At 39.7% G+C, this 243793-nt stretch overlaps 6 protein-coding genes and 1 non-coding gene across 16 annotated transcripts in view; 3 read left to right on the forward strand and 4 right to left on the reverse strand.

Annotated features, from left to right (window-relative positions):
• Nucleotides 1-42622, reverse strand: part of anos1b (anosmin 1b) — a 48215-nt gene extending 5593 nt beyond the window's left edge. Inside the window, exons 1-10 of the mRNA XM_086089348.1 lie at nucleotides 42305-42622; nucleotides 30752-30799; nucleotides 18787-18849; nucleotides 18476-18683; nucleotides 14998-15182; nucleotides 12574-12703; nucleotides 9204-9297; nucleotides 6926-7163; nucleotides 2878-3016; nucleotides 178-417 (exon numbers count right to left, since the gene is read on the reverse strand). Of these exons, the coding sequence (XP_085945474.1) occupies nucleotides 178-417; nucleotides 2878-3016; nucleotides 6926-7163; nucleotides 9204-9297; nucleotides 12574-12703; nucleotides 14998-15182; nucleotides 18476-18683; nucleotides 18787-18849; nucleotides 30752-30799; nucleotides 42305-42481 (1522 nt within the window). The 5' untranslated portion in view covers nucleotides 42482-42622. The remainder of the gene's footprint in view (nucleotides 1-177; nucleotides 418-2877; nucleotides 3017-6925; nucleotides 7164-9203; nucleotides 9298-12573; nucleotides 12704-14997; nucleotides 15183-18475; nucleotides 18684-18786; nucleotides 18850-30751; nucleotides 30800-42304) is intronic.
• A 7148-nt stretch (nucleotides 42623-49770) lies between these two features.
• Nucleotides 49771-73784, forward strand: swt1 (SWT1 RNA endoribonuclease homolog). Of its 3 annotated transcripts, none has more exons than XM_086088361.1 (18): nucleotides 49786-49833; nucleotides 49928-50057; nucleotides 50278-50335; nucleotides 50578-50642; nucleotides 50774-51695; nucleotides 51771-51900; nucleotides 52278-52379; nucleotides 52554-52745; nucleotides 53863-53956; nucleotides 54874-55109; nucleotides 56880-57016; nucleotides 57223-57361; nucleotides 61226-61365; nucleotides 61465-61589; nucleotides 61843-61989; nucleotides 63945-64011; nucleotides 64120-64187; nucleotides 72706-73784. In XM_086088361.1, exons 3-18 carry the CDS (start codon nucleotides 50282-50284, stop codon nucleotides 72803-72805), a joined length of 2718 nt encoding a protein of 905 aa, XP_085944487.1. In that variant the 5' UTR covers nucleotides 49786-49833; nucleotides 49928-50057; nucleotides 50278-50281; the 3' UTR covers nucleotides 72806-73784. The 3 variants fall into 3 exon arrangements, with proteins under 3 accessions (XP_085944489.1, XP_085944487.1, XP_085944490.1); XM_086088364.1 differs by having other exon boundaries at nucleotides 49817-49833; nucleotides 49928-49952; XM_086088363.1 differs by lacking the exon at nucleotides 49928-50057 and having other exon boundaries at nucleotides 49771-49833.
• A 431-nt stretch (nucleotides 73785-74215) lies between these two features.
• ivns1abpa (influenza virus NS1A binding protein a) lies at nucleotides 74216-92989 on the reverse strand. Its single transcript, XM_086088365.1, has 15 exons — nucleotides 92783-92989; nucleotides 84660-84958; nucleotides 84350-84484; nucleotides 83875-84044; nucleotides 83697-83772; nucleotides 83427-83600; nucleotides 81546-81671; nucleotides 80035-80145; nucleotides 79449-79590; nucleotides 79154-79378; nucleotides 77557-77678; nucleotides 76723-76849; nucleotides 76512-76643; nucleotides 76257-76430; nucleotides 74216-75257 (listed from the first exon to the last, which is right to left on the reverse strand). The coding sequence occupies exons 3-15, from the start codon at nucleotides 84458-84460 to the stop codon at nucleotides 74992-74994; spliced, it is 1956 nt and encodes a 651-aa protein (XP_085944491.1). The 5' UTR covers nucleotides 84461-84484; nucleotides 84660-84958; nucleotides 92783-92989; the 3' UTR covers nucleotides 74216-74991.
• Nucleotides 92990-99198: 6209 nt separating this feature from the next.
• Nucleotides 99199-99271, forward strand: trnat-agu (transfer RNA threonine (anticodon AGU)). The gene has a single exon. It is a non-coding gene; the product is annotated as a tRNA-Thr (tRNA).
• An 18750-nt stretch (nucleotides 99272-118021) lies between these two features.
• LOC147165622 (transcription factor 7-like 1) lies at nucleotides 118022-121225 on the reverse strand. Of its 3 annotated transcripts, none has more exons than XM_086089468.1 (8): nucleotides 121081-121225; nucleotides 120294-120589; nucleotides 119838-119899; nucleotides 119658-119723; nucleotides 119404-119557; nucleotides 119222-119320; nucleotides 118634-118691; nucleotides 118022-118551 (listed from the first exon to the last, which is right to left on the reverse strand). In XM_086089468.1, the coding sequence occupies exons 2-7, from the start codon at nucleotides 120534-120536 to the stop codon at nucleotides 118641-118643; spliced, it is 675 nt and encodes a 224-aa protein (XP_085945594.1). In that variant the 5' UTR covers nucleotides 120537-120589; nucleotides 121081-121225; the 3' UTR covers nucleotides 118022-118551; nucleotides 118634-118640. The 3 variants fall into 3 exon arrangements, with proteins under 3 accessions (XP_085945594.1, XP_085945591.1, XP_085945592.1); XM_086089465.1 differs by having other exon boundaries at nucleotides 119213-119320; XM_086089466.1 differs by having other exon boundaries at nucleotides 119213-119320; nucleotides 121096-121213.
• Nucleotides 121226-122968: 1743 nt separating this feature from the next.
• Nucleotides 122969-241134, forward strand: hmcn1 (hemicentin 1). 6 transcript variants are annotated; one of them, XM_086088473.1, is made up of 107 exons: nucleotides 122969-123497; nucleotides 162048-162118; nucleotides 163839-163997; nucleotides 164073-164195; nucleotides 164757-164928; nucleotides 167427-167533; nucleotides 170395-170515; nucleotides 170611-170874; nucleotides 170956-171100; nucleotides 171251-171372; nucleotides 172196-172465; nucleotides 182551-182692; nucleotides 182775-182902; nucleotides 183023-183136; nucleotides 183879-184037; nucleotides 184668-184859; nucleotides 184936-185031; nucleotides 187127-187254; nucleotides 187341-187485; nucleotides 189833-189945; nucleotides 190394-190553; nucleotides 190637-190802; nucleotides 191025-191152; nucleotides 191994-192245; nucleotides 192348-192443; nucleotides 192603-192797; nucleotides 192883-193013; nucleotides 193937-194084; nucleotides 194426-194552; nucleotides 194642-194796; nucleotides 194958-195236; nucleotides 195424-195705; nucleotides 196597-196705; nucleotides 196776-196945; nucleotides 197152-197306; nucleotides 197886-198009; nucleotides 198157-198258; nucleotides 200267-200443; nucleotides 200587-200738; nucleotides 201001-201124; nucleotides 203941-204116; nucleotides 204522-204618; nucleotides 204748-204870; nucleotides 205067-205222; nucleotides 206453-206734; nucleotides 206809-206976; nucleotides 207677-207790; nucleotides 207875-207961; nucleotides 208490-208681; nucleotides 208762-208935; nucleotides 209086-209199; nucleotides 210555-210700; nucleotides 210774-210924; nucleotides 211168-211365; nucleotides 211433-211558; nucleotides 211637-211821; nucleotides 213012-213108; nucleotides 213178-213339; nucleotides 213437-213550; nucleotides 213650-213852; nucleotides 214474-214555; nucleotides 214640-214771; nucleotides 214920-215069; nucleotides 215158-215317; nucleotides 215410-215534; nucleotides 215622-215805; nucleotides 218011-218108; nucleotides 218176-218454; nucleotides 218528-218724; nucleotides 218813-218894; nucleotides 218986-219122; nucleotides 219215-219356; nucleotides 220852-220996; nucleotides 221101-221228; nucleotides 221318-221474; nucleotides 221900-222021; nucleotides 222134-222298; nucleotides 222840-222947; nucleotides 223028-223165; nucleotides 223251-223385; nucleotides 225098-225367; nucleotides 225459-225649; nucleotides 225757-225970; nucleotides 227005-227139; nucleotides 227220-227410; nucleotides 227522-227603; nucleotides 227689-227958; nucleotides 228043-228213; nucleotides 228289-228459; nucleotides 229804-229974; nucleotides 230082-230252; nucleotides 230338-230508; nucleotides 231226-231396; nucleotides 231461-231607; nucleotides 231692-231829; nucleotides 232050-232171; nucleotides 232815-233052; nucleotides 233211-233273; nucleotides 233372-233491; nucleotides 233577-233711; nucleotides 233809-233922; nucleotides 234997-235122; nucleotides 235192-235320; nucleotides 236117-236476; nucleotides 238829-238948; nucleotides 239076-239202; nucleotides 239324-241134. In XM_086088473.1, exons 1-107 carry the CDS (start codon nucleotides 123242-123244, stop codon nucleotides 239688-239690), a joined length of 16875 nt encoding a protein of 5624 aa, XP_085944599.1. In that variant the 5' UTR covers nucleotides 122969-123241; the 3' UTR covers nucleotides 239691-241134. The 6 variants fall into 6 exon arrangements, with proteins under 6 accessions (XP_085944599.1, XP_085944602.1, XP_085944600.1 ...); XM_086088476.1 differs by having other exon boundaries at nucleotides 219004-219122; XM_086088474.1 differs by having other exon boundaries at nucleotides 211445-211558.
• Nucleotides 240568-243191, reverse strand: arpc5b (actin related protein 2/3 complex, subunit 5B). The gene is made up of 4 exons (XM_086088479.1): nucleotides 242928-243191; nucleotides 242173-242244; nucleotides 241919-242095; nucleotides 240568-241685 (listed from the first exon to the last, which is right to left on the reverse strand). Exons 1-4 carry the CDS (start codon nucleotides 243066-243068, stop codon nucleotides 241623-241625), a joined length of 453 nt encoding a protein of 150 aa, XP_085944605.1. The 5' UTR covers nucleotides 243069-243191; the 3' UTR covers nucleotides 240568-241622.
• Between the last annotated feature and the right edge of the window lie 602 nt (nucleotides 243192-243793).

Genomic DNA, 243793 nt, shown 5'->3' on the forward strand with positions numbered 1-243793 from the left:
GGTCAACATTACTGCAATTTCTGAGAAATAAACATAACGCACAGATTAAAACAAGTCATGGACACGGACACACGTTACTGACGCGTTTGGATGACTTCTATTTGCATCACAATGAAGAGAAATGATGTTTATGCCATAAAGTTCTCAGTAGTTGTGTGTTTTTATAGCTCAACCCACCATGGCTCGACCTCTTCCAGAACACCTTGACCTGCAGCTGACCGCTATGGCAATGGGGGGCAGCAACCTCCAGGCGAAGGTCACCAGGGATGACAGGGTCAAGAGGTGATTCAGGGTGAAGAAGAGAAGACGAAAGGGGGAGGTCAGGAGAGGATGAGGAAGAGGATGAGAGGGAAGGAGACAAGGACGATGAGGAAGGCGCCGACGGGAGCTCGTTGGAAAAGTCTTCTTTGGTACAATCTAATTGAAGGAGATGGGGGGGAAATGTATTAAAAAGTTGACTGACTCATTTGACTTGTAATAAAATTGAATCCACCGAAATAACGAGAGATGTTGCTTTTCAATGTGCTTCATCAACCACAATACAGTTACATATAATTCGTTCTCAATCAAGTATTGTTCTGATAAACCAACAACACAGCACATTTTGTGATTTTATGAACATATTATACTGTCACCCTTGCAAAGTAGTGGTGAAAGAGCAAAGCTAAACTTCATTATTGTTCACTCAACGACACTAATTGGTATCATCTGACCTTTCCACCTCATCCACAAATGTCATGTATGCTTACTTTTGAAATATAAACGCTGACATGTTCCATATGAAATTGCTGCTCCGTGGCTGGATAATTGAGCTGCAGCTGGCATATAAGCCTGGGAGGCGTTGACCAACAGGTCACCTATAAATACCTTTGTTGCCCCGATGACTATTAACCTGCCACTTTCCACGCTCAGTGAGCGAGAAACATGGAGGGAAGCAGAACATGCTGACGAATTCAACTGGAATATCATAAACTCAATTACGGTACTGTATGACTCCGTTTAGAAAAGTGTAATGTGCTGTGAACTTCATAGACGGTGACAATTAATGGCATGGAACACGGTATTAAAATATATCAGCTCAGTCAGGTTGGATTCAGGTTGCATAAAATAGCATACATACAGTAATACTTATTTTTACTTATTATTTCAATGTTACAATTATTCATACAGTACACGTACATGATTATTTTATTCATATTTGTTCTTGTGGCAAATCAGATCATTTCTCTGATGACTCATGTGAGTAGCCATTTAGTGTCATTGGAAAGAGAATTGCTAAGACCACATCTGCCAAGTGTGAAAATGTGAAAGTGAGATGTACTTTTTGATGTATTTTTCCCTCTTAGCACCACCTTGGTAGTTTGCACCTAGCCCCCAAAATTAAAATAGTAGCCTACAGCCCAGTCTGTCATGGCATCTTCCATCTTAAAGTGGAAGTCAACCTTAAACATTTCGACATTCTGATCAATATTACATTTGTGGAATATGAGTTATGAAGCAAAATCCAGCCCTTTTTATCCATCTCAGGGGGCGGCCATTTTGCCACTTGCTGTCGACTGAAGATGACATCACAGTTGCTCAGGGCTCAGGCAACGACCAATCACAGCTCACATGTTTTCTGAAGCTGAGCTGTGATTGGTTGTTACCTGAGACCTGAGCAAGTGTGATGTCATTGTCACTCGAAAAAAAAACGGCTGGATTCTCCCCCCCTTTTTTTGTATTGTTTTTGAGAGGGCTCAGTATTGTTCATTCGGTAATCTTACCGATTCGATATGTCATCATCATTACTCTTTTTTTATTTTTTTCCCCTTTCTTTTGTATGTGCTTGAGTATGTGCGTGCATATGTGCATGTGTGTACGTGTGTGCTCATTAATTCACCTAAAACATATTAAAAATCCCATACCGTTCACCTAAACCGAATACTTCAGAATCCTGCTAGAGGCGTGAAGTTGTCAGGCGACCCGAGGAAGGATCAAAGAAAATAAAAAGTGAAATCCAGCACCGACCAGACATCACCTACTACCCACCGGGTTACCAACCAGAATCTTTCACCAACCCCAAAAACATCTAAATTCCAACAAATTAGGGAGACCTCAAGAGACCAAAGGAAAGACTGAGGAAAGGAAGGACGGCTGGATTTTACTGCTTAACTCTTATTTCACTAACGCAATATTAACCAGAATGCCATATTTTTTGGTCAATCTCAGGAGTGGCCATTTTGCCTTGACTGAAAGTGATATCACTGTTGCCCAGTGCTCAGGTAATGAATAATCACAGCTCACCTGTATTCTGAGCGTGATCATGTGACATCCATACATACATTGGTCGTTATCGGAGCCCTGAGCTTCTGTGATGTAATTTTCAGCCGACAACAAGCAAAATGGCCGCCCGCTGAGAACGGGTGGATTTTGCAACTTAATTCATATTCTATAAACACAATATCAATCAGAATGCCACGTTTAGGCTAGTGGGGGCGCATATATTGTTATTGCAAATAAATTTTGGGGATTGACTTCCCTTCCCCTTTCAAGTTTTTATCCACATAAAAAGAAAAATCCATATTGTTACTTGCATTCGACTGAAAATGACATCACAGTTGCACAGGGCTCAGGTAACGACCAATCACAGCTCACCTGTTTTTTTTAAGCTGACCTGTGATTGGTGGTTACCGGAGCCCTGGGCAACTGTGATGGTATGTTCTGGGCACCATTCATACACAAATGACACTTTTTGATGTACTTGACGAACCAGGAAGCAGCATGCTAAAATAAGGCGCTCGATGTTTTTCGGCACTTATAGATTGGCCTTGACAAGTATCATTTCAGTTACATTTGTAAATACAGCTTTCTGTATCAAACTAATAGGACATTTTATACCTTTACAAGGTACTGTAGTAAAGACAATGTGGGCTCTCGGGCTCTTCAGTCTCTTCTGACCCCAGTAGGCCACTGACTGTACAGACAGGAAGTAGGAAGTATCAGGGAGAAGACCCTGTAGCCACAGCTCACACTGCACCTATAACACAACATAAAAATGGAAAGATGATAAAAAAAAAAAACGGATTTTCACTATTAAATCTGGTCCAATGTTTTTTCAGGTTCCTGACTGGTGTCCTACGGAAATTATGCCAAAGGTTGGTGGCTTGAAAAACCACCACAGTCATTTGCCAATGTTATATTCATCATGCACACCGCCTTCATATCCTTCAATATGATGTGTTTGTGCCCTCCCGATTGACTGACAGGCGAAACCTGTTCTGCATTAGACTGCCATTTGACTGACAGCTCATTACTGACTCTTAGTCAATCAAATCTGTCTGCCTGTGTGGACCTGAACCAGCCACAACAAAGAGATGCTTAGACGATAACACAATTGTGTTTGGGTATGTGTGTTTAAGACAAAATGTCACAGACCTGAGTTAAAAGCAGTGCCTCGGTGGCTAGCAGAGAAAACGAGTATTTCTCATGCAACCAAGATAGACAAAACATATGGCCTGTACAACTGTGTGTTGCATGTGCGTGTATATATGTGACACTCAAAAAGAAAAGCCTGGAATTCTATTTTAGTGCTTAATGTCAGAGGATATTGTATGAAAGAAACCAATGTATATTCATAACCACTAATTCTGCAGAGGTTTGAGGACGCTTCCTTCAATTTCCTTTTATATGTCAGTTTTAATGCTGCATATCCCACATCATGCATAAAATCTGACTTGACATAAAAATTAGTTTCATCATCTTTAGTGACGGCCACTAAAATGACCAGCATATTCTTGCAACCTTTTGTGATGCTCTTGTCTCTTTGTGAGTCTATGAAGCTGCAAGTAAAAAAAACACTTGTTAAGAGGCCTCATTTAAATTCCAGGCCTCTCAGCCAAGCAGAACAGAAGACCTGATTCGAGATAAATGGCTCCAACGGGCTGAGTCTGGGATCGCCATCACTACTTTGGATAGTGAACACCATATGAACAAACTTGCATTAAAAGGCTTTTGTTTGGCTTAATTTTGTAATATGTAAGAAATAATCTCCCTTTGCATGTTCCCGAATCCCAACTGAATCTACTGTAATAGTTTTCCTCATCAGATATTATCCAGAAACGTTCATTTCCCACTTTAATATTAGAGCTGTCATATCCTTATGAAGAGGAAGTTAAAAATAATATGGTCCATGATGCTGGTAAGCTTCCAAGTTTTATTATTTCATTTCAATTGCTTCCATATGGAATAAGAAAATTAATTTGGTACAGACTCAAACTGTCACGATTGTACAATGTATTGTAACTGTGTCTTCAATGTAAAAATACCATTTTAACATTCTCAACGTTCATATAAATATGGAGAGACGTTAAAAGTGGCATGTGTGATAAGTGACCACTAGATGTTGCTTTATCATAAAATGTAGTCGAAGCGCATGCAATTAGAAGCACGCACACTATTTCGCAAGCCTACCAACAATTATCCACCATCTTATTTTTGTTTGTTTGAGCAAACATGCATCTCAGTGAGCGATGGTGACTTGGCAGCCAAAGTGAAGCCTGGCGAGTGGCCCCAATGACCTAGCGAGCCTGATTTAGCTGGAGTAGCTCACAAGCTCGGAGACCCCCCCCCCCCCCCCCCAAAAAAAAAGCTAGTCGGTGACAAGCAACGTGAGCCCGAATCACGGGACTCAGCGTCTGCCACCTGCAGGTCCTAACTGTGAAAGGTAAGCGCTGATCAACCCATTGGGTCCGATGCTAAATGCAAGCACCACCAGAGCTAACTATGTTCGTGAAGTTGTCATTTGGGCAACCGTAGAACTAAGATGGCGGCGAAACATGCCAGCCTCTTGTAAGGTGAGGCTCCAGCCATGTAATATAATTAGTATTTACTCAACCTATGATTATATTTAACTCATTTGCTTCCAAAAGTGTATAAATACGTTCTATTTTAAATATTACCATGCTCCCAAAGACATATTTATATGTTCATGGTATGTTACTTTTATTTTTTATGCTAGAGCATACAGAGGGCTTTGGTGCAGCCTCTGAACTGAAGAGAATACATGAAGCAATGGTAGTTATTACAAAAACGGCCAGCACGTGGCAGTACAGTATAAGAGATCAACCAGTGTAATGTTGCAACAAGCTGTTTCCCCCACTGTTTTAAACATATTTTTGAATATTGAATAAGCTTAGCTATATATTCTAAAGCTAATTTCTGTAAAACGGAGACAGATACAAATATACTTTTTTCCTAATGAAAGAAGATTCCATGTTTTTATAGCAATAGAACACAATATTGTGCCTTGCAAAATCTGTCAAAATCTAGTAAAACAGCGGGAGCGAAAGGGGTTGCTTCAGTGAAAATGGCTGGGAGTGAATGAGTTTTAAAAAAATGTACGTTGATGTGATAGAATTAAAAAAAAAATTTTTTTGCATGTTATTGAAATCAATAGCGTTTTTTTAAATTGAATTATTAGTTCACCACCGGGGCTAAACATTACACACTGTCACTTTAAACACAGTGTAATAATACTACAACTAAGCAAAATTGCTTACACTTCAAAAATGCTTGACAGACACAGTGGAGAAGCAAAATAACAAAATAGACTTGTAGAGTTGATCTGATGTTCATTGAGTTAAATTCTGACAAAATCACATGACGTCACACATGACGATGGTTTGAAGTTTTCTTTGACCTGAGGCACATTTTTCAACAAAATTTTGCTCTTCATTACTTCCAAATGTACAACATTTGGAACCATCAATTTGGAGGTCTTACTGTACTGTGATTCTGGCTTTGTGGGCTGCTGTCTGAGTCCTGACTGAACTTCATTTTCTTGCACTAAAATCATTAAAATTGTCAATTTAAAAAAAAGCACCAATCTTCTTGTACCTACAGTATACACGCTGCACTTTTTTTTTTTTTTAACATACATTAAGTTAAGAAAACTGACACTTTAACTAATCCATAACTTACAGATAGACAAATTTCTAATTCAATATGCAATAATTTTGGCCCCTGCATTCACTCTGCAATTACTGCAAGCTTGGGGAATCCAGGACCAGAAAGTAAAAACCCTGCCATAGATTGGCTTTAGTCCACAGGTGCTTCTACTCAATTGGCACACAAGCTCATCTTCACCTGTTGAATAGAAGCACCTATGGCTAAAGCCAAACTGTTTCAGGGTTTTTACTTCCAGATCTGGATTCCCCAACCCTGATGACTTGTATGTCATACATACTTTCCTAGCTGTTGCGACTAACTCTATAGTGACTGGCTGGCACACAATGCAACATTTCCTTGTGCTAATCTGAGTTCAATGCAATGCCCAAAAAAACAAAAACAAAAAAACAGACAGCAGAAAAGTTCAATTTTTCTGGGTACAGCTAATCTATGTGGTTGAGTTATGTCAGTGCTTTAGCGTCAGACCAACATGTTTTCTTAGCGCCGGTGATAATTGCTTGTCTGACTGAAAACAACTGTATTTTAAACATACAGTATGCACAAACATTCAAAGTAAAAAAAGAAAGAAAAAAAAAGAAAATATGTAAGTCTTGAACCCGACATACATCAAGCTTTTAATTTGATATTGGAATAGCTCAGTGGACGCCCTCATTCTCTTCTTCATATCTGAAATTATTATGTATGGTACGTATCTATAATATCTTTAATTATGCCGCATTCCATTACACCTTAAACATATTAGCATAAAAACTTTCAGGCTTTACAACAAAACCGAAATGTGCATGAAAAATCTCTAAGACAGGCCTTCGATTCTTTCAAATGTTATACACGGTCCTAAAGCCATGCTCTTTTTCAAGTATTTTTCATGAACAAACAAACAGATTTAAAGTAATCGGATTACCACTACTTCCTCTGCCCCTCCCGTCTATCACTGCATTGCCTAATCAGTGTGACGTTTCATTAGGACACATTTCCTTACCCCCTGAGTCACTCTGCTGTTGCTCCTTGTTTTGCTCTCCTGGTGTGCATGTGGCTGTGTAAACTGGGCGCGCATGTTGTTATGTAATTCATGTGTGTTGGCACGCTCTGGGTGGGTGTGTTTTTGTGTCCTTTGTCGAGACATCCAGGTGACTCTGTAGTTGTGGACTGGCAAGTCTCCATCCTGAGGGGGGTCCCAATGTATTAAGACGGCCACAGTGATTCTATTTCCCCCTGACCTATGGAGAGAGGTCAAGATGTCAAAACACACCAAACATAAAAGTCAAACCAACCTTCCCTTTCCCTTTCTTTGGGATTGTGTTTTGTGTCTCCGTTGCTGTTCAAGTAATTGATGTTGCAGAGAAATCGCTCTTTGTCAACCGATTTCATTGCACCATTTGTAAGTTTTTTGACCTTTCTGTCACCGTATGGGCAGTGGCAGCTCAAAATGTTTACTAGTTTATTTTCAAGGGACAATACAGTATAAAGAGAGTCAAATTAGATTTGAAAAGATCAACAGCACCAGCAAAGAAAATCTATGTGATTATTAGGGGTGCAACGGTACAGGTAACCTACGCTGTACGGTCTGTACCTCGGTTTTTGGGCCACGGTTTCGGTTCGGTTTCGGTACGTGATTTGTGCGTAAAGAGAACTATTATTTTCCCTCAAAATTCTCTTTATTTTGCTTGTTGGCAAAAATTACATTGTGCAACGACAGTTTTAACACTATACAGTAGTAACAAATATGTATACAAAATAACATAATAATAATAATAATAATAATAAACTCATTCAATCCCAGCCATTTTCACTGAAGCAACCCCCTTCACTCCCGGCTGTTTAACTGGATTTTGACTAATTTTGCAAGGCCCACAGAATATTGTGTTCTATTGCTATAAAAACATGGAACCTACCAAAAGAAAGATTAGAGTATCTTCTTTCATCAGGGAAAAAAATCATTTTTTTTCTCAATTAGCATTAGAATATAGCTAAGTTTCATCATTATTCACAAATCTGTTTGTAAATAAGTGGGGAAAACAGCTTGTTGCAACTTGACGCTGGTTGATTTCTTATACTCTGCTGTCACCTGCTGGCCATTTTTGTACTAACTACAATTGCTTCATGCATTCTCTTCAGTTCAGAGGCTGCATCAAAGCCTTCTGTATGCTTTAGTATAAAAAAAAAAAACTTAAAAAAACAACAACTTAGAAGTACGTCTTTGGGAGCATGGTAATATTAAAAATAGAACGTATTATGTTTTGGGGAACAAATGAAATAATAATAATAATAATAATAATAATAATAATAATAATAATAATAATAATAATAATAATAATAATACAATTATTATTATTAATAATAATAATAATAATAATAATGGATAAAAATTGTGTACATCAGGGACGTTTCCTTTAACCCATTTTGACCAGGAGCGAATTGCCGCGTTTCTGCCTTTGGGGCCGGGAGGGCGGATTTGTGTCATTTGTTTTGTTTTGTTCTCGGTCTCTTGGCCGATGGGGTGCATCGGAGTGTGCACGACGTGGGGGTGCCGTAGACCTCGTGGCCTTTCCTGGAGTTTTGTTCGGGCGTTTATGGCTGGCGCGGATTCGCGGGAGTTGTGGTGGGGTGGATGGCGGTGATAGACAGCGCGCTGGGTGCTTCGAGCAAATCGTACCGGTTGACGGCTCAGCGCACCGTCTGTCACCGTCATTTGTTCCATGGCTCCCACGGGTCTGCGTCGCCTTCACGTGTATGTTCTGATGCATTTGATCGGCTGGGGGACCGAGGGTTGGTGGGGGCAGGGCAGGGTGACGTGTCTGCTTTCCCAGCTTTGGGGGTGGAGTGGCGCTGCTGCGCTCCTGGCTTGCTCAGTGGTGAAACGCTGTGATGCGCTCCCGGTCCAAATGGGTTAATGTATGGGACATGTTTCAAGCAACATTTAGAGACAGTTTCCGTTCGCTGTTTTCACTCCCTTCACGTTGTATTCGATAACAAAGCCGAAAGTATTCCACACTGCTTCTTCAAACTTTGATCTGTCAACTCCGCTGCTTGCGCTTGCAATTTAATTTTTCCGCTTCTGTGTGAGGGGGTAAGTGGGCAGAACCGCAACAGTGATTCGACATTAGCTTGTTTACAGTGCCCTATAAAGTGTCAATACAAAATTGCAGAACCAAAAACCCGCGGTCCATAAGGGCGTATTGTCCCGTGCAGGGTGGACCAAATAGTTCGGTAAAAGACAGAGAACCGTTGCATCCCTAATGATTACGTTTGCTCAATACCTTTCTGTGAAGTGAGATCCTGCTTGTGAAGTCATCCCAACCAGAGTTTGGTTGCTCACTCGAATATTTCTTGGCGGTTCTGGAGGTGACGGATCTGCAGCAAGAGAGAAAGGCATTCAAGCAAAATATCTACATTTCACTTCGGACTTTAGTCACATGGAATGGCCATGCAACTAGTCAGACAATATGTTGAACATTAACAAACACTACATAACGATTAGTAGTATTCACCATACCTACACTTCAGCCCCTGCCATGACCCTGAACAGGTTAAGCTAATTTCCTCTTGGTCTCATTGGAGTCGACTCGGCCAATTAGATTAATAGCATCAAAGGTGCATGAGACTGGAGAAGCATGACAATAACGGTTTCAGTAGCTACCACAACGTAGACTGAAGACATCCACTGCAAGTCTACGTTTGCCTCTAAGAACAAATCGTGAGGTCGTGGCTCTTTCGGCACAGAGCCTGTGTCTCATTAGTACCTCATACCCCGTGCTTTATTTGATTACAACTACAAAAGGTAGCTGATTAGAACTACATCCCCCATGGCAGGCCTCCCACTGGCCAAAGGCTTTGCCTGGTTGGCCTTTATGCTTCGGCCAAAGTTTAATATTAGAATTTATGGACTTGCTTTGTTTCTGTGTGCACGCATACCCAATGTTAAGCTGTTTCTTGAAGGCCTTTGTTTACTTTTTTCTCCCTCAGCCAGATGAATTTCAGTCTAATATTTTATGAGACGAAGACATCAGGATGAGTTCTGCAATCCACATTCTCTTGTGATTACCAAAGACAAGCGGCACAGTCGACCGGTGAGGTCACGCTGAAGACCCAAAACACAGGAAGAACCTGTTTGACATCTGCAAGCTTCCTGATTTGTAACCCCTGACCCCTAGACCCTGACTAATCAGTCCAATGAACTAGAAACACACGACTCTGACTGCTATCAGATGGTATTTGGAATGTCAATGTGTGTCTTTAACCTTTAACCCAGAACCCCAATTTAACACACACACACACATCCACAAAATTTGTATGAAGCTGACAGATCGACAGTCAAGAGATATCATCGTCAGCCAAGGGAAACAGCTGAATCACCATCCTTGCTCTGAGTAAATGTTAAAATTAAATATAATGGGTTGTGTAATATATATTTGTGAATTAGAACACACGTGATTAGAGCACATTAACAAACTTTTTAGGGGTATTTCCGTTGTGTTTAAAACAACCAGATTCTTACCACTGTCTCCAGTCATTATTACTAAGGAGACTCTCATGAATGGAGGACAGATGTGAGAGTGGTGTCAATATTGGCATTTGAGTCTCCGCAAAAAAGCAAATAAAAATATTTTCTCGTACTTGCTGACTATTCCTTGAACGGGCCAAAGCGAACTGCAAGGAGAATTTCATGCAGGAATTGCGATTTTGTTTTTACAATGTGGTTGACAATTATACTTCAGAGTAAGTATCAACAGATAAAGACCTAAAGAAGTCCAGTTACCCTGAAGTCAAATGCAGACATGCTTCAGCTAATATAGCACAACACCAAAAAGGACATATCAAATTGGACTGGATAAATATTTTATGTACAGTCTACTATTAATGTGTGTATGTTGTGGGCTCCCAAATTATTTAAACATCCTTTATTTTTTGTCTACACTGTAAAAAAAAAAAAAACATGTTAAAAAAAACAACGTACATTTCCGGCAACTGGGGCACCAAAAAAAATAGTGAAATAACAGAAATTACTTCTCATAAACCCCCCCCCCCCCCCCCCCACATAATTAAAAAACAGTCGGCAAGATTTTGCATGATTTTTAGTTTTTAATGTTTAATTAGAAGCATGCTCACATTTTAAAACAATTAAATGACCTAGAAATATAGTGGATACATGTTGTATTACGAATAGTAATGCTTAAAATTACAGAAATGTGCTGTTATAAGTTGTTTTTAATGATCAGATTTTATGGAAAGAGGTTTTATAATAATGTGTGTTTGATGTAATATAACAGTATATGACACAAAAAATAATGTGATTCATCTTTCAAAACATGTTGAAAAAAACAGTTGAAAAACTAGATATTGGGTTTAAAATTGCAACAGTTTACTGTTATGGTAATTCATTTATATAGCATTTTTCCACCTTACGAGGCTCTCAAACCGCTTTAAGTTTACTCATTCCCCTTCTGATGACTCAAGGATACTTCAACATGATGACAAATACTGGCGGCCGTGGCTCAAGGTGGTGATTTGTTTGATCCCCGCTCTCCCCAAATCATGTGTTGTTGTGTTTTTGGGCAAGGCACACACACACACATTGCCTCCAGTGCTGCTCACACTGGTGTGGTAAGGTGCGAATGTTTGGTGGTGGTTGGGGGGGCCATAGGCGCACACTGGTAGCCATGCTTTTGTCAGCCTGCCCCAGGGCAGCTGTAGCTACTTACGTAGCTTCCCGCCACCGCAGTGTGAATGTGTGAGTGCATGAATAATGTATTCATTCCATTGTAAAGCGTCTTTCAGGGTCTAGAAAAACGCTCTATAAATCTGATGCATTATTATTATTATTATTATTATTACTTAGTTGGTAGTGCTGATGCCCCAAAGCAGAGGCAGCATTCGAAAGTCCAATTCCTTGCTTTGCATATTATTCACATTTTCAAGCTTTCTCCTTTCCCTATATCTCATTAGATGTCCTTTCAAAATAAATGCTAATACGATGTCAATGAATGTTACCATCTAAGACATTACAGTAGTAGTTATTTTCAATAAAAAAAAAACAATAAAAAAAAACATTAGTCAATTAACAAAGAATTTGCTGTACATATTTTTACTATACTTTTTACTATTTAATTTCTCCTTAATTTTAAGTTTGTCCCCCATAGATTTAAATTAGCATTTTACAGTTTATTCCCTTAAATAAAAGACAAATATTTGTGAAATTAAGATTAATTTATTAACTTATTTTAACGTTAAATATATGTATTTTCTAATGCTTTTTTTTTGGGGGGGGGGGCTATTTTGTTTTCACAGTTACAGTGATTTCATGTTATTTTGCAATCAGTATATAAGATAAAAAAATAAATGCTATTTTAAAAATATAGGAAACATCTGTAGAATAAAATTAAATAAAGGATTTTTTTTTTTAAACCGTGTAGTATTGAGAGAGAAGCAGCAAAGAGACAAAATGTTCCTCAGTCCCTGACTTGTCCTGACAGGTATAATATCAATGATGCACTGGCACAAATGAAGGAGTGCAAGATGTGTTGCTCAGTGTCTCAGGAGACAACATTGACATTAACTGTCAGGTGAGTAAAGCACAGCTCAAAGCTCTCTGTGTTAAATACTTGAGTGACTCCGGTGTGCTCATCTGACCTTTACTGGAGATGTGGTGCTTGCTTGGTGTAGTGAAGCCCCTGCTGCCTTGACTGTTTACTGCCGCCACTCTGAACTGATACCAACGCTGAGATCTCAGATCTGACAGTAGCGTGTCCTCAAAAAGGGTCTAAAAATACAAACACATCAACTATATTAACAATGACATGCAAGGTTCCGCGTCCGTGCATGGTCCTCTCTCTGTAACATTTGACACTGAAAATCTTTGCAATTGATCTGGACACATAGCGAAAATATGTACCGTATTTATTGTTAGTCATCTGCTCAAAACCATTTAGAATCCTACGTTGTCAACACATGATTCATCAAACCAAAGTGATGTCTGTCATCACATGTCTCCATACAAAGAAAAAGGGGGAGGAGTGGGATAAATTGGAAGTATGTTCTTTTAATGACAGTTGTGGCAGCACATGGAAATACAACTCAAAATAAAAGGGTCATCAAATTTCTACAAAAACCTTTTCTCAGTGGCTGCAAGGCAACCTACGCTTAACAGCACATGCAAGAGAACACAGATAAAAATGAAAATGATCAAATAGTGTGATATTTGATTTTGATTAGTGATGTTGATGGCAATATAAATGATATGTTGTTAACAAACAAAGGTAATAATATTGACCCACCCATATATTTAAATGTTTGGTTAAGCGGGCAGGTGAGCGAAAGCTTATCCCAGCTGATTTTGGCCAGGAGCAGGGATGCAATCACCAATCATAGACCAGTGGTATCCAAACTATGGCCTAGGGGCAATTTGCGGCCCACTCTCCATTTTTGGCGACCCAAATCATATTATAAAGATAACTTTGAAGGCTATTTTAAAATAGGTTGGCAGTATGAAAAATGTATGTCTCAAAAGCTGGATTCGGGGGAGGGGGGGAGTTTAGTTGAGGACGCCCAATGACATGTACTACCAAATTAACTGGTTTAAATAAAGCTAATATACAAAGATGCAAATAAACTATTTACAGTTGTTTCGCTGTACAGTTAATTGTTCTAAATCTTGTCTATTCAGGGTGTAATTCTACTTTTGACCACTAGAAAGTAGCACACAACTTACTCTGAGAATTTGAAAGAAGAAGAAGAAGAAAAAGAACCGGAAAAAAATATTTAAAAACCCGGGGAAGTCGTCCGCACAGCCTAGTTTTTATTGAAAACTATGCTTTTATTGAAAACGAACTATACTATTTTTTTTTTCAGTTTTTTAAAAAAACAGAAAAAAGAATAATAATTACTTAAATCAGACATGAGCTGTTAAAATTGTATATATGCTGTAATTACTTTGGATGTATCGGTATGAGTGTAATGAAAATTGTATGTGAGTATAAGGATATGATTTATAAATGTATTATGGTGTATTCCTATGAATTTCTTGAACATGTGTTGCTGGCTGTGCGTATGTTAAAGTGCACTTGTACATATGACTAGGTTTATACATTTTCTTTTGTTGAAATACATTAGCCTTATCATTTTATCAACATCAAACGAATAAAGGGTAGGACTAGATACGTTTTTAACTTCCTCCTACCCCTTTTGAACATATAAACTCTTTTCTGTCTTCCTATTCTTGTTTTTCTTTTTTACTTCAATTTATATTTTATACTTGTAATGTGTTTTGTGTTTTCTTTATGTTTATATCTTCAATAAAACCATAAACCAAACCAATGTTGTCCTCTCTAGTCCTGCTTTTTAACGCTACACAAATCAACAATAGTAAGTTCATTTTATAACGTACATCTTTGGCCATGATTATTTATGGCTGTATAATGCGAGATGATAAGTTAAGTATGTAAGTTGGAGGGGGGGGGGGGGGGGGCATGGTTTGGTACTGTGTTCAATTTTTTTGTTATTCTTGATTGATGTGAAGGAAAATGTAAAAGTAAAGTGAAATGAAGACAGGAAATAGTTTGTTTGTTTTTTAACAGAATTGTCAAAGTTTTGGGTCAAATTGTTGCAGATTCACGTTGTGTACAATAGCTGACTTAGTGACACTAAAGCACACACACACAGACACGAGCCGTCATCTATTTAAGTCCATAATGAATGTTCAGTCATTCAGAGTCTGTCGGTGGAACGGCTGTGGCTACCAGTAGTTCCTTTTTAAGCTCTGGTTATTTACCTAACCTCACACAGGCACACACACATGCGGATACACAGTACACACACACTCACACATACATTCACACGAACAGTTTACCCTGGCAAAGAGTCAGACAGGCGGGGGAAAAGGTTTAGACAGTGAGGCAGTAGAATGATGAGGTGGAAACTGTCTATCATCCACAGAGTGAATTATGAGGTAAAGATATGTTGAGGTTGTTAAACTGTTAAAAGGCAAAACCTTTGCCAATATCAAATCCTCAAAGGCTGGCTTGGGATGAGAAAAAAAAGAGTCTGGCGGTTATTTACCATGGCAACAGTGATCCATGGGGACGCACTATCTTCACTGGGGTGAATGCCCGTGTTCCAGCGTGACTGCAGCACGTAAACGACCGGCTCTATACTGACATTGAACTTCGACAGCCACATCACTTTTACCCGACCCAGTGGATCTTCCACAAAGCTCATATCTCTGCGGGGTTTCAGAGGAACGCCTGCAGGAGAAAGAGAACACTTTAACTAGAAAAGTTTTAGTCTTAAACATTTGTTGGCATACCATATATTTTTTACATGACATTACATTAGATCCAGAAAAAAATTATATAAAAAAATACACCTGACTGTGATAAAAGCATCTGAACATATTAAAATTAGTACTGTCAAGCAATTCAACATTTTTAACTAATTAATCACATAATTTTCCATAATTAATCACGATTAATCACATTTTCTATTTCTGCTTGTACTTTTTTTCTACAAAGCATGTAACAGATGTTTAAAGCTTATAACAGATCTAAAATCTTGGAATTAATGTAAATCATTCACACAGAAAGTATATTTAGAATCAAGGACTGTTTGAATTTGTCTTTGTAAAGTGCGCAAACTACTTGAGATCTCGCCAAAAAGCAAGTAAAATTATCTATATTCGGTGTTCATCTTCGTGCCTGTGGCTAAGTCTGGCTGCAAGTTATAGGCCGTAACAGGAAGTAAATAAAACTCACATAACTGAGTTAAAAAAAAATGTATGCCTTAAAAAAATTTAAATTAATCTCCAGATTTAACACTTTAATTTTGACAGCCCTAACTGAAATATTAAAAGCATTACAATACATTTTGTTTACAAGATGTTCTATGTGCCTCCACTATTCTAAACAGGCTATTCTTATTAATATTGCATTTGTGGAATAGTTTTTATCCATCTCAGGGGGCGGCCATTTTGCCTTGTACTGCCACTTGCTGTCAGCTGACATCACAGAGCATAAGGGCTCAGCTTGCGAACATTACATGACTAAACCCAGAAACAGGTGAGTCATATTGATCGTTACCTGAGCCCTGAGTAACATCACAGCCCTGAGCCCTGAGTAACTTTACATGACCAAACCCAGAAACAGGTGAGCCATGATTGTTTGTTTGTTCATTTTTTCCTTTCGGACACATTATTACAGGTTACATCGATCACATAATATCATTTGCAACATTGACATCCGAAAGAAGGGATGATGGGTAGAAGCCATGGCTTATTAGTAACCCGTCCCCATCGATTCTTACTGTACGCATCAGTCATATACATTGATTATGATAGTCATTGATTCATATCGTTATCATATCCAGACTTAAGTCTGCACACTCCTCGCTCAGTTCATCTTGAGTAATGTTTGTGTGCAAGTTGCAGCTAGTACTAATCATTTGGAATTGGTAAATCGCTTCCCGGACGCCACCAACAGGCCCACCCAACCAGGCAAGCAGCCAAGGCGAGCGAATGCTCGTTCACCAGTAGCGTCTTCGCTGACTTTGGATCAGTTTTCACACATGTTGTGGCTTCCAGAAGAGTAGATCGGCTTGCATTGTGCCGTTTGCGTCCACAGCAATGTTCACTCCATTCTGGTCAGTTCAGCCACCACTGTTGCCAGCATCCGATGATGCTTAGATCTTGATACTCCTGAGCGCTGAACAAGGCCAGCCCACCCGGCGGAGTAGCCCCCGCTAGCCGTATCCCAGAGCCATGTTCACCAACCCCATTGCAACTATTTACAGCAGATACATTGCAGCCACAATACAACCGTATCATGACAGCCTTGCATGTTGCAACAAATGTCCAAACAGAAATAGAGCCAGACAATGTTTACATTCTTACAGGAACAGTAATACATGTTATCAATGCAGGTGTATAAACAAAAGTTAACCTTGGCAGTGTCAGCAAGTAATCATATGCTATATTTACATTATTTATTGGGTTAATTAGTATTATGTTACAATAATTTCATTTCGTAAAACATAATCTACAATTTAATGATGTGAGTTACTGATAGCAGTTATTGTCTCTCAAATTCCGCCAATTCTTCCACTCTTTTCACGATCCGTATTTTCTTTTGAGAAGATGAGTCTTCTTTTGTTTGGATGAAGATCCAACAGTCCATGTGTTCTCGGTAAGTCCATTCTTTCTCAATTGTCGCGCCCTTCTGGCAATGTCAGCATTTTGTTTTGTGAGATTTTCAGTTTACCTTTAAACTTGTTGCTATCTCTCAAAAGAGCAATGTTTTTCTTCCTGTCAACAAACCTGATCAGAACTGCCGGTGGTCGTGTCCCCCCCAGTTGGAAGCAAAAAGCACATCTGGATGTGCGCTGCATCCACAATGAATCCCAAATCTCTGAGTTGAGTTGTCACTTGCTGTTGGACAGTCTCGTTCGCTGAAGCTTGGTCAGACTCAACTGCACTTGTGCTGGCCGCAGCTCTCGCCCGAGGGCCGCGGCGCGGTTTAATCTGGATACCTGTAACTATCACATCGTTGATTCGAAGATTCTGTTCCAAATCATCGACTTTTTGTTCTAAGGTGACAATGCGTCAATCTTTTTCTTGTGTCTCTTTTCCTGCAGAAGTGGCTCGATGCTCTTTTTCGCTTCAAGTATTTCGGTGACCATTTCTTTGAGTTTTGCAAGAAAAGATTTAATCTCCTCAATTTCGTCAGCACCTTTTTCGCCAGGCATATTGCAACAATGTAGTTAAAAATCCCAATGTCAACAAAATAGTTAGAAGTCACGAGCGAGTGCAGGAGCAAGTACAGATGCGTCCTTCCATTACCTGAGCCCTGAGTAACTGTGATGTCATTTTCAGGCAAAAGCAAGTGGCAAAATGGCCACCGTTGAGATGGATGAAAGTGGTTTAGATTTGTTGTTTAGACTTGTGGGGGAGCATAAATTATAATATTGTAAATATTTTTTTTAATTTACTTCCCCTTTCAACTATCTAATAATTTGTATTAAAAGGAAGTCAACCTTAAACATTTTTTGCAAATAATATGTTATATGTGACCTCACTAGTCGAAAAATGACATTCTGAGTAATATTACATTTGGGGAATATGAGTTATGAAGCAAAATCCAGCCATTTTTATCCATCTCAGGGGGCGGCCATTTTGCCACTTGCTGTCGACTGGTGATGACATCACAGTTGTTCTGGCCTCAGGTAAGGACCAATCACAGCTCACCTGTTTTCTGAATCTCAACTGCGATTAGTTGTTACCTGAGACCTGAGCAATTGTGATGTTATTTTCACTCAACAGCAAGTGGCAAAGTGGCCGCCTTCTGATACTGATAAAAGCTGCTCGATTTTGCTGTTTAACTCATATTCCGCTAACACAATATTAACCAAAATACCGTATTTAGATTATTGGGGCTGTTTAGAACATATTATTGTCAAGAAAAAAAAATTGGGTTGACTTCCCCTTTAATAGTTTTAATCACCAAACATGGCGGGGCCGAAGCAGGAAAATCAATTAGGTGGGGGTCACCTTTGTAAAGATTGGCTGGTGTTTGGCATGTGTATCCGCATCCATTGAAGCAACACTTCCTGGGGGGAGGACAATGTCGGTCTAGCGAGCAGCTTTCCACACAAGCGGCCGCAAAACCGGTCGCACGTTGAGATGGAGGGCAGTCACCCTGTCTGGATGACCTCAGTGATGTCAGAAACTCGCGGCTGGTCACACACTCTGTCTGCTTCTGTTGAAAGCACGAGAGACAGAGGTTTTTACTCTAACAAAAACACTTACTCTCTATAACTCAAGTACACACAAAACACAAAGATGAGTAGGCACCCTCTAACCTCACAGGACTTCAGAGAAAGCATCTTCTTGTTTTCCCAAAGCTCTTTACATGGCTGAAGGCACTTGATGTGAAAAAACAAGCAAAAAGAAAACAAATTAGAATTTTCACTTTTATTTCACAAACGCGTGGAATTTTCATGAACCTTAAATGGAGCTGTAGTATTGTGTGAGAAAGGGAATAAAAAACTGCTAATGCTGTAAATGTGCTGTGCAGAGTTGAGGAGAATATAATAAAATAAAAAGTTATGAGCAAGAAGTAAGAGAAGATAAAAGAGATCATATTTTTCTAGCGCTCATACAACACACAAAAGGTTGACAGAGCTAGTGAATGATGGCTCTTTGCAAATCACAACCAGGCAGCATATGAAAACTGAGGTTTTGCCATCTACCCCCCCCCCCCCCCCCCCCCGCACCCACGTTTCTTTGTCTGTCCGTCCGTCTCCCTCAGCTACCCGGTGTTTCTGGCTTTAATTATTTCTCCATGTCATTGATTTAAGGAGAACAAACAGAACAAAAAGCCATAAAAAGTCCAATTTAAACATCTAAACGGTCACTTCTCGATGTAAATGGCTTTTCCAACAACTTCAGCTGTTTTAAATAAGGTTATTTTTCGAGTGACAACTGCACACCATTAGTGTTCATCATTGTTAGAGTTGAGCAGTGGATTAGTACAATGTTGAAATTAGGCTGCAAGTAGCATCAACAAAGCTAGTGGAAAGCATATGTGCGACGAGTGGGATATAAGTGTGGGTCTCAGCAAGAAAGCCTGATAGCTGCTTAACAATTGGTTCATTTGGTTTAACTCATGAGAGAAATATTTGGTTCCATTGAAAGCATGCAAATATTTCTTTGTGACTTTGAAAACAGTGGGTTGAGGTTGTCATCCAAAGTTTAGCGTTACAATAGACGATAAACATGAGAATATAATAAAAAGTTAAATGGGTGTCAATTTCTCTTCTTGTGCCCACTTTTTTAAAACACATAATGTGTTTCTTACATTCAAAACAAAGAATCAGCAGAACTATCAGAAATGTGTGTTATTTGAACAACATTTACCGCGATTTATTCTGATTTAGCCATTTAGGTGCAAAGATGCACAATTATGGACATAAAATTGAGCAATATGATATTGTACTGTACATGCAAACAACTAAACACTACAATGAAACTGTAAATGACTCCAAAAAAAATGTTTTTTACTTTTTCTTTTCTTTTTCTTTTTTGAGAGAGCTCAGTTTTGTTCATTCTGTAATTTTACCGATTCGACATGTCATCATCATTGCTCTCTCTTTTTTTTCCCTTTTTTTTTGTATGTGCGTGAGTATGTGCATGTGCGTGTGAATGTGTGTGTGCATGTGTGCGTGCGTGGGAGTGTATATTCATTAGTTCACCTAAAACCTATTAAGAAACCCATACCGTTCACCTAAACCGAATACTTCAGAATCCAGCTAGAGTTGTGAGGTTGTCAGGAGACCCGAGGAAGGATCAAAGAAAGGAAAGGAAAGTGAAATCCAGCACCGACCAGACATCACCTACTACTCACCGGGTTACCAACCAGAGTCTTTCACCAACCCCAGAAACATCTAAACTCCAACAAATTAGGGAGACCTCAAGAGACCAAAGGAGATACTGAGGAAAGGAAGGAAGGACAGATGAAGCAGCGTGAGATCCACAGACAACAGCCTCCACCAATTCAACAACCAGAGGAAGAAGCAGATTGTGTTTGAATTTCGATAAATGCTGGTGTGGTGGATCTCGCATGCATGAAAACATCCACCAAAGAGGGGAGCCGTCGACCCCGGCCAGGACAGAGCAAGCACAACACCTCAGGGCCCCCCAGGCCACGGCAGCGCCAACGGACAACCCCCAGGCCCCGCAGGGGCTACCAGCCGGAGAGCAAACCCAGGAGCCAGGTACGCCCCCTACCCCAACACGGCCTGCGCCCCCAGCCCAACGCAGCAGAACGGGGCACGGCAGGCCCGCCAGGCACCCCCACCGGCCCACAGCCCCCGCTCCCCCCACGATATATATATATATATATATATATATATATGTATGAATTGACAAGAGGCTGTCAGGCTGTCAGCATCAAAGTGTGCAGAATAATTTTTGCTGTCTTTGAAAAGTCCAACGGACGTTGCCTGCCTATATGGGGCACTCGATTAGAGGCTAGCTGCTCGCCACTAGCCGCTAACAAATGGGAACATGCATCGCATTCTACATTGTCAGCGTAATTACATTTTTGTTTTTGTGTGTGTGTGCGTCCGTAATTAGAGATTGAACATAATTTCAGGATTTCATGTGTTGATGTTGGTTGCAACAGATTACTGTATGATGGAGCAAATTATTGTGATCAATTTAAATTCAAACTGGGCTCTGAATATCCACGTTCTCATGTCAGCCACCACGCCACCACGCGCTGCTCTGAAATATGCGTACCAAGCCACTGATATTGTGTATTACTGTATTTGGGAAGATGGCAGAAGACAATTGCCGATCATATCATAAACACTACACAAGTACACAATTGAATGCAACCAAACAATGGAAGTGTGTCTTCAAAGATGTATAATGTTCATGTGACAATGTGCTACAGTATAGCATACTTCACTTGTAATGTGTGTAACATATACACACAAATAGATGCATCCAAACCCACTGCCACTTTGAACAGAGTGCAGACATGTTTAGATTTTTTTCATTCGGCCCCTTTTGTCCTTCACCCCCCACTATTCATTCCCTGTGCCTTCTTTGTTCTTTTTGTTTCCTGTCTTCACCCAATCTCTCGATTTTTCCCCTCTTCCTCTCTTTGCTTTCATCATCTAATTCCCATAATCTCTCTACTTCTATTACAGTCTCTAATGCTTAACCTCCTTCTCTTTCCTTTGAGACTAAAACCTCAAAACCCGCAAAGATTTTTGATTGGGCCCAAACTAGTTCAGGAGTTGGATTTGGATTAAATGGCTTGCAATATTAAAACAATTGTTTTTTAAGGCTTTAGAGTCGGCTCATCTGGATCGTAAATAATCTGGAATTTTCAAAATGAAATGTTGCATAAGTATGTGATTCAATTAAAAAACAGCACACATCTGTAGTTTAAGGTCAAAAGCTTAGTTTCCTACTCTTGGTGTACAGTACTTGAGACGCTGAAACCTTCAGCACAATGCTGAGTATGTTAACAATCATATGAACAAAACATGCACAACTTAAAAAAAAATTGTGCACCTTAATTAATGTGTCTAGGTTTGGTCCATAAGGTACACCACAATTTAGAGTCTAGAATAGAAGGTGACACAGGAGTGGATTTTCACTCCTGTCCCATCCCATTCCTGGTCTTCTAAAGAAAAAATCCCATCCTGTCCCAGCCCCAGACCATAGTACCATTGTTTCATTCTGTACCATTAGCCCTACAAAAAGTAAATCTCATGTTGGTCTAATAATAACTAATCCATACATTCCATTCTTAACTTGTCTACCAGCTGCAGTCGAAGTAACTTTAAGGCTGGAACTAGAAACATAAATGTCATTTCAATATGATATTTGCCTTTCCTCAACCAAAGTTTTACTTCTGTCCTTATTTATACCAAGGCGAAGGGGGGAAATTATTCTAATTGCCTTGCACTGATGCATTTTGTTTGCTGTGTTATGTTTCTCGTTGTGACCTCGAGGGAGAAGATACGTATGCTAGGCGCCAGCTCAGCGGTCTGCAACAGAGCCACGTGTACTGTAGCTCTTTCATCCTTGTGCTGTGGCTCTCTTCGGGAAATAACTAAAGTAATGAGTACTTAATCAAAATGTGTTTTTATTTTAGCTCACTAGTTCTTCAAATGCAATTATATAATTTGAAGATTATGGTGATCTTGAAGCGTTAAAGGCAGTGTGTAGAATGTAGTGCTCTCTAGTGGTGAACTAATAGAATGCAAACAACCTTAGTTCAAAAGCGCACTATGGTGACTCAGAAAGACCACCATGTATGTCTGACGCGACCTATGTAAATATTCTCCACAAACTTCAACTGCTCCAAAACTCAGCCGCTCACATCATCACACACACGCCCTCCATAAACCACATCACACCTGTCCTCCAACAACTCCAATGGCTCCCTATAACACACCGCATCCAATCTAAAATCCTGCTCCTCACATTCAAAGTCATCCACGACCTCGCCGCTCCATACCTGACAGACCTTATCCACATTGCCACAAATGCCCGCTCTCTCCGTTCCTCCTCCTCTCTCCTGTTCACTGTCCCGCCCACCCGCCTAGTCACCATGGAGAGCAGAGCCTTCAGTCGCTCTGCTCCCCAGCTCTGGAACACTCTCCCTGCTGACCTCCGTAACATAGACTCGCTAACACATTTCAAATCCATTCTCAGAACTGATGAGACAAGCCTACTCACTCTGTCCATAACGGCATCGACTTTTCTTATTTTCTTATTTTATTTGATCTTATGTTGTTCTTAACATTGTATTTGTATGTTTTTAATTGTTGTTGTAAGGTGACCTCAAGTGTCCAAAAAGACGCCTATAAATAAAATGTGTTATCATTATTATTAACTCTTTGACTGCCAAAAACATCAATTGATGTTAAGGACACGCCCACTGTATATCGCCAATAGCGTCAATTGACATCAACTACGTTTTTTCCCTAAATGGGCAGTGCAACGTCTTGTGCAGCGCTGGTTTGAAAATGGCGTTGGGAAAATCCCAAAACACCCACTAACTATGACCAGCAGATGGCAGCATTGTATCTCTTTTCAATGGGCTCCCGGTGTGTCAAATTATACGAAAACATGGCGGATCTTAGGAAATAGAACGTTTTCATGACGCGAATGATCAAAGCTCAAAGATCACATTAAATCTAATTCACAGAGCTAAACAAAAAATATTTGTGTCAAAGTCACTGTTGTGCAGAAAGTGTATCTTTTCACAAAAAGCTTGCTTTCTCCATATTTGTTTTCAATTTTTTCCAGTTAATGTCACTCATATTACCTATTTCCAAATAGTGACTGATTACTAAAGAACAGAATAAGGTAGAAACTTAGAAATATTTGTTTTCTAATTAAATAATGGAATCCAATCTTTCATATGGTATCCACTATTTTTATGTAGTCATAGCACACTGTAGGAGTTATTTTTTGGATAACTTTGGCACTAAAAGAGGTAATATAATTAGCGATGACTAGACCTATATAGAAAAATATATGTTGATGTGATAGAACATATTTATTTGCATATTATTGAAATTAAAAGTGGGGTTTTAAAACAAATGAGTTAATAGTTCACCACTAGATGGCACTAAATTGTACACACTGTCCCTTTTTTGAGGGGGGGGGGGGGTAGTCTTTAATTAACAGGACAGCTGAAGAGTTGGTATGAAATGGGAGAAAGAGGAAATGAGCTGCAGGAAAGGCCCAGGAATCAAACCGGGGTCACCTGCTCTGAGGACGAGCCTCCACACATGGTGCGGGTGCTCAACGCAGCAAGTGTCCCTTTAAAATAAAATATTTTGTTTTTTTTTTGCTGTTTTACAACCCGCTGATGTGCGACACCTTTTGCTCAGATTTATTGAGCTGTTCGAACAATGGTGGGTAAATCATGGATAAATTCAAGAACATTTCCGAAACAAACAAAGATTAATGCTACGTGAGACATGAACTGTATTGAAAACAAACATTGCTCACACCTTACAGATGACAGCTTACAATTGTGTGTGAAGATGAAGTTGATCTTTAACTGCCTTGATATGACAAGAGTGTGCATTGAGGTTCAGAAGCAAATATCACATTAACCGAACAGTAAAATTTGAATATCATTCTTGTTAAATTTCGGATTTTATGTGAATTGTATTAAAGCTCCATCATTTTCTGGTGCGTTTAGTGATGAGAAGCACTGAATAATGTTTGAACTTTGAAGAGGTGGCAAAATATTTTTATACTTCCAACTTACAGGTCAGTGCTACAAAATGATCAACCTCTCTGCATTGTGATACAAAAAATAAAAATAGAAACACAATATGTGCATTTAAATGCAGTATCAGTTTCTTCCAAGCACTGTACACAATATCAATGTGTCTTCTACACTGTTTAGTCAATAGTATAAAGTGGAAAGGGGAGACGCCAAAGGTTAATGTATGGTTAAACCCGCTTTCAGCATGTGTAAAGACCTCACACTCTCAAATGTCACTAGCAAGCTGTAAATCACTAGTGCACACACTTGTATTTATTTGAGAGAGTCTCAGAGTGAAGACTCATGAGTAGCTTGTAGATCAGAGGTTAGAGATGTTGCTGTTTGACGCACCAACACACTGTAGCAGCTGAGATTAATGACTGACTGTGTATACACTACTTCACTTTGCATACGATGTCCTTGGGGATCTGTAAAATAATTAATCACAGAAGAAGATACAGACGCACACACAACACCTTGCCTCACTGCCCTCCATTGACTGCTCCTGCTGTTTTATAGCCTCACCTGCCACGATAGAGGAATGACAGCCACACTCAGCAGAAGGGAGTGGAGGAAATGGGAGAGGGTGGAGGGAGACGTGGTTTCGGCGTGGTAGAAAGCAGAAAGGAGTGAGTGTCCGTTGAAAAGGAGAGAGGAGATGAAAAACAAGCCGTGCGACAGGTCCAGAGGAAAGCTGGCAGAGCCATACAGTGAGACAAAGATGACCACATGTGCTCCCTTTCCATGTGGTCATCTGTAATGTGGGAGCCATGTGAGAAATCGGTTGAGTGCTTTTGGAAGAATGAGAGCACCTCTTGCAGGAGTTCTCGGGTTGGTCGATTTGGTCCACAGCAGTGGTGGGGCGAGTACTCAAAAGGTTGTACTCAAGTAAGAGTACTGTAACTTAAGAAAAATATGACTCAAGTAAAAGTAAAAAGTTCAGATGTTCAATGCCAATTTTTTTTTCAGACGGATAACAGTACGAGTACTCAACTCTTGAGTAGTCATCGATACAAATGCGAAGTACAGATACCACACTAGTACGTTTAATACATAATATTCCCCAACATTTTTTTTCAAAGAGTAGCACTTAAAATATTTGATCTTTCGTTTTTGTCATTCCTTGATTATTTTAGTTTTACTAATAACTGTAACAATATCTTAACGTCACAATACAATAAATATCACGATATGAACCTCACGATACAATAATTATCACGATATTACTGGGTGATTGGCGATATAAAAAAAACTCATGATAATGTACTGTGTAAATGCTCAAAAAACATATTGCCCCCCCCCCTCCCCCAACAATATTGTGTTTTTGTACATAATTACAGCAGTGACAAAGAAACATTCTTGGCCATGTTGTGTCATGTCATGTCACATGTCATTGTCATGTGCTTCTATTGGCTCAGCGGCGCAAAGTATTATGGTCAGTGTAGTTCATAATGCTGTGTTCAGCTGAAATGGGCAAAAAGTAATGTTTTTGATAGAGATGTTAAAAAATATTTGCTGGTATGGCTGATTCATTGGAGCGATAACCCCCGCAGTGGCCAAAACATACCTAATTCAAATTAAACTGCACTAATAAATTAACCACCAGAGGAATCTAGAACTGCACAAACGGAATACAACCTCATCTTTTTCTTTTTTTTTACAGATATTCTGCTTTTAATATCATGACATGACGACGATAATATTGTGGCAATTTTAATATCGCGTTATCACAATATTGCCGTTATCGTTACATTCCTACTAATAACTACCTATATTTTTTAGTCTGCTTTATTTTGGACAGTATTTAATAATGGGCGTTGTCAACGATGGGAGAAGAGAGTGCCCAGCTCTGATAGTTACTATGCCAGGGGTGGCCAAGTTCTGTCCTCGAGAGACACTATCCAGCCTGTTTTCCATGTTGTTCCACTAACACACCTGATTCATGATCAGGATCGTCATCAGGCTTCTGCAAAGCTTGCTGATGAGCTGATCATTAGATTCAGTTGCGCTGAAGGAGGGAGACATGGAAAACTGGCTGGGTAGTGGAGGACCAAACTTGGCCACCACTGTACTATGCAATACAAATCTAATAATAACCTCATTTATTTCTCAATCATTACTGTAGCAATACGTGTTGAAAATGTGGAATGGACTGTAGCTAATGGTGAGTCTGAATGATATTAAACATTGCTTTTCATTTTTATACTTACTTGACTTGATTAATTTTTTTCGGCATTTCGGTTTTCGTCCAAGCATTTCTCATTTTCGGTTTCGGACAAAAAAATTCATTTCGGTGCATCCCTTATAGAAATGTACCCCTAATGAAAAGTAAACTTAATAATATGCAGTCAACAGTTGGTTGGCGCTTGCTTGAAATACAGCTTCAATAAAGTGTGACACGGAGGCGATCAACCTGTGATATTGCTAAACCGTTGTTTAACTTTTCCCACTTGTAGGATTAATGTAACATTCAATATAAATATAAAGTGTTCCCTCGCGGGGTTCACTTTTCGCTGATTTTTTAGTGCAATTTTGCATGCAGTTTTTTTTTACAGTAATATACCTATTTTATCAAATTTATGAAGGTTTGAACATTGAGAATGTTTAAACAAGCGAGAAATGTGAGAAAATGTAAATGCCTTCATGAGAAAAGTGTATAAACTGTGGTGAAGGGTTTTAGAGCCTTAAAACATTTATAATAAATGTAAAACATAAAGCTAACTACTTTGCAGATTTCATTTATTGCGGGCATTTTTTTTTTAACCTAACCCCAGCGGAAGACGAGGGAACACTGTAGTCCTAAATCAGCCTTTTAATTCCCCCTTGCAATCATCTTAATTCAAACCAGAATAATGCTAAATCTATTTTAAGATATCTATGAAAGATGTTTTGTGTAAACCAGTTTAAATTGCCTTTTAGTCTGGGACTATGGTTCAAGCCTTGTCAGGGCAATGGGCCATTGGTGTCGTGGCAAGGGGAGAGGAGTGAAAAATGAAAGACAAATGTGCACTCTGTAGGGATCAGAGAACTGAAGATGAAATATGGACCATTAAACTAGTTAGTCAACTTCCTGAGCGCTACACTGCTGATGTATGCAGTGCCATGGGGTCTACAGGAGATATCAGGGGCGCACATTTAGCCTGTGCCATTCTTTAATGCAGCCGACTGAACATTTACATTATCAAGAGCCCTGTATTTATCCCTTACAAGTAATTTAGCAGTTTATGCCTAAAATAAAAAGGTTAATAAAGATTGATTTATTCATTTACAAAATGTATTTTATTGATTTAATGAAAAAAAGTTTAAGAAAAACATATACAGCGCATTTAAAGATATATATATTTAATACAAAATAATATGTTTCTAAATAATATAATTTAAAAATTGGCAGGAATTATAATTGTATTTTCTGAATAAATAAATAAATATGCCTAATATTTTACAATACAAGTATTTTAGCATATTTTAAAAATAATTTAATTTAATTTTTTAGTATTTCATATAGGAGTGGCTTGAGGCACATCTGTCCCTTTTAAAAATCTAATCAAAAGTGAATGTTTACCATTGTCTTCAAAGCTGCAGTGTGTTACAAACCATGTGATTTCTTTAGTAAGCCTATGCAAATCATCCATGGAGGGGCGTGGCATATAAAATCCTGCCTAAGGTGCCACATTAGTTAAGTGTAAACCAGTCGATTATTTAGTAGACATCCTACTGCCTCACACCTGGTATACATTATTATTGTGCTATAGTATGTGTGAGATCTGTATGTGTGTGTGAGAAGGACAGTTAAAAGGAGGGAAACAGAAAAAAATGAATTTGAATGAGGGCTTTTGGGCCGTTTTGGCTTAGTGAACTCCCAAGTGAGTTTTCCATGGGTTTGCTGGCGATGTGACACAAACCATATGTGTTGGTACAACATCTGTCTGGCGTGTGTCTTTGATATAGAAAGTCTGTAAATTGATGTAACGAAAGAACAGATAAAACACGACAGCTCATGAGACTCCGCTTACCAGTATCAGCTGTGTCATTATTGCTCCCCCTTGTTCCCTTATTCTGTAAAATGGACTACAACCTTTGTAATATGAAGTATTTATGTTCCTGATTTATAACTAATGGTCTGGTATTTGTAGTATATTGCAGATAAGATCTGACACAAATGTTTCATAATATAGAAATAATATATGATCGTCTTCTGGGACTAAATTCTTGAAGACCCTGGAGTTTGTGGAATTGATTTTTTAAGTTCATCCAAAAGATCATACTGTAAGTCAAAGGTCACAGTCTCTGCTCTGCTCATCACGAAAGTGTTCAATGAAGTTGATTTTTTTTCCACACAAACCATGTTTGCGTAATCATTAGTTGGCATTCAGACAGGAAACGGTTTATTGATTGTTAAGAATCCAGTCACTTGTGTGGGGTCACTATCCGGTTATGGTCAGTAACTTTCCCATTCACCTTTGACCTACTTAATACAATACAGGCATTGAACTGGAGTTCAAAACATGAGAGAGATGATCAGATTATTTTACACATTATATTTTAAAAAAACAACAACAACAACAATTAATCTATTCAGTGTCCGTTAATTGTCTTTGTTGTTGATTAGGGAAATTTAGTCAAATGCCCATCCCTAGATTTCACAGTGGACTACAACTTGGGATGTTGAATAAAAATCCCACTTTTTGTCAGAACAATACCAGTACGAGTACTCGGTACAATACCACTGGTACTTTTGATACATAAAATTTCCACACACAAAATCTATGGCAGATATTTTAAAGAAAGTCCCAATATAGCATTTTTCCCCTTAAAATTGCATGAAATTATGGTAAATTTTTAAATTCTTATCATTTCTAGTTCCTGATCATAAAAAGGCCACAGCTGATACTGGTATTGGCTGCCTTTGTGAGTACCAATACCTTGAAATAAGGCCAGGTATCGGCCCTATACCGATACCTGGCATCATACTCGCCCATCTCTAGCTACAAGAAAGTGTTGTTGTGTACACAGTATGAGAATTTGACATGAAGATTTACAACTTCCTTTGAACAATACATGTTATGTTCTGTCTAAACAATGACCCAAATGAAATGCATTAAAAACATGTGGAGGGGAAATGTGAGTATAGTTCTAACATATGCTTTCAAAAGGCTTTTTGAGAACTTCAAGTAGAGTTGAAATGATTTAATCTAAGGCATTACATGATTTGAGTATTACATTAATACTAAAATATTTTGATAATAGTAAGAAATGAAAAGCATTCCGTATTTGGTTAGAATGTTTGTTAACATATCTCCATTAAATGGAAAGAAAATGCCCCATAGCTCATGATAAATATGATTTAAAAATGGTCCCAATTTAAATACAAAATAAGTAGCCTACATTTTCTGTCCGAAATTGCCATAGCAACCAACTTCAATGGTGTCTGTTGGTGCACCAACCAGTCTACATTGAGTGCAGTATTAAACCTTTCCAGAATGATTTATGGCGGTATTCTACTTAATATAAATACTGTGTGTGAGATTTCATCCAATGTGATGTTTTGTACAGTATAGGATCATGTTGACCTCCGTAGTCCTTCTGAGATTTACATCTCATTGCATTGGGGGGCAATGATGCAGATTTGTGGCAAAGAATGGAAAATGGCAAAAATGAATTGTGTTTTCCAGCTGAGAATAAGTGATATAAAACCTTGTGAAGCTAAACATCCAGTACAGACACTGCATCAGTTGGAAAACTTTTCAAAGGATGGTACACTGGTTAAGCAATGATAAAAGTGAGTAGTGTTCACAAACACCCAAAGAAGCATTATTTCATCTATTAATAGTATTCTAACATCATGAAAAAAGTATGCCTTATTCACAAATCTTAGTGGAGAGTTGCTCAGACACCAAATAACAGGACAACCTTGGAAGTTTATCAGACAGAAACCCGCCAACCGAAGATGTCAGACTGGAATGACGTTAAGTGAGGTTAAATCAGTGTTATAGTTAAACAACATCGTGTTTACTTACCTGTGCACAGCGTCTGTGGTTCTCACACCAAACAAGAACTTGGTCACTCTAGGAAAAGAAGAAAAAGGTATTCATATTTACAAGGATAAATAAAGCCCCCACTTACAAATCTGTAGTCACCTCCAAAAAAGGTCAGTGCTTGCCACCGAGCTGAAATGCCAAAATTCCCATTCGTTCCCAAACCAGTCACACATTTTATTATGCGATTATGTGTGATTCATGTTTATTTTGTTTGTTTCAATTACGGGTGACTCAATGTGCCTTTTTAATTTACAGGAGAAAGAAAGCAAAATACTGCTACTGTGTGTACTGTTTGTTTATAGTTATTGCTTGGTGAGTCAAGTCACCCAAAAAGCTGCACACCACTATGACATATACTGTTCTTAACCTATAGCTACTAAGAGCAAAAACTAGTCTAAAGCCTTGGACCATGCAATAAGAAGATGTCATGAAAACATTTACACTGTCAGACTGTATACACGAACAGTCTGAGCCTTGTGGCGCATGCCAACATTATAAAAAAAAATTAAAAATCGATCAACTTACTTTTTTTAAGGTCTATTTACAAGTGCTCATAAACAATAATAGCCAACAGAGGGAGATGCCACAGAAGAAGAAGAAGAAAACATGATTACTTGTACAAAATTATTTGATTACTTATTTTTTTTACATATTTCTTACAAATGTTGTCTGACAAATGAAAGAAAAAAAATGCAAGTCATGTTAGGCTCCAAATCCGACTGAGGCCCCCGTCCAGACGGAAGCAAAGCGGCTTGGTTCCTCAAACAAATCTCGTACACACAGAAGGACGTTTAACGGCTGTAATATATATGCCAAGTCCGGAGTGGCGCTGTAGCGCAGCCACAGGGAGTTAACCGAAAGCGTAGAAGAAGAATTAGCGAAGAAGACGGACACTTTTTTTTTTACTTTATTGCAATCTACAGAACATTTGCATGTATCAAAACAACATAAAAAAGACGAACACAGGAGAAGTGACAATGGCGGGTGATAGAGGCGAGAATTGCCGCATACGTCATCAATCTGCGACAATGCATCGTCATTGAGTTACGACCATTACGTCATCGCTGGAGGAGTATCCTGCATATGGTGTCCAGAGGGACGCGTACGGGGCGCGTATTGAAATCTTTCCCTTCTGGAGCCCGGTTTCAAAAGGGATCGGTTTCAAGTTTCGAAACCGCGCCATCATGTGGACGAACGGCTTAAACGGTAAGAAACTTGTGAGGCTTTCGTGTGGACGGGGCCCGAGTGGTGTCACATTTTTTAAGGACAATAAGATCAGTTTATTTCCTAAAAAAAATACACACACACACAATATATATATATATATATATATATATATATATATATATATATATACATACTGTATTGTGTACCAGTTGCCATGTGTCTTTGTCTCAAGAGTTTTAGCTTGTGTGTGCCTGTGAGTCTGTTTGAGTATGTATGCAGAGGAAGGAGAGATAAGCCCTTTTAATAACCACTAAACCCTCTCCTAAGTGAGCTGCATTTAGCCTAAAACTAGCTCATCTCTTTGATAAACACTTTTCTATGGTTTAATAAGCAGGCATTGTAACTCTGGTGTGAAAGGCGAAAGGGTTGGGTACAGGTGTAAGATTAGGGGTGAAGTGGATTTACCTATAACAAAGAGAATGTTAACACGAGGGCTGTGCATGAATCGGTGGAGACGCGAAATGAGATGCAAACTGGCCGTGAAAAACTAATGCAGAATCAAAAATTTTATATTGAAGTAATGATGAACCCTCAAAGATTCAGTGAATATGGTCTGTTTGAAAGGGTGCCGGACAAATGAAATGATATTACTTGGGAAACAGGTAACAGTGTGCTGTGATTACATTTTCTGCTTTGCTCTTTCACTACTGTGAGACTGGACTACGTACACAGTTGACAATGATCTGACGTGACTACCATACAAAATTTCTGTGGCTGGCATAACAGGGGCAGGAAGAATGCTGAAGAAGCAGCAGTACTGTAATATGACCTTGTTGCTATATAAAGGCTGGTAATCTGGTAGATATTCAAGTGTACATATTTTTTTCTCAAATAATGAACATAAACCATCAGACGCCAAACTAACTGGGTTGATTTTTTGACTTGTCACACATTCCATAATCTGTGAATGAGTCACCTGCATTTCACAAAAGTTTTCCTCCATAACATGACAGTAGTAGTGTCACCATCCTATTGTATTCCCTCAGAATTGAGTTTATGATGGAACAAAACAACTCACTGCTTTTAGTGCTTTTGGCTTCAGTTTGAAATTCCTTTCATTTCACAGAATGCCATTGTAGTGGTGCCAGATGAATGTAGTCGACCTTGTATTAGGGAGGCTTTTAAACTCTGCACAGATCTGCACGCTGGAATTCTATCAATCAAGTTCTCTGTGATGCTCAGTCAGGATGGCATGAACACTTGTGGTTTAATGTGCAACTGTCTTCTTGTCTTTGAAGTGATCCAAGACAATCATCATAATGTATCCTTTTTTTCCCGACTGTTCCTAATCCAAATACAGTAAAGACTGTGTCCCAGTCTATCTGTTACTCTCTCTACCTTTAGTGCACTATTTACCCCCATGCTGTGTCCTTCCAGTCTCACATTAACACCAAGTGTGTGGGGGGGGGGGGGGGGGGGCAATATGGCTTGAGCTCAATCATGATCAAATACTGTAGATATTCCAATCAAACAGTTGACGACAATGAAGAGGAGAGTTAAATATCTCCAGATTTTTGAAGAGGCAATACAAAAACATCCATTCTCTTAATCTTTTTAACACTGGTTCTTTTCTCTCTTACTGACCACTGACTTACCTCTGGCATATTTTCTTTCCCTAACCAATACACACAGTAATAGATGCTGATATAAATCAAACCTCTTCTTGATAAGGATGTCGCAGTCAACTATAGACCGTGATCCGATCTTTTGTTCATGTCCAAGATTCTCCAGAAATTTCAGTTTTCCAACCATTACATGACTTTTTTTTTTACTTTTTGCAAAACAACAATTTTATTGGAGGACTTTCCATCTGGATTTAGAATGTGTCATAGTAGTGAGTCAGCGCTAGTGAAAGAATGATCTGACAAATGCCTCATCTTCATTCTTTGACCTTCGCGCAGCCTTTGACACATTTAACTGTCACACACTTTCACAGACTTCAGACGATGACATTGGTATTAAAGGAACTGCCTTGAAATGAATAAATCATACTTGTCAGGTCATTTTCAGTTTGTAAGTATCGGTAACAAAGACAATGCGCATAAAACTTAATCATGGCGTTCCGCAGGGGTTGGTACTTGGACCAATATTTTTTTTTGTCTTTGTATGCTTCCCTTGGTTAGAATTATTACAAAATATTTTGTTAAATGCCAGATGGCATGCACGTCTATTATTAGCAAAATCTGATCAAACTAATCAGTTGAACTACCTTCTGACGCTTGTGAAATTCAAAAAAATGTAATTTCAGGCTGAGCCCATGACATCTAGGGTATGTTTACGGCTATGTGAAAACAGGTCAAATTTGACCTGAACAGTGTGTAAGGGTTAAAGACTTTTTTTGCTGGTTTGTCAGTTAATTCCGCTCCTATTCCCTCTGTCGCTGTCTTTGTACCTACTGTATCTCTCCTCTGCCATTTTAACTCAACCAAACCAGCTGAGGCAGATGGCAGCCCGACACTGAGCATTGGGTCTGTTTGAGGTTTCATCTACATCAATTATATTCTTCTAAATTTAATGCATACACATTCACACAGAGAGGTATGCACAGAATGGCGTTAAGTAATGTGTGACTTTAATCATAAAGCTTAAGACTGATTTATACTACTACTACTACGCAGGTCGGTAGTCTACAGCAGAGTTAATCATAGACATGCCATAACATTAACTACATGGTTACCCATAACTACTGGAAAAACTGAGAATTGCTCACGTCATGGCGTCACATGTCCATATCCAAAAGGAAAAACTCAACAATCCCAAAATGACACCACAACACCAACACTTAAGTACAAACAAACTCACATTAGGATTCTGGGTGTCTGGATATGTGCTGTAGTAATGTTGTGCTAAGGTAACGACAGTGTTCTTCCTCAATGTGTCGCAGAGCTGACCTATTGAAATGGTAAACTATTAAATGATGAATTCATGTTCCTATCAATTAGAGTAATAGTGTTGGGATGATTCACTTGATAGATAATAATCATCAAGAAGGATTTTATTTAGCTCAGGAAATCTGAGACTTTTCTCACATTTACACTTTTTACATTGATGATAAACATTAATATTCAAAATATTTGGTGGTAAATGTCAGAAGACTAACTTAAGCTATCAGATAATACAATACCCAATATGCCTCTCTCAGCTGAATTTAAATGAATTAATGAAGGGAACTGCTTTGATTGGCCGGGAGTCAGCTGTATTCCCTTCCACAACGGTGCACAAACGGGGCCAACATTCTCTTCCTGTAGTAGTTTAGCAAAAAAACAAAAGAAAGATATCTCCACCCATGTACACAGTTGCACATTACGCTAGATTTACACTGGGCATGAATCTTGGGACCTCACAATAAAGGACTCCTTTACCTATCTGAATATCAGGTGTAACCACATTAAAAGTCTTTATGTGTAAAAACCTTTCCGGCAAGAAAACATTGACAAAAAAAGCACAAAAAACACACTTAAAGTTGTGCACATTCATCTTGCACATGTACAGCTGTGTTTGAAACAAGACTGAGATATAAATCACACTTGGGCCACATGCATCAATAAAATGTGTGTGTGCCAGAGACAAGGAAAGCTAGAGTGCATGTGGGTGTTGTGGTTACTGTTTGTGGTGAGGTGCGGTAGAAAGTCTATTTAACATGAGGCATTAACTCTGCTAATCAATCCCATATGACCAGAGACAAACACCACCACACCATGTGGGAGTGTATGTGCCCCAATGGTTGTAAATGTATCATGACTAACCTCCACTCACCAGAAGTTCTTCCCAAAAAGCTTAAATTGAGGTCTAATCTTTCCTGACAGAAGCCCTAATTTTCCTATATGTGTGTGTACTTTGGTGATTGGATTTTTGCAGGGCCACTACGGAAATACAAAGCATTCCAACAAGTGTTTAATTTCTTTCTTTTGGTATTTCTCCGAGACGCATGCAGATATAAAGGAGAATTTACAAATGAAATGACATCCGCCACACTTGTCCACAGAGCTCAGAATGCCTGTGCCTTGATCAAATCTATAGAAATCACATAAGCCCCCCTGCGCCATAATTTAGACCTGCTTTAAACTGGTCTGAATTATAGTCTACTTTTGGTCACCAAATTGTCAGGTGTGCCGGAAACACCCAATGAGGCGCAACACGGTCTGCCAAATTCTCAAAAATGGTAAACTATACTGTAACAAATTGACTGTAGAATTTACAAGAAATAACTGGCAAAAAAGTTGCCAGCTAATGCCTGTAAAATATAATTTAATTACTGTGAAAATGAATTACAGTATATTACTGTATTATTTTAAACAAATATTTACTGTATATAAATTAGAGTTACTCACTGTATTTACTTGTATTTATTTTTTAAAGAAAACAGCAATTCACTGTAATCTAGTTTACAAGTGTTTCTTGTATTCTAAATTACAGGAGTATACTGTCAACTAAAGTTGACAGTAAATTCCTGTAAATAAATAATAGAGTATATTGTTGTAAAATCCATCCATTCATTTTCTTAACCGCTTATTACTCAAAAGGGTCGCTGGGCTGCTGGAGCCTATCCCAGCTGGCTTTGTGCAGTAGGCAGGGTACACCCTGAACTGGTTGCTAGCCAATCGCAGGGCACACAGAGATGAACAACCATCACTGATATATGATCACCTTATCAGCAAGCTCTGCATAAGCCTGATAACTGTCCTGTTGGTTGGAATCAGCTTGGGTTTGAAGAGGAAGACTTAATAAACCTGCAGGACTCAGACCCTCGAGGTCTGAGTTTGCCCACCTCTGCTCTAAATGAACTGCAAAGATCCACAGCAGAGGTAGTGGAATCTGTCCATAGAACAACAATCAGCCGGGTACTGCACAAAACTAGCCTGCATGGAAGGGTGGCAAGAAGAAAACTATTTCTAAAAGCGAGCCACAAGAAGTCACGTCTGCAGTTCGCCAGGAGCCATGTAGGAGACACCGTTTACAAGTGGAAGAAGGTGCTCTGGTCAGATGAGACCAAAATTTAACTTTTTGGCCTACATTTCAAATGCTAGGTTTGGCGTAAGAACTACACTGCCCGTCAGCCTCAATACACCATGCCCGCGGTCAAACATTGTGGTGGGAGAATCATGCTCTGGTGGTTCTTTTCTTGTGCCGGGACACGGAAGATAGTGCGAGTAGAAGGGAAGATGGTTGGTGCCAAATACTGGGCGATCGTGGAAGAGAACCTGTTGGGGTCTGCAATAGACCTGAGACTGAGAATGGGCCATCTTGCAGCAAGACAATGACCCGAAGTCATGAGCTAGGCTGAGCCATCCCCCGTGTGGGTGGGCAGCCAAGACAGTATAAGAGTAGAGACCATTTTGGATAGAGCAGACCTTCTTCCGCACTCAGCAGATAAGGCTCCACAGCTGTGCACTCGATCTTTCTGGCATCCAGTAAATAGTTCAACTGAGAATATGCAGTCTCCTGGTTGTTATTTTTAATATAGCGAGGATTCAAGATAAAAGAACCGGAAGTTTACAAGTATTTTTAATTCCTTGTCAGGATCTTGTTCTTTTTAAAATCTCCTATTTGATTCCTGGATTTGTGTGATCATGTTTAATGTTGCGCCTTGATACTCTGGTTCACCTGGGGGAATAACATTATTCCCTTTTTATGTAAATCACTTTATATAGTACAGTCAATTACTCTACATAACCCAAGTTTCAAATATTGTTGAATATTTTATTTACATGCAGAAAAATAGCTTAATCCTATTTGGAATGGTAATTCTGGAATTTTCCGATTTAGGGTACAGTGGAGTGCTTTGGTCATAGCTCCTACTTTTGATAGAAAGCTCCTCTTGGATTTAAATTGAAGGTTACAAATGTGGGATGTTTTTAATATACATTTGAGGCAGTGAGATGTATAATAGAATGTTTGAAATTGATCACTTTTGATGGTAATTTGTCTGAGCGGTCTGAGCTCCCTCCACCTCGAAAGGCAAATTATATGTTCACCTTTTTTTATGCTTGCTATGTTGCTAGTCAAATGCCCAGTTGTTGGCAAATGAGCAATGGGCTTCTTCTTTTTTTTATTTGGAGGTGGAGATTTCACATTAGCTATAGCAATGCTCCTGAAGCCCAAGCTAACAAGTGTGCAAGACTGTGGCCATGTACCCGCAAGTGCAAATAGTTGACACCTCGTCATTCAAGCTTTGTCTCAAACTGGTTGTTTTTGCTCGGGCTTCGAAATCAGGTTAGAAGGTACAAGATGGAGCCAGAAGGTGGCTGATTTTTATTTTTTCCGCAGGTCATTTTTATGATGTACTACTTACTGTCAGCTTATAATGACAGTTTAATGACAGTGGAGTTTTTTTTTTCAAACTGCAAACTCCCCCTTTAAGCACCTGTTGATGTGCTTATGCATGGCCTATCGTGCCAGGCTATCTCCAACTCTTCCAACAGCTACGGGGCCAGGAAAGTGCACCAAGCTCGAGCAAAGCACGGAGCACTCACACCAATCAAACAACTCAGACAGGAGTCAAACACGTCCAAGTGTTGTATGAATTACCATGTGTTACTGTTGTTTTAATACTGTTCTATTGATCAATCAGTGGACTACATGTTTAGCATTATCTTTTAGGCACTATAACACTTTCCATTGGTAACCCATTGGAAATGTGCCAAAAAGAGATCAATTAGTCCGATAAATAACTGATACAGGAGTATAGATTTTCTCTTGAGATGTGATAGACTGACAGAGAGACAAAAGCACCTGTCTGCTGGTAGCTACCTGCCTCAATTACTATCTCTCTCCAGCCTGCCTTCTCGTCTGACTGAGCATGAACCAGTGCAACCCGACCTTACCGTTGTCACTGGTCTTTTTCAGAGCATGACTGGTTGGTGGAACGACCTCTGGTCTGATTACCTACCGCAGACAAACTGGCACTCACGTACACACATATAGGTATACATGAAGGTTCTCCCTTAAGACAGGCGGTTCATTCACTCGTACTGGTTCTCGGCCTTCGCTCAGCCCATCCAGCCATCAGCACAACAGACCAACGAGTGTTTCACACAGTCTAATCTACTGCGTATGAAAAAAGATCCAACTATGCAGACGAGGCTGATGTTTTATTTGTGAGAGTTGTTGAAGGAATGCACATGGAGGGAGAATTTGGAATTGTGACACACACAGACAAAAGGGCTAAAATTAAGGTATGACACCATACTAGAAAAAGTATTGGAAAATCCAGAGAGGCGACTGAAGGAGAGGTGCCGGGATTCACATTCTATTGGCTAGCCTCTAGCCACACACACTTGAGCGAGCCACAAACACAGGGTTCACCAACAGAAAGCCAGAGGAAGAATGTGTGTTTGAGTCGTGTGGTAACAGAGGAGGATAAGAAAAATTCCATTTTCTCCTGCGATTGTTAGACTTTCTGGTGATGTTATCAAAAGTGTTTGTCTTTCAAATGCTATGGTCATTAAGTCAGGGTGTAATCTTGAAACTAATAAACCCTTCTGTCAGTTGGCGACTTACAAAAGCTTCACTGGTATTTTGCTCACCAGGTTGTTGCTGCAAGAAGGACTGTTTCCTTGTTTGATATAAGTTTGAGATTCATTCTAATTTGGTACAGACTAAACATCTGGAAAAATAATACGTTCAAGCACGTCATGCTCTTGAGAGCTTACCTGCCTGTCAATCAATAGACAAGCATAGTGCATAAATGGAAGCTGAGAGGTTGCTGAGGCAAAAGCCAAAATTTGATTTTGCAGTGGGCTGTGCCTGAAACAACCCCCTAATGCTACGTTCAGACCAACAGTCGGGGAGGTGTTTACGGCAGCGCAATTGCATTGTAGTCAATGTACTTCGCACGGGGGGGGCGCAATCATTTTGCTACTTCGCCCATTTCGCCGGCGTTGGTTGAAATGAACTTTTGACGCCATTGCATCAGCGACAGCCAATAGGTGTCGAGATAGTCCACATCACCAAAAACGTCACAGACAAAACACAGGAAGCGGTTGCAGAATGTGTAGCAAAGCAATGGAGGATAGCTTAATCGTCGCAGTTTGCAAACACCCGGAGCTGTACAACACGGCGAGCTACGTGTACGGCGACCGGGCCAAAAAAGAGATTGCTTGGAGGAAGAAGTGTGGATGTTGGCTTACTTGGTGATTTTGTTTGTTTAATTGTCGAAGTGTGAAGCAAGCTAGCAATACTACAATAAAGTTAGCACCACCTACCGAAGCAAAAATCCGTCCTTTTTCTCCATTGCGGCGCTGAGTAAAACAAATCCCATTTGAGAACCTCGCGAACAAACACGCCCGCCAGCGTAGCGTCGTGATATTTTCAGCTGAACGTAACATAATTCTCTCAATCGCTACTTTCTGTATGACCCTAACCCTAACCCAAGTAGTAGGGATAAAGGCTAATATTGGTGGCCGATAATTATCAGCAATTATCAACCAATTTGACATCATACAGATAAACCTGAGAAATCCGCCGATAAAAGATAGACATGCCACGTTGGTCCATCTGTTGTGGTTGTGGCTCAAGTTGTGCCCAACTCCTCAACCCCTCCCCTCTCCTATGATAGTGTCGCATATATGTGATGTCATAATGCGCGTGACTTCGTGTTCACAGAAGACGCATCATGGCGACATGGCAGTCGCCAGTGTGGGCTTTCTTTACTGTGTACCCCAAAATGTTACTCTCGCAGTTTTTTGTTGCATTTTTATAACATGACTGTTTTGTTTTGGCAAACTCAAAATGAGTTACAGGTTGTCTTTGAAGCAGAGATATCAATAAAATTCAGCTTCATGGTGCTTTACACAATGTTTCAATGTATTTGTGCATGTTATTGTAGGACTCAAAATTATATATATATATATTCAAGTTAATTTTGCAAACAATTATCAGCTTACTTATCGGTTATCGACATCGGGCTTTCTAAATTATTAGTTTAACGTATTGTTTGAAACTGGCATTATCGTCCATCCCTACTAAGTAGTTTACTCAGCATGTTGAGACTGCACACATCGACGGATCATAATTTACACACTTATCTAGTCATCACCCTCAGATGTGAACCGCCAAATATAATATATACTTAACGTGTTACTCAAAGCTCATATATCTTCGTAATTATAGTTAATAAAGCAGGACTATATCACCCTTGGTAACATGTAAAATATGTCTCAGCATTGGGGGATTTTGTGCATGACATGAACATCACGTTATTTCCATGGCGGAATATTTGAGGGCAGTGGATGGATAAATGCACGCACTCAGAAGACACCCAAGTGAAATGACAGAGGATAAATACAGCGTATAGAGAAAACGTGGCATGATTTCACACAGCAGTGGACAGTTTGCTGCAGACTGCACCGCAGAGTTCAGTAGACAAACTGTAAACAAAGTTCTGCAAGGCTTGTGGCGTATTGTTGCAGACAAAGTGAGGAAATCCTGGTGGTCAAAGCACATTATGGGCATCAGCTAAAAACAGCAAACAAACTCACACAGGCAGCGTTACTTGGCTTTTTCATGTTGGGCATCTGACTACTGCACTCCACTTCATAAAGTGTTCCCTTTCTCACACCTCCATTCCCAGCACAAACACACACACCTTACTGGAAGAGAGTCATATAGGGGCCACTATCATTACCCATGGCACAGGTGGTGAGAGTCTATTCTGAAGGGAGGAAGACCAGACCAAACCGTGGTTTTATACAATACGTCAACATGTGCCCCCACCCCACCATTACAGCCATTAGGGCTGAACTTTGTGGTTAATGACTTTCCCACCCACTACACACCATGCACATGTTGAAGTTGTTAACGATAAGTGGCTTTTCAAACTTGGTAATGTCCTAACGTCCCTGTAAATCTAGCATTCCATAGAACTAAGGATGCAGTACATGGGACAGAAATTTGAAAAGTGACTCATTTTGTTAGCTACAAACATAAATAAAAACTTCAAATACACCACTAAGAACTAACTGCATGGTCAACAATTATACAAGATGACAAAAGATCTCAGTGAAACCACTTTAGCAGCAAATAACTAAATCAAGATCCCAAACAATTATTCATATAAAATATAAAATAGCACTAGTCAATATACTAACTTGCAACTATGGATTTTAGTAGAAGATAGATAGATAGATAGATAGATAGATAGATAGATAGATAGATAGATAGATAGATAGATAGATAGATAGATAGATAGATAGATAGATAGATAGATAGATAGATAGATAGATAGATAGATAGATAGATAGATAGATAGATAGATAGATAGATAGAATAATTGATCAGGAAATGAAATACTGATCATCAACTGACCTGGACGTGTCTGAATGCAGCAGTAATCTGGGTCATGTGCAAGGTGAGACACCTGGAGGTGCATCTGGCGCTGTTCATCTTCTCCTCAACATCCTCCTGCTCCGCTGAACTCCGGCGAGCGCGCGTCTCTGCGAGGACAGCGCACAAGACCACCAAGATCACCCGACGAACTGACATGACACCGGGGAAGAATAGGAATTGGAATGATTAAATTGTAAGTGGGAAGTTCGCTTGTCTAGCTCTTCGCGCTGCCGTTATCTCTTCGAGTGGTAAGTGGCTGCCAGTGCCAGCTAGCAGCGAGGGAGCTCCTCGTGGACACGCCCACCACAAAGGCAAGTGCAGCCCCCGGGGTTTTAAGGTTACACCTGCACGACAAAAGTCTAGTAACTGCCCATAAAATACAGCACAATTATAGATATACATTTAACGGCATTTGATTGTAACGTTGGTAGGACTGGACACGTGGTGGATAGCAATGTAAGTTGAGCCCTAATTGGGATCTCGAGTAAACTTGTGGAACTGTGGAAAACATAAGGCCATCCACCGAAACAAACAAACGCGCTAAAACAACCCAAATGTGGATGGATGGAAAGGCAGTCTGAACACTCTTTGAACTCTTTGAATGAGGAATAAGCCATGGCTTCTACCCGTCAGCCCTTCTTTCGGATGTCAATGTTGCAAATGATATTATGTGATCGATCTGTAACAAAGTGTCCGAAAGGAAAACAATGAATACAACAAGACAAAACAAACTCCCTGCATTGCTCTGCCATTGGTTAAGTCCATGTCACATGAATTGCGGATTTCCCGAATACCTAGCCTGAATCACCTTTTGGCCTGTTCAAGTGTTTTTTTTCTCTCTTATTTTTATTTTTCTTTCTTTTTTTTAACATAATAATATATTTTAATTGCAGCCTATGACTCTCAATATATAATTTAAATGAAGTTTTTTTTTAACTAAAACCATTCAGAAGTTGACTTTCTGCTTATGTGTTTTTGATCATTGTTGAGATATACGCTTCAGCATGAGGTCATAAACTGATGGCCGTTTTACCTCAGGATTTTCTGGTTAAGTCCAGAATTTATGTTTCCATCAATCACTGCAAGTCAACCAGGTCCTGAAGTACTAACACAGCCCAGACCACCACCCTGTTTGACTGTTGGTATAATTTTGTTTTTATTAAATGCTGTTGCATTTATGCAGTATAACAATGAATTATTTATAACCTGCCACCAATCAATAAATCTTTTTTCGAAATGGCTTGGGTTCACAGGTGAGCTGGAGTCAAACCCAGCAGCCTTTCACCAAGAGGTAAGGTACATCCGGATTCCTAACCAGCCAATTGCAAATGAGTTATAATGATTCACATTAAGATACAACAATGTACAAGATGTAATTGATGATAAACATGCGATATAATACCACAAACAAAAAAGTTTTACTTCAAGCCAATGCAGTTCCTTTACTTTTCAACAATTTACAACCATTGAAAAGTAAGCAAGACTTGAATATGAAAGAGAATGATCACATGCTCACAATTGCATTTAGGCCACCACATGCTGTAGCTCCCTTGTACTTCAAGTTGGAGTCGATGTCTTTTTTTTAAACGTCAGTAAGTCTTTTTCATGGCATTTTATTTTTCACCTACTCTAATAGCCAATTTTAGAATGGAAAATTCTCACGTTCCTAATACTGAACATATATGCCCAAGCAGTCACTTGTGAAAATAAGCTGCAGTCTGTTGAAGGAGAACAATATCAATGTTGCTGACGTGGGATAAAACATCACTAGAGACCATTCAAGACAGAAACAGCCAATTCTTTCACATTGGCAGGCTGCTGTTCCAGACCTATTAACACTTTTCCCGTGGTAGAAGAAGTATTCAGATCATTGACTTTAACAACGCTCATAATAATCCTGTCTTGCTACCTTGGACTGTTAGGTTAATGTTATATTAGGTACTATTAACATCAGTGTGTTGATGCCGGGTAAGCTGCTTTGAAGTTTTTTGGGGTTTTTTTACATCCAGGACCACTAGATAAATCTCAGGGCTTTCAAGATGATTGATGAAATAGAGAGAGAGAAAAAACTCTGTTTTCATTTTTCCCCTCTAACCATTTGATTTTTATGAAAAGAAAACAGTCTAAATCGTTTTGATGGCTGCAGGATGACTTTTGTATTACACAGAAAAAAATATATATTTTGCAAACCAGCACCATTATTTATCAAAAGGTCTTTTATCCCTTGTGTTTCAAAAGTTGCTAATAATAATCATATTTATCATCATTTATATTAAGTTTTGCATTCTGCATTCTTGTACTCATTCTTAAGTGTGAGTACGAATCCATTTATTTAATTATTTATTTCTCTAATGGGTTAACTGCTATACGAAAGATGCTAAATATTCTGTTGTAATTTTATACAACGACAATAAAGTTTCTTCGTTTTGTTCTGTTAGTCAGTATTTTGATACACATTTAGATTATAGCTCGATTGCGCAGGTGAATCTAACATTCTCAGAAAGATTATAGAAGAAGATTGTGTCATGCACGTTATTATTTTTTTATTTTCTTCTCCCTATCCCTCCTGTGACCCAAGCGGGTCCGAATCTTGAAACGATATACTGTACAGCTACACATACAGTAGTTGACCATTATCCAAATACCCAAAGGATTATTGTCATATCTTGTTTAAACACAGTACTTAGATTTCTGACGAAACCATTAGTGGCACAAAGGCCCTTACCCACACATACTTACAACATTACATACACACACGTGGGCTTGTGATCATTCACATACACGCAACTAAAGCATTTGCTGTCTGTCCAAGTTTGCTCGTTGATTGAAGCCAAATGTTGTTGAATTAACTTGAAAGAGGGCAACGTTTCAACAAGAGTGTCAGACAACAAGAAGGACGGCCAGACAGAGAGCCAGGACCATAGAGATGGTTTGGCTGATTATTTGAAGCATGCCTTTTTTTTCTCTTTTTTTTTTTTACATATTTGTCAATAGAAAACATAAAGGAGGTGAATAAACACTTAACTGTGTATCATTTGTATTGAGGAGCAAATATAAAGTTAACACTGGATACATAGAAATATTTGAGAACATAACAAAACAAGTAGATAATGTTGCACACTATGATGTCATATAAAGAAGATGAAACTAAATAAAGGCTGAAAACAGGCTAATAATGAAAATCGCTTGGCTTTAGCCTGGCAGTTCTCCTAAAACCATTTAAAAGCAAAGTAAATAAATAAAAAGTTGTTTTCTAAAATTACTTAAAGGGATACTTTGGCAATTTTCAGCAGTAAAAAGTTAGTATTTTGTCTATCATGAATTTGATAACATAATTATTTTTCATGTACAATTAACACCTTTTTAAAAGGCATTTTGCCACTTGCTGTCTACTGAAAATCAGTCACATCACTTGTGCCGTGGCTGGTTGTTAGCTGAGCCCTTAACACATGTGTTGTCATTTTCTGTCAACAGCAAGTGGCAAAATGTATTTTTAAAGTTGTTAATTGTACATGAAAAAGAATGAAGTATCCCTTAAAAACAAACAAACAAACAAACAAAACAAACAGAAAATGCAATAACAGGATTTTGTAAAACTGTATTTTCCAAATACTTTAAATTTAAAATATCTTCATCAGATCTTAATCATTTGATTCAGCTATAGTCTTAAACTGAAAGATAGGTGGACTGCGGTGGCTTGTCAATAAGCCCCTGACTGATGTACTGAACGGCCAAGGTTAAAAAAAAAAATTATAATTGGCATCAAAGAACAGTGGACCCAGATGGTCTAAGCTTTTCCTTCATCCCTTCCCCAAAAAAAGAATATGTATGCCATTTTAGAGTACTAGTGATGACAGTAAGGAAATTTGTGATTTGACCACGGCAGTAGAAATACAACTTATTACAACATGGGAAAATGTCTGTCTGCACTGTACATTATAAGGAAAATAACAAGATGGCAGCAAAAACAACAACAACAGCAACATAATGGCAAATGACTTGCATGAAAAAAGACCACCAAATCTTGCCAACAAATGTAGCATTTATACTCTAAAGCATGTTTTTGTCCCTCAAAGCTAATAAAGAATTCCAGGAACTCAGTTGATATGTTTTCAATTTGACAACCAGCGATGATGAGTATGAACTGAAATGTTACTCGCGAATTCCAGCAATTGCAACAAAATGCTGATAGCTCACTGCAAGATAAGTGACTTTAACTTTTAGTGTTATTCAATTTTGTTCCACAATAGTTATTTATTCTCTTACGCTTGTGAAATCTATCAATGTTAAAATGGTGCGTAAAACATTGCCTGTACATGTACTATTGATTCATGTTTTATTGACAAACAATCAAAGATGTGTGTAAAAAAAAAAAAAAGAATAGAAAGAAAGAAAAGAGTTTCTATGTTCAAAGGGGGTAGGAGGAAGTTAAAACTTATCTAGTCCTACCCCTTATTTGTTTTATGTTGTTAAAATGATGAGGATAATGTATTTCAACAAAAGGAAATATATACAAGTACACTTTAACATACGCACATTTGCCAGCAACATAAGTACATGAAATTCATAGGCATATACCACAAAACATTTATAAATCATATCCTCATACTCACATATACAATTTGCATTACTCTCATACTGATACATCCAAAGAAATTACAGCATATATACAATTTTAACAGCTCATGTCTGATGTAAGTAATTTTTTTTAACTTTGCTTTTAAACAATTTTTTAAATTCAGATAGTAACTGACATCTTTTCAGGTCAGTTCCAAAATCATTCCACAAATTAATACCTTTTAGAGAAACGCACCTTTGCTTAATATTTGTTCTTGTTTTAATTTTATTTGTAGACACTTGTACCCCTTATGTTATAAGGACTCTCTCTCATTTCAAACAGCTTCTGAGTACTGAGGCAGAGTAGATTGTTGTGTACTTTATACATAATTTTTGCTATTTCGTAAAGTCATAACATTTCATTTGTATTTGATTTAATAAATAGAGAGTGAGTTGGTTCTGTATATTTTGATCGATGTATAATTCTTATGGCTCTTTTTTGCAGTTTGAAAACAGGATCTGTAATTGTTTTATATGCGCTTCCACAGATTTCCACACAATAGGTCAGATATGGTTATAATATTGAACAATATAATGTGTATAATGATTTCTTATTCAGGATATCCTTAGTTTTAGAGAGTATCCCTATAATTTTTGACATTTTCCTTTTGACATTATCTATGTGTGACTACCAACATCATTTTTCAACACCAATTCTGATAAAGACTAAATCGGACACCGTGTTAAATTGAGCTCTTTAAGTGTTGAATTAACACTGTGTTCAAGTGCAGAGAGGAAAGAGCAGAGCAACAGTTTCATGGCCAGGAGGCTGTTCCTCGCACATTCAACAATGGACCAGGGCTCCTTTCAAACAAGCACCCTGGCATAATCTTTCACCATGTGTGGAGGAATGTTATTCTTCTCTAGCAGGATTTGAGTACATGACAAAAATTTACAATAAATGTACATGTTGTTCTGTACCTGAAAGTGTTCTCGTACCATATATTTTGATGTCTGAACTTGGTGGTTAAAATGGCCTGTCCAAGCGTAAAGGTTTAAAAGTTGAAATTCTGTTGAGATCAGGCCGGCTAGGCATTTCATTGTGCCTCCTCTATGTAGCCTATTTCCATCATTCTAGTACCCCAGCAGGTTTGTGCATTGAACTATGAAATTTCAAAACAAGAACAGGAACTGAGAGACATTTCAGTACTACTTTTTGTTTTGATTGTATTTTCATACAAACAATTCCATCTAGCATTTTACTGTATACAATTCCCTCTACTGCCGCCAACAACTAAGCTGCAGTTGTGCAAAGATTTTGATTTCTCTCCACAGAAAGATGGAGTTTCGTCACAGGATACGTGGCTTCTTGACTGCGCACCACACAATGTCAATCTTTATGAACCACCAAACTGTAAGATGTTTGGAACATGCCACTGATCTAATTCAAAGTGTGTGTCTAGTGAACCCTTTAATGTGTAAATGTTTGTCACGGGCACTTTTAAGTACAGTATTTGTAATGCAACCCAAGACTATTAGTTTATCCACAAACAGCTGGAACAAAGCAGCCCATATGCTAACCATCAAACTTAACTATGTCACTTCAAAGTCGTTGATTAATCTGCTTTCCAGGTTTTCTTTCAGCAGTAAATTTGTCTGAGGGTTATTATTTTGTTGTGCAATTTGGTAGCACTATATCACAGTGGAGTTACAGTGTCACTATGTGGCACGTAAGCGTCATTGCAAGGGAGCTATTTGTTTTCTTCCTCATCTGTTATTTCAACATATAGGAATTCTATTAAATTACGATATTATATAATTATATTTGGAAAAATAAATATTCTACCTACATGTAGCTATAGACCAAAAGATAGGGCTATGTGTTTGGTCAAATGAAGACTATAACTTGCCTAGATGTGCGAATGTCAAGTGAAGTCAAATTTATTTACTTGAATGTAATGTGACATGTACTGCAACATGTCATCCCTGTGACCACTGGTGATCAGTTCAGATCAGTGCCATGCCTCTCACCCTAATCAGATGAGATTGACTCCAGTTTCCTGTGACCATGAACAGGAAAATGGATTGATCTATATTACTGATGATTGTTCAAATGTGTCTAATGTGACATACTGGGGGGGGGGGGGGGGGGGGGGGGGGATAACAGAAATGGTCATGTAGGGACTTTGATTGAGAATTTCCAGACATTTCAAAGTCAAGAGAAAAAGTTGAGAGTGATGAGATAAAACAATGCAAAATTTTTGTTTTGTTTTTGTATGTTGTAGTTGTTAGAAGGCACACTGGTGAGTGAAAAAGTAAGGCTAGTTTGCCAGACTTGTGGAGCCATATTTATTATTATGTATTATTAATACAGCACTGGAAAGCACACATGTTCTGATATTTCTTAAATAACTACAATCTCTATTCTGGTTCACATGGCAGCCAAATGACAAAGAATAAATATAAGCTCAAGCTTGATTTATATTCTGTTATTGATATTGAACTATGTATTACATGACAAATAATATCGTAGGTGTGGTCTGTTCCTGTGCAGCCAAGTACAAGTGCAAGTGTAGTTGCAGGGAACCGAGTGTGATTTGCTTGGCACATTTGTGTAAATAAACATTTTAAAAAAGTCAACATGACCTCAAGCTGGCTCTTCTCTCGCACTGACTGACCTTTGGCAGTCTATGCCCCTCTGTTATGCCAAAAGATAGCTGTTTACTCCCTCTGTCCGCCTCGTCACCCACATGTGCCAGTGCCTGTGTTCATCAAAGGAAAGTAATTCTAAGGCGTTTTGAATTGTATGTTTAAATTTCAAACAGTTATCATCAATACTGTAACTCATTAGAGCAATTTGGTCGTTTACCTGTACTTCTCCACGACAGCCGATAGAGGCAGTGGTGACTGTGTCGGAAGCCACAGTAGAAGAAGACGAAGCAGCAGATTTGGTATGTCAGTGCTGTGCTGAAGATTTTAAAGACGAATTTATCTTTTAACCAAGTAAAACGAATTTTATCTTCATTGTTTTATATACACCAACAGTGTACATCAACAAAGAAGGCACTAGGTTCGTTCGGCTGCGACGTCTCATCTCAATAGCGAGCATAACCAAAGCGAAACCAACTTTTGAACGCTAAATTTGGCGAGACACCTTCAAACAAAACTGTTATAGGTACTGTTTTAAATTATAATCTAATGTCAAAACATGTGAAAGAAAACTAGCGAATCCATATGTTACTACACCAAGTCGCTGTCGAAAACAATAGCAGCCAAAATGTTCCAGTCAACGCTGTAGCTTTAATACTATTTACTGTTACCATGCACTTCTAGTACAGTATGACCTAATTGTTTAGTAAATTAGTACTGTCGTTTGTCTGAAATTATATTTGCAGAAATATGTCTGAGAGTTCAAAAAAAAGGAAGCGCAAGAGGTCTTCCAAAGAAGAGGAGGTAAGACGTGTCTTGTAATGTAACTGCTGTATGATTTTAGGCTAGTATATACCAGCTTACATTATTAGATAAATACTTACTGTAAAGTGATGAATGAATGACAATTTGCACAGACAAAACCTGAACAAACAAACTGTAGGTATAGATTTGACCTCAAGAACAGAAGATTACCTATACAATTTATTGGCAGATCATATTTTTCTTACCTATGTTGTTGACATACTTATTTATTCTTATTTCAGACATCCAAAGATAAACAAAAGGGTGATAGATCCGAAAAAAGGCACAATGAAAACCGACACTCAAGGTGAGATGTAATTCTTGTAGTGTATTCCTTCTTTAATGGTAAATGGATGGCAATATTGATATGAAGGAGGCAATTTAATTTACGTTTTTGAATTTCTTACCATGCCATTGCATTTCTTCTTCCGCTTAAAGCTGTTCTACACAAGGTAGAGCACATGCTTCTCATGCTGAAGAGGAAAGCCGCTTAATCAAAAAGGCTGCGTACAAACTCCGTACTAGAGAAGAAACAGACAAGAGACTGCTGTCTCAGTCAGATGTGGCCAATTCAAAGAGAAAAAGTACATCTTTTTCGACCCACAATGATTGTTCCTACAAAGTGGAGCCTAATAGTGCAAGGAAAGATAAGGTTAACAGTGGTAGTAAAAGAAAGAAAAGGAGTCGATCCAGATCCCAGAACAACAGGAATTCAAACACAGGTGATCGCAAAGAAGAAAAAGACTCAAAATCAGATAAAAAGTCTCACTACATGAGCCCACCTAGATTAAAACTGAAGCGAGCAAGTCCTAGTTATGTTTCACATGAGCAATGCCAGGATTTTCTGAAGTGGAGAAGCAAAGATAAAGAATTGCACAAGAATCTAAATAAGAGCAAAACTATTGACGATAAAGAACAAAGCCAGACCGCTCCTCACCCCAAGGACTCTATAAGGGACAAGCAAACAGGGATCATTAAAAAGACATGTCAGGAAAGTCAGGTAAAAGAAAAGAAAAGCTCAGATACAAAAACATCCCCAGACTTCACCGAGCAACAGTTTTCAACCATACCTAAAGTGTCCTTTAAAATTGCAAAGTTACCATTGGCTCTGCCCAAAATACCGACAGCTGTACATTCCAATTTTAAGATTCCAAAGAAGATTAAACCAGATCTTGTAGCGGCAAACACAAGTGAGAAAAGTGATGTTACCTCCACATGTACGACTGCGCAAACTGTTCTGAAGGCAGCCACAAACCGTTTTAAACAGCCTCATAGCTGTGAAAGAAAAGATGGGAGTCCATCTTTGTCAAATGTCCCTCCCACTACAAGTGATGCCATTGCAGAGGATACGAGTGAGCAGGTGAGATATAACATGACAATTGTGTTAAAATGAGAGGTGATTGTTTTTGCTGTAAAAAAAAATGCTTGACTCCAGATGCAAGTGGCAGAAGAGCTTTACCTTGCCCGGTTTGAGAGGAGATTAGATGTGGATGTAATGCAGAGCTATGGAGAGCTCACCTGTATGGACATAGACCCCCCAGAAGAGAGAACTGTATATACTCTCTGTAAGTTATGTCATATGGTGCAGAATGCCAACGCGCATTAAATGAAATGTGAGATTTACAAAAGCAGATATTTTCATTAGGTACCCATAACACATCTATGAGTAATAAAGGAGAATTTTTGGGGGGAAAAGACACCTTATTGATTTACATGACACATGTTGCATTTTAACAATAGTTTGTTATTATGGTTGCACTTAGCAGTAGTTTAGCACTTACTATGTCATACTGTAAAGTGTGTTGTGAATGTAGTTAGTTTTAATGAAATTTGCCCTAAAAATGTTTAACTTTTGATACAATTACAAAGAGATGGGAACCCTTTTAATTTAGCGCTAAATGCTTGTCATTCCACCTCACTAACTTTTTTAAAAATGTTTTAGGCAAGCAATCTGCTCAGCAAGACATAATCCTTGTTCTGGACACAAACATTCTCCTTAGTCATTTGGATTATGTGAAAAAGATGGAACATCGTGGTCTTGGAGGTGATTTTCATACCTTTTCCTCCTAAATGTGTCTTCTTAGGTCATTTTAAATTATGCCGCATTGTTAAATGGCTCTGCAATTGATGTTAAAAACGTAAACAAAACTATATTGACCATGTTAACTTAAATGGCATAATATGTTGTCGACTCACATACATGTTTATGTGTTTGTAGTGTTGGGTTTACCAATTGTCCTAATCCCCTGGGTGGTGCTTCAGGAGCTGGATTCTCTCAAAAGGGGGAAAGGACTCAAAAATTCTGTTGCTAGTCTGGCCTGTCCCGCCATTTCCTACATTTATAACTCTCTGAAAAGGCGAGAAAGACATCTTTGGGGACAATCGATGCAGCAGGCTGCTCAAAGTAACAGTGAGTGTGTCATTAAATCCTTGCATTTTCTTATTTCATATTCAACTGTACTTTCGTGTCTCAAATACTGTACATGTTTTATACTCTAAAAATAGTTGGGTCAAAACTAACCCAAATTGGGTCAATAAGGAACCAACAACTTTTTGGGTTAAACAAATAACCCAAAAAGTTGGGTCAAATTAATAAATCACAAAGCAACCCAAAAATGTGGGTTTTGTGGTGTATTAATTTGTCCCAAATTTTGGGGTTACGGTAAATAAATAACCTCCAAAAATTGGTAATTTCTCGTACATTCTCTTTTTGATCAAATTTTTATTATTTTTGGCCCAACTGTTTTTAGAGTGAGTTGAGCAAAAAACAACAACAATATGGGTAAAAAAAAGACCAGCCCAACTTTTTTTTTGCATTTGTTCATTTAAACAAAAAAATAGGATCAAATGGATAGCCAGAAACAACCCAAGTTTTTGGTTTGTACTAACCAATCCGATTTTGTTGGTTTTGTTATTTAAAAAAAACAAAAAACGTTTTTCGGGATCTTTTGTGGGTTTTTCATTTTGGCCCAACTTTTTGGGTTAACTCATTTAATAAATTGAATTAAATGAATAACTCAAAAAGTTGGGTCAGTCTCTTTTTGACCCGTATTGGGTTATTTCTGATCCAACTGTTTTTAAGAGTGTATAATAATAGTACGTATTGGTTCACACAAGAATGTTGAAGGGCAACACGACGCATGAATGGTTAGCATATCTGCTTCACATTTGTGATGTTTGGGTTTTGAATCAACAAACAAAAGAGTTAAAGACATTTAAAAGCAAGGTACAGAAATAATAATAAATACTGTACAATTGTACTCCCCCTAATGTCCAGTAGGTGGTAATAGTACTCTGCTCATTTTTAGGAATTCATTATCACAGTGCTCACATTAGTTGGCAACAATAATAATGACTAAAAATTAAAACCATCATGTTGTTCTTTGCCACCCCCGCCTGAATTAATTCACTGACCCATTGATGTGAGGTTGTTGTATATGGCATTATCAGTTGCCTTCTGTGTGATGGATTTTATTATTCCCAAGGTGAAAAATCTTGTCATTCTGTCTCTGTGTCATTAACCACAGATAGCCTGATGGCTGAGAATAATGATGACAAAGTGCTGCAGTGCTGCTTACAGTATCAGAGTTTGTACCCAAGCTGTGCTCTCATCCTGTGCACGTGAGTCCCCCCCCAGCTACACCGCTTCTGCAGTAGCCTGTGTCCACTGCAAATAATACACATGCATGTGGCGAGGAGTAGCTTCAGGCCAATTGTGCCAGTTAGGGTGTGAGAAAGGCCGAACAGAATTTAAGACCATTTTGCTGTTTTGTAAAGTGGACATATTGGTTCATATTTTATGACACTAAATATGAAATTAGGGGGAAACAGGCTGGCAGATTTACTGTGTGCGCAGCAATAATTATGCTAACTGAGATTCTTTTAACCCGATTTTGTTCAAATATTTTTTCCTTTATCACTGGCCATTTCTGTCAAAATTTACATATATGTATATCATTTATTTATGCACATCCTATATGTGTAAACACGGACAAAGCTTAAACATCGTTTCTGTATGGCAGGAGTCAACTTTGGCTCAGGATTGTTTATCAGGCTTCTGCAGAGCTTGCTGATGAACAGATCATTTGAATCAGGTGTGTTGGAGGAAGGAAACATCTAAAACGTGCAGGATAGGGGCCCTTGAGTTCTGAAGTTGGTGACCTCTGCTGTATGGTCATCTCTGGTAACTTTTGAAGACATCTTGTGCAAGACAAAAGGCATTGTTGAACGTAGACATTTGTTATTTCAACAGCTTTATCGCAATATGACACTGTAGGGCTCCACCGCTGACTTGAACCCATAGGAAGTGTTTTGTCCTGTTTTGCCAAATGAGGAAGTTGGTATAACCTATTTTTGTGGAGGGTCAGGTCAAAAGTAGGTGTCATCCTAAAAATGAAAAGTTCAATTTCTGGTCATAAGGCTATCCTCATCACACCATTTACACTGAAAGCAATAGCGCATTGGTATAGCACTTTTTAAGTAGTACACAGCTCTATTATGTTGCGATATGTCCTTACTATTTTGTATCTCCACTGTAGAAATGATAAAAATCTATGCAGTAAGGCTGTCCTTAGTGGAGTTAAGGCCTTGAGCAAGAATGACTTGGAGGCAGAGGTTGAAAGATCAAGACACAATCTTGACCACCAACAAAGCACTGTCATCAAGAAGCTTCCCCAAATCACTGCTCCTATGCCCTCGCCAATGCCGGGAAGCAGTTTTACACCAGTGCCATCTCATACTCAAGAACGTCTGTCTTTGTGTCTCCCAGAGAAAGGTGAGAAAAACAATGTATTATTATTATTGTTGGCATTCTCTGTCATGGTCAAGGTTATTTTAGTTAACTAAAGCTAACAAAAAAACAAAAACTAAAATTCAAAAAACAATTTTGTTAACAAAATAAAATAAAAACGAAAATGTTTTTTAAAAAACAACTAACTGAAACTACATTTTATGTTTACAAAACTAACTAAAACCATATTTATAGCAAAAATGTCCTTTGTTTTAGTCTTTGGTAATTAATTTAATGCATGAGCCTTTGGGGATGATTAATTTTGATATTAACCGGAATAAGGACATTTGAAAGTGTGTCACACAAAAGTGACGTCATCTAGCAGCAGCCAATAAAAAAGCACCTTCAGATGACGTTGATTCCATGGTGTTTTTTGAAATATTGCACATAAATAATACACTTTAAAAAAACTAATACTGAAACTAACTAAAACTAAGTATTTATGAAATAACTTAAACTAATAAAAACTAACAGAACCACCCTAACAACTAATTAAAACTAACTAAATTTAAAAAAACAAAACTCAAAACGAAATACAAACTAACTAAAATGAAAAATTCCAAAACTATAATAACCCTGGTCATGGTACAGCACGTATCTTCATTGCACATTCCGATCCCTATTTTCATAGACTGGTGCCCGTGTGCTCGCCATAAAATCAGTCTTAATTTTCGTGCCGGGTCAAGTCCAATTTTAGTTTACCATGTTTGGGAAATTGTCAGACTGCGTTGCGACTCGCTGGGCATTCCATTGTGTTGTATTGCACACACCGACTCATCGGACAATTTGGTGACCAAAAGTCAAGTAGACTAGATTTTAGACGAGCTAAAAACTGGCCTAAATTGAGGCGCAGTTGTTGTAATGCGATTTTAGTATATTGGATCAAGGCACAGGTAGACAGATTCTGAACTTCGTGCATGTGTGTTGTGCATGTCATCGCATTTCATGCACAGCACAACTGGGTGGTGGTGATGGGTGTTTTTACACACGGATGCACTATCATGGGCGGAAAGCGGTCTACAAGTGCCCATTAACAGCGGCCAACTTAACATCATCCGCAATTATAGATCTTCTTGCCGTTCCTTTTAAATGCACTTTGCATACGCTGATCTCTTGCATCTACATGTCATGCACCCTAAAAACAGTTGGGTTAAAAGTAACCCAATTATGGATTTAAAAAATGGACCAATCCAGTTTATGGGTCAATTTGATCCAACTTTGAGTTAAGAAATGGGTCTTCTACTACAACCCAGAAAGTTGGGTCAAATTGACCCAAGTAGAGGATCGGTCCATATTTGACCCATAGTTGGGGTATTTTTTACCCAACTGAGTGTGGATCGTGGGGCTCTCTTCGCGCTGAATTTAGAGAAACTGAGGGGACCCGCTTCTACCTGCGCTACTTTAGTAAAATACCAAAAGAAAGAAAACAGATAGAATGCACTTTGCACTGGGCATAAAAATAGGGCCCTCCATGTCCACCAGCCTACTATCACTATCCAAGAAATGAAAACATAACACAAATCCTGGCCACATTGTCTAGTACGGCCCTAACTCCATGTATTAACTTTTACAATTAATTAATCATTTATGCTGAAAAAAAATTATGTTCCAACTTGGGAAGGCCCTTTTTCTGTTCGCCAGATGTTCCAATACTTGCATGTACTTACAAATGTGTAAGTACATGCATGTGATGATGATATTTGCATTCGTAAGTCTTGTGCCTCCACTCATGTAGACACATGTATCCAATTCCAGATAGCAAAAATCCCAGCGTGGAAGAGGAGAAGAAAATGAAAGAAGGTATCTCTGAGCTTGAAGACTGCCTGAAGGAGGTGCTGTCAAATGTGCTTGAAATGGAGATGAGAGCTACTTATGATGAGTTGTGGCAAGAGGTATGATTGTAATTCATGAAGTATTTTAATTTCCAATGGAACATGTTGCGTAACATGAGACACTTGAATGAGTGATTTAGTTTCTAATCAAATCTAAATGACAGTAATCACATCTGGTTGCTAGGCAAGAGGCGTGTTCCACACAAATGTGTCACTCAAAATGCATCCAAACATGGGATTTTGTGGACTTTTCCCCCTTTCTATAGATCGTCTACATAAAGCCACCCTGGAATCTTCTTGAGATTTTGCAATGTATGAAAAAGCACTGGATAGCAGTATTTGGCTTCATTGTCCCAAGATCTTTGCAGCAAACAGTTTTAAATCTCATTGACTTCTTTAAACGAGGTAAGAAGTCTGTGCAGTAGGTGGAAGAACTTTTTATTTTCCAGCATCCAGACACTATATATATGCTCATATGGTTCTTTTCATATTGTAACCTTATAAGGGTGTGCTCAAAAAATCGATATGGCAATACATTGTTGCGGGCCTCTTTACAATACACGTATCAGTAGCAGGCGTCAAAATCGATATTGCACATTCATTTGTAAATAGGCAGTTAACCATTCGTTGCTTGCAGGGCTGTGCAGCAGCAGCCTCTGAACTGAATTGCTTCAATTAAGTGCACGTGCAAGTTTGCACGTTTACTTAATTGCAAAGCAGCAGCACCAGGAGGAGAGACACTGGTGCCTTGCAGACAGTTTACTTAAAAAAAAAAAGTGTACATGTATTGACCTTTTGCGCGTGACGTCACCGCCCTCATGGGAATGCCCCCTCCGGGACGCTGGACGGCAAAAGAGCCACTTGCCTGTATTGTAACCATTGAATCTTGTACAGCGTAAAGTCCTTCATCAAATCAATGATCTCATAAAAAGGTCATATGATGCTGTGCGATCGGTTGTACAGATAGACAAGGGAGTAAACCAAATATTGCTTTTTTATCGTATACCTACTAATAAAGACAAAAGACGTCGGTCGATGGATAGCAGCAATCAACAGAAAGGAATAGCAGCCCACAAAGTATTCACGGATTTGCACCGATCATTGTTTGCGAGGTTGGTAGATAAATGTTCATACATTTTACTAGTAAACGTACACTCGAGGTGTCGAATTACGTGTTTCAAATCACATTAAGGAGCCAGATAGTTAGCGTCCACTCCAACTGCACGTACACACATCTTAGTTTTAAAATGTACCTTCTTCAAAACTATTAAGTGCTTTGAATGTTTAATAATGGGGGATTTCGTCTTTGTGCTTAGAGTTTTTCACTCTGGAGCCGGCCGGAATCATATTCATGAAATGACTGCATAGCTTGCCACTACGACAGTCTTTTTTTTCCCATGCTGGTCAACATAACATCATCACAGCGTTTCAATACAGAACAGAATGTGTCAAAATAAGTCAGTTAGCATGATCAACAAGTTTTACCTTTGTATTACAAGGTATATTGTTCCCCCAGTGTAAGCGTAGCATCTCGTCCCAGAGACCGCCAGCGACGAGTGTTTAAATCAGCTCAAATTGAAGTCTGTTCTAAAAATAGCTCACCAGTGATTGGACACTGTGTCTTGCTAAGAAAAATTAAAACAGAAGACTATCAACATTTTTATTTTATTTTACTTAAACTTAACATGGTACATGTTTCTTAATGTACCAATTTTCCTATATTTTGTTTAAAAACTAAATAAAATGTGTGTGTGAATGTGTGAAAAAAAAATCCCCAAATATTTCAAATAAGCACATTTTAGAGCTGTAATTTTAATATGTTTGATATTTTTACTCATATTGGCCCATGCCTATTATGTTTCCCGGTGTGTCTGTGAAAGTGGCACCTTGCTCTGCAATGCGCGCGCATTTAGACCACGCATGCCACTTGGTGGTAAACCAGAAGAGCTGCTAACAAAAACATTTTTTGCCATCCAGCATAATAAACATATCATATAGCTGTTATAATAAAAATGTATGTAAAGCAATGTAAAACGTATCGACTTAAAGACCATGTATTGGGATTAATATGTATCGCAATATGTATCGTATCGCGATCCCTGTATCGTGAAACGCATCGTATCGTGAGGTTTTTGGCAATACCCAGCCCTATAGTCCTCTAGGGATATTAGAAGTAAGGCATCTATTTGTACAAATACATTTTTGAAATAAGATTGAATATATTTTTTTCTCCTGTATTTAAATTTTTTTTTACTGTACATATCTCAGTGTTTCCCACAGATTAGAAGTTTACTTTGGTGGGTGGTTTCAAATGGGGGAGGGGTGGTGATGTAGGGGGTTGCGGGGTGTTCTCAGCCCTGCTTCTTGCGTCTCCTCTAACCTCATGATCCACAAATGAGTGACGGCAAACTAATGTTATATGCGGTATATCTGCTCGCGACACCTTTTTGGGGATATATTTTTATAACATTTTCTTGAAATCTACTTGGGTGGTGGCCAATTTACTTGGGTGGCCCGCCCAAGTTTTAACATGGTGTGGGAAACACTGTATCTTTCTATCAAAGGTCAACAATGCAAAGTGGCATATATGCCTCAGAGTGGAGGGTTTTTGTCTTTGAATCTTGATTCTGGCCTTTTTGCACGTTTTCTCTGTGATTTGGGTTTTCTCCATGTACATGTGCTTTCTCTGGATTGTTGTTTAGCTTTATGTGTAATTGGCTGGTTATAGATCCAATAGAAATAGAAAATGGATGGATGAAGTATGCATCTAATCTAGCAAGTCAGAAAAACAATAATCCGACAAACAGTGGATTTGACAGACACATGCCTTTGTGATGCCTCGTAATCAGACACTACCGTTGACAAAATGTTTAGTTCTCGGGGAGTTAATTTTTCGCTGCCTTACTAACCTGAGTTAATTATTATTGAGCATGTCATGTTTCCAAAATGGTGGTGATTACCTTACGTGTTAAAATGCAAATGCAACAGAACAGAAGGCAAAACTATGAGTCATCAACTGCTGAAAAGCCTCAGTCCACTGGGGAATGACGTTTGCTGCCCTGCACTGCACCAGAACTCCCCGGAACAACACACAGAATTAGGTCACCTTCTAAAACAGGGCACTCTAATATGTGTCAGTATACTGCTGAGTCACCTTTAGCACCGCCTCTTCATCTGGCTCTCCATCCCTTTACTGTATCTAATTAAATTACCCTTAGTCACAAGGCGTGCACATAATCAGCCACTCGTTCTTTCTCTCTGTGCATCTGAGTAGTTATGTGTACCTCACCACAAGTACAATGGTTTTTCCATCCCACTAGCTTAGAATATTAATATTTTCAGTGTTCAATGCAGATTGGCTGCGTGCCATTACAGTCTAAAAGAGACAGAAAATATGGAGAAGGTTAAGAAAAGGAACTTTTCTAGTGGAATGCAGCATATGATTCGCTAGTCTTGCCTGTGAAGGCTGAGTGGTGCAAGATGACAAAGGGAAATTATGAGCCTCTTGTTTGAATTCAATAGGGTGAAGTTGTGTTCATACTAATCGCAGTATTAAGAGCACAATCTTTTGATAGACACCAAAGGGGTGTTAATTTCACAAATTATCTTATATATATATATTAGTATAAATATATATTAGTGAATATATATATATATTAGTATTAGTAAGGAAAATGCTATATACCCTAAACTTTTATGTATAAAAAGTACTAGTGGTATTGGTGACTACTCAAGAGTTGAGTATTCGTACTGCTATTGGTTTGGGGGGAAAAAGTGGTATCGAACAACCCTAGGAAAAATGCTAGATTGGGATGTTATAGGTATATATTTAAAATTATCAGTGTTTTTTGTATCAAAGCGAGTGGTATCCATACGTGGTATTGGTATCAGTGTTGAGTTCTCGTACTGGTATCGGTCTGGAAAAAAGTAGCATGGATCATCCCTAGTACTAGCTACATAATGTAATGTTGGGAAAATGTCGTTATGATGCAGTGCAGTTGTACAACACTAACATTTTTATTGCAATAATTAACATTATTAAATGTCAAATTGCGCATTAATATCATGAAGTTTGGTATTGATTCTACGATTCTCGTAATAAGCAAACCCTACATTAGATTTTCCTGGTTTACCTATTGCAGTTTGAAATCATTTTAGGCCAAATAGTCTCTTTTCTGACCCGCACAGCACACAGGATAACATGATTGTTGCCTTCAAATGTAGATTACAACACCTTAAAGGCATGAATGTGTTTGTTTGTTTTCTCAGCTCCGTCAAGGAACCAGGATTCTATTTTGATGACTCTCCAAGAAGCGAAGGAGTTTGTTAAGGAATTTGGCAAAAGGTCAAGCCATGTTCCCAGGGCCCTAACTGCAATGGACAACATAGTCCACAAGCTACAACAACAGGTCTGCTTGATGAATGATTTATTTTGTATTTTTTTAAATATTGTTGCATCCTATTTATAAGCAATAAACAAGCTCTCCCATTGAAATGCTCTCATCAAGCCTGAAACAGCTGTCTGTGACGTTGTAATGAATGAGGATGATGAAGCCAAACTCTCCTCTCATATCCCTCACCATGAAGTCTGGGCTGTGTTTGACAACATTTGGTGTAAAGTCTGTGAAATAAGGTGAGTGCAATGGCAGCAACCATGTTTGGCTTTTAATTCGCAGGCTTTATTTCAGATTACCGCTAATAGTTATGCAAAATAATACGAAAGTAACTATAAAAGTTGTGCATTGTTTTTTCGTTAGTTTGCAAATTTTTTAGCTTATACACACAGTTTCCAGCGGCCAAGGCTACGACGCAGCCACGGTGGACAAAATGGGACAAAAACCTCTCAAATGCATTTACTGTCTGTTGTTTTTCTGCCGTTATTCCAGCTTGGAAGTGTTCAAAGTACTAGCCTTTGACCCTCACACCAGACAGAGTGCCTTGCCAGTAGGAGGTCCTGCTCCACCACGGGACGCCGTTATTTGCCTGAGCCAAATATCCTCCATGGTCTCACAGCTGCTCTGGGCCTTCATCAGGTATTTGCGCCTGCTTGCTTCACTGTCCCAGTCCACATTCTGCCGCTCTAATCATTAGAGTGGATACATATTCTTGTTTATATGCCAGATTTTTGTGATCAGACAAAGATAAATGATCTCAAAACATTTTCCAATGATGTGCTCTTATACAACATGAATGGAAAAAAAGAATCTTTTCAAGAAAGGACGTGTGAGAATAAACAACTAAGATAATATGGTTGTGCAAGTGCACACCTACTTATAAATGAGGATGTGACTGGTCAGAATAGGGATAGACCGATTATTGTCTCCGATATTCAACTTTTCGACAAATATCGGCATCGGCCCTTTTGAAGAATCATATGGCCATTTAATATCAATTAAAAACTGTGTTATCTTCAGGAAACTATTTATTAAACATTTCAGTTAACCACGTAAGAAATGCTGGGAACTCTATACCTTCTGTTTTCATTTGAAAACTAAGATAAGTGAAAATTTTACTTTTCAGATATTATTTTTGGGGGAAAAACCTTATTTACTGTAGAAAACAATAAGGAGGACTTGTTTAAGATTTGTTTAAACACTTTTTGTGACATGCCAATGGCCCCTGAGAGGTCCCTGAACATTTAGTTAGAATTTAAAATGTAAAAGATTTAAAAACAAAAAAAACTCCAATATTTTGCCAATCTTAAAAGTTGTTCAATAAACATATGCTTACAAACTGTTAACAAAGTTAGGAGTTGAGTTTTGCTTTAAAAAATAAAATAAAATATCCGCCAATATTTTCCCTTTTAGTGAAAATGAAGAGCGGCTTCAAATATCGGTTATCGGCCTCGTTGACTACTAATAATTGGTTTTAGTATCGGCCTGAGAAAAAACACATCGGTCTATCTCTAGTTCAGAATTAACCAATCACATTCAAACCTACATTATGTTAAATGGAAGTTAGCAAACAATGGCAGCATTTAAAGTGATGAAAGATGTTCTATTGGGTTTTTCCTGACATTGTTTCGCTTTCTAGCAAAAGCCTGAACGTTTTGTTCTAATATTGACTTTTATTTGGAAATGTTCTGACTCTGAGCTAGCTCCTTCTTGTAATAGGACATTAATGGTGGGAAAAGTTTTGAAACGATATATCTTGGTTTAAAAAAACATTTCTGTCACAAAAACCTGGCAATTTACGGTCTGTAGACTTTTTACGCCCGCTGTCAGTAATTGTGAGACTTGTCAAACCTCAGTCTTTAAAAAATTGCATGTAAGAGACAAAGCTATTCTCATACCTTCACAGGTGTTTTGTGCTTGGGGTCTGGGCTTGTCCTCACTTGCCCTTGGTTCTGTCTGTCACACACTCTCTCACAGCTTGTAGACCTTTCATTTTGGATAGTCTACGATATAATCAGCTTGACCTTCCAGCTCATCTTATCACCTTTCCCATGATGCTGCAATGCACTTCACAACGCAGTTTACTACTCACTCGGCTTACTTTGGTTATCTCCCATAAGGCCTTGACAGCAAGATTCGACAAATTGGAGTGTGAGGAAGTTTAGTTGTGCTGTTAAATGAGGAACAAAATGTGACTTTTGTGATTCACTTTTTTCTTTCACGCTCACAAAAATGTAGTTGTAGTATTCCTGAATTTCCCACATTGAACAGACTCTGAGAGTGCGTGTTGTGTGTGTTGGTTTGCTTCTGTAAGTGAATAAATCCATGGCCAAAGCATTTATTAAGTTTATTTACATAAGTACATTTATTTAGTAACTTAATTTTCTATAATGTGTAAACACTCTATTTTTAGAAACAGGGACCCAAGCTAATCTAATGATTAAGATGAAAGAAATAAGAGTAGTGTGTCGTCCTCTTCTTTTGAACGTAATTGTTTTCTGACTTTCTGATATGATAGTATTGGCTGCACTAAGATGAATAATAATAATTGTTTAAAAAATCTATATGTCACTTTTAATATTTTTATTTTTTAGTGTTCTGTCCTCTTCTGCCGGTTTGCCAGAAGTGCAGGTGCTTCTCAGCACTTTCAGATCCAATAAGGTCAGTGCCTATTTGTGTTGCCTTCTTTTATTGACGCATTAGTTGTGTATAAATTAAGTAGAGCTTGAGATTTATGGTTAGTTTGAATACTTGTGCACTGTTTTTCAGATGGTTGATGTCAATTCCACACTGACCGAAACGGACCTACTCAGTTGTTTCTCACAGAAAGATTACAGGTAGGACACAAGTACATAAAATGTGCTCAACATAAGTGAGCGCAAGCTTTAAACTTGTCAGTGAACACGTCATAATCTTGATGGTGATTAGACTTACCTGTGCTTGAATTCTTGATTGATTTGGCTGACTAGGCTTTCATTGGTACAGTGAGAAGTTTGCTTCCAGTAAGATTACAATACTCTTGGGAAACCTAGATGATGCCATGTCTTTGGAAGCTTCTGACATTTGAGCTAATTAGACACAACTGTGGATGTATTTGAAGGCGCACCCGAAGCACACTTGGTCTTTTTGTAACCTCATAAGAAAATCAAAACATATCAGCAAGACAATTGTGGACTTGAACAATTCAGATTCAATCTTGGATGCATTTTCCCGGTGCCTCTGCCAGTATGAACAATAAACACCATGGGAATGTCCAACCAAAGACGGGTACTATTGATACATTTTGGATGTAGTGGCAAAGACGTGATCCGATGACAAAGTGGCCATCATAACAACAATTTTTACATGATTCAAACATGTCGTACTTCTTAACTGTGCGGAAAGACACGCAGAATTAAAATTGAGATTGTTTCACTTAGTGACCCGTAGTGTTAATGTTTTCCGCCATTTTTAAATTTAGTCTCAGTTTTAGTCCAGTTTCAATCACGCATGTTAGTTTTTATCATAGTTAGTCAACCTCATCACGTTTTTATTTAGTTAACTGTTAGTCGACTATAAATTTAGCATTTTAGTCTTTATTTTAGTCCAAGAAAACGTAATTTTATTCGTCTAGTTTTAGTCAACAAAAACTGTCAACATTTTAGTCCAGTTTTAGTCAGGACAATCATTTTAACCCCTCTATATTTTTTTGTCAGCTGATTATGTTGAACATTTCTGATCTAAAACTATTTCACATAAAATTCTCTCATCTTTTTGATGAAAAACAACTTGACACACAATAACAGTATATCAAAAAGTGGCTACTATGGCGCCATGCTATGAGCTAGTAAGTTAGCCAGCATTAGTTAGCGGTCGGATTAACAAACTTGTTAGAACGTTATAGTCGTTGGATTAATGTTACGTTATACTATAGTTCTTTTTCTTTTTTTACCTTTCATTGTGAATCCACTTTCTGTCTGTCCCATGTGTTTGTGCATGTTGTACTAGGCTAATTTCACTGTGTGTCACATGACAGTGTAACAGTGACAGATTAGCAGACAAGATTTTAAAAAATCATATAATTTTTGTCTCGTTTTTGTTCATAAACTAAAATGAACATGATTTGAACATGAACATTTTTGTCTCGTCTTCATTAGTCGACGAAAATGCATACTGATTCAGTCCCAGTTATTGTTTATTAATGAAGCTTTTAGTCTATAGTCTAGTCTAATTTTAGTCCGGTGAAAAATGTGCGTTACCAAAAATATCTTTGTTTTGTTTTCATTGACGAAATTAACACTAGTGACCCGGAATAATTGACACTCACTTACCTTAGCTGAAACAGCATTTACTTTGCCTAGCTTTAGCCTCAAAAAAAAAAAAAAATGAGATATGTAATGTTATGACACTGACAGGTTTTGTTTGTGGTCAGCATTTTGGCATGGGTAACTTTTTGGGTTTTTTTCTTCTGGTGAACAAATGACCACTTACCCATGTCAATTTGTTTATACACTATGATAGCTGAAATTACACTACTCAACAGTAGGGGGAAGGTTTAAGCAAAAAAATAAAATATCCGTGTAATTTCACCAGAAGCAGACTAGCGGAACATGTTGAACCAAGCTTGAATATATTAGTATGTTTTTGTTTACTCAAGGGCTTCCGTTGTATTTGTATTCTCCCAAAACATCACACAGGTACAAACAGCTTTGCGGGGGAGCTAATGAACAATTTAAAAAGTTACATGAATCAATAGCCACAGTTACATCACCACCATCATATCTGTTTGTAGGTCTTATTTAATGCTTTGGAGGCCTACTGTTTATTTAGGCATTTGCCCAGAAGGCAAGTTGATTTTGGGCCGACGGAATGTAAAGTGCATGTGGAATGTTTTTACAATGCTTCACTTTTTCCACATTTTGGTGCGTTACAGCCTTATATCAAAAGAGAATACATGTATTTTCCCTTCAAAACACAACTTTTGCCGTGAAACTCATAATTTACTTCAGGTGCATCCTGTTTCCACTAATCTTACTTGAGATGTTTATCCAGACCAAGTGGCGTCCACTTCAGTTGATTGGACACAATTTAGAAAGGCACATGTCTGTCTTTATCATGTGCAACAGTTGACAGTGCATGTCAGAGTTAAACCAAGCATGAAGTGTGAGAAATTGCCTGGAGAGCTCCAAGAGAGGGATTGTCTCAAGGCACAGATCTGAACAAGGGTACAGACCAAATTCTGCTGCGTTAAACGTCCACCGGCATTCATTCGGCTGGTTGGTTGTCTAAATTAAGCAATTGGGGGAGACGGACCTTCGTGAAGGAGGTGACTGAGAACCGGATGATGACTGTCATCTCGAGTGTTTTTCTGCGGAAAGAGCAGAACCTTCAAGATGGACAAGCATCTCTGCAGCAATCTGCCATTTAAGCATGCCGAGGGGCCAGATGGAAGCAACTCTTCAGTTAAAAGGACATGGCAGCCAAACTGGACTTTGTCTAAAGGCAGATAATGAGACTAGCGCTCCTGACCTCAGATTGCGACAAAGTTTCATCCGTCACCAGGACAACGACACTAAGGACACAAGATATCAAAGGAGTGACTTCAGGACAACTGTGAATGTCCTTGAGTGACGTCGGCAGAGCACAGACGAATCTGACGGAACGTCTATGAAAAAGGCTGCACACTGACACTGCCAATTTGACCCGATGGACCTCGAGAGATGCTACAAAGAAGAGTATACAGAACTGAAGATAGACAAAAGCCTTACTTCTGTTTTCATGTTTCAGTCTTTGTTGCTGCTGCATGTCCTGACAGGTTTAGTATGTGTATTGTTTGTGTTACTAAGGGATACTTGGATTCTCAAACACTTCTGTCTGTTGCTATTGGTTTAATCATCACAGGTTGACGTCTTCAGAAAGATTTGATTTGATGCATGGATTAAATAGGTCTTAAACTGATGTGAAGTCACAAAAACTTCATAAAAATGTATAATATGTCCAACTAGTCTAAATACGGCATTCTGGTTAATATTGTGTTAGTGTAATATGAGTTAAGCAGCAAAATCCAGCCATTTTTAATTATCCACTTCAGAGGGCGGCCATTTTGCCACTTGCTGTCGACTGAAGATGACATCACAGTTGCTCAAGGCTCAGGTAACAACCAATCGCGGCTCAGCTTCAGAAAACAGGTGAGCTGTGATGTCATCTTCAGTCGACAGCAAGTGGCAAAATGGCCGCCCCATGGGATGGCTAAAACGGCTGGATTTTGCTTCATAACCCATATTCCACAAATGTAATCATAATCACAATGTCATGTTTAGACTAGTGAGGTAACATATAACATGTTATTGTCAAGAAATGTTTACGGTTAACTTTTTTTACATTCAGTTTTGCATATTTGATTGTGTTGAAAGTGTTATTTGATGTATCTAAACGGCTGTATACCAATTTAAGAACGTGTAACTATTATATCATCCAATTTTTGTCTGCCCTTTTTCCCCCTCCCCCCAAAATAAATATTATCTTCTTTATGCCTCTGTAATTGTTACAGCACTGACTGGAGGCCTGTTTGCTGATCTTTAGCCCCATCCTCATGAATGCAATAACCCAGAAACGCCTGCCGGAAATTTCCTTCCTTCCAACACAAACATCTACTTGTGCTCAAGGGTGTGCTGATTAGAATATGCTGGTCAAACATTAAGCTCAGCGACTGAATAGTGACTGAGGAAAAATCATGGCAAGTGCAATGTTTCAGCAACATACGATTTACAGTTAGTATCATTTCATGAAATATGATCTGTGGACAGACGTGGATGGCAATTGTACTCACTAGTTACGCAATTTAATTCCTACATCTGATACAAGAAGTGTATCAACAGCATCTAACTTGACAAAGACAACAATGCTTGGTTTTGATTGGCAATGTCAGAGAGGTATTCATTTAATAATGCCTAGTTATTGGAAGCCATTTTGTCATCGAAGCAAGTAAACATAACACTGCAGTAACTTAAGTTGTGTGCATTCAACTACATCAAAAACATATTAACTTAATACTTGACATGCCATTTGCTGTTTGTTTGGGAAGAAACAGTGCCAGTGCATTGCACAAAAACAAATCATCTGTAATGCCCATCATCACATGGCTGTGCAGCTGAATTGCAGCTTTATGTGTGACTGACTGCAAGTTGAACTTAGCAGCTGCCATGGAAACAAGCCTGGAGTTCTATTTTGCTTCTCCTCCAGAATGTGTCCTCGTTTTGTGCTGCTGCCTGACGCACAGTCTGGTTCTGATTAGTTCAGAACTGCACATTATTTCACCTTTTCACCTGCGGGAATACGATCCGTTGGTCATACTTGATTGGACCATTGGCATTTTTAAACAAGGTATGACTTGTAAGCTGATGTTTTTTAAGCATAGTCAAATGTCTGTAGACTGAAGGTTAATTCTGTTGAAACAGCTTGTGTACATATTTACTCAACAAGTCATTGCGTTTGTCAGCTCAAATTCATACAGTCCTTAACGCACGTGATTGAAGCTTTTACTCTGCTGGCAAATCAACGGTTGTTAAATATTTGATGGCTGCTGTGCCCACTGGAGTGCTCTGACGCCTTTAGTAAGTGGGAACTCTCACAGGTGTATTTACTTTGCATACCTTATTTAGCTGCATAAAATGGGACATTATAAATGGCTTTATTCATAGGCACATTTCAGGACTCTTATTTTATCATTGGTGTCTTGCTCAAGGACACCGCACCTGCGTGTGCTTTCACTGGCTGGTGACGATCTTAACCACTTGGCCACGGCTGCCCGGATAACCGGTTGAATCAACCTCACTAGCAACAACCAAAATGGTGAGTTGCCTGAATGGCCTTTCAAAGGTTAGGCCACAGCATTTCAGTTAGATTCATGCCTGGACTTCGCCAAGTCCACTCCAAGCCAATAAGAAGTTGGCTTGCTGGTGTGTTTTGAATCGTTATCCTGTTGCAGGACCCAAGTCACAAACTGATGGCCAAACATTCTCCCTCTAGTAAAGAGCAGAATTCTTGGTTCTATCAATCGCAGAAAGTCATCCGAGTCCTGAAGTGATAAAGCAACCCCAGACCATCACACTACCATTCATGTTCATGCCAGATATAACGTCACACATACCTTCCACAAGTTCAACTTTTATTTTGTCAGGCCGTTGAATACTCTCCCAAAAGTCTTGGGAATCACTAAGTAAAAAGTAGGGGGGAAAAGGGAAGTAAAGTAAAAAAAAAAAAAAAAAAAGGAGTAAAATGTTTAAAAAAAATAAAAGATAATAATAATTAAAAAAAAATGAAAATATTATTATAATAATAATTGAAAACAAGCCTGTATGTTATCCACACGCGAGTATTGCCACAGACAAGATAGATATTAGTAAATTTTCTACCAACATTAGGAACAAAGGAAATAGTAAATGTATTGATTAAGATAGCGCATACCAACACTGGTAATAGACAATACGTACCAACAACATGACAAACAAAAGTTGACACTATGAAAACAGACTAAATCTGATGCTGTAAAGGTATGAATCTGAAAAGTATATAGGCATTGCTTTATTTATTTGTACATCTGATGGTGGTGTTATATATTGGTAGAGAGCAGTCCTTTGTGTTGACTAAGAGATGGTCGTCATGGAGATGGCCAGTGTGCTTCGTGGGGGGGGGGGGGGGTGGAACACTTAAATGAGTAAAGTCATCTCTCCGGTTTCTCGTGAGGTTCTGTGTTCAGTCATTACTGCTGCTGTGGATTGCTTACCTGTCAGCTGTTGTGTAACACAAGAGGCCCTGATGCACTTCACACCTTTGTTGATCAAGTCCTATAACTGTGACGCTTGTTTTGAGAATTTGTTTAACACTTCTGTCACGAGCCCTTTTTTGACAGTCCAGTTCGACCGTCAAAATGTGTCTATTTTCCTAAACTAACAGTAGAGCAGATAATGATTACGAAACCGTCAAGTTGGGAGAAGGCTAAATAAATTCACGTTGGAAACCGTGTGAACAGCCAACACGCTGGTCTGTCCTCTCCTCCCTGAAATTATGTAAAGTTTGAAAGGAAGCAAACAAGCAGCATGTTCCCTCGCTGCATCAGCTGCTCGGCTGCCGTTGCCAAACACCGTAACTGCAGTCAACTTTTATTGCCGCTCTTTTGTCTTAGGACAGGAGGGCGCTCGTGTTGTAACGTCCAATTCTTTCATGAATAGCTTGCCGTTCAACACGCAATTCCAGCGCTGGCGCACACGGATGACTTCATCGACTTTGTCGAGTAGAAGCAGAACTGTTTAACTCATTCACTGCCATTGACGGCTATAGACGTCAAAAATTCATTTAACTATTTTTTTTTCTTTTTTTTTTTTTAAGAGCTCAGTATTGTTCATTCGGAAATGTCATCATCATTGCTCTTTTTTTTTTTTTTTTTTTTTTTTTTTAAATATATATATATATATATATATACACATATATACATACATATATACATATATACATACATACATACATACATTTTTTTTTTTTTTGTGTGTGTGTGGGTGAGTATGTGTGTGTGCGTGCGTGCGTGCGTGCGTGCGTGCGTGTGTTTGTTAGCTCACCAGAAAACCTATTAGAAAAAAAAAATCTCATACCGTTCACCTAAATCGAACACCAGGAGACCCGAGGGGACCGAAGAAAACCAAGGAAGGTGAAATCCAGCACCGACCAGACACCCCCCACCAGAACTCCTCCCCAGCCCAAGAAACATCCAGACCCCAACAAATCCAAAAAACATAAAATCAGGGAGGCCTCAAGAGACCAACGGAGAGACCGAGAAAAGGAAGGAAGGACAGACATTTAACTATTTCTATTAGTTTAACTTTTTTATTTTTACTTTTGTTAACAAGAGTATGAAAACTTAGATTGTTTTTATTGTACATTTAGAACAGATATCAAATTTGTGAATAATCGTGAGTCAACTAGTGAAGTCATGTGATTAATTACAATTACAAATGTTAATCGCCTGTCGCCCCTAATCTTTAAATAATCTTTTTTTTTAATAATGAATTTATGGCAGTGAATAGAGAGTTATTGTGTCTCGATTTCATTTCACACTGTGGTGTGGCAGTGAACTCAATTTAGCTCACTTCGCAATGAGCAGCAGTTTCGCAATTATTGGACAGTCCATCAAAAAGATATTTAAAGGGACTCCACCATGGTATTTCAAGCCCTTCCACATTAACTATAGGCATATAATGATGAAATCTTACCTTTGACACAATCGCAATGTAATTTCTTATCAAATATGAGTTATTTCAGTGGCTATTTTTCTCACCCGGAAGTCAAAACGCTCGGTTCAGTAAAATCCCGCCTCTCCCCCTGTGGCTGCCGCGCCCCTCTCATGACGTCGTCCGAGCCGGCCGCTGCGCGCAACGCCCGCGAAAAATACAGCTAGCCGATTTTTAAAATGGACTCTAAATTTCAGGCCGCTAGATCTCTGCGTTTGGTCACGCAAGTCATCAATTCTTGAATAAACATTTGAAACAAAACGGGTCCTTGCCGCAAGAAATCGTGGAAGAGGAGGGGAGCAGAGAGGTTAGAGGAAAGGAGGAGGAGGAAAAAAAAAAAAGCACCACAGCGGGTCGCGAACCTTGTCATTTCATTGCACTGTGGCATTGCAAACGTGAAGAATAATTGATTGCTTTGAATTCATTTGGACAGGATGTTTATTGATAAAGGCTACATTTGTCATTATTCCATGGAGGGAGGTCTCAGAGAAAAAGTGGGCGTGCGTTTAGTCCGCAGAGGCGGCGCGGGGGTGGGGCCGCACGCAAATTATGTCAAACCGTGCCAACAGCTCATTTTCCCAGGTTGGGAGGGCTCATTTTCCCAGGTTGGGAGGGGCTGGTGCTTGGAGAGCAGAGTAACCTAGAATTTCTCATACAGGGGCGAATGGAGCAAAACACAACTTCATGGTCATGTTTTTTGGTGAGGAATTAGCGTTTTAACATGGCTAAAAGCGCCAAAAATTAGATTTTTCATGTTGCGGTCCCTTTAACACCGCTCACACTTGAAGTTTATTGTCAAAATAAATATAAAAACAAAGAAAATTATATGTTATACATTTAAAACAACATAGCTTTGACATGAAAAAGTATTTAGTTCTGGAATGCTATCAGTGTTCTTTTTATGTGATTTTTTCTAATTATTATTTTTATTCACAAAGCAAATTATTCGATGATTACGTATTTGAGTTGTCTTATTGTCAGTTTCTGTGAAATGACCCTCAATTAAAAAAACAAAATGTCCGCTCTGAGAGGATGTGTTAGCGTGTGAATGGCTAACCTTCTTCTCTTTTTGTGATTCTTCTTGTACCCCCAGAGAGAAGCTGAGCGTTGGCGTGAACCAGCTGACAGAACTAAAGGACGCCCTGGACCACTGTGCTCAGACCGCAAGTCAGCACGTCAATCTAAACATGTAGCCTTCAAAGGACCAGTGAAGTCCAAGTCATACCTCAGGTTTGACTGACATCACTTGTCCTCGTATCACACTGGCTTCGAATGCTAACGCCATGCTAAACTGAGTTTGTGCTCGGTGTGTTAATGGTAGGCTCAAAAGGGATACAAAATGGAATCCAAAGTGAGCTATTGTCCAGGCACGATATGCGGTCAACGCACGACCTACGCGCGCATGTGCAGCAGGTCAGCCATTTTTAATAGCTAACCAATAGCAACTACACTAGGACAAAACTGTTCTATTGATCTATTTATTGCTGTTTTATTTATCTGTTATCTAATCTATCTCTTGTTAATCTTTATCAATCTAGCTAATCTATATTATGTAAAATCTCTTATCTATCTAATCAATCTGTATAATCTATATCTCAAGTCTAATCTCTATTCAATCGATCTAATCTGTATCCATCAGATCTATGGGAGCAAAGCAATATGAAAATATTACATATCAGGCAGATCGTGCCTCAAGAGTTATTGCTGTAGGTGAGCGATCGAATATGGCCGACCTGCAGCACATGCGCGCGCAAATCGTGCATGGACCACAGATCTTGTCTTGACAAGCTCTTTTCACAGCTGGACACCATCATTATCGAGCACAGAACCCTCCAGTTTTTAGCAACCACTCCGTTGTCCGTGTTCCCCATCCGCATAACTGAAGGGCTGTCATTTTGTTCATGTTACTTATGAAATGTACATAAAATGCTTATTTGGTTTATCTATTGTGTTGATCTAAAACATGGGCCAAAATGTTTTGAAGTATTTTCTCAAACAGTATTTATTTTTGCATTTTGGACCATACGAATGTGTTTAGTTTGGAGTTTACGAGTGATGTTCAAACTGCGTTTGTCTTTGTGAAAGGTGAACATTTTGATAATGTTACACATTGACTGTTAAATCATCAGTATTTAGCTGATGTGATTAAAAAAAGAAAATGTTTTAACATCAGAGCTTTGTTCTTATTCCCTACACCAGGACTTGTTTAGGCAAGAGAACTTTATAAAGCACATTTCATACACAGGTCAACTTTTTTTACTTTCATGAGTATTTCCTGTGTAGTACACAAGCTGTGATCTAGGCTGAGGGTCATGCGTCTGAATGGGACTACGGAGGATTATGGCAGCTTTGACTCTTAGTTAAGGTCCCTCGAGATACATTTTAGCTTGGTCCCTTTACAGATTGGCGGCAATGCGAGATTAGACTTGACCTATGAATGATGTAAGGTACTAAATAAAGACATGCAGTAAGAGCCAATTTGTCATGTTGGACAAGGCTTGCACCGGCTGGTTTAGTTGGTGACCAGTAATGGGGCGTGGAAGTCTGGAAACTTTGCTGCTGCTACAAGTTTGTGTTAGCCAGTAAATGAATCAGGACAAAAATGCAATTGAAATGATTTATTAAGAAATATTACAAATGTTAGAACTGCCTTCATACAACACTCCTTCCAGAAAAAAAACAAATCTCATTGCTTGACACGAACGCCAAAGCATGTTTCAGTTAACTGCATCCATATCTTAAATCACAAAAACTTAAGTTAACAGAAACTTGGCTGTGCATGTAATGTGAGCACAGAAAAATAAAACAAACTGGCACCGGTTGATGACTTGCACTGTTTTTGATTACTATGCAGTGTATAAAAATATAAAAAGGCCATTACTTTAGATTCCATAACACAAACCAGTTTAAAATTGGGGGGTCTTTGATAGATGTTCAATCATAAGGCTTCATCATCCACCTTAGTATTATATAAGCAAAATCCAACCTAAAACGTCAAAACTCATTATCACACTTGCACTTTCCGAGTGACCAGTAGTCTGAAAACCCTCAAGTTTCAAGTCTAAAGAGAAGAAGAAAAGCACTAGGTGTCTATTAAATGTTGGCATGACAGACAAACAATATGTACAGCACGTAGAACAACGTACGCAATAAGAAAAGGCTTCATTTGTGTTGCTTTGGGCAACAAATCCCCGCCCGCCCCACCCTGCCTAATATACGCCAGTCTTCACTGAAGACCCTTCGTCCAAATCTTCCCTCCGTCCCTCCGTCCCTCCCTCCCTCCCTCCCTCCCCCACCCAAATATCCACTCACACACAGGATATCACGAAACACGATTATGTCACTAAGCCTGTTAGTTTGGAAAGGTTGCAGCGGCGTGTCACTCGGGGAACGCAAAGAGGGCCTTGATGATGCAGTCGCTCCACTCGTCCGCCTCTGGGTCGTACACCTCCATCGTGTTGAGGAAGTCGTTGCCGTCGAAGCCGCCCACGGCGTAAATGCTGTCGCCCAGCATGACCACGCCCGCGTTGCTGCGGGATGTGGTCATGCTGCCGAGCATCTTCCACTCGTTTCGGGCCGGGTCGTAGACCTCCACGCAGCGGAGCGCGTGGGAGCCGTCGAAGCCGCCGACGACAAAGAGTTTGCCTGGATAGAACACAGGGTGGATTTTTAAGACATTCAAAACATACATGGGGAAAAGGGCTAGTGCTGGGCGAGTATCGATATCGACACTGGTATCGGCCCCCGAACATCTTTACCAGATAAAAATGCACAAAACTCCCCTCGCTGTTCATATTCAACAAGGAAACGGTGAGTAATTCTGCGAGAACAAAATGAATTGCAGCATCCATTCGTATGTTAGGTTTGTTTGTTTCCTCCCGCCGTCGGTGCTTATTGGTTTCGTCCTAAACAACGCCTGATTGGTCCGACCTAAAAAAGTTCGGCTGCAAACGTATCTGCGGGAGCGGTACAAGATGTATTCTCCGGAGTTTGTGAACTCACAAATACCGCGAGAATTTATCTTGCTGGCAAGGTTAGAAATGCAGAGCAGCCTTCCAAATTAAAAGCATGGATTTCGAAACAAGATATAATTAAACATCACACACTAAACGGCTTGAGGAATTCCTAACATGGTAGATGAAATACTATTGTATTTAATTGAATTCTTGCACTTCACTGTATTCCTTAAAAGAAAGTTTTACAACCACAAATTTAGATTGGGACTTTTTTTCCCTGGCCACTGGATTGTTTCATTTTATTTATCTATTTTTTGAAATTAATTTTGTTGTGTGTTCTATGCAAAATGACTTATGAGCAAATTGAAAAAATATAATTTCCATTAATTTCAAGCAATTTGAAGGAAATTTGGAAAATGTCTCTTTTTTTTATTCTGTCATTGGGTTTTGGGGGGGGGGGATTTGATGTATCATAAATAATGTATCGGCGTGTTAAAAAAAAAAGTATTGAACATCCCTAATTAAAGTAGTTGTCGATTTATTTGATAATCAATTGTCCATTAATTTTGACAGCTCTAAATTAAAGCACCTTGAATAATTGCTTATTAAAATCACATTTGCAATATAGAGGGGAACAAGATTATTTCACAAAATCCTTCAGCCCTCCCAGGGATGCGAGCGAGCTTACCGGCACAGACGGCCACGCCGGCCCCCCTGCGGGCCACATTCATGGGTGCAATCAGGCTCCAGGTGTTGTTCTCAAGGTTGTAGCGTTCCACGGTGTTCAGACAGTTCCAGGACTCGGCCCCTCCGATCACATACATAAAACCATCCAACTCGCACACTGCCGCCTGGTGCCGTCCTGAAAAACAACAAGCCATTGAAGCTTGCGCGATCACCAAAGACAATCGGAACTGGGGTGGAGGGTTAAAATAACACATACTGATGTTGAGGGGGGCACAACTGGACCAGATTTTGGTGACTGGGTCAAAGGCATCACAGTTCTTCAGTCCTTTCTGCCCGCAGGGATCTGATCCTCCCACAACGTAGAGTTTGTTGTTCAAGGAGCAGACACCTTGGGGGGAAAAAAAGAGCACACGTGAGCCGGCAGTCGAGGCCATTACCGCCAATGCAGCCGTGTGGGCCACGCCCACCTGCGTTGCAGCGATTGGTCCTGAGCTCGGGCACCTGAGCCCACTCGTCGGCGACTGGATCGTACATCTCACCGCAGCTCAACTCGTCGGAATGTCCGTTGGAACCTCCGATAACGTAAAGCTGACCCTGTCAGGTACGGATGCAGAAAACACACAAGGGTGAAACCTATAAACGGATCAACTTTCCAACAGTTATGTGCTTTGTAGCTATCGTCAAGTTGAGGGATTGCAGGAGACCTAGCGGTGCAAGGTAAACTATTTTGTTGCATTTAAACACTAAAGGAGGCCCAGAGAAAACCACAACCAGATGCTCTCATCACACATTCCTGTACTTGTCAAGTAGCAGAGTGCGCTCCCATCTCATATGTCCAACTCAAAAAAAACAATTCTTGTAATTACATATTGCAGAAAACTTGCAAAGCCTGGTGGTAGAGAAGCCCACCAGCGGCCCACCATGATTTTGATAAAGGGGAAGTCAAGTCAACCAAACGCAAATTTTGTGTGTGTGACTAAATTTCAAGTGATTTTGATGACCGTTGTAGGTTACCAACAATTTTGTCCATGTGTGTAAGTGTAGTCAACAGATGGAAAGCTCACTAGTCAATTTGGTCATCTTAAATGTGTGAACATTTACAAGATAAAACGTGTTGCAATGTTTTCAGACTATCAGATGTGTTTATTTGTTTACACTTCCTTAATAATAATAATAATAATAATAATGTGAAAAATTTTGGTTATGATAATCATGATTTGGGTTTGTATAAATTTCATCGCTATTGACAAATGGATGGTAAGTGCACAACGGCACGCAACTGGGAGAGGACGGCAGCGTACCATCAGAACCGCCATTTGGAAACGAGCCCTTGGAGTTCGCATGGGCGCAATGAAGGTCCAGCGGTCCTCTTTGGGGTCGTAACACTCAACAGTCCGCAGACATTCCTGCCGGTTGTAGCCACCTGGATAAGATCAAAAAGATAGTTAACAGACAGTGGAAACTATCAAAACGTACGGGAGAAAAATTGGACCGGAGCTGACATTTTTTGCATAACTGACGTTAAGTGGACATCAACTGTTGTGTGTTGAACTGTCAACAGTAGGCGTTTTATTGTTAGTTTTCTGCAACATCTCAGAGGACACCAATGAAGAGAATAAGCTCATCCACAGTGAGTTACCGGGAGGCGGCCATTTTAAGCAGAAAAGCCTCTCAGTATCCCAATACTTTTTTGGTCCAGTGCATACCTTAGATAGTCTGAGACTATTTGTAGTCAAGTGGATGCCTGAGCACAAGTGCTGCTTGTGTTAAATGTTAACACTGTTACTGTTTACAAGGTTCCTGACCCGTTTTCAAGGTTCGGCGCAGTGACACAGGAATACATCATCATGCAGTTCAAGAAAACATGCTCAGTTAGCATACTTGCAATTTCTTTTGTTATTTAAGGCCAAGTGTTTTATTAAACATTTACTGTAATGATGACTTAACTGAGTGACCTTAGGTTGATCATAGAGTGACTCCAACTGGCATACAAATTCTGCTTACATCACTGTCAAACCGTTGTACTGATTTTATTTTGAAGAGTTTCTACTTTGTATTCATTGTCACGGGCTTGATTGAAATCAGAGCTGGTACTGGCCAACTTTTTTTCAACTGAAGGACTTTGGATGTTCCGTCACACATTTGCTCTTAGCTTACGTAAGCCACTAACTGGCGAGTTGCCTGAAAAAGAACTTTTTTTAAATGATCTGACTACATTTTATATTTGTGTATGTATTCATATGTTTCTTAACCCTCCTGATTTCTTATTCAAGACTGTTGAGTTTAGGGTTTCTAACATGCTAATTTGTATGGTTAGCCCATTTTAACAATTGTTTGATATGTAATTAAAGGTTAAAGGACCACTGATTGTCACACCCATCTAAGTGGGGTGAAATTTGCTCTCCGTATTTGACCCCATCCCGAGGGAGCGGTGAGCAGCAGCAGGGGAATGCGCTCCGGGATCATTTGGTGATCTAACCCCCCAATTCCAATCCGTAAATGCTGAGTGTCAAGCAAGGAGGCAAATGGGTCCCATTTTTATAGTCTTTGGTATGACCTGGCTGGGGATTGAACCCACGACCTCCCAGTCTCAGGGTGGACACTCTACCAATTGGCCACCAAGCTGGTTTAATAAAAGTGAACATCACGTTACATACAACATTCCATCAATAAAATGTTCCAACGGTGACCGTTTTATCCAAAATGCAAGTACAGTGGGGCAAAAAAAGGATTTGGCCAGTTTCCTATAGACTTCCTATTGGATTTTGGCCAAATACTTTTTTACCCCACTGCAAGTAATCACTCTCAAAAAAGAAATGCCTTAAAATCCAAAGCAGAACAGATTGTGGAGTTCCACTGCCAAGCGGAGATAGATCAAGTGTTCATTTGTGTACCAACCTGCTGCGATGAGCCTCGAGTTGACGGCTGCCGTGCCCAGGCCGGAGCGAGCGTAACGCATGGGGGACAGCTGACGCTCTTCCAGCTCCTCAGGCGGGGCCTCAAAGCTGAGGCTCTTCAGCAGGCAGGGGGTGGCGGAGGGGGAGGTCTGGGGGCTGCTGCGGCCGTGCAAGAAGATCACACTCAGCACCCCGTCCAGCACAGCCAGACACAGGTATGTATTGTCTGAGGGGAACACGTCATTAGAGACAAGGGAAATAAAAAGCACGCTCGCTACACTGCTAACAGGCCTTACTTGTGGTCTTCTCAGAGGCGATATACTTCCACTCTCTGCTGGTTGTTTGCTTGGGGCCATTTGCTGCTTGGTTGGAGGGTGAAAGGCTTCCCGAGGAACTGCAGCTCATCGGTCTCTGGGTGCTCTCTCGTTCTGGCTTCTTCTGCAAGAGCATAGCGCAGCTACAGAAGGCAAGCCCGCTCCACACACGCATGCACGCACGCACTACAGTCCAACTGATGGCCAGCAGCAGTTAACCAAACTTAAGCCAAGTCAAGTTGCTCTATTGTGGACCCATATGATCTCACCCCTGACCTAACATCTGACACGATGAATGCTACAGGGCAGTCGAATCAGAATCCAGTCGGATGTGTGAGAAACCCTCACTGCCAACCTGCCCACCGAACAGCAAAATTGCTGGCATTAAATTTCTGCTGCATTAAATTGTTAGATAGTAGCCAAATCAAATGATTACATTGACTTGCCCTTTTAGCCAGGCACAGGCTGTGTGGATATTTGCATGGCCCGGCATAGGCTAAGCTAAACACTGCTGATTAAATACATTTGAGAGCTCAGTGCAGTTAAGCTGGGCACGCTTATTGAATACCTGCACAAACTGAAGGTGGTCCTCCTCGCCACCAAACACCTCAGTGTGCCCCTCAATCACCAGCCCTCCATCCACCAGCTTGTGGTCAGCTGAGTAGTACAGCATTTGCACCTGAAAGACAAACAGGAACAACACACCCATGTGGCTGTCTCCATGGTAACACGGCACACCCCGGCATAGTGGGCATTAGAAAAGAGGAAAGCGGGGGAAGGGCAAAGTCCTTGAAATAGAGTTTCTTGAATGAGGAATTTCCTTAAAAGACACAAAATGCATCCATCCACGGCACATTGGTGTCAACATTTGCGCTCAAGAAGATGCTGAAAGGCCGGCAAGGGTTCACTTCCTAAATGTCATCTAAAAACAAAGAGGGATCGCGTGAAGAACGACGCACTCCAGTCAGCAAGATCTTCTGTGAAGGTTGAAGAATAAGGAGGGGCGCATTTGGCCGCATTTTCCAGTCTGCTGCTTGGAAACCACCCCCCTCTAGCTGGAGAAGCTGCTCATTGTGGTAAAAGCCACAATAGGCAGTCAAACACACATGGCAAAACATTCGTGGCCGAATGGTCTGGCGTCATTATCAATTGCAAAAATGTAAATACTGATGGTCTGTATGTTTTGTGTAGTTGCCACTTTCAAAAGCCAAGGTTTGGACGTCTAGCAAAAAAAAAAGTGTGGGGGGGGGGGGTCTTTTATGAGGGGAGGATGGTAAGGGTTTTTTAAAAAAATGTGTACGGTTAATAATGTAGAGCCAATGGAGTTGTCTTCAAATACGATGCCTTTTTGTGTTATGCAATCTGCATCGTTTGTATTATCTTGCATTTTGGCAGTTGTACCGAAATAAATTATTGGTTCCTCCAGAGTGCGAATGCATGTGTGCCATAGGTATGGACAGATGGTAGCACAGTGTTGCTTGGCTGCAAAGAGGCAGCTAAGAGGCAGGAGTGCTCCCTTCTCCTTTCTCTGACTCATTACCCTGGTGGATCAGTCCCGGCTCCTCAGTCTGGTCCCTTGCTGCTGCAAATAATCCTACAGGAGAGATAAATCAATGGGGAGGAGTGCCTGTTAGTTCTGGAACACAAAAACATGCACCTGTTCAAAATAATCAAGTGGCAGTATAAAACAGATGAATCAAAGGTCAAACCTTCAAGAATCTTTTCTCTGCGTTTCACAGCAGAAGAGCACTGTAATACTTAGATGGGGTGATAACAAAATCAACCACAACCCAAAGGAAAAGAGTGAAAAAAAGAATCCAAAAAAAAAAAGAGCAAATAGGGGCTCTTTTGGTCTCACCTCTAATTTGTGGCATGGTTCAGGAATACAGTTTCTTACTGCAAAACCTCAACAAATCAGAGGGAAAAGAACAATCCTGACATAGCAGCATGACAACAGCATGCTAGCTCTAGTTGAGCCCCTTTAATGACTTCTTAATGTCAAAAACAGGAGGAGTCAAAGGGGGGAGGGAAAGGATGACAATCTCGCTCAGAGTTCAAAGGGCACATATTGGTACTGACCTCCTCCATGAGTTGTTCCAGTTGCTCTCCATTCTCCCAAAGGCTGCGCTGCACCCAATTCAGCACCTTGGAGTAAAGCTTGCCGTTGCTGGGCAGAGTCAGGTTGTCTTCTAGCATTACTTCTAACTGTGAACAAACAACAAAGGGAGAGTTTAGGTCACAAACTTGAGGAAAAAGACAACCCAAGTCGTCGTATTGTGCTCATGGCCAATTTACATTTTTTAACAGGCCTTTTCACACAGCACTTAAAATTTTCTTTGTGTCCACCAGGCATATGGACGTCACATATTTGGAAGTGGATGCCGAGCAGCCTATATGGATGTTTTTCACAATAATTGGTCTATTGCTGTTAATCAGGAATCGCTCAGCCAGTTAACTTAAAGCCCAACACGACTGTCCTTTTATCACGCCTTGGCGGCTCGCTCAGCCAATGAATGGGTTCATCAAACCATCCTGCTACCCAAGTGCAGTGTGAACTGGCCTTAATAACCCTTAAAAAGTAAAATTGTAGCCTTCCGAATCTGAATTATGAGATTTGTGAGGTTAATTAAAAACAGAAATATTACATGCAAGTTTAAATCCATTATCAATTTGTGATCAACGGTAAAAAAAAAAAAATGCCTTCAATGTTTGATAGCATTAAAAAAAGAAGAGAAAAAAAAAGGCAGTGTAACATTTTAAGTTACATTTCCCAAATATACTTAGTAGGCTTTGCCTGCAGAATATGCAACCTACATGTTAATCTTGTAAAAACTCAAAACGGTATACAGTCAATACAAAGCTTATCCAGTGTAGTCCAAGTAAGACTGCTGCTGGATAGTGGGGTACCAGGGGTTGCCAGTCTGTTCTAAAAATAGTTCATTAGTGAGGGGACACGGTCTTGCTAAGAAAAATTACAACAGAAGAATGTCAACATTTATTTAAATTTATCATGGTACATATTTCTTTTAATAATAATAATACTTCTTAATACCAAATATTCTATATTTTGTTTAAAAATTACAAAGATTTAAATGAAAAAAAAAATTGTTTACCCAAATATTTCAAATAAGAATATTTTAGGGAAAAAAAAGGGGGGGGGGGGTTGAGTGCTACCATGGTTCAAAAAGCGTATCAGGCTTTGTCGTGACAGTATAAAAATACAAATTAAAAAAACTACTCACAGCAGATGCTCTTCAAGCTCGGTGGGCAAAAAACGTAAACAAGAAAGCACGAAAAAGCGGAGGCACTCTGCTGCTAGAAATTTTTTATTGCAGATGTGCGATATTTTAGAGTTGTCATTTTAATACTGCGATATTTTTTGCTCACGGTTGTCATACCATCAGAATCTAATATTGGCCTATGCCTATTCATAAAGTTTCCCAGTGCTTTTCTGAAACCTGCTCTTTGCGGTGCAGTGTGCGCATATTTAGATCAGGAATGCTACTTAGTGGTAAACCGTAAAAGGTGCTAACAAAAATGTTTTGCTATCCAGCATAATAAACACATCATTGGGGTCTAAAATGACAGTTTTAATAAAAATGTATGGAATGTAAAATATCAGGATACATGTGTATCGTGATACGTATTGTGACCCCTTTATCGTGATACGCGTTTTATCTGGTAGTACCATCATTTTTGTCCAGGCCTGTTTCGTGTTTTTTTTAAATAATAATTGTTGAACCATAATTTTAAAAGCAATGTCTCATTTTCATTGTTTAACTTTGCTTAAACCTTTTTTTATTTTGTCAGACTCATGTAATTTTTATGTGCACTGTGGGTTTTTCTTTCATCAACAATTGAGTCCATGTGTGTAGAACCCAAATATCAATAACTCAATGCCAACATTTTTTTTTTAACTAATCGCGTGCAATTGAAGGATAAGTCAAAAATATATGTCACCTTGAGTCGGGGAAGTTTGAGGAAGTCATCCTGTTCAGAAACCTCCAGTAGGTGGTCTTGGATGTAGGAATCCACTTTGGCCAGAACTCTGGCATCTCCCATTGAGCTGGCAAAGTTACGAAAAGAAATGGCGTTCTGGGAATCCATCTTAGACAGCAAGTAGTCGCCGCAAATCTGAAAAATTGCAGATGTGGAATAACATCACAAATTCACAACTACTTTTGTGGTACTATCAAGCTGACGTTACACAAGTATTTGATGAAATCAAACCTGCTTGACTCGCTCCATCTTAAACCGTTTGGCAGCAGAGTAAACGTCCTTGACCAGCTCCTTATCTGCCTTAAGCCTGTCATGCAGAAAGATAAAGTTGAAGAGTAAGTAAACGATCCTCTATTACAGCACAATTATTCTCATGAGAGAAACTCTTCTCTCAGTGACAAGTACTTACTGGGCAGTGTAGGCATAGTTGAGCAAGATCTCCACTGCCTCCGGGTCCAAGTCCTCAAAAGTGACATGGGACACTCCATGAGGTTCAATGTCACTGTTGAAGATCTCAAACAGGTATGGACTGCAGCAAGCCAGCACAGCACGATGGGCCATCAACTCATGGCCACATACCTATAAAAAAAAAAAATCTATATATATATAGTTTCTTACAAGGTGCACCAAATTTTAAAGTAGAGACTAAGCAGTATATGCATAACAACATCCTGGTCAACATGCAATTAATCTCATGGTATGAACGGTACTTTGGATTTTTCGACAGTAATTCTACCAGACATTTTTATTTAGATGTTTTTTGGAGGTTATTTTTTGCTATTTGTGGGGTCCATCAAAGATTTGTTGTGTATTATAGCAATATTTTTTTTAATGATGCACTGGTCCATGTGTGGGGTTGGTGAGTGTTTGCATTTAGAGCATACCTGCAGTCTAACATCGCAGAACTGACCACTCTTTCTCAGGGCATTCATTTTGGCCACAGTGGAATCCAAGAAACTTTCGTCCTCAAAGATCAGGTAACCATTTGGAATCATTTTGGCTGAATTTGGTTGGTCTGCCTGATGAAAAGTTCACATGAATAAGTATACAACATGCTGCTCTACTAGTTTAGTTATGATCAATATTACTGGTGATTAAAAATAAATAAATGTGATCTTTAATCTAACATTGTTAACCCCTAAATCTATTACTGACCAGAGGGAACTATGTGTCTGCAATTGTGCGTTGTCTTACCTAATAGAGATTAAGTCAAATCCAGGAAAGTGCCACTACAGGAGTAGAACAGGAGCTGAAGATAGGCAAACAGGCAAAGCAGACAAGAGATTCCAGGGAAACTCCGGTCTTCTTCACCCAAGGAGTGGGATGGGAAAGTAGTCAGAAGAAATGCCAACTAACAACACAGGTGGCAGCAGAAGGGAGAGGGAGGGCTTCCACCCAAGCAAACGATCAGGCTTGAAGCGACTGTAATCAAGTCCTCGTGAACCCGTTGGCTATAGAGCTGTACTTATTCTGTGTTGGTCATACATTATAACCTGGAGGACAAAGGAGAGAAGGGTTGAATAAACACAGACGCACCACTACATTCTCGTTTTGTGCGCCATTTATTGTACATAAAAGGCCTACGGATTCCATGCATCAATACAATTCTTCAAAATCATCTGAGCTACGAGAAGTCCATATTAGTAACCCAACTACTGCTCATGCAAACAGACTTGAAAGACAGAAGACAGACTATAGCAGCTGGCCCATAATCTGAAATAGTAAACTCACTGCAAGTCACTTTCCAGAATAGCCTTACTGTAATAGTACAGTCTTCGCCATCTGACACTTTATGGTAGGGCTGGGCGATATGCCCCAAAAATAAAATCTCGATTTTTACAGTCATTTAGGACGATTACGATTTTAATCGATTTCAATCTAATAAACCCAACAAATATTTATTTAAAAGATTTCATTTATTAAAAAATAATTCCTGTGCAAAAATGTTCAGACAACAATAATGTAACATTAACATTCATAGTTTGTTCTTAACTCTTTGACTGCCATAAACGTTATAAAACGTTTAGCATAAACCTAGGGAAGGGCGCCGAGGACGTTAAAAGACTTCCCCTATGTTTTTTTTTTTTTTTTTGAAAACGGGTGCAGGAAAGCCTTGGGCAGCTGTGCTGAAAGTATCAGGCAGATCTGATTAGTAAAAGACTCGTTTTGGCCCCTAGAGGGCAGCGATGACTCTCTTTGCACAAGGTTGGATGGGCCGCCCACCGTGGGCGTCAGTAGAAGACGTGAGGCGGAGCTAGAGTGTTGAGGAGACAATGGCTGGTCAAGCCACAATGGCTTGACCAAGCAACCGGTTGCAAGCAGCTCACGCTTGAGCATTTTTTTCAAAGACGGAAAGCATCAATCAATACTAAAAAGCGCATTGATGTCGACGATGATGATGACTCCGAGCTTGACGCCAAAGTTGGAAGCCTTGACGCGACTGTTATGATCACGTAGTAAGCCTCACCGGCTAAGCGCGGCTAGCGCTGCTAAGGCCGGAAAACGCGCACAATAGCCGACCGGGTACTTCTACACAATCGGACATTCGATCGGGCGATGGAGAGTTGGCATCGACCAATGCAGATTGATGATGATGATGATGATGACTCCGAGCTTGACGCCAAAGTTGGAAGCCTTGACGCGACTCTTATGATCACGTAGTAAGCCTCACCGGCTAAGCGCGGCTAGCGCTGCTAACGCCGGAGCTGCACAAGCGGACATTCGATCGGACAATGAAGAGTACCCCCCGAGTCCAATGCATATTCATCGGAGGAGCGGGTACAGTCTGATCACGGAGAAGACACTGGTTCTGGACTACGATGCCACCATGAATGGAGTGGATAAGATGGATCAGAACATCTCTTACCACCCGGTATAGCAACTGAAGGACACGAGGAAGCGAGACGTAACGAAACCGTAGCATGATCCTGATATTAGACTTGATGGCAACACACACTGCAGTATATACTTGCTATTCCCCGGAAAAAAACGGCCGGCAAGAAAGTGGAGCACGCGAAGAGGCAATCTGTTGTGCAAATGCGGTTGCGTCTCCTTGCACGCAGGAGAGTGTTACACAAAGAAAAACTGTCGTTGAAACATCCACATATTTGTAAATAGCACCAGTTGCACACATTTGTAAATAGTTTGCCAAATTGTTGTCAAATTGTTACACTGTTGAATGTAAATAAACGTATTTTGCTATCAAAAAACACTTTTTCATTCTTGGTGGTAGTGTTTTATAGAAGTAAAGCACTATTTAGGTGTTTGTGGCATCATTCATGGACAAAAAGAAGTGTCAAATTCACTAGAATGCATGAAATAATATCGTTTCACTAAAAGCTTGATTTCTCCGTATTTTGGTCCAAAACAGGCGAAATTGGGTCAAACTAACCATTTTCTATTGTTGATTACTAAAGAACGGAATAAGGTAGAAACAAACTTTTTTTTTCTGATGAAAGATGAAAGTCCAATCTTTCATTTGGTAGTACGTGTGTTTCCATAGTCCAAACAGAACATTTTCTGTGGACCTTGAAAGATCAGTCAAAATGCTTAAATCGGCTGGCACTGACGGCATCCCTTTTCTGAAAACGTCTGGCAGTCAAAGAGTTAAATGCCACAATTAACTAGTTGGTAGCTGTTGTAAACATGTCTTGTAAACCACCCATCCAGCATTCTGCCACATATGAAAAATTACAACTCACAAAAACATTTGAATGTAACAAAACAGAAAAACAACAGCCTTTAATAATCCAGAAGACAAAATTTGATTTCATGATTTAGCAAATCCCCCTCCGTGAGTCATCACCTTATCGTGGTGGAGGGGTTTGCGTGTCCCAATGAGCCTAGGAGCTATGTTGTCTGGGGCTTCATGCCCCTGGTAGGGTCACCCATGGCAATCAGATCCTAGGTGAGGGACCAGACAAAGCATGGCTCAAAAGACCCCAATGATGAACACACACTTTGGATCTTCGTTTCCCTTGCCCGGACACGGGTCACCGGGGCCCCCCTCTGGAGCTAGGCCTGGAGGTGGGGCTCGAAGGCGAGCGTCTGGTGGCCGGGCCTATACCCATGGGGCCCGGCCGGGCACAGCCCGAAAAGGCAACGTGGGTCCCCCTTCCCATGGGCTCACCACCGGTGGAAGGGGCCAAAGGGGTCGGGTGCGCAGTGAATTGGGTGGCAGCCAAAGGCTACTGAAGCTAGCTCTGGGGACATGGGATGTCACCTCTCTGGCAGGGAAGGAGCCCGAGCTGGTGTGCGAGGCTGAGAAGTTCCGACTAGATATAGTCGGACTCGCCTCCACACACGGCTTGGGTTCTGGTACCAATCCTCTCGAGAGGGGCTGGACCCTCTTCCACTCTGGCCCCACGGTGAGAGGCGCAGAGCAGGTGTGGGCATACTCATTGTCCCCCGGCTAGGCGCCTGTACGTTGGGGTTTACCCCGGTGAATGAGAGGGTAGCCTTCGGGTGGGGGGACATGTCCTGGCTGTTTGTGCTTATGCACCGAACAGCAGCTCAGAGTACCCACCCTTTCTGGAGTCCTTGAAGGGTGCGCTGGAGAGCGCTCCCCCTGGGGACTCGCTCGTTCTGCTGTGGGACTTCAACGCTCACGTGGGTAATGACAGTGAGACCAGGAGGGGCGTGATTGGGCGGAAAGGCCCCCCCCCCGATCAAAACCCGAGCGGTGTTTTGTTATTGGACTTCTGTGCTCGCCACGGACTGACCATAACGAACACCATGTTCAAATACAAGGGTGTCCATATGTGCACTTGGCACCAGGACACCTTAGGCCGCAGTTCGATGATCGACTTTGTAGTCGTGTCATCGGATTTGGTGGTTGGTGCCTGTTGTGGCGGCAATCCTCGAACCCGCTGGTGGAAACCAGCGGTAAGGGATGCCGTCAAACTGAAGAAGGAGTCCTATTGGGCCTTTTTGGCCTATGGGACTCCGGAGGCTGCTGACAGGTACCGGCTGGCTAAGCGGAATACGGCTTCGGCGTCGCTGAGGCAAAAACTCGGACATGGGAGGAGTTCGGTGAGGCCATGGAAAACGAATTCCGGACGGCTGCGAGGAAATTCTGGTCCACCATCCGGCGTCTCAGGAGAGGAAAGCAGTGCGCCATTAACACTGTGTATAGTGGAGATAAGGTGCTGTTGACCTCAACTCGGGACGTCGTGAATTGGTGGGGAGAATACTTCGAAGACCTCCTCAATTCCACCGACACGCCTTCCTTTGAGGAAGCAGGGTCTGGGGACTCTGAGGTGGGCTCCCCTATCTCTGGGGTCAAAGTCACTGAGGTGGTTGGAAAGCTTCTCGGTGGCAGGGCCCCGGGGGTGGATGACACGTCTCTACAGCATTGCGTGGACATCGGGGACAGTGCCTCTGGATTGGCAGACCGGGGTGGTGGTCTCCTTTTTTAAGAAGGGGGACCGCAGGGTGTGTTCCAACTTTAGAGGGATCACACTCCTCAGCCGCCCAGGTAAGGTCCATTCAGGGGTGCTGCAGAGGAGGGTCCGTCGGGAAGTCGAATCTCAGATTCAGGAGGAGCAGCGTGGTTTTTGTCCCGGCTGAGGAACAGTGGGCCAGCTCTACACCCTCAGCAGGGTCCTCAAGGGTGCGTGGGAGTTCGCCCAACCAGTCCACATGTGCTTTGTGGACTTGGAGAAGGCGTTTGACCGTGTCCCTCTGGGAGTCCTGTGGGGGGTGCTTCGAGAGTATGGGGTACCGGGCCCCCTGATACGGGTTATTCAGTCCCTGTACGACCGATGTCAAAGTTTGGTCCGCATTGCCGGCAGTAAGTCGAATTATTTTCCTGTGAGGGTTGGACTCCGCCAAGGTTGCCTTTTGTCACAGATTCTGTTCATAACTTTTATGGACAGAATTTCTCGGCGTAGCCGAGGCGTTGAGGGGGTCTGGTTTGGTGGCCTCAACATTGCATCTCTGCTTTTTGCAGATGATGTGATGCTGTTGGCTTCTTCAAGCCGTTATCTCCAGCTCTCACTGGAGCGGTTCGCGGCAGAGTGTGAAGCGGTTGGGATGAAGATCAGCACCTCCAAATCCAAAAGCTCTCGATTTACCGGTCAATCGTTCCTGCCCTCACGAGCTGTGGGTCGTGACCGAAAGAACAACATCCCCTATACAAGCGGCTGAAATTAGTTTCCTCCGCAGGGTAGGGTGAGAAGCTCGGTCATCCGGGAGGGACTCAGTGTCGAGCCGCTACTCCTCCGCGTTGAGAGGAACCAGTTGAGGTGGCTCGGGCACCTGGTTCGGATGCCCCCTGGACGCCTCCCTGGGGAGGTGTTCCGAGCATGTCCCACCGGCGGGAGGCCCCAGGGACGACCCAGGACACGCTGGATAGACTACGTCTCTCGGCTGGCCTGGGAACGCCTTGGGATCCCGTCGGAGGAGCTGGCTGAAGTGGCTGGGGAGAGGAAAGTCTGGGCTTCCCTGCTAAAGCTGCTGCCCCCGCGACACGACCCCGGATAAGAGGTAGATGATGGGTGGGTTTAGCAAATTTTCCACGGTTTGATTTTTAAAATGACGGTGTATCAAATTAATTTAATTTATTGCCCAGCCCTACTTTATGGTTATATAATGTTAGCGATAGACCGATGTTTTTTCAGGGCCGATACCGATGCTGATTATTAGTAGCCAAGGAGGCCGATAAGTTAAAAAACAGTATACTTCATTTTAAATTTCCACAAAAAATTTCAGGGAGCTCTCAAGGTTATCGGTACCCTCAGTTCCCTCAGATTAAAATGGTTTTACTTTAACCCTTTATCTGCCGTCAGATTTTGAAAAAAGGCTGATACCGATATTCATCAAAATGCCAAATATTTGCGCAAATAATTGGCCAGGCCGATTATTGGTCTATCCCTACATAATGTGCTCGTTTGCGCAGGGGCGTAGGCACCAATGTGGCAAGATTTTGCAAAAATGACTGTCAAAATGCAGAGTCTAGTTGGAGTGGCCATTTCAACCTGATTACAATGCACCAAGAATTTTGAAAATTGGACAATGGGTTATGAAGAAATGAACTACCGTTAAGTACTCAGCTGTGTTATAAAACTTGGGAGCCGTTGCAATCGTAACGTAACATTAAGAAATTGTTTTTAAAATCAAATATTTCTCTGATATCACCATTCAGTTAAAACAAAAAAAAAAGGTTTTTTTAAATCTAACAAAAAAGTATTTGTTCAGGCTATATAATATATATATATATATATATATAGCTATATATATATATATATATATATATATAGCTATATATATATATAGCTATATATATATATATATATATATATATATAGCTATGCATTAAACGGACAAAAAATACTGAGACATGATTATTAAAACACCATGTTAGCAAAGGAAGAGGAAATAAGAGTGGATAAAAAAACAGGAAATTGCTTTGGGTTTGGCATACTTGCTAAACAGAGAGGAATAAAAATAACAAGTGTCAACATTTTCACGGTGGAAAACCATCCATCATGGCGCACATCAGCAAACAGTAGCCTATCTGTAATCCACCAAATCACATGTAGCAACACTGGCACGGAGAGCTTTAATTCTCCCAGTTTGTGTGTGGATGGTGGGAACACTGACCCACTTTTGACTGATTACGCAACTATTCTCAGTGAATGGTTTAGCTGCACTCCGTCTGCTGACTTACTACTCTTGTGCCTCAAACCAACAAATCCCACCCACACCTTTGTTTAATTCAGTGTTGTACCACATTACCATCGCCTTGCATAAAATGCTACCAACCTTGTGCAATGTTTGAATGTAATGCAATTGGTGGAGGTTATGCAGGTTGTTATCTGTTCAAATAGTGAAGATTACACTGTAACAAGAAAAGCATATCGACCAAAAAATGTCAGTTATTGAAAAGATTGGAATTCTTTTGAGATACGAGTCAGACACTCTTTCACAAGTGTAGCTTCCTGAGGCGTTTGCTTAACTACCAACAATTAAAAGGGAGTATAGGGTGGGGGTGGGGAAGCCCTGAGAGTAAAATGTAATGTTTCCATGTGACCAGCTGAGCAGTGAGCACTTAATTGCACGCCTGAAATTGAAAATCTCAACACGTTGGAGCACCCTCCAGTGGAGAGGAGAGTCTACTACAGAATATGTCCCAGGTCCAATGGAAATGTACTGCATTAAACTATTTATACAAATTTAAAAAATAAATAAATAAATAGAATTACAAATGTAATTATAAGCAAGGGCTTTGTCTCGAAATATTGCACATTAAAAAAACAAAAAAAAGTCAGGCAGTAAATCAATTTGCCAAGATAAAAAAAAATGTTTAAAATATTACATTACATTTTAATATAGGTTGATTGAAATGACAACTGGTTACGATTAATATTATTTCCACTTTATGTAATTCTCCAGCAGCCAACACATACTAATGAAACCCTTTTTTATAAATGAGAAATAATCTAGGTTATTTGTGAATTAGAGCAATTAGATCTATCTGGCCACCGGTTTCTGTAACGGATTACTCGCACAGCAGCACGAAAGGAAGTCTCCAATTAACAACCCTGGGCGCATTAAACCCGAACACTTTTTATACAATCAATATTGCATTGTTGGCGTTACAGTAGTGTCAATATTAAGCCAACAACTCGTAAAATATGGCATTGTATTACATCATATATTTTTTGAACAAATGGAGGCCGCGCGTATCAATGAAAATCATTGCTAGCCTACCCGTACATGTTTTTGCTTCAATGTCCTTGCGCGGGTCTGTCGCCCCCTCCCTTGCCTCGACTGCTTGAGGAATGTACCGGTGCTTAAAGCTTGGCCTTGTGCCACGATATACATCCCGCCACTGAAAGCGGTTCGGGCGCCAAAAGCTCACTTAAAACCACACCGTTGGAACGTTCAATGTACAAAGAGCGCCGACAGCGACGAACAGGCTATTGCTGAGCAACCTTGTTAGCTTTCCGGTGGCTAGTGGCTACCTACAACCTGCTGAGCTGGGATGGCAACCACGAGACTCGCGCGCTAGCTATCAGTTCGATTTAGAGGCGGACAACGACGCATTACACCCTTTGTCCATAAATACGCAGAAAATTCGCGACTGAGGTAGGACAAATGAACCTTTATTTAGTGTGCGACATTGTCGGCGGCGGCGGATAAAAAGCCGGGCCATTTCCAGTAACCATCCATTTCCACCCGTTGTAGTGTGGAAATACATCGACCGATAAGAAACGAAAAAGCAATGTCCATTAAAAAAAAAAGCTGAGGAAATTTAGCAGCAACCCCCTTCAAAGAGTGTCTCAGTAGTTAAACATATTTTTCTTACATCTTACCTGAGGGGTTTGACGGCAGACGATATTAGACATATTTAAAGAGAATGAAAGAGTTCGTCGTTTGTGGGCTGAAGAGAGTAGGCAAGACGGCTTCAGGAGCTGCTTGTCCGACTGCTTGTTGGGTGTTGCTTCGTCTTTTTGTTTGCAGTCACCGCTCGTCCACTTGTGTCCACTCACTCGAACGCTCAGCCTGCAACTGCCAGCCAGGCGCGCCCCCGACGAAACTACGCACGAGTCACGCCGCCCGTGACGTCACAAAGAGGCGTGTTTATTCCGCACGCCCCTAGCTAAGAAGTGATGCAATTTACAATGTATGACAAAGCTTGGAATTACAGGCAGTCTTCCAACGCATAATAGGAGTAAACGCGTGTAAGAGTCTGAGGCAACTTTCTCACGTAGTGAACGTAACAGCAGCTGTTAATCAACAATATAAAATGCAATTACAACAAACTAATAACTGTCCAGTCACTAACGGGGAAGATGCCACGGACTTCTGACTTCCGGGTTTTACACATCAGTGCCGTTTCCGGCCACTGATGGCCGCGTTCCAACACTCGAACTCCCAGCCCTGCGCCCCCCAACCGTGCGCTTCCGCTCATCGGGGGAGGGCGTCTAGGCTATCTGAAATGCTTCGGACACTCGTTGGAAACGGAAAACAAAGTTGATGGGTGAAAACCCGTAAATCCTATGCCGACTCCGTGGCATATAGTCCATATACGTAAATGAGACGTATTGACAATTCCGAACATCCGGGCTAGTCAAACGATAGATAGATAGATAGATAGATAGATAGATAGGTAGATAGGTAGATAGGTAGATAGGTAGATAGATTGATTGATTGATTGATTGATTGATTGATTGATTGATTGATTGATTGATTGATTGATTGATTGATTGATTGATTGATTGATTGATTGATTGATGGATGTATACGTAAATGAGACGTTTTGACAATTCCGAACATCCGGGCTAGTCAAACGATAGATAGATAGATAGATAGATAGATAGATAGATAGATAGATAGATAGATAGATAGATAGATAGATAGATAGATAGATAGATAGATAGATAGATAGATAGATAGATAGATAGATAGATAGATAGATAGATAGATAGATAGATAGATTGATTGATTGATTGATTGATTGATTGATTGATTGATTGATTGATTGATTGATTGATTGATTGATTGATTGATTGATTGATGCATGCATGCATGCATGCATGCATGCATGTATGTATGTATGTAGAAAAAGTGTTTGGAAAAACTCCCAAGTGAACATGAAACAGTTTTATATGGTCAATTAATTTAATTATATGGAATAAATAATTATTTATGGGTAATACTCAGATACCTGGTCCTGTGTAGAAAAAGTATTTCCGCCCTAAACCTAAACTGATTGGGCCACCCTTAGCAGCAACCACTGAAATCACGTGTTTTCTATAGGTAGCAATGAATCTTTCACTGGAGGGTTTTCAAGCATGAACAGACTTTTTAAAACTGTCACACTTCCATCAGATTAAGATAAAAAATAAGGCCTCTTTCCTTTTTTTTTTACCTATTCAGAAGTTGACTTGCTGGTGTGTTTTTGATCACTGTCTGCTGCAGAAATTAAATGCAACGACCAATCACGGCTCAGCTTCAGGAAACAGGTTAGTCGTGATTGGTTGTTTCCTAAGGCCTGAGTCATTTCCAGTAGACAGAAAGTTGCAAAATGGCCACCCCGACCGGCCGATATGGATACAAACAGGAGGATTTTGGGCGTAACTCATATTCCACAAATACAATATGAATCATAATCACATGTCTAGGTTAGTGGGGATGCATAGTACACTCTAAAAAGAAAATTGTTGAACCAATTTAAGATTACAAATTGAATTGTTAACCAAAACTTGTTTCAACTGGTAACACACAACCGAAATAAATTAATCCCAAGTGAATATATTAAATTTAATTAATTATGAGTTCATTAAACTTAACATATTCACTTGAATTAAGTAACAAAAGTAATCCAAAGTGAATATATTATGTTTAATGAACTCCTAATTAATTGAACTTAATATATTCACTTTGGATTAATTTAATTCAATCGTTACCAATTGAAGACATTTTTTTTTAAATTGGTCAACAATTCAATTTCTAATCTTAAATTGGTTTAAACAATTCTTTTTTTAGAGTGTACATATTATTAAAAATATCAATTTTGGGTAAGAATACTTTTGGGTCAACCTCCGAAGCCAGCACCAAAATAATTTGCTGTTTTGAAAGTCCTGTTGCTACAAACACAAGGTCTTCTAGCTCACTGGTCTAGTAAACCAGGGCTTGTCAGTTAAATTCTCACTGGGACCTTTCAGGGATTCATTGACAAACCTGATTGTTGCTAATACTGTGTTATGATTTGTGTATTTAGGGTCTCTGGGATACGAATATACTCATTATGGGTGGCAATATTCAGCTTTTGACTTTAAGAACCAGATTAAGTTGCTGTTTGAATGTCATGTTGCCACAGCTCGAAGGCCTTGTAGCTCAGTTGATTGAGCACTGGTCTCGTAGCCTGAACCTGGGAGTCGTGAGTTCCATTCTCACTGGGGCCTTAGATTCTTTGACTAACCAAATAAACTGCAGATCTTTAGTAGTACTGCATTGTTATGTTTAGGGTATCGGAGTTAATAGTAATTACTCTAATAATTACAATCAATGTAATGGCCTAAACGCCAGAATTAGGTTAATTTGCTGTTTAAAGGCCATGTTGCTACACCTGAAAGGCCTCGTAGCTTAGTGGTTAGAGCACTGGTCTTGTAAAGCAAGTGTTGTGAGTTACATTCTCACGGGGCCTTTCAAGGATTCTTTGATTAATTGCAGATATTTGGTAGTGCTACATTATTACGTCTGTGTTTAGGGCAGGGGTGGGCAAACTCGGTCCTCAAGGGCCAGAGTCCTGCAGGTTTTGGATGTTTGATATATCAGCAAGCTCTGCATACGTCTGATAACGATCCCGTTGATTGGAATAAGCTGGAATAAGTTGGAAGAGGGAAACCTTCAAAACCTGCAGGACTCCGGCCCTTGAAGACCGAGTTTGCCCACTTCTTGTTTAGGGTATCTGGGAGTAGATACTCACTACTTTGAAAGTTATGGTCATTACTGTCAAAAGCTAACCTTGCGCTGCAAGCTGAATTCTCACGGGATTTGTGAGTTGACGAACCCCAGGGAATCCATCTTGTACCGAGCCTACTGATTTTCGCCGATTCGTACACTTTTTGTAAGTACTAATTACAAAGCGGTATTGTGTTAGGGGGCGGGATATGCAGCTGTGACAAAAACAAGAAGCGCCGAGCCGTGAGCAACAAATAAACCTAACATGGATAAATGCATGGACAGTTGGACACTGTAATTAATTCTGTTTCGATCAGAATTACTCAGTTTATTTGTTGAATGAAGAACAGCAAGAGGTGCTTTGTGTATTTTTAACTGATATAGAGGTTTGGGGGGGTTTCAACCTAAGATAACAACGACGATGACATTTTCATCCGTTGCCGTGATTGGTCAAAACAAAAGTTTGGTAAATGTGCACAAATTGCGCATAGCCCAATCAGCTTGAAGTAATGCCCTGAATGTCCTTTTCCGAGAATATCACATTGGAGCGGTCCCAGATTGATATTGTGGAGAACTCCCTTGAGTGAATCACAATTATCAATCTGGCTATTGCCAGGTTAGTCAAAAGCCAGAACCAGATTAATTTGCTGTTTTGCCTTTAAATAATTTGTTGATTTACCAGATGATGTACAGATGATTGATAATAATGTGTTGTTCCTTCTGTATTTAGGGTCTGTGGGATAGGGATCGACCAATTACTGGCACCAATATTCAGCATTTTGACGAGTTGGTTCAAATAACCAGATTAATTTGCTGCTTTGAATGTGATGCTTCCACACCTGCAAGGCCACATAGCTCAGTGTTGCCTTTCAGGGGTTGTTTGACTAAACTAATAAACTGCAGATGTTTGGTAGTACTTCTGTGTTTTGGGTCTGATAGTGATCGCCAATATACACTACTCACAAAAAGTTAGGGATAGTTGGCTTTCAGGTGAAATGTATGGAAAATGTAAAAAGTTCACACTGGCTACAGTAGTGATGGGCATGGCAGTTCTTTCAAGTGAACTGAATCTTTAGAATCAGTCCTATCAAGGAATCATTGACTCGCCAAATAAACTTCAGATGTTTGGTAGTACAGCGTTGTTATGTCTATTTAGGGTCTCTGGGAGTTAATACTCACTACTCTGATAGCTATGGTCAATAAAATTGACCGTCAAACCAGAACCAGGTAAATGTGCTGTTGCTACACCTCAAAGGCCTTGTAACTCAGTGGTTAGAGCACTGTTCTCGTAAAGCAGCGGTCGTGAGTTACATTCTCACCGGGTCCTTTAGAGCAGTAGTCCCCATCCACTGGGCGCGCGGACCTGTCCCGGCCCCTGGGCCACTTTGGACCGGGCCGCACAGTTGAAAGATTGAAAAATCTTACTGTACTTCTGGTTAATTGATTAGCCGAGGCTTAAAAATATTTTATTTTGAAAAGTGACCGGATTCTCTCTGTTTACGACAAACTCTTGACGTATGTCAAGATGCTAACTTTCGCAGCGCTGATGCCAATCAACAAGTTAGCAAAATGAGTAAAAAACAGACACATTTGCGTTATGGTGAGTGAGTTACTCATGGATTTTAGATTTGTTCCGTGGTGCCTTGTTATGTTGGCGCATTTAAGGAGGGCGCTGCTAATATAGTTATATAAAAATGTGGCTTCACATTTATTTTTTATATCTACAAAATACCCCAATTTTTGTGTTGCTCGTATCATTCATAAGCATTACCATAGTGACCTCACCATATCAAAGCGTTGTTACTCTTGTTATGGTGTTTGTGCTGCTAGTACAGGTAAATAAGAGAAGAGACTGACTACTGCAGCAGATGGAAAAAGGGCCCGCAGGAAGAACCGTCACACACCCGGCACCACAGAGACCACCCACAAGTGCGAACTGTGTGATAGGGACTGCCATTCATGCATTGGCCTGTTCAGCCATAGACCATGCTGTTCCAGTAGAGCTGACGTTTAGAATTCTCTTTCATGGTCATCATAGACCGACGGAGGCCGACAACAGCTACATAAAAATACATAGTGAATTTGCGTTTGATGTTGTAGCCTTTTATTAATCAGCCCCTGACCAATCAACCAAGGAATCATTGACTCGCCAAATAAACTTCAGATGTTTGGTAGTACAGCATTGTTATGTCTATTTAGGGTCTCTGGGAGTAAATACTCACTCCTCTGAAAGTTATGGTCATTGCAATTGACTATCAAAAGCCAGAACCAGGTAAATTTGATGTTTTGAAGGTCACATTGCAACACCTGTAAGTGTCTTCGCAGCTCAGTGGTTGGAACTGTGCTCTAGTAAACTAGGGGTCATGTGTTCTGTTCTTACTGTTGTAGTCTTAACCTAATAAAGTGCAGATGTTCGGTAGTGCTACATTTTTACATCTGTGTTTAGGGTATGTCAGAGGAAATACTCACTCCTCTGAAAGTTATAGTCATTGCAATTGACTGTCAAAAGCCAGAATCAGATTACTTTGCTGTTTTGCCTTTCAAGGATTGGTTGACTAACCAGATGATGTGTAGATGACTGATGATACTGTGTTGTTCCTTCTGTATTTAGGGTCTGTGGAATAGAGATTGACCGATTACTGCTACCAATATTCAGCGTTCAAAGAACCAGATTAATTTGCTGCTTTGAAGGTAATGTCAAATCTCTAAGGCCTTGTAGCTCAGTGGTTAGAGCACTGGTCTAGTAAACCAGGGGTAGTGAGTTCAATTCTCACTGCGGCCTTTCAAAACCAGAACCAGGTAAATTTGCATTTTTGCCTTTCAAGGATTTGTTGACTAACCAGATTATGTGCAAATGATTGATACTACTGTGTTATCCCTTCTGTATTTCGGGTTTGTGGAATAGAGATCGACTGATTTGGCACCAATATTCAGCATTTTGACAAATTGGTTTAAAGAACCAGATTAATTTGCTGCTTTGAAGGTCTTGTTTCCACCCCTGCAAGGCCTTGTAGCTCAGTGGTTAGAGCATAGTGCTACATTTTTACATCTGTGTTTAGGGTATCTCGGAGGAAATACTCACTCCTTTGAAAGTTATGGTCATTGCAATTGACTGTCAAAAGCCAGAATCAGGTTACTTTGCTGTTTTGCCTTTCAAGGATTGGTTGACTAACCAGATGATGTGCAGATGACTGATAATACTGTGTTGTTCCTTCTGTATTTAGAGTCTGTGGGATAGAGATTGACCGATTACCGCTACCAATATTCAGCGTTCAAAGAACCAGATTAATTTGCTGCTTTGAAGGTAATGTCAAGTCACCAAGGCCTTGTAGCTCAGTGGTCAGAGCACTGGTCTAGTAAACCAGGGGTTGTGAGTTCAATTCTCACCGAGGCCTTCCAAAACCAGAACCAGTTAAATTTGCTGTTTTGCCTTTCAAGGATTTGTTGACTAACTAGATGATGGGCAAATGATTGATAATACTGTGGTGTTGTTTGATACTCACCATTCTGAGTTATGGTTGCAGCCAGAACCAGGTTTTTATTTGTAATTTGCTGTTTTAAAGGCCATATTCCCACTACAACAAGGCTTCATATCTCGTTGGTTAGAGCACTAGACTTGTAAACCAGTGGTTGAGATTTCAGTTCTTGCTGGAGCCTTCGAAGCAATCATTGACTCACTAAATAAGCTGCAGATGGTTGGTGGTACTGCATTGTTACATCTGTATTTAGGCTTTCTGGGAATTAATATTCCTCTAAAAATTATGGTTTTTAGAAAGCCAGAACCAGGTAAATTTCTGTTCTGCCTTTCAAGGATTTGTTTACTAACCATATTATGTGCAAATGAAAACTGCTGTTTTGTTCCTTAAACCTGGACGAAGCAGATCCCTCATGCCGCCGACCAATTGAATGCTGAATTTAAGCACATTACTAAGAGGAGAGGAAAATAAACTAACCAGTAGCGGTAGCGGCTAGTGAAGAGGGAAAGCACCGTTCGTCTTTGATTGTTCCCCGTCCAAGGCGAACATATTAGCTAATAGCTAGCTACACTCTTGTTCATCTCTTTTTTTGAGTTGCATCTAAATTTTGGTGGCGCAATGCAGCTCCCCCTCTGGGATTAGCAAATTAACATATGGCTGGCTACTTGTAATGCAGCCGCGCTGCACGTTGGTTGCGCTGCACGGCAATGTATGGTATCAATTAAGTATCGCGATACTGTGGATCGTGTGAACAAGTTTTGCGATATATTATATTATATTATATTTATATTATATTATATATCAAAATATCAAATTATATTTTGTCCTAGCCCTAGTATTTAGGGTCTCTGGGAATTCACTCCTCTGAAAGTTATGGTCAATGAAAGAGCCTGTCAAAAGCATACATTCCTGACAAGGTGAGAGAAGTTATTGCTTACAAGAAGTGAATGGCTGGTTTCCAAAAGAAGCCTGCATCACATTTCACCTTTTTGTTATGCCGGTTTGTTTGCTTTGGTTGTAGATGACCCACCTCCGGCCCACACGCACCACTGTTGGAGTTATTGTCAACACAACAATCTCAATAATAAATTCCATTGGACACATTAATGTACAAAACAGTGAAAACTCCTAAAATCATCATGATTGTACTGATTACGCCATCTCTGAAGCATATTGGCAGTAGCCTCAGACATACAGTATATACATAAATTAAAGGTTGGTTAAAATTTTGGACGTGAAATAAGGGCAAATTATTATTAAGGCGAAGGGCTTGTGTTTATGTGGCACTGCAAAATTCCTTCAGTAAAATGTAAGCAACGATAGCCCACATAAGACATAAATGAGTTCACTTCAGAAAGTTTATTGTTGAGCAGTGGTCCTACCTTTTTTGAGCCACGGACAGGTTCATACAAGTACCGTACATGCTTGCGCGGACTGGCAACAATTTGCCACCGTCCGGGAGCTGGGGTAATATGAAAAAAATAAATAATCCATCCATACCACGACCTTACATTGTTTTTAAAATTGCCAGTTTTAAACCTTTCTGGGACAGTGGTCACTAGTCAAAAGTTGCTTTATCATATATGAAAAGATCTTTACCTAAAAAAAATCCTTATGTACGGTAGGTTATCAAAATTGGTGCATGACTTTTATTAATGTTAAAATATATTTTTAAAGCAAAAGGAAATAGAATTATTAAGAAAAATTTTACTCAACAGTGAAACAAATGTAGAACAGGAAACACAAGATTAGTGAATATGTCTGAACATGTAAACATAGAATTAGCATCTTTTCTACTTGCAAATGTGTATGATTGAAAGATGACACTTTTTGATAGCTGCTTTGGTCTGTTAGCTGCATGGCTAGTTAGTAGCGGCTAAACTGCTAATTCTACAATGGCAGGCTATGCAAACTCCGCTCGCATTTTCATCCTTTCCACCTCATCACTTGGATGGCACTTGTTCAAATGATTCAAGAGGATTGTAGTCTGTTGCTTTTGTTTATTTTTCGCCAGTAAATAGGCGGCATTTTTCACAACGCCGTTTTTGCTCAGCTGAGATGTTGGCGCCGTTGGACGCTGCCTGGTACAACTAGATGGATGGTGGGTGGAGTTGAGGATGAGGGGGCGTCAACGCGAAGGTGTATGTTAGCTGTGCAGAGAAATGAGAGTTCAGCGTTTAGATGTGATGCGGATCTTAAATGGGGCTGGAGAATAGAACTACAAACACAATTCCAATGAAGTTGGGATATTGTGTTAAACAAATAAAACTAGAATACAATGATTCGCAAATCATGTTCAACCTATATTTAATGGAATACACTACAAAGACAATATATTTAATGTTCAAACAGATTAATGATTAATTGCTAAAAACAATAGTTTCTCAGTTTCAACAATCTTGTCTTTGTAAGGTATTCAATTAAATATAGAAGTGTGTTCTGTTTTTACTTATGTTTAACAAAACGTCCCAACTTCATTGGTATTGTGTTTGTATTCTTTGTGTATGTCTTTTACTTGTCAACAGACGCTACAGCTGCTTGTTTACGTTCAGACTTAGCTTGGAGCAGACGTGTGTGACGTCATACGTTTGTGATCATGATGTCTGTGATCTACTGTTGAAAGTAGACTGAATCCTCTTTTGTCTAGAACCACTTCAAACATCAAAGCGTATGTAGGAAGGGGAATTCTTTTTTTTTTTTATGATATTATGTATTATTGTTAATTTTTTATGTTATGTGGTGCTCTATAAAGCTGCATCTGTTTGAAAGCGCTATATAAATAAAAATGACTTGACTTGCCTGTCCCCCTCCCCCTCTTTTTTTTTTCTTCTGGAGAGCTCAGTTCATTCGGTAATTTTATCGATTTGACATGTCATCATCATTGCTCTCTCTTTTTTTTACTTTATTTTTTTTTACTTGCCTGTTTTTGAGGACATACCTTGCACAACACCCAGTGTCATTTACTCCACTCCACTTTGGAGATAACACCACACAGGCCAAAGTAAGCAACTTCTCTTATTCAGGGGTGCCCATCAGATGTGCATTTAGCTGCACATTCGGTCATTGTTTGCTAGCCTATTATTTTCTGTTTACTTCAATATGCAAAAAGAAGTGGTGGAAAAGATCAACTCTGATTGGCTTCTGACTGTCACACACATGTTCGCTGCGTCGGATTGAATAAATATGTTCCTAGCTCACAGCTGGTCATCGTAATTTCACTATTCTTGATCATATAATAACCCAGGCTACCCAGTCCTACGTACCGTATTTCCCGCACTATAAGGCTCACCTAAAAGCCTTTAATTTTCTCAGAAAACGACAGTGCACCTTAATAATCCGATGCGCCTTATATGTGGATCAATATGTGGATCAATATTGGTTAAGTAAGCTCCATCTAGCTTATTTTCTGTGCACCTTATAATGCGGTGCGCATTATACATGGGAAAAGTTCATTCATTGAAGGTGCGCCTTATAATCCGATGGAAGGTAATCCATGCTAACAATTTTTTTTGTGCGTCTCTCTGAGCAGCCTGATACCTAATGGCCCCTGGGCCGGTACTGAACCGTGGTCAGGGACCACTGTTGTAGTGTAGCCTACTTATTTACTTAAGTTAGAATTTGTTTTTAATTCTCTGATAGCATTATTTGTACACTAAAGGTATATATGCACAAAAATACAGGAATTAACAACAACTAAATCCGCTGTGAGAAAGCCAAATTGGTAATAAGATTACCAAACCCATTTTAGTATGTTGCTAATATATTATAATGTTTTGATAATACAGTATATTTTACATTAGGTACACTTGCACAAACAAACCCAGGTAAGGTTGGCTTATTCAAATGAGCTCAGTATGATGCAGTTCTTGAACTGTGTCTCATGACATTGTGCACGTGTATCTTGTAGCTGATTACTCAACTATTTTTATAGAGCACTTTAAAACAACTAACACTGCATACAAAGTGGATGGCCTACATCTCAAAATAACTTATTAGATATTTGTGCAGCTGCTGCACCAGGTGGCTGTGTATCAAAAGTGGAACGTGCCATGTGCTTCTGACTGAGTAAAGTATAAATGGTCATAAATCAAAAGTACAAGAGTCATATGCTCATCGATGTCTCTGTCTTCTGTCAGACTCTTTAGCCTTGTCGACCCTCCACTTTGACTGGTGTGCCTCAACAAACTTTATTTTGCTGAGTCGTGTTGTAGACTCTGGCACCCCTCCCCCTCCTTTTCAGTCTCCAAAGATTTGTTCAGTGAGGCTGCAAAAACCTGCTCTGACAAGGAAGCAATGAATATTTCAGGTACTTGGGCCCAGCAGTAACACGTGGCAAGTACTGCCTGTGTGCATGCTCTGGGAGGCAAATAGGATGTTGGATAATTATGCATTAAACATTTAAAGAAAGAATCCTTGTAAAAAAAAGAAAAGAAAAAAGGAAGCGATTCTACTAATTAATGTAAACAGATCGGTTGGTCAGCGTGATTAGTTCAGCTAAGTCTATTGACTTCATATATTCTATTTAACCAATCGGATGTTCCTCACTGTTGTCTATTCTGCAGAGAGTTTAGCCACCAAAAAAACCAAACTGATAAAACCCTGAATGACCTGAATGAGTTTCTCGTGAATGTGGCTTCACAGTTCTCTGATACTGCTAAACTGAGAAATTGATTAAGTTGACTAAAATTTATTTGAAGACTGAGGCCTGCTGTAACCAGTAAATTTCCCTGTTGTGGGGTCAGGTCTTCTTGTTGCCGCAAAGATTACAATGACATCATTGTCAAACATTGTGTAGGTGGTAAGCTATTTTCCAGCGTGGAGATTCATCAAGCTCACCACAACAGAAGAAAAATGTAACTGCTGGCAATATAGTACATTGCGTAAGTGCCTGTAAACCCCAGCAGTCTCCCACCTTAAACTACTCAATATCGAATGGGTGAAGTCATCACAGCAATTTTGTGCCTATGGATGGATAACAGGGACAATTATATTCTATTCATAGAGGTGTCAGTCGATTACAATTTTTTATCGTAATTAATCGCATGACTTCAATAATTAACTCACGATTAATCACACATTTTACAATTAAATGTACTTTTTTCATATTCTTGTTAACATAAAAGTAGGAAGAAATGTTAATTTAATAGAAATATGGTTACAATAAAATATACAATAAAATATTTTTTTCTATTTTTTCATACCACTAAAATTGGGAAGAAATGTTAATCTAATAGACATATGGCTGCATTATTTTAGTCATTGATACAGTAATTTCATAATTAATATTTTTTTTAATGAAAAATATGTACTGTAAAAAAACAGTGTGACATTGATTTGTGTTGGTCATTTTTCTGTCACTACAAGTACATGGCACAATGGTGTTTGTAAGACAGTGGTGATAGCTCAGTGCATTTTTTTCTCATATTAAGAGTTGACTAATTTTTAAAATGAAGTAACTTGTGAAATACTGCACATTTTAAAAATTGTAAAAAACAACAACAACTTGATCCCAGTCCCCACAAATATATGCATTGTTATTTAATCTATTACTGCTAAATTGTGTTACAATGACTCCTTTGCACAACGTTGAATGCTTTTATTTTGTTAAGTTCAATACGGATGTGCATTGTCAAATGACTCAACTTCACTACATACAAATCAGACAAGATCGGTGTGCTCTTTTCATATTAAGAGCTCTCTAATTTTTAACATGAATTAACTTGCGAACTTCTGTACATTTTTAAAATGGTAAAATACAACATGGCGCCAGTCCCCACAAATATATGCATTATTATTTAATTTATTACTGCTAAATGGTGTTATAGTGACTCCTTTGAACAATGTAGCATGCTTTTATTTTGTTAAGTAATCGGACGCGCATTGTAAAGTGCTGTTTTACTGCAACGAACCAGAAGACATTATCGATGTACTTAAGAGCTATTTTCTGGAGTTGCTGAATAAAATAGCCTCACGTCAAAAGATCAAGTGGCTTGGAGTCACTCCAAGTGACAACACGGCGTCCATTCGGCTCTTGGCTCTCACGGGGATGAGAGCCCATGGACACCCCTTGGAGAGCTTGAACAACCTAGCTCATTGCTAACGGCTAACCGAGTACGTTCTTTCAAAGCAGAGAACCGGCAGTAGTGCTACACAGTCCAAATGGCTCCTCCACTTGAACATTCTGCTCCTTATACACGGTGTATTTTAGCTCCAATGCAGTACAGTGCATTTATATTGGGTAATTTTGACGTGGACCTTTCTGCTGTGTGGCGACTGGAATTCCCTTACTAGAGGCTTTCCATATAAGGTGCGGTCGTTAATCGAGCATTAAAAAAAATTGTGCCGGTAAAAGCCCTTTAAGTTAACGCGATAATTTTGACACCCTTAATTCCTTATTATACTCTGTATTAATATTCACTGACATTATGACACATTTACAGTGCTTGCAGTATTGTACAGGATTCACGTCTCTGAATTGTAATGTATTACACATTCTATGTTAGTTCAATTCAAATGAATACACTGATGATGACCCTCCAGAATATGTATTTTCAACATCTGTCTACTCAACATTTAGCCCTAAAATATAAACTACAGCAACAGCATAAAAATACAAACAAACAACAACAACAAAACTCTTATTTGCCAGAATGAACATGTAGACACCCTGTGCATACACTTTGAAACCCTAAATCAAGTTTAAAACCCTACTTTGAAACACCATCACACGTGTTAAAACCCTATTTGGATCTTTAACCCTAGTTTAAATCCCTACTTTGAAATTATAACTCTAGTTTACCAACCAATTTCAAACCCTAATTCTACTTTCAAACCTGAGGTCACACATGCTGACAGTTGCACCCATCATTCAAAACCCTAACCACAGTCATAAATTGTGAATTTACATTGAACCTCTAACCTTAGTTTATAGTCCTAATTTGAAACACTAAACAATCTGTGGAGTGTGGTGGAGGAGTACTGTGCTGTGAATGACCCGGGGCACTACCCTTGTAACAAGTTACTCTTAAGATTTACTGTGATACTGTGTCACGGTGTTGAATTAATATCCTGTAAAATATAAAAACAAAGGTGGATAAATCTTTTGGTGCAGCTACTTTTTGAAAAAAGATTATGACGGACTGATTTCCAAAGCTTAAGCGAGCTGTTCAATGTGAGCCTGAACCAAATGTAATACTGCCGTGACTTTCAAATGAGTGATAAGTTCCGGTTGACACCTTCTGTTGTCGAGTTATCCTGGCGTCAAGAGTCATGAGAGAGTCACAAGATTTATAGGAGTCAGGCTGTACTGTACTCACTGCATGTCCAATGTAAAAACAGAAAAGCCCTTACTTGAGTACATTCGTCTCTTATTTCTAAAATGGTCCTTCCTTTTGTACTGCTGCAGAGGAAATGAATCACTATAAAAATAATAAAAACTCACACATGCACACAAACCATATTTGGTTTGGAAATAAATGGTCAGCCTCACAGGGAGCAGCTTTACAGTTCACTTGTGACCACTCTGCAATAGTTTTCAATCACATGATCAGTATTTGTTTGTCCGCCATGTTGTCGGTTGAGATTGTGAGGATTCGCCATCTACACAGTCAAGCACCGGAACAAAACAATATGTATGTCCAGGGCCGTTGCTCCCATTACGCAGAGTACGTATAAGGCAAAATCGTCCAGCCATTTTAGGAGCGGGAATTCATTGTGACATCATCTAATGTGTTTTGTCATGCTGGCCTCTGGTTCGACTGCTAACCTTCTCGGTCCAGCCAGACCTCAGGCTTATGACAGGCTGTGGAAGACATTAGGCCAGGTGTCTTGGATTCCTTGCCAGCTTTTGGCATACTGTGCCTATTCCTCCACTGTTGATAATTTTTTAATGTACCACAATTCAATGTACACAGTTCGTACATCTTTACGGGAGTTGTGTGGTTTAGGGTGGAGGGTTATAGTAGTTATGGATTTTGTTGTTGTTTTTTGGTATACTGTTGTTAATTTCTTTTTTACTTTGAAAAGAAAAATCAGTTAGTTTGAACTAATTTGCTCCCAAAAATGTATAAATACATTCTATTTTAAATATTACTAGTGTCCCCCAAAAACTTTGTTTTTATATGCTTTATTTATTTTTATTTATGTTAGAGCACACAGAAGACTTTGATGTAGCCCCTGAACTGAAGAGAACGGTTGAAGCAATGGTAATTATTACAAATACAGCCGTCAGGTGGCAGCAGAATATAAGAGATCAACCAGGGCCATGTTGCAAACAAGCTTTTTTTCCTCCACAGTTTTAAACAGATTTGTGAATAATGATGAAACTTATCTATATTCTACTGTTAATTGCTGCAAAACGGAAACAGATAGAAAGCTCCTTCGCTCCCGGCTGTTTTACTGGATTTTGACTGATTTTGCGAGGTCCACAGAATATTGTGTTCTATTGCTAAAAACATGGAAATTAGGAAAAAAAATTTGAAATATACTTTTTTTCCCCCTAATTTCCATGTTTTTAGCAATAGAACACAATATTCTGTGGACCTCGCAAAATCAGTCAAAATCCAGTAAAACAGAGGAGCGAAGGAGCTTGTTTCAGTGAAAATCGCCGGGAGTGAATGAGTTTAATTAGTTTTTAGAGCGGCTTTATTTTCCAAAAATGCTTATACAGTAACAGTCACAATAACTATAGTGTAATAAAGTTAACTACACTTCCCAAATGACTGGCTCATCTACTTTCTGCCATGCATCTTAAACAAATATATTTATAATCAACCTCAAAAGCTTATGTATGAAATTAATGGACGAAAATGAATGGAAAATTTAGTCTGTTAGTCTGTTTTGGCATAGTGTTTTGCGTTTTTCTATATATTGGCATTATATATAAAATTATATGTTTGAGCATTTTGGTGATAAAATATAATTGTTTTGCTGCTGTTTTATGGGTCAGTTTTACAGTAAACTTCAACTGTGTGTGAAAGTTTTAAGCACACACATTCTTCCTCTTATTTGAGAACTGTGTGAGCAAGAGAGTGCAAAGAGAAACCTTTTTAATTGTTTTAATAAGTTTACATTTATTAAAGCATGTGGAAAAGGGAAAACTAAGTTGATTTTTTTATGTGGTCTGTAAGTTGTGACCTTCCACTTCTTAAATTCAAAACATGTGATGGTGTGTGTTTGTCTCAGATAATCAATCATGTCTCGTGCCAGGTCCTCTCGCCTCGTTTGTGTGTCTCTTTACTTGCCTTGGCCGTTTATAGTCAAGGAGGACGTTTTGATTTTTTTCAAAGTACAAAACAGCGTCATCCTGGCTCTCTGTAATTTTAATCAGCTATGCTCGTATTTGTCATGTAAGATGGTTGTTACGTAATCCTGCATTGGAAACATGATAAGATATTAATATCCATACCACAAAAAAAGAATGCTCATTTATGATCACATGGAATTCTTTGTGAGAGGATGAACCGCAATTTGTCAGCAAAGATGTTTACAGCACACCATCTGTGGAGCTGAATTATTCAAAAGAAAATCCAGATAACGGATGCAATGCAGAAAGTGTCCCCAATCCACAAAATTGCTCTGGGATTTGTGTTTGATATAGAGGACATGCAACAGAATGAAAATACTGCCAACCACAGTAGCTTATTACGTATTCAAAAGTTTTGCATCTCTTCTCCTAGCTCCTGCGGTGGGTCCTGTTGGCTGGTGGTGGCGGTGGGGTCATTAAATCCTCCTACTAGGGTCCAGTTGGTGGGGCTGGCAGACAGCCCAGGGTCACTGGGTTTGGGTGTTGTCCTGTCAGACCGTAAAAGTCTGCCCTTAATTATACCTGCACAGCAGCTCGAGAACACTGATGACTAACGTGCATAATACGTGTAATGGTGTTAATGTGGTAATATGTCCCCATAGACACGCGCCTATGGGATTTAGTTGCTTGATGAGGGACTGCTCCCTAATTGAAAAACTGTTCCAGCATAAAAAGGCATGAATTCATTCTGCATAACCAAGCAGCCAAACAGAAGCTAAAAAAAACAACAACAATTATCAAAAGCAAGTCTTCAGTTTCCTTGAAATATTATTTTACATCACTGGTTGATAAGCCCTGCAATTAAACCCTTACATTGTTAAATTAACGTTGGTATGTGTGCAGCAATTTTATAAACTGCCAAAGAAGAGGAGCTTTGTGACACTGAAAATGTGGCGGCAAGAGCCAAAGTCCAGCTTCCAAGTTTACAGGTCACTGAATTGTCACGTCGAGGGCAGTTAATAATTGTCTGACTCACACTCAATATTTCTAGATGACCTTCAGGGTGCAAAAATGTTGCTGATGCTGCAAGAGACTAACTCCTCCTGAGTGGGTTATTCTATATAGCATGTGTGACCCAGTTAACAAATGTTGCAGGTCAATCTTAAGGCACACGATAGTCATGCACTTGCAAGTAAACATGCACACACTTCACTGCTGTTTGCAGCTTAACTGTTAACCACGTCTGATCCTTAAACCAAAGTCTTACATCACTTTGACTGATACTTCTCCATCCAGTTATGACCAGAGTGTTTGACCGCTCATGTAACACTGCTGATTACTCAGTGAGTAGTAGTTAGCATTTATGTAGCACATTTCATACACAAGGTAACTCAGTGTACTACAAGATGCAACATTTATAAGTATTGAAAACAAAGACCCCAATACAATAAAGGAAAACAAATTAAGTAAGTACAGATAGCTTAGTAAAATTATTAAAAGAACTTACAGTGCATGAATATTTTTTTTTTACCAGTAAATGTTAAAACATTCTTTAAAAGAGTTCAAGCAAAAGCATGAGAAAAAAAGGCATATGCCTACCAGTATTTTAAATTAAGTCATTCACTGCCATTGACGGCTATAGACGTCAAAAATGTTTTTTTAATATTTCTATTAGGTTTTTTTTTTAAATCCACTTTTGCTAACAAGAGTATGAAAATCTAGAATTTTTTAAAATTGTAAATATAGAACAGATATAAAATGAGTAAATAATCGTTAGTTAACTAGTGAAGTCGTGATTAATTACAATTTAAAAAATGTAATCGCCTGCCGGGCCTAATTTTAGAAAAAATATAAAAAATAAGGGCCGTTTAATCGTAATTAATCGCATGATAATTTTATATCTGATATTAATGTACAAATATATAGGTTTTCATAAAAAATGAAATGAAAAATTGTTAAACTAATAGAAATAGTTCACATTATTTGTTTACGTCTATAGTAAATGGTAGTGAATGAGTTAAATGAGTGCAAGAAAGGACTGTGATGTTGTAGAATCTGCTACGGCACAAAATTAGACTATAGAATTATTTACACTGATGGAATGCTGCACTGACTTAATATATTCTGTATGTTAGTTACACCATTCACGTGTACCATATTAGTTTCAAATAAACTTGTGAGTATGCCATAATAACGTAAAATTAAGTTGGTTTGCAACTGAATGTCCTTTTGTAGGGAGGCTGACCTGGGGTGTATTTCACAAAGTAGGTTTAGTTATAACCCTGGGTCAAGAAACCCTGAAATGTGTGAAACTCTGCGTCTTCCGTTTCAGAAAGGGAGGTAACTCTAGCCTGTTTCATAAAAAAGAGGTCATTTCAGCTCTCGGTCAGTTACCATAGCAACATTGTCCATGAATCAAACCTAGTTTGTGGCAGGTTTTTCACAATGAACCTTGAGGTTTTCTCTGTCCCCGCCTCCTTTCAGCCACACATAACAATTAATTTCCTTTTTTTTTTTTTTTTTTTAAGACCTCAGTATTGTTCATTCGGTAATGTCATCATCATTGCTCTTTTTTTTTTTTTGTATGTGAGTGAGTATGTGTAAGTGTATGTGCGTGTGTGCGTGGTTGTGTGTGTGTGTGTGTGTGCGAGTGTGTGTGCGTGCGTGCGAGTGTGTGTGTATTCGTTAGTTCACCAAAAACCTATTAAAAAAAATCCCATACCATTCACCTAAACCGAACACCGCCGTCAAGAGACCCGAGGAAGGACCAAAGAAAACAAAGGAAAGTGAAATCCAGCACCGACCAGACACCACCCACCGGGCCACCAACCAGAGTTCTTCACCAACCCCAGAAACATCTAAATTCCAACAAATCCAAAAAATCAGGGAGACCTCAAGAGACCAAAGGAGAGACTGAGGAAAGGAAGGAAGGACAAACGAAGCAGAGTGAGATCCACAGACACCAGCCTCCACCGATTCAACGACCTGAGGAGGAAGCAGATTGTGTTTGAGTTTCGATAGATGCTGGTGTGGTGGACCTGGCATGCATGAAAATCTCCACCAAAGAGGGGAGCCGTCGACCCCTGCCAGGACAGAGCAAGCGCAACACCTCAGGGCCCCCCAGGCCGCGGCAGCGCCAAAGGACGACCCCCGCCCCGCCAGGGCCACCGGCCGGAGAGCAAACCCAGGAGCAGGAGCGCCCCCCGCCCCAACACGACCCGCGCCCCTAAACCAACGCAGCAGGACGGGGCACTGCAGGCCCGCCAGGCACCGCACCGGTCCACAGCCCCCGCTCCCCCCACGACCCCCCTGCCCCCCATCCACCCCAACGCCGCCCCCAAGCCCCCAGACACCCCCCCACCCCCAGCACCCCATTAATGAGATACAATTCAACAGGCTTTTCCTGTAATATTATTGTGATCGCAAAGGACTACATTTAAATTTACGCATTGACACGACACTTGAGAAGCAACGTTCTCACACGCCGCCTTCCTCTATGGGGAGCCGCTGCGGTGTTGCACTTTTTTTCTAAAGACATGTTCAAATTCGCCATATGATTGCATTAAGATTTTCAGTTGAAAGGGGTTAAAAAAAACAACAAGAAAACACGGAAGCAGACGGCAGCGCCGCGCTCTGCGCTTTCCCGTTGCCCTGGTGACTCGACGAATCAGGGCTCCATTGATGTGGTCTTTTTATTGTAGTGGCACCACCAGGTGAAACTACTCTGCATTGATATAACTACCTCAAATCAGCTGTCCTGGAACCGAAAACGCAGAGTTTCCTCTCTCAGTGTATGTCAACCCGCTGTTCAGGGTTGGTCTCGGTGTTTTGCTTTGTGAAATGGGCTTCTGGTGGTTTCTACATGCGTTGGACTATTTACTGTGTTGTGTGAGCAGTCATGTGACCAAGCAGGCATGCCATAAAGGGTTGCTTTATGACTTCTTTAGCCTTTAAAATGTATGCATTGTTTGTATTTAAGCAGGAAATTGTGTGACAGTTTTTTAAGATACAGGCCAGAATGCAAATGATTGTTGGCTGGACTTTGGTAACTCCAAAACACATTAGGTTTGGTCAACCACATGCATTTATTTTTGTATGACTGCCATTTTTTTAAATACTCACTGAGACTCATGCATATAGACAAATGTAACATGACTGAAAATTACACAGCCGAAAAAACTTTACTTTTTTGGCCTTGATCATTGTTTTATTTTGTCCAACTAAGTGCTTATTATGTGGACTATCAAAAGACTATTATCTTGTTTTCATGCATTTTCCCCCCATGCTGGTTGACCTTTTCTTTCCTGTGAATAGTTTTGTTATGGCTGCAATGGTAGACATTAGACATATTGTTGGACACAATCTAAAAACAATTATATCAACATGGCGCAAAATTGTACAATTTTGGAAATATCATTGATCAGAAAATAAAGAGAAAATAATAAATGTTAAAAAACGTTAAAATTAAATATTAAAAAAAAGTGTTATTATACCTGATTAAATTGTCAATTTTGATGGCAATTAGTTGATTAATGGCCTAAGATGCAGTTACATTACTTCTGCTATCTAGCTACTGTATCTAGACTAGATAGATAGATAGATAGATAGATAGATAGATAGATAGATAGATAGATAGATAGATAGATAGATAGATAGATAGATAGATAGATAGATAGATAGATAGATAGATAGATAGATAGATAGATAGATAGATAGATAGATAGATAGATAGATATATAGATGGATAGATACTAGTGTGTGCATAAAGCTGACAACTGATTCTTTATTGGCAAAAAAGATCAGCAGACATTTGCTAATTTATTACAGTAATTATCATTTTTGTATACATTTTAAAACAACAACAACAACAACAACAAAACCCTGGTTTGTAAAGGTCAGAGAGTGTTTAGAGTAAAAGAGTCTTGAGATATTCTTGCATGTTCGGTGTGGTGAACAGGATTGTGCATCTGCTGGTGTGTGTGGGTTAACATGAAAAGGAGTAAAGCCTAGCTTGAAGATGATGGTGTTTGTTGTATAATGCACTCAACTGTGCATGTCCACCCACTCTCCTTCTCCCTATTCTCCATTACGTGATACTCTTCAACCCAAATCCCCCCTCAGTATCCATCATCCCAACATCTGTTCCACAATCCCTCCATAAGTTCATTATTTATGGCACATCCCTTTTCATTACTGTCATTGCTGGTGAGTTTTTACATGATACGTCACCCAACGAGCTCCTCTCCCTTGATCTGTATAGAGAATCTATTAAACACACGCAAAAGCACTAACACGAGCACCGCGTCACAGAAGGAATGACATCAGCTATTGCAAATGCAATAGAGGCAAAGGAACAAACCACTGAGTCTTGTTTGTGTTGGCCACAGAATGTAGACAACAGTTTGGTGTGGGTTGTATTGATGTAAACTAGACTGGAATCTGTATTGACATTGACATTCAGCTGACTGACACAAATCTTCCCCATTCGGTGTGCGCATTTTTATACTGCTCTTGGATTGGATTTCATTAGATGATTTCTGGACTTTGAAAACATTGACAATAGACATTTGAAAATGAAAATGCTGTAACCATGCTGAAAATGATTCATAAGCAATTGCTACCATATTTTGTGGCTTTGCTCGATCGGTTGAATTTTTAGGGCCAGAGTTTACGGTGACCAACTGTGAGCTTCGAGCATATTTACTCATCAGACGTGGTGGTAATGTGCGTGACAGAAGCCAATCAGGGTCAGTCTTTTCCTCCTCTACTTTGCCTGTTGAAGTAAAAAAGCAATAACGTGACGGGCACACAGACATATTAATTAAGAACCTGGACTCACAATTGGTCTTGCGGCAGAAGCCAAAGGGCAGCCATCATCGATGCCTTGTTACTGACATCTATTCGGTTTTCACTGATCAGTGTGTTTTATGTTACGATCCCTGTCAATGAACAAACGTCACTGTTTGCATCGACCATTCCGTTATCTCAGTAATGAGAATCGTGACTAACAGATTTACAGGTTTACATTTTGCAGGGATTTTTCCCCTGATGGGCTTTACTTTCATACCATCGTTCATGGCTTCTGCGAGCCAAGGTTATTGCTCTCAATTGCCCTGGGTTGATTAGTGATCAGTCCAGATGTTGTCTGCCTTTTAATGTTAGACATTGCACAATGATGAGTTTAAAGGTTGCTCATCCATCCTTTTTTTTTTAACATCACATTTTGTATCCAGGTCAATGACTGTTTTTGTTCCACAGTATTTAAAGTTCCGCCTATAAATCAGCACAATAAGTGTAATTATACATTGTTTAATGATCCTGTTGTTCTACTTTTCCACCTTGCAATGGTATAATTGGTAACGCGGCACCCAGCAGGTCGAGGAAGTGGATTGCTGTACACAAAATGAAAAAAAAAATGTGAACCATTTTAACCTTTAAAGGTTTTGGTGCATGCTCTTGGCTCTCATTCTTAACACATTTCCGTTGCCGTGACATACACCTCCTTATGCCCAATTCTACAAAGTCAAGAAAAATAAAAGAAAGGCACAAAAATAGGGCCTATTTTGTTTAACCGGTGACATGTGAGCTTTAATTGTTTTTGTTCTTGCCACCTGTACTTTGGCGTTATGCAACACACACAATGAATATGTGTTAGCAAGGTGTGTCGAAACAGGTGAAAATTGCATATAGTTTTGCCAAAAGAGTGACTGATTCAGTGGGTTCAAGCAACTGAACATTTGATCCAGACAATAGAGTTTAGTGTTTAAGCATTTGAGGAAAACTACATTTAATTTAATTTAATCATTTAATTTACTGGCGCCCGAGCTGCCTGAAAATTATGGATGCCCAACATTGCCAAAATTCAAAATAAATAATTGACGAAATAAAAAAATAAAAAAATGACAGTGAAAATAAAAACAGATATAAAAAAATATATATTCAAAAATGTAATTAAAAAAAATATATATAAATGGAAATAAAAACAACAATTTAAAAAATATTTTTGAAATTAGGATACATTTATAAAACTACATTTAATTTAATCCTTCTCTACAATACCTGAGTAATGACAGGACACTTCCTTTTCATCATTCAGCATTCATCATTTGCTGATAATGAAAATTTGCAGCTGAATATTTTCAACCCTGTTTTCATGTTTTTAGTGTCTGGTGGACTGAGCCAGACAGACAACACAACAGGACCGATTGTGTGCGCTGGTATTCGGTACGGTTACCCTGGCTAACATTGAAAAGTGTTATTGACATTGAGCAAAACAGTGTGTTTGGGGCATTGGGCAAAAGGAAGAATGTCAAGGGCCCACAAAGGACATGCTGGTGTGTATGTACATAATAAGCTTGATTGAGCAGATGAGTTGTGTTCACAACAAAAGATGGACTTTACAGTGATAGGAAGAATTCAATCCAGGGATTAGTAATGTGGACTAACAGTGCTCCAGGCCCCAGGGCAGACTTTCTGGTTGACTGACTGGAGGGACGAACATGTCATGTGACTCTTGTTTAGGAGACAGAGTGGCCGCTGTTTGTATGTCACATATGACCCGTTAGCATGCACGCTGCACACATCCTCCAACCTTTTACACAAACGTGAACTATTTTACAGACCTCATGCACGGCATCATTTATTTATCTATTTATTTGTTTGTTTGTTTATTAATTAGGATCCCCATTAGCCATCACTCCCTAGTGGGAGTAATGTCTGGCTATTCTTCCTGGCGTCCGTACACATAACAGTTAAATACATAATAAAAACATGCAAAGTAACAATTAAAATTATCAACGGTAGTACCAAACAAAAAAACTACAATATTCAATTTAATAATTTCCCACAAAGTGGACCACTGATTACAATTAAAATAAATAATTAAAAACAATTTTAGCATTTTGCAAACAAACAAACAAACTCAATACCTAAGCATATGAAACAAAAGTAAAAAACAAAAACAAAAACCACAAAATCAGATTTAATTCAATTACCTTTCTAAAACCATCTGTTTATATTTGAAATTAGTTCTGCTATCAAGTGATAGCATTTTAAACATTTCCGGTGGAAATAACTACCAGGGTGCCATCTGAATGAAAAACAACCTCTGTTGTAACTTTGAGATTGTGTAATAGGTACTTGTAATTGTTTGATGCTCGTACCTTTCCAAGTTGAAATGGCATCTGAAGTTACCATTCAGCGTTAACACGGGTTTGAGTTAAAAGCGTTTCACATTTTATCCCGACCAGAAGTTTGACATGCCACCGCTTACACCCTTTAACTAAACATCTTTGTGGATCTTATACAGTGACCTCTGACCTCAATATTCAGATCAGAGTTGACCTTTATTCATCTCACATTTTTCTGTGTCAGGCCTTAGGAATGTAGATTTACAGTATTTCATCAACTCAAGTTGCTTTGAGATTAGTCACGTTCATTCATATTTCTTGTATGAGCTTGTTAGGAACGATGATGTATCCCTGGCTCTCGTTGAGAAAACAATGACATATGTTAAATATGTTATGTAATCACATCCTGAAAGGTAGATTTGACAGTGCAATTTAATTGTGCCTTTTACATCCTTGTTTGCCATTCAAAAGTCTTGGCAGCAGATGTCTTCCTGCACACGGGTGTGCATTTTGGTCAGTGAGGTTTGGCTTCACATTTGAATATTTCCATGTACTTTTCCATCTTCTGTGTGTCTGGGTACCTCTGCTGGTGCCGGTTTTCCTTCCAAAAAGCAACATAGTAACATGAAACGAGCAGGAGAGCAACATAAAAACAATTTCATTGCAAAGTTGATGTATTTTGTCAATGTTTTCAGCCATCTTTTCCATTACAATTTTTATTTACTAGTTTATTTTTTCAACCATGTCAACATATGTAATTTGCATGTGGAAAACAGTCTTTTCCAAATTTCACCTACTGTGAAACATGAGGCTCGGTTATGTTCTGGAGCTGCTTCACACTGCATCTGGCACAGAATCATCGGGATACTGACTCAAAGCAAGATAAAAGCGCCAATGAATGGTTGACGATTCTAATCGAACCCTGATCTAAATCCTATTCAAGATCTGTGAAAAGAATGGAATCGTGCAACTCTGCTGAAGAGCTGGCCATTCAAACTTTAGACAGCTGGAGCAGTTTTCTCACAAAGAGGAGGCCAAAATGCTCATCTATAGTTTGTCCTTCAATTGCAACACAGCCAAAATTTAAACTTTACCATAAATGGTCTCTTGTCAATTTCATTAGCTTTTTATTTAAATATTGTTGGACCACAAAAATATAATTTTATTAGATTTTATATTACATTTGTCATGTTCAAGGTTTTTCAGAGGAAGTGGACCATTTTTTTATGCCTTGATATTCAGTAAAATTATAGCTCCCTCTAGTGTCTATAAACATTTACACACCGGCAAGCTGAATTTGACAGTTTTACAGTGATTTTTATGCTTTATTAGCAACAAGGTACATGAACAGTAAAGATTATACACAATATAAACACAAATACAATACAAAATATATGGGTGCACACTGTACCTATACAAGGCATGAAAACAAACAAAACAGTAAAGAGTTGGTTCGTTAGAAACCATTGCAGATACACTTAACCTGTTTCCGTCCATCTTGGATGTACTCCACCTCTAGCCCAAAGTCAGCTGCATCCTTAGTGAGGATAAGCAGAATTGAAAATAGATGGCGAGAAACAATTTACATTTTTAAACGCTCACTTGTACAACATTCTTAGGAAATAACACCATCACTGGTGAGCTTCTTTTTTTTCTTTCTTTTTTTAGTACAGGTCCTTGGACTCCTCATGTGGTCCTTGGGGCCTAATCTGATCTACTGCATACTATGCTGTTAATTAAATCATAACAGTATTACTCTGGGGTTGTATAATGGATCAGGGGCAGCTGGAGAAAGATGTGCAATCTCATTCACCACGCCTATATTCCTGCAGACAAATGCAGTTTAAAAGGTACAAACAGGCAGGAAGTGGTAAAGTGATTGTGCATGTGTTTTTGTCTGCCACTTACAGGATTCTCACAGTATGCATTGTTGCACCTTTAGTGGCAACGCTGGTATGTTTTTAATCTGGAACCATAGAATAGAACAAAACAACTGGTTACACAAGTGGAATTTGTCCACTAAATGGACGAACACATGCACTATTTCAGCATTTCCATTGGGGGCGCTAAATACTTTTGGGAAGCTCATTCTTTGACTGGCAGTTTAATTGAACACTCCAAATTGTCCATAAGTGTGATTGCGAGTGTGGATGGTTGTTCGTCCCTGTGTGCCCTGCGATTGGCTGGCAACCAGTTCAGGGTTTACCCCGCCTACTGCCCAAAGCCAGCTGGGATTGGCTCCCGCGACCCCTGCAACCCTTGTGAGGACAAGCGCTTAAGAAAATGGATGTATTTCCTATATAAAGAGTGATCTCACTTGTGTCTTAGGATAAATGTATTTCTATTACCCTAAGGCACTTCCATAAGGGAACATTTGCATCATTACTTCATAACTACAGAAGCAAAGAGATGTAAATAATAACAGTTTTGACAGTAAATTAGATAGAACCCTGAAGTATTTGTTGGCAGTGAAAAGGCTGAACTCACATTCCTGACCTCATTTGACCAGTCAGGATACAGCTGAGAATGGATCTTTTTCTCTGCAAGTGCCATATCAAAATATTTTGCCTGTTCCTCTTGACCCAGGGATGACCACTGTGGAGACACATTAATAGTGTCAGCACATACACACACTCTGTTGCAACAGAAATGTATTTTAACAAGTTGAATCAGCTTACAATCTGTCCCAGGTATGTGTTCACGGCCGCACTGTCCTTCAAGTTCATTTGGGCTTTGACCTTTGCCCGCTTCTCTTTGAGGAAACACATGAAGGCATTGGGAGGTTTTTTAATGTGAGGCTGGTCAACATCTTGGCCTCTGTGCCTCCGTTTTCTAACAAATTAAGAATGGAACCAGTTAAATGCACCAATACACAACAGGGAGAGCTGACCAACTGTATATTGTGCTGTCGATCAAAACGCAACAGTATTACTTTGATTTGGAGATGCGTGGAGAAGGAGCATCCAGAGGAAGCGCTGCAATGTCATTCACCATGTTTCTGTAGAAAAATCCACCATAATATATGGAAAGAGTGCAAACAAAGGACAGTAATGTCTAAGTTCCTTATGACAGTGTTTGTATATCTGTCACACAGAGTGTGTATGTTACTTACAGAGTGTTTACAGTATGCAGTGTTGCACCTTCAGGTAGTGGAGACACTGGGAGGTTTGTAAACTAAAGCCATGGAACAGAACAGAACAAATGAATCAGCCCAAAATGCCAGCAACTTTTCTCCTTACTGTTCTCCCCTTGGGGGCGCCAGAGAACTTCCGAGGATGCACAACGACTGCAGAAAAACATACAAACAACAACAAACAAAACCGCTGGCATACAAACAAAACCGTATGTTCATACTTGAATGCAAAACTAGATGTTGATGTCCTGTTCGCTTGGAAAGTTGTACACTAAGCCTGATGTTGTAAAAACAGCTGCAAGCAGCCACTAAACTAGGTACTGTATATGACTTCCAGGAGGTTTATTATTACAATTTTAACATGTAATCAACAGTCTTGAATTGAACTCATGTGCAGTTGTACATTTGAGCACTATATCCGTCTTATCAACTTACCTGATAAAAGAAAAGACTTCCTGCCTGACTACTGCTGCTGCGCATGGTGTGAAATTGAAAAGGCATGCGGCACAGACTCAACTGAGGGTGGACATCAAACCTCAGCATCGACGCTTCCTGAGGAGGGGTAAGGCGGGTTGGGTCATGTAAGATGTTAACGCACAGCTCTTCCAGAGTTTCGGCCACATCTTGCCACTCAAGCGTCCCTATGATTGGTTCAAATTCTTCCCTCAGACTCTCCATGAAGGTCCACCTAGCTTGCCTTATAGCCTGCAATCCTGAAGATTAGTGGCCTCCTGTCACACACATCATAGGCAAGCTGCTTTTGACACCATTTCTGCTTATTTAACTAATAGTGCACTTTATTGCTTTTACCATTCTACATTCATGAAAAAAGTTCTACTGGTCACAAAGGTTTGTTGCTGTATTTCAATGACTATGCTGCAAAATACTTTAACATTTTAACCTTCAGGCCTTAGTGTGAGACAGGAGAACGTGTAACATATTCCAGCCAACAAAATGTATTTACAATATTAGCATTTAAAAATAGTCTTGTAGCAGAACAAGTTAGTAGTTGGCAATGATATGAACGCCACATACAAAATCAATGGAACGAGCTGATGAAATGATGACAATATGAAACATTATATTAATTAATAACACAGAATTACAATTACAGTATATTGCATTATTACAATTACATTATCTATCAATGCTAATTACTTTTGTATTTTTGACACTCCAGACACAACATAGGCACTTTTACTATTATAAAGCAATTTCTTACATGCGTGCAATTTACCAATCTGGGCACGGCTGCAACAGCAGGTTCAATTCTCAAGCGATTCTGTTGCGTTTGTCTTCTCAGAGGCTCAGCTCAGTTGGCTGTGCTAGTCATTGTACAACGCCATGACGTAAGTGGTGATGATGACACAAGGCCGCTCACAAAGCTAACCTTTCGGGTGTTTTTATGATGAAAGAGCTTTCATCTTTTTTTTTTCTTTCTTTAAAAAAAAAAGAAGAAAAAAAGAAGAAAAAAAGGAAAAAAAGAGCTTTCATCTTAAGGCCGTAACATGCGGTTATATCAATTAGATTAGATAACCTTTATTAGTCTCACAATAAACTGCAGTTTGAAATGTGTACAGTAAAGTGTGGTTATGACGTAGTTGCTGTAGTGGTAGAAATGGACCAAGTATATACAATTCAATAACTCACAATTGTGCCAGATAGCCACTAGTGCAATCAAAGGTGTTCAGTTTTAATATAGCGGGAGAGTCATGATTTATGCTCCGGGGTCAGAGCTCATGTATTGTACTGGCATTTAAAGGTACAGTACACAGGCACAGATGAGGACACGATGAGTCTTTATTTCTCACCTAAACTCATCTTTATTTGATAGTACTTTCGCAACAGATGCAGCTGTAATAAAGCGCTTTACAGAACATATTACAGCCCAAATTCAACGGAAAATATAAACACATTGTGCATGTACAAATGCAAATAGTGACGTCCTCATTAGTGTCATGGGTGAGCAGCAGCCTTTCGCAGACGCAGACTACTTTGGGCAAGAGGTGGGGGATTGGTCACCTGCTAATTTCAGGACACATAGACCTATAGACGTGGCTGAGTACTTATTTAATTCAGATACAACAGACGAGCAACAATTCACACTCAAATTGACAACTACAGTATGAATGCAGCGTTTTGGAATGTGGATGGACGCTGGAGTAACTACAGAAAACCCAGGCAAACTTGGTCAACATGCAAACTCCACAGAAAAGGGCAGGTGAAGGGATTCAAACCCTGAACCTCAGAACAGCAGGGCAATGCTGTCCATATTTCTTTTGTGTAAAAGCAATTTTAAAACATTCAAATAAAGTTAGTGCAAATTTAGGCTACATACTTAAAACTGCTGGGTCAAAAGTTGGACTGACCCATTAATTTGGGTCAATTTGACCCAACTTTGGTTTTGGTTGTTTTGTACAGAGAATTGCATTCTTTTAACAACCCAGAATTAGGTTGCTTTTGACCCAGCAGTTTTAAGAAAGTACAATGTTCTTTCTTTTTTTTAACTTTAGCTCAGGCATACACTTTTATCGTTATTTTGATAACTGCGCAATACAAATTTATAAACGATATAAAATCAAAGTAAAGCACAAACATTAAACTTGAGTAGAAAAGTTAATAAAGAAAAATGTCAAAACGTTTGACTATATGACTGTACGTGTTCATTTGCAACCGCGAGATGGAGCTAGATCTGATGGCGGAAAAAAAGCATCGCTCTGCTTTACCTCCTCTGTGGTATAAGAATTGCAAAAGTTTGGTGTTTCTAAATGTCCTACATACAAGTGTATGTGTGTCTACTGCAACACTCCTGTGCTTATTCATATACTAAAATCATATACCAGAGTCGATATTGCTCCTATGTTGTTTTGATCTGTTGGCAGTTAAATACTTTCAGATCGCAAATAAGACAACGTGACACATAAGGTGTTGATCGTGTGTACTTTTTTTTGTTTTTTGTGTGTACTTATTTTTAAGTAGTGCACACACTGAGATCCCCCACCACCGTGGCCCAAAAAAGTGCGCGTCCAATCAGAGCGCTCGAGCTCGTGTGCGCCTTGAAGGCTCTGTGCTCAGCTGAGAGGTGGTCTTTAAGAGTTCAGCGAGGACCACTGACCCTGCACACTTCTCTCACCATAGCAGAGACACAGAAGAGCGACTCGGAGCCCAAGAGAAGCTCACTGAAGGCGAGGACGAACTCTGCGTAAAAACACTCCGCGGAAGCACAAAGGCGCACCAAAGCTGCATTAATGCGCAATATTTTTATCTGGCTAATCTTTTTCAGATCATCTTAAACAGACAATGGCTGTGCCCTGTTATCAAGACTGATAGTTGGGCTTTGCAATTATTATTTTTTTTTTTGGAGAAGATATTTTGGATCTGAAATGGGCACCCGTTTCGGGTGGTTCTTCTTTGCCCTCTCAGTGGCGTTCTCATTCGGGCAGGACGCGGGCACCAAAGCCGCAGAAGAGGACATCCCGGAGGGCGCATCCACCCTCGCATTCGTATTTGACGTGACCGGCTCCATGTACGACGACCTTGTCCAAGTTATAGAGGGGGCGTCCAAGATTCTGGAGACATCCTTGAGTAGACCAAATCGACCGCTCTACAACTTCGCTCTGGTCCCCTTCCATGACCCAGGTCTGATAAAGTTCATTTTCCTTCACGCTTCAATTACATTTAAAGGCTGTTTATTATTTGGAAAAGAGAGAAACGTGAGAAATCTAATAGTTTGCTCACAATCCGCCCATTGAACGCCCAATGTTGCTCACACCTCCAGATGAGGTTGGGTGTCTGCTCACAGTCACAGATGTTCAGCTTGGCCGTCACTATCATTAGCATTCCGCCAGCTTTAGTGTACTTTAGCTTCACAATCTAGCTCATCACCCAAGGTGCTCTATCATTCTGAGCAGCTCATGACTCCTGTGTATACTCTGTCCAATGTTTTTTCTCCCTCACTAGTTTGACAACTTTGGCATACTAGGACAACTGTAACTAGCGTGACAAAATTGCACTAGTAGTGACACACATACTGTAAGCTACGGCTAGCTGCTAATGCAGTTTGCCAAACATATTCTACTACAAGTACAGCAGTATGACAAAGTTGTTTATTGTGCAGAAATGGAAGTGGAAGGCAATAGTAGGAAATACTCTACTAGTAAGAATCAAGAAGTTGTATACATTGACCTAACCTGGATATTAATGTTATCGAATAAATGCTCAAATGGCTTTTCATAGATAGCAAATAATGACTCAACATTCCCCCCAACCCCTTACAAAACGAGTGCTGTATAAATAGGGATTTGTCCCTCACTGAACTAATGTACCTCATAAAGTTAATTATTGGGCTACACTACAATGTGTTCGTAACTTTCAAGAGCCACAAAAAACCCCCACCTCCCATCATTTAAGGGTGTAAAACGAGTATATTTTGGGGTACCACCCATTGGCATCATTCCCCAATAATCTAGCTGAGCCAAATTAAGAGACCACCTTCCATCGTCTGTGTAAATTTCAGAACATTTTGAAGGTTTTCTGCATCACTGGGGTTGTTTCTATTGTGTAGATCTGGATGTAAGAAGTTGAACATGTCCATCATCTGAAAAATGTCAGTCAGTGTAGTCGGGCCATTGCTTGAAAGTGGCTCTGAATCTTCAGCCAACCCAGCTGCCAGTCATGGGCAGGGAAACTTGGTGTTTATTATGTGAATTACCCGCACTGTTTCACAAAATGGGGCAATTCTTCAAAACAGTTTGTTCATTGACACTTTGAGAAATAAAAAAACAAAATATTTACTTGGTTGATGGGTGGACAGTCAATCTGGAGACCCAACTTTTTGTATACCAGCACTGGAAAAAAGTATATTTTCAAACAGAACAGAACATGGAATTACAATACCTGCCCAATGCCCATGACTGGTTCTTGTTGATAAATGTGATCAATGGGCAGCATCTCTGCTGGTTGCAGCAATGTAATGTCACTCAATTTTGCCTGAGTTGCTTCAAGATAGGACAACAGACCAAATTCTTAACAATTATTTCATTGATTAAACAGTGTTGTTCTCTAATATTCAATAATATCTAAAATATCGGATTGAAGACTTTAGTTTATTCTAAATGCTTTTAACAGACACAAAGGCATCCTAAGAGAGCCGGGAGATTAGTGTGGTGAAAACGAGGGATTCCTATTCCAGATGTTTGTTTTCCTCAGCTAAATTTCCGCATGTCACAGATTCTTTTTAAGATCATTTTTGCAATCATTTATTTAAGCAGGCAGCTGTTTCCTAGAATAATAATTATCTTCTGGGAGAAACTATGCACAGTGTACACAAATGATGAATTAATTATTTCATGCCTGTGGGGAAAGGCAAAAATGTCAGATCATTAGCAGATAATATAAGGAGGCAGCAGTAGTGTAATAAGGCTTAATTCTAAGCAACTGTTACCCTCACCAGGAAAAGTCCAATCACACAAAAGCTCTATTGTTGTCTCCGTGTTTGTCCACCATATGACATCTATTTCTTTCTGAAAGCTTTTACGAGGATGTGTGAATGTGTTCTCCAAAACCTTCAGGGAACTGCAGGATGAACCGCACGACGCACTGCAAGCCAAAGTAGCAGAACATTTCTCCAAATGTTCTTCCCCAGTGTCTGTTGTCCTTCCTTGACCATATATTTTCATTTTGCTTTCTCAAAGAATCTTTTTATTATTATTAGAAACTGTGTCTGTTAGATTTAGATGCCTTACCTCTGCTGAGCCAGTATGAAAAAAACGCCCCTCCTGTTTGAGTTGGCTCCCTTTAAATCAGAGGCCAGAGCTGTGACACAGTAAACATCCAAGTGTGTGTTTGTGTTTTACTCAAACCCGTGTCGTGTGCTTTAGTGTGTGTGTCAAGCGAGTGTCAAGAGGATGCCTGGATATTTGGTTGAGCCAGGAAACCCCACAACCCCCCGACCTTTGCATCCTGCAGAGTGAGAAAGCAAAATGATACTTCACAGGTTATTTTATTGAGGCCAGTCTTGCGTATTTTCCACTACATGCTCTAATGAATCTGTTGAACACAAAAACAATCCTCAATTGTACACATTTCCCCCTCTTGATTCTTGTCATCTGTCAAATGTTATAAACACTCTTTGCCACAAAGCCTTTGATGTAATATCTTAAAAATGATATTTACCTAGGGTGTTGGCCTTATTTTTATGCCCACTGCATGCATGGGAGAAGTTACCGTATCTTTCTTTTTTTGCTAGTTAGTGTACTTTTGAAATAAATGCTGTAATGGCAGCTTAGTGTTAGGACTGTAGTTTTAGATGCAGACCCAAAAGTAAAACACAAACAGGTGATTGAAATGGAGGTAGGGTTTAATGACAACAACCAGATAGCTCATGAGCAGGGTCTGGAAGTCGAGTAGGACAGGTGAAGATCGTTATCAGGCTTCTCCAGAGCTAGCTGACGAGCTGATAATTTTTAATCACCTGTGTTGGAGAAGGGATACATCAAAAACAAGTAGGACTATGACTCTCGAGGACCAGTGTTGCCTACCCCTGATTTAGGTGGATTTCTTGGTGAAGCAAGGGAGACTCATGATGACAGACCAGGACAAGGCTTGGACAGGGGTTTGGCAACAAACCACCTGGAGGCACTGGTAAAAAGTGACACTCTAAAAAATGACACTCTAAAAAAAACGTAGCTACACTCAGGCCCCGTCCACACGAAAGCCAGTTTCAATGTATCCTCACAAGTTTCTTACCGTTTAGGCCGTTCGTCCAGACGATGGCGCGGTTTCGGAGCTTGAAACCGATCACTTTTGAAACTGGGCTCCAGAATGTAAAGATTTCAAAACGCGCCCCGTACGCGTCCGTCTGGAAACCATATGCAGGATACTCCTCCAGCGATGACGTAATGGTCGCAGCTCGATGATGACGCATTGTCGCAGATTGATGACGTATGCGCCAATTCTCGCGTGACTGCGCGCGAACCGTCAGTCTGTCAACAACAATGCCGGATAGCCGTGTCGTAGTCGTTTTGCGCAGCCTCCTTAGCTTGCTTATGCTTTTGCAGCAAAATATTTTGCTTATTTATTCCCACGTTCAACAAGCGGTGTTGTACTTCAATCTCCCGCCATTAGCCAGGTTTCCATCCAAATGTAAAACGAGTATATTTTGGGGTACCACTCATTGGCATCATTCCCCAATAATCTAGCTGAGCCAAATTAAGAGACCACCTTCTATCGTCTGTGTAAATTTCAGAACATTTTGAAGGTTTTCTGCATCACAGTTTTTTTCTCTCCTATTGTGTAGATCTGGATGTAAGAAGTTGAAGGTGTCCATCATGTGAAAAATGTCAGACAGTGTAGTCGGGCCATTGCTTGAAAGTGGCTCTGGATCTTCAGCCATCCCATTTATTAATTAAAAATAAAACAAAAACAAGAAGAAACAACAAGTAACGTGGCACAGGAACTAGGCCCGCCAAAAGTAAAACAAGCAGTGCAAAAACACCACAGGTTCAAATCTTTCATGGTGGATAGTCTTTAAAACTGCTCTGTAACAATTTGCCCAAAAATGTCTTTACAATAGCCTTTTTATTTGACCATTTATGACTGAAACATATTCTAATTAGTTGTTCACAATGGGTACTCATGCAAGCCTTTGGCCGATAGTTTTCAGACTGGATTCGGGTTTGAATTTCCTGCCCTCTGTCTGCAGATGTGACGTCGTTTGTGCATTGTGTAAGTGACGAAGGTGTGCAGTTTCTTTTTTCATCAACAGGTGGCAGTAGCGACTCAAAATAAAATTTTCTGCTTCCATTAGTTTTAAGCAAATTAGGCAGTTAGGTTTTATCTTTAAATTCAGTGAACATATCGGCTTCCTATTTTACCTTATAAACACGATTCTTTTGACCTAATCAAGGTCGTGATTCGTGACCTACATATTATGTCACTTTTTTGTTGGTTCTAAAGAATGCCTTTTACAATTCACAAATTAACTTAACTGTCGGTTGGTTCAGCGGTTACAAGTAAATTATCGACACTTTGCAACCTTGTTCTTATGCATACCAGATCACAATGGAAACTTCCAGGTCAAAAGCCCCTATAGTGGAACAATTGTTTTTCTCACAACTAAAATCTTGGTGAAAAAAGTTGTATAAAATGTCTTCATGTAGGAAAGCATACCAGAAAAGCCTCAAGGAATTCTCTTTGTGGGTGTTTTGCTTTTTCTTTGTATTTTCGTGGCACTCTTACAATTACAGTAGATGAACTAGAAAAATTCCCGCGGAAATTTTGAATGGGCCTGCTAACTCTTTTCAATGAGCTGAACAGTTTAAACTTTCAACCATTGAAATCGCTCAAGAAATGTGGAAGTTAACCATAATCTACTAAAAGTATTACTGCCCCTTTAAGAAACATGCACATTCACGCACACACATTTGATTTTAACCAACATTTCAATGAGCTGAACAGTTTAAATTTTAAACCATTGAAATCGCTCAAGAAATGTGGAAGTTATAATCAACTAAAAGTATTACTGCCCCTTTAAGAAACATGCACATTCACGCACACACATTTGATTTTAACTAACATTTCAATGAGCTGAACAGTTTAAATTTTAAACCATTGAAATCGCTCAAGAAATGTGCAAGTTAACCATAATCAAGATCAAATAAAGTATCTTACTGTCCCTTTAAGAAATATGCACATTCACGCACACACATTTGATTTTAACCAACATTTCAATGAGCTGAACAGTTTAAAATTTAAACCATTGAAATCGCTCAAGAAATGTAAAAGTTAACCATAATCAAGATCAAATAAAGTATCTTACTGTCCCTTTAAGAAATATGCACATTCACGCACACACATTTGATTTTAACCAACATTTCAATGAGCTGAACAGTTTAAAATTCAAACCATTGAAATCGGTCAATAATTGTGGAATCTACCATAATTAACAGTATCTCACTGCCCCTTTACAAAACATGCACATTCACGCACACACATTTGATTTTAAGTTGTGAGGAGACGTCACGCACCAACACTCCATTGATTTGTATAGGATTACGCTCACCTCAAACAAAAGCCTCTCGCGACTTAACGGTTGAAGATGCAGATTCCAGAAATGGCTCGTTAGAACGGCAAGGGTTTGGGGAACGCGAGCATGTTCTCAGATTTTTAATCGGATGAAAAATGACCAAATGAGAGCAGGTTGAAAACTTATGATTGATCGAAAATGAAGAGGGAAAAAACGGCGAAATTAACATGGAGGAGATAGGCGCCAAAGTCCGACTTCTCCTCGCTTAAAGTGAAAATAAAGGTACTAAATGACACCTTAGCCAAATAAAACTTAGTTTTTCAGAAAGCAGAGGCTTGTGGCTACAAAATGTGCGAATTTGATGTCTAGTGAGCAAAGATTGTGGCCATGGTGACGAGTTGAAGTGAAACTTTTGGAAATAGATTTTTTGGTTCCCGTCACTGAAGCCTTAATTAGTCACACTCTAAATAGGCGACTTTTCCCCTTTGCTCACTGTCTTTGAACCCTCACAGGGGGGAGAGCTTTCATTCCTTAATTTTTTTTTTGACACTGAGCTAAAGATGACAAAAATTCCAACAAAATGAGCTAAAATTCATATCGGTCGGTCAACGTATGCGCGCGCAGCGTGTCTTTGAAAAAGGTGCTTGATTGGAGTTGATCTCTTTCGGATTCCCATTCATTCCTATGGGACTTTATTTGGGAGTTTTTTGGGAATAGCGTCGCCATGGTAACTGGGAATTCTTATAAAAATAATAGCGCAGCGAGTCAGATCGAGCCGCATCGTTTGATACCTCTTTTGTCCCGGTGCGATCTACGGTTCGGGCCCTATTTTTGCGGAAAAGTCGCTGGAAGATAATATAAAAACTAGAAAAATTCCCGCGGAAATTTTGAATGGGCCTGCTAACTCGCGTGGAAACACGCAATAAAAATAACATTTAAACCATTGAAATCGCTCAAGAAATGTGCAAGTTAACCATAATCTACTAAAAGTATTACTGCCCCTTTAAGAAACATGCACATTCACGCACACACATTTGATTTTAACTAACATTTCAATGAGCTGAACAGTTTAAAATTTCAACCATTGAAATCGCTCAAGAAATGTGCAAGTTAACCATAATGTACAGTATGTTACTGCCCCTTTAAGAAACATGCACATTCACGCACACACATTTGATTTTAAGTAACATTTCAATGAGCTGAACAGTTTAAAATTCAAACCATTGAAATCGGTCAAGAAATGTGGAATCTACCATAATTAACAGTATCTCACTGCCCCTTTACAAAACATGCACATTCACGCACACACATTTGATTTTAAGTTGTGAGGAGACGTCACGCACCAACACTCCATTGATTTGTATAGGATTACGCTCACCTCAAACAAAAGCCTCTCGCGACTTAACGGTTGAAGATGCAGATTCCAGAAATGGCTCGTTAGAACGGCAAGGGTTTGGGGAACGCGAGCATGTTCTCAGTTTTTTAATCGGATGAAAAATGACCAAATGAGAGCAGGTTGAAAACTTATGATTGATCGAAAATGAAGAGGGAAAAAACGGCGAAATTAACATGGAGGAGATAGGCGTCAAAGTCCGACTTCTCCTCGCTTAAAGTGAAAATAAAGGTACTAAATGACACCGTAGCCAAATAAAACTTAGTTCTTCAGAAAGCAGAGGCTTGTGGCTACAAAATGTGCGAATTTGATGTCTAGTGAGCAAAGATTGTGGCCATGGTGACGAGTTGAAGTGAAACTTTTGGAAATAGATTTTTTGGTTCCCGTCACTGAAGCCTTAATTAGTCACACTCTAAATAGGCGACTTTTCCCCTTTGCTCACTGTCTTTGAACCCTCACAGGGGGGAGAGCTTTCATTCCTTAATTTTTTTTTTGACACTGAGCTAAAGATGACAAAAATTCCAACAAAATGAGCTAAAATTCATATCGGTCGGTTAATGTATGCGCGCGCAGCGTGTCTTTGAAAAAGGTGCTTGATTGGAGTTGATCTCTTTCGGATTCCCATTCATTCCTATGGGACTTTATTTGGGAGTTTTTTGGGAATAGCGTCGCCATGGTAACTGGGAATTCTTATAAAAATAATAGCGCAGCGAGTCAGAGCGAGCCGCATCGTTTGATACCTCTTTTGTCCCGGTGCGATCTACGGTTCGGGCCGCATTTTTGCGGAAAAGTCGGTGGAAGAATAAAAAAGAAAAAAAATAATAAACCCTTTTCTAGGGTGGATAGTAATATGTGCCTGCTTGCTCCGCAAGCAGCAGCTTCGCTGCTGCTTGCTCCGCTTAGCAGGCCCATAACTAGAAAAATTCCCGCGGAAATTTTGAATGGGCCTGCTAACTCGCGTGGAAACACGCAATAAAAATAACATTTAAACCATTGAAATCGCTCAAGAAATGTGGAAGTTAACCATAATCAAGATCAAATAAAGTATCTTACTGTCCCTTTAAGAAATATGCACATTAACGCACACACATTTGATTTTAACCAACATTTCAATGAGCTGAACAGTTTAAAATTCAAACCATTGAAATCGGTCAAGAAATGTGGAAGTTCACCATAATCAACAGTATGTTACTGCCCCTTTAAGAAACATGCACATTCACGCACACACATTTGATTTTAAGTAACATTTCATTGAGCTGAACAGTTTAAAATTTAAACCATTGAAATCGCTCAAGAAATGTGGAAGTTCACCATAATCAACATCAACTAAAAGTATCTTGCTGCCCCTTTACAAAACATGCACATTCACGCACACACATTTGATTTTAAGTTGTGAGGAGACGTCACGCACCAACACTCCATTGATTTGTATAGGATTACGCTCACCTCAAACAAAAGCCTCTCGCGACTTAACGGTTGAAGATGCAGATTCCAGAAATGGCTCGTTAGAACGGCAAGGGTTTGGGGAACGCGAGCATGTTCTCAGTTTTTTAATCGGATGAAAAATGACCAAATGAGAGCAGGTTCAAAACTTATGATTGATCGAAAATGAAGAGGGAAAAACGGCGAAAATTACATTGAAAAGAGATCAAAATAGTGCGACTTCTCCTCGTTTAAAGTGAAAATAAAGGTACTAAATGACACCGTAGCCAAATAAAACTTAGTTCTTCAGAAAGCAGAGGCTTGTGGCTACAAAATGTGCGAATTTGATGTCTAGTGAGCAAAGATTGTGGCCATGGTGACGAGTTGAAGTGAAACTTTTGGAAATAGATTTTTTGGTTCCCAGCACTCAGACCTTAATTAGTCACACTCTAACTGATGCAAGAAAGGCGACTTTCACCCCTTTGCTCACTGTCTTTGAACCCGCACAGGGGGGAGAGCTTTCATTCCTTAATTTTTTTTTTGACACTGAGCTAAAGATGACAAAAATTCCAACAAAATGAGCTAATTTTCATATCGGTCGGTTAACGTATGCGCGCGCAGTGTGTCTTTGAAAAAGGTGCTTGATTGGAGTTGATCTCTTTCGGATTCCCATTCATTCCTATGGGACTTTATTTGGGAGTTTTTTGGGAATAGCGTCGCCATGGTAACTGGGAATTCTTATAAAAATAATAGCGCAGCGAGTCAGATCGAGCCGCATCGTTTGATACCTCTTTTGTCCCGGTGCGATCTACGGTTCGGGCCCTATTTTTGCGGAAAAGTCGCTGGAAGATAATATAAAAATATAATACTAGAAAAATTCCCGCGGAAATTTTGAATGGGCCTGCTAACTCTTTTCAATGAGCTGAACAGTTTAAACTTTCAACCATTGAAATCGGTCAAGAAATGTGGAAGTTAACCATAATCTACTAAAAGTGTTACTGCCCCTTTAAGAAACATGCACATTCACGCACACACATTTGATTTTAAGTAACATTTCAATGAGCTAAACAGTTTAAAATTTAAACCATTGAAATCGCTCAAGAAATGTAAAAGTTAACCATAATCAACAGTATGTTACTGCCCCTTTAAGAAACATGCACATTCACGCACACACATTTGATTTTAAGTAACATTTCAATGAGCTGAACAGTTTAAAAATTCAACCATTGAAATCACTCAAGAAATGTGCAAGTTAACCATAATCAAGATCAAATAAAGTATCTTACTGTCCCTTTAAGAAATATGCACATTCACGCACACACATTTGATTTTAACCAACATTTCAATGAGCTGAACAGTTTAAAATTTAAACCATTGAAATCGCTCAAGAAATGTAAAAGTTAACCATAATCAACAATATGTTACTGCCCTTTAAGAAACATGCACATTCACGCACACACATTTGATTTTAAGTAACATTAAAATGAGCTGAACAGTTTAAAATTTCAACCATTGAAATCGGTCAAGAAATGTGGAATCTACCATAATTAACAGTATCTCACTGCCCCTTTACAAAACATGCACATTCACGCACACACATTTGATTTTAAGTTGTGAGGAGACGTCACGCACCAACACTCCATTGATTTGTATAGGATTACGCTCACCTCAAACAAAAGCCTCTCGCGACTTAACGGTTGAAGATGCAGATTCCAGAAATGGCTCGTTAGAACGGCAAGGGTTTGGGGAACGCGAGCATGTTCTCAGTTTTTTAATCGGATGAAAAATGACCAAATGAGAGCAGGTTCAAAACTTATGATTGATCGAAAATGAAGAGGCAAAAACGGCGAAAATTACATTGAAAAGAGATCAAAAATGTGCGACTTCTCCTCGCTTAAAGTGAAAATAAAGGTACTAAATGACACCGTAGCCAAATAAAACTTAGTTCTTCAGAAAGCAGAGGCTTGTGGCTACAAAATGTGCGAATTTGATGTCTAGTGAGCAAAGATTGTGGCCATGGTGACGAGTTGAAGTGAAACTTTTGGAAATATATTTTTTGGTTCCCACCACTCAGACCTTAATTGGGTATCAGAGTGGCGATTACACTCACTGTCTTTGAACCCGCACAGGGGGAAGAGCTTTCATTCCTTAATTTTTTTTTTGACACTGAGCTAAAGATGGGAAAAATTCCAACAAAATGAGCTAAAATTCATATCAATCGGTTAATGTATGCGCGCGCAGCGTCTCTTTGAAAAAGGTGCTTGATGTGTGATTTTGTCTTTCCTTTTCCCATTCATTCCTATGGGACTTTTATTTGGGAGTTTTTTGGGAATAGCGTCGCCATGGTAACTGGGAATTCTTATAAAAATAATAGCGCACCGAGTCAGATCGAGCCGCATCGTTTGATACCTCATTTGTCCCGGTGCGATCTACGGTACGGGCCGCATTTTAGCAGAAAAAACGCGGAAGATTAAAAAATAAGAAAAAAAACTAGAAAAATTCCCGCGGAAATTTTGAATGGGCCTGCTAACTCTTGCAACTCTTTTCAATGAGCAGTTTAAAATTTCAACCATTGAAATCGCTCAAGAAATGTAAAAGTTAACCATAATCAACAGTATGTTACTGCCCCTTTAAGAAACATGCACATTCACGCAGACACATTTGATTTTAACCAACATTTCAATGAGCTGAAAAGTTTAAAATTTAAACCATTGAAATCGCTCAAGAAATGTAAAAGTTAACCATAATCAAGATCAAATAAAGTATCTTACTGTCCCTTTAAGAAATATGCACATTCACGCACACACATTTGATTTTAACCAACATTTCAATGAGCTGAACAGTTTAAAATTTAAACCATTGAAATCGCTCAAGAAATGTGCAAGTTAACCAAAATCAACAGTATGTTACTGCCCCTTTAAGAAACATGCACATTCACGCACACACATTTGATTTTAAGTAACATTTCAATGAGCTGAACAGTTTAAAATTCAAACCATTGAAATCGGTCAAGAAATGTGCAAGTTAACCAAAATCAACAGTATCTCACTGCCCCTTTACAAAACATGCACATTCACGCACACACATTTGATTTTAAGTTGTGAGGAGACGTCACGCACCAACACTCCATTGATTTGTATAGGATTACGCTCACCTCAAACAAAAGCCTCTCGCGACTTAACGGTTGAAGATGCAGATTCCAGAAATGGCTCGTTAGAACGGCAAGGGTTTGGGGAACGCGAGCATGTTCTCAGTTTTTTAATCGGATGAAAAATGACCAAATGAGAGCAGGTTGAAAACTTATGATTGATCGAAAATGAAGAGGGAAAAAACGGCGAAATTAACATGGAGGAGATAGGCGCCAAAGTCCGACTTCTCCTCGCTTAAAGTGAAAATAAAGGTACTAAATGACACCTTAGCCAAATAAAACTTAGTTTTTCAGAAAGCAGAGGCTTGTGGCTACAAAATGTGCGAATTTGAGGTCTAGTGAGCAAAGATTATGGCCATGGTGACGAGTTGAAGTGAAACTTTTGGAAATAAGATTTTTTGGTTCCCGTCACTGAAGCCTTAATTGCATATCAGAGTGGCGATTACACTCACTGTCTTTGAACCCGCACAGGGGGAAGAGCTTTCATTCCTTAATATTTTTTTTGACACTGAGCTAAAGATGGGAAAAATTCCAACAAAATGAGCTAAAATTCATATCAATCGGTTAACGTATGCACGCGCAGCGTCTCTTTGAAAAAGGTGCTTGATGTGTGATTTTGTCTTTCCTTTTCCCATTCATTCCTATGGGACTTTTATTTGGGAGTTTTTTGGGAATAGCGTCGCCATGGTAACTGGGAATTCTTATAAAAATAATAGCGCAGCGAGTCAGAGCGAGCCGCATCGTTTGATACCTCATTTGTCCCGGTGCGATCTACGGTTCGGGCCGCATTTTAGCGGAAAAGTCGTGGAATAATAAAAAATAACTAGAAAAATTCCCGCGGAAATTTTGAATGGGCCTGCTAACTCGCGTGGAAACACGCAATAAAAATAACATTTAAACCATTGAAATCGCTCAAGAAATGTGCAAGTTAACCATAATCTACTAAAAGTATTACTGCCCCTTTAAGAAACATGCACATTCACGCACACACATTTGATTTTAACTAACATTTCAATGAGCTGAACAGTTTAAAATTTCAACCATTGAAATCGCTCAAGAAATGTGCAAGTTAACCATAATGTACAGTATGTTACTGCCCCTTTAAGAAACATGCACATTCACGCACACACATTTGATTTTAAGTAACATTTCAATGAGCTGAACAGTTTAAAATTCAAACCATTGAAATCGGTCAAGAAATGTGGAATCTACCATAATTAACAGTATCTCACTGCCCCTTTACAAAACATGCACATTCACGCACACACATTTGATTTTAAGTTGTGAGGAGACGTCACGCACCAACACTCCATTGATTTGTATAGGATTACGCTCACCTCAAACAAAAGCCTCTCGCGACTTAACGGTTGAAGATGCAGATTCCAGAAATGGCTCGTTAGAACGGCAAGGGTTTGGGGAACGCGAGCATGTTCTCAGTTTTTTAATCGGATGAAAAATGACCAAATGAGAGCAGGTTGAAAACTTATGATTGATCGAAAATGAAGAGGGAAAAAACGGCGAAATTAACATGGAGGAGATAGGCGTCAAAGTCCGACTTCTCCTCGCTTAAAGTGAAAATAAAGGTACTAAATGACACCGTAGCCAAATAAAACTTAGTTCTTCAGAAAGCAGAGGCTTGTGGCTACAAAATGTGCGAATTTGATGTCTAGTGAGCAAAGATTGTGGCCATGGTGACGAGTTGAAGTGAAACTTTTGGAAATAGATTTTTTGGTTCCCGTCACTGAAGCCTTAATTAGTCACACTCTAAATAGGCGACTTTTCCCCTTTGCTCACTGTCTTTGAACCCTCACAGGGGGGAGAGCTTTCATTCCTTAATTTTTTTTTTGACACTGAGCTAAAGATGACAAAAATTCCAACAAAATGAGCTAAAATTCATATCGGTCGGTTAATGTATGCGCGCGCAGCGTGTCTTTGAAAAAGGTGCTTGATTGGAGTTGATCTCTTTCGGATTCCCATTCATTCCTATGGGACTTTATTTGGGAGTTTTTTGGGAATAGCGTCGCCATGGTAACTGGGAATTCTTATAAAAATAATAGCGCAGCGAGTCAGAGCGAGCCGCATCGTTTGATACCTCTTTTGTCCCGGTGCGATCTACGGTTCGGGCCGCATTTTTGCGGAAAAGTCGGTGGAAGAATAAAAAAGAAAAAAAATAATAAACCCTTTTCTAGGGTGGATAGTAATATGTGCCTGCTTGCTCCGCAAGCAGCAGCTTCGCTGCTGCTTGCTCCGCTTAGCAGGCCCATAACTAGAAAAATTCCCGCGGAAATTTTGAATGGGCCTGCTAACTCGCGTGGAAACACGCAATAAAAATAACATTTAAACCATTGAAATCGCTCAAGAAATGTGCAAGTTAACCATAATCTACTAAAAGTATTACTGCCCCTTTAAGAAACATGCACATTCACGCACACACATTTGATTTTAACTAACATTTCAATGAGCTGAACAGTTTAAAATTTCAACCATTGAAATCGCTCAAGAAATGTGCAAGTTAACCATAATGTACAGTATGTTACTGCCCCTTTAAGAAACATGCACATTCACGCACACACATTTGATTTTAAGTAACATTTCAATGAGCTGAACAGTTTAAAATTCAAACCATTGAAATCGGTCAAGAAATGTGGAATCTACCATAATTAACAGTATCTCACTGCCCCTTTACAAAACATGCACATTCACGCACACACATTTGATTTTAAGTTGTGAGGAGACGTCACGCACCAACACTCCATTGATTTGTATAGGATTACGCTCACCTCAAACAAAAGCCTCTCGCGACTTAACGGTTGAAGATGCAGATTCCAGAAATGGCTCGTTAGAACGGCAAGGGTTTGGGGAACGCGAGCATGTTCTCAGTTTTTTAATCGGATGAAAAATGACCAAATGAGAGCAGGTTGAAAACTTATGATTGATCGAAAATGAAGAGGGAAAAAACGGCGAAATTAACATGGAGGAGATAGGCGTCAAAGTCCGACTTCTCCTCGCTTAAAGTGAAAATAAAGGTACTAAATGACACCGTAGCCAAATAAAACTTAGTTCTTCAGAAAGCAGAGGCTTGTGGCTACAAAATGTGCGAATTTGATGTCTAGTGAGCAAAGATTGTGGCCATGGTGACGAGTTGAAGTGAAACTTTTGGAAATAGATTTTTTGGTTCCCGTCACTGAAGCCTTAATTAGTCACACTCTAAATAGGCGACTTTTCCCCTTTGCTCACTGTCTTTGAACCCTCACAGGGGGGAGAGCTTTCATTCCTTAATTTTTTTTTTGACACTGAGCTAAAGATGACAAAAATTCCAACAAAATGAGCTAAAATTCATATCGGTCGGTTAATGTATGCGCGCGCAGCGTGTCTTTGAAAAAGGTGCTTGATTGGAGTTGATCTCTTTCGGATTCCCATTCATTCCTATGGGACTTTATTTGGGAGTTTTTTGGGAATAGCGTCGCCATGGTAACTGGGAATTCTTATAAAAATAATAGCGCAGCGAGTCAGAGCGAGCCGCATCGTTTGATACCTCTTTTGTCCCGGTGCGATCTACGGTTCGGGCCGCATTTTTGCGGAAAAGTCGGTGGAAGAATAAAAAAGAAAAAAAATAATAAACCCTTTTCTAGGGTGGATAGTAATATGTGCCTGCTTGCTCCGCAAGCAGCAGCTTCGCTGCTGCTTGCTCCGCTTAGCAGGCCCATAATAATATACACTTTTCCTGGGTGGATAGTAATATGTGCCTGCTTGCTCCGCAAGCAGCAGCTTCGCTGCTGCTTGCTCCGCTTAGCAGGCCCATAACTAGAAAAATTCCCGCGGAAATTTTGAATGGGCCTGCTAACTCTTTTCAATGAGCTGAACAGTTTAAACTTTCAACCATTGAAATCGCTCAAGAAATGTGGAAGTTAACCATAATCTACTAAAAGTATTACTGCCCCTTTAAGAAACATGCACATTCACGCACACACATTTGATTTTAACTAACATTTCAATGAGCTGAACAGTTTAAAATTTCAACCATTGAAATCGCTCAAGAAATGTAAAAGTTAACCATAATCAAGATCAAATAAAGTATCTTACTGTCCCTTTAAGAAATATGCACATTCACGCACACACATTAGATTTTAACTAACATTTCAATGAGCTGAACAGTTTAAAATCTAAACCGTTGAAATCGCTCAAGAAATGTGCAAGTTAACCATAATCAAGATCAAATAAAGTATCTTACTGCCCCTTTAAGAAACATGCACATTCACGCACACACATTTGATTTTAAGTAACATTTCAATGAGCTGAACAGTTTAAAATTCAAACCATTGAAATCGGTCAAGAAATGTGGAATCTACCATAATTAACAGTATCTCACTGCCCCTTTACAAAACATGCACATTCACGCACACACATTTGATTTTAAGTTGTGAGGAGACGTCACGCACCAACACTCCATTGATTTGTATAGGATTACGCTCACCTCAAACAAAAGCCTCTCGCGACTTAACGGTTGAAGATGCAGATTCCAGAAATGGCTCGTTAGAACGGCAAGGGTTTGGGGAACGCGAGCATGTTCTCAGTTTTTTAATCGGATGAAAAATGACCAAATGAGAGCAGGTTGAAAACTTATGATTGATCGAAAATGAAGAGGGAAAAAACGGCGAAATTAACATGGAGGAGATAGGCGCCAAAGTCCGACTTCTCCTCGCTTAAAGTGAAAATAAAGGTACTAAATGACACCTTAGCCAAATAAAACTTAGTTTTTCAGAAAGCAGAGGCTTGTGGCTACAAAATGTGCGAATTTGATGTCTAGTGAGCAAAGATTGTGGCCATGGTGACGAGTTGAAGTGAAACTTTTGGAAATAGATTTTTTGGTTCCCGTCACTGAAGCCTTAATTAGTCACACTCTAAATAGGCGACTTTTCCCCTTTGCTCACTGTCTTTGAACCCTCACAGGGGGGAGAGCTTTCATTCCTTAATTTTTTTTTTGACACTGAGCTAAAGATGACAAAAATTCCAACAAAATGAGCTAAAATTCATATCGGTCGGTCAACGTATGCGCGCGCAGCGTGTCTTTGAAAAAGGTGCTTGATTGGAGTTGATCTCTTTCGGATTCCCATTCATTCCTATGGGACTTTATTTGGGAGTTTTTTGGGAATAGCGTCGCCATGGTAACTGGGAATTCTTATAAAAATAATAGCGCAGCGAGTCAGAGCGAGCCGCATCGTTTGATACCTCATTTGTCCCGGTGCGATCTACGGTTCGGGCCGCATTTTTGCGGAAAAGTCGGTGGAAGATAATATATGGAAGAAAAATAACTAGAAAAATTCCCGCGGAAATTTTGAATGGGCCTGCTAACTCTTTTCAATGAGCCGAACAGTTTAAACTTTCAACCATTGAAATCGGTCAAGAAATGTGGAAGTTAACCATAATCAAGATCAAATAAAGTATCTTACTGTCCCTTTAAGAAATATGCACATTCACGCACACACATTTGATTTTAACCAACATTTCAATGAGCTGAACAGTTTAAACTTTCAACCATTGAAATCGCTCAAGAAATGTGCAAGTTAACCATAATGTACAGTATGTTACTGCCCCTTTAAGAAACATCCACATTCACGCACACACATTTGATTTTAAGTAACATTTCAATGAGCTGAACAGTTTAAAATTCAAACCATTGAAATCGGTCAAGAAATGTGGAATCTACCATAATTAACAGTATCTCACTGCCCCTTTACAAAACATGCACATTCACGCACACACATTTGATTTTAAGTTGTGAGGAGACGTCACGCACCAACACTCCATTGATTTGTATAGGATTACGCTCACCTCAAACAAAAGCCTCTCGCGACTTAACGGTTGAAGATGCAGATTCCAGAAATGGCTCGTTAGAACGGCAAGGGTTTGGGGAACGCGAGCATGTTCTCAGATTTTTAATCGGATGAAAAATGACCAAATGAGAGCAGGTTGAAAACTTATGATTGATCGAAAATGAAGAGGCAAAAAGGGCGAAAATTACATTGAAAAGAGATCAAAAATGTGCGACTTCTCCTCGCTTAAAGTGAAAATAAAGGTACTAAATGACACCTTAGCCAAATAAAACTTAGTTCTTCAGAAAGCAGAGGCTTGTGGCTACAAAATGTGCGAATTTGATGTCTAGTGAGCAAAGATTGTGGCCATGGTGACGAGTTGAAGTGAAACTTGAAATCTATTTTTTCTCTGTCTACACTCTGATTCTTAATTGGTCCGCTCTAGCTCATGCAATACACACACATGGGATAAAGGATATTTCACTCACTGTCTTTGAACCCGCACAGGGGGGAGAGCTTTCATTCCTTAATTTTTTTTTTGACACAGAGCTAAAGATGACAAAAATTCCAACAAAATGAGCTAAAATTCATATCGGTCGGTTAACGTATGCGCGCGCAGCGTGTCTTGGAAAAAGGTGCTTGATTGGAGTTGATGTCTTCCGGTTTCCCATTCATTCCTATGGGATTTTTTGGGGGAGTTTTTTGGGAATAGCGTCGCCATGGTAACTGGGAATTCTTATAAAAATAATAGCGCAGCGAGTCAGAGCGAGCCGCATCGTTTGATACCTCATTTGTCCCGGTGCGATCTACGGTTCGGGCCGCATTTTTGCGGAAAAGTCGTGGAATAATAAAAAATAATAAACCCTTTTTTCTAGGATAGTAATATGTGCCTGCTTGCTCCGCAAGCAGCAGCTTCGCTGCTGCTTGCTCCGCTTAGCAGGCCCATAATAAACCCTTTTCTAGGGTGGATAGTAATATGTGCCTGCTTGCTCCGCAAGCAGCAGCTTCGCTGCTGCTTGCTCCGCTTAGCAGGCCCATAATAAACCCTTTTTCTAGGATAGTAATATGTGCCTGCTTGCTCCGCAAGCAGCAGCTTCGCTGCTGCTTGCTCCGCTTAGCAGGCCCATAACTAGAAAAATTCCCGCGGAAATTTTGAATGGGCCTGCTAACTCTTTTCAATGAGCTGAACAGTTTAAACTTTCAACCATTGAAATCGCTCAAGAAATGTGGAAGTTAACCATAATCAACAGTATGTTACTGCCCCTTTAAGAAACATGCACATTCACGCACACACATTTGATTTTAAGTAACATTTCAATGAGCTGAACAGTTTAAAATTTCAACCATTGAAATCGGTCAAGAAATGTGCAAGTTAACTAAAATCAACAGTATGTTACTGCCCCTTTAAGAAACATGCACATTCACGCACACACATTTGATTTTAAGTAACATTTCAATGAGCTGAACAGTTTAAAATTCAAACCATTGAAATCGGTCAAGAAATGTGGAATCTACCATAATTAACAGTATCTCACTGCCCCTTTACAAAACATGCACATTCACGCACACACATTTGATTTTAAGTTGTGAGGAGACGTCACGCACCAACACTCCATTGATTTGTATAGGATTACGCTCACCTCAAACAAAAGCCTCTCGCGACTTAACGGTTGAAGATGCAGATTCCAGAAATGGCTCGTTAGAACGGCAAGGGTTTGGGGAACGCGAGCATGTTCTCAGTTTTTTAATCGGATGAAAAATGACCAAATGAGAGCAGGTTGAAAACTTATGATTGATCGAAAATGAAGAGGGAAAAAACGGCGAAATTTACATGGAGGAGATAGGCGCCAAAGTCCGACTTCTCCTCGCTTAAAGTGAAAATAAAGGTACTAAATGACACCTTAGCCAAATAAAACTTAGTTTTTCAGAAAGCAGAGGCTTGTGGCTACAAAATGTGCGAATTTGATGTCTAGTGAGCAAAGATTGTGGCCATGGTGACGAGTTGAAGTGAAACTTTTGGAAATATATTTTTTGGTTCCCGTCACTGAAAGCTTAATTGGGTATCAGAGTGGCGATTACACTCACTGTCTTTGAACCCCCACAGGGGGAAGAGCTTTCATTCCTTAATTTGTTTTTTGACACTGAGCTAAAGATGGGAAAAATTCCAACAAAATGAGCTAAAATTCATATCAATCGGTTAACGTATGCGCGCGCAGCGTGTCTTTGAAAAAGGTGCTTGATGTGTGATTTTGTCTTTCCTTTTCCCATTCATTCCTATGGGACTTTTATTTGGGAGTTTTTTGGGAATAGCATCGCCATGGTAAGTGGGAATTCTTAGAAAAATAATGCCGCATCGAGTCAGATCGAGCCGCATCGTTTGATACTTCATTTGTCCCGGTGCGATGTACGGTACGGGCTGCATTCTTGCGGAAAAAACTGTGGAAGATTAAAAAATAAGAAAAATAAGAACTAGAAAAATTCCCGCGGAAATTTTGAATGGGCCTGCTAACTCTTGCAACTCTTTTCAATGAGCAGTTTAAAATTTCAACCGTTGAAATCGCTCAAGAAATGTGGAAGTTATAATCAACTAAAAGTATTACTGCCCCTTTAAGAAACATGCACATTCACGCACATACATTTGATTTTAACTAACATTTCAATGAGCTGAACAGTTTAAAATTTCAACCATTGAAATCGCTCAAGAAATGTGCAAGTTAACCATAATCAAGATCAAATAAAGTATCTTACTGCCCCTTTAAGAAACATGCACATTCACGCACACACATTTGATTTTAAGTAACATTTCAATGAGCTGAACAGTTTAAAATTCAAACCATTGAAATCGGTCAAGAAATGTGGAATCTACCATAACTAACAGTATCTCACTGCCCCTTTACAAAACATGCACATTCACGCACACACATTTGATTTTAAGTTGTGAGGAGACGTCACGCACCAACACTCCATTGATTTGTATAGGATTACGCTCACCTCAAACAAAAGCCTCTCGCGACTTAACGGTTGAAGATGCAGATTCCAGAAAAGGCTCGTTAGAACGGCAAGGGTTTGGGGAACGCGAGCATGTTCTCAGTTTTTTAATCGGATGAAAAATGACCAAATGAGAGCAGGTTGAAAACTTATGATTGATCGAAAATGAAGAGGCAAAAACGGCGAAAATTACATTGAAAAGAGATCAAAAATGTGCGACTTCTCCTCGCTTAAAGTGAAAATAAAGGTACTAAATGACACCTTAGCCAAATAAAAGTTAGTTTTTCAGAAAGCAGAGGCTTGTGGCTACAAAATGTGCGAATTTGATGTCTAGTGAGCAAAGATTGTGGCCATGGTGACGAGTTGAAGTGAAACTTTTGGAAATAGATTTTTTGGTTCCCGTCACTGAAGCCTTAATTAGTCACACTCTAAATAGGCGACTTTTCCCCTTTGCTCACTGTCTTTGAACCCTCACAGGGGGGAGAGCTTTCATTCCTTAAATTTTTTTTTGACACTGAGCTAAAGATGACAAAAATTCCAACAAAATGAGCTAATTTTCATATCGGTCGGTTAATGTATGCGCGCGCAGCGTGTCTTTGAAAAAGGTGCTTGATTGGAGTTGATCTCTTTCGGATTCCCATTCATTCCTATGGGACTTTATTTGGGAGTTTTTTGGGAATAGCGTCGCCATGGTAACTGGGAATTCTTATAAAAATAATAGCGCAGCGAGTCAGAGCAAGCCGCATCGTTTGATACCTCATTTGTCCCGGTGCGATCTACGGTTCGGGCCGCATTTTTGCGGAAAAGTCGGTGGAAGATAATATATGGAAGAAAAACTAGAAAAATTCCCGCGGAAATTTTGAATGGGCCTGCTAACTCGCGTGGAAACACGCAATAAAAATAACATTTAAACCATTGAAATCGCTCAAGAAATGTGCAAGTTAACCATAATCTACTAAAAGTATTACTGCCCCTTTAAGAAACATGCACATTCACGCACACACATTTGATTTTAACTAACATTTCAATGAGCTGAACAGTTTAAAATTTCAACCATTGAAATCGCTCAAGAAATGTGCAAGTTAACCATAATGTACAGTATGTTACTGCCCCTTTAAGAAACATGCACATTCACGCACACACATTTGATTTTAAGTAACATTTCAATGAGCTGAACAGTTTAAAATTCAAACCATTGAAATCGGTCAAGAAATGTGGAATCTACCATAATTAACAGTATCTCACTGCCCCTTTACAAAACATGCACATTCACGCACACACATTTGATTTTAAGTTGTGAGGAGACGTCACGCACCAACACTCCATTGATTTGTATAGGATTACGCTCACCTCAAACAAAAGCCTCTCGCGACTTAACGGTTGAAGATGCAGATTCCAGAAATGGCTCGTTAGAACGGCAAGGGTTTGGGGAACGCGAGCATGTTCTCAGTTTTTTAATCGGATGAAAAATGACCAAATGAGAGCAGGTTGAAAACTTATGATTGATCGAAAATGAAGAGGGAAAAAACGGCGAAATTAACATGGAGGAGATAGGCGTCAAAGTCCGACTTCTCCTCGCTTAAAGTGAAAATAAAGGTACTAAATGACACCGTAGCCAAATAAAACTTAGTTCTTCAGAAAGCAGAGGCTTGTGGCTACAAAATGTGCGAATTTGATGTCTAGTGAGCAAAGATTGTGGCCATGGTGACGAGTTGAAGTGAAACTTTTGGAAATAGATTTTTTGGTTCCCGTCACTGAAGCCTTAATTAGTCACACTCTAAATAGGCGACTTTTCCCCTTTGCTCACTGTCTTTGAACCCTCACAGGGGGGAGAGCTTTCATTCCTTAATTTTTTTTTTGACACTGAGCTAAAGATGACAAAAATTCCAACAAAATGAGCTAAAATTCATATCGGTCGGTTAATGTATGCGCGCGCAGCGTGTCTTTGAAAAAGGTGCTTGATTGGAGTTGATCTCTTTCGGATTCCCATTCATTCCTATGGGACTTTATTTGGGAGTTTTTTGGGAATAGCGTCGCCATGGTAACTGGGAATTCTTATAAAAATAATAGCGCAGCGAGTCAGAGCGAGCCGCATCGTTTGATACCTCTTTTGTCCCGGTGCGATCTACGGTTCGGGCCGCATTTTTGCGGAAAAGTCGGTGGAAGAATAAAAAAGAAAAAAAATAACTAGAAAAATTCCCGCGGAAATTTTGAATGGGCCTGCTAACTCTTTTCAATGAGCTGAACAGTTTAAACTTTCAACCATTGAAATCGGTCAAGAAATGTGCAAGTTAACCATAATCTACTAAAAGTATTACTGCCCCTTTAAGAAACATGCACATTCACGCACACACATTTGATTTTAACCAACATTTCAATGAGCTGAACAGTTTAAAATTTAAACCATTGAAATCGCTCAAGAAATGTAAAAGTTAACCATAATCAACAATATGTTACTGCCCCTTTAAGAAACATGCACATTCACGCACACACATTTGATTTTAAGTAACATTTCAATGAGCTGAACAGTTTAAAATTCAAACCATTGAAATCGGTCAAGAAATGTGGAATCTACCATAATTAACAGTATCTCACTGCCCCTTTACAAAACATGCACATTCACGCACACACATTTGATTTTAAGTTGTGAGGAGACGTCACGCACCAACACTCCATTGATTTGTATAGGATTACGCTCACCTCAAACAAAAGCCTCTCGCGACTTAACGGTTGAAGATGCAGATTCCAGAAATGGCTCGTTAGAACGGCAAGGGTTTGGGGAACGCGAGCATGTTCTCAGTTTTTTAATCGGATGAAAAATGACCAAATGAGAGCAGGTTGAAAACTTATGATTGATCGAAAATGAAGAGGGAAAAAGGGCGAAAATTACATTGAAAAGAGATCAAAAATGTGCGACTTCTCCTCGCTTAAAGTGAAAATAAAGGTACTAAATGAAACCTTAGCCAAACAAAACTTAGTTCTTCAGAAAGCAGAGGCTTGTGGCTACAAAATGTGCGAATTTGATGTCTAGTGAGCAAAGATTGTGGCCATGGTGACGAGTTGAAGTGAAACTTTTGGAAATAGATTTTTTGGTTCCCGTCACTGAAGCCTTAATTGGGTATCAGAGTGGCGATTACACTCACTGTCTTTGAACCCGCACAGGGGGGAGAGCTTTCATTCCTTAATTTTTTTTTTGACACTGAGCTAAAGATGACAAAAATTCCAACAAAATGAGCTAATTTTCATATCGGTCGGTTAACGTATGCGCGCGCAGCGTGTCTTTGAAAAAGGTGCTTGATTGGAGTTGATCTCTTTTGGATTCCCATTCATTCCTATGGGACTTTATTTGGGAGTTTTTTGGGAATAGCGTCGCCATGGTAACTGGGAATTCTTAGAAAAATAATGCCGCACCGAGTCAGATCGAGCCGCATCGTTTGATACCTCTTTTGTCCCGGTGCGATCTACGGTACGGGCCGCATTTTAGCAGAAAAAACGCGGAAGATTAAAGAATAATAAGAAGAAAAAAAATAAACCCCTTTTCTAGGATAGTAATATGTGCCTGCTTGCTCCGCAAGCAGCAGCTTCGCTGCTGCTTGCTCCGCTTAGCAGGCCCATAATAAACCCTTTTCTAGGGTGGATAGTAATATGTGCCTGCTTGCTCCGCAAGCAGCAGCTTCGCTGCTGCTTGCTCCGCTTAGCAGGCCCATAATAATAAACCCTTTTCTAGGGTGGATAGTAATATGTGCCTGCTTGCTCCGCAAGCAGCAGCTTTGCTGCTGCTTGCTCCGCTTAGCAGGCCCATAACTAGAAAAATTCCCGCGGAAATTTTGAATGGGCCTGCTAACTCTTTTCAATGAGCTGAACAGTTTAAACTTTCAACCATTGAAATCGCTCAAGAAATGTGCAAGTTAACCATAATCTACTAAAAGTATTACTGCCCCTTTAAGAAACATGCACATTCACGCACACACATTTGATTTTAACCAACATTTCAATGAGCTGAACAGTTTAAAATTTAAACCATTGAAATCGCTCAAGAAATGTAAAAGTTAACCATAATCAAGATCAAATAAAGTATCTTACTGTCCCTTTAAGAAATATGCACATTCACGCACACACATTTGATTTTAACCAACATTTCAATGAGCTGAACAGTTTAAAATTCAAACCATTGAAATCGGTCAAGAAATGTGCAAGTTAACCAAAATCAACAGTATGTTACTGCCCCTTTAAGAAACATGCACATTCACGCACACACATTTGATTTTAAGTAACATTTCAATGAGCTGAACAGTTTAAAATTCAAACCATTGAAATCGGTCAAGAAATGTGGAATCTACCATAATTAACAGTATCTCACTGCCCCTTTACAAAACATGCACATTCACGCACACACATTTGATTTTAAGTTGTGAGGAGACGTCACGCACCAACACTCCATTGATTTGTATAGGATTACGCTCACCTCAAACAAAAGCCTCTCGCGACTTAACGGTTGAAGATGCAGATTCCAGAAATGGCTCGTTAGAACGGCAAGGGTTTGGGGAACGCGAGCATGTTCTCAGTTTTTTAATCGGATGAAAAATGACCAAATGAGAGCAGGTTGAAAACTTATGATTGATCGAAAATGAAGAGGGAAAAAACGGCGAAATTAACATGGAGGAGATAGGCGTCAAAGTCCGACTTCTCCTCGCTTAAAGTGAAAATAAAGGTACTAAATGACACCGTAGCCAAATAAAACTTAGTTCTTCAGAAAGCAGAGGCTTGTGGCTACAAAATGTGCGAATTTGATGTCTAGTGAGCAAAGATTGTGGCCATGGTGACGAGTTGAAGTGAAACTTTTGGAAATAGATTTTTTGGTTCCCGTCACTGAAAGCTTAATTGGGTATCAGAGTGGCGATTACACTCACTGTCTTTGAACCCGCACAGGGGGAAGAGCTTTCATTCCTTAAATTTTTTTTTGACACTGAGCTAAAGATGGGAAAAATTCCAACAAAATGAGCTAAAATTCATATCAATCGGTTAACGTATGCGCGCGCAGCGTCTCTTTGAAAAAGGTGCTTGATGTGTGATTTTGTCTTTCCTTTTCCCATTCATTCCTATGGGACTTTTATTTGGGAGTTTTTTGGGAATAGCGTCGCCATGGTAACTGGGAATTCTTATAAAAATAATGCCGCACCGAGTCAGATCGAGCCGCATCGTTTGATACCTCATTCGTGCCGGTGCGATCTACGGTACGGGCCGCATTCTTGCGGAAAAATCGTGGAAGATGATATAATAATAAACGCAACAATAAACCCTTTTTTCTAGGATAGTAATATGTGCCTGCTTGCTCCGCAAGCAGCAGCTTCGCTGCTGCTTGCTCCGCTTAGCAGGCCCATAATAAAAAAAACTAGAAAAATTCCCGCGGAAATTTTGAATGGGCCTGCTAACTCGCGTGGAAACACGCAATAAAAATAACATTTAAACCATTGAAATCGCTCAAGAAATGTGCAAGTTAACCATAATCTACTAAAAGTATTACTGCCCCTTTAAGAAACATGCACATTCACGCACACACATTTGATTTTAACTAACATTTCAATGAGCTGAACAGTTTAAAATTTCAACCATTGAAATCGCTCAAGAAATGTGCAAGTTAACCATAATGTACAGTATGTTACTGCCCCTTTAAGAAACATGCACATTCACGCACACACATTTGATTTTAAGTAACATTTCAATGAGCTGAACAGTTTAAAATTCAAACCATTGAAATCGGTCAAGAAATGTGGAATCTACCATAATTAACAGTATCTCACTGCCCCTTTACAAAACATGCACATTCACGCACACACATTTGATTTTAAGTTGTGAGGAGACGTCACGCACCAACACTCCATTGATTTGTATAGGATTACGCTCACCTCAAACAAAAGCCTCTCGCGACTTAACGGTTGAAGATGCAGATTCCAGAAATGGCTCGTTAGAACGGCAAGGGTTTGGGGAACGCGAGCATGTTCTCAGTTTTTTAATCGGATGAAAAATGACCAAATGAGAGCAGGTTGAAAACTTATGATTGATCGAAAATGAAGAGGGAAAAAACGGCGAAATTAACATGGAGGAGATAGGCGTCAAAGTCCGACTTCTCCTCGCTTAAAGTGAAAATAAAGGTACTAAATGACACCGTAGCCAAATAAAACTTAGTTCTTCAGAAAGCAGAGGCTTGTGGCTACAAAATGTGCGAATTTGATGTCTAGTGAGCAAAGATTGTGGCCATGGTGACGAGTTGAAGTGAAACTTTTGGAAATAGATTTTTTGGTTCCCGTCACTGAAGCCTTAATTAGTCACACTCTAAATAGGCGACTTTTCCCCTTTGCTCACTGTCTTTGAACCCTCACAGGGGGGAGAGCTTTCATTCCTTAATTTTTTTTTTGACACTGAGCTAAAGATGACAAAAATTCCAACAAAATGAGCTAAAATTCATATCGGTCGGTTAATGTATGCGCGCGCAGCGTGTCTTTGAAAAAGGTGCTTGATTGGAGTTGATCTCTTTCGGATTCCCATTCATTCCTATGGGACTTTATTTGGGAGTTTTTTGGGAATAGCGTCGCCATGGTAACTGGGAATTCTTATAAAAATAATAGCGCAGCGAGTCAGAGCGAGCCGCATCGTTTGATACCTCTTTTGTCCCGGTGCGATCTACGGTTCGGGCCGCATTTTTGCGGAAAAGTCGGTGGAAGAATAAAAAAGAAAAAAAATAATAAACCCTTTTCTAGGGTGGATAGTAATATGTGCCTGCTTGCTCCGCAAGCAGCAGCTTCGCTGCTGCTTGCTCCGCTTAGCAGGCCCATAATAAACCCTTTTTCTAGGATAGTAATATGTGCCTGCTTGCTCCGCAAGCAGCAGCTTCGCTGCTGCTTGCTCCGCTTAGCAGGCCCATAACTAGCCTTAAAAAAATGGCTGTTTAGGTTAAGAAATGTATCAAAAGGAGATGTATGAGGCAAAGCTGGGAGAAAACTTACTGCATTATCCCTTAATCATCGGTTGAAGTTATTCTACTTTTCATAACTGATGGCTGATGTCATGTTACTGTTTGTTTAAGCGGTGCATTGTGGAGATTGGTTCTGCTAAATTGATGACCTGACCTGACTGGCTCTGCCAGCTCGTTTTAGTTAGAGGCTTATCAAAGCGTGGAGCGATTAAATGATGGTTTAACTGATCAAAGGCGCTCATCTCAGAGCTCTCTTTGTTGTTGTTCACTGTCCACCATCCCCTTTGTGTTCTGTGTTTTAGAACAGCGTTTATGTCTGAGGTGCCCCCATCTATGTATGTAAGATTACAAGGAGGCTGTTTTTGGATGAGCACGGTCAATAGTGATGCTATTAGACAGGAATGTCAAAAGATAGATGAAGAGCTTTAGGAGAACAGAGGAGTGTTGGTAACTGCATTCTCTGTCTTTCAACCTGCTATATTTGAATTGGTTTACATTTTGAGAATGGTAAAGTCCCCAATGTGCCTTTAGGCGCTCTTAACACAATAGCTTTCCACTCCATTTAGGTTTGTAATTAGTGCTCAAGTGTTATCCCCCTATTATTTAAGAAGGAAACACATACCTGAGGCCTACGGGAACATGTCTATCCTACTTTGTTCCATTGGATTTGTACGAGAACATTTGTGAGGAAGTCATTGAAGTTGCTTAACAGCAACAGCCTCTAACTCACAGGTGTCAGAGTCTGGTCCTCGAGGGCCTGAGTCCTTCATGTTTTCAAGGTTTCTCTACTCCAACACACCCGATTCAATGATCAGGATCAGTATCAGGCTCCTGCAGAGCTTGCTGATTAGCTTAAATATGAATCAGCTGTGTTGAACGTGGGAAACCTCTAAAACAAACAAACAACCTCAGGCACTTGAGGACCGAACTTTTGACACCACTGCTCTAACTAGTTTAGGTAGTCCTGACAGACAGAAGCCAAAGCTAAGTGTAATCATTCAATAGCATTCAGATTTTGAATAATCAATGTAATCGGACAAACTTGGACAAAAAAACATATCAATACTACCAGTCACATGTTCATACATATACTCGTGCTTGAATGAAAAATGAATGGTTTCAAACAAAATGTTCCTTTTCTTCTCTTGTTTATCAGATCAAGCTGTAAAAACCTGCAAATAAAATGTCAAATGTTGATTATTGTCTCATATTAGTTTTGACATTAAACCCAAATGTCCAAAGGCAGCCTCACTCTTCCAATACTTTTGTAGTGGCATGTACTGTAAGAGCATGACCCATAAACAAAAATGAAATCCTTCCATTGTTTCTTTACATTATGAACATTAAGTTCTGTGCAAAGCTCAATGCGCCTGACAAGTCATGTTCCCATCTTTGTCCTTTTAATTCTACTTGATTGAAATAATCATTAAATAACATTAAAAGAAGAAGAAGCTGTTTTCGTGGTCTCTATAAAATATTCACTAAAACAACTTACATTTGTTTCAATGTATTCAAATGTATGATATTATCTTGTACACTTGCACATTGCCACTTGCTAGCTTAATTGATGTCTGCTACTGCTTCTCTTCTGATATTTACATAACACAGGCACCTTGCATTCCTAAATTTACGACAAGTCCGAGGTCAAACACAATCCGTCATGGGACACTGGTCAACCTGGTTGGTTTGGATTCACAAAAGTGATTCATGTTATTAAGTATCAATTGTTGTGTGCAGACAAGTCAAGTATTGGGATACCACTAATGTCTTACCGCTTTGAATTAAAGTAAGTTTTGAGAAAAAAAAAAGACATAGATAACAAATAAAGTCTGTAAAATCCCTTGTGACGTATGCTGAAATCTCGTGTGAAATGCTCATGTCTTTTATGACGCCATCCAGCATAGAGGTTCAACTTTATGTTAAATTTCTGTTACCAAATTACCAAGATACTTCTGCTGGCCCACCTAGCTTGGCAGAGACAAGTCTGACAAATTGGCAAGCCTTGTGACGATATGCAAATCAGGATCCGCACGCATTTGCGCCAAGGTGCAGATGCACCGTTTACAAACAGAGCCCAATGTGTAATAAAATGCAGTGAGGAAATTGGACAAGCTACATGAACAATTTTATTTTGTTAAGTGTAACATAATAAAGTGCTTAGCAACATTTCATTTAGAATTCAATTGACCTCTAACCAATGACTGTTAATTGATTTGTTTGAGGTGCGTTTTGCCTTGGGGCCAGACATGTTTATCTGACCGCTGTCTTAACTCTTACTAGGTGTCCACAATTTAACCAGCCACTCAGGCCCCGTCCACATGAAAGCCAGTTTCAATGTATCCTCACAAGTTTCTTACCGTTTAGGCCGTTCGTCCACACGATGGCGCGGTTCTCGGAGCTTGAAACCGATCACTTTTGAATCCGGGCTCCAGAGTGGAAGGATTTTAAAACGCGCCCCGTGCGTTCCATCTGGACACCTTATGCAGGATACTCCTCCAGTAACGACGTAATGGTTGTAGCTCGATGACGACGCATTGTCGCAGATTGATGATGTATGCGCCAATTTTCGCGTGACTACGCGCGAACCGTCAGTCTGTCAACAACAATGCCGGATAGCCGTGTCGTAGTTGTTTTGCGCAGCCTCCTTAGCTTGCTTATGCTTTTGCAACAAAATATTTTGCTTTTTTATTCCCACGTTCAACAAGCGGTGTTGTACTTGAATCACTCGCCATGTTGTTTTAATACATGCAAAGTTATGTTTGTTCTGTAGATTGCAATAAAGTAAGAAAAAAAAAGAAGTGATTCTTCTTCTACGCTTTCACTCCCTGTGGCTGCGCTACAGCGCCACTCCAGACTTGGCATATACATTACAGCCGCTTAACGTCCTCAGCGTCTTCTTTTGGACACACGCAAGTCTTGAAATGCTTCTGTGTGTACGAAATTTGTTCGAGGAACGAAGTCGGCTTTGCTTCCGTCTGGACGGGGCCTCAGTCTATTTGTCAGGGCTGACCACCCGAGGCATGTCAGGTGATATTCATCACAGCTGCCACTGTTTACCTCGCCGAGAGCAACGTTTATTTCCCACTTGTATACCCTATGATAAGGTCATTGCTTTAACAAAATAAATATGGGAGATGTTTTGGGCCACATTGAGCAATGTGAAAATTAAGTTGTATGGACTCTTACCCGCCTAAAGCACCCTTGCCAACTACAGTATAACAGCTGCACGCAGTCAAGAATGATTTTGCAAATCTCTTAATCAGCATCTTACTGTAGCATTTTGTTAGCCACAGTTATGCCTCAATCTTAAAAGCTACTGTATACTGTAGACCCGTTCAGTGAAGGCTTTCCTCCAATCAGCATTTTCACAGTTGTAATTTCACCAGTGCAGATGAGTGTCGAGACACATTCATGAAAGAAACACATTTTGAGAAGTGCAAGCTATGGAAACCCTTTTAGAAATAAACATTTAGCTTTTTGTAATCAGTGGTGTCCGAAACCCTTCATCTTGCGCTACCTGATGCAATGTCCATTTTACATCTGTCTACGTCTGTCTTTGTTAGCCAAATCTCCAACTGTATGGTGCTGAAGCATGCAGAAATGTAGCCTGATTGGCAAGATTGTCTGTATGCTTTATAAAACATGAGTCAAGACAACACATGCTGGAGGAGTTACAGGCTGCAGGGGTGAAGGTCACGCTGCCTGTGGCCCCCGATCCATGCTTCAGTGGTGTGTGGGGGAGAAGTCATGTATCATGACATCCCATCTCTATTCCTGAGTGGTAGAAACCACCACCACCTTATGTCAGTGTTTACCAGAATAGTTCATGTAATATAATTAGGGCTGTCAAAATGAAAGCGTTAACTCTGGAGATTAAATGTATTAAAGTGTAAAAAATATTAATAAATATAACTCAGTTAGCTCAGTATGCAGCCAAACTTGGTGGAGTCACTGGCAGGACTATAGTTAGTTTTACTTTCTGATTTACTTGCTTGATGCTTGATGCAAACTCTAAAGTAATTTGCGCATGTTGCACAGCCAAATTCAAATAGCAAATTAGTTGTACGCCTTTCATTTCATAGAAAAATTCCCTGCTCAAGTTACAACGCTGCTTGAGTGTAGTGCTCGTGAGCAGAATTAAACCTGTAAGCGAGAAGTTCTGAGAATTCTTTGTTTGAGTCCATTTTGATCGTTTTGTTAACAGTTGAATTTTACAGGAGAAATATTATATTCAAGACGCAAAGAATTCTATTAGAACAGTTTTTGAATCTAAATATAGTTTCTATTTGATGATTTTAAATTCATTGCAAGATTTTCCTTAAGTAAAGATCTGTTACAAGCTTAAAAGCAAAAGTAGAAACATGTGATTAATCGCGATTGATTATGGAAAAATCATACGATTAATTAGTTACAAAATTTAAATTGTTTGACAGCACTATATATATATATATATATATATATATATATATATATATATATATATATATATATATATATATATATATATATATATATATATATATATATATATATATATATATATATGTATATATATTTTTTTACATCTATGTACTAATCGCAAAGATACAACATCGTATTAGGGCCACGTATAAATGTATTTTTTAGAGGTGGGGTAATATTCTGAAAAAAGCCCTCACAAATTTACGAGAAATAAACTTAAATCTGTAAGTGAGAGAGAAAAAAAAGAAACTTGCGAGAAATACACGTAGCGTAGCTATAGGTGCTAGCTTTTGTCCACTAGGAGCTAACGCGACGATTCATTGGTGGTTAATGGAACACTCTTTATAAAATGAAAAGGCAGGGTGGAGGCAGAGTTCTTCTTAATCTTTATTCGTAATACACAGCAGCTAGAGCGGTAACACTTCCTGACCCCCTATCAGCTGACTAACACTAACCAATCAGAAGCTAGCATACTGTGTGAATGACGAAGAACAGCAGATTCAACACATCAACTTAGCTACTTGTATAAAAAAATAACAAAATCTATGAATGTGTAAATAAAAATTCTGGAAACATAAATGTACAAGTAAATATGTATTTTAACAAATTAACTTAATCCTCAGGGTGTGGACCTTTGCAAAGCAAAGCGTTTTAACATGATATGGTTAATCTCTGCTAAAGCAATTACTATCTCTTTATTTAAAAAAGTATTGGCACAAACATCCGATTACGCTACGAGTTTTTTTCCCTGCCAAACTGCGACTTTATTTCTCGTAAATTTACAATTTTCTAAAATGGCAAATTTGCAAGTTTATTTCTCGTGAATTTACAATTTTTTTCTCAGAATATCACCCCCCCTCGAATTTTTTTTTTTTATACGTGGCCCTAATACGCCGTCATATATCAATATATAAATATCAAAGGTATATCCGCAAAAACAGCTTGTATCGAACCATATTTTAATTCTTTGCATGATACAGATAATAATGAAAGGCTAATACCTAGGATTATTGTCCTCTTTTACACCACACCTGGGCAAAACCCAAAATTGCTTTAGTGAGCTCTGGAACACAAGCTGGAAATCTCTTAATAAGCATCTGTGTGTGGTCTACTCTGCTAATCTGCTGCATCTTGGGTTTCTTCGTAAATTTTAGCATGCATAATTACGCCACGCTTTTTAAAACAAACAAGACACTTTATGCACTCAGTCATTGCTGAATGCACTCATTATAAAGTGCTCTGTCATGAGATTTGCAGATTTGTGGTTGCATGTTGCCGTTTTGTGTAGAGCCTGCACTTAACGTAAGCAATTTGGGCAATTAAGTGAATCAAATGATTCATAGAATCATGCCCCGGCAAAGCTCAGGCTCAATCACATCATTTCTCTATACTCGTAAGTCGTGACCTTTCAGTGAGAAGCCTTTAGAGATTTAATAACCAAACAGCTAAGTCACTTTTGTTATTTGGAATCCTCAACCCAAGCATGTCGCCAAGGTGATGTAGCGAGCATCTGTCTGACCTCTTTGCTGTCGAACAACACTTGGGGACATGCGGTTTATTAAGATGTTGTTTTCACCACGCAAATGGCTCAATTGTCATTTGTCTTTATGATTAACAATTGGTTGGAAACGTTAATAAAGTTATGCTGAGTAAGGAACAACGCTATCACGAAGTCCTGAGGTCATGAACATTTTGTGAACTTTTTCTGGCTTGATGGACATTTTTCTTCTTGGATTCTGAGTACTATTATATATATCATCTGCTCATGTGTGCCTTAGAGTTCTGCAAAGATTAATAAAACTAAATTCATATTCATTTTAGGGGGAAGCCAAGGGAGAAATCTATATTTGCCTGTCTCCAAGAAGTTTCATCTGGATTTCATCAAAGCCGCATAGTTATGCCTTATCAACCGTTTTATGGTCAGAAAAGTCATCAAAGTATTGTCAGAGTGATGATATTGATTAAAATTGGAAGGGTTGTTAATTGAATGCTATTTTCCATTCTGATAATGTGATCCAGATGTGTGTTTACCCAGATCATGGAGTTCAAGTGCATCGTTGAACAGATATTCAGGTCAATGGTCAATCATGGAGACAAGGGTCAGACAGGGTCTGAAAACGTATCCCTCCTTTCGTACAGGTAGAATTGGGCGCAACGGTGCATTGAAACAGAGCCTTTTCCCAATGGTGGTCAGGGCGATGCTATTAAGTTGAAAACTGTCCCATATTTTTGTTGTATTTATGAATGAAATAGCTGACATCAACCACACATGTCTGTCTGCCTGCGCCTCGATCGAATCCACCAAGATTGTGGCTCACCACCTGCGCCACTCGATTGACCTAGTTTTTCGAGTCTAAAACTCTTTGTCACGAAATTACAAGATGTGCCCGGGGGTGTGACAGATGCGTTCCTCCGGAACGCCCACTGAGGCATAGCGTGTCTACCAAATTCACAAACACACTAAACTAGACTTGCCCTGGCATGAAAATGTAGAGTGTAATTTCTTAGGATCAATTGACTTAAATAAAACTTTTGCTGAGAACAAGGAATATTTATATTGATACATACTGTATTTGTTTGACTTCCAACATTCGGCAATGCTTATGTAGAGACACAACGGATCCAACATTAATACATTCCATTGCCTCAAGTTGAACAATTTAGCTACCTCAGAGAGAGAGAGAGGATTATGCTTTATCCCCTTTGAATTGTGTTTACAGACAATACAGACTGAATAGAAGTACTACATGCCTGATTCGTGTTGACAGATATCCTGCCGCTTCCCCATAACACTCATTTGGGATGTTACTGTTTAACCACATTGCAGTTTAGTGTTCTCGCATCTGGACAACAATGTCAAATGCAATTTGAACGAAACCACCAATCTCGCTGTTGGGTCACTGACTGAGAATGTACCACTTCATTGCCAGTGCAGGAGACGCCCAAGTCGGTCTCATAAATGTACACACAATTCACAGAGCGCACAATTAAGACATCCCCTGGGGTGAGGTCACACTCCTCTTTGCGTGTGTGTGTGTGTGTGTGTGTGTGTGTGTGTGTGTGTGTGTGTGTGTGTGTGTGTGTGTGTGACTGTGTGTGTGTCCAAAAACAGTAAGCTAGTCAAATGTGAGCTGCATTGGTTTCAAAGCTGTCATCACTTTCTAGAACAAACGCCTCATCTGGATTGTTTTGTCTCTTGTATGTTAGTTCTTTATTTTTCATTTCATACAAGTTTGTGTATGTGCGGGTTACTTTTTTTTTCATCTTTTCAACTCAAATGTTCGTGCAGGATCAAGCCCCACATTCTGTGATACCTCCGTTGTATTGAGTGGAGTGGTGCCACAATAAGCAGCCTAAAAACATGGTGGTCCTTCTCCATATTGGCGAACTTTCCCACACATGCTCATTTTATAGTAGTTCAAAATAAAAACCTGATGTCATCTCAGTCACTGCTGGCTAAAAGTCATTAAATGTCAGCTCCGGTTGGTTAACATGCTGGGCACTTGGCAGTGAATAGAAAAGGTGTGGAAAGACGCTGGAGAGAGTCTTCTCGTATTGTCCATGTGTATGGTATGGTATGGTAGATAATATTTTACAATTTTTCTAAATGGCTTGACCTTGGACTCTAACATGGGTCTTAAAAGTCAAATAGCAGTGAACAAATGTACATCTTACGCTAAACAGTCTGCAGTTCCACATGTGTTCTCTCAGTGGGGTCGATGGAATGAATTACACCCCACAGCTTATGGTCACTGATAGCCACTCTTTTTCTGGCACATTTTACCCTGAGTCAGCAGAATGACAGTACACAGTGTGTGTTTATAGGCTCTGTTGCCTTTTAAGTGCTGTAACAGCTACTTGTTGTGAACTGAACATGTGAGTGCGGGCCTCAAATGTAAAAAAAATAAAAATAAATCCTGACTGCCCTTTCTCACACTACTACGTCAGAACCTCTAAGAGTCGACTGCCATTGAGGTTGTTGCTATTGTACAATTTTGAAATGCAGACGGTTTATGCTGTGTTCAATGACTAACAGAACAGAACATTTAGAGGACATATTCTGAGAAAATATATGTGGCTGCTCTACTTTTGTCAACAATGCTGCTACCAAAAAAAAAAATTCCCATCAAGACAGCCCTACCAGTGACCCCTCAGTTGAACGGCCTCTGAATTCCATGCCACTGATGATGTAAGAAACCAGAAAGTCACACCCCAGTGAATACAAATGTGATTCCAAACAAATTAACCTTAGTCTGATTGCTAGTCTGTTGTGAAAAGTGAAAATGAGGTTATAAGTGGACATTTGCTCACTGTTAGATTACTATTTGAGTGTTTAATCTTTCACGAGATGTGCAGATGAATACCTGAAGCTTGGATCATTTGCTGGTACTTCACGAATGTCAACTTGCATCACCGGCAAGCTAAAGACAAAATGAAGAGGTGCAGATTTATTTTTTCTCTGTCTGATCCTAAACTGGTAATTTTTTTCCATCCCTTGTTCTTGACAATTTTGTCAGCATTCTTTCACTCTGAGTTCATTCACTGAGCCTTGTTCGTGTCAATGATTTGTTCTTTGTCTTCTTGGAGACAACATTAAATCTATTTCCTTCCCTTTTTTCTCCAGCCAGGATTGTAGTCAGGATTCTCCTATCACACATGTTGTCATAAACTGCTAGTTTGCGTCATGAAAATGTGATACATTTGATCTAGAACAGGCAAGGGATGTTTGCACACAGAAGCCATCGACGTTGTATATTATTTACTTTTTTTTGTTTTGTTTAGCTGATATAATGTGAAAAAATACACATTCTGTATTTAGAGACGAGGGCGCCGTGACTAAGTGGTAGAGTGGTCGTCTCCGTTGTGGGTTCGATCCCATGCCATTGGGACCACGTCGTAGTATCCTTGAGTAAGGATACTTAACATAGTTACTGAACCACCAGTTGCTCCTGATGCTACGTCATCATTAGGTGAATGAGAAGTCGAATGTAAAGCACTTTGAGGGCCTTGTGAGGTGTAAAAGCGCCTATGTAAAATGAAGTAGCATTTACTATTACGCAAAAAACATGTTTGAACTGTGTGCAATTGGGGTAGCATAAGCACTGTATGATCTGACATTCCCAGTGTTTCTGTGCATATTCAGTACAAATCGCCGTACAGTAGCCTACCTGAAAAATCAAGGGTCCTACTATAAAACACTCCACACACACATGGTGGACATACAATAATTTCAACAGGTTGCTTTTTAACTCAATATTTTGCTGATTTTTTTTTCCAGCCTTACACAAAAACGCACTGTAGCAGCAGGCAACGGTGTCATCAAGATTACCAGAGCCTTTCAAAAATCAATCAATGATCTAATGATATGGCAAAGACATAAACATAGACACATTTCAAATATACTAGTTTAAGTTACATTGAACAGTACTATTGATTCTGAACGACCTTGGCAGATTAGAAAAAGTGCTTTGTTTTTCCACTAACCGACCAATTACATTTTGGTGTGAATGATGCATTGTAGCACTTTTTTTTTTAACCATTGAAACATTCAATCGCCAAACATTTACATCTATATTAAATCATTCAAACCCAATAATGTATGAATACGTTTTTAATACTTTGTCCTTCACTCCCTAAAACGTATTTATACGTAAAAAAAGAAAAAGGTTTTATTTTTATTTTTTATGCTAGAGCATACAGAAGGCTTTGATGCAGCTTCAGAACTGAATAGGGCGCTTAAAGCATTGGTAATTATTCTAAAAAACGGCCAGCAGGTAACAGCAGAGTATAATAGATCAACCAGGGCCATGTTGCAACAAGCTCTTTTTGCCAGTGTTTTCAACAGGTTTGGGAATAATGATGAAACGCTGCAAAACGGAAACAGATAGAAATGTACTTTTTTTCCGGGTGAAAGAAGAGACTCTAATCTTTCTTTTGGTGGGTTCCATGTTTTTATAGCAATAGAATACAATATTCGGTGGGCCTTGCCAAATCTGTCAAAATACAGTAAAACAGCTGGGAGTGAAGGGGGTTGCTTCAGTGAAAATGGCTGGGAGTGAATGAGTTATTTGGGTGCTCTATTTATTATCTAAAGCTTTGGGTCGGGCATAGTGACCCATTGAAAGACTTGTTTTTAGTGTATTTGTTGTCATCACAAGGTACAGGGAAGCCGCAAAGTGGCATCTTTGTCTACATGTGTGTTCTTTTGTAACCTTCGTCAAGCTCATTCCAGAGCACAGCTGCAGTGGCTGAAGTCACTCAGTTTGATTTAGGAAGAGCTTAGCAGCTCATTAATGGATAGAAAAAAAGGAAGCTGAGAAACAGAAGTGACTACTAACACAACACTGCAAAGGTTTTCCAAGGGTCAAAGATTGGTCAGAATTACATAACTTGAAATGTTTTTCATCTAGACATATAGAAAGTTAAGCCCGCAAAACAGTCGCAATCGCGCCAAATCTTGAGTAGAGTGTTTTTCATTGTGCTGTGTCATTGACTGGGAACAAGTCCAGGGTCTATACTGCCTCTTGCCTAAAGTCAGATGATAAATACTCCACCTCACCCCTGACCCAGAACACGATACATGATAGAAAAAGGCTTGACTGATATGAAGATAAAAAGAAGTTGTGAGAGAGATGTAAATTAAAAATGGTTGCCAATTTCATCATTGTTTCAAGTGACAACAAAATTATTGATGTCCCAGACATTTTTGAAGAATTGCAATCTTTTGACCATTGTAAAGGATGCTGGTAACTTCTATCATACGTAATCCACCGCATTCTAATTGTCTATAACTGTACAACATTGAGTATGGCCTGTAGCCTATTGAGAAGGGGTATGAATAATTTTGGGCATGGACCATGTTTCAAATTTGATTTATCTGGCGTGCGTCAAAACGATCGAAGAGAATGTAATGATGTTTGTTTTACATTTTGTAATACAGATATTTGTTTTTTGTTGTTGTTGCAGAAATCGGACCCGTTACAATCACAACAGACCCAGAGAAATTCCAGTATGAGCTGAGGGAGCTGTATGTTCAGGTGGGTTGACATCAGGTTTAAATAGGTTTGGAGTCTTGGACTAGCGGCAAATTGAGGTCATGCCAAGACAACTTATGCTAAAACATTTATTTAGTATGGACAATGAAGCCTAGCAAATCAAATTGTTTCTTTGGGGTGTTTTGTATTTATTTATGTGGAGTCGCTGTACACCATTACACTAGTCAGGGAATCTACAGACCAATATTTTGATTAGTGTTAAACAATGAAAATCCTTCATCTCTTATTCTTTCCCATTGTGGACGTTGCAAATTAATGAAATCTGGACCCTCAGAGTATCTTAAAGAAAGCTGTTGGCTATTGTCTGTGCATCCTTGGCATGAGTTTGTGCTAATCTGGTTTTTGAGTGTGTCGCGTGGAGCATGGAAACGATCCAGTTTCCGCTCACTTTCTGCTTGTTTCACTTGTTTGTCCTGCTCTTCTCCTTCCACTTGACCAAATGTTTTTATTTTCAAGTGTACATTTCAGGCATAGACCAATCAACATTTGTTGATAGAAATGAATAATTCATAAGTTATTTGGATATGCCAATACAAGGGTTACATTTTGGGCCATTAGAGAGATTTCTGATGACTGCATCCTTGAAATCCTGCAGAGGATGTTTCTCTTTGACCCCAGCAGGCAGCCAGACACAGATATTGACCAAAAAAATAACAACCCAGATGGGCAATCACATGGTTTTCTAATCTACTTGCTTTGTTTGTTTTTTTCTCTGTATCACTCAGTTACGTGACGACTGACTGCACGCCTCACCAGCTTTTAGGTTACAAGAGCATAGAATTTTAGTAATTTAATTAGTACCTTATATCAGTCAAAATTCTTGAGTTGTATGTTTGGACTTAAGACAGGGTTGTGGTTCACATAACAATATGTCAATGCCCCACCACGGACAGGACAAGCAATACACAAATTTGACAAACAATAGCAACAATTACAGATTGTGTTGGGTTAGATCTAATTTAAAGGGATACTTGACTCACTGAGTCATTTCCAGCAGTGAAAAGTTAATATTTTGTCCAGAATTCATTTGATAACTTTATTGTTTTAAATGTACAATTAATACTTTTAAAAACTATTTTTTATACTTGCTGTCGACTGATGATGGAATGAGGAAGTAGGTAACGACCAATCATGGCTCACCTGTTTTCTGGGTTTAGTCAGTAAACTGAGCCATGATTGGTCGTTACTTACTTCCTCAGCACAGGTGATGTCATCTTTAGTCAACAGCAAGTAGAAACATTAGTTTTTAAAGGTATTAATTGTACATTAAAAATAATGAAGTTACCACATCAATTATAGACAAAATATTAACTTTTTACTGCTGAAAATGGTTCTATGAGTCAATTAGCCCTTTAATCAAAACTTGACTGTTTTCAGCTGTGTGATAACATGCAAAATGCATGTAATGGTTGGCTAGATCTGGTCAATAATTTACCAGACAAGATTATTATGGCTATTTTAAATGTTTTGGACCACCATGTAAACTGAAGACATGCTGTCAGTTTTGAGTGTGTTGGCATATGATAATAGTATAACTGAGTCAAATGTGTCATGGGTGATGTGTTGTGATTCTTCTACAACAAAGTGCAACACTATTTAATTGAACTACATCAGTATTTTTGGTTGATCAAACTGTATATTATCTCTGTATACTTGGCTAATTAACTTTTTAATGTGCTAATGATATTGTTTTCATTGCCAGGGTGGTGGTGACTGTCCAGAGATGAGCATTGGTGCAATAAAAATTGCACTGGAGATCTCACTGCCCGGATCCTTCATTTACGTTTTTACAGATGCCCGGTCCAAAGATTACAAGCTCACCTATGACGTCCTTCAACTCATTCAGCAGAAACAGTCCCAGGTTTGGCTGATATTCTTTATTACGAATATAATGTGATAATATAGACTGATTTCCATTTGTATTGTGTGACTGTAGGTTGTGTTTGTCTTGACGGGGGACTGTGATGACAGGACTCACATCGGCTACAGGGCATATGAGGAAATTGCCTCCACCAGCTCTGGACAGGTCTTCCATCTAGACAAGAAACAGGTCAATGAGGTAAGAGTGTTACTAAACAAAAATGCAATAGTGCATTTCTGTACTGCTCTGAACTTTGAAGTGCAAGTTTCAAGTTGTCTGAGTCATGGGGAAAATATTTTGATTCACAAAGGCATGCCTTGGCCGTGGTGATAAAACCACTCAGTCATGGTAAAGCTGCAGATTTTTTTGGAAAAAGGCAGACAATTTACAACTTCTTATTATGTATGTGTCTTTCATGGAATTGGAATACAGTTCCAGTTGTCAGTTAATAAATTAATTAGGGATGTAGATAGTTATTATTTTAATGGCTTTGGACTGTTACTAGAATTGGACATAACTGATGAATGGATCTTTAGTTATTCAGCTGATGTGTGGAATTAATTGGAGTTAAATCATGTATTGAAGTAATTGATTTAAAATGGAGCACAATCGCTTACTGCTTCTGATTTAGTCTCAATTATACAGTATTTGGTCTAAACAAGATGGACTCACAGATTGTAGATATTGTAGATAGATGATAATCATCACCGTGTACAGATTTGCTGTCAACAACTAATGGCGACATTATTTATGTCACAGGTTTTGAAATGGGTGGAGGAAGCTGTGCAGTCCTCAAAGGTCCACCTGTTGTCAACTGATCACTTCACTGGCGTCAGCAACACCTGGCTGATCCCCTTTGACCCCAGTCTCAAGGAAGTCACTGTTTCCCTCAGTGGCCCCACACCAGACATCCAGATTATAAACCCACAGGGTAGGCTAACTGTTACAATCGTTCAAATGTCTACAAGATTGCATTTATCTCAACTCAACTTTATTTATAGAACACTTTAAAACTCTTTCAATGCCTAGTGTTTTCCTAAAAAAAACAACTAAAGTGCAAGCCAATTTAAAGCGTTTTCACTCATTTCCAAGGCTGACCAGAATGTGTTATGACTAAATATACATCGGGTTTATTTCACAAAGCAGGTTTAGTGAGAACTCTCGGTCAAGAAACCCTGAAATGTGGGAAACTCTGCATTTTCCGTTTCAGAAAAGGAGCTAACTGAAACCAGAGGAAAATAGGTAACTCTAGCCTATTTCATAAAAAGAGGTAATTTAAGCTCTCGGTAAGTTACCGTGGTAACATGTTCCATGAGCCAAAACTGGTCGGTTGCAGGTTTTTCACAATGAACTTTCAGGTTTTCTCTATCCCCGCCTCCTTTCAGCCACACACATTTCATTTCCTCATTCATAAAGTCCGCTGCGCCGAGTTTTTGCGTAAATACGCCTATAGTCTAGAGCGTAAAGTCCACTTTTGTCACGAACATGGCATGTCCTTTTGACAATGACCCTATTGATGAAGGTGCCGCATTATTGCGCAGGGAATTAAATATTTGTCGCGAGATTGTTATCAGATCGTGCATAGATATGCTGGCATTTCCAGACAGTTATCTTTTGGAATGGTACCGTTTCACATCACAGTCCATCATCTATCATACACAACTTAATCAGTCCTTACATTTGCAACATTAGCCGGCGCCGTAGTCATGTGCTCACATCACAGCATATATTGAATTCCGCATTTTTCTTATAACCGTTTGAATAATGTTTTTATATTTCATCTTAAGTCAAGTGCGCTTGTCCCCTTCAGGATTGCAATTAAATGTAATGAATTAATGCGCTACAATTCAACAGGTTACCCTGTAATATCATTGTGATTGCAAAGGACTACATTTAAATTAACGCATTGACCTGACCCCCGAGCAGCAACGTCCTCCCATGCCGCCTTCCTCTACGGGGAGCCGCTGCAGGCATGTTCAAATTTGCCATATGATCGCATTTAGATTTCCAGTTAAGAGGGGTAAAAAATGCGGAAGTAGAGGGCGCCGCCGCGCTCTGCGCTTCCCCGTTGCCATGGTGAGTCGACGAATCGGGGCTCCATTGATGTGGACTTTTTAAGTGTAGTGGCAACGGCAGGTGAAACAACTCTGTTGATATAACTACCTCAAATAAACTGTTCTGGAACTGAAAATGTAGAGTTTCCTATCTCAGGGCATGTCAACTCGCTGTTCAGGGTTAGTCTCAGTATTTGTTGAACATTCTTTGTGAAATGGACCCATGGTGGTTACCATATGAAAGATTGGATTCTGCTCTTTCATTTGAAAAAAAAAAGTTTGGTTCTACCTTATTCCGTTCTTTAGTAATCGCCATTTGAAAATAGCTTGGTTTCACTAAATTTAACCAATCTCTCACAAAATAAGGAGAAAATTAGCTTTTTGTAAAAAGATGTGTTTTCTGCACAACAGTGACTTTGACACTAAATTGTTGGGGTTTGTGACATTTCAAGCATCTCAACAGTCCTTCCCTTCATCAAACAAGAATCAAAACAATGAAAATTTGTGTCAACATTTTCACTTTTGGTAAATTACTTACAAAACATTTAACAAATTATCACGAATGTGTTTGTGTAGATGTGTTTTAAAACCAATATTTTTTTGTGTGGTAAAGAGTGAATCAAAAGAGTAAAGCACTCTCCTGTGTGCAAAGGAACATTGCAGGATCTACACACATTCTTCCTGTTTTAAAGCAAAGAGAGCAACTGCTGCCATCAAGTGGTCACCATTAACCATTACACTGCCTCCCGGGCTTCATATAAGGAGGAGAGACGCCAAAGAGTCTACTCTAACCATTCATTAAAAAAAAAAACGTAGTTGACGAGAAGACTCGTCACTGGCACATTACATCATGCTTTTATCTGACGAGAATTCTCGTCAGTGGCAGAAAAAGGGTTTTTAAGAAAACCATTACTGCATAAAAAGTGTTTTACATTGAATAAAAATTAGTCATACAAACAAAAACATAACAACAGTAAACACCATAAAACACTAAAGCAATACCAAGTCTCATGCTTGGTCAAAAGCCAATCCAGGCCTTGATTTCTTCCAGAGAGGACAGTAATGAAAAAGTAATCTGCATAGCAGTAGGAGACCTTGTTTTCTTAAGATGGAACCCAAGATCAGCAAATAAAGTACAGTGAAAACGTCAGGGCCCCCAAAATTTAACCCTGTGGAACACCATACAACAGTGAGGCAGAATCAGCAACCATTATTAGAGACATTACACATGACAGGTAGAGATAATTAGAGCAAAAAATAACTTTTTGTAAATGCTATATTTAATCATGTACGAGAAGGCTTTGGAAATGAATTTATGTTGGCTGCCTCTGTGGAAAGGGCCAGTTATCACCCCATGTTGATATTTTGCCTCCAGGGAGGATCATGGGGAAGAGTGACGGTCTGACTGAGCTGTTACACATTCCCAACTCTGCAAAAGTTGTGAACATCAAGGACCCGCAGACCGGGTTGTGGTCTATCAAGGTATAAGATCCAGTCTCTACCTGGTAATGTGAAGGAAATTGCAGCATTCGACCAACAATTCCCAGCCCTAAACAGTTTAAAAAAAAAGTTACAGCAAGCGCTTCAGCAGTGTAACCTTCGATTGAGGTCACAAATCAGCGGTCATAAATCTGGGCCTGGGTTCTTAAATTGAATTACGGCACAAATATTTTAGTGTGTCCAGATACAATGTCATTTCATCATCAGCATGTTTTCTGCAAGCAGTCCAGGTAGATTGAGAGGCAGTATGTTGAAACACAGACATTTTAGTTGTTGTGTTTGGGCGTTCATTATCTAGCACCACCCTTGCATAGAAATTAAATTAATGACACCCTTCTATCAAAGTCTTGCCAAATGGGACACACATTTCACTACAGCATAGTGTCAACACCAGATGTTGGAAAATGACAAGCATTTTTAGTGATTTGTGGAAGGGTTCATTTATTCTCTGCTGTGACACTTAGCCTCATAACTTCATTGTCAGTGTCAGTGCTCTCTTGATTTACTGGGAAACGTATGAGCTGAAGGACTGGGGCATCACTTAAGATTGATCCCAAATGACTCAAGTAAAACATTTTCTTCAAGTTCACTGTTTTAGTTGTACATAAGGATTTGGCTATGTATTGACCCATTGGAACACCCATCATAGCCAATGATTTTATAAATAATGAGCTCTTTTGTTGCTCCTAAATTTCACCGCTTTAGCGTAGCAAGACTTTTTTTTTCTTTTTACAATTTTATGTGCTCAGTTTTTCTATTCCAGCACTACTGTGTCCACAGTTATGTGTCATGCATGAAGAGTCCAATTCTGTTTTACAGTGTACAATCTAGGTCATTGGTTCCCAACCTTTTCTGTGCACACAAAGTTTACCATGATTTTGCACCCTAACTAAAAATGTACTTTTAGCATAATGAGATTCCGAGATTCCCTCCTTCCTGTAGTGTTGAACGTTTGGATTGTATTTAATATTAATATTAGTTTAATAGAGTCAGAATAGAGTCTGATTGGTGAATCTGTTTATCGCTGTGTTTATTCAGTATGTTCTCATTTTATACAGTAGAAAGAAAACCTAACTTAAAAATACATTATACAAATATAAATATGACAGCGATGGCATCACAAAATTTGTTCCATAGCAAATCAAAGTTCTGGGTAGGTTTCCAATTGAATCAAAGTACAAAAGCAGTAGCTGTTTCAAATACAACCTTAACTAAAAGACAAAATTCTGATGTAATGATCAGATGCCCAAAACAATAATTCTCATAAAATATAATTCCCTTTTGACTCATGCTCAGTGTAATGGCCCAGCTCTTATGTTTCGCTTCCAATATATCGTGTGCAACACGGTCCTCCCATTTGTCACACAGGAAGGCAGACTGGCAGGCGTTCTGTATTTCCAATTTTTCTTCATATTTCAAACATGGAAAAGTTTTGGAGAATAGAGAATATTAAGCATGCTATGTGCTCTGGAAGACATTTTTACCTTGTGATATGTGACATTTTCATTAGATTTTTGCGGAGCTTTGATAGAAGCATAATCACACTGACATCTTTCATCCAAAAGCTTCTGTCTCATTTAATCACTTACTGTATCAGTCTTGTGTTCTCAACTTATCATTTATTGATAAAAACATTATTATTTTTTTTAATCCTGCTTTCTTGTTCATGGTGTTGACAATGGAGAGGTTTCCAAATTCAACTTCCCCACAGTGCTTTCAAGCCTATAAATAAGTCTTTCTCATATGTTTCCCAAGAGGTCTAAAAGAATTGTGGAAACATACAGGACTTTATGGGGATTTCACTTTTTGCCATGCTGGGTTGTGTTTAGCCCAGTTGTCTTTCATCATTGTTTTTTTCCCAAAACCTATACTTTGTCTTTTTAGATTGAGTTTCATCATTCTTAAGTAGACGACCTTCATGCACTCTCTTTCATGTTAGGCAAATCCTGCTGACATTTAGAATGCACACACTGCCAAGGCTGTGACACCTCCAAGGTGTTTTACCCTACCACACCTTAACCTATACTTTCATAGTAATTACTTGGTCTCCATGTGCAGGCATCAAAGAAGAAGACCATTTGAGCCATTAGAGGCATCTGATTATAGTGCTTGTGTGTGTCTAATTCAAGTATGAATGCCCGACTGATTGGGTCATTTTCAAATTGGGGAGGTCGTATAAGATCAGGTGTAAGATGTTTGAATGTCACACAGTTAGACTTAATCATATTGGCTTGTCTACACAAAATACTTTTACAGAATAGAGGTCATGTCTGTTCAGCTGTCTGTCATTAAAAAGGCAACAACAACTGTTAAAAATGGCTAACAGCAAAGATTTGTAGTGAAATCCAGTCAGAGCATTAGTACTAGTAAGAGCAGATCCCAACTATAATTAGACACACATATTAACAGACACAAACATACCGAGCGCCACACCATGACAGTTAAGGACACGAAAAGCCAAGTGCAGTCAATTCCATTTAGTAAAGAATTGCTAGATCGGAGGAAATAGACTGGATGGAGTGTATCAGCATTACTCAAAATGGACAAAAGCCCATGAAAAACATGCACACAGTGCCTGGAAGTAGTTAGTAAGTAGGCTTGAATCCATGGGAAGGCAAACAAATGATGTGAAAGTAGCTAACAAAAAGGCTAAAATGGCAGCTAGGCTTTTAGCATTAGTTAAACTTAGCTAGCTGCTAGCAAGGAGGCTAAAACTCACGAGTGGTCTTCGATTACCATTTGAAAGCAACCAACAAAGAATGTAGCAGGGCTAAAACACAGTCATTCTTTCGTGAGTGAAGGTTGATCTTGGTTTTGGTTCCATCTCCTCTTTTAAATTGTAGACTTCTAGCGAAGGAAGACACTCAGTTCGCATCTCAGGTCTCAGCAGCATAGACTTCCGAGCTGGGTTCTCCCGAAGGCCCACAATGGACTTCAAAAAGACGATCAGTCGTCCAGTTCAAGGTTGGTGTCTTTCATTCATTATTTTCAATTTTGTGTTATTGTCTTACACGTTTGTGATTGTTCCAATGCAAGTATAAATTCTATTAACTTCCCAGGTATTCCCACCCACATCCTGCTGAACACAACTGGGCTTTCTCCACCTGCTCGGCCTGATAGGCTTGAGCTCTTGGCTATAACAGGCAAAGTTATTAAAACTCTGCCAATCCGCTACTACCCTGAACGACAACCATACAGCCTCTGGAACGTCACCGATTTTATTCCGCCAAATGAAGCGTTCTTTCTGCGGGTGACAGGATATGACCGGGATGGTTTTGTTTTCCAGAGAGTCTCTAGTGTGTCCTTCTCAAGTATTATACCAGGTAAGTAATTGAAGTTGTACATACTATTGACAATATAAGAAATGAAGGGTTAACATTGCTTTCTGATGTATCTCTTGTTAGATGCCCCCAAAGTCCTGATGCCAGCAATTACCCATGGTTATTATCTCCAGAAAGGGGCTGTTAGATGTCAAGTGGAAAGCCTGATTCCCTTCACCCTACGCTTCAGCAATGATGGAAGACGACTTGGGATGGATCAACTATTCAGGTTAGCAGTGACATTGAGGACATGAAACTGTTCTAAGTTACCGAAAACAGGAAAAAAAAAGTGATTTCCTCCAGCAAAACTAAACTTTACTTGAATGTACTGCACTGTATTTCTGGCTATCCTAAAGCTCTGAGACTTGCTTAATTCTAGGGAGTCTGACACGGCATCATGGGAAATAGAAGTGGTGACTTCAAAGGATGAAGGCTACTACGAGTGCATTGCTGTCAACAGCGCTGGGACTGGACGAGCTCGCACTTTCCTGGATATATCAGGTAAGCGCATGTTATACACACGTCACTCACCCTTCATATGAACATTTACTTGATTATTTACAAATAACAGTATTCACAAACAACAATCACCCCTAAATACAGTCAGACTGCAGGACATTATGTATATACATTCATGGACATGCTGGCACATGGATACACACACATACACACTCACGCACTCTAGGGACCACAATGGAAATAAGCCTATGGCTTTATTGTGTTTTTTATCCCTTTGGCAGCAGTTGTGTCATATGTTTGTAAACATGCTTCGTTTGTTGTCAATAAATATTTCAATTAATCAATCAATTTCACTGTTTTTGTTTCTTCAGTCAGTGGGAAATATTGAAATGGGAATGCTGTTTTTGATGTGTTTTTTTTTAATGAATCTGAATTTCAGATCGTAAAAACTAGTTAACAGAAAACATTGACACAATGAAACTATGTGAGTCATATGCTTTTAGTTGTGGCATTAAACAATCGAAACACATTTGTCATTATTCAGAAATATTCTATGGAGCTATATAGCTTCTATATGACACCACGAGTCCCAGCACGATCACTAAAGTCATTTGAGTCTAAATGTTGCTTTCCAAACTTTCAGTTTTTTTAATACTCCCCCAAGCCCACCACCTCGAAGGAGGCCAAGGATAATGTTAGGAAAACAGTTGAAGCTCTGAAAACCTTCAGTGGCTTCCAAAAGTTGTCATACCCCTTGAACATTTTCAAATTTGTTAACGTCAAAACCACACATGTAATTGTAGTTAGTGCATTTTATTTCATACTCCATAATATAAACTCCTATTATGATGTCTTCCTTATGCAGAGCCTCCTCCCTCTATCACAGTCCAAGGCAACGTAACAGCTTCGCCCGGATCCCAAGCTATCCTCACCTGCCATGTTGTCAGCACAGTCAGCTTCAACCTGACTTGGCTAAGAGAGGGTCTTGAAGCCCGTCTGGACCGTCGGGTCCACGTCTTGTCTAACCTTTCACTTCAAGTGTCATCTGTAATGCCAGATCACTCAGGCTGGTATAAGTGTATTGCTGTCAATGAGGGAGGGATGACAGAAGAGCGAGTCAACCTCATTGTGCAAGGTAAGGAGTGTGTTTTTATATTGTTAGAGTAGACAATATTAAGTATTGTACTCTTTGCGTGTTCAATTAACTGAATGGTGAGATCCTGGTGAAGAAGTCCCTTTGCAAAGGTAAATAATTATCAGAAGCTTCTGATGACAAAAGGCTGACGACACTGAAGCCGTGTTCTGGTCAGATTGTGTCCGGCTCCCCGTCGCATCATCATTTATTCAAAAGTGGGAGAATAGAAGTCTCCGCCCATCAGCCCACAGCACACTTGGTTACAACTCAGTGAATACAAGAGAATCTGTTCCCATGGGTATAAATCAGATTAGAGAAAAACAATAATAATAAGCCTGTGACTCCCTTCCGACCGGCAGAGACCGGCCCTCCCATTAGAGATAGCAAATATACAAACCCGTTGCCCTTTCTCATGAAAGTAACACAGATAAGAATACAATTCTATTCATTGAGCCATACTGCTATAACTAAATCCAAAACGGCTAAAATATAAATTAAAACTGAAAAACAATGTTAATAACTCATCATTCCCTCATTTGAGCTCTTGAGAGCTCAACACATTAAAACATTTTTTTTTTTCTTAAAACATCCCTTTAGCAGAAAAGGAGGTAGTTTAGCAATCATATGACATTAAAAAAACAATTTGATACATTTAAAAGATTTTTAGTGGAATAAGCATAGCATATGTGAGGCTTAACATAAAATATTGTTCATTAAAAAGTGTCGCAATGTATCGGCAGACGAATATGTGTTCTTTGAAGCCATCTCGTGATGAAGTTCTTTGTTGAATGAAAAAAGTGACGCAATAGTTTTTCTCTTCTTTAAGAATCTGGGGTAGACTACCCAAATTCTTCGATTTGTCACCGGGATTATTCTGCCCGAAAATGTGACTCTTCGTGGAATGATTGCCCAAGAAAAGGCACTTGACTTGATCCGTTGAATGATGTCAAAACGATGTCGAATGATGTCGAAATGGCCGCTCCAGAACGAACACTGGGTCAGCTGACGTGGCTCCCCGGTCGGAGGTGATAAGATTGATGATCATCAGTTGATGAGATAGCTGAGCCTGGCACGTCTCCGGAAGCCTTGTAGACCAGATGTGGAATTTCGTCTCTCCTTTCAACCTGAGAGCGTAATATGTTTTTAGTCTTCTCATAAACCCACATAAATTTTATTTGGAGGAAAAACCCTGATAGTTTTGTTAGATGGGATTAGTAAATGTTATTTGGTTAAGATCCGTAGGTCCTGTGCTGTTGGAACAGGAAAAGATCTATTTTTGTGACATTAAAATAGAGCCCAGCCTTTGATTGAGTTGAATGACATTCGCTCATTCATTAATATAAGACAGAGCTTGTAAATATTTATTTTTCAAATAGGTTTTGTTCAATAATAGGTAATTTTTTACCACGACTAAATTTGTTCTAAATTTGCATAACTTTGCCTTTCATATCATATATTCTCTTCCCAGAATCCCATGACCGGCCGAATCATGGCATGCTGGAAAAAACTCACATATATTCATATTATCTATACTCTTTTGCAAACACTGGGCTCCAAACATTACATTTTTCAAATGTGATTCTGAGATAAAAGATATAATATAATATAATTACCTTCATTCGGCGAATATGCATTATTGTCCTCTTTCCCGCTGCAAGCTTACCTTTCTTCCGCTCTTGTTTTGTTCCCTGTAGATTTCTTCAAACTCAAACTATAAATTATCCCATTCAAACTCATCCTGTCAATTGGAGTGTAGGCCAATACCCCACAACCTTTTTAATTTTGTTTTTAAGTTTCTAATTCGTCTACATTGGTTAATTTCTTAAACATAAACTCCCTCATTTGACAAAGATCCACTGATTTTTTCAAACACATCAAGATAAAGGGAGGATAAAATAGAGACCTCATAACTCAAAAGACGTCATAAATAACACAACCCTCTAAATCAGGCTATGAGGTAAACAAAAGAGCTACAAAACACAATAAAAATGAGCACAAGCAGATACAATTTAAGACACTAATATATGATGACTTTAGGGCCATAAAAAATAGAGGTAACAATATTACTCTAATTTTCCTAGAGTTAAGCAAACTAAAAAGTATTTAAACTGCTAATCAACCTCACCTCTTTTACAGATTAGTGGGGCTGAGGATAAAATTACACAAAACTTACAAATATCTACCATTTCCTAGATTCAATCAAACTAAAAATTATCTTCAAACTGCTAATCTTTTACATATTAGCGGGGCTCATAAAAAACACAGCACACAAAATATTTCTGGGATTCAAATACTTAGTTAGTCTTTTACTTGTTACTACTCATTTTATTCTATTATTTTTTCTATATTATAGCTGCAGCTGGAAAAAGTCCAAAAAAGTTCCTCACGGGGAAAATAAAAATATATCGTATCATATCATATTAATAAAATTCCCATTGTACCAATTCAGAAACTGATTCTCCCAAAAATATAGGCAAAAATTTAGTAGGCTATAGATTGAAATACATTTTCTCAATCCCTCATTTCAAATTTACATATGTTGTTTTCAATTTCCTGAAATATCTTGCTATAGATCACAGTTCCCCACTCAACACATTAAAAATGCCCTGCATACACCGTGCAGCATATCTCTGAACAAGGATCACATCCCATTCCAACCACCAACTTTCTTAGTCCAGTCCCCCAGCAGAAGGCAGGACGGCAGCTGTTGTCAATGTTCAGTCCGAGGCTGTCAGACAAAGTTCGATGAGAGGAGACATCTGTAATGAGGCTTGTACACAGTCACTGGGCATTGTGGAAGTTGAGCATCATGTTTTTTTAGGCACAGGAGGAGAAGACTGTTGCTCTGGGCGTTTGACCTTTGATCTCTGCCACATCCATTCAGACGCTGTCTGCAATGTGGATCCGATGACACATTTTCTTTCTGAGAGCTCACCTGACCAAAAAATGCACACTCGTTGATACAATGCATTAAAAATGCCAGATTGAGGATATGGGATCATAGCAAGACAGTTCACTTCCTGCTTTCTCAAAAATGTTTCGTAAAAAAACACAGCCTCTTTTTTTTTTTTTTTTTCAATACCCCTTCCAAATAGCTACTAGCAATACTTGCAAATACAACGTATCAGCAGCTGGGGCGCATCCCGTTCGCAGTTTGTAATCAGTGAAGGCCATCAAACCCTCATCTGCCTTGGAACTCAAACATCAGTTTCTGAAATGACACACTCAGAGAAAAAAACAAATATTAAAAATCATTATCATTATGTCAATTTCAAAAACATTTATAACTTCTTATTCAACTATCTTACTTCTAGCCACAGCTGTACAGATGTAGGCACAATTATGTCAACTCAACACAGCTCAAACAAAATGCCATTATTTTATCATTATTCTTTATTCATACGAAAAGGGCAAGTTAACAAATTAACCATCTTCATCAATCATTAAAGTGTAAAGACTATTGGCTCAGTCACTTAAAAAAAAAAAAAAAAAAACTAATTTAATATTCTTCTACAAAAACTCAACAATATCTTTCAAATACTATTACTTATTTTATATTATTTATCATTCCTCTCTTACCATTTTGACAAAGAAAAAGTCCCATTATGAGGACACATTATGCTCTAACGCACAGCCCCCTCCTTTTCTTCTAACCTAGAAACGGGGGGGGGGGGGGATCTTAACATTATACATCGCAAAACCTATTTTATCACATTCCCATTAATAAAACAAACGCCACTATCACAACAGTCTCATCTCACACAAAACAACACCAAACTTAGTTAAAAATATTCAAGAAAAACAAACAAAATCCCCATATGCACATTTCTCACTCACAAACCCCCACCTTTTAGAAGCTAGGTCACACACTCAAATGCATACGCACACACTCTTTAGTCATTATAAAATAATAAACGGTTTTATTCTATCAATTCGTTGTCTACAAATCTTATGGCATTTAAACCGCAGTTTTGTACGGTGATTTCAATAAACGGGTTAACTCCGAACAAACCACCCGTAAACTGCTCCACAAATGCTGGAGTCATTTTAGCATCAAATTCAGCCACTACATCATTACCAACAAAGAAAATACAAAAGTCTGACGTACCATTTTGTCCAGCGAAAGCTTTTCATACAATCGATCCATAGTTTGTTTGTTCATTTTATATCGACGTTTTTATTTTTCCGCTGAACCGGAAGCGCATTCAGGACAAACCATTCTGTATCCGGGTCGAAATCGCCTCCATTTTGTTTATAGGCTATTTTTACTTTCGGTTTCTATTTTACGCAAGTAGTATTAATATTTATCAATACAGTGACGTCTCACTTTTAGTATAATAGTTCAATAGGTTAACACATATGGCCACACAACAGACACACATAAGAATCACGTGACCTCTCGTTTATACACAGCGGTTACCCAATCCCGCTGAGCTAAACTGTTCTCCATATATTGCAAAATTTTTGCAAGGCGCTCATTTTTAATAAAATTGTCACGCGCTATCGAATTCAACCGTGGAACAAAAGGAATTCAAACGGGAATCCTGACCTCAAAACTACAATCGTAGAAGCGCCAAAAAAAATAAAAGTCACGTAATCTCTCGATTGCAAATACAGTAATACAAATCCAATTATTACTGTAATCAACCTGGACCCCTCAATACTGTTCAATTTCAAACAGGCGCTTTTTCAAAAAAAAAACATATTACGTGTACGAGAACTTTCACACCAAGAGCCATGAACAATTATGTTACTTGTCCTCCAATTCGGCCAAAACTGCTTAAAAAACAGAAGCGCATACCATAATCTTCGCGATCCCTAGTAAAAAGAAAGACTTTTTACGTCATCCGGCAAACCCTTTTATTCAATATATATATATATATTTTTTTCTTTTTTTCTTCTTTTTTAAGAGCTCAGTATTGTTCATTCGGAAATGTCATCATCATTGCTCTTTTATTTTTATTTTTATTTTTTTGTGTGTGTGTGTGTGGGTGAGTATGTGTATGTGCGTGCGTGCGTGCGTGCGTGCGTGCGTGCGTGCGTGTATTTGTTAGCTCACCAGAAAACCTATTAGAAAAAATCTCATACCGTTCACCTAAACCGAACACCAGGAGACCCGAGGGGACCAAAGAAAACCAAGGAAATTCAATATATATTATGGTCTAAGGATTCTTCGTAGCGTTGACGAAAAACAAAACAAATTAACAAATTAAATACACTACTTCTTCCCGTATAAAAAAAACTTCATCTCTCAACAGGCTGCATTTACGTCACTTAAAAATGCACCACCCCACGACGTGTTTAGTTCAATATCGTCGGAATTATCCCAACTCTCTAACGACATCAAACTACCACTTGTTCACACAGATCTCATTTAAAATTTAGACAATTTGGAAGACGAAAAACCAGTTGCAGCGGACCCAAACAGACAGAACCTCTCTACGTGGATAAAAGTATCCACTTACCGTACTTTATTTATTTAGGCCTAGAAGTTCCGCCCGTCCGTAAACGCCGCAGCTTGTTCTACGTCAGAATACCACCATCCGTTAGAATTCAGCGGAGGAGACCATTCGTTATAATTCAGCGTCGGGGACACCATTTGTTAGAGTAGACAATATTAAGTATTGTACTCTTTGCGTGTTCAATTAACTGAATGGTGAGATCCTGGTGAAGAAGTCCCTTTGCAAAGGTAAATAATTATCAGAAGCTTCTAATGACAAAAGGCTGACGACACTGAAGCCGTGTTCTGGTCAGATTGTGTCCGGCTCCCCGTCGCATCATCATTTATTCAAAAGTGGGAGAATAGAAGTCTCCGCCCATCAGCCCACAGCACACTTGGTTACAACTCAGTGAATACAAGAGAATCTGTTCCCATGGGTATAAATCAGATTAGAGAAAAACAATAATAATAAGCCTGTGACTCCCTTCCGACCGGCAGAGACCGGCCCTCCCATTAGAGATAGCAAATATACAAACCCGTTGCCCTTTCTCATGAAAGTAACACAGATAAGAATACAATTCTATTCATTGAGCCATACTGCTATAACTAAATCCAAAACGGCTAAAATATAAATTAAAACTGAAAAACAATGTTATTAACTCATCAATATCAATGTCTGCTTTCTGTTGGGTAAAAATAGAGACAAGTATTAAAGGGATAGTTTGGGTTTTTGGACATGAATCTGTATGGCATCCTCACCTAAAGTGGTGTGCAATCAGCACTGACTTACTGCTGACAGCGTCCTGTGACACAAGATCTGGTCAGGGTTTGGTCGAGACGAAAGTAGTCCGGCAAGTTGGCTGGGGTCACAGAAATAAAGCGTTTTTCTTCTAAGAACTATTTGTGTTCAAAAGAGTGATACATTTGCATCACAAAACTGCACATTAGAAAAAAGTCAGACTCCATTACCACCGGGCTCTATTTTTCTGTTCGTATCACTGCGCGGCGCACTGCATCCAGCTGACAGACGCGCACAATCCAAGTTGTTTAGATTTGGAAGTGTTTACCTGACGCGAGAGAGCTAATGGAGAGCGAGAGCCATTAGTATATAACATTACGATTGTATAGACTTTATAAGCTTGTATAATTACGGTGTGTTCCTGTGTTGCACATTCTGTTTTGTATTCTTGTGTCCGAATGTTTGTGAACGCATCGCACGTCTCGCGGTGGAAACTAAGGGACTCATCCATACACTGTTGGTAACGTGTGCTAATTCGGCTTGCGAGTAAAGTTTCTTGTGTTCGGCGTTGGCTGCGGCCAACATTAGCCGGTTGTGTGAAGACAAATAAAAAGGTGAGATTACCAACCACGTCTGCTGGCAGCGTTCTTGTGACATGTCACACTATATTATATTGTTCTAAATGTAAAAATGGCGTGGACGCGTGATTTCCCCGGCTGTTCCAAATTTCCCCGAATCTCCGCACGCTTGTCACTACTTTCCGAGCACTTCAAACAAGTGCACCTCATTTGTCAGTGAGTCATCCGCTCTCTCGGGGCGACATCTGATTAAGTTGTACCACTTTTCTATCCCTCCTCGCTCTCTCTTTCTGCCCGTTCTAATTCCATCTGACGAATATCAGTATCAGTATATACGGGTTCATAAAGATACCCCCTTGGCTCCGTGCTAAAGACATTGTTGTTGTAGTCAGACATGTTATCGTGAGTTCTCAAAGTTATAATTACGGTGGAACGCGCGTCTGTCAGCTGGATATGCAGCGCGCCGCGCAGTGATATGAACAAAAAAATAGTGCCCGCCGGTAATTGGGTCTGAGTTTTTTTGAATGTGCAGTTTTGTGATGCAAAATTGTCACTCTTTTGAACACTTATAATAGTGCTCACGGGTGCAAATAAGAAAAAGATTCAAAAGTCTCTCTGATGCTATGTGATTTGACCTCACAATCTCTATTTAGTCATGTTTAATCCAGAATATTTTTTTACAGGGTTGAGGTCAGGGTCAAGTATGTTGTTTTATGAGACGGACCTGTGTACACAAATATATTATTCCCAAACACAGTCATTGGTTATCAGTCATATCATCTGGTTGAGTGACTGATGTTATTGTCTACTATTCCAATCTGTTCCCATGAACATGGAATTATAAAATTGCCTAATGTACAGTTTTGGTGTGTGTAAGAATTTAGGTTCGAATGGAGCTATGCAGTCTAGCTCAGGGGTCTGCAACCCAACTCTGGAGCCACATGTGTCTCTTTATCCCTCTCCTGTGGCTCCCTGTGGATCGCAAAATTTTTTGGGGTAGAAATTAATTTTACATTTTTTTTTACAATTTTTTTTTTTAATAAAATAGTTTAAATGCATTCATAATTTAGAAAAAATAACTAGTTAAATATTTAAAAAATGTCAGGGTCAGAAAAAGTTAAAGACAAAAGTTTTAAAAATTAATGTCCAAAAAGGAAGCAGAAAAGCAGAAAATTATAAGATGTGCATGAAATTGCCAAAAATGTCAGATAATTTAATAAAAAAAGGGAGATAAGAAAATGTTCAAAAAGTAGCTATGAAATGCCCCAAAACAAAAGAAAAAAATCCTGAAAATGACCATAAAATGTCCACAAAATGTCCACAAAATTGCCAAATATGTGAACATTTAAAGCAAAAAAGACAGGGAAAATGCCTACAAATAAAATGTCCCAAAAAGAGCATCTAATTTCCATAATATGTCCATAAAATTGCAAAAAATTTAAGAAATTTGACAGAAAAGCAGAAAGGACTAACAATGTATGAAAGACGAAATCTGAGCATTTACAAAAATAAATAAAAATAAATAAATAAATCCATAAATCAAATACAGAAGGTAGAAGAAAATGACTGTTCAAATGTTCAGAGTTTTTATTTATTTTGCCTAAAATCTCTCTTTTGACAGTAAAAGTTGCTGACCCCTGGTCTAGCCCAATCCCTGATAATTTAAGTGACACAGACAATGGATGCTCGCCCAAGTTGCCCGTGTGATTTACACTGTCTGACATCACACCTTGTTGCAAGCACAACCTCTGATCGTATCCTGAGTACACCTGCCCTACTTCCTTCTTTGGCACACCATAATTCACTCTAATACTTTATTGGACATGTGAAAGGATTTATGCCTTCTTTGGCAGCTCCAAAGTAAGTGTTTTAAATGTTTCTAGATTGTTCGGTTCTTCACGTTTCAACAATCAGGAGCTAGTTGTTGCAGCAATGACAGAAAGTATCAGTGGCACATCAGTGCATGCCAAGAAATGTTAATGCAATACAGCTATTAGATCTGCCAGTAGCAGATAATCTCTGCCAGTAGCAGATAATCTCTGCCAAAGCCTGTTACGCAGAGTCAGGAGGCCAAGAAAGAACGAGAGAGAAACCTGGTCTGACGAGCAATCTCTACTGTGTTTACTTTGTTAGACAACCGCTAGTCTCGTGAGAAGTTAATTCACAGGCTATATGGTGCTCCTCCTACAGTCTTGCCGTCTTTGATGCTTAACCTTTATAACTTTATGCCTCCCTGCCTTTTTATGAATGCTTTTGTATTAAGTCGTCTCCTTTTTTTATCTTTTTTTTTCTAACAAAGATTTTGATCTAATTTGTGTGTGTACGTGCCTCATCTCCCACTCCTTCCCTCAAACAGCTGTCAGCAAGCCCTGGGGTATTGTAATTACCCCCTAGTCTTTGCTATCCTAGTCATTTCCCTCACTTTGAAGAGGGTCGGGTCTGATGACCCACAACACTTTGACAGAATATAGTTGTCGTGATAGGAGGCTCACATTAAGATGACACAACTTGAAAAAAACACGTGATGCCATGTGTGCATGCATAGCAGCACTGAGACGGCATTTTTCTTGTTAAGTGGACTTACTGTTCAAGTTATACATACTATTGAGTGGCACGTGCGGTCACATTTCTGAGGTTGGGGGTTTGAATCCAGACTTCCGGAGTGGGTAGCATGTTCTTCTTTTCGTGGTGGCAAGATGACACTGACATCATCAAGTGCTTTCATGGTACCAATATTTATTGAAGTGGAAGCTCAAGCAAGGAAGCATGTTTTAAAATACAATGATGCAAAGTTAGGTCAAAAGAATGTATCTTTCCTCCAAATGTCTTTGCCATCTGTGAACACGGTGACTTCATACATTTAAAGATGCAAGCAAGAGGATGGCCTAGTTTGGCTGTAAGAAATGACCCTGTACTTACGACCCATGTACTTACGTCCGTCAGGCTGGTGTACAGCCTCATGCCGTGCTATGTAAAAGCAATAAATCACATTCTCACATCTTTGATGCACACTGGAATTGTGATGTCTGCTGGAAACACAGTTTCCCGTTGAACTTTCTACAAGCGGTGTTCAATGACTGAATTTGGCAGTTAGAGTGGAACACACCCTTAAAGGGACGAGGGACACATCATGAATCAATTGGTTCATTTCAGAAGATTCCGCCATTTACCAAGTCTGGAGACAACATGAGGAGGTTGTGGAAGGCTATTAGTTGGAGCAACTCTGAGTTTGATTGAATTTATGAGTGCCTGAACTAGATACCATACAATACTGCTTTTTGACTAGTACGCTTGATTATATAAATCCTGAATGTAATTTTCTTTTTAGAGGTGCCTAGTGTCTCAGTGGCGCCTCGGAACCAGACGTTTACAACAGGAGAAGAAGTGAAGATCAGATGCTCGGCCAGCGGCTACCCGCCACCTCTCCTGGCCTGGACGCACAATGGCATGTTTATGATGGTATCAAGCAGGTACTTTCACTACAATGTTCTTTTGAAAATCTTTGACATTTTGTTGGCTCTTTTTGATGTTGTAAAATCTAATTTTGTTCAGACACAGAATGACAGCTGATGGCACACTATCAATAAAAAACATGGAGAAGATGGATGAAGGTGTTTATGGCTGCTTGGCCAGCAACCAAGCGGGAACTGACTCCATGGTTTCCATCCTCGTTTACATCGGTGACTGATACACTCAGACATTTCCTGAATATACACATATGAGAGATATATACTTTAAGAATAAATACATTAATCATACGCAAATACTGTACAGTACATCGTTAACCGTTTCGTCCGTAGAATCTCCTGTGGTGAAAGTGGCAGTTGATGAGATTCTCACTGGTATTGGAGTAATTACCGTGATGGCCTGTTCTGCATCTGGAATCCCTCAGCCAGAGATCTGGTGGTACAAAGGTAACGAAACAATGTGGATTGCATTTTAGTTAAAACAAAAATATTTGGGGCAGAAAGTAAAGTTGTGTAACAAGTATGGATAGACCAATAATCGGCATGGCCGTTTATCGCCGCTGATAGTGGGAATTTTGACAAATATCGGTATCTGCCTTTTTCTAAAAATCTGACGGCCGATAAAAGTTAAATAAAAAAAACATTTTAATCTCAGAGAACTATTAATTTAAATTTTCAGTTAACTTTATAAGAGATGCTGCTGACCCAGGGAACCTTCTGAACCTTTTGTTTTTGTTCGACATTAAAACGAAGAAATGTGAAAGTTTAAGACTTCAGGTATTTTAAAAATTTTGAGAGAAAACAATTACTGTAGAAAACTATAGAGAGCTATGGTATTTCCTTGTTTAAGATTCAATTAATTTTTTTAAGACATACTAATAACCTTGGGAGCTCGCTAAACCTTTTTATTTTTTTTTAGAAATTTTAAATGAAGTGTATTGTCTAAGATTAAAAGGGGAAAAAACTTATACATTTGAAAAATCTGAAAAATTGTTCAACAAACATGCTTTAAGACATTACAAAAAAGTCAAGATTTGCATTTTGTATTTTTAAAAAAAATTACGTTCTCACCCCCCTTTTTACTGAAAATGAATATCGGCTTCAAATAGCGGTTATCGGCCTCCTTGACTACTAAAAAAAACCCCATATCAGTCTATTTCTAGTAACAAGTATCTCTTCTCCTCTCCAGGTGATGTCCAATTACAATCAACATCTTCATTTGAAATAGATGTACTGGCAGGTACAATGACCATCGTGAATACCAAGGAAGTTGATGCTGGAGATTACACTTGTGTGGCTTCCAACACTGCTGGCACCTCAACAGGAAAGGTTACTCTTGATGTTGGAGGTATGTATTACATTGTTTTTGTTTGTTTCTTTGTTTGTTTTCTCTCGAACATCAAGTAAATGCAGAATGAAGGATATACATGCAGATCTAAAGTACTATGCAACTCGCATACTTTTTTTTTTTTTTTTTTTTTTTTTTTAGCAACTCGCATACTTTAGCATTCATATTTCCAGAATAGCCAAAGTCTTTTTCAACAATCTCAGTTTTCTTCTCAAAGATAATTCTTGATTTGTACTCGGACAGATAGAGGAAATGGTGCTGGGTTGGCTAGAAAAGAGTAAGATGTGTGATAGATCAGTCAAACATACTTGTGAAAGATGGAACCTTTTTGTCCTTGCAATGAGTAAGCCATTTTCAGATCAAGGGCACAATATGACTGGATTATTTTTTTAGATGTGTGGTATATGCTTTTATAGACAGATAAAAGCTATACTTGGATATTTTGCACATGTTCACAAATTAAACAAAAAATGAGGGTGTTATTGTATTTAACTAGCACATCAGTCACTGGGGCAGATCTTTGATGTGTCAGTGCATAATTCCTATTTAATGGGCAGCTTGGTTGCATGCATCACATATTACACACAGATGAAATTTAATGACCTCTTGTCTTCTTCAACTTCATTGCAGATGCACCAAAGTTCACCCAAGAGCCATTAAACATGGCGGTGGACGTCGGTTCCAATGTGACCTTGCCATGCCAAGCCCAAGGCTATCCAGCACCACAAGTCACCTGGAGGAGACTGGACGGTTTGCCCCTTTTTAATAAGCGCCACGGACATAGCGTCATTACTCAAGACAAGAGAGGTCTTCATATCACCAGTGAGTTCCACATTTACAAGTTGTATGTGAACCGCATTATTTGGGTTTACACATGTTAGTTTCTTTCCAATGTCAGACTTATGGGTTGAGGATGAGACAGAATATGTCTGTGAGGCTTACAACCATTTTGGCAAGATCCAAACCCAAGCAAGCATCACTGTGACAGGACTAGGTAGGTACAAGTTTAATATGAAATATGTCCATACTGTAACTTTGTTTTATTTGATTCATTTGTCAGACTGTGCAAAGTTCACAGATCTTTTTTTGAGCAGCACAAGTGAGTGCCAGAATTGTTCTTCATGTCGCATTGAGCATTGACACGTGCTACTTCATTAGTGCTTGAACACATGTACCTTGTTATTAACAACTGTTTCCGTTTGGCTGTTCCCCTGCTGTGAAAACACTCTAAGCTATTATATATGTAGGCCAAAGGTCAAAATGTACAGACCAAATTCAATGGCATTTCCTACATATTTGAATTTGTTACTATTGTTGCATTCACACACGCACACACAAACACAGGAAAAAGGAAGCCTGAGTACCATCATTTGTTTTTATATAGGAATAATAAAAATATATGTAGTCTGTCTGAGTAATCGGTGGCCACAATGGGTGTATTTGTTTGTGTGTGAGTGTTTACTGCCAAGGAATCATCTCAGTCTTCCTTCTGTATATATCAGTTTTTCCACAAATGACGTAATTGTTGTTAGTGTAAATACATACAACCCCCATATAGATAATGTGTTAGATAAAGTTTACATTAATGTAAACAATGAGTGGTGCTGTATGTAGTTCCAAGAAAAAGTATGTGAACCCTTTGAAACTACGTAGATTTCTGCATAAATTGGTCATAAACTGGGATATCATCTTCATCTAAGTTACAACAATAGATAAACACTGTCTGCTTGAACTAATACTGCACAAACTACTGTGTCGTCATGTTTGTTTTTTCTATAAGAGAAAGCTCAGTATTGTTCATTCGGTAATCGTACCGATTCGACATGTCATCATTATTACTCTCTCTTTATTTTTTCTCTTTTTCTTTTTTTGTGTGTGTGTGTGCATGTGTGCATGTGTGCGTGCGTGTGTACTCATTAATTCACCTAAAACCTATTAAAAATCCCATACCGTTCACCTAAACCGAATACTTCAGAATCCATCTAGAGTCGTGAGGTTGTCAGGAGAGTGCCAAGGCACAAACACCTGGCCCCGCAGGGGCCACCGGCCGGAGAGCAAACCCAGGAGTAAACATTCTGAGTGCCTGGTGGAAAAATAATGTGAACCACTAGTCTATTGACTAAGAGCTAATCGGAGTCAGTAGTCACCCTAATGTACAGTTCAATAAATGTGACATGGAGGTGCTGATTAAAGCTGCCCTGCACCATAAAAAACAAATGAGTTTTTTTTCAAGAAATATTGCCTGTAATGTATATACCAAAAAAAATTCTCAGAAAAACCTACAAAAAAAAGAGTGGTTAAATTCCATGGAGCTGGAAAGGCTCACAAATGTATGTCCATGGTAAGACAAACTGCCTATAAGTCTGCCAAGTGAAGATGAAGAAAAGACGGATGATGCAATAGAACAACAACCCAAATGACAGAAGTATATCAACAGCTGAAAGGTTTCAGCAGAAGAACATACCGCTTCTGGAGTTGGACAGCCAGAGTCTGACCTCAGCCTGATTGGGATGATGTAGCATGACCTCAAAAGTTGAAGTGAAACTGATTCATAAAGATGAATGGCCCAAAATTCATCCTGACCATTGGGCAGGTCTGATCTGCAACTACTGGAACATTTGGTTGAGGTCATTGCTCCCAAAGGAGTCGCAACCAAGCCAAAAGTTCAAATACTGAATGTTTTCCAAAACTGTGCAGTGATGTTAATGTATTGTGTTCAGCAAAAAACATGGACACATGTTTTTTGTGTGAGTGCTATTTATTTATTGTTGTGACTAAAATGAAGATCAGATAACATTTTGTGAGCAATTTGTGCAGAAGAGTTTACAATTTTTTTCTTGCAACTGCATATGATCACATTTGCTGGGAAACAAAGGGTGAGTGTCCATACTTGCATATAATGTTTACATTGCTTTGTGTTTACAGCAACCAATCATTATTTCTTTCCTTTCACTTATACAAACTCTCTGTAGTCACACTAATGGCCAACGGCTTCACATCAAATTGGGGTTACAGAGTGAATGCACTTTTTCATGATGAATGGTCAACTAGTTTTTACCAATCCATGGCTGCTTGAATGTCATCTGCAGTGCCACCTGTCATTGCCATGAGTCCAGCTGTGATCAGTGTGATCAAGGACCAGCAGTTGACTTTACCCTGTGTACTGTTGGCTGGCAATCCACTACCTGAGAGACAGTGGCTGCACAACTATGGCCTTGTAAGTACAACAAAACATGAACACATAGAAGTTAAATAGAAGTGTAAAAATTGTTATGTATATGGTATGAACTTGCCATTTTTCAGGTTACCTCAGACGAGTATGTGACTGTACGGAGGGATGGCAGTCTGCATATTGAGCGAGTTCAGCTGGATGATGCTGGTGACTACACCTGCTTGGCTGAGAGCCTTGTTGCGGCCACGAACCACACCACAACCGTCAACGTCCACGGTAGGCTATAGCAAAAGTTGACCATGGCTTCAGTATATAAGACAAATATAAAACCCTGCCATGCACAGAAGAATCTGATGAACCCATAGTTTTCTTTTAGCTGATGCTTGTCCGCATCACCATCCTCCTAACCATTCAAATCCAGGTTTATCCATTGAAATGCCGACAAATGCATATTGTAAGCTGCAGCCTACTTGACCAGCGGGAAAAAGTCACCAGGTTAAATCTTTTTCTCAGCCACTGCCAAATATGTGCAAGCCATTATCCCTGCTCTATCCTGCGTCCTGCTCCACAGTTGGTGACGGGCAAACCAAGTGCAGTTTAATGGCTCCAGCTCACCCGTGACCCTGATTAAGATAAGCGGCATGGAAAATGGATGGATGGATGCATGCAAGATGTTAAAGGTCGTAATACTTTAAGTCACACATTCTGCTAAACCTTTGGGAATTGTGATAAAAGCCAACATGTTTTTCTGTTGACTGCAAGTATCTCATCATTCGGCACTGACCTTTGTGTATTTAAATGCCTGCGCTGAGGGAGATGTTTTCCCTCCCACGTCTCTGTCAGCAAACTTTTTCAAGGCCAATTTTTTCGACAAATACCGTGGAGGGCTACAAAAATGCCATCCATCCATATCTGCTGCTTATACAGAGGCGGGTTGCGGGGACAGCAGCTTTAGCAGGGAAGCAGAGACTTTCCTTTCGCCAGCCACTTCGTTTCGCTCCTCCGGCAGAATCCCAAGGCGTTCCCAGGCCAGCCGAAAGACATAGTCTCCCTTTAGCGTGTCCTGGGTTGTCCCCGGGACCTGGGACATACCCGTAACACTTCTCCAGGGAGGCGTCCAGGAGGCATCCGAACCGGATTTCCAAGCCACCTCAGCTGGCTCATCTCAACATGGAGAAGCAGCGGCTCGACTCAGAGTCCCTCCCGGATGACCAAGCTTCTCACCCTATCTTTAAGGGAGAGCCCGGACACCCTGTGGAGGGAATTCCTTTAGGCCGCTTGTATCCAGGATCTTGTTCTTTCGGTCATGACCCTCAGCTCGTGACCATAGGTGAGGGTAGCAACGTAGATCGACCGGTAAATCGAGAGCTGCGCCTTTTGGCTCAGCTCCTTCTTTACCACAACGGACCGATACAGAGTCCGCATCACAGCACACGCTTCACCGATCCGCCTGTCGATCTCCCGCTCCATCCTGCCCCTTTGGCCCCTCCCACTGTGGCTGTGCCGGGCCGGGCCCCATGGGTGTAGGCCCGGTCACCATATTCTCGCCAATGAGCCCCACCTCCAGGCCTGGCTCAAGAGGGGGGCCCAGATGACCCTGGACAAGGGAAGCATCCGTCTATTTATGTTAAACATCATAAGCGGTCTGGGAGCCGTGCTTTGTCTGGTCCCTCACCTAGGACCTGTTTGCCATGGGTAACCCTGCCAGTGCCAAGAAAAATATATGTTTTTTTAAGGCTAATCTTGAAATTAATATTTTTGTGCACTTTTCACAATGAAAGTTGCCCAAGGACATAACAACACATGACTTGGAGAAAGCCGGACTTGAACAGCTGACGTTCAATTCAGAATTTCGGCTAGGGAGTCCCAGACGTGGCAAAATCAAAAACATAAAGTTAACCTGTAAACTTGGAGTAATAAATGTATTATATGAAAAAAATACGATTACTGTATACGTTTTCCACTTAAACTTACCGTTAATGTGCAGGAAGTCTCTTCCCATTTGTTTATGCTTGGAGTCGGAGTGATTATTTAATTTTCTAACAACACCACCGTCATATACAATAGACTGTCATTGCACAGAAGCGCAGTTTGTATTGATGTCATTAATAACAATTGCAGTGCATTTAAGGGCTTTTATTGCTTTAGTTGGTTTGTTGTTAGTTCCACTGTAACACTTTTGCAATTCCAAATGTTTCCTTCACCCAGAAAAGACAGAAAGAAAACAGTAAGATGTTTAAAAGAATGTTGGTCAGACAATTTTTTGAGTCGTCAAAGATAAACGCTAAAGTATGCCCTAATTGCGTAGGTCTGTCATATGCACATCACACCCTTTCTTCAGTCAAATTCATGTATTTATTTAATTTTGTTTCTCAAAAAACATTGAAGACTTTAGTAGTCTGAATAAATGTGGTCTGTGACTGCAGCAAAATAAAACAGGTTGCGATTATGGGATAGTAACAAGGTGGAGAGAAAGGAAAATTCATTACCTTTGCCAACAGTATGTCTTCAGTGAAGGAAAGACATTCTCCAGATGCTTCTGAGTTTCAAGACTGATGTCGGTAATGTTAAAATGGTTTGTCCCCCAAATGATTGCAATAACCTGCTTTATTTTTGCTATTAGTGATTCCATCCATTCAGCATGGCCCTCAAGTGTTCAGCACTATTGAGGGGACATCCATCTCTCTGCCCTGCCTTGCCAGTGGGATACCTACACCTGAGATCACCTGGTCTAAGGTATGTAACGGTATTACCATTTTTCTGTTATTATACTTCATCATAAATAGAAAAATATCTTTCCTGTATCTCAAGTAACAGCTGAAGTATTTCAGGGGTTGTTTAGTGTCACATGCCTGGATTTCATGTTACACTGCAAAGCGACTCTGGAATTTTAATATTCCATGATGGTTAAACGCTTGCGTGTCAGTGTGAGGTCACATGTTTGTTTGTTCCCCATACCCTAAAAATGGACTAAGTTAAAGGAACACAAGATGCTCTTCCCTGCTACTGTATGTCCCACACTCAAAATACAGTATCATTAATTAAATATAATGCACATTAGCTTTGATTAATTTGATTGTGTGACACGTTTAATTTTTTGCCCAAATTTATTTTGATTTAAATTGTAGTTTAACAACTTGAGCAGCTGTGTCTTCCATTCACCCTGATCTGATCTGTTTTGAAGGGTGGGGAGCTTGTAAACTTGGGAGGTCCAGCCTTCTCCTTGGACTCTGACGGCAGCCTACTCATTGCCTCACCCTCTGGAAATGAGACGGGAGAGTTCCTTTGCACAGCTGCCAACGCTGCTGGTCACACCTCGAGAAAAGTTCAGCTTACTGTCTATGGTAATGCTTATGCAAAAGGAGAGGCTTAATTCATTTCAACTGCATCACTAACCCATTTTCATATTCATTATTTGCGTTTCCAGTCCGCCCGAGGTCCAATGCTGGTGGTGCCAGAGGCTCCTTTGACCCAACAAGTATGTCAGTGATAGAGGGTGAGGATGCAGTTTTATTATGTGAGGTCCACAGTGTCCCCCCACCCTCCATTAGCTGGGCCAAGGAGAGGCTGCTCATCTCTCCTTACTCCCCAAGGTAAAACGTGCATTTACGACCACACACAATTTCAATGTTTTTTTTAGGAATCCCAAACCTCGCTAGGACATAATATATTTTTGGCGATGCTGTATTGTGAAATAATATGAGGTTATCAGATGCATGTGCTCAATATACAGTACTGATATGGGGAAATAGTACAACATAGCTATACAAAATATGGCACCAATAGACTAAGTAATACTGCATTTCTCCTTCCAGGCACAATCAGCTCCCCTCAGGGTCACTGAAAGTCTTAGAGACCAAAGTGTCAGACAGTGGACTTTATGTATGCATTGCCTCCAACATTGCCGGCAACCTAACTCAATACATTGAACTAAGTGTTCTGGGTAAGTTCGCATTAACTCACTCAACTACAAAACTAACAAATAATCACAAGGTGACGATACATACAGATTTTAACTTTGGGCTGCTGGATTTCTAATTTATTTGAATTAATATTCAAGTACTGGGACATACAGTACCTTGTTATAAGAAAAATCCATTAATTGGATAAAGGTGTTAAAGTTAAAGTAGTTCTTCCCAGAAGTATGGAGACAGTTAAGGCTGAAAAATGGCTATCATTTTTTTATTTCCTGACAGGTTTTTCAATACTTTTGTCCATAACTTATTAACTCATTCACTCCCAGCCATTTTCACGGAAGCAACCCCCTTCGCTCCCAGCTGTTTTACTGGATTTTGACTGATTTTGCAAGGCCCACAGAATATTGTGTTCTATTGCTATAAAAAACATGGAACCTACTAAAAGAAAGATGAGAGTCTCTTCTTTCATCAGGAAAAATATATATTTTTTGTATCTTTTTCCGTTTTGCACCAATTAGCATTAGAATATAGCTAAGTTTCATCATTATTCTCAGATCTGTTTAAAACAGTGGGGAAAATAACTTTTTGCAACATGGCCCTGGTTGATCTCTTATACTCTGCTGTCACCTGCTGGCCCTTTTTTTGTATTAATTACCATTGCTTTAAGTGGCCTCTAGGCTGCATCAAGGCATTCTGTATGCTCAAGCATAAATAAATAAAAAACATTTTAAAAAACCTATAAATACGTTTTTGGGACCATGGCAATATTTAAAATAGAACATTATTACACGTTTTTGAGAGCAAATGAATTAAGCAACATACAGGTTCAGACATGACAAATTGTTGATCTTAACCTCTTCTCATCAGTGCCCCCTAGTATCCAGGCGGGTCCCAAGGTCATGAAAATACAGATGGGTCATCTTGTCGAGCTTCTGTGTATAGTGCAAGGTATACCAAAGCCCACCCTTTCCTGGACAAAGCATGGCAGGACATATCCTGTGTCACCTGATGGCAGTCTCACTTTGGGCCCAGTGGGGCTTGACGATGAAGGAACTTACACATGCACAGCAACCAACATTGCAGGCAGTGATGAAGTTCAAGTTCAACTACTAATACAAGGTTGCTTTTAAATATTGTTTAATATGACGTTATTGTATTTAAATTGTATTTACAAATGCTGCTGGTCTTGTGATGTATAACTGTCCATGTGTGAATTTTCAGTTCCCCCAGTGGTGGAAGTATTGAAACCCCCATTCAATAGCCTGCTGCAGGAGAGAGTTGCAAACCAACGGATTGCCTTCCCCTGCCCTGCCAAAGGTACATAGCTGTAATTACCGATACATATTCATAATTTACTCATCATTGTCTATTTTGAAGGTACTTACATTGCTTTCAAAAATATATCAAGTAATGTCACCTCTGCTTTTCACAACAATGAAGTACAATACCTTTTTTTTCCTCCACTTGTTGGCACAGGCCTTCCAAAGCCAGTGATTCGATGGTTGCGTAATGGTCAGGAGCTTACTGGTAATGAGCCTGGTTTGTCTATCTTGGAGGATGGCACACTGTTGATTCTGGCATCATTGTCACCACTGGATGACGGGGAATATGTCTGCGCTGCCACTAATGATGCTGGGTCCACAGAGAGGAAGTACCAGCTCAAAGTCAATGGTGACTGATCCGATTAATGTGCTCAGTACTACTAATACCTCTCCTGATTGCATTTCTTAATATAATCAAATCTATTGCTTTTCAGTGCCCCCAACACTCCGTGACAGAGACGCATCAGGAAACGTGTCTGTAGTTCAGAGCCAGCCCACCTATTTGGCCTGCGATATAACAGGAAGCCCGACCCCAGTTATCACCTGGTACAAAGATGGAGTTCTTGTAAGTAAAATCAATATGCACAAACTCAACTATGTCATATTTCACACCTGGGCCTTCAGAGTTTCTTTAGGTTTTCACTGTTATCACCAAGAATACTTTTATTAGCATTCCATCAGTTCACTCTGATCTGAGATTTTCTTGAAGTTGGAAAATTTATGCTGTTGGCAGAATTTGAACATGCACAATGAGTTTGTATTTCATCGCCTTAACCCCTCGGTCATTTGGAAAAGTTCAATTCAATTAATTAACAACTTTAAAATATTTCAAAGTCAAACTTAGTATTTGGTATTTTTTACATAAAAACTGAACAATATTGAGTAGTTGTATAAGTGACTGACTCCGTTGAGAAAAGTAGAGGCATTAATGGCCTCTTCTTTTGTTTTTTTCTAATGCTGTGCGTTTAACTCATTCACTCCCAGCCATTTTCACTGAAGTAACCTCCTTCGCTCTCGGCTGTTTTAATGGATTTTGACTGATTTCGCAAGGCCCACAGAATATTGTGTTTTATTGCTATAAAAACATGGAACCAACCAAAAGAAAGTTTAGAGTCCATTCTTTCATCAGGAAAAATGGATTTCTGCTTCCGTTTTGCAGCAATTAGCATTAGACTATAGCTAAATTTCAACATTATTCAAACATCTGTTTTGAACTCTGGGCAAATCAGCTTGTTTGCAACATGGCCCTGATTGATCTCTTATACTCTGCTGCCACCTACTGGCCGTTTTTGTAATTACTACCATTGCTTCACCCGTTCTCTACAGTTCAGAGGCTGCATCAAAGCATTCTGTATGCTGTAGCATAAAAAAAAAACTTTAAAAAAAACTTATAAATATGTCTTTGAGACACTTAAAACATTTAAAATAGAAAATGTTTATACGTTTTTGGGAGCAAATGAGTTAATAATGCAGTCTGTTGTTCAATAGGTAGAAGCTAGTTACAGCATTCAGATTGTTAATAAGGGGAAGACCTTAAAACTACTGAAGGCAACAATGGCAGATGCAGGCAACTACACTTGTAAAGCCATCAATGTCGCTGGTAGCACAGAAAAGGACTTCTTTGTGGATGTATTGGGTGAGTAAAAACAGTGAGGTAATCACGAATCATGAAATATATAGAAAAAAGTACTTTCTGCACCATGTTGGTTTGATTAACAAGATGTTCCTGTATGGGAACTGTCTTTAAATCTTGGTTTGTGCATAATCTGTGTGGAGTTTTTCTCTTTTTGGCTTTTTAGTCTCCACCTACATGTATTTCAGGATTGTGTTCTTGTGATGTTTTTCAAGCTTTGATTGATTAGTGGTAAATTTATCTTGTACCCATCAATATTATCCAATGGTATAGGCTCAATTTCTGCATGATAGAGACTATAGAGAAATGGATGATTCATTAACCATATTTCATCTGTGTCACAGTCCCACCAACCATTGCAGGGTCTAACTCTCCCCAAGATACGTCTGGAATTCTCAAACAGGAGTTCAGGTTGGAGTGCAAAGTGAAAGGAGTGCCATTTCCCACAATCCAGTGGTACAAGGACCGAAAGTTAGTACCCAGTAATATTATATTGGTCAAAATGAATGAAGTCCTTCTTTAATCATTCACTTTCCCTTTGTGTTATGTTGTGTTTCCAGGATGGTATTCCTTGGAGATCCAAACATAGAGGTTATTGATCATGGTCAAGTTTTAAGAATAAAAAGTGCTCGTCTAGGAGACCAGGCGAGGTATCAATGTAGCGTCATGAACACAGCTGGCAAACAGTCCAAATACTTCAATCTCATCGTGTACGGTGAGTGTTTGTTTCACTGACAAATGAATTAGGGGGTAAGGCATTCCCATTGTTTGGACAGTCCTTTTTTTATGAGATGGCAGGAGAAAATATTGGGAAAATTTCTCAGCAACATCTGATAGGGCTTTCAAAATGGCATTTTTACTTGTTTGTCTTCCAAGTTCCCCCATCCATCAGAGGTGGTAACCAAACCACAGAAGTTACCGCCCTGCTGGACACTGTAGTCACGCTTGAGTGTGAGGCGCGAGGAGTACCACTCCCCATCATCACCTGGTACCGAAAAGGAGAGGCCATCTTATCTAGCCGCCAGTCTCAGTACGTAGAGCAGGGTCGTTACATGAAGATCCCTCGGGTGCAGGTGTCAGATGCCGGCCAGTACACCTGCAAGGTGACCAGTGTGTCTGGAAGTGCCGAAAAGAGCTTTGAGCTTGATGTCTACTGTAAGAAATCAATATTTTTTTCAGAGTTACTGCAATTTTATTTTAACCGTATTCATACACTTTGAATGATTGTGAGAGGTAAATTTAAAGTAATTCTACACTCTGGTTTGATAAAGTTGAAGTGGAAATAGAACATCAGACAACCTGAGCCATTTTCTGCAATCTCTCATTCGTTCTCCACCCGCAGTGCCTCCTTCCATAGCAGGGGGACAGAGCGGATTTTCTGAAAGAAAGGTGGTTCTCAGTAAGCCTCTCATCTTGGAGTGTGAGGCTGCTGGCTACCCCACCCCTTCCCTTACCTGGCTGAAGGACGGAGTTCCAGTCCAAGATGGAGACAGTGTCCGAGTCCTTGACCAAGGGAGGACGATAGAAATTCTGTCAGCCACGGTGTCGGACTCAGGGCGCTATGTTTGTGTGGCAACGAGCATTGCTGGGGAGACAGAAGTCATGTATGATGTCAGAGTTTTGGGTATGTACCATTAAAACATCTGTGTGGACATATAATGATCTCTATGGTGGACATTGTCTTAATTGTATTAATATATTGTATTTATTTATTATACACATGCATTTATTTAAAAGGGAAGTAAACCTAAACATTGTCATTACAATAATATGCCACATTAGCCTAATCATGTTTTTATAATTAATATTGCAGTAGTGGAACATGAGTTAAGCAGCGAAATCCACCCATTTCTATCCTTCTCAGGGGGCGGCCATTTTGCCACTTGCTGTCTACAGAAAAAGACGTCACAGTTGCTCAAGTCTCAGCTATCGACCAACCACGGCTGACCTGTTTTCTGTCTGGTCATGTGACATTTGCAAACTGGGCTGTGATTGGCTTTACCTGACCCCGGAGCAACTGTGATGTCATTTTCAGTTGACAACAAGTGGCAAAATGGCCGCCTTCTGGGATGGACAGGTAGATTTTGCTGCTTTATTCAGTTTCTACAAGCGCTATACAGTGTTCCCTCGCTATAATGCGGTTCACTTTTCGCGGCGGCGCTGTTTCGCGGATTTAGCATTTTTTATTTATTTTTTTACATTATTTTTTACAGTACGTTTCGTGCGGGTATTTTTTGGAACCTTGCCCCAGTGGAGTGTATTCATCAGAATGCAGTGTTTACACAACACTCTTAAAAAATAGTTCAATTAATTAAACGTATGTATTGCTCAATCTTTTATGTATTCCGTGTTTGGGTTCCACCTGTGAAACTACCACCCCTTCGTCTCAGTTGCTTTGCAGATTTAACTGATACAATCTTGTGTAAATTAAGGCTTGTTACAAATACCAGATGATTTGTACAGTATCCCAACATGGAGAGTTTATCTAAAATATATATATATATATTCCCCTAAGTGCCACCTTTAATTGATGGAGGAGATGAGGTGACTGACAGCACTGTCATAATCAACAGCCCCCTGGAGCTGGACTGCCACGCCACTGGGACACCTGCACCTGCCATAAAGTAAGACCATCGATTTTTTTAAAGCTGTTGCACCGAATGAACAAGGTCATTCTAGGATCTCCATCTTCAGGTGGTATAAAGATGGGCAACTAGTCAGACACGGCGAGGGGCTGCGACTTTCAGCCAATGGAGGGCGACTGATTATCCCCCGCGCTCAGGTCTCTGACACAGGCCAGTTTCAATGTGTGGCCACCAATGAAGGAGGAGACCACGATAAGGACTTCAATGTGGTTGTACAAGGTAATGGTTTCTTCAAATAGCATGAAATAATTTCCACAGTCGTGTATTAAATATTTTATATACATATGCACTCTAAATGCAAGCAGCAGGAAATCTTTGGGTGAATATTTCTATTCTCTTTCTTTTCTTACTTTATCCAACTGCCATTTTGCCTATTCCCCTGTTCTACAAACTAGACAATGAGTCTACCTTCTGAACTATTCCAGTTCCTCCATCGATTCGTTCCACTGGCACTGCTGAGCGTGCGGTTGTTCTGCACAAACCGATTAATCTGGAGTGCATCTCCAGTGGCATCCCTGCGCCTACCATTACCTGGCTTAAAGATGGTCGACCTGTTGATACATCACAGGAGCACTTTAAGGTTGATTGATTATTTGAGTATGACATATAGTCATAGTTTATTTAAAATCTAAATTTGGTTCATGTGTGTTTGATTTAAGGAGCAAAGTGAACAGAAAGATACATATGTACACTGCCTTGAAAAAGTATTAATAATCCCTTGAACTTTTTCACATTGTGTGACCTTATACAATGACACACTTAAGTGAATTTTTTTTAGGATTTGAGTGCCATTATTTGCCCTCAGAAGTCACAGAATTAGTAAAAAGAGTCCACTTGTCTGTAATTTACTCTCATTATAAATTCACATGATTTTTGAAGGCCTCAGTAATTAGAGAACTGAGCATCTGAGCATTATAAAGAAACTACCAGACAGGTCAGGGATAAAGTTGTGGAGGAAGTTAAATCATGATTAGATTAAAATGTGGCAAAAGTTCAAACATTAGGAATACTTTTTCAAGTCGCTGTATGTTGGCACAAAGAAGAAAGACTTTGTTATCTCTGAAATCTAGAGCAAACTGTGAAACTTCCAATATAAGCTGAACTATAATTAGACATGTATGTTGCTATGTGTCTGTCCGCATGTGTTTTTGCACACTAGCTGGAGTCAGCCGGCAAAGTCCTAAAGGTCACGGGGGCAAGACAAGAGGATTCTGCGAAATATACCTGTCTGGCCACAAATGCTGCTGGCGAAGCTAAAAAAAACATACGGCTCAGTGTCCATGGTAACGGAACAATATAGTGTTGACTCCTCCACATCTTCTTTCCTCCCATTTGTTGTCATGCATTCCTCTTCACTCATCTGTTGCATCGTTCCTATACGGTATTTAACTCTGTGTGTGTGTGTGTGCGTGTGTGTGTGTGTTCCTCAGTACCCCCCACGATCTCAGCCTCTGGGGAGATCGTCAACCAGACCATCCTGACAGGCTTTTCTGCTGAGCTTGAGTGCAAGGCCGCAGGCAGTCCAGTACCTGGTGAGACTCACAAGCACACTCCTGTCTTCTTCTCCAGTTCAAAGGCACGGTTTCGACTGACCCGTGCTGTAGCCTTGGCCTTTCCATGAATGTATCAGCAGAAAATTGATCTCAGATGACTCCCTAAGGGTGACTTCATTCTGTTCCCACTGCTATTCTTTCCATGCACTGTAGCGTGTACTGTACAGATAAGCACTCACATTCCAGCATAATGGAAGACTTTTGTAGGGATGTGTTTGTATTTTGGATCTAATGTTGCATTCCAGATCTACCGTGGTCTGTGAAATAATAAAATGTAAAAATGTCATGTTACGCAACTTCTGCAAACTTTCAGATATAACTTATCCCTTAAAATCAAGGTGCCAAACTATTTTATATGTAGTTCACCACATACTGAAACCAAATACCAATTGCTATAAAAACATGGAACCTACCAAAAGAAAGATGAGAGTCTTTCTTTCGTCCAAAAGAAAGTATATTTCTATCTGTTTACGTTTTGCAGTGTTAAGCATTAGAATATAGCTAAGTTTCATCATTATTCACAATGAATGAATGAGCTTGTTGCAACATGGCCCTGGCTGATCTCGTATACTCTGCTGCCACCTGCTGGCCATTTTTTGTAATAACTGCCATTGCTTTAAGCGACCTCTTCAGGTCAGAAGATGGATTAAAGCCTTCTGTATGCTCTAGCATAAAAAATGTATAAATATGTTTTTGGGAGTGAAGGACAAAGTATTAAAAACATATTTATACGTTTTTAGGATTGAATGAGTTGATAATAATTGACAAAGGCGAGAATGAAGGACATTTTCGATATAATCATAGCTGTTAGTTTCATTTTTGTTTTGTTTTTTAAATCATCTTCTTTCTTTTTTTAATTGATTAACGAAAATGTTTGATCAATTTTAGTTTTAGTTAATTTGTTAGTTTTTCATTAAGTATAATGTTTGCATCAAAGCCTTCTGTATGCTCTAGCATAAAAAAAACCATTAAAAACATATAAATATGTCTTTGGGAGCATGGTAATATTTAAAATAGAACATATTTATACATCTTTGAGGCAAATGAGTTAATGGCAATTTGCTATTCTTATTTCTAATTTCTAGTTCGGCCACAAGTTGGCCACAGTCGCAAGTAACAATACCTTGAAATAAGGTGAAATAAAATATTAAAATTGCAATACCCTGTCACTGTCACATAAATATAAATTGAGGACTATTGTGTTCTTCACACTATATATTGGCAAACCAGCAGCAACCATGCTCAAAAACTTTGGAAATAGTGTTATGTGACATTAAATCTAGGGATGGGCCAGTACTGATACTAGGATCGTATCGGGCCAATGCTTTGAACATTTTCTGTTCTAGCATTTTTCACTCAGCGTTTACAGTAAATTCTGTAGAGTAAATTTGACTCTAAACAGAGGCTATTTGGACCCTCTCTAAACAGAGTAAAATATTCAGAGTACATTTTACTCAATATTTTTAGTGTGTATGAGAGAATTTGCCAGAGTAAATTTTACTCAGTATTTTTAGTGTGTACGAGAGAATTTGCCAATCCTATGGAGACAAAAAAAACTAGTAAAGATTTTTCACTCAGAAATTCTAAAACAAATTTGCAAGGTGAGATTTTGACTGAATTTTACTAGTTTATTAAAAGGAAAAAGTTACACAAGGGTTGGGAAACGAACTCACGACCTTCAGCTTGGGAGATCGCCACTCTATCACCTGAGCTATTCCACTCCTACTGTTCACTGATGTCCAAAATGTTGTGGGTTTGTTACTGCCTTGAGTGCCTTTTTTTTGTGGTAATATTTTACTCTCTTCCAAGTGTAAATGTTATTCTGTTTAGAGTGGGACTAAGACTCTGATTAGAGTAAAATGTACGCTACATTATTTCCTATGTACACATAGACATACTCATTCATACAATAAGTAATGTGGATACACAATATCATCAGCGGAAATACTTGCCACTTAATATTCACACAAACTCTTTTGTGTCATAGCAATAACATGGTACAAAGACGGTCGACCTTTGACAAGTGCAGCTGGGGTGACCATGCTGAAACGTGGCCAGGTGTTGGAGATTGAAAGAGCTCAGTTATCTGATGCCGGGATATACAGATGTGTAGCAATCAACTCCGCTGGAGTTGCCGAGATGTCCCACAGCTTGCAGGTGTTCGGTCAGTGTCTTTTTTTTGCCAATTACAGCAGATGTTGTCTGATCTTTTGTCTGCTTGGATCAGTAAAAAATTCAGACTGCTATTATGCGTTGACAGTATGCAGTAAATCTAAAAAAAATTATATATTTGACTTTCTTATGCAGTGCCTCCAGTCATCTCTAGCCGAGGTGGTACGGTAACCGTAGTAGTGAATGAGCCTGGCAGACTGGAATGTGAGGCTACTGGAGTGCCATTACCAAGTCTCACATGGCTCAAAGATGGCAGCCCTGTGACGAGTGTATCCCATGGCGTACAGGTTGTTTTTACAAACTTTGTTTTTATGTTTAAACAAACAAGATTACGTGACGCAAAACTTGGTTGTGGTCAATTGCTCTCATTCACTACCAAAGACGGCTATAAAAGCTAAATATGTATTGGAACTTGGAGAGTTGGCAGTGTTAATAGTAGTGCATTATACAGAATGAATAAAAGACATTAAGTCAATTTAGTATTATTATTGTCATTAACCCATGATGATATTCAGACAGAGACACTTATTAACTGTAGCTGTCCCTCAGGTCTTGTCTGGTGGCAAGGTGTTGTCTCTGAGCAGTGCACAGGTGAGTGACATGGGCAGGTATACCTGTGTTGCTGTCAACGCTGGAGGAGAGCAACAGCGAGATTATGATTTGAGGGTTTACGGTGAGTCCACCATTTATTGGTTGTTTAATATGTTCCTTGTTCATCTTCACCCACAGTGTCTTACTTAACAGTGTCCATTAAAGTTTGGTCCATGTATCAATGGTGGCACCTAGGATATCTTAAGTGGTACATGTGATTCTTGTTGGTGCATTATTTAAAAAAATAAAATAAAATTGTAAAAGCGCCCATGCCACACCTATTTTATCTTGTTGTAAGCTTTGATGTACTTTTATCAGGTTTGCCAGTAAATTTGTATTGGAAATACCCAGGATTCCCTTTTCAAGCTATTCTAGTTATTCTAAAATGCCTAGCAGATAAGAGTGCTGGATTTTCCCATTAATACTCGACTTATAAAGGAGCTTCTCTCCAATTGGATTGCTGTTCTCCTTAATTTGAATATGGCAACCAGCTTTTCTATGATTGGGAGCACGCTCTATTTTGGAGGCTAAGCGTTCATATTTGCATTTTTACTCTTCGATGTGGGCTCACTGTGAAGCAAAATCACCAAGTGTTGGAGGATTCACCCACTAACAAGGAATATGAGCTGTGTTTAGACCATCGAGAGACAGAGTTAATCTTACCCTACTGATGTGTTGTCGCAGAAGTAATTATGAAAACTGCGAGAGAGACCTTAAATCTAACTGATATTAACAGAGGTGGCAAATCCAGGTCCAGAAAGTAAAAACCCAGTCACAGTTTGATTTAAGCCCCAGGTGCTAGCTAGATAGCTCCCTAGCTGGTTCCCATGGTGCTCGTTTATCTGCTAGGGTGCTAGCTAGCTAGCATCAATGGCTAAAGCCAAACTGTGGCAGGGTTTTTACTTTCTGGACCTGGATTTTCTACCTCTGCTGGATAAACAAATTATAGATGTAATTGCTTCAATGGCTGTTCATGCTAGCTTTGACCAAATGCGCTGATAATATGATAAGAGTACTAGTAGTACGGCTTGTTTGAAGAGAGGTAACCTGCATGGTGTTTACAAAGTCATCCTCCACAAAATGTGTCCGAACACAGCCCTAGCCTGGTTCTGAAATGCTTGGAATTGTCTCCAAAAATAAATTGACGCCATTTAGTCGTCAACTCTGAGGTTAGCAGGTGATGCAAAGTTTAGCCTTGCATAAAACGCTCATCTTGTTTTTCTTCTGTTGAGTGGGTGTATACCAACCACAAAGTGGACAGTTGCTTAAATAATGAGTAGTGTTTTTACGTCACATTTGACACCTAAATCGGATTTTATTTCAAACAGCTGTTGCATACAATTGATAAACCGTAGATATCAAACTTAAATGAGGTGGCAGACTCATTTTGACCATTATTCATAAAACAATGGGAAACATTTTATTTTGATTTTAACCGTTAAAAACAGTTTGACTACAGATTCAGGCATCTTGAATGTGTGAAGTACATTGCCGAAATGCAGAGAAAATATCACAGCCATAACATCAAATGTAAATTTAAAATTGTCTTGGTGTAACAAGCACCATTACGTCAAGAAAGTGATTTGACGAAAATACATTAATTATAAAGCTGTATGGTTTTGTAAAAATGTTGTTTGTGGATATTTGGAGAAATAGCCTGTCTACAAGTATGAGCATCTGCCATTGATCTGCTCTGATGTATTTTGAGCCAGAAATGTGCTGTGTTAAAGTATTCCAAATATCAGTAAAAAATGTCTGATGATGATAAATGATATAAAAGGTCTTGGCAAGCACAGAGGAGCAAGCAGCAACAGCGCTGCTTGTTCCACTGTTCCACTGTTCCTTTTCCAACCTTTCATTCTTTGTTTTACTGACAAATTGCTACTGACATCAGACTGCACTTTGTCTTCCACCAGACCGACAGATCAGGCTGGTGGTGTATCACAGGGGTCTTGAAAAGCATGCGTACTGAGAGGAAGTGCGGCCAGAATAAGCTTAGCTTTTCAATAAACATTGTCAGCTTCCTGCAGGGAGCTGAACATGATGGCGTATACAAGTCCAATCAAAGCGGATGTCACTTTGGCAACGCAAGGCATGCAGTTTTGGGAATCATGGAGGCCACACGCGTCTATGTCCCTCCTATGTCTGTTTAAACAGGCACTGGACGTATGCGTAATGCAAACATCCACACGGTGTGTGTTTCTTCTGAAAGATCAAGAAGAGCTTGACATAAAGGCAGATTTTCTGTGGTAATTGCTACCATTCTACAGCAGCTTCCTGCTTCTGGCTAAATGCTGAGTTGAGGTCCTGTTTGAATCTTTCCCCAATGACTTGTTTTCTGTCTGTCCAGGAAATTGCCTTGCAGTCATTTTATCAATCAGGCCACATTTAAACACACAAGCAAAGAGTCTTGTGAAGAGAAATAATCAATGTAGAAAAAGTAATGAGTAATGAGTAAGTAAAAGTAATGAGTAAACACTACATTGCTTAAATAGTTAAGTGCTATCATACAATTGAAAGCGACATAGAAATGGATGAAGGGATAGTATAAGATATAGTAAAGAGGCTGCCCTGACTGTAAATACACACCATTGTCGAATAAGTTTATTGCTGCAACTAGTGTGGCACAAGATAAAGACCAGATGCCCACATTAAAAGATCATATATCAAGTACGATCACACCTTCAGATAACAAAAAAATGTAATACAAAATAAAAGTGTATGTCTGGACTGTATGAAACTTTGTAAAATAACCATGGAATTCAGTATGACATTTTTTCCTGCCTTCCTAAACTTCATAATGCTTAGTTTTGTGTAACAATAGTGCGTACATGCATTTAATCTAATCTCCTGTGCCAGGCATTTTCCTTTGAAAATATGCACATGTATCTTCCCCAGTGCCGCCCAATATCAAGGGTGAGGAAATGAACGCCACCGTGATGCTCGGCAGTCCTGTGGAGCTGCACTGTCTGAGTGACGCCATTCCCCCACCCGCTCTGGCGTGGCGCAAAGATGGCCGCCCACTATTCAGGAAACCTGGTCTGACTCGCTCAGGAGATGGGAGTTTGCTCAAGGTACGAAATATTACAAAGCAGACAACTAAAAAATAGCCAACTGGATAAACTCTCCCACTTTTTGTTTAATATACTGTATGTATTATAGGGACAAACCTTAATCATTTGGTTTGGTGTGGGAAAACGTAGCATCAAAAACTTTTAGAATGAACTAGAGATTGTACGTGAGGCTATTTCTCAGAAATGTTCTTCTGGATGAATGGACACAAATATTACCATAGATACATTTGAAAATCTTGTGGAAAGTCTTTCCAGAAGAGTGTAGGGATGGACAAATTCTCAATTTCCATATTTTATCAATGCATGTAAGGTGTAAAGGTCAGGTGTCTCATTATTTGTGTCTTGTAATTTACAACATCAGCGTTTGTATTGAGCTAATTGTTTCTGTGTGAATCTGGTTGCTAGGTTGACAGTGCTCAGGTGCAGGACTCAGGCAGGTATACCTGTGAGGCCACTAACATTGCTGGCAAGACAGAGAAGAACTATAATGTGATTGTATGGGGTGAGTTCTCTTTTTTGTCTGTATGTTGCTGGAAAAGTGTGTGTGTTTTCCTTTCGCGCTCAGTGAAATGCACCTGTATTGTTGATTAAGTAGTGAGTGCCTTTTTTTGGTGACTTATCACTGCTACAGTTTCTCCAAGTATTCGAGGCTCTGAAGATGTTTCACCACTCACAGTGGTTGAAGGAAGTCTCATAACACTTGTGTGTGAATCCAGTGGAATACCACCTCCCAATCTAAACTGGAAAAAGGATGGTAAGTTTGAGATTATATGTGGCGTTCAAGCAACAATAATACCAATAATACATGACCTTTACTTACTTTGTTTTTGATATTTCCATTACCATTCTGTTAATTACGTACCACAATAATTCTAACTAAACCACCATGTAAGCAACACTAAAATGCATTTATAGAAGATTCCCACTTTTCATAACTGCTTGCGTTCCAGGTGCGGCGCTCCAGTCTGGCGAGCGGCTCAGGGTTTTGTCAGGAGGTCGACAGCTGCAGATTTCCAATGCTGAGAGGGCGGATGCAGCTTCCTATGTCTGTACGGCTTCGAGTGTAGCCGGCAGCACATCCAAGGAATACAGCCTGCAGGTTTATGGTTTGTACACACTAACTGATCTGAGGCATGCATTTATTGCTTCAGTCAAGACAAATTAATTTATTGCAAATTATATCTGTAATTTGTCCCAGTCCAATAAAATAGTGGTTAAAATATGAAAACCATATAACTGAAATATCTGTTTATTTAATATTGTACAGTATAACAGTATATACTGTATAGTGCCTTCCGAAAGTATTAGCCCCTGAACTTTTTGACCTTTTCCACCATTTCAGGGTTAAAACATAAATAATAAACACAAAAAAAATTGGATTTTCTTGTTGGAAGAACCAACCCCAAACGGGATACAATCGTGAAGTGGAATGAAATTCATATGATATTTTAAACTTTTTAAAAAACTTCTCCGCTGAACAAAACGAGGCTGTGAAAAATGCTGCCCATTACTTGCGCAACAATCAGAAGTGCCAATATGCCCCCCATTAAAATCAGAGCTGGTGCATTGATTCCTAAAAGGCGCAAGCATCAAGCACAGATATTCTTCTTTGATGAATGTCACTGCCAAAACGCTGAAAACATTCCACAACGGGTCCACACAAAGGACAACAAAGATCAAAACAAACACACAAAAAAGCAGCTGCAGAGCTCTAGACGAGCTCTTGATGATGGCTGCCAACTCAGGGTGCCATCTTGGGGAGGAAAAAATACTTTAGACTTTTTTTTTTGGGGGGGGGGGGGGGGTCAATACCAACTGGGACATAATCGTGAACTGGAACAAAATGTAATTTATACAATATTGTTAACTTTTTTTCTTCTTTTTTTTTACAAATAAAAAAGTGAAATGTAGGACATCTGTAATTAATCCGCCCCCTTTTCTCTCAGTGCAGCCAACTGACTCCACAAAGTCTCTGATGATTTCTAAATGGTCTAATGGTGACCTAGATGATAAATAGTCAACCTGTGTGTAATTTTATATCTTTGTTTGAAGCCTGATATGTACCAAAGGTCAAAAAGTTAAATGGGGGTTAATACTTTCGCAAGCCATTGTATGAACTGCATGAGAAACTACAAGAGTTGCCTCTTAGAAACATGTATTAAAGGAACAAAGCGTTCCCTTAATTGTTTTGAGCAATGTATATGCTATGTATATATGTACTGCTAAAAAAAATCTAAACAATTAAGGGAACACTTCATTTGTTTATATTTTTGGAGCAGTGTATATTCTTTAAACAAACATGTACGTACCAACTTTTTTTGCTCTTTTCACTTTAGTCCGCCCTTCCATCCGACATAGCGAGGGTGACTCTGATGGTGTCGTCGTGACAAAAGGAGGCGATGTGACCCTACAGTGTGCTGCAGATGGCGTGCCACGGCCAGTGGTCACCTGGCTGAAAGATGGACGGCCCATCACAGGCCTGCATGGTGCTAAACTTCTTAATGAGGGAAGGCTGCTTCAGATTAAAGATGCTAAAATTTCAGACACGGGACGCTACACCTGTATTGCTGTTAATGTGGCAGGGCAGGCAGACACCAAGTATGACATCAGTGTGCATGGTATGAAGTAAGCCCTATTTGTGTCGTCTAATTGCAGTGTGCTTTTGTTGACTTTTTTACTTTGCTTTTTCCAGTCCCTCCAACTATCATTGGTGAAGTTCGGTTCCCAGAAAATGTCAGTGTTGTTGTGAAGAACCCCGTGGCTCTGAGCTGTGAGGCTTCAGGTATTCCTCTTCCTGCCATCACCTGGCTGAAGGATGGTCGAGCAATCAGAGGGACCAGTTCTGTTCGTGTTCTCTCAGGTACACTTCATTTCGTAATGTAATGTAGTCTTGAACCTTATCATAGAAGTCAATGATTGTTTTTACAGCTAAAAGCTCAACCGCCCAATTTCTAGAAGATTTATTTTGAACAGACTAAAATATTAAGATATTGTATATCATTTATGAATTCACTCTCAGCCATTTTCACTGACGCAAGCCCCTTCGCTCCCGGCTGTTTTGCTGGATTTTGTCGGATTTTGCAAGTCACACAGAATATTCTCTTCTATAGCAATAAAAACATGGAACCTACCAAAAGAAAGATTAGAGTCTTTTTTCATCAGGGAAAAATATATATTTCTATCTGTTTCCGTTTTGCAGCAATTAGCATTAGAATATAGCTATGTTTCATCATTATTATCACAAACCTGTTGAAAACACTGGGAAAAAGAGCTTGTTGCGACATGGCCCTGGCTGATCTCTTATACTCTGTTGCTACCTGCTGGCCTTTTTTGTAATAACTACCATTGCTTTTGCCGCTTCATGTCAGAAGCCTTCTGTATTCTCTAGCATAATTATTATTATTATTTTTAAGAAACATATAAATAAGTTTTTGGGAGTGAAGGACAAAGTATTAAAAACTTTTTATACGTTTTTGGGTTTGAATAATTTAAGTGAGAAATGTCTAATCATTGCTGGTTGACAAATAATCCTAATTAAGTTTAATGTGTTTATCGTCTAGGTGGGCGTAGCCTGCGTCTAATGCATGCTGTAGTTGAGGACGCTGGGAGGTACACCTGCATCGCATCCAACAGTGCTGGAGAGGAAAAGAAAAATTTTGACCTTAACATCCTTGGTAAATGAATAGTAGTCTGACTACTTTTTGTTCATATGGAGACATGAATGATTTTTAAACACATTTTTAACTCATCACAACCAGTTCCACCAAGTATTGTTGATGAAGGAAGTGTTACGGACACAAAAGTGAAGGAGAGGCACAATATTACTCTGACCTGTGAGGCCTCAGGTAAAGCACATTATATTTAAAATTTGTGTCTGAAAAGATGCATTTCAAATCCAAACTAAAAACTTAAAATTTCCCATCTCGCTGGCGCCTTTCTCACCCTTTTCTGCTCAATTTCATGCAGCCCTGGAAGGATTCTTCTGGGATTATTTGCATCGTAACGGCCATCTTGATATCATCCTGTTCAAAATGGGTCTCCTTGTCAACCCTTTTTAGAAAGAGAAAAAAAATCACGCAGAGTCAGGTCTGGTGCAAGGGAGGTTGCTTCAGAGTGGCAACATTCTTCTCGGCGAGGAGCTGCGGGATGCTCAGGGCGTCCTGGCACAACTCTAGCCTCTTCGCACGCACTGAACGAAGCAAAATTCACAGGATCATTTGCTGGTTAATCATTTGGCCCACATTGAAGTGGAAAATATCTTATAGTTTAGTTTGGGTTTGGAACATATCTTTTGTCACAGCAGTTCTGAAACTTTTTTGAGACACCTTATACATCCCAACACTGTCTAATACTCTGTGTTACTTGTTTGTTAGGTAACCCCATTCCAGAAATTACATGGCTAAAGGATGGGAAACAATTACTTCCTGACAGACGCCACAGTGTCCTGTCTCATGGCCGTTTCCTCATAATTTCTGCCGTGCAAGTGGCCGACACTGGCAGATACAGCTGCCTTGCATCGAACAACGCAGGGGATCGCAGCCGCCATTTTAACCTCAATGTCCTGGGTACATAGACAGGAATCCGCAGAGGATCAGTCAGTTACTGAATTAAAATGTTGCCATGTTCTTTCTTCTATTCTCGCCAGTTTCTCCCACCATTGCTGGGTCAGGACTGGATGGCTTGGCAGAAGAGGTGACGGTTACCTTGAGTAGCCCCACCTCACTGGTGTGTGAAGTTCAGTCGTATCCTCCTGCATTGATCACCTGGCTCAAAGATGGCATATTGTTCGAGTCCAGCCATAACGTCAGAGTTCTTCCAGGTTAAGTCTACCTTTCAGTCTTCCAAGGGTAACTTCACATCTGGCCACTTCACTACCTTTGATTCTAGTAATGTATTCTTAAAAATTGTTAAATAACCTGAACATTGTACACATTCACATTCTGAAGTTTCTTTATTTGTCCTTTCCCAGGTGGCCGAACCCTGCAGATTCTTAATGCAAAAGAAGAGGATGCAGGGCGGTACACTTGTGTTGCCACTAATGAGGCTGGAGAGACACTTAAGCACTATGATGTCAAAGTATATGGTGAGTTCATGCCAGGAGTACATTGTACACTGTAAAAAAATAATAATAATTGAAACCTGTAGTTTTTATGCAAAAAAAAACTGCCAGCTTGTGGTTGCCAGAGAAATTCTGTAAAAAATACAGTAAACAACTTTTTAAAATTTTACATGAATATAATACATTTAGTTTAACCTTTATGTTCACATGGTTTTACTGTATATCTAAATATTCTTATCTGTAATATGACTTTGTAAAATGCATGTTTCTTTTTTTTTTTTACTTTGTGTTGTGCTTGTGTCAAGTTTGTGGCAAAGTGCAAATAACAACAATTAAGAGACCGACTTAACACCCCCCCCCCCCACACACACACACAAAACAAAACAAAACGGGGGGGGGGGGGATCCAGCAATATAATCCGATTTACAACTCCTGGTCTATAGTGTTCACAACTTAAATGATTACAAAACATTTCCATTTCTTCCAATATTTTTTACATTTCAAAGTGCAATGTCTGAGAGAGAAAGTTAGCTGCTCCATTGTGTAAAGATCTTGCATAATGTCCATCCATTCTGCTATGGTCGGTGGTTCCTCCTTCAATCATTTCCGCGTAATGGCCTTCTTTTGCAGCCTGTAACATTTGTAGCAGGTACCTGTCTTCTTTCCTTATCTCGGTTGGAATGTTACCCAAATAAAATACTCTAAGTCCCCTTCCGACCTTAGCCCCATGAGTTGATTTTTGTACACTCCCAGAAAATATGAAAATGAGCTACTGATATACTCCAACATTTGCCATATTTGGCATTTTTACTCTGAAGTTCCTGCGCATGGTATTTTAATTTCCCAAATAAATTCCTTCCACTGACCAGAACTTGAAGTGGTTGCCATATTTACACATATATTTAACCAATCATTTTGTGACAATTCCATTTCAATTTCTTCTTTCCATTTGTGTTTAAAATGCATGTTCCTTTTGGCATAAACAAAATGTACCAAAGAACTTACTGACAAAAAGTGTTATTCTAACACTACTATGATGTAATTTTAACTGTATCCCAATGTTGTTGTTGTTTTGTTTTTGTTTTTTACAGTTGATCTGTGTTTAATTTGTGAATTCTCCCCAAAAATGTGATCCTTTTTAACATTTTCTTACTGTCAAATCAAAAGTTGTGTTTGGTTAAAAGTTTTACAACATATTAATATTAAATTACACAATGCTTAATTGTTTTTGTATTTACCGTTTTTTATGTACAATTTTACAGAAATTCACTGTTTTTTACAGTGTGTTTTTTTTTTACAGTGTACCTTTTTTATTAAAACTGTCTCACACCTCATTTAATTAAATACTCTGTAATTTTCTTTCTCTTTGTTGACCCCAGTTCCCCCACAAATAGATAAAAATGATATCCCAGGTGAAGGACTTGCCCCTAAAGAAGTCAAGGTCAAGGTCAACAACACACTCACCCTGGAGTGTGCGGCTCAGGCCTTTCCTACCCCAGCATTGCAGTGGTACATGGACGGAAAGGTACACAATCTCCTTTTGACTGTATGGATTTACTGTATGTCTGTAAATTAACTTATTTTCTCTGACTTTATAGATTCTGCGGGCAGATGAGCACGTGTCCATCACAGCTAACGGTCGGATTGTTCAGATCAGACATGCTCAGGTGTCCGACACTGGCCGTTACACTTGCATAGCCACTAATGTAGCTGGAGAGGACGAGAAGGACTTTGATGTAAATATACAAGGTGAACTGGGTCGACTAATGATAATGTGCCTGAGACCAACAGTGAATTTTTTGGGTTTTATATCATAGCTGTATAGCATTATTAATTTTTTTGCTATCAGATTCTAAAGCATACATTCAATCTCGTGAAACTAGATACGTCATTGTTAATTCTGAAACTATTCCATGATTGAAATACCACACTTGCACAATTTCTTTGAAAAGATATACAGTAAATGTTTCTGTTTTTCACCTTTTTCCTCAGTTCCCCCCAGTTTCAACAGACCCGCCGGATCTGGCGATACATTATCCTCGTCCGGCTTTGGAGTAGATGCTCGTGATGTGATACTCAATAATCCAATCTCTTTATATTGTGAGACCAATGCTGTACCCCCTCCTACACTCACTTGGTACAAAGATGGCCAACCCTTGACCTCCAATGACAACATTCTGATCATGCCAGGTGAGGCAGAAACCACAGAAAGAAAGAGCGGAACAAAAGAACGAGCGAGTTCATGCCAACATGTCAGTGCTTTACTCAGGAGGAAGAGTGTTACAGATCCCCAGGACTCAGGCGGAGGACTCGGGCAGATACACATGTGTGGCTGTTAATGAAGCAGGAGAAGATTCGATTCAGTATGATGTCAGAGTATTATGTGAGTACAGTTTGTAGTATGTGAGTTTGGACTGGATTCAGTATTTTGAAACTACTGTTTGTGTGTGTGCTATATCAGTGCCCCCCACTATACGAGGTATACACGAGTTACCTGATGAGGTCACAGTCTTGGCCAATAAAACAACTTTGTTGGAGTGCCACGTGGATGGAAACCCCACCCCCAAGATCACCTGGTTTAAGGACAGTGAGCCAGTCAGCCCTGATGGACCTCATAGGATTCTGTCTAATGGCAGAACACTTCAGGTAGCATGTCCGTGAATGTTGCTGTATATCTAATGATGGTAATAATTAGGGGTGACAAAATTAGTGCGTTAATATTCGAGTTAATTTAAAGTTCCTTCAACGCGCGATTAATGACTGCCCCTTACTGTAGGCCTACTCGGGGAAATCCTGTCGCAATGCAGTAATAAATTTAGCAGTAATAAATGTAATAATAATGCATAGGTTTGTGGAGACTGGGGTCAAGTTGTATTTTCACAAGCTACTTCATGTAAAGATTAGCTAGCTCTTATTATGAAAAGAAAAATGCACTGTACTGTCACCAACGTTTTACAAATGCAATTGTGCCATCTAATGGCAGAAAAATGATGTCAACGCAAATCAATGTCACACTCGTTTTTTTGCAGTACAGTACATCTTTTTCATTTTAACTCAATATTATGAATTATGAAATTACTGTATCAATGACTAAAAGATGCAGCCATATTTCTTAGTTTAACATTTCCCCCCACTTTTATGTTAACAAGAGTATGAAAACTTTTCATTGTACATTTAGACCAGATATAAAATTTGCGATTAATTATGAGTTAACTATTTTAGTCATGCGATTAATTACAATACCTAGTAATAATACTGAAAACTTTTTTATTATTATTCTGTTGAGTTAGATTTTTATGCTGATTAAAATAAAAATTGGCATGTTGATTACAAAATTACAGTCAGTTTTTGTCTAGCACGTCAAGTTTTTTTCTCCACAGCTTACCCTCCAGATGAGCAAAATTCTACTGATTAGCTGTAGTAAGACTAGTAAGGAGAGCTGATTATACGATTGGACTCATCTACAGCTACATGGCAACCCATTTGTGCTGTCACAAGTGAGAGGTGTGTGCAGCTCCCAATAAGTCAGTACTATCAATACATGCAAACAGAAATTTTGCATAGTAGGAATTAAGAGTAGCCATGTTCTTTTTAAGTAAATAAACAGTACAACATTTTTATATTCTTTTTCAGAAAACAGAGATCTATAGTATATATATAAAAAACGTGATACAGAAAAACTGAGATATTTTTGGGGATTCCGCACCCAAAAATTTGGTAAATACAGCTGTCAAACCGAACTCAACAAAAATCGGGTTTACAAATTTTATTTGTAAATGTCGTCATCTAATTAATGCTTCCATCTAATACCATGCGTTCTGTGTATGAACCATCAGGTGTTGACAGCTCAAGTGTCTGACACAGGACGCTACGTGTGCGTGGCCGACAATGTGGCTGGAAGTGTTGAAAAATCTTTTAATCTCAATGTGCATGGTAAGACAAAGAATATGTCAAATGTGAATGTCTTCCATTAGTTTTGTAACTCAATCTTTCCTTTTTTAGTCCCTCCTACAATTTTAGGCCTGAACCATGAGAATGTGACAGTCGTGGTGAACAACTTTGTGTCCCTGTCATGTGAAGCCATTGGTTTCCCCTCTCCTACCTTGAGTTGGTTAAATGACAGGGGTCCAATTCAGGCCAACACTAATGCACTCATCATGCCGGGTATGTTAAATTTCATGTCATGGAGAAATGCTACACTTGTCTGTAATAGTTAATTGCATGGATTCTTAATGTTCAGCATCTTAATTTGTGCCTGCAGGTGGTCGTACTTTACAAATCCTGAAAGCCAAAGTATCAGATGGTGGAAAGTACAGTTGTTTTGCCATGAATGCAGCAGGAGAGGCTTACAAGAGCATGTACCTCACAGTTTTTGGTTAGTCATCCCTATATGTACAGTACTGTATGTACACTGATTGTAAGAAACAAAGCATCAAATGTGAGTAAAAATGCTCCACTCTCCTTGGCCTCTCAGTTCCTCCCAGTATCCGGGATAAAAATGGGGATTCTCCCGTGGTTGTGAATGTGCTTGCGGGTGAGTCAGTGACTCTGGAGTGTCAAGCCAATGCAGTACCTCCTCCCACCATCACCTGGTACAAGAATGGAAGGATGGTGACAGAGTCTGTCAACTTGCACATTCTGACTGGGGGACAGATGCTTCAGATCAGAGTCTCAGAGGTGAGACTTTTTTTTGTTCATTTGTAGTTTTGAACACCTTTAATCATTTGTGCAAATTTATTTTACCCGTTTTTTTGCTGAAGCATCTTCCTGTTGGGAAACCTTCAATTTGTTATGCTACAAATATATTTTTCAGTTTACAATAATATGTTGCATGATGCCCCTCTAGTCTAAATATGGTATTTGTGGAATATGAGTTAAGCAGCAAAAGCCACCCATTTTTATCCATTTCAGAGGGGTGCCATTTTACCACTTGCTGTCGACTGAAAATTACATCACAGTTGCTCAGGGCTCATGTCACTGCGATGAGCTTGCAAGTGTCACATTACCAAACTCAGAAAACAGGTGAGTCATGATTGGTCGTTGCTTGAGCTCTGAGCAACTGTGATGTCATTTTCAGTTGACAGCAAGTGGTAAAATGTCCGCCTCCTGGAGGGTGGATTTTGTCATTTAATTCATATTCCACAAACGCATGCCGCGTTTCTGGTGGGAGCACATAAAACATATTGTAATGAAACTGTTTGGGTTGACTTCACTTTTAAAATTAATATATAAAAAGATCATTATAATTGCATTAGTATCTTAATTTTTACATTTTCCTAATTGTCATTTTATTTTCAGGTTTCTGATACTGGACAATATGTGTGCAAGGCCACTAACGTTGCTGGTCAGATGGACAAGAACTTCCATCTGAATGTTTATGGTATTCAGGTTCAGCTGATCATTTATTTGATATGCACTAGGGGGCATATTCTCCCGTAAATACTTATTTTGCTGTCACTTATAGTTCCTCCTCGTATTGATGGCCCAGCTGAGGAAAAGGTTGTGGAAACCATCAGTAACCCAGTTACCTTTGCATGTGATGCTACTGGGATTCCTCCTCCCAATCTCACGTGGCTGAAGAATGGACAACCAATAGGTAAACATGTCCCTGCGAAGAAATACAGGGACCTTGTTTTGTCTTTTTGTGAATAAGCAGGTTCATGTTTAAACAAGCTTTTAAGTTGTTTTAAAAAAAAAAACTTTGAATGACATTGTCATTGATTAAATGACTGTGATTTGTTTAGAGAGCTCAGTTTCTTTGGAGATGCACATCTTCTCTGGAGGAAACAAGCTTCAGATTGCACGGTCACAGATGTCTGACAGTGGCACTTATACTTGCTTGGCCTCCAATGTGTTAGGCAAAGCGCAGAAAAAATACCACCTCACCATACAAGGTAGCTAGGAGCTTGAACGTGAAGTGTTACATGTATTTCTTGTGTGCATACACTTGACTTAACCTAAAACTAATAGTAATCTCTTAAGTCCCCCCTAGTATCATCGATTCAGAGTTACCCAATGAGATCGGGGTCCTGCTAAATGAAAGCATACAGCTGGCATGTCATGTCCAGGGATTGCCAACGCCAACCATCCAGTGGTTAAAAGATGGAGAAGTCATCAATAATGTAGGGAATAAGGACTTCAGGTACATCACTACATGCCAGAAAAAAATATGCCCAATCGTGTATGGAAATCGCTGCTATGCTAAGCTTATGATGTTGATGTGGGGTTGCTTAGGATCAGTCCAGATGGCAGCATTCTCACTGTGACTGCTACCCACACCTCTGACAGTGGCAAGTACACCTGTGTAGCCTTCAACAGTGCGGGAGAAGAAGACAGGATATTCAATTTGAATATATATGGTTGGTCAAATACAAAAATCAAATGTTACTTCATCCAAATGTACTTGCTCTCCTGTTGATCACCTTGATCTCCACTTACTCCTGCAGTGCCTCCTGTGATTGAGGGCAACATTCAAAAAGTCGAGGAATTGACCACAGTCCTCGACAACTCAGTCAACATCGAGTGTGTGGCAACAGGATCTCCTCCACCTCAGCTTAATTGGTTGAGAAATGGCCTTCCCCTTCCTGTGTCTTCACACATTCGTCTCCTCTCCGCTGGCCAGGTGCTCCGGTAAGTCTGTGGACATGGCTGCATTCAGAATGGCAGCCCTGGGCATCCGCTATTTAAAGTGCTATATCACTATATAAAAAAGCAATATTTACTTTAAAAAACAGCAACGTTTTTTCTCCCACTCTACAAGGAGTGTTTTGAGTAAAAATGTTTTGTACATTTTACCAGTTTATTTTAAAAAAAAAAGAACGCTTTGTAAGCGTTGAGTCAACCACCACCTACCACCACAACAGGAGTCATGCCGCTTTTTCCATGTGTGCAATTTGCTGGTGTCAGGTGGAATCCTCGTACCTCCAAGAGACCGGTTTTGGTCTAATTTTGGACACACCAGAAATGCAGTATAGTGGTAAACAACAAGAGTGGCAAGAGTCAGGTGACCTAAACGTCTGACTCCACCCACACGGATTTTCGTCCTTGAAGCACCTTCTTCTTTCTTTGTTGTTAAACTATTGCCCTGGCTGCTTTGTGTGCCATCTTATAACCATAACCATAACCCTACCACATCATGATTACAGTATTGTTTGAACACTTTATTGAACAACGAAATTAAAAACTGACCAAAACCCAACTAACCTCAACCATCCAGGAATGCGCTATCTGCTTGGGACATGTAGTACTGCACTTCTGCCTCTTCCTCAAACCGTTTAGTTAGCTCCGCCCTGGCTGACTGAGGGTTGAGTGTTTGTAATGCTCCATGTGTTAAAAAAAAATAAAACTTTACGTCATAAGACAGCGCACCATTAAATTTGCTAATTTAGTTGGAAAAACAATTGTTTAAACTATTTTGAAAAATCCGTGTGGGCGGAGTCAAACGTTTAAGTCCACCCGACATGGCGGCACGCCTTAAACTGCACTCTTTATTCAGGGCTACTTGAAGCTTGTAGCTAGTAAAATGTACTCAAAACTCTCCTTGTAATATTTACTTTGAATTTCTGAGTGAAAATATTACTTTTTTTTCCTTTTTTTTTTTTTACAGTGCCAAATAACCTAAACGTGCAACAACTGTGCAAATTGGTGAACTATTTTGTGCCAATTCTAGGGATGACAAGGTGTCGTATCGGGCCGACACCCAGCCTTATTTCAAGGTATCGCAGCCAATACAAGTATGGGTTGCTCTCTTGTGGCCATTTTACGATCAGGAACTAGAAATTAGAAATAAGAAGAATAGCAAATTGCCATTATTTTCATGCAATTTGAAGGATAATGCTATGTTGGGATACTTCCATCCATCCATTTTCGTGACCGCTTATTCCTCACAAGGGTCGCGGGGGTGCTGACTACGGGCAACCCTGAACTGGTTGCCAGCCAATCGCAGTATTGGGATATATGTCTTTCTTTAAAATCATCTGTCATTGTTTTTATTTTTTTTATTTTATGTATCAAAAGCATTAGTGGTATTGGTGTTAGTGACTGCTCAAAAGTTGAGTTCTCATACATCAGTCCTGGTATCGAACATACCTAGCCAATTCATATAAATCCAATTTGGCATGCCTTAGATACAACTGCATCATTGTGTGAACCCAAACTCCAGTCTCATGACCTTTAGGAAGTCATTTGTATTTTTAATGCAAATTCATATCTGCAAGTTGCAATCAAATGGACTTAGGAACACAGGGGCCAACAATTAGTCAGTCAAAAGTAGGAATGTTTGATACCGCTTTTTTGCAGACCGACACTAGTCACCAAAACTGATACCAATTACTGATACCACTAGTACTTTTCATACATAACATTTCTTAAAAAAAAAAAAAGACAGATCATTTTAAATATTTTTTTTGTTCTCCTCATTTCTAGTTCCTGATCATAAAACGGCCACAAGGGGGCAGCCAATACTAGTATTGGCCACAATCGTGAGTACCGATATCTTGAAATAAGGCCGATACGGAAATATTGGCCCGATACTAATACTTGCTATCGGTACTCGCCCATCCCCCCCAAAAAAAAAAGTATGAATATTTTGGTGAATCAAAAGAAATTAGGAAGGTAGAATGGTATTTTAAATTGTATAATATTGTACAATGACAAAAACATGCAATTTTTCTCAATCATGACATAGATGTATGAATATTATGTGGAGCGGTCATACAAACATCAACTGGTACTTTACTAAATGCCACATTGTTCTTGGAACAGTGTGAGGCCTATCTGTGATTTTCTGCAAAAGTTCAAACTATCAGTGTTCTTACATGTTGTTGTGTCAACCAGGATTACACGCACCCAAGTGTCTGATGGTGGATCCTACACCTGTGTCGCATCAAATAGAGCAGGAGTTGACAACAGACATTACAACCTACATGTGAATGGTGCGTGATAATGTTTTACAGTCTTACAGTGCATTGTTTGATTCTATTAACACTTTTTTTGTCTCAGTCCCCCCAGTCTTGGATGGAGCTGGGAGCACAGAGGATGTGACTGTAGTTCGAGGAAACCTGGCTTCTCTGCTGTGTTTCGCGGATGGAGCCCCAACCCCATCTGTCGACTGGCTCAAAGAGGGGGTACAACTCTCATATGACAGCCAACTGAGACTACTGAGCCAAAATACTACGCTGCAGTTCCTCCAGGCTCAAGTCAGAGACACAGGACACTACACCTGTATCGCTAGCAACACAGCTGGTCAAGCAAGCCGTCACTTTAACTTGAAAGTTCTTGGTATGTGGAAATAATAGCAGCACCTTTAACATCTCTATTTGTGGTGGTGATTGTGCTTAACTTGTCTTTTCAGAACCTCCACAAATCAAGGGATCTGGTATACCAGCAGACGTTTCTGTGGTGGTTAATAATGCACTGGAGCTTCAATGTGAGGCCTCGGGAATTCCTCCACCCTCCTTGACATGGCTGAAGGATGGACGTCCGCTCCCACAAACAGACAGCCTGCGACTACTTCAAGCAGGAAAAGTGCTCCGCGTGGCCTCAGCACAGGTCACAAATTCCATCTGCTTGCGTCAGTCTAAACTACTCATAATACGTTCTGTTTAATAACATAAGACATGTTCAAATGTTAATTCAGTTGGAGGATACTGGCAGATACAGCTGCTTAGCCAACAGTCCAGCAGGCGATGATGACAAAGAATTCTTAGTGCGAGTGCATGGTGAGTAAAAAGGATACAGTGTAAATGATGGTACCCTCACCCTTCATTTGGGCTGTAAAATGTTTCAAGCTTTGGTTTTCTTTTGTATCAGTTCCCCCTAACATTGCAGGGGAGAGTTCTCCTCATGATGTATCAGTGCTGCAGAACAGTCAGGTGACTCTGGAATGTAAGTCTGATGCTGTTCCACCACCAACTCTAAGATGGCTCAAAGATGGCCAACCATTGCTGGTAAAGATAATCAAATATATATATAGTTTTTCAATTTGTTGCCATGACGTCTCCTGAATTATGTGTGTTAATGACTTTTGACCAATGTGCAGGTGTCTGCACGTGTGCGTGTTCTCTCAGAGGGCCGCTACCTACAAATCAACATGGCCGGGCTGAGTGACAGGGCTCAGTATACCTGCGTGGCCAGTAACATCGTTGGCAAGACCACACGCCAGTTTAACCTGATTGTCAATGGTAAAAGTAGTTATTCATTCCCATTCAGATTTTCCAAATTAAAAACAGAAGACTACAATTTCGCTTGAAATCAAATATACAATAAATTCTCACACTGTAAAAAAGAGTGATATTTACTTGAAAAAAACTATAGTTTTTTTCTCTCAGAAATTCTAAGCAAATCTTACAAGGGGAATTTTGAGTACATTTTACTACTTCATTAAAAGTAAAAAATAAAAGCTATGTAAGCGTTGAGGAACGAACTCATGACCTTCAGGTTGGAAGACAGTTATTCTACCACCTGAGCCATCACACTCTTGCTGTTTGCCACTATACTGCATTGCTGGTGTGTCCAAAATGACACCAAAACCGGTCACTTGGAGGTACGAGAATTCCACCTGACTCCAGCAATACACTAACATACGGAAGTAGTGGCATGGCTAAGGTGGTAGAGTGGCTGTCACCCAAGCTGAAGGTCATGACTTTGTTCCTGAACGCTCACATAGCTTTTTTATTTTATTTTAATAAACTCGTAAAACACACTAAAAACTCTCCTTGTAAAAAGTTACTTAGAATATTTGAGAAAACACTTTACAGTTTTTTCAAGTAAATATTGCTCTCTTTTTTCCAAACAAATTAAATCGCTACTCCAGTGGTTCTCAACCCCGGTCCTCAAGTACCCCTATCCAGCCTCTTTTCCATGTCCCCAACAGCCAACACAGGTGTTTCAAACGATCAGCTAATCAATCATCCAGCTCTGCATGAAGCCTGATAACGATCCTCAGCTGTTTTGGCTGAGGGAGACATGGAAAACAAGCTGGATAGCGGTGCTCAAGGACCGGGGTTGAGAACCACTGTGCTACTCAATGTGGTTGTGTTATTACTTTAGCTAATGCTAAATATACCTTGGAAGACAGCTCAACAGCTGTAAATAACCCAATGCACTCATCGTTATCCACCTTCTTTGCTCGGTCCCGGATTGGAAGCTGGCTGTGCCAGTTACCTCGCGGTCCCGCATTGTAACATTGGAAATATGATGCCGTAAAAATTCTGCTGGCGTTAGGTCTAACTGGCGACCATAGCATTAAGCGAGCAGGACTAGATTTCCCGTAATTCTTAGACACAAAAGCAGGAAGTAGTTCTAGTTCCTGTATGACTTTTTAATTGGTTTATCGTATGAATCGCTATGACAGCTCTGTGATTGACATGCACATGACCTAAACAGTTGGCTTGATGACTGGAATAAAATTAAAAAAAAATAGAAAAAACGAGAAGCCACGACAGGACCTGCCTAATAGTGGGACAAATCAATGGGGCTGGAGAAACCGTGACGTCTGGTTTAGCCAGGACGTCTGGTCACCCTAGCCTTGGTTAAATGACATTTAAGGGTTAATTTACTCTGAAAATACTTTGCCTTTTGCCACCACGAATTACGTGTGATGTGTTGAATTAGTAGAAGAATGATTGAAAGAAACTATGATACGACTTTGAAAAAAATAACAATTTGTCCCTTCAGTGCCCCCAACAATCAAAGACGGCCCTCAGACAACATCTGTTCATATTAATAATCCAGCTGTGCTTGAGTGTATTGTAAGCGGTCTACCAGCACCTCGGGTCACATGGAGGAAACACGGAGCTATTTTGGCTGGAGAGAACCCCAGGTACAGAAAAACTTTAACTCCAAAACTATCCTTCAAGTGGTCATTTTTGCATTTTCTAGGAATGCTTATCATAATTGGCTCCCTTTTCATTCATGTCCGTGCAGGTACACGTTTATGGATGATGGCTCGTTACACATCCACTCTGCCCAGGTGACCGACACCGGCCGCTATTTGTGTATGGCAACAAACTCGGCTGGGACGCAACGCAAGAGAGTTGACCTTGAAGTATATGGTGTGAAATAAACATGCAAACACATCATGAATAAGCCAGTAAATTAACAAAAAAAAAGAAATGTTTTTTTGTTCGCTCTGTTTTTTCAGTACCTCCTTCTATTCTTGATGGACGCACCAATGTGACGGTTACAGTCAACGTTCAGACCACCCTCGCTTGTGAGGCCAGTGGCATACCCAAGCCTTCTGTGATCTGGATGAAAAACGGACGAGCAATCAATACTGACCAGAACCAGAATATGTACAGGTTGGTTCAGGTTTTTCTACCTCTCTGTTTTATTATCCAGGATACCTCATAACTCAGGCCAGTCTTTCAACAACAACAACAACAAAAAACAACAACAAAGAATATTTTACATACTATATTATGTGATTATGCTTTTCCCTCCTGCTATTCGGAAGGGATAAGGACTGAAAACTATCTGTCATTGACAGCCCCCTAAAAACAATTATTTTGTAATTCCCCAAAGCATCCACCAGATGGTGACAAAACACTATATTAAGCCCCTTAATTAACTTTTAACATGCAATAGTTTCTTGAGACACTGCTATACTGTTAAATTAGGCAGGGCTTTCAGTGAATAGGGGAGTTTTTCAGAGAATAACCACAGATAGGTTCAAAGAAAAAAAATTGTAAATGCCAAATATACTTCCTGTTTTTGACATTTGTAGGTTGCTCTCATCGGGTTCTCTGGTAGTGATAGCACCCACAGTGGAGGACACAGCTCTATATGAGTGTGTTGTCTCTAATGAGGCAGGAGAAGATGCCAGATCCATCAATCTCACTGTCCAAGGTGAGTGACATCATAACTCCATTGTTGTTTATTAGCGTCTGTACAATATTGTTGGGTGAATTTAAAGTAGATCTCATTTCAATTGAGTGTTTAACTGCTGTTGTCTTTCTAGTCCCTCCATCAATAGCTGATGAACCCACAGACCTCGTTATAACTAGATTGTCCCCAGTGGTCATTGCCTGTACTGCCTCAGGCGTCCCTGATCCCACAATTCATTGGAGCAAAGATGGTATCAAGATGCTCAAGCAGGGGCAAGGATACAGGATCTTGCACACAGGTCAGTGATGTAATGGTTTTGTTGGTATGCATTTGCCTTAACTCTTTGAAATCCCAATGAGTAGCGCAATGTCTTGGGCAGCTCTAGTTTCATGAATGAGCTGGGGGGGGGGAAAACACCCACTACCTATGGCCAGCGTCACTAAACAAACAATACAAGTGTCAAAGTCACTGTTGTGCAGAATAATGTATATTTTCACAAAAAGCTTGTTTTTTCTTTATTTTTTCCATTATAGCTTGGTGTCACTCAAATGACCTATTTTCAAATAGTGATTACTAAAGAATGCAATAAGGTAGAATTATACTTTTTTTCTAATGAGAGAATAGAATCTAATCTTTCATATGGTATCCACCATGTTTACGTAGACGTAGCACACAATATTCTGTTTGCCTTGAAAAATGAGTGAAAATGCTCGGCTGGAGTTGTCTTTTTGGATAACGTTTGGCAGTAAAAAAGTTAATATTTCCCCTTATATGGATATATATGGTGAATCTATAGCAATTATTAATCAGACTGAATTGGTATATTGCACTGTGTTCAGGTCAAGTAGAAATTAGCTCAGCTGAGCTCAGTCATGCAGGACGATATTCATGCACAGCTCAGAATGCTGCAGGCGTTACTCATCGCCACGTGCAGCTCACTGTACAGGGTAAGATGTTTTGAGCATATTAGCTTTGCTTACATCTTATCACGATATAAAATGTTCATCTCTCCCATCTATTTTCCTAGAGCTTCCTGTGATTCATTCCCACCCATCCACCCTGGAGGTGATCCTCAATAATCCCATCGTGCTGCCCTGCGAGGCCACAGGCTCACCAAGGCCGACAATCACTTGGCAGAAGGAGGGCATCAACATACACACCACAGGTCCGCCACCACCTTGCCTATGCGTGTGTCTCTCATTAATCACGTGTGGTCACTTGGTAAAGAAATGACTCATGTTTTCTGATAGGTGGAAGTTTCACAGTGCTGCCTAACGGAAATCTTCAGATCACCAAGGCGTCCGTGTCCAATTCTGGAACTTATATATGTGTGGCTCAAAACCCAGCGGGTACTGCTTTGGGCAAGACCAAACTCAGAGTACAAGGTAAGTAAGCTCTAGTCAGGTAACTTCACGTAAGTTCTTTGTAAACTCATGTGTGTATGCATTTATTTATTTATTTATTCATTTAACTGTGGGGGGAAATAGAAGAGTGACTTGTGTAAATAACAAATACAGAGACAAATAATGCAATACTGCAATAATTATGGAGATAAAACAACATACAGAGACAAACAACACATCAGAATCAAATGTATTGGTCAAGTATGTAAAAACACACAATTTGTCTTCAGTCACAACCTGTCCGAAAAAATAACAATGACCAACAGAGGGAGACAGAATAGGAAGCCTGGCGGCTAGCTAGTTAGCTCTTTTCTCAGTTGGAAAAAAGAGGGGGGGAAAAAAGGCCCAATTTGTGCTCCTTCAGACATGAACGTAAAATGTTAGTAAATTGAAAGTGTGTCAACAGAGAATAAACTTAAAGTCAGATGTTGGGGCATTGAGTTGCTGACTTACAACCAAAATATATTGTACAATTATTTTCCACACTTGTTGCCTACTTTGTTTTTAAATATTTCATATTATGGGACGGGAGTAGACTGGTCACCATGACTGGACGGGATGTGAGTGGACTGGTCGCCATGACTGGAACGAGCGTGATGTGACAGGACCTGATTTGACTTGACTTGCCTTGGAGTGGCTATGGCTACTTAGCTGTGGCGATGACTTGACACACAAACTTCCACACATAACATAGACAATGCAACCACACTGACTGGACAAACACAACAGACTGAGGCCCCGTCCAGACGGAAGCAAAGCCGGCTTTGTTCCTCAAAAAATCTCGTACACACAGAAGTGTTTCAAGACTTGGTGTGTCCAAAAGAAGATGCTGAGGACGTTTAACGGCTGTAATTTATATGCCAAGTCTGGAGTGGCGCTTTAGCGCAGCCACAGGGAGTTAACGGAAAGCGTAGAAGAATAATCAGCGAAGAAGACAAACAATGCAATTTACAGAACAAACATGGCTTTGCATGTATCGAAACAACATGACGAAGACAAACACAGGAGAAGTGGCAATGGCGGGTGATTCAAGTACAAGCATAAGCAAGGTTAGGAGGCTGCGCAAAACGACTACGACACGGCTATTCACCATTGACTGACGGTTTGCGCGCAGTCACGCGAGAATTGGAGCATGTCATCAAACTTCGACAATGCGTCGTCATCGAGTTGCAACCATTACGTCATCACTGGAGGAGTATCCTGCATAAGGTGTCCAGACGGACGCGTATTGAAATCTTTCCACTCTGGAGCCCGGTTTCAAAAGTGATCGGTTTCAAGCTTCGTGTGGACGAACGGCCTAAATGGTAAGAAACTTGTGTGGATACATTGAAACGGGCTTTCATGTGGACGGGGCCTAAATACACCAACACTAATGAGACACACCTGGCGAAGGGAAGACACACACACGTCGACGTAGTGTAAAAACCAGGAACACGAGACAAAAAACACCAACCACAGACAAAAACAACAAGAACGCCCATAACAAATGAAAATCCAACCCCCACAGAACCGAAACATGATAATACTGAAACTAACTACAACTAACCATTTTTTAAATAAATAAAAAACTAATTAAAATGAACTAAATTTAAAAAACAGAACTCAAACCAAAATATAAACTAAATAACATGACATTTCCAAAACTATAATAACCCTGCTATACGCACATCTGATATTATCATTATCCTCCCCAGTACCTCCAGCCATCCGCTCCGAAATCCAAAAATACCTGGCCCCTGTGGACTCCTCTGTGACTCTCCAGTGTCAATCGGATGGCGTCCCTCCCCCTTCTATCACATGGCACAAAGACGGGCAGCCCCTGGGGGAATCTGTACGTCAGCGGGTGCTCGCTTCAGGCTCCCTACAGATCGCGTTCATCCAGCCGGGCGATACGGGAAGATACACTTGCACCGCTGCCAATTCTGCGGGAACCAGCAGCCTGAAGATGAGCTTGACTGTGCAGAGTGAGTTTTCATAAATATAAGCCGCTCACTGTTAGCTTATTTTCAACTATTATTTTAAACGAATCACCATTAATAAATGTCCCCTTTGCAGTCCCCCCCTCTATTCTTGACTTCAAACAGGAAGTAGTTGTGGTGGAAAGTAATCAGGCCCAACTAGCATGTGTGGCGAATGGTGTCCCACAACCAACCCTATCCTGGGAGAAAGACGGTGTTCTGTTAGGAGTGGGAACAGGGGAGTACACCATTTTGCCCTCTGGGGAGCTGGTTATTGATACGGCTCAGGTGAGGACTATAACTCTGTCTTCATTGTACGTATGTATATTAGGTGTGTTGTTAATTTTCTCATGTGAAAAATGATATTCTCCCTCCTTTTTCATCAACGACATCAGCCTGGTGATGCAGGCAGTTACACATGTGTTGCCACCAACGAAGTTGGTCATGACAGTCAGACGGTGAGCTTGTCTGTTCATACCCACCCTGTCTTCACTGAGTTGTTTGGAGATGTCTCCCTCAACAAGGGCGAGCGCCTCCTGCTGGACTGTGCAGTTAGTGGGATCCCACTCCCCAGGATCACATGGGCCTTCAACAACAACATCATCCCAGGTGCTTCCATTGATTAGCAAAATTACACCATTTTGGAAAAAGCATTTTAAAAATTCTTAGTTTTTGATTAGTTATGGGATAGGCTCCAGCGCCCTTTCTGACCCTTTCTGAGGGATAAGCAGTTAAGAAAATGGATGGATGGATAAAAAAGAAATAGCTTGAATAAAAACCATAACGGATTTTAACTCATGAAGGCAGCACTTCAAACTCTGCACTTTATCAACAACCATTTGGCTTTGACTACATGCTTCAGACAATGTAGTCTGGTCATGGCTTTAAAATGGTGAAACTTTGTGTTGGAGCAGTATTATGTCATTTGACCACATTTGGCAAATTTCAGAGCGGCTCCGTCTACAAAAAAAAAAAGACATAGTCCTCTAAATTGACGGGGAGGTTGTCCAATCTCCACATACCCAACCATTTATATACAGGCAATGAAAAAGTCAATGGTCCCCTAACTATAATAATCCTAATTCTTCATGACAAAACTAATCAGCTTCCAATTTTGTGGAAAGATTTTAGGGATGAAATTAAACCGTTGATTATAAGTTGTAAATAGGCCCTATTATCCAACATCAGTGACCCCTGACCTTCTCAATACCATTCTGGGTGGATGGTTCAAAATTCCCATATTCCAAGTTTTTCAAAAACAAAGGCACCAGTTATAACTGCAAATTCAGATACGATGGACCCCTGCTTATGCCTGGCACTCGCATACTCAACCTATTCTATATTTTTCAACTAATTCACTTTTTAAAATGCAATTATAATTGACGTCAATTACACTTGGATTTAAATTTTTCGCAGTCAGGCCCATCTTTATCTACTGTATTTTTGTAGTGTTCCTGTTGCTGTGGCGTCTCAATACTTTTTTCCACCTATAATCCACTTTACCAAAGTTGTGTTAAAATAAAAAACGTAATCATGAACTTGAATGAAGGTCTATGAGTTTTTATGTTTTACTTTTATGAAGATTAATTTCCATTGTGTTTTGACGATTTTCTCTCATTGCCTCTGATGTACTGATTCTGTAGTTCACTATGATCACATGAGTGGCCACAGTGAGATGGTGATAGAGAGAGTGAGTAAAGAAGATGCTGGCACGTATACATGTGTGGCGGAAAACTCAGTTGGAAGCATCAAGTCTTTGGGTTTTGTCTACGTCAAAGGTAAGATGACATTCATCCTCCTTTTACGATTGCATCTTCAAACGCTATCATGACTTTTTTCCCACTTTTTCTACATTCAGAGCCTCCCATCATTGATGGGGATCTTCACTCCAACCGTATCGAACCTCTCGGCGGCAATGCCATTCTGAACTGTGACGTTCGGGGAGACCCACTTCCTACCATCCAGTGGAGCAAAAATGGAATCAACATAGTCATCAGCAAGCGCGTCCGTCAACTGGACAACGGTTCTCTGGCCATCTATGGCACAGTGGTAGGAAAGCACTTTAGATCGTGCGTGTCTAATACAATGTAACATTTCCTCAGTTAAGTGCATTTCTTTTTGACAAATTGCTTGTGTGGGTTTTAATTGATTTTTTCACAGGTTGAAGATGCAGGCAACTATTTTTGTGTGGCAACAAACGATGCTGGTGTTGTGGAAATAAGTGTCACTCTAACTTTGCAGAGTAAGCTGTGTGTGAAAATCATTTTCAGGACTGACCAATATAATCAGGTGTCCTGAAAATCTCTTGCATCGGTGTTATTTTCCAGGTGCGCCCACCATTATAGTAGAGCCTGTAACAACAGCTGTGGACGCTGGCACGACATTGGTACTCAACTGCCAGGCGGAGGGTGAGCCTACCCCAGTGATTGAATGGTCTCGCCAAGGGCGTCCACTTTTGGGCAGCGACCACTTCTCCACTTTATCTAATGGGTCCCTTCGGGTAAACAGTGCCCAGAAGGAGGACACAGCTGAATATGAATGTGTAGCAAGAAACCTACTTGGATCAGTACTGGTTCGGGTTGGGCTAACTGTTCGAGGTACTTCGCCCGCCCATAATTCTAATAGGCATACATAGTTACAAAAAGCTGATAATTATGTTTTGTTTGTGGGTTTATTTCCAGTTCATGGAGGCTACTCTGAATGGGCTGATTGGGGCCCTTGCAGTTCAACATGCGGGATTGGTTCTCAAAAGAGGCAAAGACAATGTAACAATCCTATTCCTGCCAATGGAGGACAACACTGTGCAGGATCAGACACAGAGACACGCAGTTGTCACGGGAAGCCTTGTCCGGGTAGGGTTACTGTCAACAGCTGATAATGGTGGATGCTACATGCAAGACTTGAGGATTTGCATTTCATTACTATAGTTGACGGTAACTGGTCAGAGTGGTCTTCGTGGGAGGAGTGCTCTCGGTCATGTGGTCATGGGAACAGAACGAGGGTGCGGACTTGCAGTAACCCGCCAGTTCAGTATGGAGGAAGGCCATGTGAGGGAAGGGCTGTTGACGTCATCATGTGCAGTGTCCGACCTTGTCCAGGTAAGACAACAAATGTTCTTTCGCTAAGGCCGTATCCCACTGAGGAGTTTTGTTCCAGATTAGCTGACGATATGAAATCAACATTCACTAGCGTCGCAAGCGTTTGCCCTCAGATAGACATTCACCTGCCTCATACCTGTTAAGGGAGGGGTGGGAGTATGACGCTTCTTGGATCAAAGCAATGATAGTGATAAAAGGGTTGAAGGGCAGTAGTTGGTTGGTTGCTGTGTAAAGTCCGACCGATATGCATTTTTTTAGGCCAATGCCAATACTGATTTTTGGCAGAAAAAAATACGGATTAATCGGCCGATTATTTAAAAAAAGATATATAATGCATAAAATTATCCCTCCCGCCCCATTCCTAACTTTTGCTATTAAGATTCACTCTGCTTTAAATGGCAAGTCCATAGTATGACCTTATCAACAAATTTCATGAAGTATACAATGTTATTGTATACATTCATGTGTCAATAATAAAAAATCCTTGGATGTTTGCATCCTTGAATTCTGAGAAAATAAATTCTTTGAATCCTTGAAATATCAACTTTAAATATAACTTGAAAGGACAATGACAAAATAAAAATAAAAACGTGAAATAAGAATAGAATATACTCAAATAATAGCAAGTGGAAAAACAGTAAGAACAAATACTGACTGTTCCTGTGGATTCATGGTGTACACATTTAAAGTGAATACAGAAGAAAGTTACAATTTAATTATATTAAAATAGCTTGTTTTTCACACATTTGTGCCTTTGCGTAGTGTTATCTTACCTATGTGTATATGTTCCCACTGCATTTGTGTGTGAATATTCGATATGTGAAGGAAAAACACTTCCGATAAGCGTTTGAATTCGCTTTTAGCATTTGCGGTAGGCTAGTGATGTTACAAAAACGAAGCATGTTTTGTATTTAAATATACAGTGGCTGTTATTCTTTTTGTCGTGTGCTTAATTTTACAGTTAACTCCAACTGGAATGTAATTAACCATCTTAAAGGATGTTTGGGGGGCAACAGATTAAAATACGCTTTACACTTGTTCGTTGCTTATACTACGTAAGCAAAATGGTGCATTCAGTGTACTTTGACAGCATCGGAAATTTTGGTTTTCTTTGATGATAACGTTTTAAGGGGAAAATAATCTGCTATTTGGCCCAGTTGGCCGATTGTTTTGTTTGAAGGGCAATAATCTGCTATTATAATCTCCCTATGTGTGGACAGTAAAAGAGACGTGACTTTCCTTCATCTCCTCGTCTCGTCATTCACTGCATTGTGTAGGATTTTAGAGTACCATCTAACAGTGTAGGCCTCCAGTGAAGTGCCGACTCTGTTTTCACTGACGCAGTGTCAGGTGGCTGGGGGCTTTGGCTTCCTTGGAGCCCGTGCAGTGAGACCTGCGGAAAAGGTATGCAGTCAAGAATCCGTTTGTGCAACAACCCGCCGCCTGCATTTGATGGATCACCGTGTGAGGGCACAGACACCCAAACACAAGTGTGCAAGGAGAGACCATGTCCTGGTAGGCACATTTTGCTTTGCTGTTTACAAGAGGGAAAATCGTAAAATTGTGATATCCTTTTTCAGGCATTTAATACAGCTAATTGAACAAATGATTTTCTTCACTAGTGGATGGGAAGTGGTCATCGTGGGTGAGTTGGGGAGCCTGCAGCGTTTCCTGCAGCGGCGGCACCAGACAGAGAACACGCCTCTGTGCCAGCCCCAGCCCACTATACGGTGGAAGGCAGTGTGAAGGCAACGACGTGCAGATTGACTTTTGTAATAGCGAGCCCTGCCCAGGTTAGTTATCACCAGTTTTGCTACGTTGTTATGTTTAACTTCTTGTGGTTTACTTATTTATCCTTTCATGTGTTCTGGCTATCAGTCAATGGGAACTGGGGTCCATGGAGCAGCTGGGGCAGTTGCAGCAAGACATGCAACGGAGGGCAGATGAGGCGCTACAGGACATGTGACAACCCCAGGCCGGCCAATGGCGGCAGAACGTGTGCAGGCGCGGATGCACAAATACAAAGATGTAACACAGCCATGTGTCCTGGTGCGTGTTTGCAACTTCACTTGAATATGCTGTGTAGTGCTGTCACGAATGTAAAATGTAGTCTTCTATTGTTTAATCCATCGAATGATCCCCCCCGCTGTTTTTTTTTAAAGTCCAAAAGAAAAAAGTTTAGTGGATATAAATACTCATTGTTCCTTATGCTGGATGGCTTAGCTTGAACGCTACTTGGAGGAGTGGAAAAAAAACTTGGAGGAGTGAGTCTTGCCCTATGTTTAACATGCATGACTTGCCATCTTACATGTGTTTGGCTCCAATAAATTCCATAGAACTCTTATTTCTTTAGTGATTTTGACGTGGATTGTTTTGTTACATACAGCAGATATTGTAGCGATGCTAATTTTCTCTCTTTTCAGTCTAAAGAGAGCACAAACAAACCCTAGGACGCATCTTATAAGTGTTTTGGTGAAGGCCGGTCAGAGTCCGTCAGCAATAACTGTCTGTGCGGAAACATGAAATATTGGTTCCGGCAACTTCCAGGTGCCGCAAATATGTTTTTTTAAAATGATAAAAATAGCTTCAACACATGCATTTTTGCGTCGACCAATTTTTGTGGTCGACCCAACCAACTTGGTCAACATTTTTTCCCAGCCCTAATGCTCTGTACTGAAAAGTATTCTGTGACTTTAGAAACAATCAAGCTGTTTGAGTGAGCGTTTTTACATGAAGTTGATGTGAACGTATTTTGTTTTACTGCAGTTGATGGTAACTGGGGACCCTGGCAGTCTTGGGGAGATTGCTCCGCTTCCTGTGGGGGTGGAGAAAGGACACGTGTGCGTCTCTGTAATAACCCATCACCTAGTAAAGGTGGCCGCCTGTGCCCAGGAGACCCCTCCCAACTGTCCAGGTGTAACGTTGAGGCTTGTCCAGGTAAGACATCTGGGTATGCATTGTATCTCTAAAAGCCATTTTAAATATTGTATCTCTTTGTCAGGTGGGCCACAGATGGCACGAGGAAGCATTATAGGGAATATCAATGATATCGAGTTTGGTATAGCCATACTGAATGCCACCGTCATTGACACAACATCTGGTGGCAAACTCGTCAAAGCATCTATTTCAAATATTCCGAGATCATTAGGTCAGTTATGGAAACAATTATCGAAATTGTCATTATTTGGGATCTGCCAAATGAAATGCCTCAATCCTCTAACTTTCAATCAAGGGCCTGCAATGAGGAAGCTTATTTCCATCTTGAATCCTATCTACTGGACCACTGCACAGGAAGTAGGAGAGGCTTCCAACGGGTACACATTAACTGGAGCTATCTTCAGGCGAGAAACACAGGTGGAATTTGCTACAGGTAGATATGCATCGGTGTAAATGTGAGTGTGTATTATCATTGATGGGAGATCAGTCAGGGTCTACCCCACCTCTTATCCAAAGTCAAATGTGATTGGTGCCAAGTCACCATATCAGGACAAGCAATATAGAAAATGTCTCTAAAAGGTCTAAACAAAAATAATTCTAATAATTGTGCTGATCAAGAGCTTGAGCTTTCCAATCCTTCTTCTTAAACTTAGGTGAGATTCTAAGGATGACTCACATTGCCCGGGGCTTAGACTCCGATGGAGCATTGTTACTGGACATAGTCGTGAATGGACAAATCCTCCAGCTGCCTTCACATGTTGATATCAGCATCAAGGTATGCACATTACATTACACATAAAAGACAATGTATTATCATTTGTTATAATGAGTCTTTTTTTTTTAAATAAAGTTGTAAGGCAGGGGTGTCCAAACTACAGCTCGGGGCTTTTTGCAGCCCACCGTCCATTTTTTGAGTGGCCCGTGGCCAGAGGTGGCAAATCCAGGTCCAGAAAGTAAAAACCCTGCCACAGTTTGGCTTTAGCCCCAGGTGCTAGCTAGCTAGCGCCCTAGCAGGTAAACAAGCACCCGGGGAGCTAGCTAGCTAGCACCTGGGGCTAAAGCCAAACTGTGGCAGGGTTTTTACTTTCTGGACCTGGATTTGCCACCTCTGGCCACGGAATATACTCAAAACACACATGACTGCTTATTCACTTCCACGTTGCCCATATCATTCGCCATTTAATTGATGTGTTATCTTGTTATTTTTATTGTACTGTTTGTTTTCTTTCAACTGCTGTATGTTGGTACGGTGACCTTGAGTGCCCTGAAACATGCCTATATATAAAATTAATTATTATTGCCTGTTTGGGTGCGGTAAAGAATGCCAAGTTCCTTGCATTCATTACATTTTGTGCATAAAAAAAATGGACACCCCCCCCGTTATAGGAGAAATGAAGACTATGCTGTGTTCCTATCAGGACTACACAGAAGACTACATCCAGACAGGACCAGGCCAGCTCTATGCGCTGTCCACACGCATGTTCAGCATTGACAGGGAGAGCGTGCCTTACTCCTGGAACCACACCATCTCCTACGACGTATCCAGGGGCAAGATGCCCTACTTAGTACAGACTCTTCATGCAACAGCCATCAGCGCTCAGTATCACGCCATGGAGGAGGTGCTGGAATACAGCATCCAAGCTCGTATCAGCAAGGGTACGAGATTAACAATCAAGGCTGTATTATTTTTTTATTCCATCTCTGACCTATTCCAGCTTTTCTTAGTTGTGGTTCTTAGGTTGATCTGCTTCTTTCACATTGATGTATGGATTTCTCTACATAATAGAAAATAAATCCCATGTTTTTCATTCCAGGTGATCGCAGTAACCAGTGTCCTCATGGGTTTAGTTTGGTTTCTGCAGGGCCGTACTGTGCAGGTGGCTGTTCTTGGCTTCATTTGTTGTCATTGACTCTTTAGATATTGAATTTTAATAATGAAATAATTTATATTATTGTTTATTTGTTTTTTTTACAGATGAGAATGAGTGTGAAGTGGGAAACCCCTGTTCTCATGCGTGTCACAACGCTATGGGCACCTACTACTGCTCTTGTCCCCGGGGGCTCACCATTTCGGCCGATGGCAGGACCTGTCAAGGTATGTAACACTCACACACATAACGCGCTGACTGTTCATTGTTGTCATCTCAGTGTGTCGCAACCCAAACGTTCGTCCCCACCAGATATTGACGAGTGTTTGCTGGGTGCCAACGTGTGTCATGATGGACAAGACTGTGAAAACACGATTGGGTCATACCGGTGCGTTATGCGCTGCGGCCGCGGGTTCAGGAGAACAGCTGATGGCCACGGCTGCACGGGTACAATAGCACAATAGCACAATAGCAAATCCTTGAATTCTGCTTCTTTCCACTCAGGGGTGTTGAAGTTCATACATCTCTCATATTTTTTGCTCAGATATCAATGAGTGCCAGGAGTCCAATCCATGCAATCAACATTGCGTGAACACCATTGGTAGTTATCGCTGCGCCTGTGAGCCTGGATTTCAGCTCAGGAACCGACGCTGTGTTGGTAAGTGTGCGTTTAAAAAAAACTACATTGCTTCAATTAGGTATCCTAACAGCAACATATTTACCTGTATCTGTCTGTTTATACATCTATTTGGTGATTAGTTCAGTATGTATGTAGTGCTATACATAATCAAGGTAATCAGTATTCACACTCCCCAAATCACTTGAATATAATTTTAGACACATCTTACAGTAGTCTTAAAAATAAATGGTTGAAAGATGATTTGGTTAAAAAAAGAAGAAGAAAGAAAGAATTACATTATTTAATTAATTTTAAATAAAGTTTTGAAATGATTGACAGGTTATACTAGGTGGCATTTAACAGATTGGGTCAAACCATTCTGCTATAGAGGGGGGGGGGGCAGGTTTTGTAGGACAATGAAATTGAATAGCCTACTGAATATAACATTCATTTTATGAACTTAGATTTTTCTCAAATATTTACATAATTTAATAATTATTTTTTAAAGGATTTTTGTGCATGGATGCAACTTTTGGACTTTATTTTAAAGTCTCACATCCCCCTTGGTGTACCTTTGCGTACCCCCAGGATTACACATACCTCCATTTTAGAAACACAGCTCTATGTGGCCCCACGAGTCTAAACACGATATTCTGATTAATTTTGCGTTTGTCAAATATAAATGAATCAACAAAATCCACCTTTTTTTAATCAATCTCAGGGGTCGGCCATTTTGCCACTTGCTATAGAGTGAAAATGACATCACAGCTGAGGTAATGACCATTTACGGCTCAGCTTGCGATTGTCACATGACCAAACTCAGAAAATAGGTGAGTCGTAATTGACCGTTACCTGAGCGCTGAGCGCAAAGTGTGATGTTAAAGTTAAAGTACCTTTGATTGTCACACTAAGTCATTTTCAGTCGACATCAAATGGCCTCCCCAAGAGATGGCTGAATTTTTCTGCTTAATTCAAATTCCACAAGTGCAATATTAATCACAATACAATGTTTAAACTAATAGGGGCACATAGAGTATTTAAAAAATATATGTTTGACTTGACTTCCTGGTATTATTCCAGAACTGATGTCTCTTTCCCCAAATGCCGTTCCAGATATAAATGAATGCAGACAGCGGGTTTGTCGCTCAGACCAGCAGTGTAAAAATACCCGTGGTGGCTATAACTGCATCGACCTGTGCCCCAGTGGTATGACCAAGGGTGCCAATGGGACATGTATAGGTCAGTGTTGCGTGTTCATCGTTCATGTAAGACATAATGTTGTTTGACTTAGACCACTCTCTATGGTAGATATTGACGAGTGCCGAGATGGCACCCATCAGTGCAGATACAACCAGATCTGTGAAAACACTCGAGGGAGTTACCACTGCACGTGTCCACGCGGATACCGATCTCAGGGAGTGGGCAGGCCCTGTGTTGGTATGTACTTCATCTTTGGCTATTGTAGCTTTCGAAAGTCTTGATTTAAAAACATTGAGCCGCTAACTTTTGCTTGCTAATGTGCAAATATGTTAGGCTGAATTTATATATTTTAGAGGGATGAATGAATCTCTTTTATAGGACTTGCTCATTGCTTGTGTTTGTTTTGAGCTTTTCATCTCTTTCTTTTGCTATCTGCCATCTTGTTTAAACATCACTGCTTGCTTAAACAACTTAAGCGCTGCAAACTGCCTATTTACTTATGAATTCAGCATCACAAAAGGTCGAGAGATGCAATGCATGGTACCGTGGCTTTTTTTACTTGGGCGTAAGAGATGGAAAGAGTCAAAGGGGAAGACAGTTGATGGCTCCAAAGCAAGACCAGCACCTTTTCATTTACGTCGCTGTCACACCTTGTTTGTTGTCACTCTTTTGGACTTTCCCAACTCTGCTTCATAACAGCACACTCCTGCCTGTGACATCATTAACCTGTCTTATCGTGTCTTGTAGCTGTCATTAAATTTCAATTCAATCACATTGTTGCGAATTTGATTGATGTTTTTTACTAATTTGAAACCAAATATTTCATTTGAGATGACAGTGGGGTAACTGATGTATCCCCTTTCCTCCCCCATCCTCATCTCTCCTTTCTATTTACATGACCCGCACCACATTTCTTTTATTTCTGTCCTCGTCATCTTTCCTCTCGTCCGTCTCCACATGACCTACTTCTTCCATTCTCCTTGACTGCTTCTTCTCTCCTCCTGGTGCTGGTCTTTCTTTGTGTGGAGGGCAGATATCAATGAATGTGAGCGGCTTCCGCAGCCCTGTGCCCACCGGTGTGTCAACACTCCAGGCAGCTTTAAGTGCACCTGCCCACCGGGGCGCTACCTGCTGGGGGACGGAAAGTCATGCGCCGGGCTTGAGCGCCTGCCAACTTATGAGAGTTACTCTTACGGCTTCCGAACATCCCAGTCCTTTCCTGAGCGCGACCCCGACCAGCGCCTCTACCACAACTTGGCCTCGCACAGCTATCACTCCTACAACGCCAACACAAGGGGGCGCGACAGGGGCCGGAGCCCGAGAGGAGTCCCCATAAATCAGGGCCCCGAAGCTTGTCAGGAGGGGTTTGTGTCCAAGGATGGACGCTGCTTAGGTAATACGAGAGAGCAGGCAGGGTCACAGAGAGAAACACAGTGCACAGTGCGATTGTATTATACTGGTTAATTCTTCAAGCAGAAATTCTTCTAACACTCTCCTCACCTCACCAATTCAGATTCCAAAATAAAAGCTTACATGACAATATTGACATGGAGTCAATTATTGGTCAACACATTAGGTTCAAGCAAGTATTAATTTAACAATTCTGGTTGATTATTGTTATGGTTCTAACAGGGGCGTGACCCTTCGCCCACACACAAACCAAGGTCGACAAAAACTTGATTTTGCAAATATTGGCTGTTTGTTATGTAAAAGATTCATCCACTTTTGATAGAGGTGGCAGCAATCTAGAAAAGTTACGTTCGCACCGCACGCCTCCGTCAATAAAATTTTTTCCCAAGGCATAAAACAGCTGTTCGCCCCGGGCGTCTAATGAGCTTCGCGCACCACTGGGTGGAAATGGTATAAAATTTCACTGCATCATCATAAGAAGTGTTTCTAAGATTTTGGCTGCCGTATTTATCGACACCAAGGATGGGCAATTGGCCAGATGGGTGGGTGGCCCCTTGATTAATATAAAAAAATAAAAAGTGAACCAGTTCAGGGTGTACCCCGCCTACTGCCCGAAGCCAGCTGGGATAGGCTCCAGTACCCCTGCGACCCATGTGAGAAATAAGCGGTTAAGAAAATTGCTGGATAGATAAATAAAAAGTGTTTTTTTCCCCCTCTTTTTTTATGTGAAGAATGGAAGGAAATTGTGGAAAAATCCCTAAAACAAAATCCAAATTGTGAAACAATAATGGGGGAAAAAGAAAAAAATCCCCAATGTATGCAAATGTATAGGTGCCGAAATGTGAATATGCAGCGGTCAAGTGTACTTTTAAGTTGTATTATTACCAGTCACCACAAAATGGCAGACATTGCTAAGTTGCGCTTACATTGGGTCTTGTACTGCCCTGCATTACAACGTGAATAGTCCTAATTTTTTTTTTTTTTTTTGCGCTTTTGAAGTGATGTGCTTTATAAACACTGGACTTCAAATAATATTAAACATTTGAGTGAGTTGGTTTTTGTGGGAAAAAATGCGCAAAATGAGTTATTGCACTGTTTTTTTCCCCCAACAGTTACAGTATGTGCCGTCCTTAATTTCACTCCCAGCCATTTTCCCTGAAGCAATCCCCTTCCCAGCTGTTCTACTGGATTTTGACTGATTTTGCGAAGCCCACAGAATATTATGTTCTATTGCTATAAAAACATGAACCTACCACAAAAAAAAGATTAGAGTCTCTTCTTTCATCAGGAAAAAAAGTATCTGTTTTTTTGTATCTCTTTACGTTTTGCAGCAATTACCATTAGAATATAGCTAAGTTTCGTCATTCTTCACAAATCTGTATAGAACTGTGGGTAAATTAGCTTTTTTCAACATGGCCCTGGTTGATCTCGTTTGCTCTGCTGCCACCTGCTGGCCATTTGTGTAATAACTATCATTTCTTCAACCGTTCTTTGCAGTTGAGAGACTGCATCAAAGCCTTCTGTATGCTCTAGCATAAATAATAATAATAATAAAAAGTATAACTACGTCTTTGGGACACTTAAAACATTTAAAATAGAACGTATTTATAATTTTTTGGAAGCAAATGAGGTAAAGGGGAAGTCAACCTTAACTATTTCTTGACAATAATATGTTATATATGACTTCACTAGTTTAATCATAACATTCTGAATAATATTACATTTGTGGAATATGAGTTATGCAGCAAAATCCAGCCGTTTTTTATCCATCCCAGGGTGCGGCCATTTTGCCACTTGCTGTCGACTGAAGATGACATCACAGTTTGTTCAAGGCAACAGCCAATCATAGCTCACCTGTTTTGTTGTTACCTGAAACCTGAGCAACTGTGATGTCGTTTTCACTCGACAGCAAGTGGCAAAATGGACGCCTTCTGATATGGATAAAAACTGCTTGATTTTGCTGCTTAACTCATATTCCACTAACGCAATATTAACCAAAATAAAGTATTTAAACTAGTGAGGCTGCATAGAACATATTGTCAAATTGGGTTGACTTCCCCTTTAAATGGTCATTTTTATGCAAAAGAGCCCTTTGCACTGGAGAAAATATTTTTTGAACACAATGAAAACGTTGAACACATTATTCGCACATTTGCACATATTTTGTCCAAATCTGAAATAGCATTTTTGTCATAAATCACGTTAGGGAGTATGTGGTCCTATATGTGACCCTCCAGCAGTAGTGATTAAAATGTAAGTTGCCCATTCCTGTTGTACACGGCAGGGGCACAATACAGTACATGTTACACCGCTTGTGTTCTGTAATATGTGCCAGATATCAACGAGTGTGAGGTGAGAGATTCCTGCCAGCATGAGTGCGTGAACACACCAGGAAGCCACAGGTGTCTTTGCCCAACGGGTTACCACCTGATGACCAACGGCAAGACATGCCAAGGTGAGAGCTTCACTTATGGACCACCTTAATTCATACGTTTAAATGACCGATAATAACCAGTTTTAGGACTACCTCATTGTAGCGTATAAAATTATATGTGGTGATAAGTTGCTTGTTGTATTTCCAGATCTAGACGAGTGTCTTGAGCAGAACATCCAATGTGGAGCCAACCGTATGTGCTTCAACATGAGAGGAAGTTACCAATGCATTGACACACCTTGTCCACCTAACTACCAGAGAGAGCCCGCCACAGGGTAAATACACACGCACACACTTTATATATGAGATGTGGATGGACATATGGAATATTCCAAAAATGTATTCCAGCCTCTTTGCAGATTAACACTCATCTCACGTCTGCGATTTGTGTTTCAGGTTCTGTCTGAAGAACTGCCCTCCAAATGACCTCGAATGCGCCCTGAGCCCTTACGCTCTCGAGTACAAGCTCCTGTCCCTTCCGTTCGGCATCGCCGCCAACCAAGACCTCATCAGACTGGTGGCCTACACGCAGGACGGAGTGATGCACCCTCGGACCACCTTCCTTGTGGTGGACGAGGACGTCACATTACCGTTCGCCATTCGGGATGAGAACCTCAAAGGGGTGCTGTTCACCACCCGAGCCTTACGAGAGCCTCACACATACCGCATGAAGGTGCGAGCTCTGTCCTACAGCGAAGACGGAGGCATCGAGTATCAGACCACCTTCATCGTCTACATCGCCGTCTCGGCCTATCCTTACTGAGAGCACTTTAAATGACAGCGGACTAAAGGTGCGGGCTGATGTTGCTTCCTCCTCATGCAACTCTACTGGGATGATACATTGTGTTCACGTCGAGAGAATGAAATAAGAACACTGACTTGTGTAAGTGGATTTCAATCCAAAACGAGTCCTGGCTATTTATTACTTTTAATTGCTGCCCTTCTTTGTAAACACACAAAATGCTCCCAAATGTATGTTCATTTAATGGTCAAAAGTATTGGGACACCAAAAGGCCAACAGTACCTGCTCTAGTGCATCCAACGCTGTTTAGTGGTCTGGGACACATCATGTTGGAAGGCCTCACCCAAACTGTCCCCACAAGAATAAAATAATCCAAAACATCTTGATAAAATGAATTAAGGTTAAATAATTTATTAAGAGGTGTATCCTTAGGCTTTTGTTCAAATAGTCAAATGTTTATTACTGGAAAGGTCTTGAATATAAAACGCATTATAGAGAAGTACAGTTTTTTTATGTTAACATCTGACTGCATGGCACAAAGGCACCCTCGGGTAGCAACCCGTTACACACTCAGTGATGTCGCTGCGTCATCCACCAATTGATGCCCAGATGTACTTTTTTTTTTTTTTACTTGTACATAGTTTTTTGTTACATGTACTGCTATACTGGACTTTCTTTTTTTTTTTAATAAAAACAAAATTGCATCACAGAGCAATTTATGTTAAATGGAACAAGGGGCAGCATGATGACCTAGTGCTTACAATGCTTGGGTCCAAATGTCAGCTCGGCCAGGGTGAATTGGAGTACGAATGTTAGCTTGTATGCATCATATTTTCCCAGTGATTGTTTGGTCCAGGTTGTGGAAGGGGGGAGAGAGAAAAAAAAAAGCACATTCAACCAGCATTCATACCATTTATTATTTTTGTCCCAAAAAAAAGCACAAACATAAAAAAAGGACTTTTTCATAAGGCAGTTGTTTTGTACATCAGTTTGGTATGTCTCTTCATTTCCTCACCCTGCAACGAGAAATACATGAAGCAGAAGATAATCGAATAGTTCTTCTGATCACGTCAAAACAGCCTATACTGCATTAGAAAATACATCTAGCAACTTGGAACGTATAACTACCGACGTCAAGACTGAACCATTATGACTCCATTTCTGAGAATGAAAATAAAGTCAACTGTAGTGAAGCTTTGGTGGAACAATGAAGAAATTCCAAGTGATTTAAAATAAGCAGGGGGGAAAAAAACTGGCATTTTTTCTGATATCTTGTTCTCTACTACACAAGTCATTAAAATCAACTGAAATGTAATCTATTTTATTTGGCAACAGATGAGCTCTACCTCATAAGGCAGACAAAACCTCAACAGGTTTCCCCTGGTTATGCAAAATGTTTGGGATAATGATGAGAATGACAAATCAATGTGCATTAGATTTGAACTTAGGTACAAAACACACAAAATATACAAAAAAGACGGGTACGGAAATCCTGGCGGCAAACGCCCCAACAATATTTTAAGCTGACAGTATAAGTGCATAAACACAAAAACCAAATATGCATCACAAATGATTGGTCTCGCTCATTAACCAAGATTGCTTATTTTACTCAAAATCTTTCAAATTTGAAGTTGGGAGTTGGTCTTGATGCGGTTGCAACACAAAGAAAAGAACATATTCCAGTTTGAAATTGAAAAAAAAAAGGGTCATTAGTCCTATTTGAAGAGGACCTACGAACTGAAACAGGGGATGCGTGTGTGCACTTAGTGACAAACATGACTGAGCATGAGAAGATAAATGTGCCAAAATTATTTTTGAACCTAATATGACCCAGATAAGATTTTTGATCTGACACAATCCCTTCACCCTTCCAATATTCACTCCTCTGATTTTCCTTGTAGTCCATATGCCATCTGTTATATTGTGTGTGTCTGTCAGACATGCGCTCCAAATTTAGACTGTCTTCCTCGCCGTCAGCACTCGCACAATACTGCCTACACCTCCGGCGGCCAGCGCCTGCAAATGCACAAAAAGGGATTTATTGACGTGACAATTTAGGGTACATTTCTACTTAAGAAGTCAATAGCATACTCCTATAAATGTAATATTCGTTGAAAAATTCGAGTACTTTGTCAACAGTGTGAACTGATAGTGACTGGATGTTCAAAAATCAATTGAGCAACAATTTGAATACAAACATCGTTTGTTTGTTTTTCTCTGAGTGAAGTGGACCTATTGCAAAAGGGTACCTTTTCATGCCACTGCAGGAGGACAGCGCTGCTGTTTTCCGATGGCCTCTCAAAGCCTTTGTAGATGTATTTCATCAGCAGGTCCACGCCGTTCTTGTCCAGAGACTGAACTCCTTTCTCGATGTCGCTGCTCTTAAAGGCGCTGAGCACCTTCAGCACCAGGCCCTCCGCACGGTCCTGGTGACAAATTGGACAGACGTGGGAAGATGTAAACAGTGGAATAGAGGACAAAATGGCAGTGAGCCAAACCCCACCTTGACGTTCTGGTTCTTGGTGTTTATTGGTGGGTTCTTGAGGACCGCTTGTAAAGCTGCCATGTTGTCTCCTGTGCAGGGTCCGGTTAAGGTTGGAACACACTCACAGGCAAAATTCAACATCTTTAAATACATTTAAATGATGGGTTTTATTGTATCTGCTTATCATTTGACGGTTTCTTCATTGATATGCTCAAATTAGAGTACATTTTAAAAGGCTGTTTTTTGTTATATCAATAAAAAAAATGGTTGAAAAACTTAAAAGCAACGATTCTCACATTTGATAGGCTAAAATGTGAGGTGGGCGGGGCAAGACTCTTAAAATGAGGAAGTGTTGCACTTTTATACCTTATAAGGCCTTCCATCCAGAAATTAACGGACGCTTGCTTTGTAGCTACATTTCGGAACGCGCTAAAAAAAAACGCACGGTTTATTGGCACAAAGAACAAGTTGAATTTACTCGTAAGTCATGAATGAGTGACATAAACACGAGAAGTATCTAAAAATTGGGAAATCACTTCGAGCCTACTAGCCATAGCAACCTTGTTAAATGGGAGCAGAAATCCCTGGAATGTGACTGTCAGGCAAGTCTGGGCAGTGACTGGCCTCATTGTAAACGCCCGATTAGCAAGAAACACCCGCTCAAGCAAACACAAAAAGCACGTTAGACAGATTTCACCATGAAATACGAAATTAACATTTTCCACGATATGCTTCGTGTTCTAGCACAAAGCGGGCCAATAACGTAAAGGATATTGTCTGATGAGGGAGTCCACCTCCGCCTCGTCGGGACCCAGCTGGTTCTCCCCTCCGTCCTCCTCGTCCACAAATTTGTTCTCGTCGTACTCATCCACGTCTACTCGCCTGAAGCGGGCGGACATGACGTTCTTCGACATTTCGGGAATGGGAAAAAAGAGCAACTCAACAGAATCAAAGAGCGCTAACGTGAAAGCTTAATTTCCGGCCTTTTTGCAGTCAACTGACAAGCAGGAAGCGTCCTGACGCCCTCTCGTTTTTTGTGTGGCTTTTGGTTCCGCATTGTACGACATCGCCGCCGTGCGACCAACTTGTGGAATTGCAAGCAGTCTTAACCGTGACCGCTAGAGGGCAAGCACACCTTACAACTTGGCATAAAACTACAACTATTTAGATTAGAATAGAATAGAATAGAATAGAATAGAATAGAATAGAATAGAATAGAATAGAATAGAATAGAATAGAATAGAATGTCTTTATTGTCATTGTAAATCAGGTTAAAGAAATCGGGAGCAATGCTATGTTTGCTGTATAGGAAGAGGAAATCAAATGTAAACAATAAAGCACAATAAAATATATCAAGAACATTAATTAACTAGTACAAAATCACGGTACTTGCACACACAGGTAAAGTGACTTTGCATATTGCACATTGGAGGTGGGAAGAAATTCATGGGTGAAAAAAAAGTATGAATACTGCTGAGAGTTGCATTAGATGATTTGCATTACAAGTAATTGCAAATATTCAGGATTGTTATTATTATAGTTACAGTAATATCCATATGTCAATATACTGTAATTGAAAAATAAGAATTCCAGTTTGAAGTTGAGGCAATTAACTCAACTCTCATCTATGTAAAAATGC

This window comes from Leptonotus elevatus, chromosome 11, assembly GCF_054856555.1.
Source record: "Leptonotus elevatus isolate MCC_2025b chromosome 11, RoL_Lele_1.0, whole genome shotgun sequence".
Classification (NCBI taxonomy): domain Eukaryota; kingdom Metazoa; phylum Chordata; class Actinopteri; order Syngnathiformes; family Syngnathidae; genus Leptonotus; species Leptonotus elevatus.

Coding starts and splice junctions, on each gene's coding strand:
- swt1 (XM_086088363.1), top strand. CDS start 50,282: ATGTCTGAGAGTTCAAAAAAAAGGAAGCGCAAGAGGTCTTCCAAAGAA. Junction 50,643..50,773: donor AATGAAAACCGACACTCAAG/GTGAGATGTAAT, acceptor TTCCGCTTAAAG/CTGTTCTACACAAGGTAGAG. Junction 64,188..72,705: donor TTCTCACAGAAAGATTACAG/GTAGGACACAAG, acceptor TTGTACCCCCAG/AGAGAAGCTGAGCGTTGGCG.
- hmcn1 (XM_086088473.1), top strand. CDS start 123,242: ATGGGCACCCGTTTCGGGTGGTTCTTCTTTGCCCTCTCAGTGGCGTTC. Junction 223,166..223,250: donor CATCAACATACACACCACAG/GTCCGCCACCAC, acceptor GTTTTCTGATAG/GTGGAAGTTTCACAGTGCTG. Junction 227,959..228,042: donor GGTTGGGCTAACTGTTCGAG/GTACTTCGCCCG, acceptor GTTTATTTCCAG/TTCATGGAGGCTACTCTGAA.
- ivns1abpa (XM_086088365.1), bottom strand. CDS start 84,460: ATGATTCCAAATGGTTACCTGATCTTTGAGGACGAAAGTTTCTTGGAT. Junction 83,601..83,696: donor AGATGGAGCGAGTCAAGCAG/GTTTGATTTCAT, acceptor GCAATTTTTCAG/ATTTGCGGCGACTACTTGCT. Junction 79,591..80,034: donor ACCACCTTCAGTTTGTGCAG/GTATTCAATAAG, acceptor ATGCTCTTGCAG/AAGAAGCCAGAACGAGAGAG.
- LOC147165622 (XM_086089465.1), bottom strand. CDS start 120,536: ATGGAGAGTCTGAGGGAAGAATTTGAACCAATCATAGGGACGCTTGAG. Junction 119,724..119,837: donor CTGCATACTGTAAACACTCT/GTAAGTAACATA, acceptor ATTTTTCTACAG/AAACATGGTGAATGACATTG. Junction 119,558..119,657: donor CCACGCATCTCCAAATCAAA/GTAATACTGTTG, acceptor TTAATTTGTTAG/AAAACGGAGGCACAGAGGCC.
- arpc5b (XM_086088479.1), bottom strand. CDS start 243,068: ATGTCGAAGAACGTCATGTCCGCCCGCTTCAGGCGAGTAGACGTGGAT. Junction 242,245..242,927: donor TGGACTCCCTCATCAGACAA/TATCCTTTACGT, acceptor GGACCCTGCACA/GGAGACAACATGGCAGCTTT. Junction 241,686..241,918: donor TCCTGCAGTGGCATGAAAAG/GTACCCTTTTGC, acceptor GTGCATTTGCAG/GCGCTGGCCGCCGGAGGTGT.